The sequence below is a fragment of the Halichoeres trimaculatus genome, unplaced genomic scaffold, assembly GCF_033239565.1.
Source record: "Halichoeres trimaculatus isolate MK-OKI-2021-1 unplaced genomic scaffold, fHalTri1.1 fHalTri1_scaffold_6, whole genome shotgun sequence".
Lineage (NCBI taxonomy): Eukaryota > Metazoa > Chordata > Actinopteri > Labriformes > Labridae > Halichoeres > Halichoeres trimaculatus.
Genome location: NW_027437184.1, coordinates 20,629,096 through 20,916,383, shown reverse-complemented (window position 1 = coordinate 20,916,383; position 287,288 = coordinate 20,629,096). Strand labels below are relative to the sequence as shown.

Here is a 287,288-nt window from a genome sequence, read left to right as displayed (position 1 = left end):
TGTATATCCAGATGATCAACAAATGAACAAAGTCTCCCACTGTGAGGTGTGGCAAGTTCCTGAAAATTTCAGGGGTCTAGATGGCTTAAAGAAGAAAATGTCTGGAGCTCTAACTGTGTGAGGCTTCTACTGAGACCAACTGTTTATCAACAAAAGCTTCTTTAGGCAGCTGCAAAAAATGGTTACATTCCTGGACAGTTAAAAATACAAAAACAAATTGAACAGAGAAGGTAATTTAAATCTCTTCAGACATCACAAGTTACGTCATTCATAAGAGCTGTTAAAAGTGTCTTTAATTTCAGGGAAAAAGAGAAAACTTTTTTTTTAATGAGCAAAAGACTTAGTTTATTTTTCTTCTCTTCTGTCTTACCTTGTTTAGACCAATGACCTTCTAAGCTGCTGCACTATGAGCCTGATTAGGACAACTTATCGTACCTACAGCCTTGCACGGACAAATTGATTTGATTTGTATCATTCCCTCTTGTCCACCATATCCTTTCAGTGATAAAATAAAATTATTGGTCTATTTCAGTTATTTCCTCCATTCTCTGCAACCATTTATCCATATTTTCCCCTGAGCAGCAGAGATCCAGAGCTCCTGTCTGGATCATCCCCATGTATGGTTATTTCTGCTCATTATAGGACATTTAAGGTGCTTGCGTCACAAACAGGAGCAGTATCAGGGAAATGAGGCTAGAGTAAACGATGCTGTTCAATGAAGTGAGTATGATTCATCTCGTTTTCTCTTTTTTATCCCCTCCTAGCTTCCTTTTCCAGAAGCTGCAGGGAGGTGAAATAGGAGAAAAGAAGCTACCTCCCTCCATTAGAAACTTAAATCATGGCATTAAGAAATATATAAAGCATACATATATAATAAAAAAGTGTGTGCATAGGGCCTAACCATTTCTTCAGCAGAACAATTAAAGAGATCAACTAGGTCTGAGTAACTGGCAGAGTCTCAGAGGTCACATGATTCAAAGGGCACAAGAAAGAGCTGCATGAGCTTCTTAATGCAGTGCCTCATCTTTGCTGAGTCAAATGAGTTGACTTCTCTCCCTGTCTGTGCATCCCTAGGAGGGGATTCAGTCCACAACACAATATTCATGAAGCCATGAACTGGTGGAGCCGTCGGCCCACACAAGCTCCCTCAGTCACAACACACACAAACAGACGCACACCTACACATGCACGAAACACAACATATACCGAACACTCATTATCCACCCACATGCCCACATCCTCCACAGAGGAGGACTACTGGTATGTTTCTGCCACATAACAAAAATCGATGTGGACGCAGGGAGCAGTTGGTGGTTGAAGCAACTGAGTGAAACAAAGGCTAAGCTAATAAAAGTAGATTCAATAAAGCAAGGGATACTTTAGCTGTGATACATGGTACCGGCTATTCTGGCAGAAAACCAGCAATCATTTGGGGGTCCTATTCTGTTATAGAATCTAGTTGGTAGTAAAACATTGTAAAATGAGAGTTATGGACTCTAACAGCCACAGTAGCCAGCAGGCAACAACATAGTTTCTTTTCAGCTGAGCAGTAAATTTAACTAAAAGGAGCACGGTGTCTTATTAAAATACAACACTAAAACTTAAGGAACTACAGTCCTCAGTTAATTTAACACTTCTTGTAGCTACCTAACAATGTTTGAAAACCACCCTGTGCCTCATTATCCCCTTTAATCGGGTTCTTAACCCACGCTCAGACTACAGGCTTCAAACACTGAAGTTCTGTGAATATCAAAGGACTGAAAACCAGGATTTACTTTTCAGAGTTATAGTGCTGCTCTGAGCAAGGTTTGTGAAATGAGATTGAAAAATGAACACCAAAGAGTTAATTTGTCCCAAATTTTGGCTGCAGAACAACAGCATCTAGGAGGAAAAACCTACTAGAACTGCAAATCCTTCATCAGGCCCCTGCAAAGGACACAGGGCTCCCTCTGTTGGAGGAAAAAGGCTTTGTATAATTAAATTTTCATTACAATAACTGGGCCAGATTTAAAAACCATCTAACCATCATGTTAAGCTCCCAGTCACTCTGACACTAACTCTAAAAGTTACATTTTACATTTTAACAAGCATGACAGAAGGAAACATTGCGTTGTTATGCTACTGTGTTGTGATATCATTGTAAGATTAAAGAATGAGTTAAAAATAAAAAAGACAGAGGGTTTATTTAACTTAAGGACACAGTGACAAATCATCTAAAAGATAAATAGCTCATATTTTCCAAAGGCCATATGACATGAAATCACTTATCCTGATCTTTAGAATAATCTTTGATAGCATAGCTTGAATTATAATAATTAAAATATGCTTTGGGCTTTAGTGAGATCTAATAATTGTCTCACTGGAGGGCTGCTGGTTAAACCATGTAGACTTTTCGAGAACAATACTGAGTTCTGGTGGAGCATACTTAATATTCACTGTATATTTGTTTATCTATTTATTCACTTAAAATAACAAAAATCAAACATTAGTGTGGTTTATAACAACAGTTTTCTGCTAAGCAAATTAGAGGTAAAATACTAGGTATTAAAGCGTGCACAAACCGACAGCTTGAGGGCTTCTTGGAGTATTGCTTTTTTATGTTTTCAGCTATTTATTTACACAGCTCTGCTTTGCATGGAGTGTGAAAGCACACATAAATATTTTTCCCACTTTTAATGTTCAGAGTGCAAGTAACTTGACAAAACTAAACTAGAAACAGATTTATTTTTGACAGTTATAATAAACCTACTTGTGTTTTTCATCTGCCCCAAGTTGCTCACTTTCCCTGCAAGGTTATACTGTTAATTAATAAGTGTATGCACAAGGAGAAACACACACTTGTTGGTCATAGAGCTGTACCTTAAAAAAAGCTGCTCCTTGTCCTGAAACATTAATGCTCAACATGAATACATTTACATGAATACAGCAGTCATCAACATGAGCTGACTTCCCTTGCATATGAGTGACGAACAAGCTAGGGAGAACAGGCAATATTATTTCAAAGGGCCTGTAATATTTTTCCTAGAGTAGCTCAAAACATTTATTTTATTTAACCTTTATCTAACCAATCGATCACATGAGATTAAAAACCTCTTTTTTAAATGAGACCTGGCCATGACAGGCAGCAGCAAAAACAGAGTTACAGACAGAAAACACCAAAAGAGACAAAGCGCAATCAACAAAACACAAGATTTTGGATAAAATCACATTCTAGGAATCAACTGTTCAAACAACTAAGCGAAAACACTGACATCTCATAGAACCTGCCTCCATGTCTTTCATTTTAGATATAAAAACATCCAAGAACACCAGCACCAGACCAAGAACTAGATGAAGGTGTACCAATGTCTGAACTTCTGTGTCACCAAGGCAGGCCATCCAACCCAAGATTACAACTCTGCATTTTTTTTACATTAAACAAAAACACAACTTGTTTCGAAAATAAAAGCCCAGTCTAAGCCTCAGCTTTTTCACAAGACACAACACATGTGATCTAAATTTAACAATAAAAGCAGTGGATAAAAAAAATGACTACTTTTGATCACAGCACTGGTGATTATGAAAAAGCTGACATGATCTCTGTGTAAGGACTGTGTAGACTGAAAGTCATTTATAAATAGCACCTTTGCAGGAAAAGATAAGCAAATATTCTTAAAAAATAAAAATAAAATACATAACCAGGGTTTTACTCATATTCCATTGATTTCTCATAAAAAAAATTAAGAAATGAAAGTATTTTGAGATACTTTAACAAAATAGTCAAACTTAAGTATTATTATTTACATTCATAGACTATCACAAAGTGTATTTAGTAAAATAAATAAATCAGAGATGTAACAGATGTTTCTTTTAGTCCTGAACAGAAAATCTTTGACATGTCACTTACCGCTGTTGCTCATGGAGGAGGGACCTGGTACTGCAGAAGAAGTAGAGGAAGATGAGACAGAGTTAGATGAGACAGGATTCTGTGGAGGTGACGCCATACCTACAGGTTAAACAAACACAATAAGAGACCTGCAGAGTCTGCTAATTACTGTGACATGCACATTTTAAAAGTATAATACCATCTGTAGAGTATGGAAAGGGATCCCCAATCTTCCCTCCTGATTCCTCTGCTGACTTCAATACCTCCATGTCTATTATGTTCAGCACAAGTCTGGAAAAAACGTTATAAAAGGGACAAAATATTCAGTACAGAAACAGAACAACAGAACAACATTAGAGGTAAAGAAAGAAACATGTGGAGAAGTATAAAACACATACCTGCCATCCTGTAGTGTGCTGCTGGTAGTCATCTTCACTTTACACAAACAGTTTGGTTCCAGGAGGTTCTCCTCAAGCAAATGGTTTAATTGTGTTGCCAGCAGCATGGCTAAAGATAAATTATGGGGGAAAAACGTAATGAACTAAAATTCCATCAAAAGATGCTGTGTACCTTGTTAAACTAAACTTGTCGTCTTACAGCTATTTAGAAACAAAGATACTCACACGAGTATGAGTGCCAACCGTCACTCATCATGAGTCGGTACCTGGGAATACCTGAGTTATTAACGATTGGCCGAATTTTCTGAAATGGAAGAGTGTTACAAACAAGAAGATTAGATTATAGAAACAATTTGTTTATATTATCATTTCCTGAACCCTCTTTTTAAATCTGAATTTTCACATTTGAAAGTGTAAAATGGAACTCACACCAACAGAAAACGCATGATTATTGAACACTATTGTGAAAAGGAAATTTTTTCTGCCAAACAGATGTCCACCTATAACAATTTTCTAAATTTAGTTGTGTGGCAATAGCATGTAATATTCTATGATAAATTTTGCCCGGATGATAGATGTTAATATTTTCTTCTCTCCCTCTTTTGGTCATTATGGATTTTGTTGTGAAGTGGGCAGCTCAATGTACTTACCAGCAGTTGAAGCACAGGATTGGTCACCCCTGAGCCAGTGACGAGGGCCTGAACAATAACACAAGTGGTGATGTTATTATCTTTTGCAAGTCCCTTCCTGTCTCAGTACATCACAACATATAGAAATTTTCACTGTTGTGTGACCTCAGAAATTATCGTTCGTCGATAATTTTGTACCGCCCCTTACACATGTGTAATATTTACAAAGAAAGCTGTGGTTAAATGTTACACCAACTGAACGAAGAGATAACTCTGTCTAAACATGAACACAAATATTATTTGTTGTAAATATCTGTTTATACTAACAACCAGAGGTATTTCGACGTAACATCAACATAGTACAACTTACACAAACGGCATTTTGATATACTGGGGGTTTTAAATGCAACTGTGACACCAAATCTCTTTAGCTCACAATGCTAGCAGCTGCAACTAGAGGCGTTGTTACGAGAAAAGGCTACAAAGAACACGTCGTGACAAAGAAGTTTAACAAACTCTACAAGATTCTTACTTTAATTGCCCCTGGTGTGAGTTTGACACTCATTTCACTTGTGGAAAATGTTCACCAGAGCCAGAAGACTTTAGATTCCACCAACCCAGCCAGAGTACCAAAATGATACTTATCGCGAGAACTAACGAGGGTGTACAGCTGAAAGTTACGTCATGTGACGCGGTGAAACGGATACTGCATTACAGACCTTCAAAATAAATTATTAAGGTGTTTCAATAGAGCGACACATTGTCTTAAGTTAAAGAATAATCGCGCATAAACCTATAAAAATCATATGTAAAAATATTTGTTAGTTTATCAGAGTATTAGACTTACAAATTTGCCGTGAACAACATGTTGTCGGTATGGTGTATTTTATTTTGTAGCTTCCAAGCGGAAATCTTCTATGGTTTGAGTGAATCGAGCGAATTTGATGACAGTTCCCTGACTTCATGTAGACCGTGGAAGGAACTGAAAACAAAACTTAAACAGTCCCCCTTGCTCAAGTGGACCTGTGAAGTTGCTGATGGATCTTCCCTGCATGCAATGGCAAGATCATGTAGCACAGAAATGGACCGGTCTCGACCCCGGAATGAAAGAACATTTCCTAGCCCTGATTGAGATAGATGATGTCTTTAAATGCACCCTTTCTCTGACAACGTGAGTAGCTCTCATGGTTATACAGTAAAGCACTTTTGCAGATTAACTGTCCTAATTCTGAGACACTGTGTACCTAAAAACCACAGTCTAATAGGCTATGAGACGTGCAAATAATACTTTCTCTGGAGATTTGTATTAAATGACCAACTGTAACTAATCCCATCTTCCCCCTGCAAAGAGTTGTGGTTCAATTGAAAACTCTGCCCTTACAACAAAACATTTTGGGGTGCGATAATCGATCCTGCTTCTTAGCAGTATTTCTCAATCAGTTTCTCAAAGCTGAAATATTTTCGAAATCTCTAATAGTTACCTTCTTTTAGAAAAGACGATTTGGACATTTTGCAGTCAATCTCTGCTGGACACTCAGTCCGCAAGGACACAGAGCAAGCAGCCAAATGGAGGGAAAAGGGTAACTCCAGCTTCAAATCAAGGGACTACACCTCAGCTGCTCTGCACTACTCACAGGTGAAGTAAACATTATTAATATATATATATATATATATATATATATATATATATATATATATATATATATATATATATATATATATATATATATATATATATAATTGTGTTGTGTTATATTAACTTTAATATTAAAAGAGTTTGATTTCCTCCACTTTTGTATGTTTGATAGTTGTGCTATAGTTCTTATGTATTAATATCCAAATGAAATGTTACAGGTATTTTTTTCCCCCAACAGCTTAGACTGTGAGACCTTTATGGGCTTGTCACAACACTATATAATGATCATTGTAGATTTTTTTCAACAATGGACAGAATAAAATTCAACCCAACACACGGGATGATTTAGAAACAGTGCATTATATTTCTAATTTGGCTAAGCACTTCAGTTCTGTTATTCAAAATACTCTTAATGTCTATTGCATATTTAGCTCAGAATCAAAGCTGAAACAACCATGCTTAGCATTAGAACAGTTTTAACATGAATTATTGTTACACATTTCTTATGATTAAGATTACAGAAATAGCCTTCCAAGTGCCTTTTCATATTTACATTAAATTTTAATATGCTAACTTTCTGTTAAGATAAGGTCTGATTTCATTGAAGCAAAAGTAATTTATCATTATTTGTGTTGTATTATGTCATTAATATACTGTGTTTTGTTTTCTAACATATTATGCTTAAACTCTCTAGTGTTGTTCGGGGTCCAGAATATTTTCAGGAACAGATTAAATGTTAAATTGACTTTGAATATGGATTAGTTATTTGTATCAAACTGCGTTTTTTTTAAGTATATTTTTTTAAAACTCAAGCTTTGGATTATCACTGATATGAGGCTCAAACATGGCAAGGCTCCCAGTCCTGATTAATATGCATCAACATCAAACTTCTCCATCTCTGTCATGACAGGGCATATGCTGTGCTTCCCAAAGTTCGGAGCAGCTGTCTCTGTGCTATGCCAACCGCTCTGCTGCGCTCTACCATCTGCAGCACTACCAGGTGAGCTGGCTCCATCTTCAACAATTAAATAATGAGGTAGTGTTGTTCTTGTGGTGTCATTAAAACCTGTTCAAACCAGCTCTGCTGCTTATTTGTTGACTGCAAATGGGCCTGCAGATGCTGAGCAGATTGTGTCATCATTGTGCAATCAATCTGAACAGCACCTGACTGCTGGGGAAAATTATGATCTTTTATTTTTTTAATTATTTGTGAACCATAGCCCCACATTTGTGTGCTCTTTATACCAGATTCTAAGCAAATTTTCCAGTACACAAGAAGGTATAATATAAAACAATAATGTCTATTATTCACGGTAAATGTACCTTTTTCACAAGTATTTTTTAATGCACCACCCTGGTAGTATGTGTTTTTTGGTAGATGTTATGCTCTGACCTCAATCTGTCCACAGACATGCAGTCAAAAAGCAGCTCTCACCCAGAGAACATGTTCATCCTTTTCATTTAGCCTGTTTAACTGTAGAAACGTCCCATAGGACGTTGGGAAATATCACCGAGAGATTATCACAAGTGATGCTTGAGGAAGACAACGTCAGTCTGTTGAGGATTATCTTAGAAAACGTCAGCACCTGTTATTCTGATGTAGCACAAAGGAGCTGTCATAAACAGTTAGAGTCTAATCTAAACTTACTGCATTTCTCTTCTCAGGAAACACTTGAAGACATCGACAGAGCTCTTAAAAACAACTATCCAAGTCATCTGTTACACAAACTAGAAGAGCGCCGCACTCTGTGTCTCAAGTACCTCTCTTTGGATCAAAAAGCAAATGAGGATCAACATTACCCTGCCTCAGAGAATCATAAAAATCCAGACAGACAAACCAAGGCATCTGCTGAACCCCAGGTATCTAGGATTTGTTCTCAGGCTGCTCTCAGCTTCTGCTCAGAGAAAGGTCGACACCTGGTGGCCAAAGAGAGAATAGCAGCTGGAGAGGTGCTCTTACATGACAGAGCATACAGCTGTGTCCTCATACCAGGGATGGAAGAGGTACAACCAACAGGAAGAAAGCAGGACACACGGGAAGGAGTGTTGTTTGGAACAGAGCACAGGCGCTGTCACAGGTGTTTGGCTGTGACTTTGTGTCCTGTGCCATGTGACGGATGTAGTTACAGTCGATACTGCTCCACTTCCTGTCAGAGAGACGCCTGGGAGGAGCATCACTGCTGGGAGTGTTCGCTGGGAGCAGATCTCATGGTGATGGGTGTGATGTCACAGCTGGCTCTGAGAGTTACTCTTAAGTCAGGGTTACAAAACATCCAAATGGCAAATGAACCAATGATAGACAAGTCTACAAAGCCAGAGCCAAGCTGTATAAACCAACATGATGCTTCCACCTCACACTATGGGAACTCATACCTGAGCGTGTTTCATCTCCTGCACCACCTCAATCACCACAGCCCCAGTGTGCGTTTCCTAAGTGCAGTTACCGCTGCAACACTCTACCTAAAGCTAAGCAAGATAGGAACTCCACCTGCACCCTTCAGCAGACCCTTGGAGGCTAACAGACAACCACCAAATAAGATGGGAGATGGAGAAAATATGACTGAAGAGCTGTGGATGCTGGGAAGTGCAGTTTTGAGGCACATTCTACAGTTGAGATGTAATGCACAGGCTGTCTACACCCTGCAAGACACAGGTGGATCTTATACAGATACATATTTTTTCTTTCAGCCAAAATGTTCCTGCTCTTTCTTTGGTGTGATAGATTTAAGGGTTTGGGGTTTGTTTAACAGCTGTGCATGTTCTTAAGTCTCTAGATAACCTTTCCCCTCTGAAATTCACAGGAACCTTGAAGTCGACAGTGCAGTCAAGCAGAGAAATCCGCATTGCCACAGCAATATTCCCAACTCTTAGCCTTCTGAATCACTCATGCTGTCCTAACACCAGCCTGGTGTTCAACACTGGGATCAGTGCTGATCCCTCTGAGGCAGAGCTGTCTACAGACCTCGGTAGGAGAGAAGCTGAATACAGAGGCAGCTCATGTGGGGTCACTGCAACTATCAGAGCGACTGGAGTGATCGCCACTGGACAAGAGATCCTGCACTGCTATGGTAAGAAACCAGCCTGGATGAGCGTGGAAGGATGTACATATCAAACGCTGTTTGGCTGCAGAATATACACTGACACCATACGATTATTCATAATTTCTATGTAGTTCAGTGTAAGCCCAGTTCTGTTTACACACTTAAAAAAAAATTAACTTTAACACGTTTTTTTTTAGAAATAAGCCTGCTTAGATAGACAGTTAAACTGAACATAAGGAGGTTAACAGAAATATCCGTCTGGAAAATAAAAATAAGTGTGTTTATATTAGTGCCATCTAACCATAGTGCAGTAGTCCTGCAGTCTGCATTGAAATGATTGTATCAATACATGCGGAAGGGATATTTCATCGTATCAGCTGAAATGTGTTCTGTTCTCCTATCATCAAACCTCTATCCCATCCTCCCTCAGGCCCTCACAGCTGTAGAATGGCAGTCAAAGCACGCCAGCATCTCCTGCAGGAGCAGTACTTCTTCCTCTGTCAGTGTGAGGCCTGTACCCTGCAGCAGAGAGAGGAAGAGGAGGGGAGTAAGGAGGGCAGACAGCAGCTAACAGGGTATAAAAGGAGTCTTCACCAGGCAGGACTTCTTTGTGGCAAATGCAAAGGACCCCTGAATGTTAGTTTGTGTTTGTTCTATTGGTTCCTCCTTCTTTATTAAACTTACCACCCCTGATACAGCCATGTTAGTCAACTGCAGCATCTTTTTGTTTATTCCAGAAAAGCACAGAAGACGGAAAAAAGGGCTTTGTATGTTCTCTGTCATCCTGTGGTCATCACATATCTTCATCTGAAGTAAGTCGCAGGCTGCAAGAGATTAGAATCGACCTGGAGAAAGCTGTAGACCTCATGGAGAGAGATATTCCAGGTATATTTTTCATGTGAATACACAGTAAAATGGTTGGGTTAAAAATAATCCAAATTGGGCTGTTTGGTCCATTTTAACCCAAATCGTTAAAATTAATTATAATCCTGGGTAGTTTCAGCTACATGTATCTGTTCAGTAATCTGTCCAGATGTTTGTTTAAATCAACCAATACACACAGAAAGATTGGTCTGATGTAACTTCATTTTGAACATGTTTCATAAAGCGGTGGAGCGCTGACAGCCAGTCCATGCTGTGGAACACAGACAACTGGTTTGTGCCGTGGAGTACAGATTGTTAGTTTATGGTATGAGTGGCACAGACAGTCAGTGATGCACACATAATATCGCACCATGCAGCAGGGTCTCATATCTATTGTATTCCCTCACTCACAATTACAAATCATCATCGCAACAAAAATTTATTTGCTGAAACCATTGTCTTAAAATGTAAAGGAGTTATATTAAGTCTGGTTACGGAGAATATTGTATTGAATATTGAATTGAAAAGGTGCTGATATGTGTGAGTGCTTGGCACACAGAGTCTGGTGGTGTCTGATTGGTGGAGCACGTCTGTCGAGTTGATGACGTTTGAATCACAAACAACCTAGGTGCTGAGTCAACCCATGTGTGTTGCACCAAAACAACCCAAATCTCATATAAATAACAAATTATTAGTTAAACATTTCATAACTCAGCAGCTGAGTTGATAAAATGACCTAGACGTTTTTTAGTGTGTAAGAAATAATATTTAATCTAATGATATCGTAATACCTCATGCTGCATGTCACTGTCATCTGCTCTGTTTTATCCCAAAGATGAGGCTCTGAAGCTGCTGAAAAGGACCCACTGTCTGTCTGAACTGGTCCTTGCAGAGACACACCCACTACATGGGGAGCTGGAGGATGCTACCGCTAGAGCTTATGCTACAATGGGTAATATAACAGTGCCACTCAGTTTATTTAATACATATATCTTCTAAAATACAAAAGAGACGTGGTGCATAGAAATAATGGGAACTATAAAGATCAGTAAAGTCATATCTTGCCATTAGTAGAGCTTCCCCACCTGCTCCTAAAGGTGGGTTAACAACAGCATTCATTCTTTTGGATTATGCATTCTCCTCTCTTCATGGGGCAGAAAAACACCACAAACTTGATTATACCATGCCATAATGGATGATTTGTTGTTTGACTTGTTCAGCATGTGTTCCACTCAGCAGTGAGGACTTGAAAAAGTTTGGATCTCAACTTTGCAAGGAATGAGTTGATCAAATCTGCAGCTGAAGCAATAGAAATAATAATGGACTATCAGACACCCCAGGGTTTCAAACGAATCATCATGAGTTTTAACTCCTCGGTTCTCTTATTGCTTTGTTCCTTTCTGCTGATCCTGCAGGTGACTGGAGCAGAGCAGCTTTCCATCTGGAGCAAAGTGCCACAGCTATTAGCTCCCAGTACGGAGAGGACAGTATTGAAGTGGGTCGACAGCTCTTTAAATTAACTCAGCTGCACTTTAACGGGTAAGATGAAGTTGTACAGACAGTTGAAAAAATTGAAGGACACGTTGTTTTCAGTTTTCCAAGTCCAAGTCTGACATCGGTCTGACTGACATTATAGAGAAAATAGCAGCTCTGTGTGTTTCTTCTCTCATCCTCTCAGTGGAGCCCGAGGGCCAGCACTCTCCATCATCCCCAAGGTCAGGCGGCTCCTCTGCCTTCACTGTGGCCCTCAGTGCTACGAATTACAGGAGCTGCAAGTTATGGAGGACTGTTTACGAGGATAGATGAGAGTCATATAAACTTAATGGTATAACTCTGTACTTTTATACCATGAACTGATTATAATCTGTGAAACGTTCACTTCTGTGGGTGTGGACTTGTGAGGAGACATCAAAGTGTTTTGATGCGACACCCAGTCCTGCAGAGCTACCAAGTGACACAGGTTTTAAGGCTGCTGACTGTGGCTCTCTGACCTCTTGGTGTCAGAATGTATCCATCAATAATTTCAATTTCATGCTTCAGTTACAGTCTCGCCATGTGAGTCAACTTACCCATCAGGTGTTTCCAGGTTGAGTGCCCCCCCCCCCCCCCCCCCCCCCCCCGAAAAAATAGAATTAGCGATGTATGTGTGTGTTCTTTATGAGTGTGATTAAGAATTGATTTACAGTAGCTAGCTTATCAATCCATCCATAAAATCTGCAAATAGCCTCAGTGCTACCACGCACACATACAGGTGTCCCTCTGACCTTTAGGTGGCAGCAGTTATCCACTGACAAATTCTATTTCATGCTCGGATGGCAGAAAAGCAAGATGTAGCTCTGACTTTTTGACCTACAGTCCACCGACAAGACCTTGCTTCAGCTTTTAAGTTTTTGTGAAGCTGCATTATGTAAGGTGTTTATGTTTCCCCTCTCCCCATCAAGTCGATTAAAATCTCAGAAATAAGCCCAACAAGAGCCAGAAAAGAGGAAATCTGCATCGAGAGTCCTGCTGTAAAGGGTCATTGGTTTCTCACAGACAAGCAGGACAGCTCCTGCTGAGCAAAAACAGCATCACCAACCACAGCTGGAACTCCTGAGGCATCTGACAGTAAGACATCATCCGTTTCTGGAGTACAGCCAATCCCAACGATGTGGATGGGTACTTACAGAAAGTCAAGGTCAAGGCCAAACACTCAGAGAGGCAGCTGGTGAAATTAGCTGAGGAGTTGCATGATGGTGACTCAAAATGCCCACGAGGCTGGTTCATGCTGATTATACCTGATGTAATGGCTGCAGGTACAGAACCAAATAAGGTAAAAACATTCTTGAACTTCTCAGTGTAGTCAGGGGTCATCTTTGACTCATAAGAATATAGCTCTTAGAGAAAAGAGGGTCCTTGGGTGCAAATAAAAACCTTCAGCGTCTAGTAATCTCCTGAGCTACCGTCATTTATGACACATTTAAGAAATGGAAAACGTTTGGTATCAAAGACTTGACACTTGCTTTTTTTAGCACAGAACAAGATATGTCTAACAGATAATCAGAGGTACTCATACAAACTGAAATTTTCAAGACAGTGTGTACACTTGCACATTAGGTTTTTATCTGCTTTGCAAATAATGCAATTTTTATATGAAATCTTTAAGTGATCTATAAAATGAGATTGTCAGAAACAAGACACCCTCATTCATTATACTGAATCTTAGCGCCTGCCTGCATCTGAGTCTATACTGATTATACATCTACAAGTGACTAGGTTTGGAAATAGTTTGACACTGACAAGTAAGTTAGGAACCGGAGGAGTGTCATTTTTTTTATATTGTTACTGTTATCATCATTCTGGTGGATTTTTTGCCATATGTTTGCCCTTGTGGCTGACTCCAGGAAAAGGTCATGACATCAGGACTGTCACATGTAACTATAAAATAAAGCATCAAGTCACTTTTTGTAAGCATCATTATCCAAAACAGCTGGTTTGAAATCTGTAATTGTACTCCCCTATCACTCAAAGCCCCTTTTGAAATTACAAGTATAACCTTTTTTTTTTACCCACCCTCATGATGACCCACTGTACATCAACATAATGTTAACAAGACTTGTCAGGTAATGTTCTCCTTTAGCCAGAGAGTCACTTACGCAGCTTAAAATCTGCAAATGTAGAGCATGAGATAACATTGCTTACAAAGATGCACAGCATAGCACCTCATAATGTAGTGCTGACATTGGAAACAGTTGTCATAATAATGATAGAGCTGATGATCCTGAAGTGTTGGATTATAAAGGTATTTGTGTTCCTCAGTGGACATTAATAAAAGAGGTAGAGGCCACAGTTTTACTTGTTCTGTCTCCAAAAATTTGAATCATCAATCAGCTCAGGTTTCACCTCAGGCTGTGGTATCCTAAGCTGAAACGATGTATACATCTATCCGCTTTAAATCAAGCTATGTACCCATGTATTTTCTTTTTCTTTTTTGTTTCCCTTTTGTTTTGTGAACAAGGCCACACACACTATTACATCAGTCAGGGAGCTCAGGGAGAAAATGTGAGCTCGCCTTTTAAAGCAGAAACACAGAGACACAAATATTGTGAGACAGAGAGGAAAAAGAGGAAGGGTAAAAGAGAAACACGGCCAGCGTGAATAAGCCTGCAGATATCTCCTGGCTGCTGCAGTATCAGATCACAGGCTCCACATTTGACTGCCCAGTGCCATTTGAGGCCATTTCCAGGTACAGTGATCTTAGGCTTATCAGATGTCTTGGTATACATAATGCAATCAAAATCGGCCAGACCACAAACTAAAAGTTGTCGCGTGTGTATTCTGTAACAACGCCTGCGTCAATATCTGTAACACAGACCGACAGAGTTACAAACAGCCGAGTATGCCTGACTCAACGTGTCTCCTGTAAGCTGCTGGTCATCAGCCTTACAACTGCATGAATTATATACACTGCTGTAACCATAACAATGAACCTTGACCTTCACCGTTGAGGTGGGGCTGATGAAGTGAAAGAAAAGACACACACAAACACAGGGACTGCTAAGACTTCAGCTTACACCTAAATTTATTGACTATAAAACATGTAAGTTTTCAATTAAAAAAAGAAAGATTTTGTGTAAGAAAAAGCAAACTATCACATTAACGAGAAAATGTGAAAAAAAAAAAAAGAGAGACATTCCAGTAATCAACCAGTAGTTGTTTTATCTGTTAAACTGGAACAAAGTGGTGGACTATCTGAGCAATCTACCTACAGGCTTTACCTCTGATTGAGACATGGAAACAAAAAAAACAATTCTGAAGCCTGGAATACTTCGACTGTAAATCCTTTACTTAAGTGAAACGCTGTAAACAACTGGTATAATCCAGCTGTGACCCTCCATAAAAACAGTTTTAACATTAATGAATTCCATTTATTTAACACCCTTCAATAGGCCTGAGGATACTTTGAAATGTTGCCCAAGAATAAAAAACAAGAACTCAAAGTGAGTAAGGATGATTGTTGAATAGTGAAGTTGACAAGTCATAGGCCATCTTTAACAGGTGTTTTTAATATCCAGAGATAAAGCATGGCATTTACTCCTGGGAAGAGAGCTCCAGAGGGCTGGGACTGTCACACTGAAGACCCCATCCTGAAACGTTAAAGTCTGAACTTTGTGGGTGAGGAGGACTTTTGTATTCATTGCCATGCCAGATTAAAGCCAGTATGCTCCATGGTCCCATCTTATTTGTGGCCCCCAAGCTCCAACAATGATCAAAAATAAATTACTTGCTGAGACTTTCAGGGACATTTCTTTGGAATTCTTAATCTTATTTTTAAGAGTTAAATTTAATGAGTTTACATTTGTTTTCTATCTATCTTTTTACAAGTTTCCACTTAAAAAATAAAGCCCAAGACTTCTGGTGATGCCACAAAGTATAGTTTTGCTGGTTGGAATTACCTGTGATGAAAGAGGTTTGCAGTAGCAAAGATTCCTGAATCGGTTGGCTGAGGATGATAGGAAGTGACTAATTTCTGTTTTGTTCAAACTGAAAATTTAAATTCTGATTAACTGACAACAGTCAAAGCTGAGCACACTTTGTGTAATTCAGCTAAACACAGAATCATGTCCGACAGCTTGGCTCTGCCATTTATCATTGTACAGTTTTGAAGCCAAAATTCCTCTGTCACAGGCGCAGCCATTGGTAGCAGTTGTGCAGCCAGAGTCTGCGCAGTAGAGACGATGAGGGATTGTGGGAGAATCTGAGTGGAGCTTGGTGACAAAAATAATATATATATATTTTTTCTTTCAAGAGTCTAATCACTTCTTGACACCTCCTGACATATTTTACAATCCTCAAAAAAATGCACGAGAACGGCAGCTGTCAATCATCGCTAAACCTTACGTAAAGCTTTGTTTTTAACCTCGTATAACTAATGAAAACAAAACTTTTCAGAAAAAAGAGGACTTGAATACAAGGCAGCCAAATGGTATCTTCAAATCACCACAACAATCGGATGTGAGAAACATTTCTACGAGGTGTATTCATTTTTTAAAGTTTGACCACAGCCCATCTGGAATGACTGGAAAGCCGGATTTTCTAACCTATACTGCAGCCAGCCACCAGGGGGAGCAGTTTTTGGGGAGACCTCACTTCGAGCCGAGCAAGATGACTTCCGTTTTTTTTTTACAGTCTTTGATTAGCAGCAGGAGCATAAGTAGTTCATCTTGCAGGTTAACATTTACATGTCTGTGCTGGTTGAACATTGGCCCTGCGATTAATATGATCGAAGGATGTTTTTTGCAAGTTTTATCAGAAATGCCACAAATAAAACCTTGTTTTTTTTGTTTTCCAAAAACAAACAAAATACCATCACTCCACCCACTTCACCTGTCATCTGGGCTTTTTCATATCCAGATAGGAGGGCAAGACAGAATAATTGCAGTATCTGAAACTACAATTTAGATACAACCCATGACAAGAATTTTAGGCTAAAGATTTTCAATTTATAAGTTTATACAATATGTAGTTCTGATGCAAAGAAGCAAAGGTGACAAACTGGTGAAAGCAGTTTAAAACAGTCAGGTATGTTTGTGACATAACTTGTGTTGGTTCTGTATCAGTAAGGCAATGTTCCTGAAGTGAATTTTTTTTTTAAAAAAAACACCCTCCAGAGATTTGAGTTCATGTTTTGGCTGTTTGTGATATATACTCTCAATTCGGTGATTATGTTGTCTGCCATTTCATCCCCAGTTCATCACTACTAGACTCTAGATTACATTACAGTAAGACCCCTCACAAGGGTCTCGTGTTCACCTTCATCAAACAAACTCCCCTCTTGCTGCTTTCTCTTCATTCTTGACGGACACATGAGCCCCTCACACATCACTCTGAGAGCCTTGACCCTTTCCAACTCTCTAGTCCCCCCGAGTGGTTTTATGTCCTCGGTCCATCTCCCCCATGTTCTATCTCACAGCCCCTCTTTCCACAGCGAAGGACATCTGATACATGATGCAGACATGGTAATGTGGCTGTGCTCGTGTAAGAATAAAATCATCATCACTCTGATGCAGACAGGGTTATTATCCACCAGCATAGAAGCTGACAGTAGGTAATAGCCCCCAAAAGCTGAATATTAACTACAAAGTTCTAATAGCTTAAAAATCTCAAACACATCTGTGGGAGCAAAATTTAAACATTTAATGCTTGCTACACAGGCTTACACTTGCAGGCTACAATTTCAACATCCGAAGCATTATGAGACAGAGAGAGGAAAGGAACGAGAGTCACGATCTATGTGTTTGAGGGCCGGTGTAATTTCAGCAGTAGAGAGAAGAGCTTTCTAAATTTGGCACATGGGCCAGAGAGGAGCGTGCACCGCTCGACAAGATGAGGTTGAGCTAGACCGCCAGACCCAACGGCAATCACTCTCATAAAACAGATTGTTCACCTTGCTGGGACACAGCCACATAACTATGACTAAGCTGCTTGAAGGGAACAGGGCTGGTTTTTTTTTTTTTTTGTAAACCAGCATTTCAATCATTTTAGTCACTACTTCCACTATTTGAATCTGACATTTTAATGAACGGTTGGATGCACTGCAATGAAATTAGCTGCAGAAAGTCATGGTTTCCAGGGGCTAAATTCAACTGACTTTGATGCTAACCTGCCTCAACTGCTTGCATATTGTAAAGGTTTTGCTTTTTGTTTTTAGAAACATCTCAACATAAAGGTCGTAGGTAGGCCTATTTACTACCAGTGTTCATGACCCACCAAAGACAAAACCATCTTAATGTGATGATGCACTGACTTGACACTAGTGGCATTGTAATTTAAAAGTTTATATACTTTACGGTTATAGATTTTAACATCTTGGTCATTGGTATGCTTGGTGGAAACAATCATTGTGCCCAGATGAAATACCTTAATAGCTTTAAAACAATTACATAGTCTTTTAAAAGTTTGTTTGACTTCAACTAACAGCATTTTTTCTAGTCTGAGTGTTTGTAAATGGTACACCAGTGGCAGAGGATTCAATGTTAAGTAGCCATCAGTACATCGGGAGCATCCATTGTCAACTTCCTGCCTGAGGGCACATTAACACGTCAACTACAGGAGCTGGCATTAAATTGATAAAACTGGGAGGCAATCAACTCTACCACTGAGTCACCAAGCTTTTAAAAATGAAGCCACTAAATAAGTACCTTGTTAATGATTGAAACCTTTGAGTTAAATAAGAGCTCCTAGCTTCACAAAATTGGAGTAGGAGGCAGTTAACACACAACCACAATTCTTTAGAAGACCACAAAATATCCAGGTTAGTCCATAGCTCAATTTCAGCGCACACACATTCGTGCCCACCAAGGATTATCAGTGACTTTGGTGGTCTTTGAGTTTTTATCTTTGGTCATCTTTGGGTGAACCATTTGATCAACTTTTTAAACAATAACCTACAAACTCATATTGCCATCAAGCTGATAGCCAAATATGGGCATGTCTAGATGCTTATGTCAATGATAACTTAAATTGTCAAATGTTCACGTGATCTGTTTTTGCATGTTGAGTTCATGTCCTCCAATTGGCATGTTAAGCTAGACGTTTAGCCTGAAAACACCAAGCGACAACCTCTAGCTATGAGAAATGGCTCCGGAGGCACTGAAAACCACAGGGGGTGATTTTTTTCTGATTCTGCAATTAACAAGATATTAAGATTGACTGGGAGGTGGGTATCCTAAAGCTGTTAGTGAGGGGACTCAAAGCCCACCTTTTTGCCTCATACTGTCTCAACGGAAGCTGGGTTGAGTCAAGCCTATATGTCCACAGATGATGATAGGCTTTAAAACTCTATATGAGAAACAGATGAGTGATGTCACAGAGACTATTACCATGTATTATACCGTCCATGAATAACCCCTGTGAGGACATGCAGAGCAGATGGATAGATATTGACCACCTTGATTCCTTCTTTTTGAGTATGGCAAACCTTTGAAGCCAGCAGTTTTAATTAGAAGAGCTCTTTTTGTGAAAGTATACTTTCAAAGTCTTCAGCAGTCAGCAGAGTTATTGTTGAACCCTTTAGAGAACCATCTCTTGTCCCTGCAAACTACTGTCTGCACTCTTATGATCCTTGCAGAAATGAAAGCTAAATATTGCTGATATTATCCATCCCACTCCAGGGAACAATAACCCAGGTGACTTACTTCCAACCTTAAAAAGCAAATAAAAAATATTGAGAAGAAAGTCGCCCTTGGGAGAATTTATTTACTTACCTAGTTTATATTCCATGGTGTCAGCATTTCTCTCTGTTGCCTGGAGTTCTGAATGTGATAACTGGGGAATAAAAGGCCTAAAACTCTCTCTTATTTACATAACTGCCAGAAAAGTTTATTCATCTGGCCAAAAAAAGATAGTTCAAATTGAAATTTTATGTTTTGTGGGTATTTGATGAGGCATAAGTTTGGATGAGTCATACTTGAGGTTCTTAAAGAAAGGGTTGTATAAAGCTGTCGATCCATCATGTCCAGCTATGAGGGTAAAAGCTAAGAATAGTTCCCCCCTCTCTCTCCTCTCTCCAGATAAAAATAATGACCTCCCCTTTTTAATAAGCCCTGCCATAATAAATGTAAGATAATCTCTCCCTCTTCCTCTCTGTTCATCTATCCATGCCTCTTTTTCGCTGCAAATGTTCCACTTTGTTCTCCACCATAATGGCACGAGTATTTTCAGCCCTGCACTGGATGGATGATGAACGCATTCCCCTCCATGCTTCACCATCATCAGTTACCCTTCTCTGTAATGTAATGAAATGTAATGTGATCCTTAATGCCTCACTGTAGGGAAATTTCCTTTTCACTTTGTGCCTTCACAAGAAGAGCCTCAGGATCAGCTGCAGAGCAGGTTGGATATGGAGTTGTGCTCAAGGACACTTGAGTAGAGATAAATCCAATCCTTCTGTTGGTGAGTGGTCCGACTACCTATCAGTAAAACTCTCACATTGACACAAAGAAAGTGCTTGTGAGGTCCTTTTTTTGTCAAAAGTCAAATACATCAGCTTTGACTCTTGCTAGAGCTTAGCCTGTAGGGACTTGGCTTTGAGAACTGAAAGATTCAAGATGGTTCTCATCGTACTCATAGGAAACTGAGTTTTAATCCCAAAGAAACACTAGCTTTTCCCAGGTAGTCGTCTCAGCACTTTTGAATAAAATCATTTGGAAAGAAATTAAATGTCCTTGCGATTAACTGTAAAGAATAAATGCAACAGTGCTATTGTGCAGCTTTTTTAAGATGAGTAAAACAAAAAAAGTTGCAAAAAATTTCAGCTACAGTGAAAAACCTCAAAGCACCCTCTTTTGGACAAAGTGATATATCTTGTCTCTTTGCCAATCTATTGCTTCTACACGCACATGTTGTATTTTCTTAAAATGGAATAAAAAGGGATTTTGCTTCTTTTAACCTTTTACTTTTTGTCTAAATTTGCTGTGAAAAAAAGTAAAGAGAACTGTATCAGTGTCACTGACGGTTAAGGCAATTTTTCTGTTAGTCTTGTTTGCTTTAGCTCACAAAAAGGCCCCGCTGTTCATTTGCATGTATTTCATGACTGGCTGCTGGAGCTACCGCTGGTAAATAAATACAGTGAGGCAATTTATCCTCTGTGAAGAGTCATTTATCTTCTAAAATGCTGTGGAGTGGGCAAATAAATGAAGGGTCAATAAAAAGACTTGGGCTAGCCACTCAATACTTAAAACTGTGCTCAGGTTGAGAACTTGAGTGGATGTAGTTTCCACTGGTGGCTAAGAACTTTTACCGACTTCCTTTTGACCACACGCAGTCCTGGAGATCTCACATCGCTCATCTCTCAGCAGCTCCAAAGTACATCAATTATTGAGTAAATGAGAGACGAGAGCGCCAGAGTCAGGCTGCTGGTCGTCCATCTCCTCAGTGGCTCACTACCCTGAGTGCAGAGCAGCGGTGCTTTTCTTTGAAAAGTTCACCCTGACTGTGCAGAGAAGTGATGAGCAGTCTGATTTCCTGATGGATGGGGAGTACTACAACTCCGATTGCCTTGACCTGCCAAACATAAATATGGTCTCTTATTTTGGCCTTTCAGGAAAGGCCGACAACGCTGAGGTTTATCGAGGGAGGTAGATGAAGTGATGGCAGGCCAGGGGAAGAGGGGGTCACAATCAGAATTTAAATGTGGTTTTATGCCCAAACTTTCCTTTTTTTTTTGTTTATCTGTCTAAAATAAACCTTTTTTTGCAACAAAGAAAAAGAAAGCATGAAGTGCAAGATTTATAGCCAGCTATCTTGTAAACAAATGGAACAAATTCTCCTTTTTCCGAAACACTTAATCAGCACAGTGCCACTGAAACTGGATCCCTTGAAACTGATTAACCCCTTCTAACAGGACGGGCAGCAGGCCAGCGTCTTGGCCCTGACTCAGGCTGCAGGTTCACTTTCCAAGGTGTCACTGATACACTTCACCCTTCAGCAGGAGTGTCTTAACAGCCATGGAGGCTGCAGCGTCTCCGCTCAGTGATGGCCAGAAGGACAAACAGCGGTCACCTGAACATCAGATATCAACCGTTTTGTAATTCAATCTAAATAGAGACATTTGGAGCCAAGTATCCATGTCATTTGTTTGTTATGCGATCGTTAGAAACTTAATGTTCATGAAGGACAGAGAAGAGATGCAAACTGATCCCACCAGCAACAAGAGGAGTCTTTATTGTGTAACACAAACTATGCAACTCCTTATCTGGTCAAAAATGACTCAGAGTCACACGTTTCAGGTGCAGTTGTCCAATTTTAGCTTTTCTAATAATTAGTATAGAATAGAATAGAATAGAATAGAATAGAATAGAATAGAATAGAATAGAATAGAATAGAAATTCAAGAGGAGTCAAAGCAGCAATCAAGAAAAACAAAAGTAAGAAAGTGTATAGAAAGCACAAAAAGGTCCATAAGAAAATAGATGCTGACAGCTTGTCCATCATTGTCCAGTTCAGCCAGCCTCCACCTCCACAGGGTCCAGGACTGAGCTTCTTCAGTCGTGCTCCATCTCTGTCTCCTGAATCCTGTCTGCTCACAGCAGGTGAAGCTCTTCCAATGTGGTGTTGGTGTCTGATATTAGCTCTGTTAGCCATGTCTGTCAGTAGCATAATGCTACTCTGCCTTCTAGTATTCCCTCTGTTGCTGGGTTAGCACAGCTAGCTCGTCCATCTTATTAGAGATAGATCTTATGTTCCCAATAACGGTGGATGGAAGGACAGGTCCATGTCGTCACTTCTTAGCTCACACCTGAGAACCAGCACATCTTCCTCACCTTCTTCTCCTCACCTTGTGGGAAATCATCAGGCCTTGCACCAGTTAGCATTGACATGCTACAGGCTGCTAACAGCTGATTTCCCATGTAAACAAGGCAGCCATGGTTACATGTAGGATCTCCAGACAAACACAGGAGAAAAAGTAGTAAAAATATCACTGAAGACAAAACCATTTTGGTGTCCGTAACCAACAAATGAGCCAACCAAAGGAATGACCCACTCTAAATACAAATATGACGAAATAGAGACGAAAAAATTACAAGAAACAAACAAAGAAGGGGGAGCTGCCGCAACAGGCTGCCTCAACAGGAAGCCACAACCTGCAGGGCGGTGCCTAGCAAGTAGGTAAGGTATTGTAATTTGGTGGAAGAGAAACTTCAAAAACCCATTGATCTAAAAATCTGCAATGATAATTTCAGATAGTATCTCTCTCATATTTTTATAAGTGTAAAGATAAATTAATCATTTTATAAATCTAGCTATTAACAGGATGTACAGCGCCTTTTGCCCACAGACAGCTGGAATGGGCTCCCACCCTCTTGTAACCCCAAACAGGAAAGCATTAAACAAAATGAATGAATGAATTTAAATGCCAAACTTTGATTCCAGTTGATTGTACATTCTGTTTGGATTTGCAGTGGTCGAAGATTGCCATTCCCATAAACACTATCATATTTATGATGTAAAACTGTGGTTCTGTCTGGTGTATTGATTAGATTGCAGATAATCCTTACTACTTTCTTTCACTAAGCAAATTACTGTAACATTACAACAGTGAAATTTTTTATTTGTTTACATCAGGGTTGTTGCTTATCAAAGCATTATGTTGAGCAGCTGGCCAACAGCTCTTCATATTGTATCTTTTACATTCTGAAAGAAAGGCATGAACTCAACTGAGATTAAGATTTCCTGTTCTGCATTGTTATTTGACTTTACTCTTATTTTGTTCATCATTATTTTAAGCACTTTTTTTAAGTTTATTTGTGGGGAAAAATATTTTGTTGTGGTTTTTTGATGTTGACTGATTTTCTCTGAATAGTATTCTCACAGTGAGGTACTTTGCTTCGTATTGCATTTCAGAAAAGTTAAGGCTTTAAGAGGAATGTATATTCTTAATCCATGTGTTATGTTTCTGTTGGAGTTTTGAAGTCACAATGGCATGGAAATTATTTAACCATGCAAACCAACAGACCTCCAAATAATAAGATAGCAAAAACACAAGTTCAAAAAATGTGCTAGATATGTACTTTATGTATAATTTTTGATAGTAAATAATATACCACGCTATTACATTGACTCCTTAGTTTTCCACTCTGTCCACAGAGTGATCAGCAGCCACAGATAACTCCTCTTAGTGACTCCTCTTTGTTTGGCCCGTTGTGTATGTCTGGCCCCAGCTCACTCCATTACAAGTCTGAATGACTAATTAATGGTCTCGAGACAGGTGACACCAGCTCCTCAAGATCCATTTACACCCTCATCCCCGCAGGGCTCCGACCAAACTCCTCTGCACCTCTTCACTTCTCCCTCACCTCCATCCATCCTGCCCGCGCTCATCCCCTCATCTCTTATTCATCCAGTGGTGGAGTACTGTTTAAGAAGCAGATCTGCGGATAGATGGATGGACAGATTGAGAGACGGGACAGGTGGAGAAGACAAGTAGAGGTGCACACTGAGTTTGAAGTTGGGAGGGAGCGAGAGATAGAAAAGTAATGAGGATGATGTTTTATCTCCTCCAATCTATTCAACACTGAGATATTCGGCTCAAGTTTTTTCTGGAGGGGGAGATAGATGAACCCTGATCTCTTCCTGCCTACAAGCACAGGACACCCACACTGCTCTCCGAAGAGTTTCATGATGGGTCAGATATACAGCATTAAACCCCTGTGTGCATCTGTGTGCCTCTGTGTGTGTGCATCTGTGTGCCTCTGTGTGTGTGTGTGTGTGTGTGTGTGTGTGTGTGTGTGTGTGTGTGTGTGTGTGTGTGTGTGTGTGTGTGTGTGTGTGTGTAAGCAAACAACATTATACGTAGTTGCTATAGTCCTTCAACTCCTCAACCTGGCTGCTGCATTTGTTCGGTGTGTTCGGTGCAGTTCAGCATTATATGTGAAATGAAAATTTAAAAATAAATAAATAAATAAAATAAAAAGAATGATAGAGGTTCAAAATTAAACCACTGTTTCTCATAAAACCCTGGTTTGCCACAGTACGTCCCGTGACACCCATTATCAGACAGCTACAATAAAGGAATTTGAACCAGTGATGATAATGGAAACTCTTTGAGTCACTTTCAAAGCCTCTGTCCATACAAAGGGACAGAATTTCACTTTTTTTTATTAAAGTTAGTCCTCAGCTTAAATCTCTCTTCATGCAAATCTGTAATGAACACATGCTTAATCCGTCAAAAGTGAGATGAAAGGAAGAATTCACTGAAGTTGTTAAACAGAAAACTATTGGAAGGAGAAAGCAGCTTGCGGGAGTAGTAAAAGAGACTGATCTCTTTCTTAAAGGTCCTGATTTTTTATGTGCAAGGTGAGCGTAAGGACAAGTTGGAAGGAGAACTGCAGGACACCACAGTTCAACCCTGCAGTGCAAAATTCAGTACAGCAAAAGTGCACCTCGAAACGAATGCCCAAAACTTGTCCAAAACTCTTTGTTCTGGACACTGGGCGAATGGATGTCAGCTCCACTGGTTTCCAACCCTAAAATGTGTTTTGGTACTGTAATGGCTCAGAGTATAGGGATTAGAGTTACTGGTTACAGCATTCCACCTCAAAGTTACTTTCAGTGGTCATATAGAAACTTTCTTTTTCAGCCATGATAGTCAGCCTCCTCATTAAGAGTTATAAGACTTCAATGTTGATCTGTTAAACTTAAATTTTAGGTGACTGTATTTTCTCAAGTTGCAACTGTACAAAAAACAACCTCCCTTTCTGAAAAAGTCTTGGTGCAGATAATCCATCTGTGCTGAGAAATAGTCTGTATAAAGTGGTGGCCAAAATCATTAGAACACTTAGCATATCTAAGAGGTTTCATTTGATTTTGTTGCATTAGCCAATAAATGCCCATAAAATGAATTAAATGCCTACAAAGTCATCGTTATGTCATCCTCTACAGGCCATAGGACAGAGCCTTCAAAAGGAGATTTGGGTCATTTCTCTAATAAAAAGAACATTGAAATGATGGAGTAGCCACCTCAATTTTAGACTTCAACCCCATCCAGCGAATTTGGTCAGGTTGGAAAATTAACTGGGCAGATCTACTGCTCATTCAAAGGAAAGCTATTGGCCTGTGTTGCAGAAAGAATGGGATGACATCAGTGTTGACGTTCTCAGGAAATATATATACACAATGTCAGATACATACACTGCTAATTGCTGTAACAGGTGGAGATAACAGATATCAAAGTTAAAAGTAGATAAAAAAAAACAAACAAACAAACATAGGACTCATTTCATCTGATATTGTTTGTGCTGAGAGCAACCATCTGCATATTTCATAATCAAGATTTGAAGGCAAAAACTACCGCTGTACACTGGCCAGCCAGTTGCCTCAGACATCATAGTCAGGGTAGCAAGCTAAAAAAAAAACAACATCAATGATGTTTGCTTTTGTGTTACTGTTTGCCTGTTGTATAAATATGAGGTAAATTGGTTTCATTTCACAGCTTCTTGGTATTAAAAAAAGAACAACCAGAAGCCAAATCAAGTATTTTTAATGTCTCAATATGAAACAACTTATCTGGTACACACAAACTGTCATTTGACAGCAGCTAACATTAGGGTTAACATGTTCAGAGGTGGGAACCCTCCCTTAAATCTGGTAACCCAACCCAAAAATCCTGACCTATGACTGGCTATTTGCCTTGACTAAGGTGAAGTTTGTTTTAAAATCATTAATTCAGGACATGTCACCTGTGACCTTAAGGTTTTTGACAACATCTTGATTTTCAAGTCTGTGAAGAATTTAGTTCACAGGTGTTTCAGATGCATCAGCATTCAGCCATGCAACTTTATAAATTGAAAGAAAGAAAGAAAGAAAGAAAGAAAGAAAGAAAGAAAGAAAGAAAGAAAGAAAGAAAGAAAGAAAGAATTTTTTAAAAGAAAAATAAATACAGAGCCCAAGACAAAGACAATGCAGATGCAACAAATGGATAGATTCCCGATCCTCCTGAAAGTAGCCTGTTCACTTCTCACTGAACAGTAATAATCTTTAATAAATTCTAATCCATGCAAATTTCATCACAGCTGAAAGTTTGGTAAATTTTGAAATTTAAGGGCATGACTGAGTGGACGAGCAGGTTGGCGTGTGGCTGTTTGTTGAGAGACTAAAAGCCTACCTCAGCCCCCCTTCAATCCCGTGTGTGGGTTGTACTAGCATCACCATTATGGCCATAATTTGGCTTTAAACCTGTGGGTGACATCTCAGAGACAATGTTAATGTGTTATATGTCCTGCAATTCACCTTGAAATACATCCCAGATGTGACAAACTTTTGCTCTTTTGTAACAAAGTAATCAAGAAGAATTAGAGTTCTAACCATTCATCTGACACTCTACAATCAAACAGTTTATAACCATAAAACTCAAAGAGTAATAACATGAACAGCCCACCCTGAGTATATGTATGCTCGGTATAGATGTGTGTTTGCTGTGGCATGTATTGATTTTTGTCCTTCACTAGGGTTGCCTTGGATCTTATAGAAGAAGTCCAGCATGTGTCCATCATGCACCTGCTAGAGGGAAGATGAAGGACAGATGAGGCTGGTTGTCCAAACAAGGTTAATGAATGACGAATGACACATTAGGGATGAAATAAAGTGTTTGAGTGGGATTTAATTCCACACACTCAAATGCTATTCTGCTAATTCAGCATGTGCACCACAGCTGTCAGGAATAACCTCACTGCCAAGGCTGTTGGCAAATGGTCCCTTACACACAAGTTCACACACATGCAGACTTACACTGTAGCCAGGAGTTAAGGATGGGCAACCTTGGGTAAATCAATTACAGGGTTCAGTGTCAAATTGAAGGCCACGAGGAGGGCACCATAACAATATCCCGGTCGCAGCCACCGCTAAATCAGCTGCCTGCACCGGCAGATAGAGCAGACATCTGTGAATCAGGCAAAGGGGTCCTGAGAGGAGAGGTCGAGGTTGCCTACTGGTGTTCTTATTTGTATGGAGGAAGACATACTGTCCAATTCGCTTAGTGGCCGAAGCTGGCATTAATAGGGTCTTTTGTGCTTATCAGGAGCACCAGCAGTACGCACAATATCCATCATTTGTTAACTCTTCCTGTCTTGAGGTCTCATTGTCTCAGCTTTTTCATTCTCACTCCTTACACACACTATATAGCCATTTTAACAGAAAATTGCACACAGCACAAGACTCCCCATCACTACATGTGCTTTGCGGTTCCAATTTATCTTTATTGTGTTAAGGAATTAATTTGCTGCTATTTTGCTATGTTTACCATTTAAGGAGGAGTCTAAGCCACAGCACAAACTATCAGACAATCAATAACTGAGGAGGAATGTTTAGGTTGAAAACTTGCAGAACCAGGTCCATAAAGAAATGGACTTTCCTTCGAGACAGAACACAGCTGATCTGCCTTGAGCTGAGACCTCAACTGTAACAGTATGGGACAAATCTGAGGCTCAAATGCAGAGATCTTGCACAATATAAGGTGAAGTACTGAGGAGGACAGTCTGTGAACAGCATACTAATCCATTGTAAGGGAGCAGGCAAAAACTGAGATGTGGGGCAAAGTGAAAAAGTGAAAAACACAAGGAATAGATAATCTCACACTATAACTATAAATACAGATCATCAGAAGAAGAGGGCTGACAAAGTAGCATATGAAACAGAGGTGTAGAAAATCACTGATCTAAATATCAAAGGGTAAACTTACTTTTACTCTACACAACAAGCAAAGTACTAATCCAAACTATTTGCAGTAATGCTTATTATTACATGTTGGCTAAATTTCTCTTCACTGCTGCTTGAAAACATGTCATCATGAGTCTGAACGTGGAAAAAAAACAGCTGGGAAGGCTGGCTGTTAAGTACAATACAGATTACAGATACCCTCTTTGCTTTATCAGAACGGAACACAACACACCATGGTCTGATGGTCTTTGTCAAGATGTGTGCTCTCAACCGATGAGTAAACAAACGCAGAGAGAAAGAGTGACAAAGAGGAGTAGACCACTGTTGTGACAGGAGTAGTTATCAGTAAGGAGGAACAATAAGCTCACTGTTACTCTTCATCAGCTTTAAAATAATTTGTCAATATCATTCATCTAGAGATGTCTTTTTATCTATAACCTTTTATAAACAGCAACAACACACAACTGTGAAGAACAGATAGGCATGTCAGGGATTTTTACCCCTCTGTAATGACCCTGTACTTCTATTTATGTCCTCGGCAGACTTGAGTCGCTTTTTCTTCTACAGTTCCATCCCTTTATACTTTACTTCCATCTTTATTCACTTTATACTGAAACTTGGAGCTATCCAAGGTGCTGAACCTTTGCTGCTTCGCGCTTCTTTCCAGTCTCTTTCCATCTTTATCAGCTCATGTTACGGTTGCTGTTCACTGTGAGGGGAAAACTCTTTTTATTTCAGTGCTTTCATCTTTTCATTTGAAGACTTTCCTTGCTTCTTTTTGAACACAGAAAAAGAAACACTTTAATACAGTGGAGCACTAGAGCTCTTTGTGGAGCTATCCATGGTACTGAACCCCTAACTTCTTTTTTTTTTTTAAACTGTCTAAGATTTTCTTCTTTCTTACTGACTTCTTACATCACTTATAAAAGGTATAAGTTATCAAAGCTCTGAGTTATATCACTGTGTTCAGCTGACAGTGCATGGGCCTACATTAGTAAGCAGAGGTAAATCAGACTAAGTGTGAGCCCAGCCATGCTCATGCAAATCTCTCATCTGGAGGCAGTTGATGTATTCAGTCATATTGATTTGTTTGCAAACTCTATACTGTAGAGATGAAGAGCGTGACCAACTCTCTGAAAATGAGTTTTTCCCCTTTTGAAAAGAGGGATAAATCCAGAAACAAACTGACCGGAGCCTCATTAAATAGGCTCCACTGACCACACGTAATTACTGTGACTGATTTGCAGCAAACATGAGACGCTGTAAATTAAGGCTGTTATAATATAAACATCACGTGGGGAAGAAAACGACCGACCCTGTTGGAGTTAAATTATCCCACATATGGTGCAGTCACGATGAATTGGCTCATTTATGGCTCAGGCAACACTCAAACAAAATAATCGTAAATTAGAAGGACTTGGGAACACTTGTGGTCCCCCCCTCCTCCTCCTCTTTCTCTCTGCCTCTCTCTGTCTCTCTCTCTCTCTCGCTCTCTCTCTGTGACAGGCGTCAAAAATACCACCCAGGGAGCGCGGATCAGCAGCTTTCCTCACAGCACAGTCGGCTCTTGTTCACCACCCCGTGCTGTATCTTGCAAAAGAGAAATCCTCTGTTCTCCAACCGGAGTCCCTGAATACCGCGATGACAGCGGGGAAGAGCGTTTTTTCTGTCTTCATGCTTCAAAGTAACGGCTGCCGGCGGGCTGGTTCGACTCTACATGTCTGAGAGGATTGTGGTCCGTCACCCTCTCCCGTTAAGACGCACCTGAGTAAGCCTCTGAGACTGCAATGAGGGAAAAGATGTGGATATTTCACTCTGCCTACAATCCAAAGTGTGTTTTTTCTCTTTGGAATCAGTATTGTTGGTGTTACGCAGCACTGGTGTGTTTGTTGATCTCGCCTGTCAGGACGGATGACGCGTGCCCGTCCTCCTGCATCTGTGCCAGAGACTCGGGGACGGTGACCTGCCGTGACGGGGAGGACACCGACGTACCGGGAGACATACCTGAATGGACTTCCACCTTGATACTCAGAGGAAGAAACATTTCAACTTTACAGCGCGGTGCGTTCATGATCAACGGCACGGAGTTGGAAATGACGACACTCTCGCTCTCTTACAATAAGATTCAGTCGATTGAACCCTACGCCTTCCTGGGACTCCCCCGGCTGCATTTGCTGGACCTGAGCCACAATCAGCTGGGGTCAATCTCAGCCCGGGCTTTCCACGGGCTACTCGAGCTGCGGTCTCTTTACCTGAATCACTCTATTTTACCTGCGGCCACGGCGCAGCTCTCTATTGCGCTCAGCACTCAAAGTTTGCGGTACCTCCATCGGCTGGAGTTGGCGGGAAACGCTCTGAAATCTATTCCCTTAATGAGGTTAGATATCTATAATCTTCACACACTGGTGCTGATCAATAACTCGATAGAAAACATTGGGAGGGAAAACGTCACCAATTTGTACCAGCAAAGGCGATTACGCGTCTATTTGTCTTCAAACCCATTTCGGTGCACCTGTGAGTTGGAGGCGTTTTACTACTGGTTGAAGAACTCCTCCCAGTGCCCGGATGCAGGGTGGCTTATGTGCATCGAGCCGGAGTCCAAAAAGGGGATCCCTGTGGAGAAACTCCGAGGAGAGGACGTGGATTGTATGAATGAGAACCTGGAGGCGGTTTCGTATGTGTTCCTTGGGATAGTCCTGGCTCTGATTGGCGTAGTGTTCCTCATGGTGCTTTATCTCAACCGGGGAGGAATCAAACGGTGGCTCAACAACATCAGGGAGGCGTGCAGAGACCAGATGGAGGTGTACCATTACCGCTACGAGCAGGACTCTGACCCGAGGCTGGCCAACGTGGCTGTTTGAGCCACTGAAACATGAGGCAAGGCCTGTATGGTGAGAGGAGAGGAGCCAGAAGAAGTACTCTGTGAAAACAGGCAGGGAGGACTCCCTGTAACAGACACTATCAATAGTTTTTATATTCCAGTTTCACTTTCCCTATGAACTGCGAGAGCTCCCCTTACTGCAGAAAAATCCCACAGCCAAAGACAATAAAACACCTTCAGAGACGAACTGTTACACCACTGAACACTTCTCAGTGGGGATGTTTATACTGTACATAAATAGCTTTTCATGCAGTATGTTACCTGTTAGCATATCAGCCTAACTTTAGTATTATTTCTCTTATTAACCAAGTGACAAATGTAGACAATTAGGGTTTAAAGTGTAAGGAGTGAACGGTGAATCAATGGAATTACAGAGAGCTGCAGCCCCTGCAAAGTGTTGCAAATGAGTAGTCTACATTCATGAAACCCTGCAGGGAGAGCCAGGTAGGCAGAGTCTGTTTGTAATGCACTGAGACAGAGCATTATGCAAAGCATGCAGAGAGAAAAGTGGTGGAGAGAAGGGGACTTAAAATGAGAGTATGTTGCTGTTGGAGTGCCATGTTCGTGCAGGCATCATTTTTTCACCATGGCACAAAAGACCAAAATTGTTTCTATGAGCAGGGCTTTGATCTCTGGAAATAGCACAAGTGTGTTTCATCTGACTCCAGGTAAATTTATCAGAAAAAAAAGTGGAAAAGAGGGAGAGGCAGACTCTAACCATGCATGTGATTGTTGTAGGCGTAGAAAACCAACCGAAACATTAATAAAAGGTCAAAGAGAAATGGCGAGTTAGCAGTGTTCTGTATGTCAGTTCATTTTTGCATCGCTGCCTGGAAATGTTCATGCAAGGCTCTTAAGGTAATTTGAAAAACGAGAAAAAGTCTGTAGGAAGAAAAAAAAACATCCTTTTCTAGAGGAGGTAAAAATGTGAGTTCTATCAAGAAAGGAAAATGTCACATCCTCTCTGCCTCTGGGCTTGACACCAAGAGTCTGAACTATCATCAGATTTTTTCATTGAAGCTGCAAAAAGTATAAGGCCAGCAGAGGTGTACAAGGGGAGATGGAAGAAGGAAATAAACATGGTAAACTTAATCAGAACTGTGACTAATAAACCATGGGGAACGACAACAGACCTGTAAAATCAGTGTCTCTCCGTAGCCCAGAGCTGATCAAACCCTTTTATGAATGGTCTACATGATCAGGAGAATTAAAGAGCCAAGGTCAGTGAAGGAATGCTGGCATACGGGTGGAAATGTGTGTTAGAATGATCATTTATGTTAAATGTGCAAATCTGACAGAATCCAACAGATACAGTGAAAAACTACATGCACATATGTAACGATTGAGAACCAATATCAGCTAATATTTGGCTAATCTGCAAATTATAAGATGGCAGTTGCAGTTTTTTCAGTGTCTTTTCATGTCAAATCTTTATAACACCTGCTAAATGCTGGCAAGCTAGTATGCTAGTTCTGGTTCAGAAAGTAGAGTCTTTATGTCACCTGGTCTACTCTGAACTGCTTTCATAGATGAATGTGGCAAAAACTTTCAGCAGCCATTTGAAAAATAGACAAAAAGAATTTCAGAAATAATGAAAAAATAAAAAAATAAATAAAAATAGATTGATAGTTGTTGTTAGTTTATGGATGTAGAATGTTTTTCCGTGTCAGCAGTGCCAGCGCTACATTACAGAAAAATGACGTCTCAGTGTGAGACACTGTCACTTGTCATGTCAGGTCACATCCCAGTCACAGACATCACTTGGTCATGTCGTATACTGAGACTCATCAGGGGGGAAAAATAACAGAGCTCTGATATGAAAGGTTGTATTTTGAAATCACATACTTCATGTATGTTCAAAAACAACCCAGGACATATTTTTGCAACAGAGGTTTACACAATTGTGCTTATGTGCTTTGTGAATGTGTTTTACAAGGTGCACAAATAAGATACATTGATTTAGGGCAGAGCAAAAATTTTGAAAAAGCCTAAATGTCAGTGAGAGCCAATATGTAAAATGCAAATAAAACAATTAGAGACAAGGTTTCTACAGTGAATAAAAGGCTAAAAAGTTACCCTAACAATAGTAATATTGGCATAATGTGAAGGAGTGTGTGTGTGTGTGTGTGTGTGTGTGTGTGTGTGTGTGTGTGTGTGTGTGTGTGTGTGTGTGTGTGTGTGTGTGTGTGTGTGTGTGTGTGTGCGCGCGCGCGTGTGCACATTAGTGTGTTCTGTATCTCATCCATCTATCAGTAGCTCACCACTTGTGTGTCCACAGTGACAATGATGTATGTTCACCATTTATGCTCACTGTTAGCATGCTAAACATGAAGCAGTACAATGATGTATAGCCTTGATTCATTAAGCAAGTCATATGAGAATGGGAAGGTGAGAATCTTATTGTTTTGACCTGTTTATGGCACCAAACAAGTCATCGGTGGACCACCATTACCTTAAAGATCTGGATCCCTGTTTAAAACACAGGTTAATCACACAATTTAGCATTGTGTAAGCACTCACTCAGTTGTTTAATACTGAACACAAGGTTATCTGAGAAAAGCATTTTTCAGGGTAACTTATAGAGTCTGGATGAATCCTCAAAATAAATTACTGTTGCATGTTTTTAAAAAAAAAACAAGAAAATGGCACATGATGAACTAACGGTTTGAAACAGTTTTCTCAACAAGAAATATTGTGCTTTGTTTCACTAAGTACAAAAACATGACGTGAATACTGCGGTATTTGGATGAAGGACCTGTGTCTACAAAAGACATTTGTTTGGCACTGTCAGAAAACCCATGATGCACCAGAATACTAGGCAATGATACTTCAATGCAACATCCCAGAGCAATCATTGAGAATCAAGAGAGAAGAGGATCTCTGACGTCAACTTTGGCAACAACAAAAGTAAACCGGACACAAGTGAAATCAACCACACTTGTTTTTGTGAAAAGCACAGTTTCTAGGAGCTGATTGTGAATGCTGCAACAAAATATCCTCCAGTTGTTTTTTATTTGAAGCATACTCTGCAGTTTAAAACAGACTTAATGGTCACCACTAAAGGAAGCAAAGCGCTGCAAGACAACTTTAGTGATATAACAACAGTTAAGTGAGAAGAACTCTGAAATTAAAGTCATGAGAACCAACAGCGCAATAAAACAGCCACAAGAAACAGGCCCCCTAAAAACAGAAAAAAAAAAAAAAAACATGACAACCCTGATGCAGATCTTTGACTCATTTATCTATGTTAATGCGGCTAAAACTCCAGACAAAATGATTACACTCCCCTCCCTCCTCCACAGGCCCCTCCCATCATAAAATAAATAAATAGCCATATTCTCCAACATGCATCTGATGTACAAACTTCAGCTTGATTGGTCACAGTGTTCAATTTACCTATTAACCATATTGAGAACTGATGGTAAAAAAAAATCCTGCCTCCTGCACTGCGTCTTCTCTCTTTTCCCCCATTTCAGATTTACTCTACACCCGTCAGCTTTTTCTTTTACTTCTGGCACAAAGTCAAAAGAGGTAAGATGACAAAATGTTCTGAAGTTAAAGGAAATGGAGAGACTTCAACTTCTCTTTTCAAAGGGTTAGCTTCAACTCTGCTCTCTTGGTGCTCAACATTTGGCATTGCCTCATTACTTCTCCCATTTTTCTACATTACAAATACAGTACATTTCAAAGACCTTTCCTCTGCCCTGTCCTCTCCCTCTGTCTGTCTGCTCTCCTCCCTGGCTCCTCTTCTTCCAGGTAAATGACTTTATCCAGTTGAGTGACTTTGTAAGGACGCAGGGATGGGGTTTAAGCTGAGCCCAGCAAAAAGGAAGTAACGCAAAAAGAAAGATAAAGAAGAGGGGCATAGAGAAAAGATTCATTATAGTTCTTTAGCCCAGGCGCCAAATGCCCTTGCCGTATGCAAAAGCATGACTCATCACCCCGCTCTTTATATGAATGTCTTGAGGACTGAAGCCTAACTGCATACTGGGGGCAATGTCTTAAAATAACTGTGAAAATATGAACATACCAGTAAAAAAGCGCCAGCTATCAGTGAACTCCATTTCCTTCTACAGAGTAGGGGAAGGGGTGTGACTGCAGGAGGTAAAGTGTCAAATTTGTCTCATTAGACCTTAAATTAAACTCTTCCTGGGGTTAGATTTGGGGTGTGAAAGAGGGTTGAAGTTAAAGGGTACAATGTTGAGAACTTTTTTTAAATTGGTTGGTAGAGATCTGTGTGCTTATATTTGGAGGAGTGAAGTCGACCAGAAATTGATGTGATTTCAAATTTCGCTCATCTTTCAATTACTGCTCTTCACAAAACCAGCCAGCAGAACCTCTTCTTTCATCTCAAAGTGCACTCTTTTACTTTAAAGCATAAATCTTTCACACCCTGTCACTGCAATCAGAAGTGTATGGCAGGTTTGTTTCAGCTGCAACGGAAGTATTCAAGCAGTGAGACGGTACAGATCTTAATATGAGCTTTACTTTTGATTTCTCTTGTGCACTGGATAAAGAATAGATGCAGAATAGAAGAGATTATCCAAAAAGCACAGAGGACAAAGAATTAAATTTAATATCACAATATCAATGCATTGCTGTACAACAAATGAGTAAATCACACTATTTTAACATTTAGTTACTGTACACCACCAGCTCTATCACCAGCTTTAATGACTCAGTTAAAGTATTCAACCCCATGTTTTTCCTCTCACTCTAATTGTTGAAGTGCAGGCTGGGGGCTCTTAACAAGTTCTTATGAGATTAATTAAGCTTAAATTTGAACAATAAGAGGTTTGTTTGTTATAGGCAAGGTCATCACCCAACACTCAGAGCTAATGTCATAGAGCTCATTAGAAAGACTCCCAAGAGTAGAAAAGGCAGGAGTGAATCTTTCTTGTCTGGGGGTCAATGTGTCCTGTTTTCAGATAAACACACCCTTGGGAAAGCTATACACTTGCTATTCCATAGTGGTTTTATTTACATATATATATTATTTGATTAGAGAGCGAGGAAGACAATCAGAAACTCTATCAAAAGTATTCCACATGAATAATAATAATCACACACTTTAAGAGCTATAATCATGAGACAATAAATTCCATCTTGCCACTGCAGTCAAGTCAATATTTTCATTTTCTGGCTACTCAGCAGAGTAATTACAAAACCTGGGAACCAATACACAGAGGACACTGCAAGCTTCTGTCTGGCCTTTTAACATCAAGGTTGTGCAGGTTTTGACCAGGACCAAGAGGGTTTTAAGGAGAATGACTGGACTCTTGACCTGAGGGCAAGGTAATTTTGTTCTGTTAGTTTACCATTCGATTGGCCTTTGACCAGCAGAAAAAAGTGTGTCGAAACAAGCTGCATAGATGTCAAAAATCTATGCAAACCCCCTGACCTGCTTCACAGAGAGCGATCAGTGTGTGGAATGACTTTACTCCCTCGCTGGAGGTCAAATATTAATTCCCCAGATTTCTCACAGCAATTACAATCAAGTTCTTTCCAGGGAGGGCACAGATGCTCATTTGGGAATCAGATTATTTGGTTAATGAGAATCACAAAGATCCTTCACATCACAGGTCAGAGGAACAATTTTAAAGGTAAGATGCCCATGATACAACCTACACATCCCCCTAGAAAAACAAGGTTTTCCAAAAATCTTCACTTTGGCCTCGGTTTCACATGGACAACAGGCCTAAATGGGTAAAGATATATGCGGTTTCACAAATTCCCAGCTATGTGTGGACATGGTCTAGGTGTGTGTCAGGATGTGTTTTAAATGTGTTTCAAAGGTTTTAAGGTGCTTTAGCTTTCAAGCCCATGAGCACTAGCTTGTCTCATCTCCACTGCCTGTCTAAGCTGAACCTGTCTGGAAAACATTCAGAAAAGGTTTTGTGATAGAGAGGGAAGTTATAACTCAAGGGAAAAAGCAAACCCAAAGGTTAGAAATGTGTGTACTACATCAAAAAGTTTCCTTATCACTGTTCATGGCGTTAAACTATGGAACAGACAGAGTACAGAACTCAAATATAGGTCTGTTAAAAAAAAAAGGCATAAAGACATGATTCTCCAGAAGTGAGTCAGTGGATAAATATCACAAGGTGTTTGCTTGTTTCCAAAAAAATAATTATAATTAAAGGGAATGGTAACTACATTTGCAAATATTACATCTGTGTGAGTGTAATTTTCTGTATACATGTGTTTTATATCTGTTGTACATGTTTAAAAATGTTTGTAAACAATAGGCAGGGTTATAGTTTAATGAAACACATTTCAAAGGGTTAAGATTAATTCCTTTTCGCTCATGTAAACTGAGAAACTAAATCAATGATTGTCTTGCTCTGTGTAAATTTTTTTCTGATATCATTTATTTGTATTTTTCTGATATATTTATTGGTAATACCTCTCCAACTAGTTGCTGAATTCCCAATCTTTGTTCATGCCTGGACTTGAACCAGCAACCCTCCACTTACAAAGACAGGTCCCTAAGGACTGAGCTGCTGCTGCTGCCCCTGAGCTATTGCCTGTAATGGATTTCCCCTAGCTCCCATGTTGTTTTGCTATTTTTTGTAAAGCTCTTGCATCTCTCTCAAAACAACCACGAGTAAATGAAGACTGTTTGTTTTTATGTTTAGTACTCAATTTCATGAAAAAAAGTAGCTTACACTCCACTAACTCTGCTGTTTCTCTTTGGGTTTTCTCTTATTTGTTAGCATAATGCTAAGCGAGGATTGATCTCCTCCTGTATGAACCTGTATGAGACTGTATTGCTTTAAAAATAAGCTTTTAAGTAGCTGAAACAAATTATTTTATATCTGTGAAGAGAATAACAACACAGAGGTTTATTTCAACTTTTTTAACCTTAACTTTTGTTTGATAAAAGGCAAAGTTATATAAGTTTGATAAGTCCATGTACATATTTGGTGCTTATTGTATTGATATATAAATTAATGTTGTTTTTGAAGAAAGAAATGAAAACAAAGTTACAGTTTTTGTGGAACTGAAATAAATAAACATAATAAAGGCCAGCAGAAATGAGGGAAGATAGAAGCTTGTTTTTTGCTTAAATTATTTGAGCTCAAAATATTTACGCTTGTAATTTTGTATAGTGTGAATTGTGGGTTCTAAGGGAAAACAACGTAAGCTTATAAAGCAAGTAAAGCATTGAAAGCATCATGATTTTGTGCCATTCACACCTGTGCAATTTTGCATTCACAAAGTTGTGTCCAAAAGAAGTCTACTTTGACTTTGCATGTTATTCACTTGTGAAAATTACTTCATTGAAGACTGCTAAGCAATCTTCGAGATAAGCACCATCAAACTCTTTTTGGTATGATACCTCCTGTATACATCATGACCAAGTTGTGTGTTACTTAATAAATGTGTTTTCCAGAGCTGTTTTACAAGCTGCTGTCTGTAATCCTTATCTTTCAGCAGCTGCTTTGCAGTATCATGATATCAATTAAGCTTTAACCATCTGGCTGTCTCCTCAAGGACAGGATATGAACAGAAACTGGACCACACATTACATTGCTATAGCACAGAGTAACGGCAAAGTTTTGATGTTTGTTTACAATTCATAAACTGATACCACTACGGCCCTGCTCAACCTTTGGGAAACCGTTCTTCAAATGATCAGAGAGCATTCTCCAATCAATCCCACCACTGTCTGCTGCAGCACTTCTAATTAGCTTACAATGGTCAGTGTGTTGTAAATATGTGATGGGCAGCTCCCCATCCAAAAGTCTGTGAAAAATAAAAAGCTGTCTCAGCAGTTTGAATTTTTCATGCTGTCCTTCACTAAAGAAGGGCAGCTGATCCCCCGACCGTTCAAAACATCAGCCTGTTACCTCAGAGAGAGAGGGAGAGGCATCTGCCTGTCTGTTACTTTCAAAGAGCTTCTCACTCAGTGCAGACTCAGGAAATGCTGAATTTTAACATGCAACCTCATATACAGTCACTACAGTACAATTCTTTAAGATATGGATTTTATAATCATTTTATGTATCATATTTGAATCTGTGTGATAAACCTGACTCCAAAATCCTTGTAAGGTAAGACAAACCCTGTGATGTGAGACTGACAACCAAGCTCTTTCATCATGGTCTGATGCTCTGCAGGATACTTGGCTTACATGAGTATGTTGTTTCTTTGTTCTGTAGCTTCAGCATCATACACTCCATCATTTATTTCTATGAATTGTGAACTACTGCCCTCATGTGGCCACGCTACATCTGGACACAGTCAACTGGGGGCTTTTTCCATTTCCAGGCCAAAGTTTCCTGAGTGCAAATAGAGTTCACTTCATCTAGTGTCAGCTTCACAATCTGTTCACTCGTCTCAGCACTTAAAAATGAGTGTTGAGATTTTTCACCTTTACACTGCTGTTGATTAGTTTCTGGATTTGTGTTTAACTGAAATCCTCCCCATTCCACAATGAACATGCTTACAGAGCAATATCTGAGAACAGAAGAAAGACTTACAACAAAGCCGTTAAGAGCATAGTAACACTTGATAATAATCTAGAATAAGACAATGATATTGGCCCTTTTCTTATAATGATGGTATAAGAATACTTTAGCTGACCTAAAAAAATAATTCTTGTGTTTTTGAGTAGATTTAAAACATGATTTTTGTTTTCTTGTCTTTATTGTGTGGTTTGTTACAATTGTGTGGTACGGAGAAACTTAAGAAAAGAATAATAATAATAAAATGATTCTAAACAAAAACAAAAACAAAAAAACAAACAAAAAACCCCTTCATTTTTATATATCTCTAGCTCTTGTTCTGAGCCTGGTTCAGTGGAGGTGTCTTACTTATTACCTGAGGAAACACAGTAAGCTCAAGGGGGGTGATCTGATTTATAATACAGAGAAAATAGATTTTTATCACAACAAAAATTAATTTAGTTATGGAATTATACAGTGCAATACATGCAGACACGATGGCTGTGAAGTCATGTTTTGGATGAAATTGCTGTATCTAAATCATTGCCTTTGTTAGTCATTATAATTTTAACAGAAAGGTAAAAAGAAAACACACCTACAGACTACAGATGGGAACTGTGGATCAAATATGAGGGAGTATTTAAAGAAATAACACAAAATTAGATAAAAATAAAAGCACTTGTCAGTTATTTTTTTCCTATAAAAGAGAGTAAAGACTTTTTTTTATCAAAGGAGAGGGATGAGGATTTATCACAGTTGTTAAGCAAGGTACAGAAACAAACATTTAGTGCATCATCTTCTCCTCACTCATCAATTACATTAGTCTAACGTATCATCTGATAAATGACTTACATTAAGATGTTTAATCATATGTTCAGTGTTTTGTACAGTACTGAGAAAATGAGATTAATACGACACAAGTATGAACAGTACAGGTTTACTTCATTACAGTAAAGATTATAAAGCTAAATGTTTAGGAGGCATCATGAATGCTTGTGTTGCTGTTTGTGTAAGTTTAACAGTGTGTTACGTTTTCTGGAGGCTACCACCTGAAAAATAACATACTTGGCTGTTGGTTTTCCTATGCAAGACAATGAAGATAACTGCATTGTAACACTGTTGGCTCGACTAACTCTTTTATGTATGTATGTACAGTGGGGGAAATAAGTATTGAACGTGTCAACTTTTTTCTCATCACATTCATTTCCAAAGATGCAATTCAAACAAAATTTCTACCAGACATTGGTTTTAATAGATAATCAGACAATCCACACATGAAAAGAAATCACAATGTTCAGGTCCATAAATAATGATTATGTGGAATTTAGTGCGATAACACAGGAAAAAAGTATTTAACACACTAACTGAGACTCATCTAATACTTAGTGAAGAAGCCAGTGTTTGCAATGACAGCTTCAAGACGCTTCTTGTATGTTTTAACTAATGGCCCACACTGCTCAGGTGTGATTTTGGCCCTCTGCACAGATTGTCTTTAAATCTTGAATATTCTTTGGTGCCCTCTGGTGAACCCTTTTCTTTAGTTCTTCCCACAAATGTTCAATTGGATTTAAGTCAGGTGATTGACTAGGCCGTTCTAACAGATTGATTTTCTTTCTTTGAAACCATTTGAGAGTCAACTTTGCTGTGTGCTTTGGATCGTTGTCCTGCTGGAAGGTCCAGCCACGTCTCATCTTCATCATCCTGGTGGATGGCAGCAGATTCATATCAACAATTTCCCGATACATGGCTCCATTCATTGCTCCATCAATTACCCCATGCCATGATGCTTCCACCTCCAAACTTCACTGTTGGTGTTGTGTTTTTTGGGTGATGTGCAGTGCCATTTCTCCTCCAAACATGGTATGTAGTATGACAGCCCAAAAGTTCAATTTTGGTCTCATCTGACCAGACAACATTCTCCCAGTATTCTACAGGCTTGTCAAGATCCTGTTTAGCAAACTTTAAACAAGCTTCAACATGCCTTTTCTTGAGGAATGGAGTCTTGTGGGCTGAGCCTCCATAAAAGCCATGGCGGTGGAGTGCATTGCTTATTGTTTTCTCTGTAACAATTGTACCTGCTGCCTCCAAGTCTTTCTGGAGCACTTTCAGGGTGGTCCTTGGCTCGTTGAGTACTCTTCTGACTATCTTTCTGACTCCCTGGTCAGAAATCTTGCAAGGAGCTCCTGTGCATGGCCTGTTGATGGTAAGGTGGTGCTTCTTCCACTTGTGAATAATGGCCCCATCAGTGCTGACTGGAATATTCAGGAGCTTTGATATAAGTCTGTAACCAGTTCCATTCTGATGCCGAGCTACAATCAGGTTGCAAATGTCTTCAGAGAGCTCTTTGCCTTTACCCATCATGAGGTGTGTCATATTTAACTGCTTGGTAGAAAAAAACTACCTTTTTTTATAGGACCATCAATTTGCTCTAACCCAACTGATGTTGGTTTGCACTAATTGAAAGTTCAAGTAATAATTACTGACAGATTTCAGGTGGTATGGTGCATTTCCTTGCCGAAGTATACAGCCTTTCCATGGTGTGTTCAATACTTTTTTTCCTGTGTTATCATACTTAATTCTACATAATCATTATTTATGGACTTGAATGTCATGATTTCTTTTCATGTGTGGATAATTTGAGTTAATACCAATGTCTGATAGAAATTTTGTTTGAATTGCATCTTTGGAAATAAATGTGATGAGAATAAAGTTGACGCGTTCAATATTTATTTCCCCCACTGTATGTACGTATGTATGTATGTATGTATGTATGAGATGTTTAAATGGTTTTTGGTTTGGACATGTGCATGCTGCTTTATCAAGACTAATTTCTAAATATTGAAATATAACAACATGTTACAAAGTAAAATACAAAAACTATATACAAAAATACAACATCTCTGTATTAAAGTAGATGTACATATTGGATGAGGGTTTGTGTACACACATGCTTTATGCCATCCATGCATGACTCAGTGCCCCAGCGGACTGTCAGGTTGAGGAAGCCTTGACATGCCTCTGAGCACGCTGAAAATAATTGTTTAAGATCAAGGAGTGTAGTGTTGCTGTCAGACGAAGAATAGCTGTTAGGTCTTATATAAGCTCCAGGAAGGCAGGAGGAAGTGTTGCTCTTAGATCAGTTGGTGTTGCATGATGGCAAAGAGCATGCCTAAGCTCAGTCAGCTGAATGCCCCCTGGGATGCCTGTTGTGTCTTGAGAGAAAGTTGATGATATTTGAAGTTTTTGAACACCAGTGTCAAACGGAGCAGAAGTGCTCATTTTTTATCCATTAGCTGTGAGTGAAGGTATCATAAATCTATGCCAGAATCAAAGAGATATGGATCAGGTAGTTTCAGCACAGCCATTAATCAAAGGAACTGAGTGTTAACAGCAGGACACATTTGATCAAAATTTAATTTAACATCAAACTTAAACACACCAAAGCGTTCTACCTCTGGATAAAATATTCTAGTTTGATAATGAATACATGTTTTATAAATTAGAAAATAAAAAACACCCCGTCTAGTGGCAACTGATTCACTGTATCCTGACCTCTGTCTATATACTTAAAAATATGCATGGATGGCAAAAAGTCAATCTAGCATCAATTTTTATCAGTATTTATTGTCTCCTTGTGACACTTCAATGGGATTCTGCTTGAGATACAAAACTAATATCTACTAATCTATCAGTAAGGTCTGTGGTGACCCATGACAAAAGAATCATGCCTCTTTAACTCCTCAAGAGTCTCTGTAATGAGTCTCTCGTGTAATGAGTCTTTTGAGTAATGTGCCACTTGGGAGCAATGCTTAATGACCTCCTCTGCAAACAAACAAACAAACCAACTCTTGCCTGTTGGGCTAATTAATCTCTTCCCTCATTCATTAAAAATGGAAAAGAGAGGTCTGCAAGTATCTCAGTGAGAGAGATATATCTTAAGAAAAGACCATTGGTTAGAAATGTTTTAAGTAATGTTCTTGTGTTAAATTAATTTTTTAAATTATCCCTCAGAAGCACTACTTTCTGAGCGATAAACTATTGAGTGTGTAATAAACTGTGGAATATTGCTTCTTGCTCAAGAATATTTAAGCAGTGATTCAAGATTTAAACTTTTGCTCATGACTTGATGACTCATTTTTCTGAATAGGTGTTCAACAGTAAATTTTTACATGTGCAATAAAACTGAAGATCGCTCTGTATTTCTCTGTTCTTGGGTATCAGCCTGGGCTCTTTGGTAGGTCTAATTAATAACTTTTTTAAATATTGCCAACTTTGCCTTCTTTCTCACAAATTGTTGTATAAAGGTGCAGATGTCAGAACAACTTTTAGGTTATTTAAGTTTCACCAACATGATATGCTCCTGGGTCCATTTCTATTGAAAACAGCTAACCACCTCAACCCACTAAAGTAATACAGAGACAAGTTAAAGCCAAGATCATGCAGCTGATCAAGATTCAATTTGAGTAACAACAATCCATGCCCAAATTGAGTTTGAGCAAGTATTCTAAAAGGAGGAAATAAATGCTGGCATATTGAAAGAAACTGCCTGTGTTACTGGCTGTGTTACTGGCTGTGCTTTAAGACTTGGAAACAAGCTTCACGGGCAGAAGAGATCACATAGCTCAACGAGGGCTTTTTGGTCATATTAAAGAGACAACAACACACACACAGTGTACCTTACTACAACCTGCCGCCTGATTAGGGATCAAATAATTTTGTGGAAACATGACTGAGCTTTATGATCACACCAAATTGATTACCACTACTACTGGACATTTGACGTCATTTTTCCAGGTGTTTCATAAAACAGGCTGTTTCATGTGTGAAAAGTGAAGTCAACGTGTATCAACCTGTAACTCCTTTGTACTGACTCTCAGGTACTCATTTCAGTGGCTGCAACCTATGCATATTGCACTGTTATAAAAAAAAAAAAAAGTCAATGAAACGCACAGCAAAAGACCATCAAACAGCTACAGTAAAGACTGTTAAACCCCAAACTTTCTTTTACCATACCTATAAAATACATTAAATCACAGTAAATCGGGAAACTGGACACCTTTGACATTTTCAAATAAATTAAAATGATAACAATTTACCGTGAAAACAAATAAGTATGTAGAAATTTTAAAAGAATATTCTGTAATGTTAATTAAAATCTTACATTTTAAAGTTATATTTGGGCAACTCTACAGCTTATGGGGTGAAAATTGAAATTTATGGAATAAATCTGTTTGATAAGATAACACAAACCTTCATTTTTACAGGAGCAAATTCTCAATAACACAAACTGTAAAAAAGGCAATTATCAACGCAGGAAGACAATACAATGGAACATTGTATCTCATAAGAAAGAGATCCAATTTCAATAATAACAATAACAATAATAATAATACTTATTATTATTATTATTATTATTATTATTATTATTATCATTATTATTATTATTATTATTATTATTATTATTATTATTATTATTATTATTATTATTATTGTTGTTGTTGTTATTATTATTATTATTTAGTGGGGGTTTTTTTTCCAAGTTTTCAAGGCTTTGTTGACCCCTTATTTTCTTTCTTAAAGGAATATGTTGTTGTTTTTTTAATGATTCTGCAGTACTGAAAACATGACCAATGCCAACTCAGGAGCAGTTAACACAATCCAAGGTGAATCGTTACCAACTGTGTATTGCACAAGCTAATTTTAAAAAGGCCAACCTGAACCTGAACCTGAAGGACATCAGGGCTTGTAATGGCTGTGATCTCTCCGGCCCATCTTCTAAAGCCCTTTTGGAGAAGAGGCCACTATTAGAAAATTAACAGGTTTAATGGAGCCTCTCAAGCACACTAATGACTCATTAATATCAGTATGCACCCTTTCCTATAAGGATTTTAATTGCCAGACTGCAGAACCCCCTTATGCGTGCAGATGAGATTAATTAGGCTTAAGCCTTAACAGTATAAGGTTTGTTTGTTGCAGCCGGGCCCTCATTAACCAGCTTCCTTTTGGTAATGACATCACAAGAAGGGCTCATTAGCAGGTTCCCAAGAGTCTGAGAGGAATGTGAAAACCTTTTTGTTGGGGGTCACAGTGTCCTGTTGGCGATAAATGCCTTCTTAGGGGATACTACTCATAACTTTTTTAAATTCATTTCCTACAGCTGAGCTTTTGAAGATGTAATACAGAATTGCCCAATCTCATATATAATTTTGAGAGAACAAATCGCTAAGTTATCAGCATTTTCTGTAATCAAGCAGTCAGTCTGCAGTGTTTCTCCATGCCATCAAGATCCGGAACACCATGTCATGTGGTTAAAGACTCAGAATTTTAGGGTTCCCATTATGCCTAAATTAAGAGCTGCCTACAGGAGGATGTTGTGCAGTTGAGCAGCCTAAAGCTGGCTTGAACAGTCAGTGAATCATTTGACCAGCTTCCACATTGAAGTTCAGAAATGTATGTTATCATCATGTAACATCATGGCTGCAATATACTGCGATAAGAGTGGTGGTCTTCTAAACCCAATATATTGATGCTTGTACAATGTTTTCATTTTTTTATAGTTACCCCGTTTTATATCTCTCTGCCCTTGTATTGGGTTTATTTAACAGTCATACCAGAACAGATGTAGGATGAATTACCATCAGATTCCTGCATGGCAATGTTTTGGGCAGCAAGAAGTAGGTAGGTTTACAATCCTTCAGTCAGTTATAGGAACTGGTCGGAAAAACAAATTTATAATGAAAAAAACAAAATAGTTTAAAGCTCCTGTGAGGAGTATTTTAACTGGTTACAAAATAGGCCAAACTTAATATTGATGTTTTTAAAAGAGCTAATAAGGAAAACCGAACCATCCAAAAAAAGAGTATGACTGTTTCCGTATGGCTATTTCAAAGTCTGGAACCACTGGCATGGGGTTGGCTCTCAGTCCAAAATGTTAAATACACACTGAAAAATCAGCCTTTGGTTGCATATTCATTCACAAGTTTTTGTTTGTTTGTTTGATGAAGGGTGATGAATAAGGGTACAGATATTTTCAGGGACTGAAGTGTAGGTAGATTTAAAGTACCAGCCTGTATTAGCAATATAAAAAAGTAACATAGTCCTGTTTCTGTACTGATCAGCTCGCTTTTATTTATTACCTTTCAAAAGTGTTTTACCTTGTTTTACCTCTTCTTTTTATATACCAGCTCATTGCAACTTGCTTTATTTCTAAAAAAATATATATATATATTGACAAGTAGTAATTTTATTTCTATTCTGTTTTCACTAACTGATGGTCAATCTTTTATCTCTATCTTGTTTTCATTGATTGCTTATTTCTTGTCTTTTTTCTTTAATTTTGTTTGATTGTTTGTGTGCTTACTCTTTTCTTCTTCTTTTTTTCTTTTTCTTTTTACTACTTTGTATCTTATCTTATCACTTTGTTTTTCATGTCTTGTCTCATCAGATCCATTTCCCTCTTAGACTCCCATTTCCCTCTACAACCAGTAACTTGAACCTTGCCAGATAGCAACTGCAAGTTCCTCACTGCAGCAAAGCTGAATGAAAGTAATTATTAATCATTATTTATGAAACAAAGAGAACATACAGGTCAAAGTTTACACATGCTCGATTGATTAGTTATTGAAAAAAACTGTTGGTACAGTTTAAAGGTTTAAAAAAATGAGAAAAAAGCTTGAGATTGCTTTCTTAATTAAAGTCAAGTCAAACTCTCAAGGTGATAGGATCACAAACTAAGCCCGTTAGGACCTTTTTTGTTTGTTTTGGCTCACCTCACCCTATTTAATGATCAATGCATCCCTGGGGGAAATTATGCAACAAAAGAGTTGTTATGTGTGTTTATCAATGTTTAAAGCTCATGTAAGGGGGCTTTTAGCTTGTTATAAAACAGAAATACCGTCAGGGATGCGTTTGATTTTGTCTAAAAAAAAAAAAAAAAGAAATGAAGACATTTCCGAAACAACATTCATCTGGGGGTGGGGGGTAATATTTGTTATGAATATAGAAAAGTCAGAAACGCTTGAATAAAACACCTACAACCCTAACTCTCCAAGGATCAAATTAATATTATTGCAGTGTGACTATGTTGAACATTTTCTACTGATTGATCTCCAGAGATCGATCGGTAGACTATATTGTTGGTGTCCACAAGTCAAACATGCAGCTGTCAGCATGCTGTGTTTAGAGGCAGCATCATGAGCTGTGCTGTGTGTTATAATGTTTCATAACTCTGAGCGTCAGGTAAGCTGCCTTCTTTGACTTTAACGCTGTTGTAGTTTCACAAACTGGGACCAACTCTGAACAAATAATGCTTTAACTGACTGTTTTGTTTAGAATGTTGTCTTTTTTTTGATTGTGCATGTTTTTTGCAGACACGAGGCCGTCCTCCGACACACAGACTGGATTTCAGCTATGTCTTTTCACAGGACTGCTTATAATGAATCTGTGATTGTTCGTCCTCTGGGCTTTTACATAATTGGATTTACGACATTTCCTCTCATTAGTGCCTACTTCATCTTCCTAGTATTTGTGTATTCTTTAACCATACTCTTCAACAGTTTGGTCATCTACATTATTGCATTTAATCGTTGTTTACACACTCCAAAATTTCTGGCAGTGGTCAACCTGGCAGCTATTGACATTATCCTCAGCACAAGCATTATTCCAAGCATGATAAAGGTATTCCTGGTAAAGGACAACTTTATTCCATACAACTTTTGTTTGTTGCAGATGTTTTTCTATTATGCTTTTGGGACTTTGGAGTCATATGCGCTTGCTATTCTCGCCTACGATAGGTTGATTGCAATTTGTTTCCCTCTGCGTCACAATTCCATCAACACACTGCGGAGCATGTCTTGTATCTTGGGTTCTACTTGGTTGATTGCTGTAGGAGTCATTTCATTTGCAATAGGAATAATGACACAACTGTCTTTTTGTAAATCCCTTGAAGTGTTCAGCTACTTCTGTGACTATGGGCCTACGTTCCGACTTGCTTGTAATGATTTCTCTTTGCAGTGGATGGTAGCCTTTTTGCTCACCATCCTCCTTCTTGTGGTGCCTTTTATCTTCATTTTTCTGACTTATACCGCCATCCTGGTGACTGTGTTTATGATGAAGTCGTTGGATAGCAGAGTAAAAGCTTTGGCCACTTGTGTCGAGCATCTTATTCTTGTCGCTGTATATTATGTTCCTCTTATCCTTATTTTTACTATTGGGTTTCATCTGCGTCTCATTGACCCTGACCAGCGTGTGCTGAGTCTGTCGCTAGCTTCTTGTATTCCACCCTGCATCAATCCTATTATTTACTCTTTGAAAACCAAAGAGATTAAAGTCAGATTCCTTGCATTGGTAAGAAAAAGTAAAATTGGCACAAATCATAAAAAGAGAAAATCTCAGAGGTTCAAAGAAGCCTTGCCGAAATCCAGGTGCTAAACCTTCACTTTGTGTGTCAAAAGCAAAATTCAGATTTCTAATTCCTTCTATAATCTCTTTTTTTTTATTGCAAACTGGATTGCATTTTGACTGTTTGACATTTATTGTGTGCATATCAGTTTCCCATTTTTGTTGGTTTCCACTTTCCTCTGGGTTACACAGAGGAGGGTGCTTAAATGGGACACACTTTTCTAACCAGAGGGGACAGATGAATTTTAGCTTCACTCATGTCTTTTATTTCATCAACAGACAAAATCTTCAAGGAAACTTTCAAATGCTCTGATTGCATGTTTTTACTGTGTGCTACAAAGGTTTCAAATCATCACCTCTTCACTCGTGGTGCTGCTGTCATGTCTTTTCTGCTCTGTCTGAATATGTCACCTAAAATGTGTGATTGCAGTTTTGTCAAAGGTGTCAGCAGGGCATCTCTGTGTTAAATCCGTCACTGATGTTCAAATATTTTTCCCTCTGAGATTTAAAATAATCGATCAAATGATGAAGAACAGCTTTGAGGTTTTTTTTTATTATAAACTGTATGCTTCTTTTCCAACTCAGCATATGTATATCTGATGGTGTTTAACTTGGAAAAATGCTGAATTATGACTAATTAGTGCAATTTTAAAATTCTGGCTTTTCTTTTGGAGCAACTGGTGATGTGTATTGTCTTTTACACTAAATTAATTAGTTTTGTAAATCCTTAAATGGATATCATGTGGTATCCCCATTTAACTGTCTGTACTAAAAAATGTGAGAAACTGTTGCCAAGACTGGTTTTCCATCTTAATTTTGTTCTTTTTTCAATGATGACTTGTTATGTCTGGTTTAACCTCAAACAATTGATTTTAAACTGCATTATTTCATGTTTTGTAATATTGTATTTTAAATACTCAAATAAAAACGAAAGAGGAAACAAATACAGTGCCAACATTGTCTGCCTGGAAGGCTTTTTATCAAGTGTGAATTGCAATGCCCTCAGTGGAATTTATGTCTTGCTTCATACTCAAGCATGTAGCGATGTGATTGAGCCAGGTGGGCAGTATATTCTCTGTGTTTTTTTTTTCTTTCTTTTTTTTTTTTAAGGGAACACTTTACAAATACATGGGTACTTTCACAGTAAAACTAACACTGCAAGGACAAAAAAATAAAAAACTACATAACACCAAAACAACCACAAAACGGTACCAAACAGCAATACAGCACAAATCTCTCACAAAGAGATTGACAAAACTGAATATTCTGCCAAAAATCTGCTCAACACATCACATATTCTGGTAGCAACATCAAAACATGTTTTGATGGCGTGCTGTACTAAAAAATTAAACAGTTACAGAATTAGAAAGCAGAATTCACATAACATTACATGTTGGGATATGTACATGGTTTCATCCTGGATCAGCAAAGCTGAACACGTAATATCATCAACTAAAACATCCTATTGGTAGTCCTCACACAATAAAGATAATTTTACATTGAAAGTTGTACATTTACGGCAATTGCTGTAAATAAGTAAAGTGTCTGTTAATGGTACTTTGATAATCTGTATGATCAATAAATTTTGAGTTAAATCATTTTAAGTCCATCAGATTTGAATGGTATCTTCATTCTGTGACATTAGAGGTTTCCTGAGTGATTTACCAGTGGGCAGAATGTACACAGCACTTTATAGATATGTCACGTTGTATTTCACATAAAAGAAATCTAGAAAAGCGAGAATAAAATGCTATTAGATGTCTGAAAATGTAGGTAGAAGAAAGCATGTCTGTAAGTGTGTCTCTGACACATCATAGGTTTCTTCTATAGAGCCATTGAGTCCACATAGAGTTTTAACACTGTAGCTGTACGTTCCTATGGTACGTTCGATGTACAGCGGAACTGACAGAAGTGTACACCGACGGAATTAATTCATAGCTGCACCGGTCCTTCATCAGGGTTACATCCTACCTCTTAAGTCACGTAACAAAATGTAGAGCTCTCAGTAAGTGATTAATCGTGAAACAAAAGCACTGGCGGACTATTTTTATGACAGAAACAAAAAGGTAAGAAATTTGGAGCATTTTTGTTCGTTGGGTGTTTTCTCGATGATATAAGCTAAAGGCTTCATGGAGGACTGGGGGCAGGACGGACTCTCCGCTCTACTTTCTTCTTACACAAATTTAACTCAGTTCAAAACATAGGGAAACTATGTTGGTTAAAGGTCACTAACAGATAAACTAAAATATAAAACGATACAGAGAGGATGGTTTACATGACAACAACTCTTATTTTCATGTCCAGAATTCAGTCTCAAAAGCTGTTACGTCCGTTAATAAAAATGAAAGGAACGCAGCAAATCATTTAACCTAAACATTCAGAGCACAATTATTATGCTCTGAATGTTAGCATTGGTATGTTAACATACTAGGTTATTAGTTACTATAAGTTATAAAACCCGAAACAAAAGTCCGTGGAGCTTGTTGTGTTCAGATGTGACTCCAAACGAGAGGCTTTAAAATTAATCAGTCAGAGTTGTTGAGATTCGTAAGTGGTTTATAAAATAGCATGACACAAGACTACTTAGGAACAGCATGTTCCTGTCAAAATCTGGTAATATACTTAATGTACATGTTTATTCCCTGTTATCTTTTGGATGATCAGTAGGCTACTCAAAGACTGTGAGCTAAGAAAATCAGCTTCAAAAAGGGGAATTAGATCAACACTGCTGTGCAAATATGCGTTTTATTAAAAAAAAAAAGTGTTTTTCTTTCAATGTCCTCCACAGAGTGCCTTTTAGCACCTACACTGAGCAGGATGGCGTCTCCCTCCCCACATGATCGCAGTCGTAAAGAGGAGGATGAGGACGACCCTGTTGAAAAAATGATAACCCGGACTGGCTGTGCAGAGCTACATTATGCCGTGCAAGAGTGCATGGCTGAGCACCAGGACTGGAGAGCATGTCAGAGCCAGGTCCAGACTTTCAAAAACTGCATGATGAATTTCCAAAATGCCAGGAGGGAACAGCTCAGGAAGCAACTCCAAACCTCTTCTGAGTCTGCACCCAGCTGAAATGAAGACTAAAAACACATTCTCACACGGGCACGCGCACACGCACACACACACTCACACACACACACACACACACACACACTCAAAGACTGGTACTTGTCAAGGACCTGCTTGACTGTATGACTTGTAAAATGAAATAAAGAACTAAAAGTACTTATAATTATCTTCCACTGCTATCTTTGTTTTTGTTAAATAAAGTATCTTAAGCTATCTACATTACTTGATTTGCCAACTGAAAGAATATCAGACATCACTGACAGAAATTGATTAGAATTTGTGCAAAATGCATTTAATGTTCAGATCAAGTCTAAGAATACAAATGATCAAATGATTTATCTTGCTTCTTCAGTTTCTAGGCTACAGGTTACAGGGTATTTTTTATGGTAGCTGTTAAAATTTGAAATCAAGGTTGGATTGGTTTTAGCTTTAAGACACCAATCCTGTTGAGTACAAGCACCAGCCACTAGATGGTGCAATCCATTAAATAACTCGGGTACACTATCCTGTGACCTCCTGACACTCTTGTCTTGTTCATACTTTTATCTTTATGCCAATTTATCTTGTACTTCCTTTCAAAAACATTACACAAACATTACAGGACCACACCTCAACCTCATCCCTTGCGATACTATTCAAGTATCTGCCTATGAGATTCAGAAAAACATGTAATACATGGACAGGAGATCATTAGCTAATAAAACCACCACAGGTCATATGCAGGTAGCAACTTTATCATGACTCACTATCTAAAAAAGCAAATGATGTTAAAAAAAATTTCAAAGTAAGGGACTTAAAGCAAAACTTGCAGAAAAAATAATAAAAATAAAGGCACTTCTATTTTTGATAAGCTCACCATTTTCTGGTCAAATCACTCATCTTATTTCTATGGCAAAGCTTCTTGATAGCATTGAGGACTTCTTCTGTTTTTAGGGAGTAAATAATGGGGTTAAGCATTGCTGGTATGGTGTGTGTCAAAGAGGAGTTGATGATCCTGGCATTAGGATGGATATGAAAGGCAGCTGTTGCTATGTTGGTGCTGATAATTGGGACAAAGAAAATGCCCACAAGGATCAGATGAGATGAACAAGTTTTGAATGCTTTAAGTCGCTTCTCTCTTGATGCAATCCTTTTTAGTGCAACTGAAATACAAACATATGTCAGTGCTATCAATATAAATGGCATACAGAGGAATACACTGACACCAACATATGTCATGATGTAATTTAAAGAGATGTCATTACAAGCCAGTCGATATACAGGGCCATAATCACAGAAAAAAGTCTTCACCACCACAGATCTACAGAATGACAGACGATCGATGAGCTTTATAATAAATACCAAAAAACTGATGCTGAAAACCCATGAAACCAACAGCATCACACCTATAGCTGGTTTAGTAACAATAGTGTGGTACCGCAGAGGAAAGCAAATTGCTATGAATCTGTCAAAGGCCATTGTGACAAGAGTCCATGACTGCACACATCCAAACAATATAACAAAGAACATAGAACTCAAACAAGCCTCATAGACGATGTACCTCCTGTTGAATAAAAAGGTGTCCAAGAGTTTAGGAATGAGAGCAGTGCTGCCACATAAATCTGCAAATGCCAGGTTAAACACAATCATGTATTTGGGAGTATGCAGGGCCTCGTGCAGGTAAATAACTAAGAGGATGAAGCCATTCCCCAGAACAGTCACAATGTAGACAAAACACAGGAACACATAGAAATACTTTGCATGAGGGATGTTGGTAAACCCACTGATATAGAGCCTTGCAGGGCGAACAAATGTAGAATTAAACATGATTGCTGCTTTTTCTTCTTGAGCCATGACCAGTGCCTGTTTTGGGATTTAAGAAGAGGAAAAAATATTTAAGCATGCAGTTGAAAAAAATGATGCAGTCTGACTCAGCTGTAAGACAAGTGTGCTGTGCTGTTTAGACTGGCTGTTTAAACTGTGTCTTAACCTGATAGTTATACGCTTCTGCTGTCTCCCTGTGGACAGGTTTCGCTGTCACTCAACATGTCCCCTGTGTGTCTCAGCACTTATCACATTGTTGTCCTCGAACATGGACTCAATTAGCCATTGCCACCAAACATCATTGTATCCGTTTTTAGAGGATAGTTGTCAAAGTGGCAAGGAAACAAAACTGAAATGAGTTGTTAAGCTACCATTTAATACTAACTGAAAATGATACTGAGAGTTAAGGTACGAGTTGATCTTTGGCATTTCATTTACAAAGTCATTTGTCCATCCCTGTGAAACAATTTACAATATTCACACTCTAATCACTGACCCTGACACTGGACTGCACTTTGTGTAGTGTTATTTGAAGCACCAAACATTAATCCACCATGAGCAAGTGTTCTGGGCCCTGTTCTACGAAGCAAGTTCAGCCTAGCGGGATAGCCTTGGAGCTACCTCTCTGAACTGAGCACGGTAGCCGGCGGTCTCGCTACACGGTTTTACGATGCTGGTTATCAACCTCATTAGTGGATCCAGCAAGGCAATGAGCGCGTGCACGCATATAAGGCAGAGCCCGCTGCATCTGATCAATTGCGAACATGGAGCAGAGCAGGCCGGAGAGAGAAGGACCGCATACTTCACACAGGAGGAGCAGGAGGTGATCATGAGGAAGTATTATGAGCTGAAACATTTAATTAACGTTAAAAGCAACACCGTCGCCGCAGCTAAAGCACGGAAGGAGTGCTGGCAGAAAATCGTCATTCCCTTTAACTACGTGTAGAAAGTGTCATGCACTACCAACCCCTCCCTGGAAAACCGGTAACTTTCATAAAGGTGGTCATCCCAAAAAGAGAATGGGTCGGGCCCCGATGTCCACAGGATCCTCTAAGAACGGACAAGCCATTTTTTTGTGAGGGCTCATTGGTCAGTGGGCGGGGTTTTTATAGTCCGCAAGTTCAATCTGGAACCTAACCTGCCCCGGAGCAGGTTAGCCATTCAGCGTACGTTGCCATGGAGACTCGCCTCGCTGAGGAGTGATCCCGTGTCATAGAACAGGGAATCCGAAACCTATCCCCAAAGCTACCTCGCTATCCTGCTTCGTAGAACAGGGCCCTGGTAATGGATCGCGTGCTGATCCTCAACCACTGAGACTGGGAAGAACTAGGCTCTCCCCCTGAGGAGCACCAGGCCGGACTTTGTAAATATTGTGCCCAGTCCAGCCACTTTTTGGCCAGCTGTGCCGAGAGAAGAGCAGGCGGCAGAGAAAAGATGGGATCAGTCTCGATAAGTCAAAACACTCTCCCCTGACCTACCCCTCACAGACTTAATCTAGTAGAGCCTCCCTCTCCCCTTTTCTCTCTCAATTGCCCAGTGCTTATCGATTCAGGAGCAGACGCTAATCTCATGGACTACAGCTTAAAGTGATACTCCGGGATGGAACAAGTTGGGTCCTATCACAAGGTTTAGGGCAGAAATTACCCCTACAGCAGTGTTTTTGTGCAGCAGAAGCCCAGGGCGCTCGCACCAAAGACCCCCTCCCTGCTCGTCAGGCGGTTTCCTCTGCACTCAGACGGGGCCATTTTATACTTGACCAAAAACACAAATAAACGGACTCCCACCGAAAAAATCTAGTATCGGTCTGAATTCACGATCTTGTGCAATCTGTCTTTTGGCCATCCTCTCTGCTGTCTTGCTAACCTTTCAGGTGTGTGTCTCTGTAGTTGCCCACGCCAATCTCCAGTGAGCTGATTTGGGGGGATACCTCAGGGTCAGCCAGAAAAGTCATTATATGTGCACATCCACTAAATAAGGTGAAAGACCGACCCTGTCACACACACACACACACACACACACACACACACACACACACACACACACACACAACAAAGGGTTGTTCAAAGGTTTTTGGGCTCTGCTAACTTTTATTGGAGGTTCGTTACCTTCCATCACCTGGTCCATCGAAGACGCTGTTAGGCCTGCTCTGTCTGCAGAACAAGACGCCTGGAGACCCCCCTGCTAGACTGTCACTCCCTGCTCATGTCACATCCATCTGGTCATACCCAGCACTTGCTTTTGTTACTGGTCTTCCTCTAAGGTGACACCATTTTGCTCACCACAGCAGACAGATTCTCCAAGATGGTCAATTTCATTCCCCTGTCTAAATTGTCCTTGAGAAAGAAACAGCCGAGTTAGTTTTGCAAAATGTTTTCCGTGTCCATGGTCTCCCTTGTAGTATATTGTCTCACTGAGTTCATGGCATGGTTTTGGTAAATGTTCTGTTGTCTCTTGGGGGCCAATGTGAACCTGACCTCTGGTACCATCCACAAACAAACGTACAAGATTAATCAGGAGCTGAAGACTGGTCTGCAAGTTCCCACTTCCCAGAGCCCTGTTGGTCCCTGTTGTATATTGTTAGTTTTGTTATTTTGCTGAATTTGTCTCAAATTTTCAGTAAACACTCGCATGCATTGTTTGCTAAGCCAAATGCAAAATTTTAAAAGTTGCAAGATGAAATCCAAAAATTCAGGAGGAAACAGCTGAGAAAGCAGCAGCAAACCTCCACTGAGCCAAAACACAAACATTCTCAGGGGCTGGGACTTGTTGAGGACTTGTTTTAATACATATCTTTTACATCGAAAAAAAGAACTAAAACTACTTGTAATTTTCTAGAGCTTTCCACTTTGCCTGATTGTTCAATTTAAAGAATGTCAGACAATGTAGCCAGAAACTGGGCTGTACGGTGGTGCAGCAGCTAGCACTGTTGTCTCACAGAAGCTCACCTGTTTTATAATCCTGGTTCGGGCAAGATGGGCCTTTTGTGCGGAGTTTGCATGCACTCCACACGCACACATGGGTTTTTTAAGAGTAATCCTGCTTCCACCCAAAGTCCAAAAATGTGCACATGTGGTTAATTGGTGATTCTAAATTGTCCCATAGGTGTGAGTGTGTGCATAAAATGTTGTTTGTCCCAGCGTGTCAGCTTTGTGACTGACTGGTGACCAGTCCAGGGTGTACCCCGTCTCTCACCTGAAGACAGCTGGATAGGATAAGTGATAGAAGATGGTAACCAGAAACTAACAGGTAATCCAATGTGGAGATTTATTGCTGTTTTTGTTTTATATCCAAACAGGAATGCATCTTGATGTACAGATCAAGACGAAGCCAAAGTATGTGGAAGTTAACCAGTATGACAGGTTGGATTTTGTTAGACTCTAAAAGTATAATGTCTTTTTCCAGCATAGAGAGTCCCTAATGTGTCAAAGTCTTTAATGTTTTCGAACTCTCTGAAACCATCTTACAAACCCAAGCTGAAATCAGCATTATTACCTAGATCAAAACATGTTATGCACATCCATCTCATGACAAACACAACAAAAATCCTCTTGACATTTCAAATTTTAAAGCAGTGGCGGCTGGCCAATAGAGGGTGCTAGGGCACCGCCCCACCATCATTACCATCAGCATTACCTTTAAGAATGAGACATTAAAAAAGAAAAAGAAAGAAGAGAGAGAAAACATAAATAACACAGTGAAGTCGCTCATAGCATTACCTTTTCAGAGGAGAATTTATCCAGAGGAGGTGAATATGAAAAAGCGCAGACCTTTACAGTATAATGTTGCTTATTTTGTTTTCATTGATGTAAATAAACGGCTGTGAAACTCTAGTACGTTTGCTTGCCTATTAGTATATATACTAATATATTTATATTTATATTTATATTTAGTAAGATATATATATATATATATATATATATATATATATATATATATATATATATATATATATATATATATATATATATATATATATAGTAATATATATATATAGTAATATATATATATAGTAATATATATATATAGTAATATATATGTAGTCCCCCCCAATGAAACTCCACCAGCCACCACTGTTTTAAAGAGCTATAAAATTGCTCTTACAACCAGTGAGTCGTTACTGATAAACTTGCTTTATAACATAGTTAGACCATTTGACCAAGTATTTTGAGTACTTTCAAAAACATTGCACATATGGTTGTGGTCACTATCCAGAACCCTTTACACGGATATCAGTGGTTTAAGGCTAAGATGTTTAAAACAGCTTTTTGCCTCTACAAAGCAATATTTGCAATTTCTGGGTATCAGGGCTGCAACTAGAGATTATTTTAATTATAATAATAATAATAATGTTTATTTATATAGCACCTTTCACAGAGAAAACTCACAAAGTGCTTCACAGAATTCAAACATCAGTCGTTTCCACAAACAACAAATAGAAAACCACAGAGAAAAACACAGATTCATAAAAGATCATGATCAGCAAATTATTCAACATGGTCAAGGAACGCTTGCCTGAACAGGTGGGTTTTAAGTTGCTTTTTGAAAATGGCAATGGATGTAGCATCCCTCAGGGTCTGGGGGAGAGCGTTCCACCATCTAGGTGCAACAGACTCAAAGGCTCGGTCTCCCCGGGTCTTAAAACTAGTATGGGGAACAATTAAAAGTTTGTGACCTGCAGACCTGAGTGACCTGCCAGGAACATACACCTGAAGCAGCTCACACAAATACTCAGGAGCCTGACCCCGTAGAGCTCTAAAAGTTAAAACCAGCACCTTAAACTGGATCCTGAATCTTACTGGAAGCCAGTGTAGGGATGCCAGTACAGGGGTAATGTGACAATATTTTGATTTTTTTGTCAGAAGCCTTGCAGCAGCATTCTGAATAATCTGGAGACGATCAATAGAAGATTTGTTCAGGCACAGAAAGAGAGAGTTACAATAGACCAGGCGTGATGACACAAAGGCATGAATTATCATTTCAAGTTCTCTATGAGAAACAATGGATCTCAGTTTTGAGATATTCCTCAGATGGAAAAAACATGTGCGGGTCAAGGCCAGAATGTGTTTATCAAAGAGCATGGCCTGGTCAAAAATAACACCAAGATTTTTCAGGTTAGAGCAGACATTAGATTCCAAAGAACCAATACGCTTAGCAATCTTACCAGCAGTACCTTCAGGAGCGACAATCAAGACCTCAGTTTTGGAAGCGTTAAGTTGAAGGAAATTATTGCTTAACCAGTCATTGATTGCGAACAGACAGTCATGCAGTATGTTAAGGTTGTCATTACTGTCTGGATTAAAAGAATAATACAACTGAACATCGTCTGCATACATGTGATAAGAAATGCTATTAAACCTATTGATAATAGTGCTGAGAGGGAGCATATACAAAGAAAACAGAATTGGGCCCAATACTGATCCTTGAGGCACACCACATGACAAAGGGACTGAATCAGAGGTATAAGGACCAGCAGCAACAGAGAAATTCCTACCACTGAGGTAGGAGACAAACCAGTTAAGAGCGCTGCCGGAAATACCTACATGGTCACGGAGCCTATTTAGCAAGATTTGATGGTCAACAGTATCAAACGCTGCACTAAGGTCAAGCAGAATTACAATAGTGGACTTGCCAGTGTCGGAGGCCATCATGATGTCATTGGACACTCTAAGCAGTGCAGTTTCTGTGGAGTGCATCTGCCGATAACCTGATTGAAATTTGTCAAGGATGTTATGTCCATGTAACACAGGGACTAGTTGGTTGGCAACCACCTTTTCAAGGATCTTTGATAAGAAAGGCAACTTGGAGATAGGCCTGAAGTTGCTCATTACTGAAGGATCCAGGTTCGGTTTTTTAAGAAGAGGCTGGACAACTGCTTGTTTAAAATAGGAGGGAAAGCAGCCAGACACAAGGGAAGTATTGATAATATGAAGCAGGGGAGGACCAATGGAGGTAGCTACTTTTTTCAATAGCGATGTGGGTAAAACGTCTAACGGGCTGGAAGAGGATTTAGTTTTGCTGATGAGCTCAGTTAGATCCTGTAAGGAGATAGGTGCAAAACTGTCCAGTATAGGTTGACGTTTGGGACAGACTGGGGGAGGGTCAGAAGAGGGGATGATACTGGCTCTGACACTGGCCACTTTCTCAACAAAAAATGATAAAAAATTGTTACAGTCTGAGACTGAGGAGGCAGATACAACAGAGGTCTGAGGAGTCAAAAGATTGTTTATAGTATCAAAGATAATTTTAGGATTTCTCTTATTGGAGGAGATAAGATCAGAGAAATAAGCTGCACGAGCGGCTTTGACCATGGAATTGTACTCTGTTAAAAGTTCTTTAAAACGAACACGATGGACTTGGAGCTTAGAGGACTTCCATAGGCGTTCAACACTCCGCCATTTACGTCTCTTTGAACGAATGTCATCATTGATCCAGGGGGTTGAGTTGACAGAAATGACAGTGTGGGATTTCAGGGGAGCAATACTGTCTAAAATAGCTGAGCAATGTGAATTAAAAGAGTGCACTAGAGAGTTCACATTTCCCTTATCAACAGAAAATAACTCAGAGTGCTTTTTGAGAGTAGAAGCAAACTTCACGGCAGAGCGATCACATAACCTACGTGAGGATATAACACGCTTGTTGACAGTGCAATCAGTACAAAGAGATAAATCCAAAAAGATACAATGGTGATCAGTCACAGGAAGCTCTTCAGAGCCGGTGAAGTCCAAGATGAGACCATAGGTAAAAACCAAATCGAGAGTGTTACCCTTGATGTGAGTAGGGCCACTGACATGTTGGGTGAAATTAAAAGAGTCAGTGACTTTTAAAAAGTCTACAGCAAAAATACATGCAGGATCATTTATAGGCACATTAAAATCACCGAGAAGGAGAATCTTCTCAAATTTGATTATGGAAGCAAGGAAGTCGCTGAATTCTGATAAAAAAGAGCCATTAAAACCTGGAGGGCGATAAATTAGGACACAATAAAAAGGGTTAGCGCACCCAACTTTAGTCACTAGGAGTTCGAACGAAGTGTATGTTCCTGTGCACACCCTGCGGGATGAGAAACAGTCCTTGTTCACCATAGCAAGCCCACCCCCACGGCCTGTGGTTCTTGGGGCACAAATGAAGGAACAGCCATGTGGGCAGAGCTCGTTCATAAAAATATATTCATCCTTCTTTTGCCAGGTCTCTGTGAGAAACATAATATCTAGATCTTTGGAAAGGAATAAGTTGTTCAGTATGAACGATTTGTTGGTCACTGATCGGGTATTTAACAATGCCAGCTTGATTGACCTTGGCTCTACAGGGGCGGTAACAGGTGCTGGTCTAAGTGGACATAGGTTGTGTGTGCTTCTATGACTTGTGAATCGAGAGTAAGGCCTGTGCAATCTGTTAGTCACTCTTACCGGGATACTCTTGGGAGTAGTAAGGCCGCCGCACAGGTAGGGGGGGCTATGCTGGGTAAAAGCGAGTCAGGTGGAACAGGAGTGGAGGGTCAATCTCATGTTCGAGGCTAAGAGGCTAATTATCGATAACTCTGACTATTTTTTTTTATAATTTATCAATGCAAAATAGTAAAATTCCCCAAACCAAACATGCTTCGTTATTTAAGTTGATGCCTCACTGATCTGTTAACATGTGACGCACACAGCCCCGCAGCCCAGGTATTCTACCGTATAGTCAAGTAGGTGGTGGCAGTGCACCTTCAGCTAGTTGCTAACCGCTAAATAATCCAGCAAGAAGGAAGAAGACAAATAAACTGAGGACAAACTAATACAGTGATGGTGCAGCACAGTGCTTCAATTATGGAAAAATGTTGTCGACGCTTTTACTAATCGATTTTTATCGATTCAATTGATTTGCCATTGCAGCCCTACTGGGCATAATGATACAATAAAGGTAAGATAAAACATGATGTCATGGTTATAGAATCAAAAAGCAAAACAGGGCTTGTAACCACACACGCACGCACACACACACACACACACACACACGCGCGCACGCACGCACTCACGCACACACACACACACACACACACACACACACACGCAGACGCACGCACGCACGCACTCACGCACACACACACACACACACACACACACACACACACACACACACACACACACACACACACACACACACACACACACCTTTTATTTGAAAAAATACCTCTGCAAGAAAGTGAAATTGTATGATTTGACTGGGTTGAGAAAAATTAAGTAGTTTGATTTAAAAAAATGCTAAGTCCAACATTTATTACTTCCTCACACTTTGTCTTAGGGAATCTTTTAATAAATATGAAAATGCTATAGTTATTGCTTTTACATTAATGAGGAAGCTATAACATTGAAATTCATACTGTATTTGCTTATGGTCTTTGTAATTCATTGATAAAGCATCACATTTAGGAACAATCTTTTTCATAACCAGCTAAAAACTCTGCACATGGGCAAAATAACGACAAAATGACCAAACCAGGTAGGTATAACAAAATGTTTATTTTTATATACTGACTTAACAAGACCAAACAGTGCAGTTTTAAAGTATGAATAAAACAATAAAAAGTTAAGTAAATCCTTGATTATCATCTAATTTCATATTGTTAAGTTAAGTTTTTGATGACACATGGACAGGGGATCATTTAACAACAAAACTACTGTCACCATGAGTCATATGCAAGTAGCAACTTTATCATGTCTCATCATCTAACAAAGCACATGATATAAAAAAAAAGGTGTAAAGGTGGGAGACACATAATGAAAAGTGCAAAAATAGAATAATAAAGACAGAAACACACTGCCTTTTTGATAACACCCATTCGTCAATATTATGGGAATGATAGAAAAACTCCCCACTTTCTGGTCACACCACTGATCTTATTTCTATGGTAAAGCTTTTTAATAGAGTTCAGAACTTCTTCTGTTTTTAGGGAGTAAATAATAGGGTTAAGCATTGCTGGTATGGTGTGTGTCAAACAGGAGTTGATGATCCTGGCATTAGGGTGAAGACCAGAGGCTACTGTTGCTATATTGGTGCTGATAAATGGCACAAAGAAAATAGCCACAAGCATCAGATGAGACGTACAAGTTTTAAATGCTATGAGTCGCTCCTCTCCTGATGCAATCCTTTTTAGTGCAATTGAAATACAAACATATGTCAGTGCTATCATTATGAAAGGTATAAAGAGGAACACGAAAAAAGCGATAGATGCCATTACAATATTTAAAGAGTTGTCATTACAAGCTAGTCGATAAATAGGGCCATTATCACAGAAAAAAGTCCTCACCACCACAGATCTACAGAATGACAGACGATCAATGAGCTTTACAAGTATTGACAAAAAACTGATGCTGAAAACCCATGAAAACAGCAGCATCACACCTATAGCTGGTTTAGTAACAATAGTGTGGTACCTCAGAGGGAAGCAAATTGCTATAAATCTGTCATAGGCCATTGTAACAAGAGTCCATGACTGCACACCTGCAAACATAAAAACAAAAAACAAATAACTCAAACAGGCCTCATAGACAATGTACCTCCTGTTGAATAAAAAGGTGTCCAAGAGTTTAGGAATGAGAGCAGTGCTGCCACATAAATCTGCAAACGCCAGGTTAAACACAATCATGTATTTTGGAGTATGCAGGGCCTCATCCAGGTAAATAACTAAGAAGAGGAAGCCATTCCCCAAAACAGTCACAATGTAGACAAAACACAGGAACACATAGAAATACTTTGCATGAGGAATGTTGGTAAACCCACTAAGATAAAATCCTGTGGGGCGAACAAGCGTAGAATTAAATATGATTGCTGCGTTATCTATTTGAGCCATGAACCAGTGCCTGTTTTCGGATTTAAGAAGAGGAAAAAAATATATAAGTTCCATACATTTTCAAAAAGTTGATGCAGTCTAACTCATCTCTAAGGCAAGTGAGCTGTACTGTTTAGACTGGCTCTTTCACTGTGAGGGACCTGATAGTTATATGCTTCTGTTGTCCCACTGTGAGTAGGTTTCTCTGTCACTCAGTATGTCCCCTGTGTGCTCAGCGCTTATGTCATTGTTGTCCTCAAACATCACTGTATTTGTTTCAAGAGAATAACTTTTAAAGTAGCGAGGAAGATCTATGTTTACATGACGAGCAGAGAAGACAGAGCTGTACCTGTGGCCTTGTGGCATTCTGCTGTCTTGGAGCACTTTAGGTTCAGTGTGAGCTCTGATGAAGGCCATAAGAAAGTGGAAGATTAAACTGCGACTGAGTGTTGACAACTTAGAGACTTTGTTGCAACATTTCATGAGTTTTCAGACCCCTATGGAGAGTTTTTTTGAGATGACAATTCTCGTAACTTTTCTGAAGTTTGGAGAATCTGAGGTCAAAGCGTGTTTTGGTCTCCTCAGTGATCAGCGTGTGTGAGTCCTTCCCCTATTCAAAACACAGACAGACAGTCCTCCTCATTAACAGCAGTCTCCTCCTGCTGCTCCAGAGCAGACAACTGCATCCACATGAATCACACAAGAGTGTGTCTCATTATGGTTACTTCTGCCGCTCATGCAGCTCCTTAGTGCAGTGAGTGCGTGTTAAAATTTTCAGTTTGCAAACTAAAAGCAAATAAATGATACTTGTTCATGGTAAACTGCACTGACTGCATCTTTAAACCTTAAAGTGCAAACTAATACAAGACCGCATCTCAAGAAAAGACATTAATATTATGAGTGCCTAGCATTGTGTTGAAGAGATATAGTGTAGTTTATAGTGGATGTGAAAGATTTAGTGTTGGTGAACGGTAACCATGTGTGAATGATAAAGCATTCGTTAACAGTAGTCTGTGCTTCAGTGGAAGGGGGCCCTGTTTACACGACAAAATTTCATCTGAAAGCACGAAAACGCAGTGAAAAAAATCTGCATTTTCACAGAAAAGCTGATGGACTGAAACGTTGTGGTAAGCATTCCAGGCCTGTAGGTGGTGCTATAGCTCTCTTGTCCAGAAGCAGCTTTTGGGAGATCTCCACCGAAGTAGAGTTAGGCCGATCATCTGGTGTATTGGGGGAATACTAAGTTAAAAAGTGGAGCAACAGATGCACATTTTGTTGAAAGACAGTCAGCAGATACAACAGATTGAGCAGCTCAAGCACAACATGGTAGCTTGCGACGATCATAACAACGGTACTGTTGTCCTGTAGTATGCGCGCGTGCTAGGCAGAGTGTGACATCAGCGTTTCCACTGAAAACGTCAGCTTACTGTTTAAATGGCAATGGTGTCGGGAGCGTTTCAGAAAAATCCCACTCTGGAGATCGTTTTCAAAAGTTTGCGTTCTAGGTCAGCTGAAACGCCGTTTCCGTGTAAACAAGAGGCTGAAACGCAACAAACGTATGCGTTTCACCCTAAAACTGTTGTCGTGGAAACAGCCCCTAAAATTCGCTTAGGGCCTCCTAACGGCTTATATATATATATAAATATAAATATATATATATATATATATATATATATATATATATATATATATATATATATATATATATATATATATATATATATATATATTTATATTTATATATATATATTTGGGCTGTGACTTTAACGTGTTAATTAGATTAATTAATTACACCACACATTTACGCGTTATAAAAATCAACGCAAGATTAACTCATTGGCTGCCAGCCATTTTCAGAGCATCTTGAATGATCTTTTAAGACCCAAATAATGTTTTTGATGACCATGTAAACACCAAAGTGCCTTAAGAAGAGTGAACTCTCTTCTTTTATGTCTCTCTTCCTGTTTTTGGTCCAAAAAACAGACAAATCAAACATTTTTGATCGTGTTCATCTCGGGCGCTCTATCCTTTGATCCTCTCCATGATCTTTGTCGTCTTTTCTTACGGTGGAGCCATTCTTTCTCTCTGAACTACACATCCTCAGTTGGAGCGTGAGCTGCCTGAACTTTTCTGAGCGCTCACACCAAACACCCCCTCCCTGCTCATCAGACGGTTTCCTCTGCACTAAGACGGGGCCATTTTTTACTTGACCAAAAACACAAATAAACGGACTCCCACCGAAAAACTCTGATATCCGTCTGCATTCACACTTTATTTAGAGAATTTTCAGCACGTTACTTTCACACAAAAACACCGCTAAATAAGGCTCTAGTTCTCATCGTGTCTCTTCGTCCTGGCAGACTACCTGCATTTGTTTAAATCTGGCACGCCGCGCGCGCGGACTGAGACACTAAGCGGCAAGCGCCTTTAAGTTCCGTGGCGTTGCCTCTCTTCTCCATGCTTGTTTTAGTTACTCATCGTGTTTTTCCGCCCATTTCACTTCTGGTTCCACCGCGGTCAGCAACAGACATTTACAAAATAAAAGCATGTGAGCAACATGCACTGATGTGCGATACAATATTCAACGGCGTTAATAGATTGACGGGTTAGCGCGAAAATAACGCGTTAACTTGCCCAGCACAAATATATATATATATATATATATATATATATATATATATATATATACATATATATATATATATACATACATATATATATATATATACATACATATATATATATATATATATATATATATATATATATACATTTGTGTGTGTGTGTGTGTGTGTGTGTGTGTGTGTGTGTGTGTGTGTGTGTGTGTGTGTGTGTGTGTAAAAACACACACACACACACACACACACACACACAAAGGCAAATAGTTGAAAAGAAGGAGGGTTGTCTTGAAGGTCATTTACTTGATTGAAAATGATTGATCCCTATGACATTTTTTGAAGATTAGACTGAGACATAGAGAGATATTGAAGTTAAGCAGTCAGATAAGATGCTGCATCCCTACACCCCTGCTAATGTTTAAAATAACTGTTGAGAGAATCTTTCCCTGGTCTGTCACACATCCCATCTTTATTTCAAAAATCAAAAGAAGGTATGTTTGCAATTGGCTTTTATCACTGATCCTACTTTTTCTAGATTAATAGAACAAAGGATAATTCAATTAATGTTCAAAAAATAAAGACAATTTCTTACAATATTATGAAACAAACTATGTACATGCGATTTATTTCAGACAGAAATCATATGCCATGAGAATCCATTTTTCATTCAATCTAGTCTAATCCAACTTTATTTGTTTATCACTCTCAAAACAGGCACTGTTGACCAAAGTGCTGCTCAGAAGAATAAATAAAATAAAATACATAGCAGCTAACATGAGAAAAATAAAACACTACGTGTAAAATATAGAAACAATTTAAAAACATAAAACATAAGCAATAGGCACACAGAGAAGCCATATAAATTGACTGATAACAAAATAAATGCAAAAATGCTTATACAAATCCAGAGCAGTATGTAAGCCATCTAAATATCTAAGAGATTCAGAAAGACATGTAATATGTAGAGAGGGGGACCATTTTACAATAGAACTACTGTAACAATAAGTTATACGCATGTAGCAACTTTATCAAATCTCAATATCAAACAAAACACACAAATTTGAGAAAGTGTGAAGGTAAAAGACTAGCAAAAAGTGCAAAAAAAAAGAATTAATTTTGAAGAAAGAGACACATTGCCTCTTTGATAACACTCATTGTGTCACTATGACAATGATAGAAATATAAATAAATAAATTACCACTTTCTGGTCACACCACTTATCTTTTTTCTATGATAGAGCTTCTTGGTAGCATTCAGAACTTCTTCTGTTTTCAAAGAGTAAATAATAGGGTTAAGCATTGCTGGTATGGTGTGTGTCAAACAGGAGTTGATGATCCTTGCATTAGGATGAATATAAGAGGATGCTGATGCTATGTTGGTGCTAATAATCGGCACAAAAAAAACAGCAATAAGGCTCAGATGAGATGTACAGGTTTTGAATGCTATGAGTCGCTCCTCTCCTGATGCAATCCTTTTTAGTGCAACTGAAATACAAACATATGTCAGTGCTATCAAGATGAGAGGTATACAGAGGAATGCGAAAAAAGCAATATATGCCATTACAGTATTTAAAGAGATGTCATTACAGGCCAGTCGACAAACAGGGCCATGGTCACAGTAAAAAGACTTCACCACTACAGATCTACAGAATGACAGACGATCAATAAGCTTTACAAGTAATGCCAGATATATAATGATGAAAACCCATGAAAACAACAGCATCACACCTATAGCTGGTTTAGTGACAATAGTGTGGTACCTCAGAGGGAAGCAAATTGCTACGAATCTGTCAAAGGCCATAGTGACGAGAGTCCATGACTGCACAAATCCAAACAAATAAACAAAGAACATGTTACTCAAACAAGCCTCATAGAGGATGTATCTCCTGTTAAATAAAAAGGTGTCCAAGAGTTTAGGAATGAGAGCAGTGCTGCCACATAAATCTGCAAACGCCAGGTTAAACACAATCATGTATTTGGGAGTATGCAGGGCCTCATCCAGGTAAATAACTGAGAGGAGGAAGCCATTCCCCAGAACAGTCACAATGTAGACAAAACACAGAAACACATAGAAATACTTTGCATGAGGGATGTTGGTAAACCCACTGATATAGAAACTTGCAGGGCGAACAAATGTAGAATTAATCATGATGGCAGTTTTTTTTCTGGAGCCATTAAAAACACCTCTTTCTGGATTTAAGAAAACGAAAGACAATATTTATTTAAGATCCATGCATTTTCGAAAAGTTGATGCAGTCTAATTAATCTCTATGACAAGTATGCTGTACTGTTTAGACTGGCTGTTTAATCTGTGAGGGACCTGATAGTTATATGTTTCTGTTATCCCACTGTGAATAGGTTTCTCTCTCTCTCATCATGTCTCCTGTGTGTCTTAGTGCTTATGTCATTGTTGACCTCAAACATGGACTCAATTAATATTGCCACCAAACATCAATGTATCTATTGTTAGAGAACAACTGTCAAAGTGGCGAGTGTGCAAAAGTTAAATGAGTCATTTAGATTTTTAATATTGGTTGTGGAACTGCTAATGAGAGCAAAGCACCATTTCCACCAAGCAGTCCAGTTTAGACTAGTATGGTCTGGTTTAGGTTGGATTGGTTAAGCCTGATCCTGTTTGTGTTTCCACAGCAAACCGTGTCCCCTCGTGGGCGGCGTGTAAGCCTGATGCCAATAGCCACATCAGTTAAATACATAACACAGTAATCAAAGAGCAACTATGGGAGACATCCAGCAGTTCCCCTTCTTTGTGATTTTCTTGTGGCTTGTTACAAAGCCCAATCGTGGTTTGATTAAGAGAAGGCTGTGTGCCGTCAGGAGAAATACAGCCACTGTCACACAGTACGTGACGATTCTCAAGTGTTGTATCTCCACCTTCCAGGATCTGTTCGGTTCAGTGCCTTTCAATCCCCACATAAAACAGTTGTCCTAGTTATGTTTCTTCCATTTACAGAAAATATTTGAGTCAAAACATATGAGTCAAGTTACGGCTGAAATGCACCAGATGCATCTGCTGTCTGTCTCCGCTCCATCACCGCAAGAGATCAGATAGGTTTCCATTCAAGTCAGTGTGTCAGCTCACACTGGATCTGTTGTTTGCAGTCCGTCTGTGTGGCTGGTCTATCATGGGCTCCTGACCAAGCCCAGCCATACTATTCACATCATGCCAATTTTGGTGGCCCTTCATTGCCTTCCAGTCAAATCAAGGATTTATTTTAAGGTTCTTGTTTGGCGTTCAGAGCTCTGCATAGTCAGGCTCCTGAATATACCACTGACCTGCTCCACCTCTACCTCACCAGTTGGTCACTCAGGTCTTTTGAACAGGGTTTGCTGGTTGTCCTTTGAACCTATCTAAAGAATAAAGGAGACAGTAAAGTGATGGCTCCAACACTGAGGATCAATCTTTCTGAATATATTCCTTCAGCTGTCTCTATTTTCATTTCTAAAAAGCTCTTAAAGATGCATTTATTCAAGCAGGCCAGTAACTCTCCCAGTACAAACTAATGTTTGATTATTCTACTGATTGGTCCCTTTATTGTTTGACAACATTTTCAATGTTTTTATGTTTGTTTGTTTGTTTGTTTGTTTTTTTTGCTATCACAATCTGATTTTTATATTTTTCCTGAGGAGCACCTTGTGATTCTGTTCTATGAAAAGTGCTAAAACAAATAAAAATGTACCTTCTTACTAACTAGAAGTTGCTGATGTAGTCTCAAAGTTCTGCGGCAAGGCACAACGTGAATAAAACTCTGACTTGCTGGTTCTGGATATTGCTAGGGTGTTCTGGTTATTTCATGCTTCAACAATGTTAAATGGAATGAAATATAAGGTAATGGTTATAGAATCAAAAAGGAAAATAACACATGAAACATAAAACAAACAAAAACACAAAACAATATATATATATATATATATATATATATATATATATATATATATATATATATATATATATATATATATATATATATATATGAGACCTCTCTATGTATATAATATAACTTTTTTTTTTTTTTTTTTTTTTTTTTTGTCCGTTGCTAGGCGCTACCCAAGTAGCTGCCTGTTGCAGCAGCTCTCTCGTCTTTGTCAGTTTCTTGTAATTTTTTCGTCTCTTTTTCGTAATCTCTGTATTTGGAGTGGATCATCACTTTGTATGGTTCATTGTCGGTCACGGACACCAAACTTTTTGTGGCTTCGGCGATATTTTTTACTACTTTTCTCCTGTGTTTGTCTGGAGATCCTACATGTAACCATGGCTGCATTGTTTACATGCAAAATTAGCTGTTAGCAGCCTGTAGCATCTCAATGCTAACTAGTGTAGGACTTGATGATTTCCCTCGAGCTGAGGAGGAAGAGGTGAGGACGACGTGCTGGTTCTCGGATGTGAGCTGGGAGGTGACGACGTGGACCTGTCCTTCCATCCATTGTTGTTGGGAACGTGGGATCTAGCCCCGGGGGATGGACGAGCTAGCTGTGCTGACCCAGCAGCATCGTGCTGTTCACGGACGTGGCTGACGGAGCTGACATCGGACGCCGGCCCCACATTGGTGGAGCTTCGCCTGCTGTGAGCAGACAGGATCCAGGAGACAGAGACTGAACAGACTTCTGGGGAGGCTCAGTCCTGGACCCTGTGGAGGTGGAGACTGGCTGGGCTGGAGAGTGGTGGACGAGTGGTGGACGGGATGTCGTCATCTAATTTCTTATGGACTTTTTTTGCACTTTCTATACTCTTTCTTACTTTTGTTTTCTTAAATGCTGCGGTGACTCCTGAATTTCCCCTCGGGGATAAATAAAGTATTTTCTATTCTATTCTATTCTATTCTATTCTATAACTTAGTTATTACTATTGCGTGTACGATACCCACATTTACAATCTCCACTTAATTTAACATCTGTTAGAATGCAAAAACACATAAAATCAATCAATTCTAATAATTGTTAATTCAGGCAGTAAGGGGTTAATTAGAATACCACAAATTTGTGAGAAGTTTAGATTGACAGTGGCTTGTGTCACATTTGTTGGATATATTACAATTATTTATTTTGTTATTTTAATTTATGAATATGAAGTTTGTCTGCAGCGAGCAGTGGCTGTCAACAGAAGTTATTCATTTTATGTAACTTTTAAAGACCACAAAAATGTTTTCAAATGAAAGCAAAGAATATCAACAGGCATGCATGTGTTCACATCCATTCTGTTTTTTTTTTTTGTTTGTTTTGGGTTTTTTTACTGTTACTTAACAGCAGCATATCTTTTGAGTGATTGCTCACACCTAATCACTGAAAAGAAGTTGGTAGGGGCTCTGTGTCTCGGTTGATGCACTGGTCCTGACAGGTTACGTTGTTGTGAAACTACAGAGTTTTAAGTTTTAACCGTGTGAGCAGCAAGTCTAGAGTTGCCTACAATAGATGGACAACATTGTCAGCGATAAACACACAATATAGCTTTCCCCTCGTACTGACATTGTGATTTACAGTGGTTCTTTTTTTCTTCACCTGCTGCTCAGTATCATCTGATTTGGCACCTTTAGCAGGCTCTCCCTCACCACTAGCCTTCTTCTCTCTCTCTCCTTATTTATGTTTTTTTCTAAATACCAAGCAATAGACCACTTCATTTTGGGAATTGGCAAAACGCTTATTGTTGGGAGATTCTTACTCAAGGTAAGGTATCTAAATATCTAAGAGACACAGAAAGACATGATATGCATGGACAGGGGATGTTTTACAGTAAAACTACTGTAACCATGAGTGATACGCAGGTAGCACTTTTATCATGTCTCATTATTTATCAAGCACATGATGCTAAAGACAGTGTAAAGGCAAGAGACTTGTCACAAAATAAACAAATAATGAAAAAGAAACACACTGCTTATTAGACAAAACTCATTGTGTCACTACAGCAATGAAAAAAAAAAATCATCGCTTTCTGGTAACACCACTGATCTTATTTCCGGAGCAGAGCTTTTTGACAGCATTGAGAACTTCTTCTGTTTTTAAAGAGTAAATAATAGGGTTAAGCATTGCTGGTATGGTGTGTGTCAGAGAGGAGTTGATGATCCTGGCATTAGGATGAATATGAGCTGTTGCAGCTGTTACTATGTTAGTGCTGAGAATTGGCACAAAGAAAATAGCTACAATGATCAGATGAGATGTACAGGTTTTGAATGCTTTAAGTCTTTCCTCACCTGATGCAATCCTTTTAAGTGCAATTGAAATACAAACATATGTCAGTGCTATCAATATGGGAGGCGAGAGTATGAAAACAGGCAAAGCAACATACGCTATTATGTTATTTAAAGAGTTGTCATTACAAGACAGTAGATAAATTGGGCCATGATCACAGAAGAAAGACTTCACCACCACCACAGATTTACAGAATGACAGACGATCAATGAGCTTTACGAGTAATGCCAAATAACTAATGCTACAAACCCATGAACACAGCAGCATCACACCTATAGCTGGTTTAGTAACAATAGTGTGGTACCTCAGAGGGAAGCAAATTGCTATGAATCTGTCCAAGGCCATTGTGACAAGAGTCCATGACTGCACACATCCAAACACATAAACAAAGAACATATAACTCAAACAAGCCTCATAGACGATGTACCTCCTGTTAAACAAAAAGGTGTCCAAGAGTTTAGGAATGAGAGCAGTGCTGCCACATAAATCTGCAAACGCCAGGTTAAACACAATCATGTATTTGGGAGTATGCAGGGCCTCATCCAGGTAAATAACTGAGAGGAGGAAGCCATTCCCCAGAACAGTCACAATGTAGACAAAACACAGAAACACAAAAAAATACTGTACATGAGGGATGTTAGTAAACCCACTGATATAGAAACTTGCAGGGCGAACAAATGTAGAATTAAATACAATTGCTGCTTTTTCTTCTGGAGCCATGACCAGCGCCTGTTCCTGGATTTAAGAAGAGGAAGAAATATTTATGATCCATGCATTTTCAAAAGTTGATGCAGTTTAGCTCATATCTAAGACAGGTGTGCTGTGCTGTTCAGACTAGCTGTTGAAACTGTGAGGGACCTGATAGTTATATGCTTCTGTTATCCCACTGTGAGTAGGTTTCTCTGTCACTCATCATGTCTCCTGTGTGTCTCAGCGCTTATGTCATTGTTGTCCTCGAACATGGACCTAATTAACTATTGCCATCAAAAATCATTGTTTCTTTTTAAGAGACTAAATAGCAAAGTAGTCAGGGAACAAAAGAAAAATAGTCATCAAAATATCTTAAATACTGACTGTGAAACTATTACTGAGAGTTATTGTTTAAATTAATCTCTCATTTTCAAAGTCAATCATTAATCTCTGTTAAACTCAATTAAAATCCACCGCCTACAGGGACAAGTTTCAAGAAGGGTCAGCTCAATCAGTCAATCAGATTAATTTATACACACTCACTGGCCCTGACACTGGACCACAAGTGAGCCAATGCTCTGGTACTGGGTTGGGTGCCAAGAAAGCTTGAAAGCTATCAGGGTTGTAGATCCAGGCATGCTGCCAGCAGACTGGTATTAGGAATGTGAAACACCCTTGCTGGTGTGAACCAAACTCCTGAGTCTCTTCTGTGCCAAGCAGGAAAGGTGACAGGTGGGTGCAGGGATAGTCACAAGTGTTTGGGCATACACACCAAACCTAGCTGTTCAAAGTCCCCAGGTATGTTGGTAGTCTCTGGGCAGCGTTCTGAAGTGTCAGCTTTTTATTTTCAGGAAAGGGCATCTGTACCCAGGATTTTAAAAAAACATATTACATCAAAATAAAAAAAAAGTTAGCCAGGAAATTAGTCAACTTGGCACATGACCAAAACATATGAGTCAAGTTATGGCTGAAAAACACCAAGTGCTTTTGCAGTCCGCCTCCGCTGCTCTGACACAGCAAATGGATCAGATAGGTTTACATTCAAGTTAAAGTGTCGACTTACGCTGGATCCATTCAATTGCAGTCCATCTGTGTGGCTGGTCAATCATGTCCCAGGTGATATGCAGCCATCCTGTTTTTGATAGATGCCAAGCTGTAATGCATAAATCCTGCATACAGAGGATTGAGTGGGACAGGAAGTTGTGACCAGTAACTACCTAAAAACACACAATCACTTTCAAAATAAAACAGACTGTGTCAAAAATCAATTTGTATTTAGCTTGACTGAGGCAACAAACGGACTTGAAGAATGGAGCCAGACCAGGAGTCAACAGGTTTGAGGTTTTACAGCCAAACATGAATGAAGAGAGACTCATCAATGGAGAGGCGGGCTTCAGCACAGTTTACTTCATGCACAAGCACAAGCACGCAGACAGCACGTGTAATTCATGACGTATGTAAACCACAAAAGCATCTCTCGACAATAATGTCAAACAGTAGCGGGGTGTAAGAGGGCTGCGTCGGGCCAAAACAACTTAGTATATAGCAAAAAGTCCCTAAAAGTTGTAGCAGAGCTCTCTGTGTCTCATTGTTCTGACTCTTTGAGATCACGCTTCATGTAAATAGACGCCTCACAATGACGGAGGCGGGCCATGCGGGTGTGTGATACGCGCTCAAGTCTGGTTCATATTGGAGTAGTGTAACCGCTAGACGTACTCTCCAGCAGGGGAACGGTGCTGCAGGGGGACAAACGTGCTTAAGCACAGCATGGTTTGGATGGTTAGTGTGACCACGCCCTTAAACTATATGAGGCTACTTTTGGCACATCTGGAGGATGAGTTGACCCTTTTCAAAGCCTTGTTTCAAAAACTATCAAAAAGAAATAGACCGCAGTTCTTCTTTTCACTTATTCCTAATTTTGTCAAGAGAAGATTTATCTTTTGGCCAACAAAAGATTAAAAGTGGGGGTAAGGCACCCACCTCCAGCAACAGGTCAACACCACTGGGGAAACTGGGATACAACAGGTTTTCTAAAACTCAGTTCCACAGGTGCTGAATACACCTTTGCTCCAAGAGTTTAAATCTAGGGTCAGTCCAGGGAGGTTAAAATAACTGGTTATTACAAATGGGGGTCACTTCGGGTAATGACAGCCAACTGTGATGGTGTTTTGTCTGGGCCTAAATTTTCAGGAAACTTGCAACCCTACTTGCATATTTCATGTGTCACCCCCTTTTCCTACCTAGGTCTTTCCGTAGTAATATCAATAGCATCATATCTCTATTTATTTGTGCTGGTAGACACACAAGGATTGGCAAATCCCTGCTTCAGAGGAATTGAGCATGTGATGGTCTCAGCTTACCTAACCTCTTGGCTTTTTACTGGACCAGCAATGCACACAAATAATGCTTTTGTGCACCTCAACTCAGGCAAGTGGTATCAAGTTGAAGCTGAATCATGCTCCTCATCTTGAATGAAAACCCTGACATGCAGTCCTCAGCCTCTAACCCTAATGAAGCCAGCTTTCACTCCCACATTGTTTTTGGTTGTGGCTTTCTTGAACACATCCTGCTGTGATTGCAGTTTGAATTTTAAATCTTGCACTATTTGTTGTTTTCCTTGAGGGTTCACTTTGGTATACATAGCTTCGCATTTGGTGTCAAAATGCCAACTGATTGTACTGATTGTACTGTTTTACAACCGGCACAGCCTCATCACACAAAAGACATACTGGTTTCTCCTCTTGGCGCACAATCATATATTCACCTTTCCATCTCTCTTGAAACAGCTTTCCATCTGCATCAACTTTTCTCTTCCTTAACATTTTGGGATTATTGTTTTATTTCTCAACTCTACTATGAATGCACTCATGGCACTCAAACAATGGACTCTCCATGTGAGCTGCAATCATGTCAGTCAGTCTAACTCACAGAACATTGCTCCTCTGTCTTACTGGGGACATTTGATGCCTTTTGTAAGGAAAGTGGGCGGGGGGGGGGCTAGTGCCATCTGCACAGGGGTTCAAGATGACATAATAATCTAAAAAATTTGTTTATAAAAGTATGTTTAATTTCAATGACCAACTTAACAAGCATAAAAAATACAGTGTAAAATTCAAAATAATACAATCAAAATGTGAAGTGATATGATAAAGTGGGTGGGCAGCACTCACTATCACTACTATATCACTACTTTTTATAGATATCTGTCAACGGCTGAAACACACTTGATGCATATCCCAACCGTCTCCACTCTGGCATGGCAATGGATCAGATAGGTTTTCTATTCAAGTCAATCTGTCAACTTAGACTGGATGCTCTCCATTGTGGTCTGTCTATGTGGCTGGTCTGGCAGGTTGCAGGTAATACAGGCCATCCTTTCTTGGCTGGCACTGGAGCTGTGATGCATTAAATCAGTAAAGAGAGGATCAAGCAGGACAGGAAGTTGTGTACAGAAACTTCCCCAAAACACCTAGTGACTTTCAAAATTAAACAACCTGCATTAAAACCAGATTGTATTTAGCTTAACTACAACAACAAACAGAACAGACCAGGAATCAACAGGTTTGAGGTTTTACAGCTATGAATGAAGAGATGCGTATCAATGGATTGAGAAGTGCACAAACTCCTCAGTCTTGTGGCTCCAGCTGTCTGTCAGTCATGCAGGTTGCCAGACTGAACACAGAGCCAGTGTAAGTTGACAAACACAGTCAACATGCAACAGAGCAGAGCTGGACTACAGACTGGTGAATTCTGGACCTTACAACATCCAGTAAGACATGTAACACATTGACAGGGGATCATTATACAATAAAACTGGCACAACTATGAGTCATGTGCAGGCAGCAACTACATCATGTCTCATTGTTAAATAAAGCACATGATGTTCAAAAACTGTGAAGATAAGAGACAAGAAGCAAATGGTGAAATAATTGGAAAAGGCACTGCTGCTTCTATAAAACTCATTTTGTCACTTTGGCAATAAGAAAAATCTCCACTTTCTGGTCACACTACTGATCTTACTTTGAGAGCAAAGCTTCTTGATAGAGTTCAGAACTTCTTCTGTTCTTAAAGCGTAAATAATAGGGTTAAGCAATGCTGGTATGGTGTGTGTCAGAGAGGAGTTGATGATCCTGGCATTAGGATGAATATAAGCTGTTGCAGCTGTTGCTATGTTGGTGCTGAGAATTGGCACAAAGAAAATAGCCACAAGGATCAGATGAGAAGAACAAGTCTTGAATGCTTTTAGTCGCTCCTCACCTGATGCAATCCTTTTAAGTGCAACTGAAATAAAAACATATGTCAGTGCTATCAATATGGGAGGCGAGAGTATGAAAACAGGCAAAGCAATATACGCTATTATGTTATTTAAAGAGTTGTCATTACAAGACATTCGATAAATAGGGCCATGATCACAGAAGAAAGACTTCACCACCACCACAGATGTACAGAATGACAGACGATCAACGAGCTTTACGAGTAATGCCAAATAACTGATGCTACAAACCCATGAACACAGCAGCATCACACCTATAGCTGGTTTAGTAACAATAGTGTGGTACCTCAGAGGGAAGCAAATTGCTATGAATCTGTCCAAGGCCATTGTGACAAGAGTCCATGACTGCACACATCCAAACACAAAAACAAAGAACATATAACTCAAACAGGCCTCATAGACAATGTACCTCCTGTTAAACAAAAAGGTGTCCAAGAGTTTAGGAATGAGAGCAGTGCTGCCACATAAATCTGCAAATGCCAGGTTAAACACAATCATGTATTTGGGAGTATGCAGGGCCTCATCAAGGTAGATAACTAAGAGGAGGAAGCCGTTCCCCAGAACAGTCACAATGTAGACAAAACACAGGAACACATAGAAATACTTTGCATTAGAGATGTTGGTAAAACCGTTGATATAGAACCCTGCAGGGCGAACAAAAGTTGAATTAATCATGAAAGCAGATTTTCCTTCTGGAGCCATGACCAGCGCCTGTTTCTGGATGTAAGAGAAATAAAACCAACACTAGTTTAAGATCCCTGCAGTTCCAAAAAGTTGATGCAGTCTAACTCATCCATGTGACAAGTGTGCTGTGCTGTTTAGACTGGCTGTTGAAACTGGGAGGGACCTGATAGTTATATGCTTCTGTTGTCCCACTGTGAGTAGGTTTCTCTGTCACTTAACATGTCTCCTTTGTGTCTTAGCGCTTGTAGGTCCCAAGTTGTGCAGCCAACAGCTTGACGCTCCGGTCTGTAAAAACTTCCCTGACGCAACAAAAAAAAAAAAAAACAATCCACAAGATGACGCTTTACCGTTTACTTGGTAATCCAAATTCAACAACATAGATTCCACAAAATCACAGGCAAAAGGTGTAAAGGACAAAAAAGGACAAGAAAGGTAATCAGGAGGTCAAAAAACTGTCTGACTCCACTCTGTAATCGTCAAGGTTCCGCCCCGCATGCATGTACTTCCTTGAGAATTTCAAAATAAAATAGCTTTACAGGAAGTAGAAATCAAGAACTATTTCAATCCACTTTTTGCAATAAAAACACACTGAACATACAATTCTTCAAAATAAAGCATCTTCCTATGACATAAAACTCTATTTAGGCACTTTCTCTTAAGAATCAGCATGGATACAGATCATGTAGACCAATGATAAAGTTAAAAGCTGTAATGTATTGATGAGTTTGGTTTTCACATAATAATGACATGCAGACGTATAAAATATCTTTATTTTTTGAAACACACAGAGACCCCACATTGTAATTCTCCTTTTAAGTTACTGATCCATTAAGATCACACTTGTCTTTTCTTACTGGCTAACTATCCAATATTTACTGTTATAAATTTCCTATGTTCTTCGTTGTTGTGTTGTAAGCATTTTGTATATAATTTTATTCAGGCAACTTAGTGGGCAGACCAGGGTCCTTAGGATTTTGCGTATTTGCGTTCATGCCTGTATGCGGGCAGCTTGGGGTCCTAAAAGTTGTATAGCCCGAACGGAGATTCTGCGGTTGTTTAAAAGAATCTTCAAAGCATCTTACAAGTTATCAGTGATGCATTCTTGAGGAAGTAAGTACTTCAATAGCTTACAAGTTATGTTGAAGCAGTGTTTATTGAGGAATAAACATTTAGTTTACGTTTGTTTATGTGGTGGGAATTAGTATATTTCCCTCATGCTGCACTGCTAATGCTAAATAGCCAGAGTTGGGGTCCGTTACTCAAAAAAGTAAAGAGTTACCCGTTACTCGTTACTATTGAAAAAAGTAGTGCTTTACACTACTTGATTACTCCATGGAAATAGTAACGAAGTTACACTACTAGTTACACAACTTTATCCCCCCTGGTACATCTTTATATGCTCTAGAGATTCGCGGTTGTGTTCCACGCAGTATTCAGCCTCTTATTTCCTGGGCATAACTTGCATTTTACTGTCACGCTCTTCTCCTCCTGCTCTACAAAATCCAAATAATGTGCATATGAACTGTCACTGTAAAATTGGTTGCCTTATATAAATCTGTGCCCCACTGACAAGACTGCACTCCCTCCCACTGTAAATGCCCCTTTTAAAGGATAATTTCGGTTTATACAGCTTTAACATTGTTTATAGCATGAAGTAGAACAAAATACTCACCCAGAAGGCTTTCCTGATCCAAGCAGTGCTTCGGGAGATATTTAGATCCAAAATCGTGCAGCGGACGTCCGTATAATGGGATCCATCGGATCAGCCTCGAGACACTCCTTCCGTGCTTTAGCAGCGGCGACGGTGTTGCTTTTAACGTTAATAACATGTTTCAGCTCGTCATACTTCCTCATGATCACCTCCTGCTCCTCCAGTACGAAGTATGCGGTCCTTCTCTCTCCGGCCTGCTCTGACGCTCCAGACTGCTCCATGTTCGCGATTGGTCAGATGCAGCGGGCTCCGCCTTATATGTGTGCACGCGCTCATTGCCTAGCTGGATCCACTTATGAGGTTGATAACCAGCGTCGTCAAACCGTGTAGCGAGACCGCCGGCTACCGCGCTCAGTTCAGCGAGGTAGCTCCAAAGCTATCTCGCTAGACTGAACTTGCTTCGTAGAACAGGGCCCAGGTCTTTCTGGTTTGCCTGCTCCTCCCTTCTCATTTGGGGATTGGATCCACCTGGTGGGAGCTTTTAAAACCTGTTAGAGTTCCACATGGGCTCTCTCTCTCCCTACCTGGAAGGCTGGTGCCTGCCAGGCACCCACCTTTGGTTTGGTTTGGTTTGGTTTGGTTTGGTTTGGTTTGGTTTGGTTTGGTTTGGTTTGGTTTGGTTTGGGGCTGCACGGTGGTGCAACGGTTAGCGCTGCAGCCTCACAGCAAGAAGGTCACGGTTCAAATCCCCACCTCGGCCGGTGGGTCTTTCTGTGTGGAGTTTGCATGTTCTCCCCGTGCATGCGTGGGTTCTCTCCGGGTACTCCGGCTTCCTCCCACAGTCCAAAAACATGCTTACCAGGTTAATTGGTCACACCAAATTGTCCCTAGGTGTGAGTGTGTGCGTGCATGGTTGTCTGTCTGTGTCAGCCCTGCGATTGACTGGCGACCAGTCCAGGGTGTACCCTGCCTCTCGCCCAATGATTGCTGGGATAGGCTCCAGCCACCCGCGACCCTAAACAGGATAAGCGGTATAGAAAATGGATGGATGGATGGATGGTTTGGTTTGGTTTTGCTAAGTTTAGTCTTTGTTTCCTTTACACATAGTCTTAATAATCTGTCAACATTTCACAGCACCCAACATCCTCACCTCACTACTGACACTGGCTAAACCACCAGTTAGGTTTTCTTGAGTTGCTCAATAAATTAATTTCTTTACTTAAAGCTATCACTGTGTTGACCTCCCTTATTTGTTATGCTCTACAACGAGCTGGGCAAAACAAGTGGGGGCTCGTCCAGTTTTGAACCTCAAAGATGACCATTTTGGTCGAGGTTAAGGAGTCTAGCAGGGATGGGAGCCCCACAGTGACGTTTATTCTGTGGTTTAGTTTAGCGGGGGATTGAGACTTTTTAGTTCTCTAGTTTCTCTAGCTGTAAAGTCATTGTGCATTCAGGTAGACTGGTGAGTCTACCTGCAGTTCGTGACAGTGGGGAGGATTGTGGCTGGGTAAATGCTATTGTGCTGTTGGCTGGAGCATTTAGTCTGTCCCCCAGATAAGCTGTAGCAGCAGCCATCTCACAAGGAGGGGTTGCTATTTTTATTGTTTGTTATTTTTGTGTGTTGTCTGTGCGGGCAGCAGCAGTTGTCTCGGGAGCACCCCGAAGTATTGGCTGAGACAGTTTGTCTCCCTAATACAGACGGTTTGTAGGTGCATAAATACCCACAGCCAGTACACACATGAAGACTAGGGATCAGTTTGCCAGCTTTGAGGTTAGGCGGTTAGGAGGGGGCGCTCCATAATTACTCAGTCTCCCTGTGGTTGTGTACTGTGTCACTCAGACTGCCTTGTCTGTTTATTCATTCTTTTTATCATCCATTTGGATGGGTTTGCAAGATAGTGTAACTTTGTCTAACATGGAGCCTGAGCACAGTAATACTTTGGTATCTGTGTTTCTAAAAAGGCCATCTTGTAGTACTTTGACTCAGTTTACTAAAGCGGATTTAGTTGATTTGGCAGTTTATTTAGGCTGATCAAAAACTGACAAAGATCCAGGAAAATCAGAGCTGAGGGGCATTGTTGAGGAGCTAGGTGTAGATGCTAAACTGCTGGAGGTAGTTCAGGCCCCAGCAGCTCCAGGTCAGGTCATTTCTGAGCTTGGTGGGGGTACTTTGTCAGCTGAATATCTGCAGCTAGAGAAGGAGAAATCAAAATTAGAGAGAGAGAGAGGTTACAGCTTGAGTTTGAGAGACTGAGGGTGGAGATAGAATTGGAAAGGGAGAGAGCTAAAGTAGAGCAGCTAAAGTTGGAGCTGTTAAAGGAAGAGAAGGCACGTGAATCATTGTTGGCTGGTAGTAGAGATGGAGCTACTGGTTTTGATGTTTCTGAAAGCTAGCGTTTTCTGCCTAGGTTTGATGAGAAAGATCCAGACACATTTTTTCATTGTTCGAGCGTGTTGCAGAGAGTAGAGGATGGCCAGAGGGTCATAGAATGGTGATGCTACTATGCATTTTCACAGGCAAGGCCCAGAGAGCTTTTTCTGCCCTTAGTTCTGTTGATTGTAGTGATTACACTCAAGTTAAAGCAGCAGTTCTAAAAGCTTATGAACTAGTTCCAGAGGCATACAGGCAAAAGTTCAGGAACAGGAAAAAGGGAAAGAAGCAAACTCCTGTAGAATTTGCCCAAGATATACTAACTCATTTCACCCACTGGAGCTCTGCTTCTGAGGTAAACAGCTATGAAGACTTCGACTCCCTTATTTCTTATGCTCTACAACGAGCTGGGCATAACTATCTGGAACTGGGCTGGATTAAAAAGTGCATACTAGTAGTGGGTAGTTAAGCAGTAAGTAAAGCCAACAAGTGTGCACTTTATAATCCAGCCCTGTTCCAGATGTTGACCAGTAGTTACAGGTAAAGTGCTGGGTTGTCGCAGTGAAAGTACTGGACAGTTAGACAGTAAGCAAAGACAAGTGTGATCTTAATGGCCGGGTTACTTAAAAGGTGAATTACTATGTGGGGTCTCTGTGTGTTTAAAAAAATAAAGATATTTTATACATCTGCATGTTTTGTCATTATTTTGTGAAACACATACTTATCAATACATTACAGCGTTTTAGTTTATCACTGGTCTACATAATCTGTATCCATACTGATTCCTAAAGAGGAGTGGCACATCGAGGTTTGCACAGCAAAAGCGTATGTCCAGGAAAATTACAGTCTTGATGAGTTCATGGTAAGACACGGGAAAGTACAATGTGAGACTCCAGGACTTACACTGTAAGACGCGAGCGTAACTACCCGATAGATACCCCAAAATGTCATGGTACATGTGTGAGAGTTGCCCCAACATTTGAGGAAACTTCACTAAGAGACAGGAAACTACACTGTAAGACGCGGCCGTAATCTAAAGTGCTACTGAAAAAATCTCCACTTTCTGGTCACACTACTGATCTTACTTTAGAACAAAGCTTCTTGATAGAGTTCAGAACTTCTTCTGTTCTTAAAGCGTAAATAATAGGGTTAAGCAATGCTGGTATGGTGTGGGTTAGAGAGGAGTTGATGATCCTGGCATTAGGATGAAAATGAGCTGTTGCAGCTGCTGCTATGTTGGTGCTGAGAAGTGGCACAAAGAAAATAGCTACAAGGATCAGATGAGACGTACAAGTCTTGAATGCTTTAAGTCGCTCCTCACCTGATGCAATCCTTTTTAGAGCAAGTGAAATAAAAACATATGTCAGTGCTATCAATATGGGAGGTGTAAGTATGAAAACAGGGAAGGCAACATACGCTATTATGTTATTTAAAGAGTTGTCATTACAAGACATTCGATAAATTGGGCCATGATCACAGAAGAAAGACTTCACCACCACAGATGTACAGAATGACAGACGATCAACAAGCTTAACAAGTAATGCCAAATAACTGATGCTACAAACCCATGAACACAGCAGCATCACACCTATAGCTGGTTTAGTAACAATAGTGTGGTACCTCAGAGGGAAGCAAATTGCTATAAATCTGTCCAAGGCCATTGTAACAAGAGTCCATGACTGCACACCTGCAAACACAAAAACAAAGAACATATAACTCAAACAAGCCTCATAGACGATGTACCTCCTGTCAAACAAAAAGGTGTCCAAGAGTTTAGGAATGAGAGCAGTGCTGCCACATAAATCTGCAAATGCCAGGTTAAACACAATCATGTATTTGGGAGTATGCAGGGCCTCATCCAGGTAAATAACTGAGAGGAGGAAGCAATTTCCCAGAACAGTCACAATGTAGACAAAACACAGGAACACATAGAAATACTTTGCATTAGAGATGTTGGTTAACCCGTTGATATAGAACCATGCTGGGCGAACAAAAGTAGAATTAATCAGGATGGCAGCTTTTTCTTCTGGAGCCATGACCAGCGCCTGTTTCTGGATTTAAGAGAAATACAACCAACACTAGTTTAAGATCCCTGCAGTTTCAAAAAGTTGATGCAGTCTAACTCATCCATGTGACAAGTGTGCTGTGCTGTTTAGACTGGCTGTTGAAACTGGGAGGGACCTGATAGTTATATGCTTCTGTTGTCCCACTGTGAGTAGGTTTCTCTGTCACTTAACATGTCTCCTTTGTGTCTTAGCGCTTATGTCATTGTTGACGTCAAACATGGACCTTCTCAAGTATTGTCACCAAAAATCACTGTCTGTATTTTTTAGAGACCAACAAGCAAAGTTGCCAGGGAATAAGATTACTATCTTTAAAAATATTGAATGTGGAACTAATTGCTAGTTGCTAGGTGCAGCCCTGTTGGCTATGGCTGCCTTTTGCTGCAGCCCTCTCTTCTTTGTCTGTTTTCTGTAATTTTCTTTGTCTCTCTTACGTAATTTGTATGTGGAGTAGATTGTTACTTTATAAGGCTCATTTGTTGGTCATGGACACCAAATTTTTTGTGTCTTCAGTGATATTTTTACTACATTTCCTCCTGTGTTTGTCTGGAGATCCTACATGTAATCATGTCTGCATTGTTTACATGTGAACTCAGCTGTTAGCAGCCTGTAGCATGTCAATGCTAACTGGTGTAAGGCTTGATGTCTTCCCACAAGGTGAGGAGAAGGAGGTGAGGACGATGTGCTGGTTCTCAGGTGCGAGCTAAGAAGTGATGACATGGATCTGTCATTCCATTCATCATTATTGGAAATGTAACATCTATCGCCAATAAGATGGACGAGCTGTGCTAACCCAGAAACAGAGGGAATACCAGAGGGCAGAGTACAATCATGCTATTCACAGACACGGCTAACGGAGCTAACATCAGACACCAACGCCACATTGGAAGAGCTTCACCTGCTGTGAGCAGACAGGATCCAGGAGACAGAGATGGAGCATGACTGAAGAAGCTCAGTCCTGGAGCCTGTGGAGGTGGAGGCTGGCTGAACTGGAGAATGATGGACAAGCTGTCATCATCTATTTTCTTATGGACCTTTTTGCACTTTCAATACACTTTCTTACTTTTGTTTTCTTGATTGCTGCTGTGACTTCAATTTCTTTGTACTTTTTACAATGGCAATAAAGTTCTATTTTATTCTATTCTATTCTATTCTAATATTATTGGCGAAGAGGTGGAACAAGTTAATAGTTTCCTCTCAAGATCAGCGCTGACAACAAATACATTACCAAGTCAGGTTGGTGGCAAAAATACTCAAAAATACAGTACTAGATTTAAAGCTGATTATTACTTTTCATCACTTGTTTGTATGTTGGTTTGCTTGTATGTTTCCCAGGCAGAGCAGATATGATAACTGTGCTTGCCAGGGGTCGGAATCACAGAAAGATTGGAAGTCTTCACAAGACACTAGGGTTGTCACGATATTAAAATTTTCAACTCGATACCGATACTCAGGAAAATATTCAATACTCTATACTATTTTCGATACCCCAAGGATTAAAAAAAAGAGCCTGATATTTAAAAGAAACATTTTTATTTACAAAAAAATGCAAATATAACCTCTGTTGCAACATGTAACAATTAACAGTACCACACACACAACAAACAGTTGTGTAAAAAGAAAGTTTCAGGCCTGAGCACACACTGAAGACATTTTTACCAAATGTTTGCCTGATTTATGCACTGTCCACTAAAAATAGCCCTGAGACCCACTTATGGGCCTCCAGCCATAGGTTGAGAACCACTGCACTAGTAGATTGTATTTGAAGCTTGATCCTTAAAAGATTACTCACATCATGAACAATATGTGACCCAGGGAACCTCAGGATGAATTTATCATTTAGAAAACAGTGAGTGAGTGAAAACAGCAGCTCATATGGACTGATGAACAATGCTGCATTTTGATTCATCAAAAGGTTGACTCGTCTTTTTTAAGTCTCTGTATTCATTTAAAATGTGCTCATGAGCTATCAAGACAGTTTGAAATATAAAATCACGCATAGTGACTGACGATCTCTCACTGTCTGCTGGGATGTGTGTCTATCTGCGCCTTTACGCACGCCGGCACGAAGAGGAGCGCGCGTACACGGAAAGTGAAAGTTTAAGTTACCCAACCATCCTATAATTATGTTTTATAGTGGTTATATGGTATTTCTTGGGGGTTTCTAGTGGGTATAGGGTGCATATCTGCATATCTTCTATATTAAACAACACGACCTCTGCGTCCTCTGTGCTCTTGTGCCTCTGACTTGAGCGTGAGATATCGGAGGTGTGGCATGAGTGCGGGTGAAACCATCCAAATGTGTGAGTCTCACGGCGAATGCGTGACAGTTGGCAGCCCTGTTTATAATCATTAACGTTACGTCAGCCTTTAATCGCTCGTTGCGGCTAATGGCTAACAATAACATGGCCAACACGGCCTTGCAGCAGTGTTTGCATACTGGCTTATTTGTGTCCTTCGGTTTTCCAGCTCGTTAGCCTTGAAGGCATAATACCTCCAAACAACACTTTTACCTTTTTCATTTTCGACCAAAACTGCTTGATTTGGCCCGCCTGCAGCAGCACTAGCCATGCTGTTTTGTTATTGAGTGCATCACGAGATGGGGGAGGGAGCCTGCTCTCGTGTGTGTGTGAGGAGGCAGAGAGAGAGGGACGCAGCGTCAGCGGCTCAGCATCCGGGGGGTGGGGTAGTATCGATAATTTTGAAAGTGAGTATTGTATCCAGATACAACATTTTAGTATTGATACTTTTTTAAGTATCGATACTTTTGACAACCTTTCAAGACACTGCCAGAGAGAATTGTCCAAGTATGTTCTTTGTTGTACCATTATTGCAGAACTTTGAGTCTAAACATTTCCATTCATGAATCTTTCATTCACAAAGTCAATCATTAATCCCTTTCAAACACAAATCAAATCCACTGCATACATGGACAAGTTTCAAGAAGGGTCAGCTCAATCAGTGAATCAGTTTTAATTTTTACACACTCACTGGTCCTGACACTGGACCGCAAGTGAGTCAATGCTCTGGTACTGGGTTGGGAGCCAAGAAAGCTTGAAAGTTATCAGGGTTGTAGATCCAGGCATGCGCCAGCAGACTTGAATGTGAATAAGGAATGTGAAACACCCTTTGCTGGTGTGAGAACCAAGCTCTGGACGCTTCAGCCCTAAAGCACGTTTTGAATGGCCGGTGTGACCACAATTGTACCTTGCATGATCACGGTTCACTTCTCTGCTTTGGCACGCTATGGAGAGGTGGGCTTCAGCACAGTTTACTTCATGCACAAGCATGCAGACAGCACGTGTGATCCATGACATATGATTGCCGTGAGCGCATCTTTGACAACCGTTTTTTACTGCAGCAGGGTGTTAGAGGGCTGCGTCGGGCCAAAACGACTTACCATTAGCCAAAAAAACCCTAAAAGTTGTAGCAGAGCTCTCTGTGTCTCATTGTTCTGACTCTTTGAGATCACGCTTCATGTAAATAGACGCCTCACAATGACGGAGGCTGGCCATGCGGTTGTGTGATACCTGCTCAAGTCTGGTTCATATTGGAGTAGTGTGACCGCTCGCCGTATTCTCCAGCAGGGGAACGGCGCTGGGGGAGGGGGGAATCGTGCTTAAGCACAGCATGGTTTGGATGGTCAGTCTGACCACGCCCTTAAACTATATGAGGCTACTTTTGGCACATCTGGAGGATGAGTTGACCCTTTTCAAAGCCTTGTTCCAAAAACCATCAAAAAGAAACAGACCGCAGTTCTACTTTTTACTTTTTCCTGATTTTGTCAGGATGATTTTGTTTTATTTGTGCTGGTAGACACACAAGGATTGGCAAACCCCTGCTTCAGAGGAATAAAACATGTGATTGTCTCAGCTTACCTAACCTCTTGGCTTTTTACTGGGCCAGCAATGCACACAAATAATGCTTTTGTGCACCTCAACTCAGGCAAGTGGTATCAAGTTGAAGCTGAATCATGCTCCTCATCTTGAATGAAAACTCTGACATGCAGTCCTCAGCCTCTAACCCTAATGAAGCCAACTTTCACTCCCACATTGTTTTTGGTTGTGGCTTTCTTGAGCACATCCTGCTGTGATTGCAGTTTGAATTTTAAATCTTGCACTATTTGTTGTTTTCCTTGAAGGTTCACTTTGGTATAGCTTCACATTTGGTGTCAAAATGCCAACTGATTGTACTGATTGTACTGTTTTACAACCGGCACAGCCTCATCACACAAAAGACATACTGGTTTCTCCTCTTGGCGCACAATCATGTATTCACCTTTCCATCTCTCTTGAAACAGCTTTCCATCTGCATCAACTTTTCTCTTCCTTAACATTTTGGGATTATTGTTGTATTTCTCTACTCTACTATGAATGCACTCATGGCACTCAAACAATGGACTCTCCATGTGAGCTGCAATCATGTCAGTCAGTCTAACTCACAGAACATTGCTCCTCTGTCTTACTGGGGACATTTGATGCCTTTTGTAAGGAAAGTGGGCGGGGGGGTCGAGGTGCCGCTAGTGCCATCTGCACAGGGATTCAAGATGACATAATGATCAAAAAATTTGTTTATAAAAGTATGTTTAATTTCAATGACCAACTTAACAAGCATAAAAAATACAGTGTGAAATTCCAAATAATACAATCAAAATGTTAAGTGATATGATAAAGTGGGTGGGCAGCACTCACTATCACTACTATATCACTACTTTTTATAGATATCTGTCAACGGCTAAAACACACTTGATGCATATCCCAACTGTCTCCACTCTGGTATGGCAATGGATCAGATAAGTTTTCTATTCAAGTCAATCTGTCAACTTAGACTGGATGCTCTCCATTGTGGTCAGTCTGTGTGGCTGGTCTGGCAGGTTGCAGGTAATACAGGCCATCCTTTCTTGGCTGGCACTGGAGCTGTGATGCATTAAATTAGTAAAGAGAGGATCAAGCAGGACAGGAAGTTGTGTACAGAAACTTCCCCAAAACACCTAGTGACTTTCAAAATTAAACAAACTGCATCAAAACCAGATTGTATTTAGCTTAACTACAACAACAAACAGAACAGACCAGGAATCAACAGGTTTGAGGTTTTACAGCTATGAATGAAGAGATGCGTATCAATGGATTGAGAAGTGCACAAACTCCTCAGTCTTGTCGCTCCAGCTGTCTGTCAGTCATGCAGGTTGCCGGACTGAACAAAATGCCTGGGCTAGTTGACAAACACAATCAACATACAACAGAGCAGAGCTGGACTGCAGACTGTCTGGTGAATTTTGGACCGTTCAACATCCAGTAAAACATGTAACACATTGACAGGGGATCATTATACAATAAAACTACCACCACTATGAGTCATATGCAGGCAGCAACTACATCATGTCTCATTCTTTAATAAAGCACATGATGTTCAAAAACTGTGAAGGTAAGAGACAAGAAGCAAATGGTGAAAATAATTAGAGAAAAACACTACTACTTCTATAAAACTCATTTTGTCACTTTGGCAATAAGAAAAATCTCCACTTTCTGGTCACACTACTGATCTTACTTTTAGAGCAAAGCTTCTTGATAGAGTGAAGAACTTCTTCTGTTCTCAAAGCGTAAATAATAGGGTTAAGCATTGCTGGTATGGTGTGTGTCAGAGAGGAGTTGATGATCCTGGCATTAGGATGAATATAAGCTGTTGCAGCTGTTACTATGTTGCTGCTGAGAATTGGCACAAATAAAATAGCCACAAGGATCAGATGAGACGTACAAGTCTTGAATGCTTTAAGTCGCTCCTCACCTGATGCAATCCTTTTAAGTGCAACTGAAATAAAAACATATGTCAGTGCTATCAATATAGGAGGTGCAAGTATGAAAACTGAGAAAGCAACAAATCCTATTATGTTATTTAAAGAGTTGTCATTGCAAGACAATCGAAAAACAGGGCCATGATCACAGAAGAAAGACTTCACCACCACAGATCTACAGAATGACAGACGATCAACAAGCTTAACAAGTAATGCCAAATAACTAATGCTACAAACCCATGAACACAGCAGCATCACACCTATAGCTGGTTTAGTAACAATAGTGTGGTACCTCAGAGGGAAGCAAATTGCGATGAATCTGTCATAGGCCATTGTAACAAGAGTCCATGACTGCACACCTCCAAACGCGAAAACAAAGAACATGTAACTCAAACAAGCCTCATAGACAATGTACCTCCTGTTAAACAAAAAGGTGTCCAAGAGTTTAGGAATGAGAGCAGTGCTGCCACATAAATCTGCAAATGCCAAGTTAAACACAATCATGTATTTGGGAGTATGCAGGGCCTCATCCAGGTAAATAACTGAGAGGAGAAAGCAATTTCCCAGAACAGTCACAATGTAGACAAAACACAGAAACACAAAGAAATACTGTGCATGAGGGATGTTGGTAAACCCACTGATATAGAAACTTGCAGGGCGAACAAATGTAGAATTAAATACGATTGCTGCTTTTTCCTCTGGAGCCATGACCAGCGCCTGTTCCTGGATTTAAGAAGAGGAAGAAATATTTATGATCCATGCATTTTTAAAAGTTGATGCAGTTTAGCTCATATCTAAGACAGGTGTGCTGTACTGTTTAGACTAGATGTTGAAACTGTGAGGGACCTGATAGTTATATGCTTCTGTTATCCCACTGTGAGTAGGTTTCTCCGTCACTCAACATGTCTCCTGTGTGTCTCAGCGCTTATGTCATTGTTGTCCTCTAACATGGACCTAATTAACTATTGCCATCAAAAATCATTGTTTCTTTTTTAGAGACTAAATAGCAAAGTGTCAGGGAACAAAAGAAAAATAGTCATCAAAATATCTTAAATACTGACTGTGAAACTATTACTGAGAGTTATTGTTTTAATTAATCTATCATTTTCAAAGTCAATCATTAATCTCTGTTAAACTAAATTAAAATCCACCGCCTACAGGGTCAAGTTTCAAGAAGGGTCAGCTCAATCAGTCAATCAGTCAATCAGATTAATTTATACACACTTACTGGCCCTGACACTGGACCACAAGTGAGCCAATGCTCTGGTACTGGGTTGGGTGCCAAGAAAGCTTGAAAGCTATCAGGGTTGTAGATCCAGGCATGCTGCCAGCAGACTGGTATTAGGAATGTGAAACACCCTTGCTGGTGTGAACCAAACTCCTGAGTCTCTTCTGTGCAAAGCAGGAAAGGTGACAGGTGGGTGCAGGGATAGTCACAAGTGTTTGGGCATACACACCAAACCTAGCTGTTCAAAGTCCCCAGGTATGTTGGTAGTCTCTGGGCAGCGTTCTGAAGTGTCAGCTTTTTTATTTTCAGGAAAGGGCATCTGTACCCAGGATTTAAAAAAACATATTACATCAAAATAAAAATAAAAAGTTTTCCTGGAAATTAGTCAACTTGGCACATGACCATAACATATGAGTCAAGTTACAGCTGAAATACACTGAATGCTTTTGCAGTCCGCCTCCGCTGCTCTGACACAGCAAATGGATCAGATAGATCTACTTTCAAGTTAACGTGTCGACTTACGCTGGATCCATTCAATTGCAGTCCATCTGTGTGGCTGGTCAATCATGTCCCAGGTGATATGCAGCCATCCTGTTTTTGATAGATGCCAAGCTGTAATGCATAAATCCTGCATACAGAGGATTGAGTGGGACAGGAAGTTGTGACCAGTAACTACCTAAAAACACACAATCACTTTCAAAATAAAACAGACTGTGTCAAAAATCAATTTGTATTTAGCTTGACTGAGGCAACAAACGGACTTGAAGAATGGAGCCAGACCAGGAGTCAACAGGTTTGAGGTTTTACAGCCAAACATGAATGAAGAGAGACTCAACAATGGAGAGGCAGGCTTCAGCACAGTTTACTTCATGCACAAGCACAAGCACGCAGACAGCACGTGTAATCCATGACGTATGTAAACCACAAGAGCATCTCTCGACAATAATTTCAAACAGTAGCGGGGTGTAAGAGGGCTGCGTCGGGCCAAAACAACTTAGTATATAGCAAAAAGTCCCTAAAAGTTGTAGCAGAGCTCTCTGTGTCTCATTGTTCTGACTCTTTGAGATCACGCTTCATGTAAATAGACGCCTCACAATGACGGAGGCGGGCCATGCGGGTGTGTGATACGCGCTCAAGTCTGGTTCATATTGGAGTAGTGTGACTGCTAGACGTACTCTCCAGCAGGGGAACGGTGCTGCGGGGGGACAAACGTGCTTAAGCACGGCACGATTTGGATGGTTAGTGTGACCACGCCCTTAAACTATATGAGGCTACTTTTGGCACATCTGGAGGATGAGTTGACCCTTTTCAAAGCCTTGTTTCAAAAACTATCAAAAAGAAATAGACCGCAGTTCTTCTTTTCACTTATTCCTAATTTTGTCAAGAGAAGATTTATCTTTTGGCCAACAAAAGATTAAAAGTGGGGGTAAGGCGCCCACCTCCAGCAACAGGTCAACACCACTGGGGAAACTGGGATACAACAGGTTTTCTAAAACTCAGTTCCACAGGTGCTGAATACACCTTTGCTCCAAGAGTTTAAATCTAGGGTCAGTCCAGGGAGGTTAAAATAACTGGTTATTACAAATGGGGGTCACTTCGGGTAATGACAGCCAACTGTGATGGTGTTTTGTCTGGGCCTAAATTTTCAGGAAACTTGCAACCCTACTTGCATATTTCATGTGTCACCCCCTTTTCCTACCTAGGTCTTTCCGTAGTAATATCAATAGCATCATATCTCTATTTATTTGTGCTGGTAGACACACAAGGATTGGCAAATCCCTGCTTCAGAGGAATTGAGCATGTGATGGTCTCAGCTTACCTAACCTCTTGGCTTTTTACTGGGCCAGCAATGCACACAAATAATGCTTTTGTGCACCTCAACTCAGGCAAGTGGTATCAAGTTGAAGCTGAATCATGCTCCTCATCTTGAATGAAAACCCTGACATGCAGTCCTCAGCCTCTAACCCTAATGAAGCCAGCTTTCACTCCCACATTGTTTTTGGTTGTGGCTTTCTTGAACACATCCTGCTGTGATTGCAGTTTGAATTTTAAATCTTGCACTATTTGTTGTTTTCCTTGAGGGTTCACTTTGGTTTACATAGCTTCGCATTTGGTGTCAAAATGCCAACTGATTGTACTGATTGTACTGTTTTACAACCGGCACAGCCTCATCACACAAAAGACATACTGGTTTCTCCTCTTGGCGCACAATCATATATTCACCTTTCCATCTCTCTTGAAACAGCTTTCCATCTGCATCAACTTTTCTCTTCCTTAACATTTTGGGATTATTGTTTTATTTCTCAACTCTACTATGAATGCACTCATGGCACTCAAACAATGGACTCTCCATGTGAGCTGCAATCATGTCAGTCAGTCTAACTCACAGAACATTGCTCCTCTGTCTTACTGGGGACATTTGATGCCTTTTGTAAGGAAAGTGGGCAGGGGGGGGGGCGGCTAGTGCCATCTGCACAGGGATTCAAGATGACATAATAATCTAAAAAATTTGTTTATAAAAGTATGTTTAATTTCAATGACCAACTTAACAAGCATAAAAAATACAGTGAAAAATTCAAAATAATACAATCAAAATGTGAAGTGATATGATAAAGTGGGTGGGCAGCACTCACTATCACTACTATATCACTACTTTTTATAGATATCTGTCAACGGCTGAAACACACTTGATGCATATCCCAACCGTCTCCACTCTGGCATGGCAATGGATCAGATAGGTTTTCTATTCAAGTCAATCTGTCAACTTAGACTGGATGCTCTCCATTGTGGTCAGTCTGTGTGGCTGGTCTGGCAGGTTGCAGGTAATACAGGCCACCCTTTCTTGGCTGGCACTGGAGCTGTGATGCATTAAATCAGTAAAGAGAGGATCAAGCAGGACAGGAAGTTGTGTACAGAAACTTCCCCAAAACACCTAGTGACTTTCAAAATTAAACAACCTGCATCAAAACCAGATTGTATTTAGCTTAACTACAACAACAAACAGAACAGACCAGGAATCAACAGGTTTGAGGTTTTACAGCTATGAATGAAGAGATGCGTATCAATGGATTGAGAAGCCCGCAGACTTCTCAGTCTTGTGGCTCCAGCTGTCTGTCAGTCATGCAGGTTGCCGGACTGAACACAGAGCCAGTGTAAGTTGACAAACACAGTCAACATGCAACAGAGCAGAGCTGGACTACAGACTGGTGAATTCTGGACCTTACAACATCCAGTAAGACATGTAACACATTGACAGGGGATCATTATACAATAAAACTGGCACAACTATGAGTCATGTGCAGGCAGCAACTACATCATGTCTCATTGTTAAATAAAGCACATGATGTTCAAAAACTGTGAAGATAAGAGACAAGAAGCAAATGGTGAAATAATTGGAAAAGGCACTGCTGCTTCTATAAAACTCATTTTGTCACTTTGGCAATAGGAAAAATCTCCACTTTCTGGTCACACTACTTATCTTACTTTTAGAGCAAAGCTTCTTGATAGAGTTCAGAACTTCTTCTGTTCTTAAAGCGTAAATAATAGGGTTAAGCAATGCTGGTATGGTGTGTGTCAGAGAGGAGTTGATGATCCTGGCATTAGGATGAATATGAGCTGTTGCAGCTGTTGCTATGTTGGTGCTGAGAATTGGCACAAAGAAAATAGCCACAAGGATCAGATGAGAAGAACAAGTCTTGAATGCTTTTAGTCGCTCCTCACCTGATGCAATCCTTTTAAGTGCAACTGAAATAAAAACATATGTCAGTGCTATCAATATGGGAGGCGAGAGTATGAAAACAGGCAAAGCAACATACGCTATTATGTTATTTAAAGAGTTGTCATTACAAGACATTCGATAAATAGGGCCATGATCACAGAAGAAAGACTTCACCACCACCACAGATGTACAGAATGACAGACGATCAACGAGCTTTACGAGTAATGCCAAATAACTGATGCTACAAACCCATGAACACAGCAGCATCACACCTATAGCTGGTTTAGTAACAATAGTGTGGTACCTCAGAGGGAAGCAAATTGCTATGAATCTGTCCAAGGCCATTGTGACAAGAGTCCATGACTGCACACATCCAAACACAAAAACAAAGAACATATAACTCAAACAGGCCTCATAGACAATGTACCTCCTGTTAAACAAAAAGGTGTCCAAGAGTTTAGGAATGAGAGCAGTGCTGCCACATAAATCTGCAAATGCCAGGTTAAACACAATCATGTATTTGGGAGTATGCAGGGCCTCATCAAGGTAGATAACTAAGAGGAGGAAGCCGTTCCCCAGAACAGTCACAATGTAGACAAAACACAGGAACACATAGAAATACTTTGCATGAGGGATGTTGGTAAAACCGTTGATATAGAACCCTGCAGGGCGAACAAAAGTTGAATTAATCATGAAAGCAGATTTTCCTTCTGGAGCCATGACCAGCGCCTGTTTCTGGATGTAAGAGAAATAAAACCAACACTAGTTTAAGATCCCTGCAGTTCCAAAAAGTTGATGCAGTCTAACTCATCCATGTGACAAGTGTGCTGTGCTGTTCAGACTGGCTGTTGAAACTGGGAGGGACCTGATAGTTATATGCTTCTGTTGTCCCACTGTGAGTAGGTTTCTCTGTCACTTAACATGTCTCCTTTGTGTCTTAGCGCTTGTAGGTCCCAAGTTGTGCAGCCAACAGCTTGACGCTCCGGTCTGTAAAAACTTCCCTGACGCAACAAAAAAAAAAAAAAACAATCCACAAGATGACGCTTTACCGTTTACTTGGTAATCCAAATTCAACAACATAGATTCCACAAAATCACAGGCAAAAGGTGTAAAGGACAAAAAAGGACAAGAAAGGTAATCAGGAGGTCAAAAAACTGTCTGACTCCACTCTGTAATCGTCAAGGTTCCGCCCTGCATGCATGTACTTCCTTGAGAATTTCAAAATAAAATAGCTTTACAGGAAGTAGAAATCAAGAACTATTTCAATCCACTTTTTGCAATAAAAACACACTGAACATACAATTCTTCAAAACAAAGCATCTTCCTATAACATAAAACTCTATTTAGGCACTTTCTCTTAAGAATCAGCATGGATACAGATCATGTAGACCAATGATAAAGTTAAAAGCTGTAATGTATTGATGAGTTTGGTTTTCACATAATAATGACATGCAGACGTATAAAATATCTTTATTTTTTGAAACACACAGAGACCCCACATTGTAATTCTCCTTTTAAGTTACTGATCCATTAAGATCACACTTGTCTTTTCTTACTGGCTAACTATCCAATATTTACTGTTATAAATTTCCTATGTTCTTCGTTGTTGTGTTGTAAGCATTTTGTATATAATTTTATTCAGGCAACTTAGTGGGCAGACCAGGGTCCTTAGGATTTTGCGTATTTGCGTTCATGCCTGTATGCGGGCAGCTTGGGGTCCTAAAAGTTGTATAGCCCGAACGGAGATTCTGGGGTTGTTTAAAAGAATCTTCAAAGCATCTTACAAGTTATCAGTGATGCATTCTTGAGGAAGTAAGTACTTCAATAGCTTACAAGTTATGTTGAAGCAGTGTTTATTGAAGAATAAACATTTAGTTTACGTTTGTTTATGTGGTGGGAATTAGTATATTTCCCTCATGCTGCACTGCTAATGCTAAATAGCCAGAGTTGGGGTCCGTTACTCAAAAAAGTAAAGAGTTACCCGTTACTCGTTACTATTGAAAAAAGTAGTGCTTTACACTACTTGATTACTCCATGGAAATAGTAACGAAGTTACACTACTAGTTACACAACTTTATCCCCCCTGGTACATCTTTATATGCTCTAGAGATTCGCGGTTGTGTTCCACGCAGTATTCAGCCTCTTATTTCCTGGGCATAACTTGCATTTTACTGTCACGCTCTTCTCCTCCTGCTCTACAAAATCCAAATAATGTGCATATGAACTGTCACTGTAAAATTGGTTGCCTTATATAAATCTGTGCCCCACTGACAAGACTGCACTCCCTCCCACTGTAAATGCCCCTTTTAAAGGATAATTTCGGTTTATACAGCTTTAACATTGTTTATAGCATGAAGTAGAACAAAATACTCACCCAGAAGGCTTTCCTGATCCAAGCAGTGCTTCGGGAGATATTTAGATCCAAAATCGTGCAGCGGACGTCCGTATAATGGGATCCATCGGATCAGCCTCGAGACACTCCTTCCGTGCTTTAGCAGCGGCGACGGTGTTGCTTTTAACGTTAATAACATGTTTCAGCTCGTCATACTTCCTCATGATCACCTCCTGCTCCTCCAGTATGAAGTATGCGGTCCTTCTCTCTCCGGCCTGCTCTGACGCTCCAGACTGCTCCATGTTCGCGATTGGTCAGATGCAGCGGGCTCCGCCTTATATGTGTGCACGCGCTCATTGCCTAGCTGGATCCACTTATGAGGTTGATAACCAGCGTCGTCAAACCGTGTAGCGAGACCGCCGGCTACCGCGCTCAGTTCAGCGAGGTAGCTCCAAAGCTATCTCGCTAGACTGAACTTGCTTCGTAGAACAGGGCCCAGGTCTTTCTGGTTTGCCTGCTCCTCCCTTCTCATTTGGGGATTGGATCCACCTGGTGGGAGCTTTTAAAACCTGTTAGAGTTCCACATGGGCTCTCTCTCTCCCTACCTGGAAGGCTGGTGCCTGCCAGGCACCCACCTTTGGTTTGGTTTGGTTTGGTTTGGTTTGGTTTGGTTTGGTTTGGTTTGGTTTGGTTTGGTTTGGTTTGGTTTGGTTTGGTTTGGTTTGGTTTGGTTTGGTTTGGGGCTGCACGGTGGTGCAACGGTTAGCGCTGCAGCCTCACAGCAAGAAGGTCACCGGTTCAAATCCCCACCTCGGCCGGTGGGTCTTTCTGTGTGGAGTTTGCATGTTCTCCCCGTGCATGCGTGGGTTCTCTCCGGGTACTCCGGCTTCCTCCCACAGTCCAAAAACATGCTTACCAGGTTAATTGGTCACACCAAATTGTCCCTAGGTGTGAGTGTGTGCGTGCATGGTTGTCTGTCTGTGTCAGCCCTGCGATTGACTGGCGACCAGTCCAGGGTGTACCCTGCCTCTCGCCCAATGATTGCTGGGATAGGCTCCAGCCACCCGCGACCCTAAACAGGATAAGCGGTATAGAAAATGGATGGATGGATGGATGGTTTGGTTTGGTTTTGCTAAGTTTAGTCTTTGTTTCCTTTACACATAGTCTTAATAATCTGTCAACATTTCACAGCACCCAACATCCTCACCTCACTACTGACACTGGCTAAACCACCAGTTAGGTTTTCTTGAGTTGCTCAATAAATTAATTTCTTTACTTAAAGCTATCACTGTGTTGACCTCCCTTATTTGTTATGCTCTACAACGAGCTGGGCAAAACAAGTGGGGGCTCGTCCAGTTTTGAACCTCAAAGATGACCATTTTGGTCGAGGTTAAGGAGTCTAGCAGGGATGGGAGCCCCACAGTGACGTTTATTCTGTGGTTTAGTTTAGCGGGGGATTGAGACTTTTTAGTTCTCTAGTTTCTCTAGCTGTAAAGTCATTGTGCATTCAGGTAGACTGGTGAGTCTACCTGCAGTTCGTGACAGTGGGGAGGATTGTGGCTGGGTAAATGCTATTGTGCTGTTGGCTGGAGCATTTAGTCTGTCCCCCAGATAAGCTGTAGCAGCAGCCATCTCACAAGGAGGGGTTGCTATTTTTATTGTTTGTTATTTTTGTGTGTTGTCTGTGCGGGCAGCAGCAGTTGTCTCGGGAGCACCCCGAAGTATTGGCTGAGACAGTTTGTCTCCCTAATACAGACGGTTTGTAGGTGCATAAATACCCACAGCCAGTACACACATGAAGACTAGGGATCAGTTTGCCAGCTTTGAGGTTAGGCGGTTAGGAGGGGGCGCTCCATAATTACTCAGTCTCCCTGTGGTTGTGTACTGTGTCACTCAGACTGCCTTGTCTGTTTATTCATTCTTTTTATCATCCATTTGGATGGGTTTGCAAGATAGTGTAACTTTGTCTAACATGGAGCCTGAGCACAGTAATACTTTGGTATCTGTGTTTCTAAAAAGGCCATCTTGTAGTACTTTGACTCAGTTTACTAAAGCGGATTTAGTTGATTTGGCAGTTTATTTAGGCTGATCAAAAACTGACAAAGATCCAGGAAAATCAGAGCTGAGGGGCATTGTTGAGGAGCTAGGTGTAGATGCTAAACTGCTGGAAGTAGTTCAGGCCCCAGCAGCTCCAGGTCAGGTCATTTCTGAGCTTGGTGGGGGTACTTTGTCAGCTGAATATCTGCAGCTAGAGAAGGAGAAATCAAAATTAGAGAGAGAGAGAGGTTACAGCTTGAGTTTGAGAGACTGAGGGTGGAGATAGAATTGGAAAGGGAGAGAGCTAAAGTAGAGCAGCTAAAGTTGGAGCTGTTAAAGGAAGAGAAGGCACGTGAATCATTGTTGGCTGGTAGTAGAGATGGAGCTACTGGTTTTGATGTTTCTGAAAGCTAGCGTTTTCTGCCTAGGTTTGATGAGAAAGATCCAGACACATTTTTTCATTGTTCGAGCGTGTTGCAGAGAGTAGAGGATGGCCAGAGGGTCATAGAATGGTGATGCTACTATGCATTTTCACAGGCAAGGCCCAGAGAGCTTTTTCTGCCCTTAGTTCTGTTGATTGTAGTGATTACACTCAAGTTAAAGCAGCAGTTCTAAAAGCTTATGAACTAGTTCCAGAGGCATACAGGCAAAAGTTCAGGAACAGGAAAAAGGGAAAGAAGCAAACTCCTGTAGAATTTGCCCAAGATATACTAACTCATTTCACCCACTGGAGCTCTGCTTCTGAGGTAAACAGCTATGAAGACTTCGACTCCCTTATTTCTTATGCTCTACAACGAGCTGGGCATAACTATCTGGAACTGGGCTGGATTATAAAGTGCATACTAGTAGTGGGTAGTAAGTAAAGCCAACAAGTGTGCACTTTATAATCCAGCCCTGTTCCAGATGTTGACCAGTAGTTACAGGTAAAGTGCTGGGTTGTCGCAGTGAAAGTACTGGACAGTTAGACAGTAAGCAAAGACAAGTGTGATCTTAATGGCCGGGTTACTTAAAAGGTGAATTACTATGTGGGGTCTCTGTGTGTTTAAAAAAATAAAGATATTTTATACATCTGCATATTTTGTCATTATTTTGTGAAACACATACTTATCAATACATTACAGCGTTTTAGTTTATCACTGGTCTACATAATCTGTATCCATACTGATTCCTAAAGAGGAGTGGCACATCGAGGTTTGCACAGCAAAAGCGTATGTCCAGGAAAATTACAGTCTTGATAAGTTCATGGTAAGACACGGGAAAGTACAATGTGAGACTCCAGGACTTACACTGTAAGACGCGAGCGTAACTACCCGATAGATACCCCAAAATGTCATGGTACATGTGTGAGAGTTGCCCCAACATTTGAGGAAACTTCACTAAGAGACAGGAAACTACACTGTAAGACGCGGCCGTAATCTAAAGTGCTACCGAAAAAATCTCCACTTTCTGGTCACACTACTGATCTTACTTTAGAACAAAGCTTCTTGATAGAGTTCAGAACTTCTTCTGTTCTTAAAGCGTAAATAATAGGGTTAAGCAATGCTGGTATGGTGTGGGTTAGAGAGGAGTTGATGATCCTGGCATTAGGATGAAAATGAGCTGTTGCAGCTGCTGCTATGTTGGTGCTGAGAAGTGGCACAAAGAAAATAGCTACAAGGATCAGATGAGACGTACAAGTCTTGAATGCTTTAAGTCGCTCCTCACCTGATGCAATCCTTTTTAGAGCAAGTGAAATAAAAACATATGTCAGTGCTATCAATATGGGAGGTGTAAGTATGAAAACAGGGAAGGCAACATACGCTATTATGTTATTTAAAGAGTTGTCATTACAAGACATTCGATAAATTGGGCCATGATCACAGAAGAAAGACTTCACCACCACAGATGTACAGAATGACAGACGATCAACAAGCTTAACAAGTAATGCCAAATAACTGATGCTACAAACCCATGAACACAGCAGCATCACACCTATAGCTGGTTTAGTAACAATAGTGTGGTACCACAGAGGGAAGCAAATTGCTATAAATCTGTCAAAGGCCATTGTAACAAGAGTCCATGACTGCACACCTGCAAACACAAAAACAAAGAACATATAACTCAAACAAGCCTCATAGACGATGTACCTCCTGTCAAACAAAAAGGTGTCCAAGAGTTTAGGAATGAGAGCAGTGCTGCCACATAAATCTGCAAATGCCAGGTTAAACACAATCATGTATTTGGGAGTATGCAGGGCCTCATCCAGGTAAATGACTGAGAGGAGGAAGCCATTTCCCAGAACAGTCACAATGTAGACAAAACACAGGAACACATAGAAATACTTTGCATTAGAGATGTTGGTTAACCCGTTGATATAGAACCATGCTGGGCGAACAAAAGTAGAATTAATCAGGATGGCAGCTTTTTCTTCTGGAGCCATGACCAGCGCCTGTTTCTGGATTTAAGAGAAATACAACCAACACTAGTTTAAGATCCCTGCAGTTTCAAAAAGTTGATGCAGTCTAACTCATCCATGTGACAAGTGTGCTGTGCTGTTTAGACTGGCTGTTGAAACTGGGAGGGACCTGATAGTTATATGCTTCTGTTGTCCCACTGTGAGTAGGTTTCTCTGTCACTTAACATGTCTCCTTTGTGTCTTAGCGCTTATGTCATTGTTGACGTCAAACATGGACCTTATCAAGTATTGTCACCAAAAATCACTGTCTGTATTTTTTAGAGACCAACAAGCAAAGTTGCCAGGGAATAAGATTACTATCTTTAAAAATATTGAATGTGGAACTAATTGCTAGTTGCTAGGTGCAGCCCTGTTGGCTATGGCTGCCTTTTGCTGCAGCCCTCTCTTCTTTGTCTGTTTTCTGTAATTTTTTTTGTCTCTCTTACGTAATTTGTATGTGGAGTAGATTGTTACTTTATAAGGCTCATTTGTTGGTCATGGACACCAAATTTTTTGTGTCTTCAGTGATATTTTTACTACATTTCCTCCTGTGTTTGTCTGGAGATCCTACATGTAATCATGTCTGCATTGTTTACATGTGAACTCAGCTGTTAGCAGCCTGTAGCATGTCAATCCTAACTGGTGTAAGGCTTGATGTCTTCCCACAAGGTGAGGAGAAGGAGGTGAGGACGATGTGCTGGTTCTCAGGTGCGAGCTAAGAAGTGATGACATGGATCTGTCATTCCATTCATCATTATTGGAAATGTAACATCTATCGCCAATAAGATGGACGAGCTGTGCTAACCCAGAAACAGAGGGAATACCAGAGGGCAGAGTAGCATTATGCTATTCACAGACACGGCTAACGGAGCTAACATCAGACACCAACGCCACATTGGAAGAGCTTCACCTGCTGTGAGCAGACAGGATCCAGGAGACAGAGATGGAGCATGACTGAAGAAGCTCAGTCCTGGAGCCTGTGGAGGTGGAGGCTGGCTGAACTGGAGAATGATGGACAAGCTGTCATCATCTATTTTCTTATGGACCTTTTTGCACTTTCAATACACTTTCTTACTTTTGTTTTCTTGATTGCTGCTGTGACTTCAATTTCTTTGTACTTTTTACAATGGCAATAAAGTTCTATTTTATTCTATTCTATTCTATTCTAATATTATTGGCGAAGAGGTGGAACAAGTTAATAGTTTCCTCTCAAGATCAGCGCTGACAACAAATACATTACCAAGTCAGGTTGGTGGCAAAAATACTCAAAAATACAGTACTAGATTTAAAGCTGATTATTACTTTTCATCACTTGTTTGTATGTTGGTTTGCTTGTATGTTTCCCAGGCCGAGCAGATATGATAACTGTGCTTGCCAGGGGTCGGAATCACAGAAAGATTGGAAGTCTTCACAAGACACTAGGGTTGTCACGATATTAAAATTTTCAACTCGATACCGATACTCAGGAAAATATTCAATACTCTATACTATTTTCGATACCCCAAGGATTAAAAAAAAGAGCCTGATATTTAAAAGAAACATTTTTATTTACAAAAAAATGCAAATATAACCTCTGTTGCAACATGTAACAATTAACAGTACCACACACACAACAAACAGTTGTGTAAAAAGAAAGTTTCAGGCCTGAGCACACACTGAAGACATTTTTACCAAATGTTTGCCTGATTTATGCACTGTCCACTAAAAATAGCCCTGAGACCCACTTATGGGCCTCCAGCCATAGGTTGAGAACCACTGCACTAGTAGATTGTATTTGAAGCTTGATCCTTAAAAGATTACTCACATCATGAACAATATGTGACCCAGGGAACCTCAGGATGAATTTATCATTTAGAAAACAGTGAGTGAGTGAAAACAGCAGCTCATATGGACTGATGAACAATGCTGCATTTTGATTCATCAAAAGGTTGACTCGTCTTTTTTAAGTCTCTGTATTCATTTAAAATGTGCTCATGAGCTATCAAGACAGTTTGAAATATAAAATCACGCATAGTGACTGACGATCTCTCACTGTCTGCTGGGATGTGTGTCTATCTGCGCCTTTACGCACGCCGGCACGAAGAGGAGCGCGCGTACACGGAAAGTGAAAGTTTAAGTTACCCAACCATCCTATAATTATGTTTTATAGTGGTTATATGGTATTTCTTGGGGGTTTCTAGTGGGTATAGGGTGCATATCTGCATATCTTCTATATTAAACAACACGACCTCTGCGTCCTCTGTGCTCTTGTGCCTCTGACTTGAGCGTGAGATATCGGAGGTGTGGCATGAGTGCGGGTGAAACCATCCAAATGTGTGAGTCTCACGGCGAATGCGTGACAGTTGGCAGCCCTGTTTATAATCATTAACGTTACGTCAGCCTTTAATCGCTCGTTGCGGCTAATGGCTAACAATAACATGGCCAACACGGCCTTGCAGCAGTGTTTGCATACTGGCTTATTTGTGTCCTTCGGTTTTCCAGCTCGTTAGCCTTGAAGGCATAATACCTCCAAACAACACTTTTACCTTTTTCATTTTCGACCAAAACTGCTTGATTTGGCCCGCCTGCAGCAGCACTAGCCATGCTGTTTTGTTATTGAGTGCATCACGAGGTGGGGGAGGGAGCCTGCTCTCGTGTGTGTGTGAGGAGGCAGAGAGAGAGGGACGCAGCGTCAGCGGCTCAGCATCCGGGGGGTGGGGTAGTATCGATAATTTTGAAAGTGAGTATTGTATCCAGATACAACATTTTAGTATTGATACTTTTTTAAGTATCGATACTTTTGACAACCTTTCAAGACACTGCCAGAGAGAATTGTCCAAGTATGTTCTTTGTTGTACCATTATTGCAGAACTTTGAGTCTAAACATTTCCATTCATGAATCTTTCATTCACAAAGTCAATCATTAATCCCTTTCAAACACAAATCAAATCCACTGCATACATGGACAAGTTTCAAGAAGGGTCAGCTCAATCAGTGAATCAGTTTTAATTTTTACACACTCACTGGTCCTGACACTGGACGGCAAGTGAGTCAATGCTCTGGTACTGGGTTGGGAGCCAAGAAAGCATGAAAGTTATCAGGGTTGTAGATCCAGGCATGCGCCAGCAGACTTGAATGTGAATAAGGAATGTGAAACACCCTTTGCTGGTGTGAGAACCAAGCTCTGGACGCTTCAGCCCTAAAGCACGTTTTGAATGGCCGGTGTGACCACAATTGTACCTTGCATGATCACGGTTCACTTCTCTGCTTTGGCACGCTATGGAGAGGTGGGCTTCAGCACAGTTTACTTCATGCACAAGCATGCAGACAGCACGTGTGATCCATGACATATGATTGCCGTGAGCGCATCTTTGACAACCGTTTTTTACTGCAGCAGGGTGTTAGAGGGCTGCGTCGGGCCAAAACGACTTACCATTAGCCAAAAAAACCCTAAAAGTTGTGGCAGAGCTCTCTGTGTCTCATTGTTCTGACTCTTTGAGATCACGCTTCATGTAAATAGACGCCTCACAATGACGGAGGCTGGCCATGCGGTTGTGTGATACCTGCTCAAGTCTGGTTCATATTGGAGTAGTGTGACCGCTCGCCGTATTCTCCAGCAGGGGAACGGCGCTGGGGGAGGGGGGAATCGTGCTTAAGCACAGCATGGTTTGGATGGTCAGTCTGACCACGCCCTTAAACTATATGAGGCTACTTTTGGCACATCTGGAGGATGAGTTGACCCTTTTCAAAGCCTTGTTCCAAAAACCATCAAAAAGAAACAGACCGCAGTTCTACTTTTTACTTTTTCCTGATTTTGTCAGGATGATTTTGTTTTATTTGTGCTGGTAGACACACAAGGATTGGCAAACCCCTGCTTCAGAGGAATAAAACATGTGATTGTCTCAGCTTACCTAACCTCTTGGCTTTTTACTGGGCCAGCAATGCACACAAATAATGCTTTTGTGCACCTCAACTCAGGCAAGTGGTATCAAGTTGAAGCTGAATCATGCTCCTCATCTTGAATGAAAACTCTGACATGCAGTCCTCAGCCTCTAACCCTAATGAAGCCAACTTTCACTCCCACATTGTTTTTGGTTGTGGCTTTCTTGAGCACATCCTGCTGTGATTGCAGTTTGAATTTTAAATCTTGCACTATTTGTTGTTTTCCTTGAAGGTTCACTTTGGTATAGCTTCACATTTGGTGTCAAAATGCCAACTGATTGTACTGATTGTACTGTTTTACAACCGGCACAGCCTCATCACACAAAAGACATACTGGTTTCTCCTCTTGGCGCACAATCATGTATTCACCTTTCCATCTCTCTTGAAACAGCTTTCCATCTGCATCAACTTTTCTCTTCCTTAACATTTTGGGATTATTGTTGTATTTCTCTACTCTACTATGAATGCACTCATGGCACTCAAACAATGGACTCTCCATGTGAGCTGCAATCATGTCAGTCAGTCTAACTCACAGAACATTGCTCCTCTGTCTTACTGGGGACATTTGATGCCTTTTGTAAGGAAAGTGGGCGGGGGGGTCGAGGTGCCGCTAGTGCCATCTGCACAGGGATTCAAGATGACATAATGATCAAAAAATTTGTTTATAAAAGTATGTTTAATTTCAATGACCAACTTAACAAGCATAAAAAATACAGTGTGAAATTCCAAATAATACAATCAAAATGTTAAGTGATATGATAAAGTGGGTGGGCAGCACTCACTATCACTACTATATCACTACTTTTTATAGATATCTGTCAACGGCTTAAAACACACTTGATGCATATCCCAACTGTCTCCACTCTGGTATGGCAATGGATCAGATAAGTTTTCTATTCAAGTCAATCTGTCAACTTAGACTGGATGCTCTCCATTGTGGTCAGTCTGTGTGGCTGGTCTGGCAGGTTGCAGGTAATACAGGCCATCCTTTCTTGGCTGGCACTGGAGCTGTGATGCATTAAATCAGTAAAGAGAGGATCAAGCAGGACAGGAAGTTGTGTACAGAAACTTCCCCAAAACACCTAGTGACTTTCAAAATTAAACAACCTGCATCAAAACCAGATTGTATTTAGCTTAACTACAACAACAAACAGAACAGACCAGGAATCAACAGGTTTGAGGTTTTACAGCTATGAATGAAGAGATGCGTATCAATGGATTGAGAAGTGCACAAACTCCTCAGTTTTGTCGCTCCAGCTGTCTGTCAGTCATGCAGGTTGCCGGACTGAACAAAATGCCTGGGTAAGTTGACAGACGCAATCAACATACAACAGAGCAGAGCTGGACTGCAGACTGTCTGGTGAATTCTGGACCGTATGGAATCCAGTAAGACATGTAACACATTGACAGGGGATCATTATACAATAAAACTGGCACAACTATGAGTCATATGCAGGCAGCAACTACATCATGTCTCATTGTTAAATAAAGCACATGATGTTCAAAAACTGTGAAGGTAAGAGACAAGAAGCAAATGGTGAAAATAATTAGACAAAAGATGCTACTGCTTCTATAAAACTCATTCTGTCACTTTGGCAATAGGAAAAATCTGCACTTTCTGGCCACACTACTGGTCTTAATTTTAGAGCAAAGCTTCTTGATAGAGTTCAGAACTTCTTCTGTTCTCAAAGCGTAAATAATAGGGTTAAGCATTGCTGGTATGGTGTGTGTCAGAGAGGAGTTGATGATCCTGGCATAAGGATGAAAATGAGCTGTTGCAGCTGTTACTATGTGGCTGCTGAGAATTGGCACAAATAAAATAGCTACAAGGATCAGATGAGATGTACAAGTCTTAAATGCTTTAAGTCGCTCCTCACCTGATGCAATCCTTTTAAGTGCAACTGAAATAAAAACATATGTCAGTGCTATCAATATAGGAGGTCCAAGTATGAAAACAGGCAAAGAAACATACGCTATTATGTTATTTAAAGAGTTGTCATTGCAAGACAGTAGATAAATAGGGCCATGATCACAGAAGAAAGACTTCACCACCACCACAGATGTACAGAATGACAGACGATCAATGAGCTTTATGAGTGATGCCAAATAAATAATGCTACAAACCCATGAACACAGCAGCATCACACCTATAGCTGGTTTAGTAACAATAGTGTGGTACCTCAGGGGGAAGCAAATTGCTATAAATCTGTCAAAGGCCATTGTAACAAGAGTCCATGACTGCACAGCTGCAAACACATAAACAAAGAACATGTAACTCAAACAAGCCTCATAGACAATGTACCTCCTGTTAAACAAAAAGGTGTCCAAGAGTTTAGGAATGAGAGCAGTGCTGCCACCTAAATCTGCAAACGCCAGGTTAAACAAAATCATGTATTTGGGAGTATGCAGGGCCTCATCCAGGTAAATAACTAAGAGGAGGAAGCAATTCCCCAGAACAGTCACAATGTAGACAAAACACAGAAACACAAAGAAATACTGTGCATGAGGGATGTTGGTAAACCCACTGATATAGAAACTTGCAGGGCGAACAAATGTAGAATTAAATACGATTGCTGCTTTTTCCTCTGGAGCCATGACCAGCGCCTGTTCCTGGATTTAAGAAGAGGAAGAAATATTTATGATCCATGCATTTTCAAAAGTTGATGCAGTTTAGCTCATATCTAAGACAGGTGTGCTGTGCTGTTTAGACTAGCTGTTGAAACTGTGAGGGACCTGATAGTTATATGCTTCTGTTATCCCACTGTGAGTAGGTTTCTCTGTCACTCATCATGTCTCCTGTGTGTCTCAGTGCTTATGTCATTGTTGTCCTCAAACATGGACCTAATTAACTATTGCCATCAAAAATCATTGTTTCTTTTTTAGAGACTAAATAACAAAGTGGTCAGGGAACAAAAGAAAAATAGTCATTAAGATATCTTTAATACTGACTGTGAAACTATTACTGAGAGTTATTGTTTAAGTTAATCTCCCATTTACAAAGTCAATCATTAATCTCTGTTAAACTCAATTAAAATCCACCGCCTACAGGGTCAAGTTTCAAGAAGGGTCAGCTCAATCAGTCATCAGTCAATCAGATTAATTTATACACACTTACTGGCCCTGACACTGGACCACAAGTGAGCCAATGCTCTGGTACTGGGTTGGGTGCCAAGAAAGCTTGAAAGCTATCAGGGTTGTAGATCCAGGCATGCTGCCAGCAGACTGGTATTAGGAATGTGAAACACCCTTTGCTGGTGTGAACCAAACTCCTGAGTCTCTTCTGTGCAAAGCAGGAAAGGTGACAGGTGGGTGCAGGGATAGTCACAAGTGTTTGGGCATACACACCAAAGTCCCCAGTTCAAAGTCCCCAGGTTTGTCGGTAGTCTCTGGGCAGCGTTCTGAAGTGTCAGCTTTTTTATTTTCAGGAAAGGGCATCTGTTCCCAGGATTTTTTTTAAAAAACGTATTGCATCAAAATAAAAAAAAGTTTTCCAGGAAATTAGTCAACTTGGCACATGACCAAAACATATGAGTCAAGTTACGGCTGAAATACACTGAATGCTTTTGCAGTACGCCACCCCTGCTCTGACACAGCAAATGGATCAGATATGTTTACATTCAAGTTAACGGGCTCTAATTTCGTAGACCAGGTGCCTGCGCCTGCGCCTGCGCCGGCCCTGCGCCGGCCTTCGCCGTGCGCACAGGGTGTGACCGGCGCACTTTGCAAGTTTCCTGCAGTGCCAAGAGAGGCGCAGTCCAGGCGCAGATGAGCGCAGAGCTGCCTCCACGCCTCCCTCCGTGCAAATGGCAGAGAGGGAGTAGAAAAGCCGTGAGTGGGTTTAACACAGCCGAGCGCTGTTTTCACCAATCAAATGAGCGCCTCTCCTCGCCTTTTTTTTTTTTTTTTTTTTTCCTTTTTTTTCCTTTTTTTTTCTTTTTTTTCTTTTTTTTCTTTTTTCTTTTTTTTTTTTCTTTTTTTTTCCCCTTGTCCTGTTCAGCGTCACGACAACAGAATTATGGTCTGGCTGCCGTATTGTGCAGAACACATTTGCTTTTCCAAAGGGAGCCGTTAATGTATAGAGCTGCCCTTGAGTGTTAAAATAATACTCTTTATTAGTGTTTGTTTTTTTTTTTTTTTTTAAATTATATATTTATATTTTATACATAAATACACATACATATATATACATACACACACACATACGTATGTATGCACATACATATACATACGCATACATGTATCCATACAGTTTCCCTCCCGTATATTGCCAAGTTTGAAGATTACTGCTTAACCAGAACAAGGTGATATCAGGAAAGAAACAGTGAAAAAGGAAAAGATTGTAGAGAAGAGACTAGACAGGGGGGGAGAGAGAGACAACAAAACAACAGTAGAGAACAACCACAACAACTGAACAGATGACTACAGACAGGAGAAACAAATAACCAGCTACTGAGCCTGAAAGGAGACAGTATCCTGGGGTCTTTGAAGTCATAATCACAAGAAGAACCTGGAGAGATGAACTGGAGAAATCATGAGTAGCAGTGAGCACAACAATGACAATTGCAAAGAGGTACATATACGTATATAGATCTTATACACAGACTCATATACTCACCTACACATATAGGGCTACAGGTGGCAGTATAGAAAATTGGGTTTGATTTGGGTCAGGTGATCATGCCAAGGAGTGATCATGCAGATGTGGCCCCGCTGCTCCCAGAGGCCAGACATGCACTGAGATAGCCCTCATCCCCGGGCGTCCCGCAGCCACAACAGAGCACAGGTCCCAGACAGACCACCATGGAGACAGCAGCACGCCAATCCAGGAGGAGGCAAGGGGGGAGCGTCCCGGGAAGGCTAGAGGCAGGCCCCCGACACTGCAGAGGGAGGACCCCAGGGGCCAGGGACTGAGGTCTGCAGGCCCCGCTAGACGCAGGGCCCCCGATCGAGTGCAGGGGGTAAGACCAGGGGTCACCTGTGCCCAAGGGCCACTCACCCCCGAGGATGGGGGGTTCGGCCAGGCACCCGGGAGGACGGACCCAGCCCAGGCCACCACCTATCACGAGTCGGTGCCGGCCCCCAGTGCACCCGGTCAGACACCAGAGACCACAGAAGTCCTCTCCCCAGAAACCCAGTATCCCCCGTACACAGCCTACTGTCCCAACCCACCCCTATCCCCCTCTCATCTTTATCACAGCTCACCAGCCCTCCACCGTGGACCCTGACACCCGCACATAAACATTCTGTCCATCCATACCCATACGTTCACACAACAGCACAACAACACCACAGCACCACAAGACGACCACACAACAATATCACAACACGGCATATATATATATATATATATATATATATATATATATATATATATATATATATATATACATATACATACATACACACATATATATATACACACACATACACATACATACATACACACATACATATACACACACACATACACATACATATATATATTCATACATATATAAATAATTTTAAAAAGAGGATTAAATAAATAAATAAATAAGTAAATAAGTAAATAAGTAGATATAAAGCCATGGGCATCCTCCGGGGCGCCGCGGGACCCCTGCTGTGCCACTCGCCCAGAACCCAAGGCAGCGGATCCCCTTTTTACCCCATGCCCCAGGGGGCATGGTAGAAACAGGGGTGTGAGAAGAGCCCCCTGCCCTACCTCCCCCGCTCTGTAGTGTGTGGATGTTTGTGATCCTAATGCAGTTAAAAAGAAAAGTTAAAATTGGGGAGTGGACGGCCTCGTAGCTCATGGGGCAGTGCCCTTCAGGTGGTTAGCTCAAAGTGCCCTGCCTACCATATACCACTTGGCCCACCCCAAGGGTCTCTGTGTGTGTTGTGTAGAGTAGTTGGTATCATGTAGGGATGTCTAAGTGTAAGTAAAATTGAGGCGCAAGTCTTATCAGGGTGTAGCAGAAGTGGTCCCTAAGGACCTCTACCACCGCACCTGACGAACGTGCACCTCAAGGTCCTAAGTGTGTGGATGCTCTAGATGAGCGGGGGAGTGAGGGCTGTGGGGCAAAGTAAGACCAGAGAGGAGAAAGCTCCCCTCTGGAGGGTGAGCCGCCCTATTGGCAGCAATAGGCACCCCTCTCCTCGCCTTTACATGCCCTGCGGCCAAGGCGCAGCATCTGATTGGTCTGACTGATCTACAGCACTGCGGAGAGAGTGCTGGTTGCGGAGACGGTCAGAGCCGTTGTGCCTGCAGCAGGTCAATAGACAGCGGGGCGCATCGGAGGACACGACGCGCGTCACCGTGTAGGCCAGCTCCAGGGACAGATTTAATCTGTTCCTTTGTCTTTATCCGGAGTAAAAAAATTAAGAGACAGTTACACAGCTGGCTTATCCATTCAGAATACTTTTGATCCACCTGCACTCCTGGTTTGTCATCACCAAATAGCAGAACCTTTGGTGATACACTGTATACTCTCCCAGTGTCTCCACTTCATCCTCCTTACAATGATGTTCTCCATCTTTTTAGATCACGTTAAAAATAAAGACTACAACAGAGAAATATGGGAAATCACAGGTAAATCCTGAGTGACATACATTTATTTCGTCTCTTTTTACTTTGTGTTTTCTCTCCCTCTTTTCTTTGAATCAAATGAAATGACAGAACCAGGTGTATACTCAGTATCAGATGTTAAGGCTGTAATTACAAGATGTGCATCACTCTTCCAGCTGCTGTCAGGTTAACTTTCCATTATGACAAAAGGCTTTTATCTGACATCAGATGTGACGGAACAGTTAATATAGATATAAATGTCTATGCTGGTTCAGACGGTTACATTAAATAGTGATTGCTGTGATTGTTAACTGCATCAAAATGTGCCTGACACTCTAGAAACCTGCCTCTGAGGCTTTGTTGACATGTGCACAGTGCGCCTGTCACCAAATTACAGCTGCGTGGGGTGCGCTCTACCTTGCGCCGAGGATAGACCAGGTTAGAGCTGGCGAGCCTTCAGCGCACTTTTTTGGCACGAAATTGTCACCCTGCGCTGCGCCACGAAATTAGAGCCCAACAAGTCAACTTACGCTGGATCCATTCAATTGCAGTCCATATGTGTGGCTGGTCAATCGTGTCCCAGGTGATATGCAGCCATCCTGATTTTGATAGATGCCGAGCTGTAATGCATAAATCCTGCATACAGAGGATTGAGTGGGACAGGAAGTTGTGACCAGTAACTACCTCAAAACACACAATCACTTTCAAAATAAAACAGATTGTGTCAAAAATCAATTTGTATTTAGCTTGACTACAGCAACAAACGGACTTGAAGAATGGAGCCAGACCAGGAGTCAACAGGTTTGAGGTTTTACAGCCCAACATGAATGAAGAGAGACTCATTAACGGTGAGGGAAGCGAAAGAACTCCTCAGTTTGGCATCTCCAGCTGTTTGTCAGTCAGGCCGCTTGTTGGACTGAGAACGCAGCCGGTATGAGCTGACAAATGCAGATGCATCTGGTGTATTTAAGACGTTACTGGGGGATTTTGCACAACTGTCTCATCTAATATAATTCCTATGTGCGCCTGTCACCAAATTACAGCTGCGGAGGGTGCGCTCTGCTTCGCGCCGAGGATTGACCAGGTTGGAGCTGGCGAGCTTTCAGCGCACTTTCTGCACTGTTTTTGGCACAAAATTGTCACTGCGCCAACATGAATCTGCTGACACCTCCCCCCTGGTGCACCATCAACTCCCTCTGGCACGCCGTCACATCCATCTCTGCACAGACGGTCTACCAAATTGTCAAATTGGCAGCACACAGCAGTGCGCCGCATGAAATTAACACTGCACTGGGTGCACCAGGCTTGCGCCCCCTGCGCTGCTCCACGAAATTAGAGCCCTTTGTGTCAAAAGCCGACATAGATTGTACTCTTTTACAACTGCCACAGCCTCATAACACAAAAGACATACTGGTTTTTCTTTTTGAAGCACAATCATATATTCACATTTCCATCTTTCTTGAAACAGCTTTCAATTTGCATCAAATTTTCCCCTCCTGGACATTTTTGGATCATTGTTTTATTTCTGAACTCCACTAGTTCAGAAAATGGAACTGATGTGAAAACACTGCAATCTAGTGGCAGGATGCCATCACTATGCAGGTAACAGAATTGTTAAGTATCATGCTAAAAATAGTTTATGGTCAATGCACTCTTTTGACTTATGTATTATAAGACCAATTAATCTCTTATGGGCCACATAAAATGGGGTGGCAGGCCACATTTGGCCCGTGGCCTTAAGTTTGACACGTGGTGTACACTATAGATGCACCTTTTGCCGTGGCACTCAAACAATGGACTCTCCATGTGAGCTGCAATCATGTCAATCAGTCTAACTCACAGAACATTGCTCCTCTGTTTTACTGGGGACATTTGATGCCTTCTGTAGGGAAAGTGGGCGGGGGGGTCGAGGTGCCGCTAGTGCCATCTGTGTGTATGCTCAAGCCCTGAAATATGAGACAGAAATTTATTTTAAAAAACTAGACAGGACCGCCTCTGTCTTTCATATAGAAAGACAGATCCTGCAAGTCTCCCCCTGCTGTTGTTTTTCTTGTCTTTGAAGGTGCATGAGTTTTCTACTTTCTACCTTGCCTGATTTCTCAATTTAACCCCTTGATGTCTGTTGTCGCAAATTTGCAACATACCCTGTCAGGTCTTGATGCAACTATGACTTTTGTATCTTATTATTACCTACTGATTCATATATTTCACATACCAAAGATCAAATCAGATCCATATTGTCATCATATAATAATCAGGGGATGAACTTCTCATGTCTATATATATATACTATGACGTAGTTATAACGATTGTGTGGACTATACTTAAATTTACAATCTCCACTTAAACATCTGTAAGAATTAAAAAACACTAAATAATCTATTTTTATAATTGTTAAATTAATTGAGGCAGTAAGGGGTTAAAGACTATCCAAAACTGTAAGCTGAAACCAATCGGCAATTCAGTGTGGAGATTTACTGCTCTCATTTGTCTTATATCAACACAAGAATGCGGCTTGATGTTTAGATCAAGACAATGTGAAAGTATATGGATGTCAACCAAAAAAATAAATAAATAAATAAATAGGTCTTGTGCTTTTAATTATTTAATTTAGATAATTCAACAACATATAACTGCCTCTGGTGCTGAGACTAACATTTATTCCTTTCACATGACCCCTCCTTGGTGAAACTTGAAAAAAAGAAAGAAAAGAAAAATCACTTCAAGTGTTGCTTACACATCAAAGTAGAATAATGTTGAGTTCTAAATTTATTTTCTGAAGGGTCTTGTTTACTTTAGCTTATTGAAAGGCATCACATTTAGTTACATTCTGTTTCATCACCAGCTAAAAACTCTTCACTGGAGTTCAATGATGACAAAAAGACCATAAAATCTTTGGTTGTCATTTATTTTTATTTTGCTGAATTATTTTTTGATTAATGAAATACATTTAAAATTTAACCCACACATTTCCAATGGATCTTTCCCTGGTCTGTCACACATGTCTTTCAAAAATCCAAAGAAGTATAATCTGCAAATGGTTTGATTTGTGATTACATACAAATATTAATATAACAAAGGATGACCCATTAAATGCTAAGAAAACAATGACAATTTTCTATTATAAAAAAAAAAAACTTGTTGTGTTGGTGTGTGCACGGACAGAAGGAAGCAGTCGTAGTTGAGGCTGTTTAATTCAGTAGTCTTAGTTATTTTAACACTTAGATTTTTAAAACATAACAGCAGCAGCATGTCAGCCTCATGGATTTCTTCTTCTACTCTGAAATCTAGAATCAATAAGTCCGGCTTTATGTCCAGCTGTGAAAGTTGTAACTACATTACACACAACACAACAAAGCTATGGGCATGAAAAAATAAATGCAGTCTTGCGAGAATATCCGGCATAGATAATTATCAGAATGGTTTGTAAAAGACTGATTTGGTCATCAGTCTTTAAATGACTTGTCTGTAGTTGTTTTGTTTTGTTTTTTCACAAAAAAAGCTACAGGGGTCTGAAATGTAACGTTACAGCCAACCACCTGTGCAGTATCAGAGCTTGATCACATGAGTCAAAGAGGGGTCAAAGATATCAAGAAAGACATGTCATATATAGACAGGGGATTTTCATACAATAAAACTACCAACGCCATGAGTCATATGCAGGAAGAAACTTTATAATGTCTCTTTATCTAACCAAGCTCACAATATCAAAAAAAAAAGTGTAAGGGTGAGAGGCTCAACCAAATAATAAAAAATAATGAAGAAAGAACGACACTGCTGCTTGGATGAAAGGTATTGTGTCACTATGGCAATCATCACCACCTTCTGGTCACACCACTAATCTTATTTCTAGAGCAAAGCTTTTTGATAGCATTGAGAACTTCTTCTGTTTTTAAAGAGTAAATAATAGGGTTAAGTAAAGCTGGTATGGTGTGTGTCAGAGAGGAGTTGATGATCCTGACATTGGGATGGATAGGAGCTGATGCCGCTGTTGCTACATTGGTGCTGAAAATTGGCACAAAAGAAATAGCCACAAGGATCAGATGAGATGTACAAGTCTTAAATGCTTTAAGTCGCTCCTTTACTGAAGCAATCCTTTTTAGAGCAACTGAAATAAAAACATATGTCAGTGCTATCAATATCAGTGGTATAACAATGAATGTAAAGAAACCAACATATCCTACTATGAAATTTAAAGTGTTGTCATTACAAGCAAGTTGATACATAGGGCCATGACCACAGAAAAACGTCTTCAACACCACAGATCTACAGAATGACAGACGATCAACGAGCTTTACAAGACATGCCACATAACCAATGCTAGAAAGCCATGAAAACAGCAGCATCACACCTATAGCTGGTTTAGTAACAAAAGAGTGGTACCTCAGAGGGAAGCAAATTGCTATGAATCTGTCAAAGGCCATTGTGACAAGAGTCCATGACTGCACAGCTCCAAACAATATAACAAAGAACATGTAACTCAAACAAGCCTCATAGACGATGTACCTCCTGTTGAATAAAAAAGTGTCCAAGAGTTTAGGAATGAGAGCAGTGCTGCCACATAAATCTGCAAACGCCATGTTAAACACAATCATGTATTTGGGAGTATGCAGGGCCTCATCCAGGTAAATAACTGAGAGGAGGAAGCCATTCCCCAGAACAGTCACAATGTAGACAAAACACAGAAACACATAGAAATACTATGCATGAGGGATGTTGGCAAACCCACTGATATAGAAACTTGCAGGGCGAACAAAAGTAGAATTAAACATGATTACTGCTTTTTCTTCTGGAGCCATTACAAACACCTCTTTCTGGACTTAAGAGAAGAAGAAACAATGTCCATTTGAGATCCATGCAGTTTAAAATAGTTGATGCAGTCTAACTCATCTCTAAGACAGGTGTGCTGTGCTGTTTAGACTGGCTGTTGAAACTGTGAGGGACCTGATAGTTATATGCTTCTGTTATCCCACTGCGAGTAGGTTTCTTTCTCACTTAACATGTCTCCTGTGTGTCTCAGTGCTTATGTCATTGTTGTCCTCAAACATGGACCCAATTTGCTTCTTCCACCAAAAAGTAAAATGAGTCATTAAGATGTCTGTTAATACTGACTGTGAAAGTACTACACTGTAAACCTGAATAGGTTTAGTTTACTTGAAAAATGCTTGTCACTGGTTATCCTTCAAAAACTAAGTAATCAAATAAGTTAATTTAACTCAACATCTTCAGAAGTTATGATTACTATGGAAAATCATTCTGACTGTCTTTAATCAAACAAACTTGATGCTGATTTGTTACATATTAAGAAATTAAGTAATGTTAAAAAAAAATGTTGCGTATCACCGTAAAACATAAGGGGCTCTTATTTTGTGGCGCAGCGCAGGGGGCGCAAGCCTGGCACACCCTGTGCAGTGCTAATTTCATGCAGCGCCCCACCATGCGCTGCCAATTTGACAATTTGGTAGACCGTCTGAGCAGAGATGGGTGTGACTACGCGCCAGGGGGAGTTGACGGCGCACCAGGGGGAGGTGTCAGCAGATTCATGTTAGCGCAGTGACAATTTTGTGCCAAAAACAGTGCAGAAAGTGCGCTGAAAGCTCGCCAGCTCCAACCTGGTCAATCCTCGGCGCAAGGGGGAGCGCAACCTACGCAGCTGTAATTTGGTGACAGGCGCACATGTGCTTACATGTCATCAAAGCCTCAGAGGCAGGTTTCCAGAGTGTCAGGCACATTTTAATGCAATAAACAATCACAGCAATCCCTATTTGATATAACCGTCTGAACCAGCATATACATTTATATCTATATTAATTTTCCCGTTGCATCTGATGTCAGATTAAAGCCGTTTGTCATAATGTAAAGTTAACCTGACGGCAGCTGGAAGTTTGATGCACATCTTACAATTAAACAATAAACAGCCTTAACATCTGATAGTGAGTATATCTGGTTCTCTTATTTCATTTAATTCAAAGAAAAGAGGGAGAGAAAAGACGAAGTAAAATGAGACAAAATAAATGTGTGCCACTCAGGATTTACCCATGATTTCCCATATTTCTCTGTTTTAGTCTTTATTTTTAACGTGATCTAAAAAGATGGTGTACATTATTGTGAGGAGGATGAGGCGGAGACACCGGAGAGTATACAGTATATCACCAAAGGTTCTGCTATTTGGCGATGACAAACCAGGAGTGCAGGTGGATCAAAAATAGTCTGAATGGATAAGCCAGCTGTGTAACTGTCTCTTAATTTTGTACTCCTATTAATGACAAAGGAACAGATTAAATCTGTCCCGGGAGCTGGCCCACACAGTGACGCGCTTAGTGTCCTCCGATGAGTCTCGCTGTCCATTCTCCTGCTGCAGGGACAGCGGCTCTGACCGTCTCCGCTGCCGGCTCTTTCCAGCATATCTTCCGAGGTGCTGGGGATCACTCAGATCCATCAGGCCGCAGTGCATTTAAAGGCGAGGTGAGGCGCTCATCTGATTGGTAAAAAACAGCGCTTGGCTGTGTTAAACCCACTCACGGCTTTTCTCCTCCCTCTCTGCCATTTTCAAGGAGGGAAGCGTGGACGCACACCTCTGCGCTCCCCTGTGCCTTGACTGCACCTCTCTTGGCACTGCAGGTAACTTGCAAAGTGCGCTGGTCACGCCCTGTCCGCGCAGCGAAGGCCGGCGCAGGGCAGGTGCGCCTGCGCTTGCGCCTGGTCTACTGAATTAGAGCCCAATGAGTTGACCTTACTCAAAACTGGAAGATGTGATATCAATAAATTTGCCTTATGAATTAGGTTTATGTAATAATGAAAACATTGAAGCAGATCCGAACAACTAAAATAAATAACATTTAAAGTACAGCTGGGTCTCAGACCCACAGCGTTCCCTCATAACTCATGGTTACAAATGCCATCACAACAAAAATCAGCTTCAGTTACATAACTTTGGAAACCATAAGTGACGGGGGAAGGCAGTAGATATGAGACCCTGCTGTACATTGAAATATTGTTCTTCAGGGAACGCAGGTTGTTTGAGCTCCATGGCACTGACTGGTGGTCTGTGCTCCACGGCACGGGGTCTTGTAACTATAGACTTTTGCAGTTTGCGCCTAATGGTGAATATATTTATAAATGAAATGTTTGACTGGACCATCATGCTGTTTTGGCCAAATTTGAAATTAAGTATAAAGAGATTTATTTATTTTTGTCACAGTCAGTCCATGGACAGCTGATCAATGCCACAAGGGGCATAGACAGCTGGTCCATGCTGTGACGCACAGACAAACAGTCTATATAATGTGGGGCACAGATAACCCGTGCCACTGCTGCACATCTGGAAGTACAGCAGGGTTTAATATCGACTGTGTTCCCTCCTCACTCATAGTTACAAAACATAGACAACAACTAATTATTTCAAGTTGTGCTTACTTAAACAGTAACAAAAGTTAGATCTCCTCAGAAATCATCACTTTCAACACTGAAAACTAATACATTTGAGTAAATTAAACTTACTAATACATTTTAATTTTTCATAGCTTAGTCCAACCAAGTAATTTAAACTCTGGGGTTTATTGTGGATCGGGCCCTAATGACTTGCCACTATGCATTGACCTAACTGCTTCCCCAGTTTTAGAAAGACTTAGAAGGTTATCCAGCTTTTGATGGTCCATGGTGGAGATTTGAGGCATACTTGAGATACTTGGAGGAGACTGATAGGGAAGAATTGCTGGCCTGATCTGAATGGTGCCTGGCTAATAAACTTGTAATCAAGTCATGTATTGTCTATTATGAACACTAGACAAACAAGAGAAGAGAGGGGACAAAGCAGGCAATTGACCAGGACTTGTTGGTGAGTTTGGTCAAACCCACATGTGTTGTGCTGGTGGACTGGCAACATCTGGCGAAAGCCCCTGTCTAGTGTGTAGTTTAGTAAACACTTAAAACAGCTAGGCTATTTTATTCTACCATCTGCTGGGTTATGAAACTTTTTACCCATAATGAGTTTTCTATATAGGTGTTGGGTTATTTTGTTCAACCCAAGTGCTGAGTTAAAAATCCATCAACCCAACATGCATCATTTCCACCAGCACATGGATTGTTTGTAATTCAAACTTCATCATGTCGTCACGTCATTAGACAGGCTCCACCAACCAGACACTATGTCAGGCTCCTTGTACCAAGCAGTAACTCATATAAGCAGTTTATAGTTACATTTAGCAGACCCTTTGGTCCAAAGCAACGTACAACACAAGCAAGAATTTAGACGGAAAGAAAACCTAGTTGGTGCGACAACAGCTACAAGTTAGTGAGCTGCAGGTGCTGCCATTAAATGCATTTATATATATATATATATATATATATATATATATATATATATATATATATATATATATATATATATATATATATATATATATATATATATATATATATATATATATATATATATGTTGATATATGTTGATATATATATGTTTTTTTTTGTTGTTGTTGGTGTTTTTTTTTTGTTTTGGGGGGGGGTACAATAATAAACAAGCCAACAAATCACAATTAATTGCAGAAACAGTATACCTCAATCTTCAACAAAATTCAGTTGTAGTGCTAATAAATCACAAGAGCTGAGTCTTAGACCTAATGACTCATTCTACCCCTGAGCAAATGAGTTTTCAGACATCTCTTAAAAGTAGAAAAGGACTCTGCAGATCTTATAGAGTTAGGTTATTCATTCCACCATTTGAGCACAACAGAGGAGAAGAGTCTGGCTAGCGATTTGGAGCCGCATTGGGCTGGGAGCACTGGGCATCTTTCACAAGCAGAGTGTAGTGGGTGAGGAGTGTAGACCTGGATGAGGAACCACAGATAGGCAGGAGCCAGTCTTGTCAATGTTTTGTAGGCCAGAAGGAGAGCTTTGAATTTGAGTTGAGCTGCCACTGGAAGCCAGTAAAGCGAGATTAACAGCAGGATAACGTGCTGTTTTGGGCTGGTTAAAGACAAGACGTGCTGCTGCATTCTGGATCACCTGCAGAGGTTTAAATGTACACGCAGGGAGGCCTGCCAGGAGGGAATCGCAGTAGTTAATGCGTGATGTCACAAGGGCCTGTACAAGAAACTGCATGGCCTGTTGTGTCAGGAAGGGTCTGATCCTCCTGATGTTATAGAGCGCATATCGACAAGACCGTGAAATGGAGGCCACATGAACCAGTTTTAGCAAAGAAATTTTGTTTTGACTACGTTTTGTAACCATGAGTGAGGAGGGAAGACAGTGAATATAAGTTCCCATTGTATATCACTAAAGCCACCAAGCAGTGCGGGGCGATTCGTCTCGGTACGGTGCGCTTTTAGCGGCATTTCCACTAACTCATCCCGGGATGGATCCCTAAAAACCAAGACGAGCTGTCCCACTTTTTTGGGACCCTTTCGTATGGGTGCCAGACTGAACCGATCCGCTCTCGGGAGGTGGAGCAACACACTGTGGAAGGTTGATTGGTCAAAAGAATCTTCACTTACCCCGACAGCGGCTGCATTTCTCCTGGCAGCCCACAGTCTTCTCTGAAACGAAGCTTGATTGTCCTTTTGTAACAGAGAGTTACATGAAAATCACAGAGAGGACGAAATGCTGCATGTCCATCCGTGCTCTTTGTTTACTGTGTCGCGTTTTCTTCTTTGCTGGATTTAATCGCGGGGTAAGCTGCTACAGCGTCGCACTATTGTTTACCAGCTGCGGCTTCCGGCATCTGGCTTACACGCCGCCCACCACGAGAGGGCACAGTTTGCTGTGGAAACGCAAACAGGATCAGACTTAACTGTCCCAAACCGTACTGAACCGACCTGAACTGCTTGGTGGAAACGCAGCTTAAGGTGCTCACATGGAAAGCTTGGGTTGTATCCACCACTGATCACATAAAATAACTGTGAAAAATTTATCACAGATTAGTTTTTCGTTAGCCTTCTTTTGCTCTTTTGTCCTTTCTGTTTTTTACAGTTCAGCTCCAGTGTCCCTCAATAGTTCAACATTTTTCCAATAAATCATTTTCAGTAGAGAAGAAGGCCTGTCCAACCCAATTGGGAAGCTGAGAAACAGCATTTCAAAATTTCTATTCTGGCATGATAACCTCATTTTAAGTTGTTAATTGCAATCAGATAAAATATCTTCGCCTGGTGAGGTTAGACTTTTTTTTTTTTTTTGCTTAGGAAGTCATCACAGTCCATTATATATACTTGCAGAGGGTCTCGTTTGCTTTTGGAGCCTATTGAAGAAGTGTCACATTTAGTTACAGTCCGTTTCATAACCAGTTAAAAACTCCTCACAGGGTTTAATGATGATATGATGAAAACAGATCTTTATATAATTTCACAATTAAATATTAAGTAAATCTTTGGTTACTTATCTTTTCTGAATTATTTTTAAAATAAATTCAAAAATCAACCTACGCTTAACTAAAGGATCTTTTCCTGGTCTGTCACACATCACATATTTATTTATTTATTTATTTTAAAAATCCAAAAAAGAGTTTTAGAGTGTTTTAGAGAGTTTTATCTTTATTCCCTTTGTTTAACTGAATGAAGAATAATGCAATAAAAGATAAGAAATAAGGGAATTTCCTCCAATATTACAAAATAAACTATAAACATGACTCAGATTATTTGAACCAGAAATCCCTCACCAAAAAAAAATAAATGCACTTGTGATAGAACAATTGACATTAATAACGACCAGAATAGTTTCTAACACCTCACACATGACTACCAGTCTATTAATGACTTAAAGCTAGGATCGTTTGTGAGCTACTTAATTACCTGGACAGGGGATCATTTTACGACAAAATGACTGTCATCATGAGTCATATGCAGGTAGCAACTTTATAATGTCTCATTATCAAACCAAGCACATGATGTCAAAATAGTGTCACGATAAGAGACAAAAAGCACATGGTGAAAACAAATAAAGTGAGAATGTCACTGCTAAGACACATTGCGTCAGTATGGCAACGATTGACAAAAAAAATCACCACTTTCTGGTCACAACACTGATCTTTCTTCTATTGCATAGGTTTCTAATTAAGTTCAAAACTTCTTCAGTTCTCAAAGAGTAAATAATAGGGTTAAGTAATGCTGGTATGGTGTGTGTCAAAGCAGAGTTAACAATCCTGGCATTAGGATGGATAGAAGAGGACAATGCTGCTATGTCAGTGCTGAGAATTGGCACAAAGAAAATAGTCACAAGGATCAGATGAGACGTACAAGTTTTGAATGCTTTAAGTCTCTCCTCTCCTGATGCAATCCTTTTAAGTGCAACTGAAATACAAACATATGTCAGTGCTATCAAGATGAGAGGTATAATGACAAATATCAAAACAGCAACATACGCAATTGTGAAATTTAAAGAGTTGTCATTACAGGCCAGTTGAATAATAGGACCATGAGCACAGAAAAAGGTCTTCACCACCACAGATCTACAGAATGACAGACGATCAACAAGCTTTACAAATAATGTCAAATAACCAATGCTGAAAACCCATAAGCACAGCAGCATCACACCTATAGCTGGTTTAGTAACAATAGTGTGGTACCTCAGAGGAAAGCAAATTGCTATGAATCTGTCATAGGCCATTGTGACAAGAGTCCATGACTGCACACATCCAAACACATAAACAAAGAACAAATAACTCAAACAAGCCTCATAGACGATGTACCTCCTGTTAAACAAAAAGGTGTCCAAGAGTTTAGGAATGAGAGCAGTGCTGCCACATAAATCTGCAAATGCCAGGTTAAACACAATCATGTATTTGGGTGTATGCAGGGCCTCATCCAGGAAGATAACTAAGAGGAGGAAGCAGTTCCCCAGAACAGTCACAATGTAAACAAAACACAGGAACACATAGAAATACTTTGCATTAGAGATGTTGGTAAACCCGTTGATATAAAACCTTGCAGGGCGAACAAAAGTAGAATTAATCATGAACGCAGCTTTTTCTTCTGGAGCCATTACCAATACCTGTTTCTTGATTTAATAGAAGGAAAAACAATATTTATGTAAGATCCATGCAGTTTCAAAAAGTTGATGCAGTCTAACTCATCTCTAAGACAGGCGTGCTGTGCTGTTCAGACTGGATGTCTAAACTGTGAGGGACCTGATAGTAATATGTTTTTGTTGTCCCGCTGTGAGCAGGTTTCTCTGTCACTCAACATGTCCCCTGTGTGTCTTAGTGCTTATCTCATTGTTGACCTCAAATAAGGACTCAATTAACTAATGCCATCAAACATCATTGTATCCATTTTTAGAGAATAACTATCAAAGTGGTGAGGAAACAAAAGTAAATTTTGGCGACAGAGCTGCTGCCCCAACCCTCTGGAACTCCCTTCCACTTAACATCCGCAACTCAGACTGACTCCTCTCTTTCAAAATAAACTCAAAACCCACCTTTCAAGACAGCTTCCTAATTCTGTAGTGACCAATGCTTGAAGTAAGGCCAAATGATCTAAAATTTATTTATTTATTTATTTATTTATTTATTTATTTATTTATTTATTTGTTTTAATCTAATTCAACTGGGTACCCATCAGGCCCTGGTGACTTGCCATTATGCACTGATTTGGTTGCTTGGTTAAGACACTTGGAGGGGAGTGATAGGGAAGAACTGCTGGCCTGATGTGAATGGTGACTGGATGATAAATCTTTCCTCAAGTCACGAGTTGTCCATTATGAACAGCAGACACACACTGGAAGAGAGGAGCAGAGCAACGACTGATCACAACCTAATGGTGAGTTGGGTCAGGTGGGGGAAAAGGTTTCAGACAGACCTGTCAAACAGTAGTATTGGTGAACTGGCAACTTATGGCAAAGGCTCCAGTTTATGAGATCTTCAACTCTCATCTCCTGTGGGCTTTCTCTTGCAAACCAGCCTCCATTGCAGAAGTGGCTGATGGAGGCTGTGGCTTGAAGGCTGTGTGTCTGTCATAGCATTAGCCTTAAAGCCAGTTGTGGACACTAGAAGAGAAGTTGTCAAACTGAAGGAAGACTTTCTGGGCTCAGGTTTTTCTAGAAATAGCTGACGGGTACTGGATGGCCAAGTGGGCTACTGCCTCAGAGGTCACTGGGGCATAAAAGAGAAGATCCTGAAGGCTATAGAGAATGACATTTGGTTGACCTCAAGGAAGTTCAAACCATCAGGTCGCTCAGGAGAGGGAAGAAGGACTTTACTGGGGAATAGCTGACCTGGAACTGCCACATCTGAATGTCCCATCCTCTGAGGAGGAGGCAGAATCTGAAAAACCAGGAGAAACTTTTGGCAATATTCTGGGCAGATGTTGCTGATGTATTCTCAAAGCTTCTCGGTGGCAAGGCACCGTGTGATGAAACTGGTTCTGGATATTGCTGAGTTGACCTGGTTACTTCATGCTTGAGTAATGTTATATGGAGGTCTTGGATAGCGCCCATGGAGTGGCAGAGCAGAGTGGTGTCTCCCTTTTTTGAAATGTGTTGAACCACAACTGAGTGTGACCATAGACTGTATATAGAGTGGACAGCGTGGCTCCGCCATTTATCATTGTACAGTTTTGAAGCAAACATACCCCCGTCACAGGCGCATCCATTGAAGCAGTTTGCAGCCAGAGTCTGAGCAGTAGAGAGTCTGAGGGATTCTGGGAGAATCTGAGTGGAGCTGGGTGACAAAAATATATGTTTTTTTTTCTTTCAAGAGTCTAACAATTATTGACTCTATCTCCTGACATATTTTACAATCCCATCTGTCAATCATCGTTAAACCTTACGTAAAACCTGGTTTTTAACCTCGTATAACTAATGAAAACAAAACTTTTCAGAAAAAAGAGGACTTGAATACAAGACAGCCAAATGATATCTTCAAATCACCACAATGATCGGGCGTGAGAAACATTTCTATGAGGTGTGTTAATTTTTCAAAGTTTGACCACAGCCCATCTGGAATGGCTGGAAAGCTGGATTTTTTAACCTGTACTGCAGCCAGCCACCAGGGGGAGCAATTTTTATGGAGACCACACTTCGAGCCGAGCAAGCAGATGTCCTTTTTTTTTTTTTTTTTTTACAGTGTGTGAGTGTGACAGCGTACACAAAATATTGAGGGTGTCGCACTACACAGCCTCCAGGCAAAGGATTTCTCTAAGGTGCTGGAAGGGAGGCCCTGGCCAGTTAGTGAGCCTCTGATGCAGGAGAAACAGTGCAGATCATCCTGATCATGGGACAGATTACCAATGCTTAACCCAAACAAGGCCACTGGAGGAGACATAAAAAAAATGTATCATCTATACAAATGTGTTTTGTGGACTTGCTTTGTGCTGCAGTACACAGCTGAACACCAGGATTGGAGAGCATGTCAGATGACCCTTCTCTGCTAAAGTGTCCCTGGTGTTAGTTCTGTAGCTGATTATGTCTCATATTTTCAGGAAACACTTGCATGCATTGTTTACTAAGCCAGGTGCAGAGTTTCAGAAGGTGACTTTAAAAATAGCAGGAGGGAAATGCTGAGGAAGCATCAGCAAACTTCCACTGAGTCTGCACCATGCTGAAATCACAACACTAAACACACTCAGACACATACACACACATGCTCAGGAGCTGGGACTCGTTAAGCACTTGTTTTAATGTACAGCTTTTACATTGAAAGAAAGAACTATAATTTCCTGTACTTTTCATCTTCTGCTGTTGTTTTCCTTGTTACTGAAGTACCTACTTTGCTTGATTTGTCAACTGAAAGAATGTATGTACGATGTAACCAGAAACCAAATGGCAACCCAGTGTGGAGATTTACTGCTGTTCTTTGTTTTAAACCAACACATGAATGCATCTTGATGTTCAGATCATGTTAATGTGGAAGTGTGTGGATGTTAACCAGTATGATAGGTTGGATTTTGTTAGGCTCTAAAAGTATCTTTTTTCAGCATGGGGAGTCCCTAAAATTTCAAGGTCTTTAATATTTTAAAACTCTTTGAAATAATCTTGCTACAAATACCCCAGCTGAAATCAGCATTATAACCAAGATAAAATTGTTATTTAATGCTCATCCATCTCATGATAAAAATACAATCTAATTATTTGGTTTCAGCATTAGGAGAAATCTGATGAGTACACACACTAACCACTAGATGGTGCAATTCACCAAACACTTTGAGTCCTGGGCCTTGTGAGTCCTGACACTTTTCTCTTGTTCATACTTTTCACTTCATGCCAATTATAATATACTTCTGTATATATATGGGTATATGTTACTTTTCAAAAACTTTGCATGTGAGGCTGTCGTAATTATTCAGATCCCTCTGTATGAATTTATGGATTTCAGTGGTTCAACGCTGAGATGTTTAAACAGCTCCAGAGCAGTGATATCACTATGAATAGATGTTTGAATAATGAAGAAAAAATATTGTATTCAAATAGTTTAAAAAATAAAATACTACCTCTACCATAAAAGTTGTATTTAGTAACTGACTGGGATGAGGAAAGATAAAGTACTTTGGTTGAAATAACTGCTGAGCAAAGTGCTGAGGCCAACATTTATTCCTCTACCAGACTTTTTCTTCATGTTCTTTTGATAAATACTTAAAAGTGGCTTTAATTGTTGCTTTCACATCAATGTAGACAAATAATATTGAAATTGTTAATGTTGCTGTTAGCCTTTTTTTGCTTTTGTAGCTTATTAAAAAAGCATCACATTTAGTTACAATCTGTTTCATAACCAGCTAAAAACACCTTAAAGGGGTTCAATTATGTTACAATGACCAAAACAGATGTTGATATAAATCAAAAATAACACAATCCAAAAATTAAGTGAATCTTTGATTTTCATTTATTGTTATTTTGTTGATAAACTTGTTTATACATACATTAAATTGAAGAATCAACCCACACTTAGCAGAAGATAGTTTTTCCTGCTCTGTCACAAATCACACATTTATTTAAGACAATCTACAGAAGGTACAGTCTGCATCTCCAATAAAATTCAGGGGAAAGAAAGCTATAAACATGAATACATTTATTCAACATAAAATCTTACACCATGATTTTTTGTTTATTTGCATTTATGACTAAATAAATTCAGAAATTATGGAACATCTGGCATAAACAATTATCAGAATAGTTTCTTAATAACACACAAAGCCAAGATAGTATGTGAGATTCCTAAAAATCTGTATTATAGAAAGAAAGAAACATAACACATGAACAGGGGATCATTTTACAATAAAACTACTGTCACCATGAGCCACATTGATCTAGCAACTATATCATTTCTCATTATCAAACCAAGCACATGATGTTAAAAAAGTGGATATATAAGACACAAGTAGCAAAAACTAAAGATGACACTGCTTCTTTGATAACACTTATTGTGTTACTATGGCAATGTTAAAAAAAAAAAAAAAAAAAAAAAAAATCACCACTTTCTGGTCACACCACTGATCTGATTTCTAAAGCAAAGCTTCTTAATTGAGTTTAAAACTTCTTCAGTTTTTAAAGAGTAAATAATAGGGTTAAGTAATGCTGGTATGGTGTGTGTCAGAGAGGAGTTGATAATCCTGGCATTAGGATGAATATCAGCGACCACTGTTGCTATGTTGGTGCAAATAATTGGCAAAAAGAAAACAGCTACAAGAATCAGATGAGATGTACAAGTTTTGAAAGCTCTAAGTCGCTCTTCCTTTGATGCAATCCTTTTTAGTGCAACTGAAATACAAACATATGTCAGTGCTATCAATATAAGAGGCATACAGAGAAATGCAAGGAAGGCGACATATGCCATTATGTTATTTAAAGAGGTGTCATTACAGGCCAGTCGATAAACAGGGGAATGATCACAAAAAAAGGTCTTTACCACCACAGATCTACAGAATGACAGACGATCAATGAGCTTCACAACAAAAAGTACGAAACTACTGCTGGAAACCCATGAAACCAACAGCATCACACCTATAGCTGGTTTAGTGACAATAGTGTGGTACCTCAGAGGGAAGCAAATTGCTATGAATCTGTCATAGGCCATTGTGACAAGAGTCCATGACTGCACAGCTCCAAACACTAAAACAAAGAACATATAACTCAAACAAGCCTCATAGACGATGTATCTCCTGTTAAACAAAAAGGTGTCCAAGAGTTTAGGAATGAGAGCAGTGCTGCCACATAAATCTGCAAACGCCAGGTTAAACACAATCATGTATTTGGGAGTATGCAGGGCCTCCACCAGGTAAATAACTAAGAGGAGGAAGCAGTTCCCCAGAACAGTCACAATGTAGACAAAACACAGGAACACATAGAAATACTTTGCATGAGGGACGTTAATGAACCCACCAATATAGAACCTTGCAGGTCGGACAAACGTAGAATTAAACATGAAGGCAGCTTTTTCTTCTGGACCCATTACAAACACTTATGTCTAGATATAAGAAAACAGGAAACATTATTTATGTTATTATATATTATATTATTTAAGTATTAATGTTTGATGCAGTCAAACTCACCTCTTAGCCAAGTGTGCTGTGCTGCTTAGACTAGCTGTTGAAACTGTGAGGGACCTGATAGTTATACACTTTCTTGGTCCAGCTGTGAACAAGTTTCTTTGTCACTCACCATGCAACACGTCCCCTGTGAGTCTCAGCACTTGTGTCATTGTTATTCTGGAGCATGGATCCAGTTCACTGATGCCACAACAACATGATTCTGTCTCTTTGGTAGAGGAAGCACCAAAGTGACAAGGGAATTAAAATCAAAGGGTCATAAATAAAGACTTAGTTTAATACTGACTTCTCTGAAAAACATGTTCCCAATCGCCACCAGTTTGGCTCTTGTCAAAGTCCCTCACATCCTTACACTGATATTTTTCTGCTTCCAACACAATAACTTCAAGGAGAATAATGTTCAATGTTCAGTTAATGTATAAAATATTGCAGTCACTGACAATCAAAAGAAATAATCCATGTTAGTCACTTTACCTGGCAGTAGTCATAATTCAATGGCTGATCGGTGAAAATAGGAGTTAGTCCCTTTTATAGGGAATTCATTTTGATGGGTTAAGGCAGCTTACAATGCAAAATAACTTTTCCTTAATCTCAAGATTGAAAAATGCAGCCTATTATGAGAATTAAAAGTTGTGAATTCTATGTCCTCTCTTTAATAAAATAAATAAAACCTCTCTAAATTAAACTTTGCAGTAGTAGTTTGCAGAACCCAAATGAAACAAAAATCACTCTGCTCCTTTTTAGTTAAAATAACCCCTACTGTAGATAGTTATTGATATTACCATATAGTTACACAGTGTAAGTCAACTACAAAATGTTTTTTATGTCATTACAAAGCACAGGATGCAGCAGAATAGGTAAAATAAATAAATAAATAAATAAATAAATAAATAAATAAATAAATAATAATAGCATATAGAGAAGTCAGCAGTCGTGTCCAAGAAACACTGTTATTTTGTTGATAAAATAATACATTTTAAAAAAGGAAACAACTAAACTGAAGATCTTTAAAGAAGAAAAACAACCTCATAGCAGGCTGTTTCCAGACACATGCTAGGAGGGAAAAAAAAATTTTAAACATCTATTTCTTCAGGAGAGGTGTTGGACCTGAAGGTCTAGTACCAAAATGTTGTGAAATAAAAAATAATTTATTCTCTCTGTCGGACAGTGTGGGTGTTTCCTTTGGAATTGTTCTACCAGACAAACACTCAACCCCCCTAATTGCAAAACAATTGGATTTAAATCAGGAATAAAAAGAATGAAGAAGACAGAATTATACATACTAAATGAATTAAATGAAAGCACAATCAAAATCAAGACTAAGATTTACTCATTTTACTGAGAAAATACACTGGGAACTCCACACCGAGCTGCTACAGGTAAACTCACTTGGGATAATCAGGGTATTGTGGAGAAAAGGGGTCTAGTTAAACAGCATGGGGTAACCTTTTCACATTTCCCCTTTACCTGAAAGCTTGTCATCAAGATGCCGAGTCAGGGAGTCTAACACCACATTGGCCTGGCCAGGCTGACACCTCACACTGAATCTGTAAGGGGCCATTGACTTGACAACAGTTTTAGGGTGAAACGCAAGAGTTTTGTTGCGTTTCAGCCTTGCAATTACACGGAAATGGCGTTACAGCCGACCTAAACCGCAAACGTTTGAAAATGGCCTCCAGAGTGGGATTTTCCTGAAACGCTGCCGACACAGTTTCCATGTAAACAGTAAGCCGGCGTTCTCAGTGGAAACGCTGACGTCACAATCCGCCTCCCGCAAAAGCATACAACAGGTCAACAGTACCGTTGTTACGATCACCGCGATCTAACGTGTTGTGCTTGTGCTGCTCAATCTGCTGAATCTGCTGACTGTCTTTATACAAAATGTGCATCTGTTGCTTCACTTTTGCTCCTGGAGATCTACCTGCTGCTGCAGCTGCTTCTGGACAAGACAGTTATAGCACCACCTACAGGCCTAGCATGGTTACTACAGTGTTTTTAGTCCCTCTGCGTTTCCATGTAAATGCAGATCTTTTTCACTGTCTTTTAGCATTTTCAGATGAAATGTTGTATAAACTGGGCCTAAGTCTGCATCTCAAGCACCCATCAAGGTTGATTGAGTCTTGAGTGTCTCATTTCAAGAGACCAATGAAGGCCTCTGTGGTCAGTCTCCAATACAAAGTTTCTACCTTTTGATAGTGCCTAAGGTCTCTAATGCCTGTTTCATGGCCAGAGCTTCCAACTCAGTGGTTGAGTAGTTTCTCTGGGCCAGAGCTTCTGGCTGGCATAGGCAACTTGCTTCTGGGCAGTCCCCTCACCCTTAAGAGGGACTGCCCCCAGGCCCAAACTAGAGGCATCTCTTAGTGCAGTAATGAGCTGGTTGAAGTTGGGGCTCTGCAATATTGAGTGTCTCTGCACACATCCAGGAGTCCTCTTACTTGTCAGCCATAGTAGTGTTCATTCAGTGTCCATAAGGCAAATAGCCTGTCGAAGCTTGAGGGACTTCCCACTCAGAGAAAAGAAAATATCAGCTGACAGTGGCTCAATGGTTGAGTTTTTGTCTCTCAAAGTCGTGACTTTGATCCCAGCTTCTGCAGTCATGTGCCAACGTTTTCTTGGGCAAGACACTGGACCTTAAAATGCTCCCACAGTTGGTCTGTGGTGTGTGGATCTGAATCTGATGGCTCCATACAGTACAAGTCTCTGCCATAATTATGTGAATGTGCTGTGGATGGGTGAAAGAGACTAGAGGTGTAAAGTGCTTTGAGTGGTCAGAAAAACCAGAAGAGCACCAGAGAGTATTGGTTTATTTAACATTTACCATCAGTCACAACATGACACTGAAGAGGCAACACACAAAAGAACAAACAGGTTGTCTTTGTTGGTTTTGGTTCTGAAGTTGTGTTTCTCTGAATCAACAGCACACAGATTCTGGCGGCTGTGTGGTGGTCAGCACCTGGTGTGAACTGAACAGTTTTCAGAAACAATACTATACAACAAATGTAAGGTCTATTAAGATTTGACGGTTTCAGAGCAACCAGTGTTTTGGAGTTGATAGCGACCATGCTAACTGGTGACTCTCGGCTGAAAAACATAGACTGTTTAACTAATGGACGTTGTCTCCCCAACATCACCTGTATGTTTCAGAAACAGACTTTTGAAGCAGATCGGCTATCCCGGCCATATTGGAAGTGACGGGGGCCCCGAGCACAGCTAAAGGGCACCAGTCAGTCTCATGGGCTGAGCTGTGTCTCTAATTGGGCAAGCTTACAATCTTAATATCCTTTGAACCTCCGAGTTTAAAAAAAAATGTATCCCCTTTACAGTGTGTGCTGATAGCAAACATATCGATTCAGACAGGAGACATTTTTTTGAACCAGGCTGTGAATGGGTTAATTTGTACTGTGAAAACTGCTTTTTTTGGCTTGGGATGGATGTGACTTCCAGTACGTTCAGAGCCAGCCTCAAGCTGACACTCAAGAAACAGCAGATTTTTGCAGTCCCATTTTGTTTTTTTTACACCGGAGGTTGCTGCTTGTTGATAAACAGCCAAGAGTCACTAGTTAACGGGTCACACTTTACACTGAAACACCAGCAATGTCTGTGGATAAATAATTAAATGTGTTGTTTTATCCAACCTCCGTTAACCAGGTTTCACCACAAACAAGCAATATTGTCTGCTGAAATTCAAAATACAGATTTTACTTTACTCATTTAATGGAAGAGTTAGTTTTGGGTCAAGGTTATGACCAAGCAAGGGCTCAATATGGAGAGTCGACAATAAGTGGCCCTAAATTTATGATTAACAGAAACGGAATTTATGATCAAAGTAAAATAAAGGAATATTTTAAATTATTAACCAGTCTATTAACCCTAAAACACACAACCATAATAATTCCAATTTAGTGTAGTTTCCAGGAAGTAGTTTTCTGGTTCCTTCAATTTCGCTTTGAAAACATCTGATGTGTCACCATGGCAATGTTAAAAAATTCACCACTTTCTGGTCACACCCCTGATCTTATTTCTGTGGCAAAGTTTCTTGATAGCATTCAGAACCTCTTCTGTTTTTAAAGAGTAAATGATAGGGTTAAGCATTGCTGGAACAGTGTGTGTCAAACAAGAGTTGATGATCCTGGCATTGGGATGTATGTAAGTGACCACTGTTGCTATTTTACTGCTAATAACTGGCACAAAGAAAATACCCACAAGGATCAGATGAGATGTACAAGTGTTGGAAGCTTTAAGTCTCTCCTCTCCTGATGCAATCCGTTTTAGTGTAACTAAAATACAAACATATGTCAGTGCTATCAATATGAGAGGTATACAGAGAAATGTAAGGAAAGCAACATTTGCAATTGTGTTATTCAAAGAGGTGTCATTACAAGCCAGAAGAGCAACAGGAGTATAATCACAAAAAAAGGTTTTCACCACCACAGATCTACAGAATGACAGACGATCAATGAGCTTTATGAGAAAAACTAAAAAACTGATGCTGAAAGCCCATGAAAACAGCAGCATCACGCCTATAGCTGGTTTAGTAACAATAGCGTGGTACCTCAGAGGAAAGCAAATTGCTATGAATCTGTCATAGGCCATTGTGACAAGAGTCCATGACTGCACACACCCAAAAAGTAAAACAAAGAACATGTCACTCAAACAAGCTTCATAGACGATGTACCTCCTGTTAAATAAAAAGGTGTCCAAGAGTTTAGGAATGAGAGCAGTGCTGCCACATAAATCTGCAAATGCCAGGTTAAAAACAATCATGTATTTGGGAGTATGCAGGGCCTCATCCAGGTAGATTACTAAGAGGAGGAAGCAGTTCCCCAGAACAGTCACAATGTAAACAAAACACAGGAACACATAGAAATACTTTGCATTAGGGACGTTAATGAACCCACCAATATAGAACCTTGCAGGTCGGACAAACGTAGAATTAAACATGAAGGCAGCTTTTTCTTCTGGAGCCATTACAACACCCTAATTCTTGATTTAAGAAAACAGGAAAAGTAATTTTTTAGGGTTCATGAAGTTCAAAAATCTTAAAAGTTTGATGCAGTCAAACTCACCTCTCAGATAAGTCTGCTGTACTGTTTAGACTGGCTGTTTCAAACTGTGAATGTCCTGATAGTTATACACTTCCTTGGTCCAGCTGTGAGTAGGTTTCTGTGTCACCTGACATGCAACATGTCTCCTGTGAGTCTCAGCACTTGTGTCATTGTTATTCTCAAACATTGGCTCAGTTTACTGTTGCTAACGCAACATGATTATTTCTATCTTGGTAGAAAAAGTAGCAAAGTGTCAAGTGAATCACATTTTGAGGTTTATTAACATATTCTTAAATTCTGACTCGTCTGAAAAACATGTTTCTGATATCTCATATATTCAGTTCAGCAACGTACTCCATATCTGAATATATAATATTGTGATCATCATTTTTACATATATTTTGTTTTGGTTGTATTTATAGTTATCAGCAATGCTTGTATCAACTGCCCTACTGTGTGAAGGCCCTTTTTCTTCTCTTGCTAAAGGACGGGGAAGAAGGGGTTATTCTTAGTCTTAGTCTGTGTCTTAGAGGTGGTGTAACTCTTGATTTATTTCTGACTTCTTTGAGAATTCCAGTGACCAGCAACTGAATTTGGTGATACAAAGGGTGACTTTGGTATAAAATCCCCCTTTAAAAAAAAAAAAAAGATTAAATAAAAGGGCGGAATGAAAGCTCTTCATGATGCAAGATGGTTATTGATAGTTGTTGAGGCAAGGCGAGGCAAGGCAAGTTTATTTATATTGCACATGTAAGCAAAGCAATTCAAAGTGCTTTACGGACAGAAAAAATTAAAAGAAAACAATTAAAACTTAATTAAAGCCTGGATTAAAATTAATAAAATGCAATGAAACAAAATTAAATTAAAGGGGAAAAAATATTTAAAACTGATTTTAAAACTGATTTTAAGATAAGAGTCGCAGTGCAGAGATGTAAAATTTTGCATTATTTATTTCTATTTTTATTTTTTTAAGAAAAGTTATTTAAATAAATTGTTAAAACACACTAATAAAGGGCAGCTGTTAAAAGGTGAGTCTTCAATCTGGATTAAAGGAGCTCAGAGTTTCAGCAGGCCTGATATTTTTGGCAGTTTGTTCCAGATATTTGGAGCATAGAAGCTGAATGCTGCCTCTCCATGTTTGGTTCTGACTCTGGGGACTGAAAGCAGACCTGATCCAGATGGCCTTAGTGGTCTTGATGGTTCATATGGGATCAAAAGATCATTGATATATTTTGGCCCTAGTCCATTCAGAGCTTTGTAAACCAACAGGAGTGTTTTAAAGTCTATCCTCTGACAAACAGGAGGCCGCAGTGTAAAGACCTCAGAACTGGAGGGATGTGATCCACAAGCACTGTATGTTACCTTTAATTTTACTGTCTGTTGAAGAATTACACACAGATTTATTGAACTTTGTCTCTACTGCTGCACACACTCAGGTCTATTAAGTTAATTACAAAAAGGGAAAATCCATAAAAATTCAGCTATTAGTTTGCCTATGCCAAGAAAAATAAGACACAAAGCCAGGATAGTATGTGAGCTGTTTAAATAACTGTCCAAAAGATTCAGGAGACATGTAACAAATGGACAGGGAATCATTTCACTGTAAAGCTACCATAACTATGAGTCAAATAAAAGTAGCAACATTATCATGTCTAAAAAAGTATATGAGATTAAATAAGTATACATGTAAAAAAGACGTGGTAAAAGTGCAAAAGACACTTACACTTTGATAACACTCCTTAATGTGTCGCAATGGCATTGGTAAAAAAAAAATAAAAAATAAAAAAATTACCATTTTCTTGTTGAGTCATTTAGTGTATTTCTATGGCAAAGCTTCTTAATAGCACTAAGAACTTCTTCTGTTCTTAAAGAGTAAATAATAGGGTTAAGTAATGCTGGTACGGTGTGTGTCAAACAGGAGTTGATGATCCTGGCATTAGGGTGTATGTATGCGACAACTGATGCTATTTTGTTGCTGATAACTGGCACAAAGAAAATAGCCACAAGCATTAAATGAGATGTACAAGTTTTGAATGCTTTAAGTCTCTCCTCTATAGATGCAATCCTTTTTAGTGCAACTGAAATACAAACATATGTCAGTGCTATCAATATGAGAGGTATACAGAGGAACGCAAGGAAAGCAACAAATGACATTATACTGTTCAAAGAGGTGTCATTACATGCAAGGTGATAAACAGGGGAATGATCACAGAAAAAAGTCTTTACCACCACAGATCTACAGAATGACAGACGATCAATGAACTTTACAACACAAACCAAAAAGGTACTGCTGAAAACCCATGAAAACAGCAGCATCACACCTATAGCTGGTTTAGTAACAATAGTGTGGTACCTCAGAGGAAAGCAAATTGCTATGAATCTGTCAAAGGCCATTGTGACAAGAGTCCATGACTGCACACATCCAAACAATATGACAAAAAACATATAACTCAAACAGGCCTCATAGACAATGTACCTCCTGTTAAACAAAAAGGTGTCCAAGAGTTTAGGAATGAGAGCAGTGCTGCCACATAAATCTGCAAAAGCCAGGTTAAACACAATCATGAATTTGGGAGTATGCAGGGACTCCACCAGATATATGACTAAGAGGAGGAAGCAGTTCCCCAGAACAGTCATAATGTAGACAAAACACAGGAACACATAGAAATACTTTGCATGAGGTACGTCAATGAACCCACCAAGATGGAACCTTGCAGGTCGGACAAACGTAGAATTAAACATGAAGGCAGCTTTTTCTTCTGGATCCATTACAAACCTTGCCTTAACCTTCCCTATTTCTGGATTTAAGAAGGAGGAAACAATATTAGTTTAAGATCAATGAAATTCAAAAATCTTAAATAGTTTGATGTAGTCAAAGTCACCTCTTAGACAAGTGAGCTGTGCTATTGAGACTACCTGCTGAAACTAGGATGGGTCTAATAGTTATATGTTTCTATTGTCCCGCTGTGAGTAGATTTCTCTGTCACTCAACATGTCTCAGCACTTATGTCATTGTTATTCACATGCATGGACTCACTTAACTGTTTCCACCACATTATTATTATTATTTTTATTTCTATTTGGTACAAACAGTCTCAAAGCTTCAAGTTAATCACATTCAAAGTTCCATAAAGATATCCTTCAATAACATAAGATAGATATCCTAAAACACATCTTTTAATATGACATATTCCATTCAATAAATTTTGTTATGATTAGCATTTTTGACATATATTTTGTTGTGAATTCATTAGCATCAAGCAGCCATGCAACAATCCACTGCCTAACTTTGTGAAGGCCTTCTTTTTCTTTCAATTGAAATAAATAAATGAATAAATATTGTATTTGCGGTTGCTTAATTCTTGATTAATTTCTGACTTGTCAGAGAATTCCAGTGTGCTGGTTTAAATTTGATGCCAAAAAATTTAAAATCAGTTGCTTTCCTCTCTTTAAAATTATGAAACGAAAGATTGAAATAAAGCACTCATTGATGCAAGATATCCTTATTTTTGTTTGTTTGTTTGTTTGTTTTTTGTTCTGTTTTTTTGTTGTTGTTGTTTTTTTTTGTGACAGGTGGTCTGATAAATTTCTTGAGCACTGTATGTAACATTTAGTTTTACTTTCTGTTGAGGCATTACACACAGATTTATTGAATTTTATTTCTGCTGCTGCACACAATCAGATCTGTTAAAAGGCATAATGCTGGTTAATTTTTTTAAAAATTAATTCTTAACATGGCACTGTGGTTGACTTATGACCAATCCGCCTCTCGCCCAATACCAGCTGGGATGGGCTCCAGCCACCCGTTACCCTGAGCAGGATAAGCGGTTCAGAAGGTGCGCAGCACTGCGTGGCGCTCATGCTTTATGTGTGAATTAGGGGTCAGATGCAAGACGAAGCACTACAGTTGGTTATTTCTTGCGATCTGCAATAAGAGTTTATAACACATCATAACAAACAGTTATAGCAGCAGAAGCAGCCCCTAGCCCAGCTCCCAGACTCTAGATAAGTGGATAGGCTTCTGATAGATCTTTATCTTTCTCTCTATGATATCGTTGCTAGGCGCTACCCAAGTAGCTGCCTGTTGCAGCAGCTCTCTCGTCTTTGTCCGTTCCTTGTAATTTTTTTCGTCTCTTTTTCGTAATCTTTGTATTTGGAGTGGATCATCACTTTGTATGGTTCATTGTCGGTCACGGACACCAAACTTTTTGTGGCTTCGGCGATATTTTTTACTACTTTTCTCCTGTGTTTGTCTGGAGATCCTACATGTAACCATGGCTGCATTGTTTACATGCAAAATTAGCTGTTAGCAGCCTGTAGCATGTCAATGCTAACTAGTGTAGGGCTTGATGATTTCCCTCGAGCTGAGGAGGAGGAGGTGAGGACGACGTGCCGGTTCTCGGGTGTGAGCTGGGAGATGACAACGTGGACCTGTCCTCCCATCCATCGTTGTTGGGAACGTGGGAGCCAGCTCCGGGGGATGGACGAGCTAGCTGTGCTAACCCAGCGGCATCGTGCTGTTCACGGACGTGGCTGACGGAGCTGACATCGGACGCCGGCGACACATCGGAGGAGCTTCGCCTGCTGTGAGCAGACAGGATCCAGGAGACAGAGACTGAACAGACTGCTGGGGAGGCTTGGTCCTGGACCCTGTGGAGGTGAAGACTGGCTGGGCTGGAGAGTGGTGGACGGGATGTCGTCATCTAATTTCTTATGGACCTTTTTGCACTTTCGATACACTTTCTTACTTTTGTTTTCTTAAATGCTGCGGTGACTCCTGAATTTCCCCTCGGGGATAAATAAAGTATTTTCTATTCTATTCTATTCTATTCTATTCTATTCTATTCTATTCTATGAGCTTCATGATGGCTCAAAGTGCGTGAGTGAGTTGCTTAATGATCAGCACTTACACATACCACTTATTTTTTTAAGTAATTGTATCTGATTTTAAACTTTAAATACACTGGTGTGAACACAGCATTAGGCTACATAGCACTAGCTAACAGCGCTCACTCATCGGACACCTGCTCCATTCTCCACTGGTTTCCCTCACACCACAACTCCACTGCTCTCACATAGCTGTTATGCCTCTTAATCCTGCCATGTTCCTGGTCTCAATCTTTCCTAATAGGCTCATAATTATAACCCAGAGGACCATCATATGGATAGAAATTGAGATTTTCTTCCTCTTCATCGACAGGAGTGACAGTCGGATCTATGTTTATCAATGTTAAACAGAGGCAGAAGCAGCAGGATTCCTCTCTGCAGCGTCACATTCAAATGTCGGTTTTTAATGCGGAAATAAAAAAATAAACGGACTGAAATATCTCCAGGAGACCCTGTGGTTTATAATTTCAGATTTTCTTCCAAAATATTATTTTTAATTTATTTTCCTATCAATTGCTTAACTGTTGTCTTTAACCTGCAATGTGCCCTTTAAGTTGGACTGTACATAAAGGGAAAATCAACAAAATTAAGTAATAATCATCAAAATTCAGCAATTACTTCACGTTGTGTGCACTAAACCAAAATGAAAAGAGGGCCTGATTCATACTACTTGTGTGAAATTTTACTTTGGCAGGCCATGATTACAGCTTATTTATCAAAGATGTAAAAGCTGCTGGCTCCACATCTAGGTGAATTGTGGACCCACACCAAAGGTTACACATGTGAGGAAGCACAGAGAAGAAACAATAAAATCCTGTGAAACAAAAGAGGATCAGTTTGTATGTTGCAGCAGTTTGTTTATTGTCCAGACTGTTTTCACTGTAACAACATTAAACATTTCATCAATTAATAAAAACGAAAGCAACACAGACAAGAAATGATGTTGGACATGATTTCAGTCACAAAAGTACACTTATTTAAAATGATTCAACATTAATTTTAATATAAGTAGCAGCTTACTAAAGTACAAAAATGTAAGCACATAAAGTCACTCTAGAATCATGTGAACTTAATTCTTCAATAACGACAGTAACCCAAACACTATACATACAACTAACATGAAAACTGGAGCACAGTACAGATATAAATGCACCTACAACCATGAGCATTGCTTGGGGGGGAGTGTCTGTAAAAAGCTTAACATTTCAATTGCATACATAAACCTAAAAACACAACAATAAGCTAAATACATCATTATTAATCAACTGTGGAAATTTTTAGTTGAGATTTGACTTGCGTAAACTTTTTCAAAGACTGTCGTATTTCTTGTGTCTGCAGAACATAAATAATGGGGTTCAACATCGGGGGAATAACAGACACAAGAGACATGATGGTGATTCTGGCATTTGGATGGATTACTGTGCCGAAACGATAAACAAATATCATAGGGAGGTAAAAAATTGCCACTAATAGAAGATGACTTATGCAGGTTTTAAAGGCCTTCATTCTCTCCTTAGGTGTGGTAATCTTTACAAGAGCATAAGCAAGAGCACAATAAGATGCCAAGATGAATATGAGTGGAATCCAAAGAATTAAATTTGATAACACAAGACTAATTACTCTACTTGGGGTGACATCATTGCAGCCGAGCCTGTAGAGTGGACCATGGTCACAGAAATAGCTTCTAATAATTACTGATTTACAAAAGGACAGTCTTGTGAGAAGGCCAACAGCTATGAGTACCACAAAGACAGAAAACACCCAGAAAAAAATGATCAATCCCAACATGAACTTTTGGTTCACTCTAACATGATAGTGAAGAGGAAAAATGATGGCTACCAGCCTGTCATAGCACAGGGCAACCAGATTAAAAGCTTGCATTGAAAGGGAGAGAAAGCAGAAAAACAGGTAAGTCAAACAGTCGTTGTAGCGGATGGAGGTATGGTTCATCAAAGAAACATCAAGAAGTTTAGGCACCAGGGCAAAGTTCCCAAACAGGTCCACCAGTGCCAGATTAAACACCGCAATGTATTTTGGAGATCTCAAACTATGATCAAAAATGATAACAATCATGACAGCCATATTTCCCAGGACTGAAGCAATGAAAATTAAAAAGATAAAGACATAGTAATACTTTGCATTAGGTATGCCAATAAACCCACTGATGATGAAATATGCAGGACGCACAAAAGTGATGTTCCTTCCCAGACCGGAGTTAAAAAACTCCATTTTAAATCTTTTTCAAAATCTCTCACACTGGTTTCAGCAGAGATCCGCTCCGGTCTGTGTTTCAGTTTAAGTCCTGTTCTTTGTGTTGACAGAATCAAGCTCCTGTTCTTCCCCCTCTCTGCCTGACCACCGAGGTGAGATTAACTTAAATATGTAGTGATGAGGGGCCATTGAGGAAAACAATGCTCTCCTGAGTTTTTGGTGTCACGATAACAGCTCTTCCTATTGCCTTCTTTCACCTGTACAGATTGTCAGCCTCAACACAACATCAAGGTAACAATAACTGATGATTGGCATTTCCGACACAGGACTTTTGTTAGTTCAAACTACAGAACATATTTTAGTGTTACTTTATTGAAAGCCTGGTTCACCAAGTGATTGAGCCTGTTCAATCGATGAAAAATATAAACTGTCTAACTTTGAAAATACATGCAGAGTTTAATGCACCTCAAACTGAGATTTAAAAAACTGCATCTTTCCCCTTTGTGCTAATCGTGCAGATTACATGAACCACACTGTATTACACTGGGAGAGGGAAGACTGTCTTGCTCTCTGTATGCATCAGAAAAATAAATATTTGACAAGAACCGGTGCTTAAAGCTTTGCACCGTTTCAGTGAAATTTTCAGTCTACTCAGTCACCAGTGAGCACAACATTTTTTAAAAGGGGTGATATGCTTGAACTTTACAGTAATAAGGACACATACATAAATACAGGGTAGACTGAATACAGTTAAGTTTTGATTGGGCAAATGCTGACATTTAATGGTGTCTGGCACTTTGGAGAAGTGTGAATCAGGTGATATATGGCAGGCAACAAAGTAGGAGACATTTCACAGGATGTCACTGGTTATTGTTGGAGACAGAAAGTTCATATATCATCTAGAAGTCTCTTTTAGTGTGGTGCTTCAGTAAATACTCTGAATCATTCAGAATAACGTTTGTCAACCTTTGTAATCTTGGCTACAGATCAGTTAATGAAGCTAAGCTCCAAAAGCTAATGTTAGTTTAACTAAAGCCCTTTGGACAACAGCTAACAGTGATGTACGGTCCTCAAAGAACAGAACAAAATAGGCCAGAGAATTCCCAACAAACAAACAAACAAAATGACATTATTAACAGTGTAGCCAAGCATATTGTGACTGTGATGCAACATTTTAGTCCTACTTCAATGTTATACTCCCTTTCAGCAGACTGTCTGCTAGAATTTGGTGTTAGTTGCAGGTTGGTACAATAATTTGTTACCTGACAGTGTTAAAAATTATGATGACCCATATTCTGATCTGAAATTATTGTGACCTTGTCTTGTATTGTTTTGCAAATCAATCTGACCATTTGTCATGGTGTTATATACACATTTGGTGAAACCGGACCTATTTTACAATGATAAACAATCCTTTTGAAAAATCCTGGATTGAGGCAGTGATCTGGGTCACATCCAAAATTTGATCACTTCTTCCTTATTCCATTTTGAATATTTCCAGAAAGTTTCATCAAGCTCCGTTTGTTAGTTTTTGAGTTATATTGTTCACAGACAAACAAACAGACAGACAAACTCTTCCAAAAACATCACCTCCTTGGCAGAGGGAACTAACATTGGAGAGAATCTCAAACTGTCCGTCAGACTGCAGTGGCGGTTCTGGTGTTAAAGATAACTTTACATTTCTTTCCAGCAAAGTGACAATGTTTTAGTGCAAGTACAATTATTTTTCCTTTATTGTATTTAGCACAGTAGTTATATTACAGGAGGATATCTGTTATGTTGTAGGCTAGCTCCTTAATACTGGAACTACGTTGTAGGCAAACCTTCTTTTTTGTTGCTCTCTGTTTGTTGTTATAATTGTTTGCCCTTCTGGTGTAGACTTCATAGGTTTGTCTGCGCTGGAGTTAGAGTTTGACAATATGTTACCTTCGCTAAACAATGATGATAGTTTACGGCAGAACAGATGAAGACATCCTTGTTCATTCCATTCATGTTGAGTTGATGTTGTTGTATACCACACAATTTTATCCAAAAGAAGAGGCTTTTCTCAGTTGGGATGTGGCTTATGAAAGGGTAAAAAACATATCTTGTCACCAAGCCTCTCAGGATATGTCATTGTTGCATGTACCCCATGAAGACTCTGAGCATTTTTTAACTAAACATCTCAGAAAAAAACTCAAGAAACTGAATGAAAACTGACTTTCTGCAATTTGTCACAATGGACTTACAGGCAGAGAATGTCCATGTGTGTGGGAAGGCTGTATGCACTGTGATTGGCTCATCACGTTTGTGGTCGGGGCTTAGCCGTTGCTCAATTGAAACTTCAGACTTCAGTTTATTCTGAACACTGATAGTTCTTCGGAGCAATAATAGACTCCATGAGCTCGTGTCTTGCCCAATTGTACTCATGAACTTAAGCCTATATCCACATTTACTCTGTCTTTCTGTCTGTCACATTGTCTCTCCAGCAACATCAGAGTTTAATATTGCACATTGATTATTGATAGGATACCTAACACCCTCACATCTTGATTACAGTGTCACCATGTTCTGGAGGAATACAGATGCATGATTAAATAATTTCAGAAATATTTAAGAAGTCATTATTGCCTTATAGGTAACAGTCAGAATATGTATGTGAACACATTGGCAGACCTGGAGATTGTTAAATAAATCAATGAATGAATAAATGAATAAATAAATATATAGATAGGCCTAAATAAAAGCAGTAGACTATTTTGTCTTAATATAAAGAAGTAAAGCCCTCTTTGTCTTTCTTAAACCTCCTAAGACCCAAGCTTTTGAAATGAAATCTGAAATTCAAAGTTCATCCCAGAAGTTTCAGTCTTTTATTATTCAAATGAAATCACACCCCCAGTAAAGTGAAGAATACAAATAACATGTCTAGTGCTTGAAATTTTCTAGGGGAGGACCCTCAACATAATTAGGTTTACCATGAAATCATGATTATTTCTCTTGCTATATCTCTAAATGCATCCCCACTTCAAAAAGTGTTGAAATAACAAGCCAAGTAGGCTACTGTCACACTCACTTTGAGAAAAAAAAAATGGAGTTTTTCCAGGATAAACACAGTACATGTTCAATCCAAACCTTTTTCTGCACAGGTTTGTCTTGTATTTCAAGGAAAGATATTGATTATGTGCTTCAAACAAGCAAAAAAGTCATCTAAAAGATTGGAAGCTTTAAACCGAAAAGCATGTCTACAACAACATGGTAAAATCAAAGAGGAAACAATGAATATAAAACTATGAGCAGACAAAATAAAATTACATGATGATGGCAAGAGTGTTGCCAAACATTTTCATATATACAAAAGCTAGCTCCCACAAAAAGCATGTTACCATATCAACTGCACAAGACAAATATAAAATAAACCCAAACTCTTTTCTCTTTGCAAAGTTATATCTTTCTCTATCCTTCCTCCCCGTACTTATAGTGTTATTTTTAAATGGCTGGACTTAAAACTTGTGTCACACAGACAGAATATAAGAGGGAAAGTTGTTTTATTCATATATTTAAAAAAAAAAAAAAAAGTCAGAGCCTATGCAGGTGTCACATAGTGGATATTTTTGTCTTGGCCATTTTAGATTTCTTACTGATTTTTATAAGCCGTTTCACAGATTCTTTAATTTCTTTGGTTTGCAGAACGTAAATAATTGGGTTCAACATGGGGGGAAAGATGGACGTTAGGGACAGGTTGATGATCCTGGCATTCGGCTCTATTTTTTCCATCAAGGTAAATGTGATCAACAGTGGGATGAAGTAGATTGCCACCAAGGACAGATGACCTATGCACGTTTTGAAAGCCTTGATTCCTTCTTGAGCTGAGGCCACCTTAGCCAGAGTAAAGCCAATATAGAGGTAACTTATCAAGATGAAAACAAGTGGGAACCAAAATATAAGAACAGGGTAAAAACAACTAAGAACATAATTTGGATAGTTGTCATTGCATGCAAGCCGATATATCTGGCCATGATCACAGAAATAGCTGTTAATAACCACAGACTTGCAGATGGAAAGTCGTGTAATAAGACCGATTGCAATCATAACAGCAATTATAGCAAGTGCCCAGAAGGAGCCAATCAAAGACAGCATGAACCTGTGGGTTATCTTCACCGGATAGTGCAGTGGGAAGATAATAGCAACCAACCTGTCGTAGGAAAGTGCAACCAGGTTAAATGACTGCATACAGAGGCAGGTGTAGCAGAAGAAAAGGAAAGCCAAACAGTCGTTGTAGGGGATGTAAGGATGGTTAAAAAGAAAGATGTCGAGAAGTTTTGGCACCAGAGCAGTGTTACCAAGCAGGTCCACAAATGCTAAATTAAAAACAGCAATATATTTTGGTGCCCTCAGATTATGATCAAAGTATATCACAGCCATCACAGCTGTGTTTCCTATCACAGAAACAATGAAAACAATAAAGAGAAACACATAGTAATACTTGACATATGGGATTCCAGAAAAACCGGCTATTATGAAATACGCAGGATGCATAAAAGTGATGTTCTTCCCAAGAGCAGAATTGAATAAGTTCATTATCTAACTGTCCAAACCAAGATGATTCATGTAGCGAAGTATCCTTTTTACATCACCGAGAGTTTTGTCTTTCAGTACATTGATCCAAATGTCTGACTTTATATGTGCTCAATCAGGGCAGTCCTCCAGAGTATTTTATGTAAATTAGTCATCACCATACACACTCACTCAATGTTGAGGATTCAAGGCGCTTTGTTTTCATACTAGTACACATTTACACAAGGACAGCACTAAATTTCACTTCTAAGGTCCTGGTCCTAAGTCCACTAAATGATTAAGGAAAACAAAAGGAAAAGAGATAAGTAAAGACATCTTTTGTAAAGGTAGAAATATAAACATCTGCTTAGGCATAATAATAATAATAATGACAAACTTAAGCACTATTGAATCACAGACTGCACCCAGTTTTTTTGGCTTTCATAATACTGAGTGTCAGCTGATACAGTCCTGATCCTTTCTTTGCGTATGCCTACAGATAAAAGGGCTCCACTCTGGAAAAAAAAAAAAATAGAAAAAATAACTAACGATATCTTCATTACATTTCATTTAACTTAGTCCAGACAGAATTGTTGTGAAGCTCCCGCACATAACCTGTTTCACACACTCTGAGCCACCACACTGGCGTACACACAATACTGCACACTTAAACTTAAAGCAAAGCCACTCATATATCAGAGGTTGCAGAGCCAGTTGTAACTGTCCATTTTTAAAAATGAGAGGCAGCATCCTAATCTGTCTACTGCCAGAAGTCTCCAACAGACACTGAAAAGGCAAATCCACCCAAGATCCTGCAGTACCTCACAGCAGTTCTATATCCGGTACCTACTGTGAGGGTTTTGAATGGAGCACCTCAGAGTCTTAAACCTCCACATCTTCAAGAGGGGACTTTTCAGAGTGTTCTTAAAATGCTTTCTTCACTACAGGACAATGTTCACCTGTGAGGGCCAGAACATTCAAGCGTGTTGAAAGAACTTAAGTTCTTGCATCATCAGTAATCTCACAGTTTTAAAAGTCAACCAAAAGTTCTCCATAATAAGGTATGACCGTTATCGTCATTTAAGGCCTCATATTAATTCAGATTACACAGTAAGTGCTCATGAGAGTTAAAACTGATGTTTTCTTCTTTCATGTCAACCGACAAGAATAATGACATTCATTTATTATTCAATCCATCAAACTCTCCACAAATCCATCTAAGGGCTTAATTACCACTGAAAAATGAATACCTGGATTTGGAATTGGATTTTATTTTAACAGTATCAGGGGTGAAAACTTTAAGTAAGCTATAGTCGCTATGTTCAATATACTGACCATGATAAAAATGACTCATTAATGAATTTTCAACATTGTTTTTTTATTTACAATACAGGTATATCATTGAAAATATAACTGTGGCCTAAAATCAAGAAAGTCACCAACTGATGTGTGGCCAGTTGTTTCTGTTTCTAAAGTTTGTAAGAAACTCAAAGAAGAACAAGCTGACAGCAAACTATTCAAACATTTGAAGTTGTTAGTTACCATGAGTTCATACTCAAACTATTCTTCACTCCCTTGTTGAGGACTGAAACAGCTCTCCCTCAAGAGGCTGTTAATGAGTTGTTTGTTGACACTGCTCACTCAGGATGATGAGACATCCAAAACAGTTTGGAAAACACCTTGTCTCAAACCTTTTCCTGGGGGTGTTGTAGTAAGTGGGGTGGTGAAGCAACAGTTTCAGTAACTTTCAGTGATGAAAGTTATGTTTCATCATGTTGATGTTGTGACTGACGAAACAGAGGGTGTCTAATTTTTCCTTACATCTGTAGAACAAGAAAACTTAGAACAAACTTGTATAGATAGCATTGGTCATATTAGTTGGGCTGATTCACCCCCTATTTTCGTAAAACAAAGATCTAAGACTTTTTCTATGTACACAAAAGGCCTATATCTCTCACATACTAATCACAAATTTGTCCGATTCTGTGCTAGTGAGCACTTTGCCAAGATAACCCATCTACCTCAGGTGTGGCAGTTCAAGGTTGCCTTAAAGTGAAACTCCGGGATGGAACAAGTTGGGTCCTATCACAAGGTTGAGGGCGGAAATTACCCCTACAGCAGTGTTTTTGTGCAGCAGAAGCCCAGGGCACACACACCAAACACCCCCTCCCTGCTCTTCTGCCGGTTTCCTCTGCACTCAGACGGGGCCAATTTTTACTTGACCAAAATCACAAATAAACGGACTCCCACCGAAAAAATCTGATATCGGTCTGCATTCATGCTTTAGTCCTCATCGAGTCGTAAAATGCCACTACCTCCGCTGCAGAGCCACAGCTGGCTACGACGCGCTCGCCACTTAGTGTATCAGTCCACGCGCGCGGCGTGCCAGATATAAACAAACGCAGGTAGTCTACCAGGATGAAGAGACACGATGCGAACTAGAGCCTTATTTAGCGGTGTTTTTGTGTGAAAGTAACGCGCTGAAAATTCTCTAAATAAAGCGTGAATGCAGACCGATATCAGATTTTTTTGGTGGGAGTCCATTTATTTGTGTTTTTGGTCAAGTAAAATATGGCCCTGTCTGAGTGCAGAGGAAACAGGTAAACGAGCAGGGGGGGGGGGGGGGGGGGGGGGGTGTTTGCTGTGAGCGCCCTGGGCTTCTGCTGCACAGAAACACTGCTATAGGGGTAATTTCTGCCCTAAACCTTGTGATAGGACCCAACTTGTTCCATCCCAGAGAATCACTTTAAACTGACCACATTGAAAGGCCACTCTAAAATGTGCAACTTGATCACACAGCATAATGCCACAGATCCTGGAAGTTTTGAGAGAGTGTGTGATTGAGCATGCTGACTGCAGGAATGTCCACCAGGGCTGTTGCCTGTGAACTCAAAGTTGTTTTTTCTTCCATTAACTGTCTCCAAGGCCTTTCAGAGAAATTGGAAGTACACCCAGCTGGCCTCAGAACATCTGTGTGTGTGTGTGTGTGTGTGTCTGTGCGTGCGTGCGTGCGTGCGTGCGTGTGTGCGTGCGCGTGTGTGTGTGTGTGTGTGTGTGTGTGTGTAATCTATTAAAAAAATATGATATGATATAATGACACTAAACCTCTTCCTACATCAACAAAAGGACACTGAGAAAATACAGATCCTAACAAATTCAATTTACATCTGCTCCAAACATTAGCAGAGCCCTCTCAAGAGATTATTAAAACTCCAGGGTCTTGGGGGGAAAAAAAGACAAACTATTAGTCAAATCTGTAGGGATTAAATACTAGGTATTGTTGCCATATGAATGAAATTAGCTACCTGGGTAACTGATAAATTCTCACAGAGAGTAATAGATATCTCTGAAAACACAACTAGGCAAAGAAATGAGGCCTGGGGCCTGCAGGGAGCAGCTCATGGTTTTAACGTTTTTGCAGAAACAGAGAAGTGCACAAATTAATCCCCCCTGGGAATAAACCACCTGTTAGTTTGACAACATTGTGAAGTTTATTATGGTCTAAAAAGAACACAACCCCCCTGGTTTTACCAACGAGTGAACTGGGTTGAAAATGTTACAGAGGGCGATAAGTCAGTGATGAAACAGGTTCTGATTTTATTTCTGTTTATCAATCCATGACCAACTAAAGAACCCGCCACTTCTATACACATGAAACAGCTTGTTTTCACAGTCATCAGTTTAAAGAGTGATAAATGTTTGATAAAGGTAATTTATGTGTTATTATTATAATTAAATTGCACTGAATTTAAAGCTGCAGTTGTATCAGCCAGACATTAAATCCAACTTTGTCATTATCATTGGTTTCAGTGGTGGTTGGAATATTTCTGTCTCATTTCTTTCTTTATCACTTATTTCACTATCATGGATCATACATTAACTTTACCTCACTGAATTGCTCCAGCTCTGTCAGGGGAATACCACAACAAAGCAACTGTAACTTCTCCTTCACCCTCAGAGAGACAGGATCTGTTTTTCTGCTCGCATCAGGCTGATTCCCAGAAGACCACCTGTTATGACCAAACTGTCTAATTGATCCTAAGAGGCCTTCAGGTTCTCTCCCTCATACAGATAGAAACACAAATATTGACAACACAAGATGACTCAAGAAAAAACTCTCATCAAAGACTTTCCCCACAGAGGCGGAAAGAAAGAACAAATACTTTGTAAAGTTTCAGGAGGACAAACTGAAAAACTAACAACACTTCAGGCCTGTAGTGCCTCTGTTTCCTTCCTACAGCCAGTTTGACCTTCAGTAATTTAAAACCAGCTCAGTGTCATGTTTTAACACTGTGAATAAGTTTCATTGGGTTTTATTTGGGTTCAGACAGGATAGGTTTGTTACTTCTGAAGTCTTCTGTAATTCATGCTCACTATGATTCTGTGCTTCAGGAAAGTTGAACCATACAGTCTATTCTCTAAACATTGGTCCTTCACTATATGAAATGTGAGAAATTGGTTGAAAGCTAAGGAAATCTTTATTTCAAGTCGTAGTATTATAAACACTGCTTTATGAAAAAAACAAAAATCTGAAAAAAGGTGAAATACATTATTTATTTGAAACCTACATGCTGAGATTAAACAGTCTTTGACTGCAGAGCCTGGTCTGACTGAAATAAGTCAAAACATAAAGAGTAACTTAACCTTGTAGTACTGCAGAAGTGCACCCACCCTGCCTAAAAAATTACCCTCTGAGTGGTGTATTAGCCTAAGCCTGAAAAACTCAAGTCGAGTCAAACTTTATTTATAAAGCACATCTTAAAACTGTAGTTGACCATAAGGTTTAAAACAAGATCAATAAAACACAATGTATAAAAACACAATCAGTAAAAACAAATTGTTAATAAAAAATAATTCAAAACAGCAGATAGATATAAAGACAATAAATAGCAGAATAAAAAAGGCCACAATAAATAAAAGCAAAATAAAACATGTGCCTCACCTAACCTGTATTAAAAGCCAATGCAAAAAAGGTGTGTCTTAAGAAGTGACTTAAAGGTGTCTATAGTCTGTGCGGTCTGAATATTTAGAGGCAGAGTGTTACAAAGTGTAGGAGCTGCCACTGCAAAAGCTCTGTCCCTTCTTGTTTTGAGCCTCGCTCTTGAAACATCAAGGAGGACCTGATCTGTTGACCTGTATGCTCTGACTGGAGCATGCATGCTCAGACACTCACTCAGGTACAGCGGTGCCAACCCATCTAAAGTCTTGTAGACTAATAACACAATTTCATACTGGATCCTGAAGCTGACAGGAAGCCAGTGAAGAGAGGCCAGCACAGGCGTGATGTGATCACGTCGTCTCTTTCCCGTCAGCAGGCCTGCAGCCGCATTCTGAGGCCCTGTTTACACGACAACGTTTCACCTGAAAATGCTAAAACGAAGTGAAAAAAATCTGCGTTTAACGTAAAGGCCGAGGGACTGACAACGCTGTAGTAAGCATGCCAGGCCTGTAGTCAGCGCTATAACCGTCTTGTTCAGAGGCCGCTTTTGGGCATATATATATATATACACACATGTATGGCATAAGTCACAGTTTAACACACTTTGTTTAAGGTAATGGGTGCCCACGACATGTTTTAGCTAAGTCCAAAGATAGCCACAGAAATCACAAAGAAATTAATCCTCTGTCAACTGATCAACACTGACATACAAAGAATTGCAATAACCTAAACGGGATGTTATGAACAAGTGTATCACCCTCTCATCATGAGGAGGGAGATAGGCCTCGACTTTGCTTAGAAGTCTCAGCTGGAGGAAGCTTGTCTTCACGACAGAGCTCATCTCTTTATCAAATTTGAAAGAATTGTCAAAAGCCCCGTTTCCACCAGTTCGGTTCGTTTCCACAAGTTTGGTTTGTCTTGGCACAGCACGCATTTTACGGCTTTTCCACTGACTAATCCCGGGACAGACCCCCAAGCGGCACACAGTCTTCTCTGAATTGAAGCTTGATTGCACTTTGTAACAAAGAGCCACATGCCAATCACAAAGAGGACAAAATGCTGGATGCCTTCCATCATTGCTCTTTGTTTACTATGTTACATTTTTCTTCTTCGTTGGACTTATTAGTGTGGTACACTGTGTCACACTGCTATGGCATCACGCTTTGTTACTGATGTGGCTGCCGGCATCCAGCTTACACGCCCCCTACCACGAGGGGGCACAGTTGGCTGTGTGGACAACAGGACCGAACTTAACCAAGCCAACCTGTACCAAACCGTACTGAGCTAAACTGAGCTTGGTGGAAACAGGGCTTTTAGATGACACTGAGGTTCCTGACTGAAGGACAACAGTGAGACAGCAAATTACCAAAAGCACTCTTGACACCATTCAGCAGATAAGGAGAGCCAAAAACAATCATTTCAGTTCAAAATAAACCAAGAAGCATTCCTTTTCAACATGTACTTACAGTTAACTAATAATGAAAAACTAGCATGTATTAGAGCTGCACGATTTGGGGAAAAGGTGCGATTTGCGATTAGGTGGACAATATTGCGATTGCGATTGTGCTTGCGATTTAATAAAAAAAGTTGTGTCATGATGAGTCTACACGCTTGCTTGGTTATCATGGAGAAAAATCTGAATTGCATGTGCTGACATTGCGATTGCGATTGCGATATCCTCTTTTGCGATTACATAATTGCGTGTGCTGACATTGCGATTGCGATTGCGATTGCGATTGCGATTGCGATAATCGTGCAGCCCTAGCATGTATACATAGACAGCACATTGGTTTGTCAGATTGTACGTCACCATCACTGCCATATTGCTGTAGGTAGTACTGAAAGCCGTGCATTCATGTGTGTGTTGAAACTTTGCCTCTCAAATCTTTGACTTATTACAATTGGCAGATGAAAAAAAATAGACCAAATTCTTGACTTTTGCCATTAAGGAGACTCTGTCTGCAGTTTTCCTCACTAAGCTGACTGAGGTACATTGACAAAAACTGAGAACTAGGAGAACTAGATATTGGTCCATCAGTCAATCAATCAGCCTTTATTTGTATAGCACCAAATCATAACAAACGTTATCTCAAGACACTTTACAAAAACATTAACAGGTCTAGCCCCATTAATGTTGATTAAATTTTATTAACAGAAACCCAACATCAAGACAAGATAAGGAGTCTTATGTAATCTTAACCTTCCATGAGTACAGGACTTTGCAGCATTAAGCAAATGACACCGGCAAGGAAAAACTTCCCTTAACTTTAACCGCGGACAGAATCAGACTCATGTTAGACTTCTGAGGAGACTGGGGTGGGGTTAGAGAGAGATAGATAGAAGAGAGAGAGAGTGGGAGAAAGAGAAGTGTAGAGAGAAAGGGGGGGGGCGTGCTCACAAACACACACACACACACATGCACACACACTGTCCAAAGTTTGGTGTTGTGGTGACGGTTAAGGTGAAAGTATGGGTCCTAGGCAGTGGGCCATTCCTGGCAATAATACAAAGCCATAGTTATACTACATATATATATATATATATATATATATATATATATATATATATATATATATATATATATACACACACACACATACACACACACAAACACTCACATGTATGGCAAAAGTCACAGTTTAACATACTTTGTTTAAGGTAATGGGTGCCCATGACATGTTTTGGCTAAGCTCAAAGATAGCCACAGAAATAACAAAGAAATTAATCCTCAGACTATCTTAAAGCAGGGTTGAGAAGTCTTTCGTTTAAGCAAGACTTAAACAGAATTCTTTAAGAAATGTAATGCCTGATACATGCTTATATAAGCAAGACTTAAAAAGAATTCTTTAAGAAACTTAATGCCTGATATATGCTTGATTGAGTTTAAGTCTGAGGGCAAAACATTTAATTTTTTTTTTTTTTTTTTTCAAAAAGCCAATTTAACTTCTAAGAATAGACAAGTGACATTTTTGTTCTGTTTTTTTAAAGTTTGATCTTTGATGAAGAACTGGAGCTGCTTCTTTTCTAAATCCTCTCAGGATTCAAAAGAATTAGCAAGATTTGATTATTCAAGACCTTGACAGTAGACCCGAACAAATCGAGACAGCTCCAATCTAAGCATCAATCACAAAAATCTCCATCAAAACTAAGGTTTTCCTTGGAGCTCTGAAGAAAAAAAAAGTGACACAGAACACTTCATTTATAGAAATAAACTGGACCTGGCTGGTGAAGATGTGATAACAACTGATGTGAAATGACTTGACTGGACTGGTCATGGTCTTAATGTTCACTATCAATAGACTGAGGAGTGAGTATAAAATCCATGTTTCTGGCATCACATTGAAATATCCAGGCCAAAAGCTGTATAACAATGGGTAAACTATATAAATGGTTCAAATGAAAATTTTAACTAAAGGATCTGCTGCATTTATCCGTCAGTTTTTCTATTACATTTAGAAAATCTGGATTTTGAAAAATAGACCCTGTTTCATCCTCCAGGTGACTGAGTGTTGTACATATACTTCTTAGCCACAAGATGGCATCATCCTCTAACATAACCTTTAAAAGCGTATACTGAGCAATGTTGCTGTACTGTATTATAATGATGTTTGGTGGATTGTACTGTGGGATCTTTTCTTAACTTTATAATCCATCCACACTTGGGTTTATAAAGGGAACCCAGCATGTGCCCTCTTGTTTCATGCAGTGATGGAATTAGTTCTGCTGATTCTTAGTCTCACTACATGTGTGAATCTCACTGTATAAATGCCACATGAATTGACACTCATCCAGACTTACACTGCCTTTGAGACTATAATTATTCTGTATGAAGGGACAGTTATGTTGTTCGGAGGCTGTCCTGACTGGGTCCATGTCACACAAACAGAAAGTGTGGTTTTGTGTGGTACTGCTGCAGCCACAACCTTCTCTGTCGGCACACAGACACTTACTATGTGTGCATGTACTTCGCGTGTGTGTGTAAACAAAGGAAGAATAGTGACATTCATGTTGAATATGACGCCTACGTTACAGTCCCTGTGTGGACATCACATGAATTAAGGGAGGAGGAAAAACTTAACAGTATGGAGTTATTCTTTAAATATTACTTAAGCAAACCATCATGCATAAAGCACAATTGCCTCCTCATGAGACATTAAAAGACTCAAAATCTTTAATTTTTCATTAAAGCTAGTTATACAATATTGTTACACCTATCACGGTTCTTCCATTTATTTCCTGTTGCACTTATTCCCCTCATGGTGTTGTGCAAAGTAAAAATCACATGGTGTTACAGTGAAATAATGCAATTCTTCTTTACTCGTCATTGCATCAAAGCTGTATCGGTTTAAATGTTGAGTTAGCAGGAAGTTAGAAATCCTTCTTGCTCTGTTTTCAGTAAGTGTGGAAGGCATGACCTCCCTTGCAAGGGAAAAGGGAAGTAAAAGACAAGTCTGTATGAAAAACATTCATTTGTAAAAGAGAATAGAGCCATAGGGCACCGGCCGTCACGTGACCCTCAGCTGTGCCTCTTATTGGGGGAGCTCGCGATCTTAATATCATCTGAACGGCCGCGTTAGAAAAAAATTCACCCCCCCGTACAGTGGGAGCCGGTATTAAAATTAGCGATTCAGACAGGAGACGTTTTTTGAACCAGGCTGTAAATAGGTTAATTTCTGCTTTGAAAACTGCTTTTTTGGCTTGGTGTGTATGTGACTTCCGCTACTTCCGGAGCTAGCCTCAAGCTGACACTCGAGAAACAGCAGATTTTAGCACTTCCACATTGTCTCATATTCTCAGACCGGAGGTTGCCACTTGAGCAAAACTCATTTACCGGATTACAGGTTAAAACAACAGGCTAACAGCAGCCGCCGTTAGCATCCTGAAGCTAACACAGAGACAGGGGGACACTGAGGAAAAGCTCTTACATCTGCTCCACAGCACACAGCATTTAAAATACTCACATTTCCAGGGTCCGAGGTTTGTTGGCGGATGGTTGGTAATGCGCCTGGATTCAGGACCAGTCTATTCGCTAGCCCTCTGTTGTACTGTACACTCCAAAGTTGGAAAAGCAGTTGGCCGTGAAGTGACTAGCACACACATGCACAGTTTTACTGAGTGTAGCTGACACATTTCCTCGATAAATTAACTCTAGCCACTTAGTCTTGTCTTCTTCTGAGATGGGAAGCTTGTGCATGAAACTTTGTGGCTGTTTAAAGCTGCTACTGGAGAGATTTCTCTCCAGCAGCCGGGAGAGGAGTGGGCGGGAAGGGGGTCAGGGGGTATCTGCTCTGGTGGACCAATCAGGTCAGACTTGCTCCTGATCAGGTCAGACTTGCTCCTGATTGGTCAAAAAAGGGACTCGCCGACGTCGGGAAATCCCCCAAATCCAAACAGGGCGTTTTAGGTCAGGATTTGACATTCACAAGCACTACTAAATACAGGTTTTGTCATTAAATATCACATTTTGTGGGCTGGGAGGAAAGCCAAAGACCCACAAATTTCACTAAAAGACTTAATTAAGTGATTTTTGCATAATATGGGACCTTAAATCTCTAAGACAAATCAACACATATGTATTTTCACAGAATTGGAACAAACGCCATGAGACGGCAAAAAAAAAGTGTTTTTCCTGTGCAAATATTTCATTTTATCAAGCGTGGTGATACCACCCCATCACCGTGTTCATCTGTTCCTGGTTGTTCTATCAGTTGCCAATCCAGGTCAAGGTCTGTCCTGGTCTGACCTTTTCAAAATCCACCTCTTTGTCCAGCATTTTGGTCTCTCACAGTCTTCTCTTTCATCCCTGTGCAGACATCATGGCACAACTGCTTTTTCTTTACTGCTTCACACAAATGCACCCATACACACCCACATCAGTGATCACAGACCTTTATCACTTTTTTCTCATTTTGTTTTGTAATAAATTCAGGGTTATTTTGCATAATCCTTGTTTTATGTCTACACCAGACTGTTACACAAGTTGAGACAATTGACCAATCACATTCATGTTCAGAAAACTGGTTGTAGAATCTGTCCTAGCTTGGTACACTGACAGTATCCATCAGAAATAATTTCAAAAGAAATCTTTCACAATCTGTTTCCCAACGAGTCAATGAATAGTTCTACATTTTCCGAGTTAGTTAGAAATCCTGTCTCGTGAGCTTGTCGACAGTAAAAAAACATGTGATACATTGTTTTATGATCTACGTGTGACAAGTCATGACCAAAGGAGGCAGTGCACTTCAATAACCTTTATTTAGTTTACAGATGTATTCCATTTTGAAGTTTGGAGGGGTAGAGGGAGTATGAGTGCTATTTACAATTGGTTTGAAAACGTTTATCTCTGTACAGATTTGAACCCTGATCAATATAAACAATAAATCTTTTTTTAAGACCTAGTGCTGTTATAAAGCGATTCTTGAGAGCAAAAAAAGAAACCCACAAAGAAAAAGGATTACATTAAATTATAAACAAATGAAAAAATAATAATAAAAGAGCACAGAAGAAAATAAAAATACAGTCTGTCAATGATTAGGGAGGATCTTTTTTGCTGCTGTTAAGCACAAGACATTGTCAGCAAGTGACTGTGAACAGGCTAGAAGCTAACCGTATACACAATCATAGACTACACACCAATATACTGTATAGCAACAAGATCTAGAGTCATCATGTTCTATATAAGATTCATATTAAATATATTCTACACGTTACCTTGGTTTGTTTGGAACATTACTTCCATTGGAAAAATATAAAATAAACAATAAAACTTTTATACAGTTTTATTAATCTGATGAAGGAGCACATGCTTCAGTTGTGCAAAATGGATTTGTTAATGCAAAGAGAGGATTGGGGGGGTGAATTAAGACAAAAGAGGAACAATTTCATCTCGAGTTCATTTCCCTGCTTGGGCGGCTATTGTCAAGAGAGATATCCTTCACAACACTGTTTAAAAAAGGAGTACATCAGGAGGCTTTCCTAAGAGGAAGGAGGGGTCGGAAACTGACATGATGTCTTTTTAATCACAACACTGCTCGGTCCGTTATATATGTGGACTGTCAAAAACACAGTCACTAAAGTCACAGACAAACAAATATCCCAAACAAGACCACAACACGGGTTTGTTTGTGTAATTGTTTGCTTGTTTGTTAGGCTTCGATTGGCTAAAATATGACGACTAAAAGATCAGCATGTGCTGTGTCTCTACCGCGCCCTGCAAACAAAACGGAATGCTCCCTTGTGACTTTTGAGGGCACACGCAGAAGAGGGCAGTAAAAAGGACACAGGTGTGTGTGTGTGTGTGTGTGTGTGTGTGTGTGTGTGTGTGTGTGTGTGTGTGTGTGTGTGTGTGTGTGTGTGTGTGTGTGTGTGTGTGTGTGTGTGGTTTTACAGTATGAAAGTGTGTGTTGTGGTCTGAATTATCTGATCAGGCACATCTACGCTTCATCTGCTGCACCGAGGGAGATCACACAAGCACATATGGTTGGATGTGTAGACAGGATGTCATAGTGTGTGTGTGTGTGTGTGTGTGTGTGTGTGTGTGTGTGTGTGTGTGTGTGTGTAAAAGTTGAGATGTTAGTGGTTAAAATTCTCAGCAGTCTGTATGAGAAAACAAGGCCACACTCAGAAACTTGGGCACTGCATTACTATGACAACCAGCAAGAGAATGAGGAGCTGGGAGCTGGTAGGAGACTGACTTTTAACAGACCTGCTTGTGTGACCGGTTTGTGTGTTTGTAGGTGTTTGTAGGAGTGTGGCAGAAGGCTTAACAAGGTGTACATTACGAAAGAAAATGAAAAAAAATGCATGCAAGTCCAGTTCCTGCCTCTTATTTTCAATTTATGACGACACATTAAGTACAAAAACGGAATCAACTCTACTCTTACAAGATTTCCTGCTCCTGAATCTGTTTCTGGATCAGCCTGAGCCTGCTGTCGCTCTATATGAGTGTGAGTTTGACAGATGGAGTTTATAAAAAGAATTCAAGAAGAAAAGTTGGTGTCTGTGTGAGCATATGTGTGTGTATGTGTGTGTGTGTGTGTGTGTGTGTGTGTGTGTGTGTGTGTGTGTGTGTGTGTGTGTGTGTGTGTGTCTGTATGAATATCCGCACTATAGACAGGCTCCAGGACAGGGGACGAGGTCTAAGGTCCAGGATGCTGGGGATAAGAACGGATAATGGAGGAGGAGGGAGGGCCGGCGGCGGAGGTGTGTATTTACAGGATGACACAGCAGTTACTCTCTCCAGTCTTCTCCCTGTTCCTTTGACCTGGAAACACACACACACACGTAGAAAAATATCATAATGAGACACACTGATCCCACACAGTCATAGCTAAAAGAGCAGAGTGCTATGAATCACTTCATTGACCTGTTGTCTATCAGATCAGCTGTTCATCAATCAGGGTTGTGATTTGGAGATGACAATATACTATTAACTATTGATATTTGTCAAATATACAATTGTGGTAAAGAATATTGGAAGTTTCATGAAAATGATGTTTCAAGTTTGCGGCGACTTTCATTGTTGTGTCTTAATGAATAATGTACTTAAGAAGTTCAGGTTTTAGTTTCGTGCTAAATCAAAATTGCATGTTCTTCTCGAATAAGTCATTGAGGTTGAATCCTTGACTTAAACTTATGCCTTGTCCTAAAGCAGGCTGGCATTTTTAAAAACACAAATTTACTTTGTGTTACATCCTTTCATCCAGATGAAAAAACGTTTTGTTAACTGAAAGCCAACATTTTGAAAAACAGCTTCTGATGTGAAGATTGTTATTAAATAAAAATAGGTCATAACCATATCTGCCAGCAAATCACGTGGCAGCAACTTCATGCATTCTGGTATGTAGAAATTATCTCACAAAGTGAACAAACAAGAAATCCAAAAGTTAGCAGTGCATTCCTTAACTTTTTCAAAAATCTGCTTTCTGAAAACTGTTTTTTACTCATAAAAGTGATTCTGGAGGTTGGGTTGGAACAGGAAGTTAATGCACGATGATGGACGATGATGTAATGTCAGCATGAACCTCTAAGGAACTATACTTGCATCTTTTCAAAGACATATATAAACATCACACAAAGATTCAAAGCACTTCTAAAGACAGAGGGTCAAAGCCAGCACTAGCATAGCGCTGCTAATAAAGTAGCCAGTGAGTGTTAATCAGCTGTATTTTCCACACTTCATGCTGTATCTTAGGGAAACACTTCAAAGAGCCAATTATTTGCACCAGTAGATGTTCCAAAACAGAAGCTATGTGCAGAAATAAATAATGGCCTGAAACAGAGCGTTTAAAGTCTGGCGTGTGAAAGGTCCGCTGAAAGGAGAGAAGGGGACGGGGAGCTGGTTACCTTGGGAATTTGGCTCAGGCAAAGTCTCTCTGGCAACTAAATGCATCACTGTGGTCTTCCCCAAGGGCAGTTTGAGAGCTGGCAGGGGAGAGAGGGAGAGAAACAGAGAGTGTGGTTGTAAAGGTTATTCAGCGAGCTACAGTATGAGTCTGTGCAAAGTCATCAACCACTAGTATACTTTTAAAACAGATCTCTGTGACAGGATGAATTCTGTCACATTGAGCTACCAGACAGAGAAAAGCTGCTACTTTGACACAGTATTATAAAATGGGTGGCTGTCAGAAGGTGAAATGTTTGACTTTGAGGTCATGTTGTTGCAGAAATGCATAATTATTTCTGACTGGTAAACAAAGAGCCTGAAGTCTCTATGAAAGAAAAGCTCAATGTGAAAACATACAGTAAATTCTTAGCGGGTGCTTTAAAAATTCAACAGTTTAGTTTTGACGGTAGCTGGAATCATCTCCCTCTGTCTGATGGTAATGAATTGCTACATTCAGTGATAGCAGAGTAAAGTTCAAATGCAAATCTGGGATAAATCAATATCCTTTTATCCAGAGTTATTCCTGAAACTTGATTGTAATGATTTCATAGGGTGTTGGTATACTTTAAATCAATAGAAGCACAGACAGGATTTGATGTACTGCATTAATTAAAGGTTTGGTGAGGAACTTTCCCCCTGTGGAGAAAATGTTAACTCTGTGCTCAACTTTTCCTGTTTTTATGAACTTTTTTTGCGAAAATAAAATATCATTCTGCCAAATGTATCATTCATCATAACCATCTGCTGTGTAAAAGGTAAGACAGAAGCTTTCCTTCACCGTGCTGTAACTCCCTAAATTTGATACCTGGCCCCTCACTGTGCTTGCAGATATTAGAAACAACTTTACATGAATTGTCATTTCATTTACTCTTGTGAGGTTTTGTTACCATTAAGATGCCTCAGAGTTTGTTTCAGTCTGCTGTCAAAAACCCCTTTACAGGAGCTTTAACGTAAACAAACAAAAAGTCAATGATTTCTCTGTGTTGCCTTCCACTCTAATGAGCCTGTTCTTTTTCTGGTAAACAGCAGCTGATAATAATATCTCATATTAAATATGACTTCAGAAACACATATGAATAAAAGCCAGATTGTCTGTCTGCTTTTACAAAACCAAGAGGAGTTTTTGGTCCATTTTAAGAGGATTTAGTGTCTGCGTGCACACACATTAAAACAGCGATAAGGGAATTATCAGATAGATGGCAGTAATGGGATGAGTGTAAAAGGCTTAGGGACGGCTGTAAAATCACCATAAAAAACAGCAGACAAATATAAATTGGGTTGGGTTTACTAAGAAGCTAAAAAGCCAAAAGAAAAGTAGAGTAGGCTGTCTCAAAGGAAGATGTTCCCCTCCAGCCCCCCACTGCTTTTCTGTCTCTTCATCCTGCTGTTAGTGCCACCGCCGGTCTTGCCCTTTTCCTGACCACTCTCTTCCCCCTCTTTTTCTCTATTTCCTCTCTCCTCCCTCTCTCAGTCAAAGCAGGCTTGTCCGGAGCACTGAGGTACCTCTGTTCTGCAGCACAGGAAAGGGATGAGAACAGCAAAGAACTTTCCAGCAACACACTGCTGTGAGTTTGTGTGCATGTCCATGAGCACGTAAGGGTTTTCTTTTTTTTCCTGTTTAATACGCTCTGTTTTCTCACCTCCTAGTGTTACGTTGCCATGTAGAAAACGGCCCTGAAAGATCAGCCTCAGGATGTTAGGACTGCTGACCTGCTCTTCTTCCCAATCTGAAAACAAAAAAGCAACAAAAAAGGAGTTAAGAAGAGTAATTAACGTAAAGAAAGAGAAACAATGAGCTCTTCGTTAAAAGTTTGTGTGGGGAAAAAAGGCCCTTTTTTTACATTGTGCAAACATTTAAATGCTCCATGAAATTTATTTTTCTTTTTTGATGCTGGAAAGCTTCGGAGACAACTCCATAAGAAAGGAAACAATGAACTGAATCTTCAAGAGGCATCGTCTGAGCTCATGATAAACAGCTTTGAATTTCAAACAGTCGTGAAAACAAACCATTCATTGCATGGTATTAGTAAAAAGAAAAAACAACCACATAGATGTATTTTAAGACATTTAATTGCCTTCATTTAGATCATTATAAGCAGAATGTATAATATGTGGGATTTGAGGGGTGCATTGCAGGATATAACAGCCTAAAAACACAAGGTGTGGCTCAGGAAGAGCTGAAGACAAAAGTGACAGCATTAAAGGAGGGAGAGAACAGAGACGGCGGCGGCAGCAGCAGCAGCAGCGTCTGGTCTCCAGATGTCTGCTTCCAGCTAAGCGCAGGGTGTTGCTGCTGACTGAGAGCCTGCCCCGGATCTTACAGGGTTCAACTCTGTTGTCTGGGAGGAACACGGGGTGCTTCCAAAACTGACGTGAGTGCAAGAAAACGTCTTCTTGTCGAGGAGAATCTGCATCCATCAGCTTAATTTATAGTTTTTCATGCACTGCGGGCTGCCCATAAACCAGACGGCAGTGGGAGCACCGTGGGAAAAGGCAACAGTCTGTTAAGATCTGAAAGTGGTATAAGGTCGAGAAAGGAGCAGCAGCATTTAGGGAGTGGGTGTATCACAGAGAGGAGGTGGCTGTGCTCAGAGCCCACATTCCTGTAGGCAATGATAATCAGAATGAAAGCAGGAGTCCACTCTTATTATCCAACACCCAGGACTCTTTCTTCCCACACGCCTTCACAAACCTACACATTGGTAATTAGTAAAAGGTTTGAATGTGATCTCATCTCTCTGGAAACCTGCCACAGCTCTTCATCTGCCTTTATCTGTGTAATAGAAAATGAAAGTGGAGCCAAGCCTGGTCAGATCCCCTGCTTTCCAAGTGCATTAGCAGCTGAGGTGTTAGCAGTTACTGCTCATGCAAACACACAGCAGCTGTGCTTATGCAATGTGACGAATTACAAAATAACACAAAACAGGTCTGCATGATCTGAATGTGGGAGAAACTCTACGAGTAAAAATGAGCCGTCGAACAAATCATACATTTTAAACAGTGCACAACCCCAGAAAGACGCAATGCTGGAAACTATAAACAAGATTATAGTTTTTAGGTTTATGAGGTCAGTCTTTTTTCTACCAGAGGAATGGTAAATATCCAGCATCTGCTAATGACTCCACTGTGTTTTTACCACAAAGAGTGTGTCAGTGCCCACGTGTACCAGGATGCATTGCCTCAGATTTGTTTTGCTGCATTTATTTGACTGTGTAAAGCAGTATGAATCATTTTGGCTCATAACAGAGTCAGCCAAAAGTCACTCAAAAAAGGCATCCCTGTCAACACTCATCTGAGGGGATTTAAAATGAAGCTGCTTTTCAAACAGGGGTGGTGATATCAAACCCAACCTAAAACAGCCTATAGTTCAGCATTAGCAGTCGTGCCTGAGGAACAGTCCAGCATCATCTGAGGCTATGGCCACATGTAGCTGGGTATTTGGGAAAACGCTTGTATTTTTTATGTTTAGGTCTGTCGTCCACAAGAAACCGCAGTTTCACATTACTGAAAACAATGTTTCCTGAAAATTCTGGCAAAAGTGAAGATTTTTGGAAAACTCTGGTTTCGTGGTCTCGTGTAGACCCCTGAAAGCTGAGTTTTTGGTTCTCTAACACCACAGCTTAATAATGGAGGTTCATCCTGATTGGATGGTATGGGTGTCACATCTGGAAAAACACTGCCAAATATGGGTTTGGCATGCCGCACTGAGGCCCTCCTCACACGAGGACGGCCCCGTATCGTCTTGGCGTCGGCATCAAAACATGTATCGCTGTTTACACATCGTATTGTACATAGGCTTGTGCATTTACATGACAACGCAAAACTGTCGTCGGGTTGCCCATCTGGTTCTGCTCCGAGGCGGATTCCATGTCAACAAGTGCTCATGCACGCGTAACATGCTGCGACTCTGCATGATCACGTGTTTTTGTTGCCATAGCTGGTGTTGTTCATGCTCCCTGAGAAAATGTTGATATAATAGTCGCAGCAATATTTGTAGCTGCTGGAACAATATCAGAATCAGAAACCGGTCGCCATTGTTGTTGTTGTTGTTATGTGACAACGTGGGTTGGGGGGCGGGGAGTAGGAGGGGTACTATGAGGTCACCGTCTTTTCCAGACTTATCTGTTTATACCAAATACGGCATGAAGACGAATACGCAGATATCCACCTGCAGACCCGTTTTCAAAAAAGATGCGGAGTCATGGACAAATACGCGTCTCCGTGTGTCAATATTACCGGATCGATAGTTTATTTTACTAGAGTCGTAGAAATTCGTACTCGTGTAAAGCCCACCTCAGTCCTGGAGAAAGAAGCGGGAACGCATTCACCGGCAGATTTGCCTGGTGCATGTGGACGAAAGTATTGTTAAAAAATCAAGGAGGAGAAGATATTTGTTTTTGAAAATACCTATCTACATGTGTATCTACAAGGCCTGAAAGTTTGATACTAAGGTTTGGGATACATTAAAAAAAAGATGATCAAAAGAAATCGAAGCATAGTTTTACATCCTTTGTCAAAAAATAGTCCTTTTCAGTTCATTCTGAGACAAAAGAAAAAAACTTGTGGAAAATTTAACACAAGCTAAATAACACTTGTAACATCCTCTTTATTGCACATAGTCACTTGAGTCTCTGTTATAACAAAGAATTTAAGAGCTTTAAGTCACTAATCAGTCTGTCATGTCACCTTTGGGCAAATCCTGACTGTTTGTAGAAATTAGATGCTGTTGAATCAAACTGTGTGACAATGCAGGCCCGTGAATGAACCAGTTAAAAATGTGTCTAACTGTTAAGATGCTAAATTTTAGCTTCATGAAAGCTACTTTCAGGGTGTTTGTGAAAAGATAAATCAAGACATAATTGAAAAGTGCCTACTTGGCTCTTGAAAATTTCTCCATCACAGATGTTTCTGATGTTTCCGATGTTTCTACTCACCCATCGGCCAGTTGTCATAAACGTGTTTGGCGATGTCCGCTGCCGAGTCGTTGGGAGAGAAGAGGAATTCTTTTGTCTTCCCGCTGACGAGGATGAGTCGCAGGTTTATCTGCAACACAGAGAATAAAAAACAGAGCCGCACATGAGAATCATACAGGACACATGATTTAAACACACAAAGGTCAGAGCCCTGTATGTCACATTAGACACAGGAAGCATGCAGCTTCAAGTTCAGTTGTTACAGAGGAAACAGGAGAGGGATATGAAAACTCTGAGGTGCATCCTTCCTCAGGATCATCTCCCATCTGTCTCCCCGACTTCCTCATTTTCCTCTTTCCTCTATTTACTATTTCACTCTCCATGACTTTGTCCTTGGTTTGATATTCTGCTGCTTACTCACACGTACACCCCTCATCAGGTTTAATGCTCATGAGCAAAACTTCTGCTGTAATCCCACATTTCATCTTTTATTATTCATTAAAACTTGGCTTTACTCATTCACTCTAAAAACAATAAATAACATCTCTAGTTCTACAGGACGTTTTTAAGAGTAATCTCAGTTTTAAGTCTAAATTTGGATCTCTATTGTAATATTAATTTCTTAATGCATTTCCAGGATAATTTTCAAGATGGAACACTTTTGAAGCTTTTCGCTTTTGGCCATTATGTAAAGCTGGGTTATTATTTATGAATGAGACTGGTTTTATCCCTCACTGTGTTAAACAGCTCATAAAACATGAACATTTAGCTCTTTTTGAGCACTAAAATGTGCAGCGTACAGTCAACAGCTTATCCAAGAAGGTGAGTATGAAAGCCAAGTCTAAAGATAAATGACTGATGATGTTAGATTTTGTTCAGAGTGGGCTTGTTTCCTTCCGTCTCCTTGGACGTCAAAGGTCAAAGTAAATTACTGAACAGCTTCTTTGGTGCAGGTGGGGAACTGCCTTCATAGAGTTTGGGGTAAAGAAGCCCCAAAACAGTTTTATTCTAAAAATAAGTCATCATTTGCTAAAACATTTTTAAAAATAAATCTTTTAGTTGCAGTCAAAACAGAGATAAAAGACATTTTAAAGATCTATCAGAAAACTGCTGCCTTGTTGATTCATGCAGCAAGTTTTAACTGAAAACTATTCTTCTCTATTGCCAATGAATGTTGAGCAACAACCAAGTTGAAGGACCAGGGATAGACCGATTATAGGCCGGGCCGATATTTGGCATTTTGGGGCATATCGGTATGGGCCTTTTTTTAATCCGATGGCCGATATGAAACCCATTCCAAACTGTGTTGTTTTGGCTCAGATGCTTCACTGCAAAGAATTTCTCCCTGTCTGAACTATGGAAGCCCTAGATGGTCATTTAAAATCAGTCATGTAAAATCAAACAGAAAATTAATTTAACTGCAGTACATACCTGTAAAAGGCAGCACAAACTAAATTCTGTCCAGTTTAATAGCAGTTACATTGACATTTTGGAAAACTTTATTTACAGCAGAAAACTTTAGCTATTTATTTTTTTAAGTTTTTATTTGACTTTATAAAACATGCTGCTAAGCGTGGGAGCTGTTTAATAAACATATGCTTGAAGGCATTTGAATGCAGTTATTGTGTTGGAGTTTGTATTGTTCCAATTATCTATGCCAATATTTTCACTTTGACTGCAAATGAATATCGGCTTCAAATATCGGTTATCGGCTTCCTTGCCTACTAATAATCAGTATCAGTATCGGTCCCAAAAAAACCCCATATCGGTCTATCTCTGTGAAGGACAATCAAACATATGCAGCAAGAGAATCAGAGCCGTCTGACTTGTGTTTAATCTTATAACAGAAGTGGCCCAAAAAACACATTTTTTGTGAAACATTAAAAGAAGACGTGGTCTTGCAGTTGCTGCTAGATTTCAAAGATAACTACAGAGTAACAAAAAAAAATCACCACAGTCATCATCTCCACTTTTCCCTTTAATCAAGTAATGGAGGTAAATTCACTTTGCAATTTTGATTCACAAAGCTGTATATAATTATGATGCAGAGCTCTAGTTTTATCTAATATCTGGTTTAATATGAGTTAATTAGTGGTACAGTATGCCTTTAAGAGCCCTGGTCTGTGTGTGTCTGCCCCTGCTTAGTGTGTTTGTGTGTCTCGCCTGGAGTGCCCGCATGGCACAAGCACGTGTGTGTCATTGTTCCTAGTGTGATACCATGTGCAGGGCGTCTGTTAGCCCTCCACACCACAACCCCCTGGCCCCACCTAACCCACTCTACTGAGTGACACAAACACAAACACACGTGTACACACATAGCCACACACACACATGCACACATCGGCGGCTGCAGTGATGTAACAGAGCTAACGCCAACGGATTGTAACATAGATCTGTGTAAGCCTGTTATCAAATCAGCTTAAAGGTTTAAGAACGCAGGAGCCATACAAAAACATAAACACACAGACGTACACACACAAGCGTATATAAGTATGCAAAATGACACAGACACACATGACCTCAAGGCTGAGTCCACAAACAACCATTAAGAGATGTCATCAACATCGATACAAACACACTGAATGTATCCAACACACCTGAGCAGAGAGGCTGATGATCATTCTTCAACTTTTTAACACAACATATTTGCTTCAAAATATTTGTCTAAAAGTCCCAAAACTTTACGCACTAATGTGAAATATATCAAAGACATTTCCTCTAATACATTTTTTATTGTGATTGTTGTAAACAAATTTTGTTAGCTGTCATTAGTTGTCATGAAAAAGCTAAAAACCAAGAGAGGACATCATACTTATGCAACTTTGATCTAAATTTTGATGTTTCTTTCTATTTCAATTTTTTTTAGTAAACAACCCTTTAAAAAGAGGGGAGGATGATTTATCTGTTCATTTCACATTTACCTCAGACACACTTTCACTCTGATATGCAGAAAGTTTGAATTTTATCCCTATTGAAATGAATGTTCTAAAAAGATGAGATTAAAAAAAAAAGTAAAAGAAAATGATAAAACTGGAGAAAGAAGAAAAATGAAGACAATAAAAAAGTAGAAAGAGTAAAGGAAAAAATAAATAAATAAGTGAAAAAATGAATAAATTAGGAAATAAAAAACAAAAGAGGTGTAAATAAAGGAATAAAAATCATGGCAAAGAAAAAGGAAAAGGAAAATGTAAAAAATTCAAAGAAAATTAAGAAAGAGAAAAGGCAACAAATAAAAGGCAAAGAAAAAGATGAAAAGAAGTTTGTAGACTGTTAAATTGACAGGATTAGAGCTGTTCCAACTTTTTTTCTTTCTAACCTCCACAGACAGACACAGACAGAGGATTTGAATGACACAGATGGAGACAGAAATAATAGGAGCAGGAAGCCCCTTTACATAAGCAAGGTCCTGCTCTTCCCCGGTTGAACACCTGGTCGTTACCATGGTGTCACCATGGAGACAGCCACTGGTGGGTGGCTCAACCTGATAACACCTACAAGATAGCTTTAAACCCCCTAACCCCCCCTCCCCTCCCCTCTGCATCTTTCCCTACTGTCACATTACATTGTCTTCCTCTCCGCAGCAATCTCTGTCTCCCTTTCCCTCCTCTACCTTTCAATCCCCCCCTCCTTCCCTCTTTCTGTGAAAAGCTTACAGTGAAGGAATGTACAAGGCCAGAATAACAACAGGCACAGAGCCAGCTTCAATTAAACAAGGTAAACTCTGCCTCTTTCCTCTTATCACCAACCTGCACATCTCTCAGTCCCTCTGTCTGCGTCTTTCCTCATTCCATCCTTCATTGCTTTCTCTGCTCGCTTTTTTCTTTTGTAAACACATGTCTCTGACGACTAATTCCCTGACATTAACACAGAACCTTAAACTTAATGGACTGGTTGGCAAGTCTTAGAGTGAGAAAACACAACACTGAAGAAATGGTCAAACACAAGCAACTGGGGAATAGGAAGTGAAAGTTTGGATGAACTCTTTTCATCACGAGGGCTGAAATGGAGTGAAACTACGAGAGACACGGTGATGAATCTTGACAGGAGAGATGGAAAGCAGAGTGACAGAGTACAGTGTAATAAAACGCAGCAAGATTTCCAATATGTTGTCCGTGTTCCAGCGATGATGAATGTCTGAGGAGTCAGCCACTTATCTGAGATGCTCTGTGGGAATTTATGACCAGATATTAATGGGATACACACGCTAACTTTCCCTGACTGTGTGGAAAACTTCAGTTTGATGAAGAAAAACTTCATTTTAAGGTAGAGCAGGTATTAAAACATCTCCAGTTTGTTCAACTGCTGCATTACATGAAAGCATCTGCACATCAAGAAAAGGTGATATTTCAGCAGATATAACCTTTCATACCGAGTTACATAACACTCCAGCAGGTCTGGCAGCTCAGCAACACCCAACTGTTAGTCATCCAACTGTATCTCTGTGTCTCAGCTTTCCTTCTTTTCCCTCAATTCTGACACTAACTGAATCAAGCTCCTAACTCACTCTGGCTCTTTTTCTCACTCCCTCAGGGTTCCCGCTCCTTCTCCCAGGACCGTCTTGCGCAGAGGGGCAGGTAATGAGCTTTCACAGCCGGCTCAGGGAAGAATATTCAATTACAACCTATTCTCTGTAACAAATACAACAGCTCCAGGTAGAGGCAGAGCAGTACTTCATGCATAAACATGCAGTAAATACACATATCTTCAGGCTAACAGGCGATTACTTATGCATACAAACACCATGTCTTCAGCACCATCTATGGCAGCAACAGGAGAAGGAATACTGAGCAATCCTCAGTGAGAGGCATTCGAAAGCTTCTGTGAGTCCTGGTATCAGCTAGCTTAGCATGAAAGTCATGATGCATCAGCAGGGAGAAGATAATTAAAGGCACAGGCCAGTAAGGATTGTGCTTCTCTGCAGACATCCAGCAACACGACAATAATGCAACACTGCTGCCAAGTAGTGCCACGGTGCAAACGTGAGGAAAGCAAACTCTCTCAGCTAAACTGTGTTTGCACATGGTGCAGAGCAGGAAATTCAATGCCGCCTATAATTATTCCTCCCGGAGTACCATCCTCAAGTCTTTCTCAAGGCTCTAGTGTGTGTGTGTGAGAGAAAGAGAGTGTGTCTCTCTGTCTGTGTTGTTATGTGTGCCTGTGTCTATAAGTACATTTAAGAGTATTGCTGCTCTTCAGACCCTCTGCAGCAGTCAACAAATTACAGAGTGGAAAGCCTTCCTGTGGGAATATATTAGAGCAGCTTTATAGGTAGTCTATGCAGGAGGACTCGCCGCTGCTGTCAGTGTGGATTCCTAACTGTATGAATGAATTCAGGAGAGGAAGGCGGGTGATTAGCCCGACTGAGCTCTGTTTTAAAACAAGCCAGCTGGATTCAGCAGACAGCCCACTCTGACTGGTCCATTAAATCTGCAGAAAATTCGACTGTGAACTGAAGAATGTTGCCGCGCAGCAATCTGTCAGTACAAAAACCCACATGAATCATCAGCTTCAGACTTTATTGATGTTTTTGTGGAAACTTTCTTCTTCCCACCACTTTCTAAAAGTCTTCAAATTTAAATGAACATTAACTGGTACAAACTAGGACACATGATGGACTGTTAAAAATTAAAAAGTATCAAAAGAAAAGAGAAGCTTAACAGGCACTTTCCACATTTATTAATTAGTGAAACTGGGTAAATAAAACAGCTTTGCGAGCTCTGACGATGCATAAAGACTCACTGCAATTATTAGCCTCCATTAGAGCACAAATTCTCCCATGGTGCCATTGTTTGATTTAATTAAAAACAGACTGAAAAAGGGAAAAGTAAGAGCAGAAGATGTAAGACAGACTGAATGCATGAACGAGAAGCTGCAGCTTCACTTCCCCAGATGTGACAAAGCCAGCAAGCGCAGAGGAAAATATTTGATGTCAAAAAGCTGAATTTTGACTTTATATCGAATAAATTGGGTTTTTTAGTGTTTGTGCATTCCTTCCAGAGTTAGTCTAGACCTGCTCTGCATGAAAAGATAACTTCTGTTAACATTTGGCGCTGTATAAATGAAATGGACTTCCTTTGTGCGCACACATCCACACAGATAGAGGTTATGTAACAGCGGCTGACTGATGATGAGATATGAGAAACAAAGCCCGAGGCGAGGACTTGTAATCTCAGCCTGTCTGTGAGGTTGTGTGTCTGAATGTGTGGAGGGTGGTGTATTACTGCAATCTGTTTTTAGGAGCTTTCTTTGACTCAATTTGTGACTTTTATTTTCTTTCCTTGAAGCTCGCTAAGTTTTTATTTTATAAAATGAACACATTTGTACTTGGAAACAAACATGCCAGCTTAAAACACTAGCTGGATATTTTCATCCTGGAAAAGAGCGATAATGGAGTCAATACTGAGGACAGGAGACTTAAAATGACATTATACACAGCCCCCTGTTGTCTTAATGAAACATCCTTAATATGTCGAGCCGTAATTTTATTATGAATCAAGCAGCAGAGGAGTGCTTGGACCAGTTCAACATGGAGTCTCACTAAGGCTGGTTTTGGTGTCTGTCTCTTTAAATCCAAATGAATTCCTTCAAACCCCGCCTCTTTCTTCCATGTGGCCTGTCTACATGGAAAGAGTACCATGGTACCATAGCAACCCCTGAGTATACCCTCATACATGACTGCAGGAGACAGCAAAGCCCAGCAGTATGTGTTTGAAACCAAGTCGGATGTGGATGGACACTACTGAAAAACGAAGCTGCAACAAGAGTTGGAGGTTGGCTTTTTGTAGATTTTATGTGTGTTAAGGCCTCCAATCTAGTTTCAAAGTTAAAAGTAAGTGACATGTATTACATTTAGATTACTGCATTTAATTAAAAAACTGTAAATAACATTCAGCTACATGTAAAAATGGGAGCTCCACATCCTTGAGGTTCCTGGGTTCATTCTATGTCCACAGACAGAAAACATACTCTTGTTCTGTTTCTCATTAAAATTATTATCATTATTCTTTTCTGTAAATGCTACTATTTTTTATTTCTATTTCTATTTATTTTAAGCCATTTTTAATTATTTTTTTCATATCTGTTTATTTTATATCTTAACTTGTTCCTATATTCTATCTTGCATTTTCATTATTTTCTTGTTAATAGTTGCACCAACACCCAAAGACAAATTCCTTGTATGTGCAAAAGTACTTGGCAATAAATCTTGATTCTGATTCTGACATACAATACACAAGATCAGCTTATTTCATATTTTTGATACTAAAAATGTGGGGGTTTTTTATGATTTATTATTTTCAAATACAAGCAGCTCGAGGAGGTTAAACTGAATGGGCAAATGTTACTTTTCAAGAATTATATGAACACACAGGAGACCGTTTGTTTCTAAATCAAAGAGTGAAAACTTGGGAATCTTGGATTTCTTATAGAAGATGCATTTGAGTAACAAAGGCAAACTGTGAGACTCAAATTTTCACAGTTAAAATTTTCTGGTGAAACTTGGTTTGTAGTCCAGACTCTTAACCAAGTAAAGCAAGAAAACACCATCACTACTATTTTATTCTTTGAAAATTGGCTGCCAACAGGATTTTAAAATCTTTGTTCTCACCAATAAAGCTATGCATGATCAAGCACGTAGGCATACCTCAACTCATCCATCCTGAAATCACCAGTAAATTGTTAATGGTAAACAGACCTGTGATTATATAGCGCTTTTCTAGTCTTTCTAACCACTCAGTAAACACTTTACATCTACCTGCTGACCAGGGTCTACCTGCTGTGCCTCATGGCTCCAACTCTTTGGAATAGTCCTCAAGTTTTTATACGCTGTGTTGTCTCTACTGAAAGTTTAAGTTTGAAATAGATGTAAAATTTATTTACTCTTAATTTTGCCTGTTTTGTCTAAATATTGAGATCTTTTAAAGCACTTAGTGACTTTACTGTGCGCAGGTGCTTCAAGCCCAGCATGGCTCCAAATCACTAGCCAGACTCTTCTCCTCTGTTGTGCCCAAATGGTGGCATGAATTACCAAACTCTATACGATCCATAGAGTCCCTTTCTACTTTTAAGAGAAGTCTGAAAAATGTATCAGTTCAGGGAACACTTGTGCACTTAAGCTGACCCTTCTCCTCTTTGCCCTCAGGGGTAGAATGAGTCAGTAGGTCTAAAACTCAGCTCTCAGGATTTTTTAGCACTATTACTGAATTTTGTTGAAGATTGCAGCCTGCAGTCGAATAACTTGTAGCACTGTTGTCACACTAGTTTTCCTTCTGTCTAAATTCTTGCTTGTGTTGTACGTCACTTTGGACAAAAGCGTCTGCTAAATGAAACTGTAAAATGTAAACTGTACTGTGTGACTGCAATGTCATCAAACTTTGAACTTTTTATGTGTGTCACCTCTTTGAATTCTTAATGTTTATACCAAAGTTAGCTGACTTTTTGGGTTAACTAAACAACACTTACACACAACTGCTCCTTCTACTTCATTTAAAATACAGAACAGGAGGAGGTAACAGTAGCACCTTGACCTGGCTGAAGTTTGCTTCTCCTTAACTTATAATAATCCTTGGAAAGCTTTTCTCTGACCTACTTTACCAACAGCACACACAACATGGAAAACATGACGCATCTGTTGTTTCAGCCACACAGGCTGATTAAAACCATTTAGCTAATATACAAACTGTGAAACAATCCAACTGAATAACAGAAAAAAGGGCAGTGTGAAAATATTTGAGACAGAGAGAAAACCTTTTCATAGACTTCCTCCCTTGAGACAAATAGTCTTTTTTTGCAGTTACAAAACATAAAAAGACAGCTCCAGCCAAGCAACCTCACCAGATTTACTCCAACACTGCTCATTATGCATACATGCAGTTCTACTGGTTGCTATAGCAACGGCAGGGAGCCAGTTAGTCATCTGTGCTGTTATGTCATGTTTTTATGCATGTATACTATGAAAACGCCTGCTCAGACAGGGTATTTGAGATAAGTGCTAAATGATGATGCACCATAATGGTCTTGTGATACGTGATTACATGTCTTATTTTAGAGCTGCTTTTAAAGTGATGTTGCCACTCATTTACTCTCTGTGAAGAAAAATGTCATTTATGAGATTTCCCACTTAACCAGAGTCAAGTAGTACCAGTATAAGCTTCATTTTGAGGAGTTTACAGTTTCACAAACTGTCTTACAGGCAAACATCCCCTCTTTTCTTTTTCAGCAAACAGGAAGTCTGTTAAAGAAAATGCAAATGACCTGAACCAGCATGTCAGCTGCATTCATTCAAGCAGAGCTGCTGTGCCAGAATAATCAAAAATACTGTTAAATAACTACATCTCAAGGTATCATACTGATGACAAGCATTTCACTCTGACACAGAATTAACACTTAAAATTAAAATGATTATCATAACCATAACCATGAAGGCATCATTATTATCATTTAATGCTGGGAATTTAACACTTCCACGATAATAACATCATAAAAAGCGTTTTATGTTCTGGTGGTCAGCCCTCTACATCTGAAGCCCTTTGAAGCGACCGTGCTGGCCTGCGATCAAAGTTTTCTCTCCCTGTTTGTGTATGAAGTGAACTGTGTGTTCAGTGGACATAAAACGCAGAGCTTCTTCCTGCTGAACTCTATTAGAGCCATTAATCATTAAAACCAGGATCTGGTGTTGAAGAGACTCTAAGAGCAAACACCACAGACCTTTCTCAGATGCACTCTCTGGTGCTTCATACGGACTTCCTGCGGCAGAGGCAGCTAATGGCCACATTGTTCTGATAGCTTTGAGTGGCATAAATGAACGTTTCTGTCCTTTTCAATTAGAGCATGACAGGTACTGGCAGGGGCATGTGCAGATCCCCCACATGAAATCTCATTGGACAGCCTATACGCCAACCCAAAATCCCATGTGCTGATTGGCTACTTGCACCATCAGATATCAAACTTAACTTTTGAATCCCAGACAAGATGAGAGACAAAACTCTTCTTCCCCAAATTGTCACCACCACACCTCATATCTCCTATGCTTACTCCCCTCTCCCATCATTTCTTGTATCTCTCTATTAAAGAGAGATCTTTTTACACTGTTCAAAAAAACCCTGTCCTTTGATACGCTGACGTCCTCATCACAGCTCCCTCTCCTTCCTGTCACAGGCACCATCAGCTGTTTCCTGCGCGCTGGCTGGCACCAATCTTGACAGCTCTCCGCTTTCTGTCCTCTACCTCTTCATCACTCCCTCCTTTTTGCTTACAGACAGATAACCCTTTAATCCATCAGATGCTTCTCCACTCCGCAGAAACAGGTAGAGCTCTCTTTCATGCTGTCATCTCCCCTGAAGTGAAGAAACTTACACACACACTGCACACACACATACAGGGCTGCATTCCTCTCCTGACAGACAGACAGCAGGTAGGTAAGGTGCCTTTGATCACATGCGCTTCCTCTCCGCGATGAGAGCTGTCACAAGAGGTTGATGCAGGTTTTACGTTGCACTGGCTGCCTCCTGACTCCCCCTCAACTCCTGCGTCTTCCTTCATTCACTCTTCAAAATGGCTGTTTGACACCCCCGGGCTAAATGAATTAACATGCAAAATGTGAGCCCTGCCAAAACTGAAGCAAACTACTTTGCATTACCCACACACCGATGGGACGCTGTGTGGAAGCTGGGTGAGATCAAAGAGATCTTTAGCCGACACCAGTGTGTGATATGACAGGGAGAGAAAGAGGAGATGAGGAGGGTGAGGGAGCTGATGAGTGCTGCAGAGTTTTAATGGATCACGTCTGGCTAAATATTTACACTAAAGCATGTTTATTGCTTATCAGAACTTTAGCTGCTTTTGTTTGATTGATGCTTCCTTTTTCCCACTGCAAAACCAGAGATAAGCTCCACATCCACCAGTGATGAGGGTATTTAAAAGTCACAGGGGTGGTAAAAAGTTAATAAATTATTATTTTAGGAACTGTTGTTTCATTGTGTGAAACTGAGCAGGTTTTTCTGCTTGTCAGATATGTGAAATCTTGACATGAATGAATGGTGCTGAATGTGAGAACTGTAGGACTCTGACAGCAACATCTGTGAGTTTGAATCAGATATCAGGAGAAAATGACAAGTTAGCACTTTGCAAGATACCTAATTTGTTACAAAAAAACAAAAACAAAAAAAAAACAGAAATTTGAAAATTAACACTCTGCCACTTCTGTGAAAGTAGCCTGAGATAAAAGCTTCTGTGAGGCCTTTTGAGCAGCTTCTTGAACAACTTAAATCCATACTGAAGCCTCCATATGACCTGAAAAAGCAACCATAAGCTACTGGACTAATTATTTCTTTATTTTTTTATGTTTATTACAATTGTTAAATAGTTGATTCTGATTGGTCAAAAAACCTTGATAATCCTGACCAGTGAGGACAACTTTTGGAAGAACGTAGTTGCACAAGACACATTTGTCAAATTAATCTTGGCAAAGTCACAGTGTACTGTTCATATCTCTTCCTCTTCCTGTTGACAGGATTATAACACTAGTAGACAAATAGTGACAACTTCTTTTTTTAACTTGAGTTGTATTTCAGGCTTTTAACCTTTATAGGAGAGGACAGGACAGTGGACAGAGAGGGAAACTGAACCCCACCGAGTGATTTCTAATACTCCTTCTAATTAGTTTGGAGGGCAAACTTTGGATTGGTGGTTAATGGCTGCGCAGAGAAAGGCAAGAAATGAGTAAACAGCAAAAAAGGAACTGAAATGAAAGAGACATTAACAAAACTGCAGGAAACAGACACAAAGCAACCACAAATTTCAACACAGTACGGGTTTTGGCAGAGGAACAGGTCTGTCTGAGGAAGAAGAAAATGCTGACATCAAAGTAACAGGAAAGAGAATCTGGAGTTTGTTACTTTCTGCATCTGATGAGAATGCCAATGGAAAAATGCTTATGTGAAAGTGATAGTTTTTGAAGTATGGTTTCTTGAGTTACTTGTCGATAGTAAGGGCATTAGCCACGAGGGATGCTGGTCATCTCAGCCTTTTTGTTGAGAAACCAGCTGGTGAACCGGAACAGAAGCTACTGGTATTGACCTCTCAAGACGGGGTCAGCTCAACCACATAATTTAGCTCGTTGAAACAACAAAAGCACTTCTTTTGACAGAAGTGTGCTCTGTGAATTTTTCAGCACTAACAGGCTAGCTAACAGACACTGCAGATCTCTTCCTTTACTTTTGTGAAAATGTTCAGTGTAACGTTAATTTGACTAATGCGTAGAATGACAGCGACACTGTTACACTGTGGCAATAGAGGCACTACCAACCGTCGAAACTTAGACTATTTTAAATCAATAAGCAGATACTAAGTATCATGTTGTTTATATTGTAAGTTGGTAATGAGCATGGTAATGTGTTGTTAGGCGCTGTTTTTAAAAAACAAAACTCTTCAAGGTGGATAAGGACATAATCCCTGACTTGTTTTTACAACTCAGATGTCACACAAGGTAAGCTGCCAAAACAGCCTCTGTTCACATTTTACAATGCAAACATTCACAGTGACTGATAGGTATGAATGTTAACTGGCAGCAGGATTAGATTTCATCATTCATCATTCATCATTCGTCATTTTAACATTGCTTGCTCATGTACAAGATCAACAATAAGATTAGAGGTAATGCTTCACCTGAGAGGAACGCAAAAATCACTGCTAACAATCCAGCCATTCTTTTTTCTTTTACACCACAGTATGGTGTTTGGTCTTTCTTGTCTTATGTTGTGTCATATGTTTTTGTTTTTGTCAGTTATATGCCTATTACTAGTATTGCACAACTAAAATGTTGAAAAAGAATTTACTGCGAGCTGAAAATTCTTTACAAGTGTTCAAATTTACAGGTGTCGGTATGTTAAGACTGTGCAACCCTGAATCTGCTTTTGAGATGATAGTGGCTGGATTGTTTTATAACCATAATCATTCATCCTGCTCAGTATTTACAATCAGATATCCTGCTGTGTTGGAGGTACCCTGAGGACAGCAGAGCACGCAAGCTGTGTGCTTTCTACTGGAATCAGCCAATCAGGAAGCAAGCTGACTAGAGAGGGATGCACAACAAATACAGCCATGGCTAAAGTGGTTAAAATGAAATTAGATGGACTTCAGAAATGTAAGACTAACTTGTAAACAATGTGCCTGTGAACAAACAACATTCAAACTCATCATGGTGGGTTGAGATGAGAGTAGACTCCTTATCTTGACTTGATGTTGGGTTTCTGTGAATAAAATCTTATTAACATCAACAGTTCTAGGAGCTGTTAATGGTTTTGTAAAGTGTCTTGAGATAACGTCTGTTATGATTTGGTGCTATACAAATAAAGACTAATTGATTGATTGATTGATTGATTGATTGATTGATTGACTGAAACTGACATGGAGAGGGGACTGACAGTAGTTGTTGCCATATTGGATAAACATTCAGACTTACAATCATCACCGTATCCTGCCCGCTGTCCTTAAAGTTGTGTTTGACTGTGTAAGATTTTCTGGCACTCTTAGTTTTAAGATGTCAGACTTTGTTAGCTACTTTAAACTAAAACAGAATGGATGAAGCCATGTTCACATAGGGGCCGTTTACACAACAACGGTTTTAGGGTGAAACGCAAGTTTTGTTGCCTTTTAGCCTCGCGTTTACTCGGAAACAGCGTTTCAGCCGAACTAAAACGCAAACTTTTGAAAGCAGCCTCCAGAGTGGGATTTTTCTAAACGCTGCTGACACTGTTGCCGTGTAAACAATAAGCTGACGTTTTCAGTGAAAACAATGACGTTACACTCTGCTTTGCGCTTCATGCATACACTAGGCCAACAGTACCATTGTTACAATAGTCGCGAACTACCGTGTTGTGCTTGTGCTGCTCAATCTGCTGTATCTGCGGACTGTCTTTCAACAAAATGAGCATCTGTTGCTCAACTCTTGAACTTAGTATTCCCCAATTCACCACATGACCAGCTTGACTCTACTTTGGTAGACAAGACCTATAGCACCACCTGCAGGCCTGGCATGCTTACTACAGCGTTTTCAGTCCATGAAACATTGTGGTTTTAAAGGGGCCATAATCTGTTAACATATGTGGAGTCACTCCTGTTGTTGATGTCTGTTAGGATTTTAAATCTTTCACTAAGGACTAGACCTAAGCTACCTGCAGCTTTCAGGCATCAGAGTGCTATCAATCCTTTGATCTAACAACCTGACCTGACTCCACATCCCAAACCATTCATCGCACCATGCAAATCCTGTTTGAGAGTCTAAACAGGCTTGACTTGAGATGTCTGAAGAGATTAACATGTTGGGTATTTGTGCTCTGACATTTAAGGTCACAACAGACTTTGAGACCACGATGTAGTTCCCTATTTTACAGCAAGCTGTCAGACAAAAGCATGAAAATCATGTATGAGCACAGTTTTTGATGCTCTTCTCTACAGCTAAAAGACACAAAACAAAGTGCGTAAAAAATCTCACTTGAGACTTTAAAGGTATTTTTATCATTAAGATATCCTTCCCCACAAGGCTTTTCTACATTAACCAAGACACAGAAGCTGCAGTGTTTTGACATATTATAAATCACACACACAACAGAAGGACTAAGGACACTTAATAAGTAGCCAGAGCAAATGAGAGGCTAATAAAATATAGAAAAAGTGTCCTCGAGGAAATATTCAAATGAAAAGAGTCTTTTTTCTTTCTGCTGACAGCCAGATCCACACACTGCTGTCCTCATGTCATCAGGGAAAACTCCATTCGATACTTTCAGAGAGAGAAATTAAACCAAACACTGCCAGAGACAGACTGACATAAAAAGAAAGGAGGAAAAGTGTTTTGAAAGCAGGATGAGAGAAAAAGACAGTCCTGTCTACGTATCACCTTTGAAGTGCTGATCTGATGCTGTGCAGGCGCCATGGTACTGATGACGAGGTCTGATGCCGCGGGAGGACAAACGTAGGAAACGCTGACATTTTTGGAGAAGTGCCAGAGGGACAGAGGAGGGAAATTAGAGAGAGAGCAGAGAGACAAGGAAGGGACTCAAAAAGAGAAGGAGGGCCGGAGCAATGAAGGTCAAAACCAGGCTGCAGAGGAGGAAGCATGAAGGTGAGGAAGGCAATTAAATCCGCTTAGTTTCTTGGGTAATCCTCAAACTTTCTGACGTCTTAAATTCATCCACATTTTTCACATAAATAGACATACGATTGTGTGGATACTTGAAATGTCTGTTGCTGAGGCTCTGCCTCTGAAGCTGTGGGCCAAGACATGAAATTGCTTTTGTATGCTTTAATCGATTCTCCTCTCATCCCTTCGTCAGCGTTCAGACTTTGTGTCCCTCTCTTGCAGTTGAACACCAGGGAAAAGATGGGATAGAGAAGGGCATTACAAGGTGATGAACAGTAAATAATAAATAACAAAATTTGCCTCTCATTTCATTATTAGAAAAGCAAAAAAAGGGGGAGGTTTAAATTAGGTTAGCACCTCTGGAGCTGATAAGGATATTGGTGTGGAGGAAGTTTGGAGCTAACACACTCCAGTGTAGGGGGGATTTATCAGCTAATAACATCTTCCTCCTCCTCTGGATTTGAAGTGGGTAAAAGCTCAGAAGAGCAGCAGCTACTTACAAACTTTTCCAGTTCTGAAGAGGTTATATAAAGGCTGCTGTAGTCAGGTCAGGTAGTTGAATAGCTTATTGCATCAGTGTCAACTGAACTAAATCAGGGAATACGAGGACTGTTAGGTTCAACGGTGAAAACTCAGGGATAAAGGTGTCACATTTCTTCTCTCGTTTTAGTTGTGTGTGCTAGAAAAAAAAAATGTATTTTTTGGTGTAGATGGTTAATACTTCTATCCACATTTAAAGCTAAATTGAAATTGTTGCTAGGCGCTGCCCTGTTGGCTTTGGCTGCCTTTTGCAGCAGCTCTCTCTTCTTTGTCTGTCTCTTGTAAATTTTTCTGTCTCTTTTTCGTAATCTTTGTATTTGGAGTGGACCATTACTTTGAATGGCTCATTTGTTGATCATGGACACCAAACTTTTTGTGTCTTTTTCTCCTGTTTTTGTCTGGAGATCCTACATGTAACCATGGCTGCATTGTTCACATGTGAAATCAGCTGTTAGCAACCTGAAGCATGTCAATGCTAACTGGTGTAAGGCCTGATGTCTAACCCACAAGGTGAGGAGAAGGAGGTGAGGATGAAGTGCTGGTTCTCAGGTGTGAGCTAAGAAGTGACGACATGGACCTGTCCTTCCATCCATCGTTATTGGGAACGTAAGATCTCTCTCCAATAAGATGGATGAGCTAGCCGTGCTAACCCAGCAACAGAGGGAATACCAGAAGGCAGAATAGCATCATGCTATTCACAGACATGGCTAACGGAGCTAACAACAGACACCAACGCCACATTGGAAGAGCTTCACCTGCTGTGAGCAGACAGGATTTAGGAGACAGAGATGGAGCATGACTGAAGAAGCTCAGTCCTGGAGCCTGTGGAGGTGGAGGCTGGCTGAACTGGAGAATGATGGACAAGCTGTCAGCATCTATTTTCTTAATGTCCTTTTTGCACTTTCTATACACTTTCTTACTTTTGTTTTCTCGATTGCTGCTGTGACTTCAACTTCGTTGAACTTATTACAATGACAATAACGTTTTATTCTATTCTATTCTATTCTATTCTATTCTAAATCAAACAACTGTGATATTAACTGTACTTGAAGCTGCTGTTAGGAACTTTCTGTTTGTGTTGGTATTGGCGCCTCTCTGTAGACTAAGTGATCCCTCTATTCTTTGATCTCTAAGAAGTGTTGACTGACAAAAACCTCTTCCTGGACGTGTCCCTTACCATGAGCAGAAAAAAACAAAGAAAGGTTTACCTTCCCAGACTGACAACTACCCCTTTGCAGCAGTTACAGGCATTAAAATGACAACATATAAATTGTCAATCTTTCTGCTGATGGTCTTATTGACTTTATTAGGTCATAGAGAGAACATGCTTTTGATTTGAGTCTGTTTCGTAAGCAATGAAAAACTCTTCACAGAAGCTTGAACACATTATAATTTCATGAAAAACAGCTGTCATCAAAAAGCTGTGACTTTTAGGGTTGTTAGTGTGAGTAAGCACTGGATTTTGATTTGTCATTATTCCTGCGCAGCTTTGTTTCCCAAAATATACACACGACATGCAGAGTCCAGCCTTGTGGTCTGTTCGGCTTTCAGGAAAAAACAGCAACCAGCAGACTCACACGCCCACCCAAAGGCCAACATGCCACATGTCGTCACGCCGCTGCGAGGGGGGGACCACACACTGATGATGACTTTGATGAGACGACCTCCTGTCCTTTACATCCTTCATGTGACCATTTGCTCTGTTTGCCCCCCACCCACTCTCCTCCTCCTCCTCTCACTCCTTCACTTCTGTCACGGGGTGTCTCACCAATGTGACTCCCTCCCTTGTGGTTTCCTGACCCCCTGCTATCTAAGAGCCCTGGAGTCAAGTAAAGCATCCTCACACTGCCCCCCACCTCCCGAGAGACAACACACAGACTCTAATGTGACCGCTGCCTCCCCCCTTCCCCAAAACTCTGCCTCTCCACACCCTCCCCTTCCCTGTTTCCTAGGTGGTCTCCCCAGCGGTGAGCAGTCAGACTCCCTGCAGCCAGGATTAGCTTCATATGTAACCTTTTCATGTCCTTTATAAGCACAAGCTCTTCCTTTGTGTTCATGTGTGCATGCAGATCTACAAATGCACATTTTGGCTCAATAATTTACCATTAAAATTTAACAATATCTTTGGCTTGTTCACTCTTTCATTGAAGTATAAAAACGCTGTTTACCTGCAGGTTCAAACTTCTTAAAGTTTGATCATGTGGTTCTCTCTTTGCATCATTTTTAGATCAATCAGAATTTAAATCCTGAAAATCACAGATCTTTCTAGAATAGCACTAAAAATCATTAGCTGATGCTCTTAAATTAGAGAAACTGTGCTTTTCTCCCTTTTGATGCAGCTGTAATGCTTCTAATATGAATGGCTAATTTAATCATATATAGTAGGAACATTCATCCTGTCATCCGTCATATCTGTTTATGCTGCAAGGTGAAAACATGGCTTTAGTTTAGTTCAGCTAGTGTCATTTTTTAAAGCTGGGAATCAAAGCTGCACGTCTCACTTTAAGCAATGAAATCCTTTAAAGCCCTGAAACCTGTAATATCAAAGCAAATGGTTTCAAGAAAACCTCCTGTCTCTCAAATCCCAAAGTTTCCATTGATAGTTTTCTGGTAGCAAACTCAAGGACAGAGCTGCACTGGGAGGTTCTAAATTTCATCCCCTTCCTGTCATCATCCTCGTCCTTTTCCCTCTCACACCAAAAAGACTCAGCAGACATTTAAAGGGGAAACTGACGTAACATGTGAGGGAGTCAGGGAGGAGGAACAGCCAGGAGACAGCAGTTACATCCACAACGCTGCATTTTTCTTCTCTCCCTCGGAGAGGAGTGCTGCCCTGCAGTCACGACGCACGTGACGCTGTCAGTGTATGTGTGCCTCTGAGTGTGTGTGTGTGTGGAAAAGAAAATGTGTCGGCATGGGAGTGTGACGGGGGGGGGGGGGGGTTACAGACTGCTGGCAAGCTAAAATACCCTCTGTGCTGGAATGTACCAGATGGCACTGGACGGACACAACCAGGGATATTACTATTACTTCACACACACACACACACACACACACACAAGAAAAGAGGCTGGTTTATGTGCACTTATAAAAAAATTTCAAGTCTTGTACTGAATTAACATAAAATATATTCAAGAAAAAAACTTCTTGAAGAATTTCACTTTATTGGCTGTACCTCCTGGATAATTATGTCAACAGATTTCAATAAAAAAAATGAGCAGTACAACTACGATAGCTATCACTACTGCTGATACTTTATCAAGAAAAGGGGGGAAAAAAGTTATGAAATCCTCTTTTGGAGATTAACAGTGATGGAGAATATTTCTGCATAATAAAATAAAACACAACGTTTCTGCTTCACAACAATAAGCCTTTTTTGTGGAGCCCACAAAGTTTTTTTTTTTTTTTTAATTATGAATGAAATGCATCACTGTGGGATTCTCCAGAGCTGTCTTTTTGGATTTCATTGTTTTAATAATTACTGTAATATCTGTTGCTCAAGATACACTTCTAATACATTTTTTAATCAAAAAGTGAGCTTCATTTTACACCACAAAGTAACAGTACAGTATGCAATGCAGAGACAGGTATTTTTTGTGGCCCTGTGGTATTTTCCCCAGAGTATGTTCACAGGGAAGAGCTGCATCACAGAAATGTGTCACTGCCAGTGCCGCTTTAGCCATCACTCAGTGTAATGCTATTCAAATTCATAAAGTTTGCAATGGATACTAAGTGACAAAGGAGAAGCTGTTGGCATCACTTTCTAATTGCTTTTGTAAGTTGGTTCTTTTGATCAATTTAATTAAAATTACAGAAGCGTATTGCATTCACTTGAAGAAAAAAAAACAACTCAGGTTTTTCAGACTAATTTATTCTTCGTTTTGTTTTTTGTGGTAATTAATTTTGTTTTCTGATTAACATTTTTTTATTGGTTTGTTTTTTTTTTAGAATTATTTCTGTTTTTATGAGTAATTTTTTTGTGGTAATTAATTTTGTTTTTCTGATTAATATTTTTTTATTGGTTTGTTTTTTGTTATAATTTTTTCTGTTTTAAGGAGTAATTTTTTTCCTCCTGTTTTTAGGAGTAATTTTTTTCCTGAAGCATTGAGCTACTTCGAAATCCCCCGAGAACCTCCAACCTGCAGACTTCTCCCGTGGATGTATGGTGGCTCCTGTGTCCCGCACACATCAGAGATCCTGTTCAGCACATATATGCCTCATCCTTAACTTTCTACCGGCTTTCCAGTGAAGAAGCAATGCATTTTTTAATGCCACTTTTTGTCTATTCCTTAAGTATTACACTGAACGATAGGCTTAAAATTTAAAATATAAGGATAAAGCCGAAAACATAACAAGGGTATCATACCCCGTGTGTGGCTAATACCTTACCTTTATTGACCCGGTACAGACCGGTAGAAAATTAAGGATAAGGCATACAGCCTATGTGCGGGACACAGGAGCCACCCCACATCCACGAGAGTCGTCCGCAGGTTGGAGGTTCTCACGGGATTTCGAAGTAGCTCGATACTTCGGGAAAAAAAAAATTACTCCTAAAAACAGGAGGAAAAAATTACCACGAAAAACAGAAAAAATGATAACAAAAAACAAACCAATAAAAAAATATTAATCAGAAACACAAAATTAATTACCACAAAAAAATTACTCAAAAAACAGAAATAATTATTATAACAAAAAACAAACCAATAAAAAAATTAAAATCAGAAAAACAGAAAAAATTATAACAAAAACAAACCGAAGAATAAATTACACTGAAAAACCTGAGTTGTTTTTTTTTTCTTTAAGTGAATGCAATACGCTTCCGTATAAAATAATGTATGATATTGGATAAATGAGTCTTGTGGAAAACAGGTGTGTGAATGCCAAATCCTCACACTGAAAGACAGTTTAACCCATCCATGAAAATAAGCTGTGTCTCATATTCGTCTCTAATAAAATAATGCAAAAACATATCCTCCTGATTTAAAGTTAACCTACATTTTCAGCTGAGCTGAGTGTGAAAACAGAAACACTCAATGTGAATCAGTCTGTGTTTCCCACACGTGAGACGTGATGTTTCTGCTTTGTTTTAGTATTTTCTCCCCATTGTTGTCTGCGTAGAGATCTAAGCCACTGGTTGTGTTTGTGTTGAGTGCCACAGGAAGACAGCAGCCTCTGTGGGGAGACAGCAGAGGCAACAACAGGAAGGAACAGAGCAGGGACAAGAAGGAGGTGAAGGGGGAGGATGGGGGAGGCATCTTGGGAGCAAATCGAGATCTTAAACAAACACTGATCCACCCTGAGGATGAAGGAAATATGAATATGGATGGCACGATCACAAATAAGGGACTGTAAAAAGGTTGTGAATATAATTTAAATTTCCTGACATGCTTCATGTTTTCCATACTGTGACCTTGGGATTAACAATGAAGCTTAATTACTCCAGTCTCTGAGCCTTCATGGTGAGTGAACCTTAAACCACACTTTACTATTAACTGTAACAGCCCCAGAATCAGCTGACTGGGCCCTTCTGTGCAGAGCTAAATGGAAGCCACGATAAAGTTAGCTATAACGTGCCATCCCCTCACCCACAAATATCCATCTTTCAAACCCAGAGAGATTGAGCACTGCTGTTTCCAACCATAACTGTGTATTCAGCCTAATGATCTTTGGGTTAAGAGAGGCCACTTCACAAAAATATGGAATTAGACCAAACCACACGTCGATATCTGATGTCCTTTTGTGGAAGTCAAAGTTTTGCTGCAGCTGCTTCCCCCAAGATAAAGCGATACTTCCTCATTACAAGAAACAGAGAAGACACAAGTGAGAAGGATGAAAAGCCCTGAATCAGTCCAGTACAAGGTCCAATGCTTCATTACCGCCGACTCGTTCAGATAAGAACACACACACACACACACACACACACACACACACACGAAGCGCACATACTGGGATCATTAGAGATATTCATAGTCAGAATGCTCAATAACACCCAACATGTAATGATAAATTTGTGTAAGACAGCATGAAGGCCAAATATACCCTCACTGCATGCCTCTTCTCTCACTCTGTCATTTACACACACACACACACACACACACACACACACACACACACACACACACACACACACACACACACACACACACACACACACACACACACACACACCAGACACACACACACACACACACACACACACTGAGCCTCCAGTCTTTGGCTGTCTCCTCTTTGAGCTCTATCTTTAACTCCTCTCTGACCTCAGCCTCTCTTTCTCATTGACTGTTTCCCACCAACATCTCAGTCTTTCTCTCTTATTGAATATCATTCAATATAAAGCGATGCATACAAGGCAGAAAGGCTTCCTGCTTCCTCCCTCCCTGTTAGTGTTTCCTCCGATGACTCACACACATTTCATCAATACGCCGTTACAACCTAATTAACACCACTTTGACGTCCTTTATGCATTAGTGTTTTAAGAGGCTGAGATGGCATAAAGCTCACTGGATTTTCAAATGAGTTAAAGCCTTTTAACACTAAAAGTTGGAGTCAACTTGTTGTATTTGGTAGTTGTGTAACAGAGGATAACACGTATCTGATGGATATGTGAAATAAACTCCATGTAAAAAACATAACATCCTTTGTGAGTGAATAAAGGCATTATTTTTTGGCCAGGGCACTTTCATATTTCTACTATGGGCAATAAATGTGGGATTACATTGATCACTCACAGCAGTCAAGGGTGTCTTTCCTGACAGATGTTTCTGAAATTGATAGGAGTAAGCTAACCTATGAATGCAAATTTAGCTTGCATAGGGATGGGTTATGACACAGCGGTCATCATTTTGACTGTGTTAACAGAGAAATTGAATGAAACATGTTTGGTTTTCATTGAGAAACCAACAGCGGACTATACAATCATATGTCCTGTTTTTGTCCCACCAACCCGGACTAAGCGCCCTCACATCTTAAGCCGCGTTTTCACCAAGCACTCCGGTTCGATTCAGTACAGTTTGGCACAGTTTGGTACGGTTAAGCCTGATCCCGTTTGCGTTTCCACAGAAAACTGTGCCCTCTCGTGGTAGGCGGCGTGTAAACCGGATGCCGAACACCGCATCTGTTAATTAATAGTGTGACGCCGTAGCAGTATGACACAGTGTACCACACTAATAAATCCAACAAAGAAGAAAAACGCCACACAGTAAACAAAGAGCAATGATGGAAGACATGCAGCAATCTGTCCTCTCTGTGATTGGCAGATTTCAGAGAAGACTGTGTGCCGCCAGGAGGAATACAGCCGCCGTCGCACGGTAAGAGACGATTCTTTTGCCCAATCAACGGTCTGCAGTGTTGTAGCTCCACCTTCCGAGATCGGATCAGTTTAATCTGGCACCCCCTCATAAGAGTCCCAAAAAGTGGGACAGCTCATCTTGGTTATTTGGGGGTCTGCTCCGGGATCAGTAAGTGGAAATGCCGTTAAGTGCGTGCCATGCCGGGACGAACCATCCGCTTGGTGGAAACCGGGCTTCAGTTACAGCATGTTAGCGAAATGCCCTTACGTGCTGACACATGGTAGAAGAGCATGGATTAAAGGAGTGATTATAGATGGACCAACACAAGATGAGAATTAGATTCAAAGGCCTGCTTCTAATGCAAGCATGCATCATTAAAGTCTAGTACCTTCTGTTGTAACCTCTAATAAAAGGTTTTTTTTTTCAGGCTGAATGTGCCTGAGAGTTTTATTTTACCTCTTTTTTCATTTCATTAAACTGTATCTTAGACTTAATGCTAATCAATACATTCTTTGTTTCCTCAGACAGCAGTTCCTCTTTTGTACATTACATATCTTAAGGGAAACACAGGGCTTTCACTTCTTAAATTAGCACCTATTTTGCTACATAAATTTGTTGCTAGCCCAACACTCTGGTCACATTTGAAGTACTTGTTTTCTGACATTAAAAACTAATAAAGGGATCAATCAACCACAAAAATTAACAGACAGAAACCATAATCCTCTAATTAAAAGCCACAACATGGTAAGTGTCTGTGTGAGATCTGTATTCCAGCTGACTGGGTTAGAACATCCAGTCAATTCAGCGTGACCTTTGGATGACTGCTCCGTCTGCCCCGTCTGGGGAAAAGGAAAAAAGTCTCTCCACTGACCCTCTAATTCCCTCAGAACGTATTGTCTCCCTGACTGCGCCGGCACAGGGCTGTGAATATCAGGTCAGAATTAAGCACTGATTTAGAAATGGCAGCCTGTCCCAAAAATGAATCAGGAAGAGGGACAATTGATTCTTGCTAGCTGGCTGCTCTGACGCACACTCACGCACACAGGCACACACACACACACACACACACACACACAGTATGCACTAGCACGGTGGCGCTTTAATATAAATGTCCCCTCAGCTGGAAATTGTTTCCAGAGTAGCTGAAAGGCTCCTTTTATTGAGCTGGTCAAACACCACCCCCAGCCCACCCCCTGTTCCTCTCCTACACACAAACACACTCTCTCTACTCAACATTTAGACTTACAGGAAAATACACTGAGTGTTTTCTCTTGAGCTCTGTTGGTTTACATGTATTCAAATCATATGTTGTACAAATAGCAGCTGTGGAGCTTTATGGAAAGACCCTCTTATGTAACATTACTCGAATGCCAATTGCATCATGATGAGAGAGTGGATCAAGAAGCCTGAGTTTGTCACTGGAAATGAAGCCTGGTTTAAATCTGAAATCAATGCGGTATAGGCACCAAGCATATTGACTGAGCTCATGGCTGGAGCAAAATTTCCATTTAAAACTTATTATGTCAAAGAGACAAATAAGCAGTTGAGTGAGCTCCTCCTCGCCTGCATTCATGATTCACATTAATCCACATTATGGATCAGCAAAAAAATGTCTGTGAGACGAACATTACACAAGGATTACAGGCCAACTTTAAACACAGAGTAAATTAGATGCCTGTAAAGATTTTTGGTTCCCTATCTTCCTCTTTACATTAGGCTCTGTGGCTTAAATCTTCCTCATTTCAGTTTCTTCATCTAAAAAAGATTCAATGAGTTTTATTTCTCTAACATCAAACGCACTAACTCAAATTTGTTCTTTACGTTATCTTTCCTAGGGGGATTCAGTCAATGTGGCTACTATTTTTCACAAAAAAAATTACAGAATTACTTATTACAATAGGAATATATTAAGATATGTTAAATAGATTAAAAACTAATGTTGAAACCAGAATAAGCACCAAATTAAACTCAGCAAAGCAGAGAGTAAGATTATGAAAAGATATTGCACTGCAGATTTTGCGAAGTGTTGCATGATAATGTGTGATACTTAGAGGGAGGAGTTGTACAGTTTTGGGCTGGAGGCAAGAATAACATTCTGTGGCGTTTTGTGGTACAGTACCTGTGTGTAACCAGTACGTTATAAAGTAAACGTCAGCCACTAGTTAAACTAATCATAAAAACTTCTATCATTCTTTAAATAAGAAACTGGTCAAATCTTGTATCTCACCTGAAGCACAGACATCTGCTACAATCCAAGGCTGTAGCTCCAGTTTGTAGCCACAATGCTCTACCACCTGGATGTAAACCAGCACAGCTGACCAGTGGCATCTTGTGTAGAAAATGGAGGTAAGGTTGTATGCACGTTATGTTGGATTAAACTGGCTTATAAACACACGTAACCAGCTCAGGTCAATGGATCTCAACATTCAAAGAGGACCAAAGGCTGTCGGGACGAGCACTGCTAGCACTCGACAAACTAATCTCAACACTGTTTACATGCAAAATGTGTGATACCGTGTTTAGCTTTGGTAAAGGAGTTGTGCTATATTTTGACTGTTTTGTGTTTCTTGCCTATAGACTCCTGTTAAATAACTGGAATATTAGTTTCTTGGAAACCTTAGATACTGTATTAAAGGATAGGTTCGGTTAATACAGCTTTTACATTGTTTATAGAATGAAGTAGAACAAAATACTCACCCAGAAGTCTTTCCTGATCCAAGCAGTGACTTGGGAGATATTTAGATCCAAAATCGTGCAGCGGACGTCCGTATAATGAGATCCATCGGGGCATAGACAGTGCCGCTCCTAAAACTGCATTAATCGTCCAAAACTCGTGTTTTTCACCAATATTCCATCATGGTCTGCTCCAGGTTAGTCCTCTGTTGCAGAAAGGAGTCAGCTCTCCAGAGAGTACTGCGCATGCGCAGTACTCTCTGGAGAACTGACTCCTTTCTTTGAGGGGCAATCGTAAACAAAGTCTTCGTCAGTTCAGAGGTCATTACAGCCACACAGCGCTGTCTGGAGTGACACAGAGTGCAGCAGAGGACTAACCCGGAGCGGACCATGATGGAATATTGGTGAAAAACACAAGTTTTTGGACGATAAATGCAGTTATAGGAGCGCCGCTGTCTATGCCCCAATGGATCCCATTATACAGACATCCGCTACACGATTTTGGATCTAAATATTTCCCGAAACACTGCTTGGATCAGGAAAGACTTCTGGGTGAGTATTTTGTTCTACTTCATTCTATAAACAATGTAAAAGCTGTATAAACCGAACTTATCCTTTAAATAATAATTCAACCAACTCCTCGACAGATCATATTTGTTGTCTCTGCAGCCTTTAAACTTGTCTACAGAGTGGACAGCTAACTGGACGGACCAGAGTGACTGTGGGTGATGGCTGCATGTGACTAAGTGTTTACTACTTTTGCCAAAGGGCTCACTAAATTTATCCTTTTTTGCTATCATTTATGAGTACTTTGGAGTTCTACATGGTATCATATTGTTGCACTTTGAATATATATATATATTTTAGTATTTCTCTGACGTATTTTATTCCTGTCTTTTTAGAAATCTTTCACAGCAGGATTAAGTGCCACTAGGGAGTGCAGCGTAGCACCCTTACATTCAAACAAAGCCTTTTAGGTGCAGCTCAAGTTTGTACTGTTCTCTGGAACAAAAGGGAACTGGTGGAGTGGGTGTTACTCAAGTGGCAAAGCCGACAGCAAACACGTCACAGTTAACAGGAAGAACAGGTTGTGCCCAGGCCTGCCTCCTCATGCAAATGTGTGCATGCATAATACTTGACAACACACATGCTCTCAACACGGCTGCAGGCATACTGAGTCCAGCTCGGACTTTGACGTGTAAGCGCCATGTGAGTGCTCACATATTACTCACACATTTCTGTCGTACTTTGACTGCCTGACACTGAACAGTGTCCTCACTTTGCTTCAGCTCCAAAGTGCTCAGTGTCATAAACGTACCGAGACGACAGCTGCTGTTTGGTGAGGGAATCAGTAATCAGCTCTGTGAATTCGGTGTGTATGACAACTCAATCACTGCTTCTGCATTATTAATACTCAAGGAGATAAAGACCAGCAGGATACAAGTTCCCATTCACTGTCAAAAGACATCAGGAGCAGAATCAGTAGCGTAGACCAGAAACGTCCTTCTGAATTGGGCCCCCAAAACACTGAAGTAGTTCAAGACATTCCTGAGCCTGAGTGAAGCCATACCTGCCAACACTGCCTGTTGAAAAGAGGGGGATTTTCCAGCAGAATAAGCTCTTATCCCAACACACACACACACACACACACACACACACACACACACACACACACACACACACACACACACACACACACACACACACACACACACACACACACACACACACACACACACACACACACTTTGAAAGCCTCTGGGTTCCTCACAGAACGATTCATTCTTCTAACTTGGGCTGATCACAACTGCAAACGATGGAGGAGATCTGCTGTCTTTCAAGTCAGCTGAAGAGTACTGTTAATGCAACAGCAAGCTTCACCCCCAAGATTTAATCTAACTGGTTATTAAACTTTACTGTGTGAAATGTGTCTCTTGCTCAAATCTTTTTAAGCACAACAATCAACACTAACCTCTTAACTCCAGTTTTAAATATCACTGCCTGCTGCTAACATCCAAATGTAGGAGACACTTTGATTAAGACACTAACATGAGGTATGGGTTTAGTATTTGGGAGAATGTGTGGTAGCTTCCAAAGTGCAGGGAAATATGAAATTTTGGGAAGTTTGAGCAACCAATCTAATTTTTTTTGTTCTTTTTTTTGCTCAGCCAAGTTTAAACCATCCAGCAAGCTCAGCTATTTGGAGAGTCAAGTGCAACAAAGACGCTGTAAAATCCAATCAAGAAGAGGTTTAATTGCCCCTTAACTGTAACCAAAACTTAGTCTTCATTCACTAAAGGTAGGATTCATATGCATCGTCCCCAGTGTGAAACATACGAAGAGGTAATGGTGAAGAAAAGTTGGATCATCCTCTGACCCCTTCCATTAACAGGGGTGGTAGGGAAGAAGGTGGTGATGTGTAGCATCAGAACGGCAGATGCAACTTCACCAGTGTGTGTTTAAAAGCTGTGCCTCAATACTATTTTAAACCACACACTGAGACACCAGAATTACTGAGGAGGTATCATGGTTGGGGTAACAGGCACTGGAGTGGGGACAAAAAGGCTGGATATGACTGTTCCTCCAGCTTACTGCTCTTTTTTATTAACACTAAGGCCAAACTAGTGCAGGAGGAACTATCAGTCATCAAGAAACTCCAACAAAAATGTTTAGATTTTAAGATGTTTCAATCTTAAAGCCCCTGCAAGGAGATTTTTATTTATTTATTTATTTATTTATCTATTTATTTTAGCAGGAAACAGTCTGAAATTTAAAGAAAGGCTCCTTTATGTTCGACATAAGCAACCAAGGGCCTCAGCAACACAAGGGACGGTTTCGTCATTGTAATTTTTAATACCTGTAACCACCTGTTGGGGGTAGTTATAAGACTAGAATATGGACAGTATGCTGATGGCACAACCCTTTATTACAGTGTAATATCATGTACCCTTTAGACTACAGGATAAGGTAAAAGATAGATAAGGTAAAAAAAAAAAAAAAGGTTTAAAGGTTTTAAAAAAGAGAAGTACTGACAGGTATGTGGAACTGGAATTATCATTCCTAATGGAGATCACATGCACGGACACATGCCGCACCAAAATACACACAAACATAAAGCAAACAGTTACATAAGCAATCAATACATAAGAGGTTCTCAATAGGACTTCCTGTTGGTGTTGTAGACACACATCAATAAGATTGAATTAGCCATACACAATCATAGAGGAGGGCTGGACACTGACAGACACTCTGCTCATACCAGCCCAATGCAATCCTTCCAAACCTTCAAAGTGGAAGAAAAAACAGTTCTACAGAGTAATACAGAAGCAAAGTGCAGGTTTGTTTTCTCTTCAAAGTATGTCCAAAACAATTGTTCACTTTTAAACTATTACATCCCAGAGTGATCATGGTATTCATCTCTCTGCTTAAAATCATATTTTTCTTCACAGGCTCTCCTCTCCTGAAATATCTGACGTAAAAATTAATGAAGCAAAGCCCTGCACCTTCACAACTTGCTGTCAGAACTTTCCATAGTGCTCCCAGGCTGACACGTGACAATGTCAGAGTCAATGCATCAGCTCGTGCACCCGGGCACTATGATGTAATCATGATCTGTGACTCAGACCCACAACACATGGCATCAGCAATGCACACAAAATCACCAACAAGCCCCATTCAACTGGCACCGTCAGTGTTTCGTCGTGTTCTCCTTTTTTTCCTCTGACCATGTCAATCAGAGCCTCCGTCAGCAGCAGTTCCACCCGAGACTGCAGACTCGCTGCCCGGCGTCGTAATGCTGAGCTCAGCTTGAGTAGGAAGACGGACAGGGAGTGCTGTTTTCAGCAGCAAGGATTCCCCGCCCATTGTTCTTTGATCCGCGACCAACGCACCACTGACCTCTGACCCGGACCTTTGACTCCTTTGTGGGTGTGTGCTTGTGTGTGTCTGTGTGTGCCCCCAGGGAACTCTGAACAATGTGGGAATGGACCATTAACTGCTGTCAAAGCACCAAATTTTAAAGAAGCTTCACACAGAGAGGCAGAGGTAACGCGCTTTAGCTACATGCTGATTCTGTTACACACACCCCTCCACAAACCAGCTGATACCGACAAAGAATTAACAAATTCTGAAAAAGCCAAATAAAAAGTTGATTTTGAAATTAACTAAAGAAAAAGTAAACAGGACAAACCATTGTTTTAAAGTAATCAAATCTTTTGTAAGGCATAAATGAACTGGCAGCAGCTTCTCCCATGAGCATTTGTTTTGGAATTGTAATCTTTCGCTCTGAAGATTATACATTTTATTATACTGTTTTCAGTTCAAACATTGATTAATAAATGCAGTATCTAGCAAATAAATCAAAGTTAAAAATTGAATTTCATTATAACCACATTACAGGCTTACAATTTCACAACAAAACGTGATTGCTTTTAAAAAGTGAGTATGTGATCCTTTTTTTCTCCTGCAAACTTTTCCCCCCAAAAAAAGGCGGCGGACAAAATTGAGTCAAAATATTTTGGCTGTTAAAAAAAAAACTGCATTCAACTCAAGTTCATAATATGTCAGTATATTGATTGCTGTTGGTGAACATCATCACCTGACTATCGAAGGGTTAATTTGCTCTGTTGTGCGCCCTGGTTGAGTTGAGTAACACGACTGTGATTACCACCTCCAGCGCAAATTAACACGTACTCAGCCCTGCACAAATGACAGGGTGTTTGAGCTGTGAGTGTGTACGTGTGTAAGCGTGGTCATGGTGTTTATTTCTGCATATTATATCAGGCTCAGATGTGCGCCTCTTCGCCTTCTGACACCACATCCTTGAGCGGAGATGCACGCTCATATTGTTACATTTGTCTGCAAAAGCAAAGTGTTACTCACTTCTCTACTACTGGTTGATAAATTATTGACGCTTGCTCTATACATTTTTTATAAGCACAACTTTTTGGTTGTGTGGCTGTTGTTTATCCCTTAGAGGCAGATGGGCTTGAAAGAGGTTGTAAGTCGTACTGTAGTGACCCAGCGCTGTGTTACATGTACTCCATTCATAATCTTATTGAGGTGGAAAAAAGAAAAGAAAGACTCACAAAATATCCTTAAAATATTCTAAACATGGATATGAAGAACAATGTTAGATGTCCATACTAAACAAGTGAAAAATTTCATAACCACTCCATGTTCATATGTTGTTGAAACCCCCAGTCTCTGTCTGTAAATGGTCTATAATAAAAATTGTATGATATCTTTGTGAGACTTGATAAAATGATGAGGTTGTCATATGAGGATCTCTCAACTGCTTCATAACACATTGGAGGGGTGGGCCTCAAACACCAAGGTCTGCTCCTGACAAGCCTCCAGACAGCTGGCCAATCAGAAGAAAGGGGGTTTTGTGGAGCAGGGAGTCTTAAAGAGACAGTAGCTAAAACTAAGCATTTCAGACAGAGGCTGAAATAAACCTTTGTAAAAAAAAAAAATAAAATAAAAAAAAAGAGCACAACACCCCCTCTCCAAAGTATCTTAGCTGGAGGTAGTCCTGAAGCAGATAATGAGATTAAGATAGAAATCTGTAACCTCTTGATTATTAAGGGGAAATCTTATCAAAGGACCATATTGCGAAATCCCAATACCCCAAAAGTTGGGATGTTTTGTAACATATTGTGAAAATTGTTGATGTGCGATTGTTTTGTAATGCATCTTATACATGTGAATAAAGCATAAATGGTGTGGTGTGTGTTTGCTTGTGTACATCCAGATCTCCATGTCTCTGCTCTGCTGGGATGTTTGAAATTCACTCCATCAGACCATCTCTTCTGGTGTGTGTATTTATTCATCTGGGCTTATCTCAGGTGCTTTTTTCATGCTGCTTCTGTATGATTTCTCCCTCTCTCTGTCTCTCCTTCATACCTGCAGTGAACCCTTACCCAAATCCCTCCACATACTCACACATTCACTCACAAGGGCACCCAGACCTCACATCCAAGCGTCCCACTGTTCCCATGGATACCATTTCATCCCTGTCAGCACTTCTGAGCTCTGCCTGGAGCGAGGTGATTTCTCCCCCTCCTCCTTCACTCTACCTATCCCTCAACCCCTCCTCTGTTTTTTTCTCTCTCTCTCACTCTCGAAGACAGAAAAAGAAATCCCATCCTCCATTCCCGAGAGGCAGGACTATTCCTTCCTCCTTTTCTCTCTCAGATTCATTCACCCACAATGTTTGGCAGCAGCAATCTCCTCTCCTCCTACTCCCACTCCCACTCTATACAGCCAGCAGAAGAGCGTGTGTGTGTGTGTGTGTGTGTGTGTGTGTGTGTGTGTGTGTGTGTGTGTGTGTGTGTGTGTGTGTGTGTGTGTGTGTGTGTGTGTGTGTGTGTGTGTGTGTGTGTGTGTGAGTCTGTGTGCATACACACTGACTTACACAGACAGAGAAAGAGTGCAAGGGGAAGACGGTGAGGGGAAACGTAGGGAGAATCTGCATCTGCTGCTGATTTCAACCACACAGGAAGAGTTCAATGATTTCTCCATATTTCTTTCGGGGAACACATGAAGCTAGTTTGATGTGAGCTAAGCTGCACAGGGAAGACATATTTATTAAGATTTACTCTGGCAGAAATACTTAACGTCTTGCTAATGTGCAGAATTTGACCTTTATGCTTTCACCGCGGGCATGTGAGCAGCATGAGCCTGAAGACAGCAGCTTTGGCAGCAATAGAAGCCAGTTTAAAACAATGCCTGAGAGTTAGCAGATAAAAAGATTACTCTTAAACTGTAGGAAAAGTGAACTGCAAGCATGACCCTGGGGATGATTGATGCGATAATAATGTGATACTTCCCCTACAGGGAAATTTTAGAACACAAATCAGGCTGAGCTTTAAACCAGCTGGCAGGATTTCAGTGTGTTGTTTAAAGACACTTCAGCGGTGCTGCTGGAGGCTCAACCAAAAATCTGCTGGCTGAAGGATGGTGTTCCTGAAGTACACAAGAAACAGTTTTTCTAAGGATGGATGGAGGGATCAAAAATGCAAGATCCGGTTTCAGCATGTCCATATCAGGATCATTAACAGAATCTGCATCAGTATCAGGAAGTTTGTAAGTCTATGTATTGGTCCAATGTCATAATTACCTCCACCACGGAGGTTATGTTTTCAGGACAGTTTGTCTGTTTGTCTGTGAACAACATAACTCAAAAATTAATCAACAGAGCTTGATGAAATTTTCAGGAAATGTTCACAATAGGATAAGGAAGAACTGATTAAATTTTGGAGGTGATCCGGATCACCGTCTGGATCCAGGACTTTTTTAAAGGATTCTTTATGATTGTGAGATAGGGACGTTTTCACGCAACTAACACCAAATTGTAGCAGACAGTCTGCTGAAAGGGAGTATAACATTAAAGTAGGACTAAAGTGTTGAGTTACAACCACAATATGCTTGGCAGAGTTCTGTGCTCTCCGAGAAAAGTTGTCTAGTTTGATCTTTGATCTACTTAAGATTAGATAGTTAAACATTCACAATTATAAAAACTGTCTCATTATTAAATAGCTTTTTAATTTCAAATGGAGTCATAGGCTGAGTTGCTGCTGTCATTAACTGGGGTCCTTTTTAGTTGCTTTTTATTAATATTTTTAAATGTTTGAATAAAATATAAATAAAATATTTTATCATATTTTGATGTGTGTATGAACAAAGAAATTCATAATGTTTAATTCATAATGTTTAATTCAAAAATCGTTTCCTGTTAAAACCTGGTCTTTCCCAGCCACTCCATGGTAAATACAGCAGTCCAAGAGGGGCTGTGAGTCGAGCTGCTGCCTACATTTGCCGGAGTCCATTTTTGTTTCAGATCAAAGAAAGAATAAAACGTTCAAAAAATAGAAAACAAAAGGTGGCGTTTCAATTTTTAAAAACATGTTTATCAATTTTTTTTTTTTTAAGCTGACAAAGCTAACCAAAGGGTAGCTGAGCTGAGCTGCCAAGTTTTAATTGAAAAACATGATTCTGCATAAATTTTTAGTCAAAACCAAAGGTCATTAGAACGTTTGAAAATATTGTATTAAAAAAAATAACTGTAGGTCAGACTTCCCCCATCAGGACGAGCAATTCAGTAAGACCTGAGAAGCTGAGCTGCTGCTGGGGGGAGCATCGAAAAGTTGTTTTTTAGTTCAGGATTCCTTTGTTATTCTTTCACAAGGTTTATACTGGTAAAAATCAAGTGGTAGTAGAAGTAGTAATAGTTTAAAAAGACAATATTTTAGGTATAGGACCAGAATATTGGGACCATCCCCAGCACAGGATCCGTCAATACACCAATCTCAGACTATAACAGAATAGCCCCACAGCACAATCAGCTGAGTCCAGATGAATTATCATAGTACAGAAAATAACAACAGAATGGTGCTTACAAAGAGTGTGATGTTAGTCAAAGCAAAACGTCAACAATGAGTGTTTTTCAATTAATAGAAAGTGTATGTTGGTACCTGAGCAGTTTTCACACATCAGAGTATCTGAGTCAGTATCAGGGAGGATGAAATGACAGTGAGCATCTCTCTGAAAGAGACTTTGAGGAATATCACGTTCATCACAAACTGTAAACCAACCTTTAGCACACTGTGAGTACAGGTAATATTTAACCTCACCCTTCCAAACGGTTGATGCTTTAACACCAGACTTTCTAACATTATGTTTCAGGATTTAAGAGGATTTAGCTTCAACGTTATATCAAGTCAGAATACGAAAGATTCAGCCCATGGTAATGTCCATAATCCATGGAAATTCCTGTCTAGGTGCTATACTTAGAAGCTTTTGCTCCAACAGGACCACGTATACATAGAGGCCAGCTCACATCTAACTTCCTCGCAGCATTATCCTGATATCCTGACAGCATAATGGACCTGCTGTTTCAGGGGATCAGCTGAACATGGACATAGCAGGAGCACAGGCACAGCTGGGATAGCTGGTCTCTGTATTGAGGGGCACATTACGTGGTTTTATCCTTTCTATACATAGAACGAGAAGTATTCTTAGAGCCACCACGCTCAAGCAGCAAAGATGACTGGTAGTCTGAGAAAAGAGTAATATGTCTGAGACTTGGTAAACCCAACTTAACATATTTTACATGCCTTTTAAATTAAGGTACAGTCCACTCACGAGGAGCTGCCATAAACTTTTTTGATGACAGCTCATGATACACAACCAGGAAGCTTGTGTAAAACAAGAAGTCATAAGAGGATAGTGTCTTGAGAGGGTGGGGGTAAGCTGGTTAAGTCACCTGACGATGTGCACGACTTAGGGTCATAAAGTTTAGCCGTCCTGGAAAGGTACAACTACATCAAACAACAGGTGTGGTGAGGCATCATCCTCCAGAGAGGAACAAAACTAAACAACATCAACAAGCGCTACATGCTCCCACAGGACAAACACAGAGATCTGTATTAGTTTGCATCATCATTAAAATTCACCTATTCATAGAAGCCACATTGGTGCTTTGTAGTACATTCCCAGCTAGCATCTTCCAATCTTCAGCAATGGCAAGTTCTTTATTTGAAGTTAAAGCAGACTAAAAACGTATATACTTTGGGCATTAGTTGAGAGAGTAGGTGCTCCACACACAGGGAGAACTATCCTAGATGCCAAAGTTGCAAAACTGATTTCCAGCCTCAACCTCTTGCTTGATGTCAGAGCTGAATGCTATTCTTTAGCTGTCCTGTCACCAGCGGAATAAGAGCAGAGATGCTGAACATCAGTGTCAGCTGATACTTCTTCTGGTAACAGACATCAGCCTTTGGTTCAAAGTAATAGTGAGTGATGCATTCATGTCAGTAGCTGATGATCACATGTTGTTTTGTATGAATGTTGGCTTGGTAGTGAATCTGATTCAGCTACATGCAGCATTTACATAGAATGGAACTCATAACTTATTCATGAAAAAAACGAAATCCAAAGAGCGGTGATGCAAAAAAAACCTTAATAGAATAAGTTAACAGTGAATTTGTTGTTCTACATATGGTATCTGTATCTGTATGAGCTCCACAATCAGTGCATCTCTTTAAAAAAGCCAGAAATACTCTGAATGGTGATATGACTGAAAAAGCTGATAATCCAAAGATGAGCCAGCTAATATTTGGCACTGCTGTGAGGAAAAATGACTACCCCGTGGTCCCAGTTGGAATTCAATCAACATATCTGTAAGCGCTACAAAGTAGGTCAATTTCTACTTGTTAAAACAATATTATTATTGTCATTTAATATAAAATAATGAAAAAAACGACAGACTTGATGCTTTCTGTGATAGATGAGCAGATGCTGATGTTCAAGAACTTGTTGGAAAAATCAATGGAAGCTTTCAACTACAGAAAAAACACCACTTCACCTTGAAAAGTCCATATAGTATCTAAAAGTTTAGCAAAAATCAAGAAGTGACCTGACTTGAGTTTAACGGACAGAAAAACACAGGAAGTCTACCAACCCAACTGTGGAACAACCGGGATCGACAGTTAACATTCACCGTTACACCGGGCCCACCACAAAACAACGTTTTAAATGCGTTGATCCCTTTTTTTCTGAAAACAATCTGTAAAAAAATACATATTCATGGTTACAGTTAAAATAACTAAGAGCCAGTCCTCTCACCATGTCTGCTGGGGTGCAGCTGCCCGTCATCGTGAAGGTTTTCCCGGTCCTATGAGGGGTTCACACACACGCACACACTCACACACACTACACAGGGACGCAAATATTTCCTCTGTCGTCTTCCTGGGTAGAGGATATCTAAAACTCTTCAACCCAAGTTGTCTTTGGGTTTCAACAGGAAACAAACCCAGACTTTATTCCTGGTGGTGACTCGCTCTCTCCACAGTCACAACACTGAGGTAGTCGGGACGTGTTTGAACGCTTCTCTTCCTCTATTGCACAATCTTTTCGTTGATCATTTTCCAGAGAATTTCGGTCAAATTTGGGTGTATAGTAAATGATAGTTGGATAAGCGGTCGACCCGAGGGCCTCCTCCGACCCTCCACACACCAAGAATGGGCTGCTGTAGAAAAGGTGCCTACGCCATGCGAAAAACCAAACACTGCTGGCACATCCGGACTCGGGTCTTTTTAGCTCTTGGTGAAAAGAAAAAAATACAGTATCCGTAGGCTGAAGGGTAAATGTCTTCTGGTGAACTCAGACGCTTCAGTCAGTCGCTAAAACCCGCCACACGGTGAAACGTGTCGGTGCGGCTCTTTAACACGGGAGTTTGTGATGGTTGTTATTTCACAGGCAGTGCTGCTGTACCTTTGAGACCCGTTCAGCTGTCATTCTGAGTCAGCGGGCCAGCGCCAAGCCACACAACAGGGGCGACACCAGTCTTCCGGTTACGGTTTCCAAAATAAAACTTTCTTTAAGAGTAGGCAGCTTTTACTTTGTCCATTGAAGTACAAAGACGTTTAGTTGCTCTATCCATTTTTTGTGCTTTTTTGGTGACATAAATTAATATAATCTATGTAATACATACTTGTTCAACAAAAGATACACGCACCAAAATTGCAGTTCCTCCTGTGTCCACTTAAGACTGGGTCTAAAAGTCAAGGATTCCCCCTAAACCCCTATATTAAAATTCCCATTAAAAATAAATAAATAAATAAATAAATATGTTTACAGAGTGGAACATTATTAATTATAGTCTCTTTTTGGTACAAACGGTTATGATTTTTATATAATATCCATTTTAGCTATGTTGAAATTATGGTATTGCAGTTTTAAAGGTGTGACAGATTTGACTTACAGAGGGATGTAACTGTTTTTAGTTTTGCTAAGGGATAGTTGGAGCCAGGCAATTTCCATACTTGGGCATCAGCAAGTATGTAATAGCACTGAGACCATCTCTATGCTTTCAAAGCTTCAATATTCAAAGTGTTTATATTCCCATGTGAATAGTAAGGAAACCTGCTTCCCTGCACAATTAAATGCTTCCTTTGCAGTCCACAACAAATTTTGTGCAATAAAGATAAAAATAGATAAATAAAAGTAGAAAAATACAGTACCAAAAAGTATAAAACTTTTAACAGGGCAATGTAAGCAGAATGATACAATATATACAATAAAAAGTACAGAATATGCAATAAAGGCATACAAAATAAAAATTAGTGCATTTATATTATCCAGATCATGGAAGACAGCATAATTAAATGCTCTCAAAAGTTCACATTAGGGAAGAAAATACCACAGACAAATGTCTTAGAGTTTCCTTCGACAAGGAAGCATGCTAGTGGACCTTGGAGTCGTGACAAATTTCCCTCCTTAGCAAAGAAAACCTTCAACACAGTTAAAACGTGAGAATTGTTCTGAATGCCTCCATCCAGTGGATAAAGCGGCTGCATTTTAACTGATGCCGCTTGAACAATATACAAAGCTTTCTTGGGTACCCATGCAGTGAACAGACACTCAATAAAGCGCCTGTACAGGTGATAATACATGAAATCGGGTTCATGGAAATGCTGTGCACTACTTATACTCTTGTACAATGATGTATTATACATTTGGGAAATAAATTTCTATTCACAGCATGAGAAACGCATTTGTAGTTTTATTTTGAAATTAAATCCTTGGACTTCCGGGTTTAATATCTGTCAGTGAGCTGAGTGATGCAGCTTCTCTAAGAACATGGCGGCAGCCCACAGATCGGGTTTGTGAACAGAGAGGAGAGAGTCTGAAGTAGTGGAAGAATCAGTGGGAGAGCGTAATGCTGCGTAAAGGAGGGACCGCACACACCTCCTGTGAGAGGCATGGAGGAATGAGGGGATGTGAAGGGAGTTGTCTTCTTACTGAAAGAGAATGGGCGTGGAAAATCTGTGAGAGCTTTCTGGAAGAAGGGGAAATTAATCACATTTAATCTTTGACAGAATGCGGAATTAATTTGTATTAACACGCCACACCTCACCTTGACACAAGAAGAAAGATTTTAGTTGCAGGTGTGCTGCTGTAGAAGAGTCCCAGCTTTTTATAGCAAATAAAGCACAACATTTAACTATTGCTAAAGGGAAAACTTCTTTCCCCTGTCACCTCTTAAAGAGGTCAGAGGTCAGGGTCTGCTGATGACACTTGAATAGTAGAGGAGGATGTGTTTAATATAGGGTCTTCCAAATCTCCTCCTGAAACTTGGACTTGAACTTTTGCTGGTTTTAAAGTACTTATTCATTAGGATTGAGCAGTGGGTAACGCTCATCCTAATCAATAAATACTAATCAGTACTAATCAATAAATAAGCCAATCAGTGACGAGGATTGCATGTTCGGCAGCGCAGTGTTTTACGTCTGAAATGTTTTACTGGTAGTAGCTGTTCATCATATGGGTCGGTGAAGCATATTAAAGATGACAGTTAGTAATATTGCACTCATTTAAAACAAGACTTGGCTTTATTAAATTATTTCAGTATAGTTTTTTATTGTTTACAGCGCGCATCAAATATGTATAATATTCTGTCATTGGTGGGGGTAGGGAGCTCTGTTTCCATCAGAGGTGGTGACATGTATCAGTAGCAGGTCTGTCCTTTCTCTGCTGGATTAAGTGAAATCGTTAGTGGCTTTTTTTTTCTAGATCTACTGGATTAACCACCCAATCTCCACACCACAAAAGAGTGATACATGCATGCACAAACACACACACACACACACACACACACACACACAAAAGTATAAGCATGCACGAACATAGAGAGGTGTGAACGTATTTTTGTCGGCCATGTTACCAAAAATTAAGGTCAACATGTGCTCTCCAGCCAGTGGGCCAAGTGAGGCAGCAACTAAAATCTACTGTCTTTATTCACCCATTTATTTCCTATTTGAGTGGTGTTCACTGGATACATGTACTGATGACAATGTCATACGGATATGAAGACAAAAATGATAATTTCTGTTTTCTAATTTAATAAGATAGTACTACTCTGCTAAACTGAAAATCTTTCTGTGAACACAGTACATCATACATAAGTTCTGAAGTAAAAAACAGAGTGAATACCTTGTACTTCTTTGTGACTTAACAGTCTTTTTTGATGGTGCACAACTTTAAGTTTCCCTGTATTCTACTCATACGCGGTATCAGTAAGGTGTCATTCAGTATTTTATGCTGGCAAATAAATTGGAAAAAGTAGAGGACAACCTCATCAAGAAAAATAACAGAAAAAATGAAGCCAACACTGCAACTGAACGTTAGTTACAATCTCCCATTATTCTTCCTGTTCTTTGTTTTTTATGTTGTAGAAAATAGCTTAGTTTTGGGTATATCCTCTGACTTTAGTGAAACTCAATAGTGTATAAATCCATAATTTTCATCACCATTTTAGGCTAAATGTACACTTTCTGTGCTCATAAATACAGAAACTAACTTTCTACAACCCACTTCTCTTTCTGTTAGCACTAGCTTTCACTGACTACCAGATGTATAAAGGGTCACGTGAATATGAAACTAGTTATCCATAGACTAGAGTAGTATTTTCTGTCATAGCGGTCTGGTTTGTGCATTTATCTATCCTAAGGTTGACACGAGGCAGTTAATCATATCATGTTTGTGAAATCCTATGTCAAGCAGCAGTAAAGTAGCTATAACTGTGTCAGAAATCCAAGACCTGACAGGCATTATAAAAACTCATAAAAGAAAGGTCAGAACGACATGATGTAATTTTCTCAATTTATTATACATTAATGTTTTTTATTACCCAGAAATAATGCAGTCTAACTCAGTTGTTTTTTCTGTTTCTAATATTAGAAGTAATGTCATGAAAATATATTGATACTATAGACACAATTTCAACACTGAAATGCCACAGGTCTTGGTTAATTATAACATAAGTTTACTTTAATGATGGGTGCACAAAAGAAAAAAAAAAGTGTCTTCCTGCCTTCATGGCTGACAGTCCATCTAACATAGAGACATCCTGAATTTGTTATGTCCATAGCGAGACTTAAAGAAAAGTCACTTTATTTATCACATTCAGTATGTTTACATGCACGCAGCAGTCCAGCTAAGGTCATAGCTCTGTCAGAAAGCCACAGCAGGGGATCTGGTGAAAAGAGAAAGAGAAGAGAACCAGACTTCTGACCAACATCTCACTCCACTTTCATAGGCGGCACTGTATCCTAATTTGTTAAGTATCAAACTAGTTTTGTTTCACCGAAAGACTAAGCACCATTCTAACCACAATGGCAGAGATTGATGCAGCTGACGCTGTCTATGTTAGTATGTGTCAAGGTGTGTGTTGGTTGTGTTTGAGCCATAGACCTTATAAATAATGGTAATCCTCCCACCTGATCGCAGAGGTGTTGTCCAATAGCAGTCACATTTCCCAGGTGTGTCAATCCACTTGCTGCTTGTCCAGTTTTGGTTCAACCAAGCTGTTTCCATGCATTTCAAAAGTCAGATCTCACACGGACTAATCTTTTTGCCTAATTCCTGAAGCTGCATGTAACTACACGCACTGATTGTTTATTCGTGTGAAACTTTTGGCTTGTGTCAATTTTGGCGCCCCCTGTGGACAAAGTGGTACCTATTTCCTCTTTGTGGATTCCGACACCATCTAAGTGGTGTTTGTTGGAGAAGAGTCTCTTTCTATCTTTTTTTTTTTTCACAATCCAGTAGGTCGCTTAACTTCAGTAAAGTCTGAGCTGAGAAACTTAAATAAAAATTTTAAAAAAGACTTTTTAAGGCTTTTGCTATGTACTTTGTCCAAGTCTCCCAATGATCTTGTGAAGATCTCGTGCTATTTTTAGAAAAGACTGTTTGGAGCAGTTTACAGACAGATTCAGGGATTTCTACAAATAATGTTGAATACATTTAAAAGTGTACACACATTTAGTTCATACTCATATTTAGAATATAAGAAAGCATAATATCTCCACGTTATTTTTATATGACTTTATCAGGCTGGGTATGAGAGGTCCAGTCTGACTTCACATTCAAACAAAAGTGCTTGTGTGTTGCTTCACGACCTACCGGCTGTCTCACATGTTCCAACCAAAACCAAAATGGATCTAGACAGAATAAATACACAGCAAGTGTGTGTCTGTGTGCCATGGGTGTGTGAATAAGTCTATACAGCCTGTGTTTCCCTACCAAGCACTTGCCTGTACTTGTTCCATAGTGTAGTTCTGTGTAATCTGAACCAGCAGGTCACCTTTACAGTTCCTTAGCCTCTCTTTCAGGTCTGCTGGTCAAATATAAGAGTTACATTTTGAGTTAAGACAATATGACTCAGTAATCCTCTTACACTCTGCTCTCGTTTAAACTTTCATTTGAGCACCTGCTGCTTCGCTCAGACCACACGCAGACAAATAGTTAACATGACACACATGTAAAGAATACCTGCCATGGAGAAGAAACGTCATTAACAAGCTCTTGTGTTTGAAAGGTCAAAGGGCATGATAATAGCTTCCTATATTGAACCCCACTGGGACAGAGCAGGAGATAAACTCTGATCTATTTCCACTCATGACAGTTGCTGCTTTTGACTTTGAAGGGCGGTATGCACGACGCACTCTGTGGTTAACTCTGATCCATATATAAACACTGACGCTGATCGTAGCAGCACATGAACATCCCGCTGTAGTGCTTCCACATGCTTCCCACAGATTATTAACATCAGCTATTCTAGGAACCCGGAGCAGACTTTGAGCTCTGGCTGTGGTTGTGCAAAGGTTGGAGCTGGGAGCCGCAGACGCAACACAGCACCCAGTATGACATTTCACAATTCAGTTCAGCTCTCACAGAGGGCATGTGAGCGATTATTTCCCCACCATAACCCCAGCGTCCTGTTTATGTCCCCTTTCTGCGGCACGTCTGCTATCTCACCCAATCCCTGACTGAGAGATCAATACAGCATCCCTGGCTGTGTTACACAGAAGCTATAAGCAAACACGTTTTCACACATTTGGATCACTTGAGTGTCTTTGTGACAACAAGTTAAATGCATAAAAAAACATAGAGGAAAAGCTTAACTTACCTCTGACCTATTACAGTCACCAGCCCATTGTTATCTAGAAAGTCAGATAATAACAACAAAAAAATAGCTTTTTAATGCCAAGACATGAAGAAAAATAAGTTAATCTCACCCAAAATAAACTTATATGAAAATGGAATAAATTAAGATTAAACACGCATGTCTGCTTGGACTGGCCACACTCAAGACAGTTTTTAACGATATCAAAGACCTGATGTGCTTTCTCATAATTGAAATCGAAGATATCAAACATTTTAAATGTTTATTTTTCCAGGCTGGACAGCCTCAGACTGATAATTTCCAACAACCATTGAGAGGAGCGGACTGGAAAGTTTCACCAACCGGATGTTACAGCTCACAAGTACGGCAACAAACACCAACAAAACTGTACCCAGAGCCAAATCAAAAGAGAAGTAAAGCTTGTTGTATCATTTCCAGGTATTCTTTTCCTTATTTTAAGTGCTGAATGACAAAACATATGCCTGGATGTTAATCACTCTCCGTTTTTGTTCATCATCTGAAGTCCTGTGAGCGTCTGTAAGATCCCATGTCTAAAGAGTTGTTGCCCAAACCTTAAAGTGTGTGGTCAAGTGTGACTAAGGTCTAGTGTGTGTCATCCAAAGATTGTGATGTTTGAAATGGGTCTGAAATGTTGTGTGTTTGGTTTCCAACCATTTTAAAATTGGTTACGGTCTAATAGTTGTCTGGTGTCTGGTTGGCCTTAGACCCTCTTTAGTCTTAAGTTTTGAGAGTGTATTACCCTTACTGGGACATGTGAAACCATCCAAACAGCATAAGTCAGTTAACATTTTGACTGTGGCACTAACATAAACTGTGAAAAAAATGGACGTCGGCTTGCTCGGCTCGAAGTGAGGTCTCCACTAAAACTGCTCCCCCTGGTGGCTGTCTGCAGTATAGGTTAAAAAATCCGGCTCTCCAGCCATTTCAGATGGGCTGTGGTCAAACTTAGAAAAAAAATTAATACTCCTCGTAGAAATGTTTCTCACGTCTGATTGTTGTGGTGATTTAAAGTTATCATTTGGCTGTCTTGTATTCAAGTCCTCTTTTTTCTGACAAGTTTCGTTTTCATTAGTTAAGCAAGGTTAAAAACAAGGTTTTACGTAATGTTTAACGATGATTGACAGCTGCCGTTCTTGTGTTTTTTTTCGGGGATTGTAAAACATGTCGGGAGGTTGAGTCAAGAAATGATTAGACTCTCCAAAAAAAAATAATATTATTTTTGTCACCCTGCTCCACTCAGATTCTCCCAGAATCCCTTATCGTCTCTACTGCGCAGACTCCGGCTGCAATTGCTGCCAATGGCTGCACCTGTGACGGGGGTATTTTGGCTTCAAAACCGTACAATGATAAATGGCGGAGCCACGCTGTCCACTCTATATACAGTCTATGGGCACTAAGAGCACAAATACAACTAATGATTAATAATGACTGAATAATGTACCAATTCAACATTTGGTTTGAAGGCGCATAATATAAATCATGTCACATATAAGCAGCTCTCATGAAGCCTTTCTTTTCATATGACTGACAGCTCTGTTAAAACGCCACCGATCCTCAAAGACCCGTCTTCATTACTTGGGATCAGCTCCTCCTCAAAAGCCACGGTAAAAACCTGAGTTGGATTTGGCTCGACTTACCAGGAGACAGCATAAGCCTGAGCTTATCTACAATGAACTGTTGTTGTGGGGATCAGGAGGAGGTGGGTGCTGCTCTAATCTGCCCACCTGTCTGACACTGTCTGTGGTAAATATACACAAGGATTTGTCCTGAGATTTCTCTGATAGGCCTCTTTTTGCCAAAGGCTAAACCTGAGATACAAGATTCGAAGTAACTCCTCGTGAGTGTTTGTGTTTTGAATCATTGTCAAGTGGAGCTGGTGGTTTGTTGGGCGAGGCGGCTCTCGAGCGCTTGTTGGAGATAAAAGCCTCTTCCCTACTGCTGTGAAAACAATTTGTCATCATCTCATGTTTTGCCATCTGTCTCCCTCAGAGGGGGAATATAGAACATGCTCACAGCTTGTATTTTGTATAAAGAGTGTGTGTGCCTGCTGCTGGGTGTGTGTAGATCTGTTCTCTTCCCGTTTACCTGTGAGTGGGAGTTATTTAACATTTTATGTCTTTCTGTTTCTATGGGTATACGCTGGGAGGCTCTGCTCAGTCTAAATTTACTGTCTTTCTTGAAACTTTCTTCTCATCTACTGTCACATAAGAGCCTTACCAGTGCTAATGTCTGATATCTGACACCATACAACTGTTTAGGCCGCCTCTTAATGTCCAGGTATGTCAGGTACTACCTGATTGACTTATGTCATGAAATGCAGTGGCGTAACAGGTTTGAGGGTGGCATCTTTAAGCTGCTGCTTTATCCTTGTGATCAGACTCTGTATAAATTAGGGCTGCAACACTATCGTCAGTATTGCTAACGATAGTCTTTATAAAATAATGATGTAGCAAAACTACTAACACTGTGTCACTAGTTTTAGAGCGGGATTCTTTTTTTTTCCTCTAACCTTCAACAGAATATGGCTTATACAGCAGCACAAATCATATCAGAAGAGAGGTTCGCTACTTGATCTCCAAATAAGTCTTCATCATTATGGATATCTTTTAGAGCCTGTTAAAAAATGTTTATGGGCACCCTAAGGAACAGGAAAATGCAGAACAAAAGAGATTGCAAAAGGGAAAGAATGAAAAATGGACAGAGGATGCTTACTGCTGCTGCAGTGATGGAGGAAAACAACCACACCACTGCGGTTTTGAGCATAGACTGTATAAAACGTGGACGTAGTCTCGCCGACGTCACCCGTCTGTTTCTGAAATGGAAAATGAAGCACATCGGCTATAGCTGCCATATTGGTAGTGGCAAGGGCTTCGCCTACAACCATAGGCCGCCTGTCGGTCACGTGACCCTCAGCTGTGCCTCTTATTGGGGGAGCTCGCAATCTTAATATCCTCTGAATGGTCAAGTTAGAAAAAAATTCACCCTCAGTACAGTGGGTGCGGGTAGTAAAATTAGCGACTCAGATGGGAGATGTTTTTTGTACCAAGATGTAAATAGTATATTTCTGCTTTGAAAGTGGCTTATTTTGGCTTGGTGTGTATGTGACTTCCGGTACTTCTGGAGCCAGCCTCAAAAACACTCGAGAAACAGCAGATTGTAGCACTTCCACATTGGCTCATATTCTTAGACCGGAGGTTGTCACTTGGTTTTGAATTTGACGTTTCACTTTCAAACTCTTCCAGTAAGTTCAGTCAGCATGTCAATTGATATGTACTTTGTGTCAAACAAGGACTTTGAGTTACCATACCAAGCTAAATGACAGAGGGTAACTACAGTGTTTGCAAAGACAAAAGTAAATGATGTTAGGTTAGCATTTATTGCTTTACATTGCTAACATGGACTCAAAAACTTTTTTGAAATATGAATATTGTTATCTCAAATGGGATTAAAATTGTGATCCATATTGTCATTTAACCACTAATATTCAGCTAGCTAAAAAATGGGAAAAGAATATTGACTGTCCTGACCATTTTCTTTGACACACACTGGTAGATCCATAAACCGTTTTGGGATACTGGGTCAAGTTTGACCCTAAACTCCTGGCATTATAAGCACCAGCAGCAGCTTGAGGTTTTCACAGTTGTACTCAACTAACTCATTGTTGTCTGGACACAAGGTTTTTAAACCAAAATAATGATCTTCTGACTTCTACTTCTCCTTTCTCATTTTTAGAGCAAAGAAATGTTGTGAAAAGATAATTTGGTTGTTATTGCTTTTATTGGACAGAAAATAGAAACAGGAAACACAATCCCAATCCCAACAGAAAATGAAATTTAATAACAACTGCAAAAAGAAAATGAATAACATGCCCTTCACAGGATAGATCAAATAAATTCCATTATTAAATCTCAACCTTGGTTGCATTGCTTGAACCATAGACATATTTTCTTTCAGTGTTTATTTTTAGATCAGTAAGTCCTTTTGATTATAATCACCAGAGACCTTTATACAGCCAAGGATCAGAAAAAAAAATTCTCTGAGTTTTATCTATCTTGTCATTTGTGTTTCTGAAAACTAGGTCAATAAGCATGACATCAGAGTCATCAGTTATTCCCATAACATGTTGTATTATTGACGTCTTTTGGTTTCCGTGTACAGAAAGATGCTCCAGTTTCCTGTTGTTTATGAAGAGAAATTTGTGTCCTTTATCTCCATCTTTGCGGACAGGGTGATTTTGAGAGCGGTCATGTGACACCAGGATGGCACTAAAACAGTCAGATGATCTTGTAAACGTATAATGTGTCACTCGAAACCCCAAAACTTGTATGTTCCTGTTCCATGATTATCACCCTACCTGTTTTACGTAGGTTTTTTTGTCAGAGAGTCTATTGTCTTCCCACTCCAGCAGTTTGAATCAGACACACACACACACACACACACACACACACACACACACACACACACACACACACACACACATACACACACACACACACACACACACACACACACACACACACACACACACACACACACACACACACACACACACACTTATATTTTTGGAGCAAACCACAGGCATCCACCTCTGAATACCTGAGTCCCTCCCTCCCCCTCCTCTGCTCTTCCTCCTGACATTCCTCCCTCTCATAGTGACGAGGCAGGTATAAAGTGGAGGTATAAAGTACAGGGTGAGGCAGGGGTTATCAGCAGTGCATGACTGGCATTAAGCTACCATGTGGATGTCAGACAGTGATTGTGGCACAAAAATAACTGTGATTAGATGAGCTGTAGTCCCCCCTGCGTCAAACAACAAGAGGCACGTCAGACAGCATCGATTCTGCTGGTTCCTTTCATTGTTATACTTTGGTTCAGAAATACAACTGAAACACAAATACACCCTGAAAACAAATAAGTCACCATGCCTATGCTTCTTTCAGCCTCTATCTAACAAGAGTGTTGAACTCTTTAAAGTCCATAACAGGATTACGTTTTGTTTTTCTCTCGGGTAGGTAGACCTTGTTTTTCAGGTGGTTAACTCGGTGGATGTTTGTTCCGTGATGCCGCTTTGAGTCATCTGGGACGAGAGCTGTGTTGTTGCCGAGTTGTGTTTTTCACACGCAGTGCATGGCAAATATGCAAACACAGTTTCCGTAGGAAGAAAACACAGACAGAAACAGAGGGCTAAACAAATCCAGGCCTGACTCAGCAGTAGTAATGCAAAGTGGGTTAACTGTGACAACAAACTCATGTTCCTGTTTCCAAAATATAAAGCTAACTGTAACTTTTGTGGTAACTGCTCTTGAATATAACAGCTAATCATATTTGGATTTTATAAGAACTTTAAAAACAATAGTCTGCTTTGTAAAATAGCAAATGTTTGCATTTAACCATCTCTGAACGACAAAAGCTTAATGGGTTAGGCTTTGACTCCTTTACTTAGCTTCATTTAGCACTGACAAACTGTAACGTTAGCATGAAGTAACTTCCTATCTTACAGAAATGGCTAAGAGGTGGGTAACTGCTAACACTAGCTCTCATCAAAGGGTAGCTAACTTTTGCTAAACTTTAGATTTATCCTGGTGTATCAAGCTTTCCAAGTTCATGCCATCATTAGCTTTGATTTGGTTGAATGACAACATGACGTTGTCATGAAAAAGACTGAATGAGTTATTGAATAAATTGTTTTTCATTTGAATTTTTTTATCCAACGTCCTGCAGGGTTTCAACTTTTCATTATTTTTTTAAGTTCCTGTGTGAAGTTCACTTCAGTTTGGGAGGAATAAATTGTCAGTTTATCAGATTCCCTTTGCTAAGACCCAGACCACGTTCAGTGTCTTATTTATAGAGGGGGTGCTTATGCTTTCCCATGTTTTGAACATTGATGAAAAGTAGCAAGGCTGAATGTCAAAACTTTATGTGTGTCAAAATGTAACATATTCATATGTTGTAGAAATATGAACTAAACCTGTTACAGAGAAAAAAAAATGTGTCATCTAAAATGACAAAAATCTTCACCAGAATTGTTAAAATGATGAGACCATCACATAAGAATCTCCCAACTGGTTCAAAACATGTAGCAAAAAGTGGTGTGCCCCTGACGGGCCTCCAGGGGGCTGACCAATCAGAGGGATGCTAAAATGAAGCATTACAGAGAGAGGCTGATATAAGAGTTTCACAATAAGTTAGTGAGAGAAAAGTAGGAAAATTTTTTGTTGTTGTTGTTGTTTTGTTTTTGTTTTGTTTTTTACTGTAATTCATGTGAATCTAAAATGGAGGTAACATAGTGACAGTATAAAACCTTAAAAGAAAAAACCACCATACCTCTCTTTAATCCATGTAGTCTATATTTTGCACCTGGTGTTGATGTCCCCTGCTGGACATTTTAATAAATGCAGCAAGACAATATTAAATTTGTTGTCTAATAGAAGAATGAGGGAAAGGTGTGTGTGTGTGTGTGTGTGTGTGTGTGTGTGTGTGTGTGTGTGTGTGTGTGTGTGTGTGTGTGTGTGTGTGTGTGTGTGTGTGTGTGTCGACATGTGTTCCTCCTGGCTCACTTCCTGCTTCTCTTTGAGCTGAAATTTAATGGCTTAAGGTCACAGCAGGACAAACACACACACACACACACACACACACACACACACACACACACACACACACACACACACACACACACACACACACACACACACACACATACTGCTGATTAGACACAGATGGCCTGAAATTATATGATTGATTTTGGGGTTTTAGCAGACAAACTAGTTTTTTTAAATTGACCTGGTTTCAGCTGGTAAAAGAGATCACAAGTTAATTGATCACTTCCTCATGATACAATAAAAGCGGTCAGAACAAATGACCCACTTGAAAACAGTTACAGGGAGTTTCACAGAGCAGTCTAAACTGGTTAGATTGTTTTGATTTGGCATCCTGATTAAGATCTTTTCACATTTTTTAGCAAAACTGAAGAGATTCACAAAGATATACACGCGGATAATATATTTGCTTATCAGCACTTGTAAGTCTTATTGGGAAAATTGCAGTGCAACTATGTGTTGTCATTTTCCTTTGTGTAAATCATTATGATCATCCTAATGTGCAAAAAATTCTGCATCCTATTCCTTTGTGGGAGATTCTTTGAGTCTTAAACAGGAATGTACACATTTGTACTTCCTACTCTCACTTCTTACTACAGGGTACTTGAACTCAGTGGTTTTGTGACAACTGACCGAGTACTTAATCTTCTTCACAGCATCAGAAGGAGGTGTTGAGACTAAAATGTGTTTCTAGACAGTATTTATAAGCTGGAAGGAGAGTTGGGTTTCTCTTGGGCACTAAAACAAGATAATTGAACCAACAAAGAGGAGCTTGGGAGATGATGGTTGAGCTCAGGTCAAGGGTACAACAGACTTAAAATGAGAAGTCTTTAGGAGGAAGTGAAGCTGTGAAAATGACCAAACTAATGAAGGCTGAGTTCATTTAATGTGCTTCAGTTTCAGGGTTGTGGCGTAATGCATGCTGGGTTCACCCAGACATTTCAGTATAATGGAGTCTTTATTACGTTATCAGTGTTATGTGCTTGATTCCTGACAAAGTCAAAGGGCCAGTTATTCTCTGAAATACTGTAGATGTTAGAACTTTTGCACAATCAGTTCAAGGGGCAAATTCTTCATAAATAAGTTTTGTCTTGCCACCTTTTCCATTTTTTTTTCTTATCCCAGGGAGTTCAGGCACAGCTGCATCTCATGCGCAGGCTTTCAGTGTCAACCGAGGAAAAATCCATTAAGATCATTTGAAATTGATCAGCGTTTATTTAACAAAATAAAAATAACACAGATAAAAAACAACAAGTGACCCTAACATAGGTGACTTTGACCTTTAAAATTATTATCTCAGCCCACAGTCAGTGACAGTATGCACAGTGACCTGTCTTCTTTCTCCTGTCTGTGCCAAGCACTCAGATTTGAAGACTAACACCCCCACCACCTGTAGAGGGTACAATTTCAGCAGCTAAGTGTTACTTTAAAACAAAGGTTTCTGTTAATCTTGTTTGGGAAACAAGCACAGCCTCCAGCTGGAAGAGAGATAAGATTACCTGAGGATTTTAAATTGTTCATGGCTTAGACTGTCAAGTGACTCAACAGTGGAAGCAGAGCTGGTCCTCTGCTGTCTGAGGTGCTAAATCACAAACACACCTCATGTGCAAATCCCCACTGGAAGATAGTTTTATGATGGCTCTGAGCTTACTAAATAACCAGTGTAAATCTAGCCTGTGTTGGTTTGATTTGCAGACTGATACTTTTTCAGTTTTACCAGTTGCAACCTGTTCAGTGGCTGCAGCATTCCAAAACAAATCCAACTTTCATTTTGTTTTCAGAAACATTTTTCCCACAAATGAAAAAGGCTTTTCAGTCTTATTACTGAATTATGATAATACTCAGCCACTTTGTTCAAATTTCATTTTCATCAGATGCTTGATCATTAGTCTGAATACTGGGATGGAAGCTCTTACATGGTACAAACTGACAGGAAATTCTAACCCACTAAGATATTGATTAAAGATCAATAACTGCATCTTTGACAACGGTTTAACCAGTGAGAGGGGGGTTGTGACATTAACCTTTAAAATGTCATTATTTCAGATATAACATTGTTTCTGATTAAAACTTAGCCCAAGCCAACAAAAAAAACTGAATTAATACAATTAAGTTAATAGGCATGTAGAAGAAATGCAATGGTGCAGTAACATGATGATAGGTCACTAATCTAACATTAGGTTTCACTTCACTTTTACCTGATTGCTTTTGTAAAGCAAAGTACACAACACCAAAATGTTTAAGAAGATTTATTGTGAAAGCAATATTTTTATTGAAGATGTCACTATTACACCAACAACGTAATAATCAAATCATATGAAAAAACAGCACCTTGACAGACCATCGGGACATACACACCGTTTTAGGTAGTCTTCCTTTTTCATTGACTCAGCCTACACCACTGAGCCAAATGTTTACATAGTGGAAACACCATTTATGTTTCATTTCAGTACCTATATGTACCCATTCCACCATTGGCTAAACCATAGCCTTACTAGACTTAATATTTGTCAATATTTGTTAAAGTTAAATTTTTTTAGTCTTCAAAAGCATTTTTACTTAAAAACAGACAAGAAACTTACTTTGTTTTGACTTCTTGCCATGTAAAATGCTACCAACACACACAGTTTGTCAAAGAGGTTTATCTATGTGACCGATCAAGCATAACTTAAACATTATTATGATACATCTTTTCATAAATGACAAACCAATTAACCTTGGTTTCAAAATCTAACACCGAAAAATTTTGTCTTTGTTAAGAGATGCTTACTTGAACCTCCAACAACATCTGTTTTTGCTGTCACAATCACGACTCTGCAACCACAGAGTCACTTCGAAATAAACAGACTTTGACATTAAAAAGCTGTTCGCAGAGAGGACCTCTTCTCTCACTGGTCCATTTTACTGCAGCTTTTGGAGCACTCAGAAAACTCTGTCACCAACATTTAGACACTAATCTCAGAAGAATGTTCTTCACTTTACTTTTGCTTGATAGTCATCTCAGTTTCACAACTCTTTCAGAGGAATGACTGTTCTGTTTGGTTTTATCTGCAGGGTACTGTCAGTGTTATGTGGCACAGCGTTTATCACACCTGTTTCTCTCCTGTGTACTTTGAGCTAAGAGTCAGCAAGCAGCAACACGTAGTTCATAAACACGTGCACTTTTATATGTCTCATCTAAACTACTGAAGCACTGACACCAAGAAAAAACACAGAAATGTGTTTTTTGCTAGGTACAACTTTACAATAGGTACAAACCTGCTTCATTTTATTAAAATGTTTGTTTTCTATGATTTTGTATTGTTGCAATGTTTTGTCTTCAACAACACTTCTGTTAACAGAAATGTTATATTTTGGCTTCATTTCAAGGTTACCTTGTGTTATTTTAGGGGGTAAAGTTGATTAATGTGGGCTTGATTTTGTTTTGTTGCACCTACTATGTAAATGATTGTGAGACTATCCAGTGAACGGACCATCCAGGGATGACTTTGTGATTTTATACCCCTAAAATAATGATGAAAAATGGTAAAGAAAATGAAATTACAGGATGAGAACGTCACTATTCTAATATTTTGGATGTGGATAATATTGTATTCAACACAGTACAGCATATTCCTATAGAACACCATCACCCAGTGGAGAAAGAGATGTATCACAGTTAAAAATGCTCCAGGTCTGATGAAGAGCAACCCTCACATGATTGGTGCAGATGTGGGCTGGTACTGTGAAGATGCACCCAATTGGTCAGTCTCTTTGCATTATGTCAACAATCAGATGCGTTGAATAGTATCACTGAATCACTTTTATGAAAACTGAAGATACTGATGACACATTCGCACACAGACCATAGATTATTAAACATCCGTGCAAATGTCTTTTGTCAGTTACATCCTGAGCTGATTGATTTGTTCAACAACTCTCTCTGGGCTAAGCTAAATTCAAGTTAAACTTTATTTACAAAGCAAGATCTAAAACTTTTCATTCTTTATATATATATATATATATATATATATATATATATATATATATATATATATATATATATATATATATATATATATATATATATATATATAAAACGCAGCCTCAGATACCAAGTAAAGTATCACACAGTGTGTAAAACTTTTCTCCCAACCAGGTAGTGTTCGGGGGGGGGGGGGGGGGGGGGGCAAAGATGTACATGAGGAAAAAAAAACAATTCATGTTATCACAGACCTGAGGAATATACCTTTTTTTATCCAGAAAAAAGCAATGATTCTACCTGTTCTGCTAGACAGTACCACAAACCTTACAGCTTCAGCCTCATAATGCAGTCTGCAGCTCATTACTGCGCCAAAAGATATCTGAGGAAAGCTTCTAGATGATTTTCCATGATTATGAAATTCATCCACTAATTAATTTCAGTCTATTTGTCCTAGTCTGTGTTTGATACAACATATGAGATACATCTTTTTTCCCATGTGTACTTTTTTTTATGAAAAAAAAAATTAAAACACTTGCTCATTTCTTATTGTGAACGCAAGCTGCTGTTTAATCAAGTTGAATGGCTGGCCTTTGGTGACTGTTTCATTTTCAAAGAATAAATCTGAATTTAACAATATACACTAACACAATCAAAAACAGAGTCACTAGCTAAGTTCATCATTTTTCATATTGTTTTTCCTTAGAAATTATGTAAACAGCTCTGCTACTAGCATTAAACATGACTAACAATGTTTTTCATTTAATTTGTTTTATAAATTTTAAAATCTGAGGCAGCTGAGACCGTTCTCTCACATTCACTTTGTCTAGTAGTCTTAGATCTCCTTTCTGTAAAACATGCACAGCTTTAGAGGCAGTCCTTTGTAAAGTTAGGATCTTCTACACAGAGGGACTGGTCAGCCCCTGCTCAGAGTTTAGGATCAAGCAATCACAGACCCAAACTCACAGCCAACACAAATGATACGAATACCAGGTGATATGGTGACATAAGAGCAGTCACATGAGTTTCTAATACACCATGGGACAGAATAGGGGCCTCTTGCTACTCATACTTCAGGGGGAGAAAAAAAAACTTCTGAGAAGAATTCAAAATTTTAGAGAAAAATAAAAGATGAATTTTCAGTTCAAAACCCAGACAGGCAGTACTAGAGACTTGTGACTCCCACAGTTCTTCATGGTTGATAGATGATACAGACAGCTGGACAGAAGCTTTAATAAGTCTATCTACATTCTTTTAATGATATATATATATATATATATATATATATATATATATATATATATATATATATATATATATATATATATATATATATATATATATATATATATATATATTTAGAGAGAGGGGGGGGGGGGGGGGGGGGGGGGTTCTAATAAGCAGAAGTGTTTGTGTGTCCCTGAGAGGTTTAAGATACTTCATTTAGCTGAATGGCCATGATCACTTTAGGTATTATGTGGCAAAACTGTCATAAAACTGAAGACATTTTTTTTTTTATTTGCATGGTTTTATTGTTCGTTTGTTTGTTGTGTGTCGTGTTTTGTTTTGTTTTGTTTTGTTGTGTTGTGTTGTGTTGTGTTGTGTTGTGTTGTGTTGTGTTGTGTTGTGTTGTGTTGTGTTGTGTTGTGTTGTGTTGTGTTGTGTTGTGTTGTGTTGTGTTGTGTTGTGTTGTGTTGTGTTGTGTTTCTTTGACAGGCACCTCATGAACTCCCCTCTAGGTGTAAATGGATTTTCATATCTCCACTAAGATACTTGTATTAGAATGTCATGTAAGGCCCTGAACATGACTACCAATGTAATAACAATGTTTTTTGTAATGTCTGTTGTCTTGTTTTTGTTGATGTTGGCTATAATGTATGGTGAGTTGGAAGTTATACCAAGTAGAATCCCCAAAGAGTGAGTATAACAACCTGTTTACCATGCATTGTTCCAAATTTTAAAGTATTTAAGATTTAAATCAAGATTTTTTTTTTATCAATTTAGCACAAGCTCTCTCTGGCCATCTGTCACCAGGCTTGGGGTTTTGGGGACTTGGGGCTCCTTGTGGTATGTGACTTATCAGTGGAGGCAGTGGTGAGAGGGGTATCTTTATTGAGCACTTCTATAATTGAAAGGGTCTTGTGTTTAGCCTAACTTCAAATCTCATGTCTCAACCTCAAAATCTCATAATGCTAAGTGTGAGAGGCTCCACTTCTACTTTCAACACTGTATCAAAAGTAAAACAAATAGTTAACTTGCAGATCAAGTCCAACTTGTTATCCAACTCAACCTGTTTTGGTGCAGTTGCATTACTTAACCACTTGGTGTCACACAGAGACCACTGTTTGTTGGCAGTGTGCACAGTGGACACCAGGTGGCTGGGATTAACAGGGTCTTGGAGCCAGCAGTGGCGCTGTGTAGCTAAGCTTGCTATATACTGTATGCGCACTGTGGCCTGTACAGGCCCATACAGACTCTGATCAACAGCTGAGAGCAGCCACTAGGAACTGAACTGTTTGAGCACAGATCACCTCCTTAAAGACTCTCTGCTCTGCAATATGAATCTGTTGGCCCATTCAGTGAGAGTGAGTGTAAACAGTCTCCATTTCCACTGCATGCTCCAATCTGCTCTTACTGTAAGCAGGCCATATTGCATTTTGTACACAGAAGCGGAGTGGAAATAATAATGAGCAGTGACAGCAGCTTGCAGCTGTCACATGTTTGGTGAGACAGCCTCAAGTTAGCTTCCTGTGTAGCTTTCCAATTCCAACGATGTAGACAACACACCCATGATGTGACCAAGGTTGGGGGGGGGGATTTACTAAACAGGGCTGTCACCTTTCACTAACGTTAAGTTAAAAAGAAAGAGGAAGCATCATGGCTAAATATGAGGAATCATCAGGGTTCACAGGAGGCTGTGTCACCTCCAGGGACAGGCTGTTTTTGTTGGGTTTTTTTATGAGAGCAGTGCAGAGGTCAGCTGCTGTCCTGTGTCTGCCTGTCTGTCATCCATTGCAAAGCTCATTCAGTGGGCCAAGGCTGAATTAGATGTAAGAGAAAATATGCAACACACAAGAAGACACTTCCTTGTTTTCATACGGCTGTGCTGCTCTGCCCATTTCTATGAATACTTGTGCCTGCTCAAGCTGACAGTCAGTAACCCCCTGCCATCTCCCATGGGGAAAAGTGTGCTGTTCACACGGCAGTTTACAGCATGTGCATGTGTGTCTTTTAGGCTGTGATTGCAGTGGCTCGTACACACCAGCCTTATTCTGATGTCACTGGGTTTGTCAGAGCACATAATCCTTCTTATATAATTTTTTTCTTCCCCTGGATAGGACTGGGAGAACACAGACAAGATGAAGCTGCTGTATCTAAACAGGAACACACAGATGCATGTTGGCATGCAAAGCCGACATTGATGCCACAACTTTCGATGCATCAACACCAGTGCGAGGAGCTTCAGTTGCACAAGCTTGTTTGCATTCGACCACAGTTGGGCTAAAATACACACAGCGTACGTAAACAGTTGTGGTGATGAGTCATGCTTCATAGAGCAGTTTATCAAGGCCTGGGTTTTTGTCTGTTCATTGTCTTCTAGCAGAATGATGTCATCTTAGTTTTATGTAGTGTTTTATGGAGTTACAACACAAAATCACTCCAAAGAAACATAAGGGTAAAGTCTTGAACATACTGACTGTAATGCATTACAAATCTTTGTAAAATGTCATCATTTGTAGAACCTTGTTCCTGTGCTGCTCTTATCGCTGTTCTTCCCTTAAAGTTAACTGCTCTTTAACTCTTACCATTGGCACCAGAAGCGTACAAGGCAATGGACATTTTTTTCAGAAACACACTAAAAAGACCAGACAGAATTATCAAAAAAATGTTTATTGACATCAGAAGCAATTTAGATTTCAACGATAAACAAGGCTTTTTTTCTTATTTTTGCTATTACAGTGGTACGTAAGGATCAGTAAAATAACCGTGATACGTCAACTTTGATAACATGGCATTTAAAATAAAAACACACAGGAAGAGGAAAAAAAATAGAAGAGAAACACTCAGATCTAACTCAGAACATTTTTTATGTGCTGTGCACTTCTAGCTAGGGTAATTACTGTAAGCCCACCCCTTTATACTGTACCAGGCAGGATAGTGGTCTAGGAACTATCACTGGAAAAATAAGACTGGCAGAAAGATACAGATACGACACGTGTAGTGTTAACTATACAAAAAGGAGAAAAAAACTGTACAGCATAAAAACAACTGATATACACAGCCTTTTTTGTTGTTTTTTTTTTACCCCTTGAATACTAACGTATTTTCTTTCAGTAAGTGAAGTGTGTACAAGGGGATTAAATGCTTTATAAACAAGAAAATGACCACTTTATATGTCACCAGCCATCTACTCATCATCATCATCATCATCGTCTTCCTCCTCCTCGTCTTCTTCATCATCATCATCGTCATCATCATCATCCCTCTTCTCCGCCTTGGCTGGGGCCTTCACTGGTGCTGCGCCGCCAGTTTTGCCCTTAGCACGATAGGCAGCCACATCCTATAGTGAAGAGGTTAAAATGTAAATATAAGTCTCAGAGCAAAGTTGTCATCTGATCTTACAGATGCCAATAAAACACAACTTGGCAAGGAGTAAAAAGTGGTCTGAGAACATCAGATTCTCGTTTCGTTACCTTCTCATACTTCTCCTTCAGTTTAGCAGCCTTCTTCTCGTAAGGCTGCTTGTCCTCTGAATTGGTACTGTTCCACATCTCACCAAGCCTTTTGGCAACATCACCAATAGACAACCCGGGGCTCTCACCTTTCACCTTGGGGCGAAATTCTGAGCAAAAGATGAAGAAGGCAGATCTGGGGGAGGAAAGGCAAGAAAACAATAATGTACATCTTGTTTGTGTATCATGAATAACTTTGATTCAATGCCTTCACATGAAAGACAGCTGCTAGTGATCCAGGTTTGTCCCAGTCTTCTTAGCAAGAGGTGCAGATTCTGACACTTACGGGGGTCTCTTTGGGGCATTAGGGTCCTTGAACTTCTTCTTCTTGCCACCCCGGGCTGGCACGTAGTTCATCATCTCTCTCTCATACCGGGCTTTATCCTGCCTGGCCAGGTCCTCAAACTTGCCCTTCTCCTTTGCAGACATGGTCTGAAAACAGAGAAAAAAAACATGTTGACATTAGAGTCTTTGACCTCACTTTGTTCATTAGGATTCAAGAGTTAGTTCCTTTCACTTTGGTGTGGGGGTGCATTATCCAACATATTTCAAACCATAGACATCTGGCATCTGGTATCTTCTTTGAAATCATTTAGCTTTCTGAACTGAAGTCATCTTAAAAATGCCAAAGAACAGAAAAGAGAGACTAAAATACAAGGATTAAAGAGGGTTTTCAGCATCATTCCCTTACCTTCCATCGCTCAGAGCACTTCTTGGAGAACTCAGCAAAGTTCACAGAAGCCTCGGGATGCTTCTTCTTGTGCTCCTCTCGACAGGTCTGGACAAAATATGCATAGGAGGACATCTTGCCCCTCGGCTTGGTCGGATCTTTTCCCATTTTGACAGCAGTATCTGCAAAAAAAAATGGATTTGATATAGTTTGGCTTCTATTCCAAAGGGGTGATTTGTGGTGATTAACACACTAAATTCTTCCTATTAACAGCTGTACAAAAATAATTAGTGGTAGAAAAAAATAAATCTATTCTAAGAAATATTGATTAAATGTTCATATGCTAAATTCAGATGACCTGAGATGGCATAATGGTTGCTGTAGAGATCCTCCCCATATGCTTCCTGTGTTACACTAAACACCTATAGTGCTCCCAGCATTACTTAGGTGACCCGCCCTCTTAGCTGTCATATTACACTAAGCAAGGACCCGTCAAAACAACATGCTGCAATAATAATTTGAAAAAAAAAAACCTCAGCACAGATAAAGCAAATGCAATGTAAGTAACTTTAATCACTGTTTAGACCTCATACTTAGCATTTAACAAATGCCATTAGTCCGCAGCCAGCTCCTATTTACGTGATTTTTATAGAGCCCAAAGCCCTTCCTCACTGTTTTTAAGAGTTAATCACAAAGAGTTATCTGTTTTCACTTTTTCGTGCAGCGATAAACTCTCCAACCAGTCTCACATACACCCGCAAAAGTTCCCCCAGTGCACCTCTTCAAAGCGGGACCGCAACAGCTTCAACACAATATGACAAAATGTGTTTCTGACAAACAAACGTCATCGAAAAATACCTTCAGAGCTCATTTGCAACAAAAATACACCTACGGGAAACTCCCCTTTCATTCATGTTCATATTTGAATTAAATGACTTTGAGACAAAAAAGACACAAATTACTTGTAAAGTCGTATTTATTGACAATAAAAAACTTAAAATTGTGATTTAACACTCCTCCTATAAAGTCTTTATTTTTCTACAATTCTGTATAAAATTCCTCATCTTCGTGTAAAATGTTTAAAACTGTTAAAATTCCCCGCTATCTTGTCCATTAAACGCCACTATAAGTCCCAGTTCAGTGCGTCGACCGAAGTAGTAATGGCGCATAGGGCTTTCGTTGAGGAAAAGGAGGTCAACAACGACGGCAATATTTCTTCTTCCATTTTGTGAGAATGCCTTCTTCATGAAAGAAAGTCCCCCTCAAATGCCTCCTCCCGCCCCACAGTTCGCTTTGCGACACGACAAATATGTCCAGAAAGCCGGCGATCTTGACAAAATATTTCCCCGATTGAATCCTATTGCACTAGCCGGTTTGTATAGTAATACATTGGGTCTGCACTGTGTCTATGAGCGGGCTGTGCTACTGACTTGGTTTCTATGAGCTCCTAATGGCCGCTCGTCTTCATCCACTAACGGAGAATATGGCTCCTTCTCTTTGTGTCAGCGCACAGCCATTGCACTGCATGCAATAGAGGGCAGAGCGACCGCGGCGACCACTTCATTTCCAACCCCGATTTAAACCTTTCAGAAACATCGGATAATTTTCGCAATAGCGTCGTTCGAAAGACGAAAGATTGAATTTTCTTTTGCTGTCGTTACATTTAATAGTTACGGGTTTGTTTCTCGAGAAAACACGGTTAGAAAAAGTTAAGCTGAACTGCGCCTCTTCCCATTCTCGGATCCCATTTGCCTCGCTGCCTTGCCTCCTATGCGAATACAGTCAGCCATTACAGTAAAGCGCAGATCGTGAGCTAATTTTTTTCACCGATTTATGGGGTGAATCATCGCGAACAATCATATGAACGTGAATGTTATCAGACCGTCTTTCTTTTTCTTAAGTTTTCGTAAATTTTTACGCTTTTAACAAAACCCACTCTCTTCACATGACAGGCATTCAGCTTCGCATTGCACTGCAATGCCAATGGCTAGCTAACGGTAAGTCTTCTACCATTGTCGCTAACCGTGTTGTCCGCTAGACATTCCTGAATTTTTACGCGATAACTACCATATGCTTTGACTCCATTTTGTAAAAATGACTCTACAGTAATATTCAAAATTATTCGTATTTGACAAAATCGACAGTTTTCGTCGAATTTCTCCAAGGTTAATATTTTTTTCTTCCTTTTTATGGAGCGTCTAGTCCTTACTCCCAGGCAGGGCAATGTTACGTTACCTGTTAAGAACCGGCTATTTTTTGTTGTTTTTTTCCACAGTAGTTTCATCAAAAATCCGTTCCATACGTCAGGATGTGTTAAATTTAAACACAACAAACACATAACTAAGATATTTTCAAATGTTATCATCATTTTCATCATTATGAACACTTCATATTTGCGTGTGTGATACTTACCAAGGGACTATCGCTGGATCTCAATGCTCTGCAATGGCTGTGTGTGAGGGAACAGAGGCGATACGCAGTGTCTTCAGTCTTCAGCTCTCTAACATTACTCTCGGCGGGGCTCGCATCTCATTGGCCAGTGCCCAGTCTGGCGCTGATCTGATTGGAAGGAGGCTTTTCATTGTCCTAATAGAAGACGAAGTCCCATTGGCTGTCTTTTGTGAAACGTCACTGAAGTTTTCTGAGGCGCGTGGATACAAAAATATTTCTGGTCGAGCATGCTGGAGCTGGTAGTAGTGTAGTGTGTTTGCCATAGTATTGAATTCACTACGTTGAGCACAGTGTACAGTAGGCAAGTTAAATGAATGAGGCAACGTGCAGCGCTTCTAGTTAGTGAACCGAGCGGCTGCAAACTGCTGTGCGACCGTATCAGATGGGCTGTCCCCCTCTTCATCAGCAAGCTCCATTGTCCATTCTCTTCAATACACGTGAGCTTATTTGCAAATTAAGACTCTTAAAATACATTGGGTAGGACGTTGAAAAACCACGTGTAATGAACAGAAGACACCGATGCTCAGTCCATAAGGGGTAATTGGGCACTTGATATGACCTTTTTGAGAATTTGGCTTGGTGTAAAAATGAAAGCAAAATTCCAATTCAGTTGAAAGCCTCTATTTTAATTACTCTTTGATAGCTTCGTTTCTTCTATTTGGGGCTCTATTTGAGAAGTAGGAACATCATCAATTGAATCACAATATTTTCTCAGTCTCACCCACTGATATCCATAATAACAATAATGAGGACCTAAGTATTTTACACTGGAGCTATGTTTACTTAAGGATGTGTTTAATTTTAAGAAAGTGATATTCACAGTGATATACCATCCTCAACACCCAGATATAGATAAATATGCCCATCATTGGTTGTTTTCAAGTTCTTTTTGCACATTTTAGTCATTTTTAATTGTTTTTTTTTCTGGTTTCACATTCTGACTAAAGTAAGCATGATTTTTAAATTCCAATTATCACATAATCTCAAGCAGCTACTATTCAGCCTTGGACAGAGTCAATGTTAGTTTTGGAGCAGTTTTTGAAAAATTTGAGGAATTTGATAAAAAATCAGCTGTAAATCTTTTTATACATTACCAGTTTGAGGTATTGCTAGTTAGTCTTTTATGATATACAAACCTTTCAGTATATATCTGTTCAGGTCTGTAATGTCTTGACAGTTTGATTTTTAATCATATTTCCACATACAGTGTCTTGTGTACTGACTTAGTGCTTTTTAGGGCATACTTATATTGCAAAACAAACCATTCTAGAAGTATATAAGTCATTATGTCATTCATAGTCTTCATCCATATCTCATAAACAATTCAGGCCTAATTGTTTAAATGTTCAAGTCGTTTTAATCCCTTCTCTGACTCGTGCATATTTGTCATCTAAGCAGCTATATCTCATTAGATTGTTACATTTAGATGACTACATGAAAAAGAGGCTATGTAATGGGGGAATATCAACCTTGTTTGCTTTTTTATTTAACTGATAAATTTTGTAAAGCTATTTTGGTTTACTTTGACACAGCATGCCCATCAGCTCCGCGGAGGATGCTCAGGTTTTGTGTAAGTTGCGTATGTGTATTAACCTGTTTGTCTGATCAGCGATGGTTCCAAACAATGCCAGCCACATAGTCTTGATATTCCCTGTGCACATAAATGGTTTCAAGCACAACTTGAAATAAGTTTGATGACCATCTGTGTTAATTCACTTATTAGAACTATGTCTTGATGATATGTCTCAATCTTTATCATACTGTAAAAAGTTACAGGTGCACCTTCCTTTGACGTGATTAAGTATAGGCTGTTTGAAATCATACATATTATGAAAGTAGACCAAAAATAGCTTTTGTGACCCAGTGATCTGACCCAGTGATCTGAGCTCTAGTGCCACCCTACGCAAAACATGAAATTGTAAAAATAAGAAGAGAGGGCAGGCATTGTGAAGGCCAAACTGTTAAATGTCCTCGGTGGTTTCAATTCGTGATATGTACCATCTTTGTCCAAAGTGAAGATAATGCTATCTGACTTCAAGGCCTTGTCTGCGTACTGAGATGTGGGTGTGGGGGGTTGGGTGTTAATGTGGGGAAAATGTCCATGTTCGTTAATATTTTTTGAAAAGTAGTCCAGCCAGCAGTCATAGGCCTATAGAGGAAAACCTTGTTGTTTCTGCCTAAGAAATTAGTCCAGTTTGCATTTAATGATGAAACTAGGCTATCCAATTAATATGTTTCTGCTCTGCAGCTAATATTAAAACAAAGAAAAATGGCTGACACATAGTTTATTGTTATCCCTCTATTAAAGCAGGAGAGGGCGAAGTGATTCCAAATGCCAATCACAACCCAGTCTCAGGCCACATGTCTGTCTGTGATGCTGCCTGTCTGAGTCTCATTTCGCATCAGGAGGTGCCACGGCGGAAAGCTATAGCCGGCTCATGAGGCTTGGAGGCGGCCGGTTTATGCATTCTAATGAGTGCTCCCTGGGAAAAATATGCAAATTCATTTTGTCATCAAGAGGAAAATAGAGGACAGGAGAGCAGCAGATACAGGAGGGGCTTAATGGAGGAGGGCACATGCAAGAGGCAGGATTGGGTGGAGGAGATGTGTGTATGCGTGCGCCATGTGTGTGAGAGGTGGGGGGCTACAAGAGCAGGAGGTGTTGTGAGGGACATATGTAACCCTCTATCCCACCCCCATCCAGCCAAATAAAACACTATCCCTCCACTCAAATAGTATCATCCATTAGGTATGCAAACACACACATACAAAAAAATGAAATAAAAATTCAGAGAAAACAACATAAAACACAACACTGTAAGTATAAGGAGTATAGTAATTATTTTTTTATAGTAATAATATTGAAAATTTTATTTTATTCAGTTTTAGTTTATTATATCAATCCCATCCTTCATGGGACTTTTATAATAAACTTAAACTGAAAAAATCTTTATTCATTTGGAATTACTTCTTGTCCCATTTTTTCCATCTTTTACGTATGAATGTTATCCACAAGATTGCAACACAGCATTGTCTGTTCAGTAACTTCATTTTGAACCAAGTGGAGCTTTTATGAAATATTAAGTTGGCATAGGTCGATTCGAAAAGAAGAAATGAGGAAAATAAGAACAAAGATCGGTGCAATCGTAAATTATAACCTGTCGTTTGAAATTGTAATTTTCCCATTCATTCTGCTTCAGATACTATGGGTAGTGCGATACAAACACACGGTAACGTACCAAACGAAGCAACGTGAACAATGACATGTGGACAAGTGGCTGCAGTTTACTTGTGCTGCCATGTGGGGGCTTGCGGAACCTTTGTTCGATACAAGGAGGGGAAGTCAATGTCTGGCGCACCACAGCCGGCAATCGAGAACGTTTGTCACACGAACAAGCTGATGGATGCACATGGACTTCTCATGCAGACATGACTTGATAAATGTAGCAGTGCTTGGATGGATTTAGAAATGAAAATTGATTGATCGAAATGGTTTCAAACATGGTTTCGGTAAGTCCACTTAAAAAAAAACTTTAAATGCGACTCAGGAGCGACCAAATGATCACCGGCTAAATTGTTAGCATGCTAAGTCGTTATGTGCGGGGACTGGCGGTTCGGGGAGCGCATTTGTGGATGAGTCTAGTTTATTATTGAAATATAGCTCAACTTTTGTTTGAAATGCTCCATGTTTGTATCTTACTTTCCATTCTATTTTTCTAAATGAAATTAACTGATTCTGTCGTAAATGGGAAACATCGCCCAATGCAGTAAGCTTCAGTAGTCGTCCTAACATGCACATTTTCTTTTATTATGTTTGGTTAATCTAAAGAGTTTTGTCATGTAATTCAGTATTATCTTTTATCTGACGTTAAGTATTGATCACTGAAATCGGGCATTGAAGGTTCACCTGGTGTTGGATGTGAAGAAGATGTGAAGTCCAACCGTTCTCTTTAGTCACCAAGTATATACTCCTGTTCACCTGATGGTCCAACGTGTACGCCTGTAAACATGTGTCTTGGTTTCGGGGTTTGGGGGCTACAGACGTAAAGTAAAAACGTAATCATTGGGTGTTTTGGAAATTGAACAGTTCTTTTTAACTTATGGACCAAAAACTCAAGAAAAAAAGGTTGATATGGATTCTGTTTTTTTTCTTTTTGAACCATTAATTTTATTTTTGTCTTATATTTATATGGACACCTCGAGACAAGCATGTAGTGAAAATAGTTATGTTGATACATTGCATTGTAAATTCAGCTGATAGAGGCATGTTTTGCCTGAAGTAGGTTTGAAATTTCTGTTTTCTCTATGTCACAATAAGATATATCTCCAAGAAGAACGTAACTTATTTCACTTTAAAAAAAACTGTTGTGTTTAAAGTTACATACCATATGTTGTGCTGTATTTCTTTCCTTAGCTTCTTCAGAGGCAGAGATTTCAGTGACATGGTACTGCTTTTTGAGTGGACAGCAATGGACCGGATGAGCAGCTGTGCTGTGCCACTGAGTGGTGAAGACACTGGTTTGGAGGCGTTGGCCTCACCACTGGCGGGGTATTTGGGAAAAGTCAGTAGAGCTTATGTTTTCCTCTCACAATGTCACTTGCGCAAAGCTGAATCAAAAAAAAAAAAAAAACTTTGATTGAACCAAAACAAAAATATTACAACAAACGGAAATCTTTGGTAAAAGGCGAAAGTTTGTGGTGTACTTAATCCCACAGTGTGTGGAATCAAAGCTTGGTGTTTTTCTTTGAAATTGTTATACTTCATACTTGTCTACACTATTGGTTTCTGACATGTATGTCTGTTCAAGAAAGAATGCTTCTATCACTGTTTGGTTTTTGTTGCCTTGATGTATATGATACTTCAGTTTTGTTAATCAGACCCTTTTAACTGTTAGCAATTTAGTTGCAAAACTCTGCTAGTACTAGTATGCCCCACTTTAGCAGGGGGAAAGACTCTATTTTTTATATTTGTTGCTGCTTATGAAACACATTTCTAAAGTGACCTACGGCATTATTTGATAGATGCACAGAGATATGAATAAATGGCATACTGTAAAAGTTCACGTTGTTATAAAAATGGTATACAACCTGAATTCCACATTTTTGAATGTGTTACAACTATGTGAGTATTTTCCAGTCCTTTGTATTTACCAAAACCTTTGTTTTTAAACTGAAACCTTTTTCTCAGAGCATAAAATCTCTAAATTTCTGTACTCTTCATTGTTTTTTTCCCAAAGATTCAGGAAAGAGCTGCCTCACTGGACTGCTGTCCCTGGTGCACCTCAAAAGGCTTGACATATGCTCTGCGCTCATACCGCATCAACCTCCAGGAATCAATCACCCTCTGCACAAACCCACAGGTAAATCCTAGAACTGTGGTCTTTGTCAAACATATTGTGTGATAATTTAAAAGCACAGCTTGTTGATTTTTTTCCCTTTCCCCAACAGTGCCTTTTCCCTCTAGTTAGCCGGTCCTTGGAGGATGTTTTGGCCAGCTTGGTACCTGTGGAGCCCTCTGTTGGGAACAAAAGAAAAAATGTATTGGTGCTAGAAGAAGAGTCTACCGAACCCTTACCCAAACGGCTGCGATCAAATCAACAGGACAGTCATCAGACACAAAGTCTTACGGAGACACTTATCAGCCAAGCTGAGAATGATGATCCAGATTTTTTAAGCAATGTTCAACATGCAGCAACAAAGCCAGAGGGTTTACAGTCAAATGGATACCACAGGTGCTCTCCAGTTGCAGAAGAGGATAGTCTGGAGTGCCCACAGGAGAAAGCAGAGAGTCCATCCTGTACAAACAGTTTAGTTTCTACGTGTCTGTCCTCAGCTGGACACCTGCAGAACTCACCAGACACCCTGTTGATTACTAAAGGGAACGAGAGTGAAGCAGAAGAGAAAGATGACTTCAGGCAAGTGGAGATTCCCCCTAAGACCCTGAACAGACGTCATTCCAATCAGTCTGTTGTCACAGATGAGGATGTTTATTCAACCAAAATTGAGACTCCATCGCTGCAGAACAATGAGCAAAAAGCAAGGATGAGGCAGAAATCACCACATGCAGAAAACCTCATGTGTAAAGATACAGAGGATGTTAAGTCAGAGACAGAAACCAAAATGACAAAGTCAGATGAACATGTGACGGTTCCCGGACAGCTTTTTTGGAGGAACAGCAACAACCTGTGCTGGCTGGACTCGCTGCTTGTTGCTTTGGTGAACTGTCAGAACCTGAGAAAATTGAAAGCTCAAGATGAGTTCAAGGAATCTCATGTCTTTAAGCTGCTGCAGAGATACAAAGAAATTTGTGCCGCTATTGAAGTCCATCATCAGACTGGCAGAGGTGAGTAAAACTGATCGTTTGTCAAGTTGACCTGTGAATATGTGGTCAGTACTGGATCTGGATTTAAAGTTTGTAGCAATTACACCCACACGTTTCAGAAAAAAAGATGCTTTTTGATGTAGAACTTCTCTTGAAAGCTAAGTTACTTTTAGAGAACTGTTAAGGTTTGGGTTGCCAAGGGCATTTTCTTTGTCAGCTTGATTTCACTGAAAGGATGTCATTAGACTGTTTTGATTAAATTCTCCAAAAACGTCACATTTAGTTTTTTCTTCAGCTGTGGTATAAGAAACAAAGCTGAACAGGAAAGCAGCTTTTTCTATAGCGAATGGCTACAGCAGCTATATAATAACAGGGCTTGAAGACCTCCGGCGTAGACAAACCTGCCAGATTGTGAAATCCTGCAGGTCGGTCTGGCTGCCCTCCGTTGATTTCACTCGATCGAGTTCCGACTGAACCAGTCAGGAAAGAGAGGCGGGAGCTGCAGAGAGCAGCTCCCGCCTCTCTTTCACAAACAAGCAGCAGCGGCCAAAATCCGCTACGTCATACCGTGGCTTGATGCGTATTGGTCTATGATGAGTGTGACTGGCAGAACGATCGTCCAATATGGCACTGTCCGTCTAATTTATCAGATAAATGTGCTTCGTGAAGACAGCAATTAATGACGGAGGCGGAGAGTAGAAGCGGAGTAGCAACCCCTTATAATGAAGCAGTGATACTGAGAGATGTTTTTGGACAACAAAGAAGCTTTTTAAGGCTTCAGAGAGCAAGTTTACCACGTAATCGGGATACCCGCTCGAAAACTGCGCCGCCAGCGAGTCTGTAATCACGCAATCGGGCGCGCATGGATGTATTTTTCATCCATGCGAATTTCAGTAAAACCGTCACTCCTACTAGCGACTTCGGCGGGTTGAATTATTTAATTGTAGTTTTCTGAAACGGCATCTGAAATACTAAACCCATTGCAGTATGAGACTACGACACCACAACTCCCACGAGCACTGCCTGCACACAGTGTTTGCTCATTGGTCCCTTCGCAAAGTCTTCTACTGACAGGCGCCCCAGACGCGCTGGTCTTCAGCCTTCGTCTCGGACACTGTGACAGCTCCCGGTGTTTAGCGCCTGATAACGTGTTTTAAAACTTCAGTCGCGTCTTATTTGCTCTCTATGGTAAACGGATTCTGGGACTTAAGTCACAATCTAGCGCCAAATATTCCGTAACTTGTTAAAAGTGAGGACATTTATCAGATGGAGCTCATTTAAGCTCACAGTGCACCGTTCTCACCAGCAACACTCACCTTGAGCAGGGGAGGAGGAGAAGACAGGAGCACACGTAGAGAAGTGAAACTGATCATAGATATGAGAAGCCGTAGGAACAGTATTTAAACCTCCTAATAAATAAACATTTTAAAAGTTATATGTAAAAAGTTCACTCTGGAAATACTGTGAACAAACCAAATCATTCTAAATAAATGAAACTTATGGTCTAGTGTGACTTATGTAGGCCTACGTTATTTTCATCTTCATGACGCATTTTTTTTTGACTGATACGACCTCAAAAAACGTATGATAGTACTACGAAGTGACTTGTAATCCAGAAAGTATGGTACTAGTTTATTAGTGAAAAATTACTGTTGTAAATAAATATTAAAGTAGACAGTGTTTCTAGAAAGCTTTTTCAGTTTAGTTTTTATTTTTTCAATTAATCTTCAACCTTCACAACTTTCATTGAATGCAATATTATGCTCCTCCTTTAATTACTTTGTTTCAATAGTCTGCATATTTTCATATTTAAGGAGCACAACCATTTCAGAGCTGAATACCTGATTTAGGTAGTCTTTATTTGAGTGTGCACAGGGGTCATTTACAAAAAAAGGTTTTAAATCTATTTCAGGTAAACTTAAGCATTTCATCATCCGCCTTGATCATATCAAACATAATTATCCAACAACAAAATTGTGGACCCTACCGGAAGCGATGGCCACAGGTACTTATGCTGTATCGCTGACTGACCGTTTGTGTGAACAAAAAATTAGTGTTACTGTGTTTAATGTTGTTTTTATTATTATTATTATTAATAATAATAATAAAAACAATGTTAAACGCAGTAACCCCCCCCCCCCCGCTTTCAGGCACAGGATTTTTTCCTGCTTCAAGCCCTGTAATAAAAGAAGCAGCAAAAACTGTGACAGAAAAAAAGAAAAATGTATGTAACAGTTACTGTATGCTAAGGTAACTAAATGCTGCATCATGACAAAGATGGTTTAATTTTAACCCTTTAAAGTGAAATTACTGCAGTTCAAGTAGACAAGAGGGGAGTTTTTTTTCAGTTGTTTTGAGTTTTTATGCTCTTGTTTGGGTCTTTTAGCATGACAACATTCTTTAAATGGCCAACTATTTGCTTAAAGTATGTTTGTAAGCACACCTGACGCTAATGTTTGGAGGAAGGTATGTATCCACATAGGTGTCCTCATGTCATATGAATATGACATGAGGACACCTATGTCATCAGAAATCACATTTAAATGAAAAATAATAATTTAAACCGAAAAAGTTTACTTATCATTGGTTCATTTATACTGGTGCTTTTTTAAGCTTCAAGGAGCTAGGCACAGGAAGCAAAAGCACAAAGCATTGCCAAATCACACAGTGTCCATTGAAAAAAAAAAAAAAACACTTTGATTCTTTTACTTAGAAATTTGGGAGACTAATTTTTAAAGTGGAACCTCTTAACATTAATCAGAACAAGTTAGTAATATCGTACTGTAAATATATTGCTTCTATCAAGCAATCCACTGCTTTTACATGCAGCTCATTTATCTTTGTTTGATTCTGTTTAGATGGCGTTGTGAGGCTTCCAAATCATGTCCTACAAAAGGCCGACGAGGACCTGCAGATTCTCAGGATGTCAATCTTCGAACTCCTGCAGCCCAAGCTGCACTGCAAATTGGGTAAGCCAGACGCTGAGGACATACTCTACACCCGTGAACCTAAACGAACTGAGTGTAGGAGACTGAATTTATTTAAAATACCCTGACTTACCATCAGTTTCCTTTGCCTTCCTGTACTTAGATGTAATTTCAGATGTTACTTTAAATTTAATTTTCAACATGCTTTTACAACAAACAAACAACATTACATGTTTAGAGGTTGGTTTAAGATAAGTTCGCATCATGGCACCATGCTATCATCTATCATTCTGTACTGATTAATGTCCCTTAAATAAATATGTCACCTCAGTGTTTATGATCTGTGTGCAGTTGTCTGCTTTTAACCTCATCTTTCACGACCTGTACAAAGTGACGGCTCTATAACTCCAGTTACCTTCATTGTTTCTTAATGTTGTTTTGTGCAAAGAAAAACTTAGAAAAACAAGTTCATTTATGGGTCAAAATTCTGACCTCATGCACACTCCATACACACAAATGAATTATTGCATTAAATTGTATCCCAATGCCACCAGCACTGATAGCAAAGCAGTGTTGGAGCAGAAACAATTTGCAAACTGCGCCAAGCTACTGTGAGCAAGGAGAGGTTGTCTGAGCGAGTGCTTTTGAAACGCCACAGCAGAACGCTCACAGGGGCCCTCAAGCCTTCTGTTCATGAATATTAGATTTCATATAGCTGAATGCTACTTTTGTTTTTTCCTTACTAAACAGATTACTGAGATAAAACAGTCAAGGAAGAGTTTTGTCTCTACAAATGACTACTTAAGAACACAAGCATGTTTATTAAACACTGTAAAATGCTCCATGGTCGCTTTTTAAAGAGCTTTTTTGTGTTTTTACTTTTATATATGTTCAGCTTTGTCGTGTTGTCGGCTTCTTTTGTATTGAATAATGTATCTTGCTCACAACCAAGGCTCCTGCTGATCTTAATATTTCAATGCAAGCGTTATCATTTCATAATGACAGAAAATGATGAGTCTGGACATTAACTTCTAGGGATTGAGACTGAAAATACAGATTAAAACACAAGAAAAACAAATTTTAAATCTTGAGAGTCTAACTGCAGCATATCTGTCATGATTTTCTAACTGCTGATTGTTTTGTGTCTCAGGTCACAGTGAAACGCCGGTATTCGCCATGCCACTTCTGCTCAATATGGACTTGTGGGCGGAGCCTCTCTTTCAGTCTACATTTCACTGGGAGTTCAAGTGCAGTGAATGCAAAGTTGTCATGACTGAAAGGTAAGCTTTGATTAGTGCATGTTGGCTTACTTAACGTGTTGTTGATCTCACATGAGCATTTGATTCTGAAAAAAAAGGGAAAGGAACGGATTGATGCAACGTCAACTACAGCCACAGGGAAAGACTCAGAGCGTGGTAACACTGGCCATCCACACTGTGCCTTACTCAAGCATGATTGGACCCATATAGCGCCACTACCCCGCTGGCCAGTAGAGCCTCTAGTCACACTTCTCCAATATGAATCAGACTGAAAGTGATACTCTGGGATGGAACAAGTTGGGTCCTATCACAAGGTTTAGGGCAGAAATTACCCCTACAGCAGTGATTCTGTGCAGCAGAAGCCCAGGGCGCACGCACCAAACACCCCCTCCCTGCTCCTCTGCCGCTTTCCTCTGCACTCAGACAGGGCCAATTTTTACTTGACCAAAAACACAAATAAACGGACTCCCACCAAAAAAATCTGATATCGGTCTGCATTCACGCTTTATTTAAAGAATTTTCAGCGCGTTACTTTCACACAAAAACACCGCTAAATAAGGCTCTAGTTCTCATCGTGTCGTAAAATGGCGCTACCTCCGCTGCAGAGCCACAGCTGGCTATGAGGCGCTCGCCGCTTAGTGTATCAGTCCACGCGCCCAGCGTGCCAGATATAAACAAATGCAGGTAGTCTGCCAGGACGAAGAGACACGATGAGAACTAGAGCCTTATTTAGCGGTGTTTTTGTGTGAACGTAACGCGCTGAAAATTCTCTAAATAAAGCGTGAATGCAAACTGATATCAGACTTTTTCGGTGGGAGTCCGTTTATTTGTGTTTTTGGTCAAGTAAAAATTGGCCCCATCTGAATGCATAGGAAACCGGCAGAGGAGCAGGGAGGAGGTCTTTGGTGCAAGCGCTCTGGGCTTCTGCTGCACAAAAATATGTCCTATAGGACTCACATGCCCCGCCTACATAATCATGAAGGGTCTGTTTACAAGGAGTGGTTTCAGCAGTGTGAGCACAGTGGAGAACATGGAGAACAGGGCTACAGCTTTAGGCCTTGTACACACCTAGCCAGGTATTAAAAAAAAAAAACTCCCACCCCCCCATTCGTTTTTAAAACTTCTTTCGTTGACACACAGCGGGGAAATCCAGCTGAGTGCAGCTTGAAGCATGCCAAACCCATAATGGGCAGTGTTTTTCCAACATAAAACCTGTGTCATCCAATCAGAATGAGCCCCCGTTGTTCAGCTGTGATGTTTGACAATTGAAAACTCTGTTTACCAGCGTCCACTGGAAACCCTGACATCGGAGTTTTCCAAAATCTTCACTTTAGCCAGAGTTTTCAAAAATCATTGTTTTTAGCAACATAAAGCTGCGGTTTTGTGTGGAGGACAGGCGCAAAAATGTATAAAAATATATGCGGTTTCCCAAATACCCTGCTATGTGTGGACATGCCCTTAGTTACGTTTTGGGTTATGTTAAGTCAGTTTTGTCGACACAGAACTCTAACACCCCCATCAGTATTTGAAATGATTGTCAGGAGAAGCAGTTGGAGTGATTATACATCGTGCTGTGTATGTGTGCTTGTGTATGAAGTCTACTGCGCCAAAGCACACCCCACTGAAGTGTGCCAAAGCCAAGGAAATGTACCGTGTGGTACAGAGCGGTCACACTGGCCAAACAAACCGAACCATAGGGTTGAAGGGTGCTCAGGCACAGCACAGATGGCTAGTTCAACTGCACCCTTAATCTTATAGGCTCTTGTGGGGTGAGATGCAAGTCAGGGTTGTTTGGATAGAGAAAAGGTCATACAAGTGAACAATTGAAAACGCGTTCCTTTAAATTACAGCACTCAGGAAAGACTTATGTTGACTGACAGAAACCTGGAGCAACCTCAAACTCTTGTTACACAGCTATTTGCTGAGACTGTGTTTGGGTTGGAAAGAGGAAAGAGGGAGTTACACAGACAAATGACAACAAAATTGAAAATTATAGCATCCCAGAGCAACCCAACTCCATACCAACTTCCATTGTCTATCATACCCCAAAGAACACCCCAAATAAATAAGAGTATACTTTTGACCATTTGGTAAGGAATATATTAAAATTTGATAGACTCTTCATTTCAAACTTAATACAATTTTCAGTCACTCAGTTAAACCAGATATGCTGGATAAATAATCTTCTTGTATTTATTTGTCCTCTCCTGGCGTCTTACACCAGACATGGCGCGCCAGCTACCAGACAACAGGTGGATGCTGTCATTGCTTCATCAACACGCCAGATGCTGTTTTAATGCCAACTGTCTGGCTAACAAATAATACAAAAAGATTCCCCTCAGAGCTGAGCCATAATAAAAGGTGTAAATCCAGTAAATTAAAAACAATGCACTGTAAATTCACCGCTTTAAGAATTCTGCACAACTTCCTCTCAACATATTGCATTGATCAAATAATATCAGATGTGATGATCAAGTGTCCAGAGTGGAAAATGAGGTAGTGCTTCTGTAAATGCATTGTTTATATTTGAATTTGAATTTATTTATCTAAGGATAGCTCCTTGAGATGCAGCATCTTATTCTGAAGAGGGTTCCCGGAACAAACATATACAGAAAACTCAAGGCACACTACAACGCATTCACATATAAACATACAACAGATACAGACGTGTTGCTCGCCCTACTCCCTTACACAACCCCAATCAACATACGCCTAAAATGCAGAATAGACAAAAAATGAATAACACAGATCAAAAATGTGAACATATAAGAAAAAAAAATAAAGAAAATAAATCAGAAACATGAGCAGTTTGTTTTAAGACGGACATGTAGAGACATTCTGAAAAAAATAAAAAGAAGTAGAAGAACGCAGAGAAAGAGGGAGATTATCCCAATCGGTTGGGGCTTTGTACTGAAATGATCTTTACCCAACTTCTTTTTAAAATTCTAGGAATAAAGTAAAATGGGTAGTTCATATGCCTAAGGGTGTATGGAGAGTTGTATGGAATCATGAGTTCTTTTAGATATGGAGGGCAATGGAAATAAACACATTTAAAAAGGAAGTGAAGCCAATTATATTGCCGTCTTGACTTGTGTTGTAGCCAGTTCAGTGAATCAAACATAAAACAGTGATGAGTCCTAAAAGGACATCACAAAACAAATCTACAAATAGAGTTAAATAATACATTCAATGATTTAAGATGGGAGTCTGAGGTGTTTTGATAAACAATCTGTATAATCAACAATATCAATAATATTTAACTCTGTGTACTAAGTCTATATAATGAATTTAACTCCTGACATAAATGACCTTTTATGCAATATTCTTTATCTTTATTTACTGAGATGCTCCTGTATGTTTAAATGTATGAAAGAGAACAAAAGAAAAACAGATGAAAAGAAGGGTGTTAGGGTGAGGGTTAGGTTGGGATTTAGGATCAAGATGCACTTGTCAAATGAATTTTATCTAGATAAATTGGGTTCAGCATCTTCCAGATAAATATATTAAGTTGAGATTTATGGATGTGCGTGTGTCTCTCTCTCTCCCTCTCTCTGCCTCTTTTGAGATTTACTTAGATGGTGAGTCAATATTTTGTGAACCCATTTCAGTCCTTAAAGTCTGTCACACTGTTTTGTTTCTGTTTTGTTTTCAGGGTTATGAAAACTCTTCCCTCCTTCATGAACATCTTGTCTGACTGGCGCCCCCTTCATGCAGTCCACTCAGCGCCGTGTAACGTATGCAGCAAGAAGAACCAGAGGAGGACGATGATTCTGGAGAGGTAATAACGATAAAAACTACTCATTTGTCCTCACTCATTTTTGATTTACAGAGACTTACGTTTTATGATGACAATTTGTTTTTAAACTTGAAATCTGCTGTGGTTTATGAATTTCTAGACATGGGTCATATGGGCCGTTAGCAAGACACCTAACCCCAGACTGTCTCAGCTGGCTATACTACAGATGGTTTTCAGGAAAATTTTAGGCCTGATTTGCCTTCCTGTGGCATAGTCTGATACAGGGCTCATCCTGACTCATAATTGATTGTTTCCAAATAATCTTTAGGTGTGGGGTGTTAGTCCTCCTCTTTGGCACTCTGAACCGCATCTGAACCTCTCTGCTTTGGAATTGTGGATGCTAAATGTCCTAGCTGGAATGCATCCAACTAATCACCTGCAACAGACAACGAGAGGAGCAGACTGAGTAGTGTCATAGGATGTTGCAGCACACAAACCTGACAGCGAGTGTGCACAAAACTGTCCCCAAAGCCAAGTAGAATATTGGACACCAAGACAAACTTTTGGCAGCATTTACCCAAATAAGTTTCCTTGTTTCTATTGCCGGAAATGGCAGAAAACATATCTAGCTGTCGAATGGACTCATTCAGTGTGTGATCCAAGGATTGTCATGTTTAAAATCAGTCTTAGCTCGAACTGAAACGATTCCTCAAATAACACGAGTACATCGATTACAAAAAATGATCAAGGAATATCTCACACCCCTAAGGGAAAGTTAATTTTTTTAAAGCTCAAAGCGGGTATTTCACCCAGTCTACTTTTAATGTGGCACACAGCGCTGATGTCTTGCAACTTTTTTCAAAAAAGCCACTAGCAATAAATCTTGTGACTTTTTTTGGAGTTTGGCTGATGTGAAAGCATGTGTTGATCTCCAGCACCCATTGCTTCTCAACGAGGAGCGGGTGCTGAGCCCCTCCCCCAACGAAAACACTCACAGAAGGACTCCTTTCTCACAGCAGTCTCCCTCAGCTGCAGCCAGAGCAGGAGACTGCACACACTTGTCTAGGGTGTCCACAGGGTCTTAGAAAGTATTAAAAGTTGATAAATCAGTTGTGGGAAAATTAAGGCCCTCAAAAAGTATGAAAAAGTCTTAATCATTATGTTATGAGGCATTAAATTTTATTAGTTTTCAAGCTTTGACTCCAAACGTATCCATGGATATTTATTTTCCTCCTTGCAACTGTTACAAACTAACCTGACACGCCAGAAAGACAGTTCCATATATCCGCCACGGAAATAGTCCATCTGGTTCAAAAAGTTTTCAGGGTCTGAACCTTCAAAAATAACCACACCTGGTGATTGGACGATCATTCTGCTCGTCACACTCATCACAGACCAGCTTGAGGATCTAGAAAAAGCGTTATCATCTCAAAATATTTCTCTCTAGATCATAAGAGTTTCTCAAGCCTGCTGAGAAAATTTCTGACTTTTGATGACCTGGGATCTTGGATTCTTACGATTTAGAGAAAGCTTCCCCTGATCTTAGTTGTTTTGGAACAAATTTTCTTTGTTCAATTCACCTTTTTACTGGATACAACACGACAAGATAAGGTATATATCGATACAGTTAAATAGCACTGTTGTTTGAAACGGGACAACAAGCAAAGTTGTTACTTTGTGAGGCGCAGGCTATACGTAGAGCTAGCAGCCCAACATATCGGTAGGCTAATTTGACAACAAACTCAGTTTGCACAGTAGTTTAGTAGCCGTCCATATGTAACGCTGATAGAAAGCACATAACACAATCTAAAGCACATGTCCTAAATTATGGCAATGATGATATAAAATTCTTGTTTTTTTGTTGGCCTCGAATAACTGCTGTTACTTTTTGTGGGAATGGGGATGTCAATTAACCTGCCTTTAGTTTCATTTATTCTTTCAAACTTTATTCCTTCTCAGCTTACCCAATTCATGTTAAAATGCAAACTACAACTGTCAAAGATCAGTTGCTAACAACATCTTAAAGTCTCGATAAGGTCTTAAGACTTTTTGAAAGGTTTTCAAAAAAGTCTTGAAAAGGTATTGAATTTAGCCTCAGGATTTCAGCATATACCCTGTTGTCTTTTTTGGGTCACTTGCTGGTCCCAAACCTTGATAAAGGAGGATTAATATTCTGACATGAAAATAAGTGTGTTGTCCTAAACACATTTACAGAGTGTTATTACATGCTTTCTGTCTCTCCTACAGTGTTATTCCTCTCTTCTTCAGCGTTCATAACTATACATACAAATAACTTCTAAATTAGATGAAAATGTCAATTAGGGACTTATTTAATCTGTAAAACATAGTGATGAAGAGTGAAGAGGATGAAAATGAAAACATATAAGGGCTAGTTGGGCAATTTTTAAATAGCGCACAAGTCATTGATGGATCAAATATCAAGTAGCACCAGTGCCTAATGTGCTCAAAAACAGCAGGTTTCATCATTTTAGTTTGAACAAAATCTTATCAGAAATATGTCTGATTTAAAAAAATCATGTAATTTCTAAATGGTCAAAAATGTCTCATTTTTAGTCAGATCCCATTGAACTTGGAATATATAATCTGAAGTCATTTGTTTTTCACTTTTTTTTTTATTCATTTAAAAAATAATTTTAAATGATAATTTTAACCACACAAAACTATTTTTTATCCAATGACTCAATTAATTGATGGAATCATGCAGTGGAATTCTTCAATGCTAAAATATTCGATTGCTGCCATTCTGTCCCGAGCTGTCTTTCAAAGCTGGGACGATATGCTATTCTCGTGATTCGAGAATACAATTTTACAATTTTTGGGGTGCCGATTTGATTTAGAGTGCGATTCTTTGATATACGATACAATTTTTTGCGGTTTTCAGTTTGCTTTTTGAACACCAGACCATGTGAAAAAGCTAAATGAAGATGATTATGTATGCAGGCTACATCAGGAGCCATATTTTTCCCATAAGATACACATCGTGTGAATCAGAGAGAAACATTTCACCCTCTGCTGGAGGAAAGTGGTAACTTTTTTCTAATCTAGTTTATAAACAAAGACTGAAATGAAGAATTTGAAGTTAAAAAATGTTTTTTTGACCAAAAATCCAGATTTTGATATTGCCAAACACCCCTACTTTCTTTATGTGCGCTGTCTTCTATTATTTTAAAATCAGTCAAGAACTCAACTTCATCTGTTATGTGGCTGGCCTTAGTTATTACTGATGGCCTTTTACAAAGCAGCCTCTGCCAGCGGTGTATGATTAGGGTAACGAGACATGTAATGTATAAGTGCTTTGAGTGGTCAGAAGACTCAACAAACGCTGAATAAATCCAGTCCATTTACATTTTACACTACACTTAAACTAATTTACTTCAATTGCCTGCTTTTAGATACTTTACTTATCTCAAAGTGACTGTAACTAATTGAAAAACTGAATGAGATCACTGATTCATTACTACTTAGCTTCTCCCAAAGAGCATTTCTCTTAAACAAATATATCTCTTAAAAAAAGTCATCTTATCATAGATTATATTTAATGATGCATTTTTCTACTGTTATAATCTGTTTCCTCAAAAAGATGGTGAGTTGTTTTAAGCGTCTACGGTGTAAGGAAAGCCCAGTCTCCTCACTCCTACATAGAAATGATCTGTTTTTCTTTACCTGTTTTAGGCATTAAAGGTAGTTTGGAGATGTCACCATAAAATGGGCTTCCTTTTTTACTTTATCTTTTTTTTTTTTTCCTGATGTCCTGATTGAGAAAAAGTGATATCTTCACCTTCCTTTCTGTCCTCATTTTAACTGAGCTTCTTTCTCTCTGGTTTAGTCTGTCTCCAGTGTTTGCACTGCACTTTGTGGAGGGGCTTCCTGACAATGACATCGGAGTCTACACCTTCACTTTTAAGGGGAAACACTACCAAGTTACCACTATCATACAGTACAAGCAACAACTCAAACACTTTGTCACCTGGGTTCGTAATCCTGACGGTAAGTACTGTCCTGTGGTGTCATGTCACTAACTGTTCTAAAACTATTGGTTTTTATTTCTTAAAACAACAGAATGAGTTAAAGAAATGGCAGCCGTGTGTAGTCCTGATATGAAAATGCTCTTTGTGTTGGAGTATTTCTACGTCAAGGACTGGAGAGCTAGTTTGTTTTTTCTCTTGCATTAATCAGTGAGCTACTTTTGTACTTAGTGTGAAAACACAAACTCTGTGGCTCTTAGCTGAGTCACATGAAGTGATATTTTTGCTGCTCTACATTATTGTTTACCAATAGCACATTCTGCTGGACAACTCATGCACTGTAAAAAATGATGAAGGCGGCAGACATTGAAGGCCTTGACTCATTGTTCAAGATAAAGAATTTATCTGAGGCTGTCAGATTTGACCTTTGTTGCCTTTTTTTTCGTTTGATCTTTTGTAGCATTAGTCGATTTTACTTTAGCCATATGAAACTCATAAACTTTCATTATCTTCACTATTATACATTTTAACGTAAAATATTTGCAACTGTGAGGATCTTAAGTTTTGTGCTTTCCCTCTTTTTGAGGAAAAAATCACTCTACCTCATCTGAACTGTCTGGTGTTCTGCTCACTGTGAATGTTTGTCTTGAAAATTTAAACAAAGGCTCTATTGGTCTGCAAACAGTTTCATTTTGTCAGAATCCAGCTTCATGGCTACTTAAAAAGCTCTGAAAATAACCATGAGGAAATAATTACTGTTCTCACTGATAGTCTTGTTTGCTTCTGAGGTCATTTTGGGGCATCAGTTCAGATTTGAGTGTGTTTTGTACTTGTTTTCAATAATAAAGTGAATAAAGTTAATTTACAACAACAGACTACATAAAAATAAGACAGACACAGGTTAAATATATTTATATCAAAGTATTGAAATATTGGTATCTACTTGGAGTTATCAAAATCTAATAACATCCATATTAATTTTTTGAATTATGGCTGACTTCCCGTGGTAACTGAAGATTGTTTTGACTCTATATTACAGGATCCTGGGTGGAGTATGATGATTTGAAACATCCAAACTGCATCACCCATCAGGAGCTCATAATCCCTGGTTCAGAGATGCACATTGTCTTCTGGGAGGCTGAGGACGATAAGGACCCTCGGGCATGTTCTCCCTCCAGCACGTTGGCTAATTCTCCCACTTCTAACAATGAAATGAGCTCCAGTCTGTGGGGAAGTGACCTAAAAGCAGGTGAACTTCAGGCTCACTCTCCAGATCAGTCCATTTTAACTTCTCACAATGACACAGATATTGTGTGTGCACTCTCTGCGTTTGAAGACACAACAGCTGGTTTGGATACGTCAATAGGTTCAACGACACTGCTGGACACCTTTGAGGGTCTCAGCCATAATGATATCGTTACACTAACACTAGTGGAAGTGAAACCTGATTCTGAAACACAGGCTGAATGTGATAACCAACAAAATCACGATGTGGGGAATGAAATTCTTGACTCTACACCGGATAGCTCCTCCACTGTGATGTGTAATGAATTACCCAACGCTGGGCTCCACACCACCTCCAGTTCCTCTGAATCAGAAGATCACTTATCCAGTGATCCCACATTTGAGCCAGGTGGGAGGGGAAGACAGACAAGAGCAAAAGGAGTTGGCAGAAACAAAGCTGTGAGCAAACAAACTGTAAAAACACCAGCCTCATCCAAGACTGCTCCACGTACTCGTTTGTCTTCCCAGCCTCTGAGTGTTCCAGCTCAGGCTAACCCTCCACCAGTGGTCCCTACACCACAGGCGTCTTCTGTGTCATCTACCCACGCTTCACCCCTGAAAAAGAGTGAGGACAGTCCCACAACTGTAGATCAGAACAGTCGCTGGTCCTTCCTCATCAGCAAGCACCCGTCACACCAGGTTCAGAAGTCCACTCCTAATCCCTCCCCCACCACGTTCACGCAAGTAAAAGGATCCACGCCACCAGTTCTATCCGCACCGAAACCTGCAAGAAAGCTGCAGTTATTTGGAAATGTCTTCTCCAGACCACAGCTGAAGACAGAGGAGACTGATGGTCTCCCCATAAAAGCTGCAGAAATGTACGGTGCATTCGGTGCAAAGAACACACCGAGCCTGCCTCCATCACCTGCATCTCCCTGTGACAAGACAAGCCCACCAAAACCTCATTATCTACCAATGAACACTAAAGTGGTGTCTGCTCCATCTCTTGCCTTTTGCAGACAAAAAGCTCCACCAGAAATATCCTCCTTAAAGAAACACAGTAGTCAGTCCCCGAAGGTTCTTCCAGGTCTCAGCACCACTGAAGCCTTGAGGTACAAGTTAGTCAAGAAACTGAAGGCGAAGAAGAAAAAGCTCGCCAAGCTGAATAAAATGTTGGGCCATCAGGACAAGGCCAAACCAGACAGCACTGACCTGAGCTCTCCCAACAACGTTACCTCCAGCACGTTCGACAGCTCTGTCTGCGGCGACTTCCTCTCAGATCTGCTATCGCCGGCGACAACGGTCAGCAACCTGTCCCCGGACAGCACAGACTTTCTGGAAATGCTCTCACATAGGCAAGATGGAGTCAACCAGTTGGACAGCAGGGTCAACAGTAACACGACAATTTCACAGATAAGCACTTATGAGACCCAGCCACACAGGGACGACTTCCTGGATGACTTTCTGTCACAGGTGGAAACTCAGAGGTCGACTGCTGAGGAGTCAGAGGCACTTAGCATTCTTGATTTTTTTGTTTGAGCTGTAGAGGAGGATGTTTGAAAAAATAATAGAAAATAAGATTGATAGTCTATATTTGTAGTCATTTGCAGTCTGTCTAGGTTCCACACTTTAAAAAGTAAAGTTATGAAGTATCTCTATTAATGTTTCTTGAAACATAATGAAGTGATCAAAAATTGAGAGAATTCTGTAAAAACTGATCAGAATTTTTCTGTCAGTCTGACACTTGGTTGTAAATATTTTGTCATAGTTAACTTTGCATACATTTGGAGCTTTTTGTTTGCTCTGTTTGACATTTTACTTGAAAATGAGTCATACATGTTTTTGTCATTTAATAAATCCTCTACTGTAAATCAACATGTCCTTTGGGAAACAATCTTTACCAACAAAACGTTTTGGTCATATAAAAAAATGATTAACTAGGAGTCACAGTTTTGCTCATATATATATTATCTGACTAAAAGGAAGGACGTTGATTGGCCTGGTTAACGTGAGCTCATTTGGTAGCTAATTGATTTGTCTTGTTTGCTTGGAACAAGAAGGGCTTCATTAGGAATAGTTGTTATCAAAGAGGTAAATTTACTATTACTAGAATAGCAAAGCTGACAAGGTATAAAATGTAACATTTGACATGTCTCAGCCTTCACTTTTCCCACTATGGGTTGAGATCAGAGACATCCTATAATACTGTTGAGCTTTTCCCCCCTCTCAAATGTAGGGTCAACTATCTGGCAGCATATAAGTGATAACAAAATAAATTATGCCCTAACATCAGTAATTAACATATTTTAGCAAAGCTTTCAAAGTCTTGGTGTGTTCTTTCAAAGAGCAGTATAATTGTTTTATTTCTTCTATGTTTTTGTACCCATACATTACTTATATTACCAGTTTCTTCACCACTGCATCCAAAGATGGGCTTTCGAACAACTATCTTACAGCCACCTAGCGGTTCATATGATTAAAAAAAAAGACCACTGTGTGCTCCTCAATGAGTAGAATTCGCAACTGTGCTTTTCGGTGATTTCCTGGGCCGAAAAGAGGTAGTTCCCATACCGGGAGTCGAACCCGGGCCGCCTGGGTGAAAACCAGGAATCCTAACCGCTAGACCATATGGGACATGTTTCTTCTCGAAATTTGTTGAGTACATATTCCCACAACACTGTCGGTATGTTTCTATGATAATATTGTAATTTGTGAAGATGACTACTTACGGCCTTGTTTTCGCTCTTCAGTTGACGATTGAGCCAAATGCCTCGCTGTGTGCTTACATATAGCTAGTTAGCGCTACTGCCGAACATTGGCAAAGCAGGCTCATTAAAACAAATAACATTTCATTTGTACTGATTCAGTTGCCCGAAGGGTGAGCAGATGAATTGTATTTAAAAGCAAACCCATTTCCTGCCATGGAAAATGACTTGGGAGAACCAAAAATTTGCGCTATTCTAAAGACAAACTTTTGGCCACGACTGTGCTACTCTGTAAACCTACTCAACAATAATAATTTTTAAAAAGTATGTAAAATTCATTTCGAGTTCCGAGTAGTTACATTTCAACAGTTTTCTTCTTGACAATGTTTGTCGTGACTGCTCGAGGAAAAGTAAACATGCAGCAACATATTTCACGGGCACTGTTACACTGTGTTACTTCTGCTATTCATTTTAAAGCAGTGAAACGCAGCAAGTGTATCCCATGGGTGGGGGGCAATGATTCAGGGAGGAAGCTGCATTACCGTTAAAAAGCACATGCTGGTGCTGTTTGGCTGTGGGTCTGTCCAGTCTGTTACAGAGAAAACATGCTTAAAACGCTTATTTATCTGTATCTATTTATTCATTTATTTATTTATTTTAATTACACTCAGATATTAGCCTTAAATAATTCTAATAATGATAAAACTTTAAAATACAAGTGGAAACCAATTAATATATGCATTATGTAGGCATTTGTTGACTGACTTTTGTATCACTTTAGTATTTTCAGAACCAGCCTACTTTCATTGTCAAAGTAGACTTTGCTGCTGGATCATTCATATTTTTTGGAGGGTGATATTACATCTGAATTGTAAATGCAGGTATTTAAGGGTCTTTTGGCACAATTTCAGCACACAGCATGACACTGATGTCCTGCAATGAGAGTTCATTTTCAAGTCTTCGTAAAGTGACAGGTGACAGTTCAAGGCATTTAACTTTTACTATCATAGAAGCATGATATGCCACACGTGCTCTGTAAAGATGTTCCTTGGTTATTTTTTTATATTACTTGGTATTTTTAGAACTAAAGAAATAAAAGGTCTGATGTAATTAATCATCATGACACAAGAGGGAGTGCTGTTATTGTGGATACCAACCCATACCAACACAGCTTTGTTCTGTTCTTAAGCACTTTGCTGGCAGCCTCAGGTCAAAGTTATCAAAGCTGCTCTTGCATCCATTACAACAGCAGAATCTTTTGAAATATAATGCTTTCATTCAACAGTTGTCCTAGTGATATAATAATAATAATGCATTTTATATAAATGATGCCTTTCGGGATACTCAAGGACACCTTACAATATAAAAAGAGTTAAAAAGTTCAAATACATAAATACAAATAGATCATTCCTCCCTGCAGCCATCAGAGTGTACAATTCTTTGCTTGGAAGAGTGCCCAAACAACTTGAATTTCCCTCCGGGGATTAATAAAGTATGTCTTATCTGTCTTATCTTATCTTACAAAACAAAATTTAAAAAAATACTTTAAAAACAATGATTAACAACAGAAAGGGGAGGGAATGAATTAGACAGAGAAGGCACATTTATACAGATGGAGTCAATGTTGCAAAGGTCGGGGGGGTGGATTTAGCGCCGACAAGTAACATTTCTGTTTTGTCACTATTGAGTTTGAGGGAATTAGTTGTAAACCAGGGTTCTATTGCAAGGAAGCAGTCGGATAGGGAAGTCGGTGGAAGGACAGAGGTGGGTTCAGTGAAGATGTAGAGCTGGGTGTCATGATCTGACAACTGGAGAGAACGGATTTAAACCAGTTGAGGGGTGTTTGTGGGATTCCAATTACATGAAGTCTGTCCAAGAGAATGGTGTGAGAAATGGTGTAAAAGGCTGCACTGAGGTCAAGCAGGATGAGGATAGAAAGAAGACCAGAATCAGCTGTCAGGAAGAGATCATTTGTGAGTTTCAAGAGAGCTGTTTCAGTGCTGTGGACAGGTCAGAAGCCAGATTGCAATTTCTCATAGAGATTATTGCAGGAGAGGTGGGAATGAAGCAGGGAGAGAATTTTGGAGAAGAGTGGAAGATTAGAAATGGGATGAAAGTTGTCGAGATTGCTGGGATCTGCATTGGGTTTCTTCAGTACGAGGGTAACAGCAGCTGTTTTGAGAGGTGTGGGGGTGAATAATGAGTTATGCCTGTAATGGGAGGGGCAAGAGAGGAGATGGTAGCTTTGAAAAGAGCAGGGGGAAGGGGGTCCATCTGAGAGGTCAGTGATTTGGATTTCTTGACAAGTTGAGATATTTCAGTAGCAGATTGTAAGGTAAACACAGAGAGTACCTTAGAGGGGGGTACAAAGGGAGCAGGTGAAGAAGTAGCAGGGCAGCTGGGAACTAGCTGTTGATGAATATTTATGATTTTGGTTATGAAAAATGACATAAGGGTGTTACAAAAGGCAGAGGAATACATGTGTGAGGCGAATGAATCAGGGGGATTGGTGAGTTCAGTAAGGAGAGAGAAAAGAGCCTCACCTACGCAGGAGCTGATTAAATCAGAGTAGTAGGTTGACTTATCTTGGGAAATACAGTCTTTGTAGTTTGAGATATGATTGCAGTACTTTTCTTTATGATTAGTGAGACCAGTGTTCTTGTATAAGTGTTCAAGCTGGCCCCCTGTAGCTACACTCAGTATCAAGGCGGGATGGATATCAGGTAAAAGTCAATGTACTCCAAAAAGTCCCATTTGATACTTTGATTGTGTTTCAAATAACTGAATTTCTCAGACTCCATCGAGTCCTCCAAAAGAGCCCCTGTAAGAGCAATATCTGAAGATGAAAAAAATAACGACCATGTAAATTCCCTGTGTATGTGCATTTGTATGCAAACGAGACATAGGGAAGTAACAGGCAACTTGTTTGTTCACTTTATGAAGCCAGAGCATCATTTACATAAAGAGGAAGCCACAGACTTGCGTGTTTGTGGGATGTAGGTGAGATGATGTTGTAGGGCTGCAGACCAGCTTTAGGTTCTGTGACTTAGTGCAAAGACAACTGAAAAGAGAAGCTCTGTCCCCTTCAGTTTGCTGTATAGTTCACCCGTTATCATGGACTCAAGTGTCGTGGTGGAGAACATCTACCTTCTGGTCATTGTCACGCTTATCAGCGTACTCCAAAACGGTGAGTAAAGCAACAAGTGTCTTATATGAACAACTCTCAGAGGTTCAGGATTTAATGCTTTGATAAATGATACATAAACTCTTTGTGTTTATAGCATTTTTTGCCCTTAAGGTGGAGAAAGAGTGCACCAGTCAAACCACCCAAACCTCTGCTTTTGAGCGAGTTTCATGTGCCAAGTGAGTGCCCTCTGTTTTCATCCTCATTTTGTTACATTGATCCAAAAAAAGACCATGGGTCAGGGAAATATCTGTTATTTATTTTAGCATCAAAAAACAGCATTCACTTCCATTTCCCATAGTAACAAGTTACAATGCATATAGTGTTTGATTTAGGGGTGTCTGTGTGTGTGTGTGTGTGTGTGTGTGTGTGTGTGTGTGTGTGTGTGTGTGTGTGTGTGGGAGGAGGGTCATTTGAATGTGTTCGGGAAAGCAACAAAAGGCTTTGGAAAAAATATTTTCCCCCTTCTATTTATTAAGCTGACTCATTGGGTTCTGATAAACAGCAGCAAAATCCCGCCTGTGATTGGAAGCTATCTAAATGTTCTTTCAGAGCAATTGTTATATTTTTACTTAGCAAAACATTTAAACACAAAAAAATGCTCTAACTGAAAAGTTAGATTGCTCATCCAACACAGCTTTTTGTCCAGCTAATGTATCAAAATGTCAGATTTCACTGACAAAACATTTCAAACATCAACCAAACAAAGAGTCAATGAATTAACCTGTAGAGGAAATGATCATCCTCCCTGTCGGGTATTTTTTATACTTACTTAAGTTTCAGTAACAGAAAAAAAGAAATACTCCACTTCCTTATTTTAACAGGAACATTTGAGCCATATCCTTTCTTTTGGGGCTCGTGAAAATTTCAAAATAAATGTACAAACATCTCCTAGTTGTGTTGCAAACATTTGCAGACAGTTTGAAACTTACCTAAGATTGCTATGGCTTTTACTCAATGTCCTTTTAAACATTTATTATCAATTTTATTGTGATAAATTTCCTAAGTTGTTGCATGATGTAACTTTTTTGGAGTAAAAAGAAGCTGGTACAGTCTGAGGCTGAGTCATGGGGGTCTGCTGAAATAGACATTAAGATGTTTGAATCATGGATCTTTGTATAAAATTATGGCTTAAGTTTTTCACATATATGAGCTGTAAAGTTTTTAAATCAAAGAAGTGAAAGTTCTAGAAGAATAAATGTATGTTAAAATGTGAGACTTGAAAGGTTAGATGGTCAAACACTGCGCAACACATTGCTTTGATTATTGCAGCTTATTGCAACAGCCGGCACAGGCTGACTCTTAAAAAATGGGCTCACTTTTTCCTGGACACCGGCACTCAAAGATCCACAAGTTTTTCTCTTTTCTTGTTGCCTCATCTGGTTTCTAGTAACATTTTTAGGAGCATCAGTATGAAAAAGCTTTGTTGGCTCTTGTTTGATTCTGAATCGTTATTGTTTCACAGTGACTGGCTGCAGGTCACATCTGAAAAATGGCCTAAATGACATTATGTTTTTATGTCTTCCAGTCGAAACTGCATGGACGCTTACCCTACTTTCCTGGCAGTGATGTGGTGTGCTGGTGTGTGTCTTAACCAAGGTAATGATTGATTGGTAAAGCTAATAAAAACAGTCATGTGAGCACAGTCTGTAAATAGAACACACCCTCAGACAATTGGGGTCGCACATGCCAATGTCTAATAAACAGTGGTTGTTTTGTAGGTTGAACTTACAGGTGAGTTATAGCACTGTTTTTCACAGTGGCAGTCCCAGAACCTAAAGGAGACCAAGGAAAAGAATTAAAAGCATCTAATAATTTAAAATAAGATGAGATTTGTGTCATACTATGTGTTTGATCATGAAGCACTCAGTCATGTTCTATTAGTTTCAAAACAAGACTAGACCACTTGACATATTTTTCCAATGTTAACCTGTTGTTTGTTCTAATTCATCATCATCAGCCTCTGAGTCACGTGCAAACACTTGTTTAAACCACTTTTTGTCCCTTTACAAAAAATTTTTCTACCTGCCAAGGCATAAAAACTGATTTCTGTTTGTGAACTTTATCCGGTCAAATACTGGCACACTAAAACATAAAAATGCTTCATAAAACAATTAAGTGGAAGCCTTCGATAGTTTCTGTTAATCTGATCTGATGATCTGTTAATCTGATGTGGTGTTGGGAATTTTTCCAAAAAAGATTAAGAAAGAAAGTCACTGTGTACCAGATAGTCCTCCACGAGTGTTGGCATTCAACATTGGCATTCATTACTTTAGTTTTACAGAACAAGAATTTGATAAGAAAGAAAGCTGTTTTTATCTTTAATATTTTTGTTTATTGCAGTTTTAAGAATCCTTTAAAATAAAAAGGGAAGCTTTGTTTTAATCCTGTGGCACAATTTAAGAAAGAGGGTTGTCCATAAGCTCTCAATGATTCTGTATATCATGGATTCACATTGGAGACAGAATTTATTTTCTGTCTTCTGTTGAAGTCTCTGCTGCGTTTGCTGGGATCATCTACCTTGTGGTGAGGCAGAAGTACTTTGTTGGATACATGGGACAAACCTCTCAAAGGTAAATTACCACAACCGGCAACATAATGTTTTCATTTGAGGCCTTTTCTAACTCGTATTTTGTACTTTTACAGTACTCCTGGCTACCTTTTTGGAAAACGTGTGCTGTTCTTCCTGGTCCTGATGTGCATCGTGGGTATTTTTAACTACCTTTTGGTGCGTCATTACGGCAAGGACTACAAGGACTATGTGGAAACTATCACTAGTGCTGCTTCTGCTCTGCTGCTCATCCCATAGTCAATTGTATTTCACATCAGGAAGCATTCAAAAAGCTGTATAAGAATAAAAACAGTCGTGTGTTTTTATAAAAGGGCTTTTATTGTGTTTCAGTTCGGTATAAAATAAAACACTTTGAAAAAACAGATTCAGAATCTTGAATACAAAAAGTCTACAAATATTTGAATCTGCTGTAGTGCAGATCTAACCCCTTCAACCCTGCATACACAATTCATAAATGAAGTAAGGTGTATGCTAATACATCAGCCATACAGATATATTTGATACATCCTGTGCCTTGAAGATCTTAGGAATTGCCTCATAAGTCTTTGTCAGCGATCTTCATCCACTGAAAAGAAGAAACATCCAGACCAAATGAAGAAGATCATTCAGCCCGATGCAGTTCTTCATCCAGAAGGCCACTGCTACAACCTCTCCTTTAACTTTCTCAGAGAGGGAGACCAAGGCTCCGTTTTCTTAAAACAGGAGCAGATAAACTCAACTTCTCCTCTTTTAGCTTCATCCACAGGTGGCTTCTGTCAGTCTCAACTGTTAATGGGTAACAGAAAGAGAAGAGAAGGAAGGTTAGACATGCTGGACAGAAGTGTCAAAATTAAAACGTACATCTTAGAATAGAAACTCACATTAAATTTCCTCTTGCTGAAGCCGAACCAGTGTGCAAAGTCAAATAAGGCGTCAGAGTGATACTTGAGGGTGAAGCATGTGTCTCTCCACAGAGGTTTCACTTTAACAGGCTTGTCAGTTATGATGTGGATATTTTTTGCTCCCCAGCTCTCCAGAACCTCAGACAAGTCAACCTGCAACCAGTAAAACTCACTTTTAATACCAAAAACACACCATTGACGAAAAAAATAACGACACAAAAATACAGACATCAAACATCAATTTTGTGCTTACATCCACACTGTAGCTTTCTCCAGCCACAGAAGAAATGGTCCAGTCCAAGCCCTTCTCCATCTGCCACTTGATGTAAGGATCACTCCCATTGATGGACACCACATACTGCTGCAAAACTGGAACAGAGAGAATGTAATTCATGAAGAAGAAAAGGAGAGGAACAGGAAAAAGTGGTAACTTTGCTGCTATCCAAACGATTTAAGCCTGATGACACCCGAGAGTATGACCTTCATAAGTCACAAACATCGTATGTTGCGCACCCTTTTAATGGCCATATCTTCGATTATGTGTGACTATACTTGATGTGGCTTGATTCCTGTGTGTGTGTCAATCATGCCGTGGGTGTTGATTAGACCATAAAAACTTTATCCTACCTTTAATTTCTGGTTTCTCATTGTTGGTGGTGTCTGATGAGTTTTCTTCGCAGACAGACATGAGCAGATAAATCCTTTTTGACAGCAGACTCTTTCTCATGCTGGTGTACTCCCATAAATCCTGCATCTTCACTTGCCTGCAGCAGAAAATAATAAAGTAAGAAATCGAAAATACTTCAATAGTGCATTGGAATAGCGTGCCTCATCTTGTGCTATGGACTTGACCTTACCTCCCCAGTGAATTCTGGAAAAGTACTTTCCCCAAGCAGGACTCGAAGTCATCGATGAGCACCAGACTCTGCTCCGGATCGCTGTTGACTCTGTAGCCACCGGCGTCAGGAGTCTCAACGGAAAAACCTTCCGGAGGATTTTTGAGGAATTCTCCGAGCTCTGTCACCGTCATCCTGCTGTGAACAGATTTGCCTTTCGTCATGTTTTTTAGCGTTGTTGTTCTTTTTTTTTTTTTGTCGTCCTGTGAAATGATCCCTCTATCTCAGCGGATGCGGTTAGTGTAAATGTCGGCGACTCAGTGGTTTATATACAATCAGGCTCACTACTTTCACATGACGTAGCTTCCGGTTTTTTTTTTAAGAAAATAAAATCCACATACTCAAAAAAACTGCCTTTTTGAAAACTAAAGACAACATCAACCAAATGACTCTCAAGTGTATTAAAACATAATCATTGTCTTTTCGATTGCATATATGTATTTCTTAATGTAATGTAGGTAGTTTATCTAATTAAGAAAAATTTAAATCATATGACAAATGTTTTTTGTTGTTCTCTATGAGAATATGATTTGTCAACTACTTTTATAGTAACCGTAACATTTATTAAACCGTCAATGTAGGGTAGTATCATATATATATATATATATATATAAAATCTAATTTTGAACCGTTGATATTGCTTTCTTTTATTTTACACGACGTAACTGACCCAATAATTGATGTATGAACTTGGAGAATATAAGAGAGTATAAAAAATCTCCGCTTTCAATGTCTTAATATAGTGTCATTTTGGCCTGTCGTAAATTTGTATACAATTAAATTTTGCCCCCCAAAGCCCCAAACCTCGAACTCCAACTGCTTTTATTTTATAAGGGAAAGACTTCCTGTTTTTGTCTGGCCCACGTGTAACACCTCTCAGGACTTTTATGAGCTGATTGTGGCTCCTTTATGGCTGTCTGGTTTCTTCCTATGCACACACTGTAACTGAACAAAATATAATAAATCACAATTATTTATGGCGAAATAATGCATTAAGGACATGCATGTACCACACCTTTAGAAATCAAAAACATTTGTGTGTTATGAGTCACCTAAGGTCCTCAGCTATGATAGGATAACATTAGAGGAAAGCTGTTTTCCGGTCATGTTGAACTATTTTACTCTTTGGCAATATTTGCTCAGTTTTGTTTATTTGCTCAGTTTTGTTTCCTTGGAGCATATCAGAATGCATTGACAGAGTTTTCGGTATATGGGTGGCTGAGGTTTGTCACCTTATAGCTGACTGTGGCGCTTTTTTCACATGCACACTCTTTACCAATGGTATGATTTCTGTACATCATGGCATCTCAGTAAATTAGAATAATTTGGGAAAAATGTATATGTGTATCTTTTAAGCTAAAATGCAGCTCAGTCGGGTAAAAATGTATTTGGCTTCACTTTAGTCCCACAAAAATGTGAACAGTCACTGCAGAGCCAGGTGGTTCGAATTTTGTCACCAAAATGTCCATGTTTAGACTTTGTGGTCAGGGAACTGTTGACTCACTTGTTTTGCAAGTCCCTGCCAGTCTGCATGGACCTACAAAAAAAAAAAAAAAAAACTCACAATACAGGGTGTCACTTCATCAAGTAAGCACGCTAGTTTGCTCGACATTGAAAATATTTCAGGTTGAGACATGAGCTTATGAACTTGTGACACAGTCTACAGCGATAAAAACAGCCTTCAAACTTCACTGACAGCTCATAAAAATCTAGTTTGTCCTTACTCCTTTATGGGCTTTTTGTTTTCTGGCCAATCATTGCCTTACATTTTGAGGGACAGCCACTCCAGTTCAGGAATTTGTAGGTGTAAGGGGATCCGGTCATGAACGTGACCTTTTTATCTTGTGTGATTGTACTTGTGTCAAAAGGCATTATCTTGAATAATTCATTAGCCTGGTTTAGATTAAGGTAGGTAAATATCAGTCACGTGCAAACTGGTTTACAGCCTTGATGGAAGCTTTAACAAACAAAGAAAGTAAACTCTCAATGGGAATAAAACTCAATGAATAAATACAGGATTAAAATATATTAATATGGTTACAAGTCGTACATCTTAGGCAACAAAAGATTTTTTTCACTTGGCATTGAACAGTTATTTTTGGGGGGTCTGTTAATTGTTATGTTTATCTATATTGTTCTATGTTTTTATATGTTGTATACTTATTTTTATAGTCTTTGTTGTATTGTATTTATTGTAATTATTGTTTCTGCCAGTTTTTACTGTAAAGAGCTCTGTGGTAGGCCACTGGCTGTTTTAATGTGCTATGTAAACAAAGTTTACATTGATATTAACATTGACATCATTATTTGTATTATCTTTGTTATCTTAGTGTACAGAGTGATCAGTTCTGTATCATAAAAAGGTGTTTTTCTTGGAGAAAGGTGTGCCATGCTTGTGTAAAAACAGCAATTTGAAAACTTGTTGATTCAGGCTGAAATGTAAGATCAAGGAGTACCCAACACTTATCAATGCACAGACTGTACTTTAGCCAACATACCTTTAAGTTATTTTATTAGCCAGTGAACAGGCTAGACTTTATTTATCCTTGAAATGAAGTAGTGAGGGGAAGATGTCTAAAGATAACTATCACATTCAAGTAAGGAATGTAAAAACGTTTTAAACTGTAAAGTTAGAGCCACATTTTCAAAGCAAGAATTTTCTTGGCATGTTTTTCTCAAAGCACATGCTTCATGTTAAATGTAGGGACCTGGATTAAGATGAGGCACCGGAGTAAGTAAAAAGCATGAATAGTAGGCATAATTTAGGAGTATTAGGGTTTAACCTGTAAACGTCATATTGTAAGGTTGCACTAACAACCTTGAAAGGTGCTGTCCACTAGAGGTCGCTGAAACCCGGCACCAAAAGCCATTATAATCGAACGCAGAGTTCTGACAGTACATCTCTTTAGCTAACCAGTCTCTCCAGACCAGTACGCCATGAAAAAAAGGTCGTTTCACACGCCACACTGCAACCACGAGAACCATGTCACCCCACAATGTGGTTAACGGATGCAAACTGATGGCTGTCCTTCTTTTTTGGCTCGGTAAGTTGGGTCAGTACCGCAGTGAGACCGTCATTGCATTAGCTGGGATGTGGCTGTGCTAACGATAGACGGCGGCAGAAGAGAAGCAGATGAAGCCTGTATTAGGCTTTCAAAATAAAACTACAAGACACTGAAATGTACATATTTAATGCAAACACTTGATCAGAGTGACACATGAGGGTTATATAAGAATTACGAAATCACTATTATTATCTCTGGATGTGAGAGTAGTAGATTTTTTATATTTTTCAACATTTATTTTGTTCACAAGGTTTTTCTTTTACTCTTGAAAACACAGTACACAGTACCCTTTCTGATGCAGAATTCCAGATGAGTAAAATGTTATTTTCCAAAGTTATCTTTGTTGGAATTCATTGTAATTTTACCATATTTGATTTCACATTTCAATTTACATAGTTTCCTTGAGCATTTACGCTTTATATTTCTGTAAACTAGCCCTTCTACATCTGAGAGGAGAGTACTGTGCTGTGTTTCTCTCTTCCTAAAGTCACACGCCAAACCTTTAACATTTAATATCAAACTGTGACATTAATGCAATTTAAAAACACTCATAAGGAACAAATTGCTGCCCTGTCACGATCATCTTCTGCAGCTTCTTCTGCTTAAGGTATTTTTAAGGTAGATTTTGAAGGTAGGACTTTCCCAGTAGTATGTCATCACTTTCATTCCACTACCTACAGGAAACACTTAAACACAGGAAAGTTGTGCATCATTTGCAAGACTTGAATGAGGAGGCATGAATTGTGCTCACTTTGCTCCTCTACCAGGTAGGGGAGCAAAGGAAGCAGATGTGTAACATGACATCAAATGCAGAGACAACATATCTCCCAACCTGATATTCTCAACACCTATGAGTATGGAGAGTCGGTCAGACCATTAGGTCTATGTAAAAAAGGAACTGTCTCTGTGGAGAGCAAAAAGGGAGGGTGCTCAAGCTCCCCATGATGTCTTTTTGCACACCGAACAGTGAGACTGCTGACGTACAAGCTGGGGCGATCTTTGCCGGGAATGACATAAAGTCATTAAACAGTTTACTGGTATGTTGGTGAATGATTAAGGTAAAGTTTGATGACCTGGTGAACCATTGTTCAACCAAAGTCTGGAGTGGTGACAAAGACTGTAAATGGAATTGGCACAGAGTCATTGGAATATCAACTCTTATCAAGCAGTGTTAGTGAAAGCACCTGTGCGGTTGGACACAGATTTGCAGCTTCTTTGAATTACACATTCTGGATCCAACCTTAAATACACAATTAAATGTGTTTTAAAATGCACTATTTCATCATTTGCAACCTTTGAGAAAATCGTCAACTTGTCCACTTCAAACTGATGAATTGTCCTGTTATGTCTCCATGCCTGGCATTTATTGTCATGTCAATGTAGAACAAAGCCACTCCTATGTAGCACATGTTAACCAGGACACATCACACCCACTGAATAGTGGCAACAACAAGTTTCAAAGTCTGTTTTCAATTTTACTGTATTCACGTTGTTTTATCTGGTGAAGCTGTTGATAAGAAGTGTTTGTACAGAAGTGTCGACCTGATGAGTTTGCTGCTGCTCAGACTGTTCCCACTCCATCAAAACATGCCAACTCGACAGACAAGTTAAAATGTTGGAAACTTGTGGCCAGGCTCTTGTTCAGCACCAATTTACATTTATCAGTTTTACTGCTCTACAGCTGTAATGTTTGATTTGAAGATTTGGGCATGCTTTAAAGGGATAGTTCAGTTTTTTTGAAGTGGGGTTGTAGGAGCTCTATGTGACCACTAAGGACATTAGATACAGTAGAAAGTTGTCTCCTCTCCCTCAGTAAGACAAAAACTTTAATCGATGTCCAGTGTCCACGGATGTTTCCTCTGTATTCCTTTCAGTCGCCATTTGTAGCAGCGCTTCTTCTGTGTACTTCGGTTCATACAGGTATCCTCTTGGTTCCAAAAAGAACAGAACTTCATCGTCGCTGTCATAGTCACTCATTTTGAATTTCCTACGCTGCCTCACAATCCTTAGAGTACAAACAAAAGAATTACAATACTTGATCAAACTTACACAAGGCTAAAACCAGCGCTCGAAGCATAGCTTGTTTACATTCCCTACAGCTGGAAGGAGGAGGGGGGATGGAGCGCACTAGCGCTGCACGTAAGGACACATGAGTTAGTTAGGTCCAGATAAATGTTTACATTTCCGAAGACTTAATGAACCTAAAAAATATTTTATGTATCGTACTCTTAAACTGTGGTATTACTTTTTGATTTTAGTTCTTGTAGGCAGAGAAAATAGCCTTTGAATTTGGTACCGTCTGTCCCTGTTAGCGTCTATTTCCTCATCACCATCGATTAAAGTTTGTGTCTTACTGAGGGAGAGGAGACAACTTTCTACTGTATCTAATGTCCTTAGTGGTCACATAGAGCTCATACAACCCCACTTCAAAAAAACTGAACTATCCCTGTAAGAGGGCCTCGACTGGCAGTGTCAGTTGAGTTCAGAGTGTGAGTCTAAAGAATTAAAGTCATCACAGACAGCTAGACTGCACAGGGGGGACAAATAAGCATCATTTCCTCAAAGTATTCAGTTTTGAACCATGTTTGAGGATTTGACGTGGACATTTTTGCTTACATTCAATTAATTTGTCCTTTCTGCTCTGATATACGTATGCTGATTTCACTGCTGCCTTTTCTTTCACCGGCTTCAGGTCAGTCTGTTGGAGTCCAACACACACGTCATGCTCATGTAAGTTCTACCCCCTGAAGACTCCTGCTGTGATTATTTTTCATCATGCGGCTCATCAGTGTGTGTCAGATGTAACAGAACTCTTTCTGAAACCTTGCAGGCAGCAAAGCCCCAGGAGCAAACTACAAACCACTCTGTGGGTGAGTGAGGGACCGAGCAGCAGATGGTACTTTGTTCTTCTTGTCTAAAGCGCCATTGGTGCACACATGTAGAGCATGAATGAAAGTCCCACCAGAACCTTTGGGATGGACGTGGAGTTCAGGGGAGTTTATGATTTTGGGTAATGTGCTTCTTGCTTTTGTCCCTCTGCTTTTTTTTATTAGGTCAACTTTCTTCATTTGTGTGTTTTTCTCAGGATTGAAGGAGGTGGTGTTAGTCATCCAGAGTCAGAGAAACTCTTACCATGCCCGTCGAGCCAGCCAGAGAAAGATGGAGATTCTGCAGCAGGCAGCTGAACTGGGACAGGTAACATTTTATAGGGAGAGGACAGTTACTGCTGTACTACCAGAGATCAGAAGTCAGTCACATACTGCATGTGCAGAGGGTGTAGTCCTTTTAAATTTAATTTAAATCCTACCCGCTTTCCTTATCACTCATCTGGCCCAGATTCCCGATCCATCCACATCATCTCTTTAAAGGCCGACCAAAGCCCAAAAATTAGGGATGCATGATATTATCGGCTCAATATCGGTATCGGCTAATAAAAGCTTAAAAACACGTTTATCGGTATCAGCAGATATGAACATTTCTGCCGATAGGCACAGCCGATAAGGTGCTATTCAGTTAGGACAATTATTATTTTCCATCTGAAAAATAAGCTCCTTAAATAAAATGTAGCACTTCAAAGTCACCTCCAAAAAAAAGGTCAAAAGGTCACATTGGCTGTGGCATATTTTTGATAAGCTTCTACAATATCACAAGATTTATTTCCATCTAGTGTCGCATTAATTTTTCACCAAGATCTTCCATTGATGATGGTAGAGTCTGACCACTGTGAGTCAGCAATCAGTGAGGCTAACTGGGAAAAAAGGCTTCAATTTGCAAGGGAGCACAAAGGTTGGACTCTGGAGCAATGGAAGAAGGTCATGTGGTCTGATGAGTCCAGATGGACTCTGTTCCAGAGTGATGGGCCATCAGGGTAAGAAGAGAGGCAGATTAAGTGATCACCCATCATGCCTAGTGCCTACTGTCCAAGCCTGTGGGGGCAGTGCTATGATCTGGGGTTGCTGCAGTTGGTCAGGTCTAGGTTCAGCAACAGTCTGTGCTCAAAGAATGAGGTCAGCTGACTACCTGGATATACTGAATGACCAGGTTAGTCCATCAATGGACTTTTTTCTTCCCTGATGGCACAAGACATCATTATCATGCGTGGATTGGCTGCCACAGAGTCCAGACCTTAATCCCATTGAGAAGCTTTGGGATGTGCTGGAGAAGGCTTTGCTCAGCGGTCAGACTCTACCATCATCAATGCAAGATCTTCGTGAAAAATCAATGCAACACTGGATGGGAATAAATCTTGTGACATTGCAGAAGCTTATCGAAACAATGCCACTGCTAAAAGCAGTCTAAAGAAACATTACAGTATGTGACCTTTTTTTTGTAGGGACTTTTTTGGACAGGCAGTGTATTTTACTGTTGTTTTCTGTCTTTCCTCAGTATAGGGTACAAAATGTAGTGCTGCTTGTTTTTACATTGGTGTGGTATAATACAGACACCAATAGGTGTCCTCCTCAGCACAAAGCTCCACTCTGCGGTTATCCAAACAGGACCCTGCAGGTTGGCTGTGAAAACGAAATTGCTGTAGAGTGCAGTGAATTGAAATAATGGTCATATGGACATGACAGCCTGCAGAAGAGACACAGAACTGTGGATTTCTTTAGACAAAACGGTTTCTGTGAAAAGAAGAGACAGTCACTCAGGCTTTGATTCTTTCCCCAGCCTATTTTATAAATCAGAAAATACTCCCTGATAGGAGGAATGACAGAAGGCAGTCAGCAGAGGCTCAGAGGGAGAGCTCCTACAACAAAACATCAAATATAAAAAGTGTCCCTGGCTGTGGTGAAATATTTATTTCCCTTGACAAGTGAAAACGCTTCAGAGATGGTTCCTTTTCATCAGCTTTGGTTTGTTTTTTTGTGTTTATGATGAAACTGTTTTCTATAATGCAATACTTTTATTTGCTGGTAGTACTATTGATTAGTTTTCTGAAATGGATTTTGTTTTGGCTGCCATCCTCTCCACAAATCTGTTTTCCTACTCTCCCTGCAGTGAAATGTCCTCAGTGGTCACAAAACAAACGCGATGTAGCTGCTTTACATCCTTTAATTACAGACACTTTGTTTGCCAACACATCAGGGACTGATTCACCAGGGACAGTGATTCAATTCGACATGCCTGTGATTGTTTTGTTTCAAAGCCTTGTTCTGCTTCTGCTGGTTGTAGATTGAGGTATTTACACTCATAGCTGGAGGAAGTAGGGGTGCTGCAGCCCCTACCACACCATAGTTCTAGAGATGGAAAATAAACAGATGGTTGTTCAATACTAAAACTTTTTGAAGTGCATTTTTATTTTTTACTTAAAAATGACAGCTGAATTAATTTAAAGAAATATTTGAAGCAATATTTCATAACTATCACCAAAATGAGAGAGCAGCTCATCAATTAAATCTAATATATAATTTATCCTAGTTCATTAACAGTGAAGATCAACAGAGATGTTTTTGTTTCAGTATGGCGACTTCTTAAAAATCTTAAAGCTACTCTAACAAGCTTATGATTAGGGGTTGATTTTGGTGGTTCTTTTGTTAAAGAGGTCTGATATAAGTTTCTGCTCATTTTATCTTTACATTTGTATGTTGTGTTTGAACAAAAGAAATCATCCTTCTGTCTTTCAACTATCAAATGCTTCCCTCATTGAGACTCTGTTCTGTGTTCCTGCAGCATGCCGTAACCACATCACCTGACATTGATCATTTGTCTCTACACTGTAAACCCCAAAATTCAAATTACTCCAATGGATTAAGTTATGAAACCCTGTTGTACTTCTAGACGTGCAGCAGTAGCACATGTTCTCTGTGTCCCACGTTATACGGACTGTTTGTCTGTGCGTCACAGCATGGACCAGCTGTCTACGCCCCTTATGGCATAATTCAGCTGTCCATGCTCTATGTGGTGTGCACTGACTGTGTCAAAATAAATAAATATACCTTTTACACTTAATTTCAAATTTGTTCAAAATAGCATGATAGTCCAGTCAAACATTTCATTTATAAATATATTAACCATTAAGCGCACACTGCAGAAGTCACTAGGTACAAGACCCCGTGCCGTGGAGCACAGACCACCAGTCAATGCCATGGAGCTCAAACAACCTGTGCCTCCCAAAGAACAATATTTCAATGAACAGCAGGGTCTCATGTCTACCGTCTTCCCTCCTCACTCACGGTTACCGAAGTTATGAAATTGGAGCAGATTTTTGTTGTGGCGGCGTTTGTAACCATGAGTGAGGAGGGAACGCTGTGGATACGAAACCCAGCTGTGCTTTAAAATGTTATCTAATTAGTTGTTCAGATCTGCTTCGTTTTTTTATAATTACATTTACTTAATTCATAAGACAAATTTATTGATATCACATCTTTCAGTTTTGAGTAAGGTCAACTTATAATTTGTAACTAATAAGCATCAGGTTTATTTGATTAAAGACATTCAGTAGAATGATTTTCGATGATAATCATAACTACTTATGATGTTGAGTTAAATTAACTTATTTGATTACTTCGTTTGTTTAAGGTAACCGGTTTACAAGTATTTTTCAAGTAAACTCAAATTATCGGGGTTTACAGTGTAAGGTCATAGAAAAGGTCAGTAATAATGTCAGTCTGTTTGGAAAGCCAGTACAACTTTTATGTCGGGAGCTTTAGAAAGCTTTGAATGTTAAAAAAAAAAACACATACAGTGTATGATGGTATGAAAGATGGGCTGTCTTAAAGTGTCAGTGTGCATGATGCAGTGACATAACTTTGATAAAACTGAGCTTTTGCTTCTTTTAAACAGGTGTTTTAATTTTAAAGTCAGAGTTTATAACCACATAAGATTTTCCTAAGGAGTATCATACATCACAGTGCAGAAAGACAAATAGGGAATCTGATTTTTAATAAAATGTGTCTGTTGATATCTCAACATCTGCACCTGGGTAGATTTTTCATGAAGTAACAGCTTTGTCTCCATGGATTTGATTGCGTCATTCAAAGACGCTGTTCAAACAATTACTGCTCATGATAGGTTTCACAATTACCACACTTAAATGCATGCATGTGTGCACTCATCTCTGCGTGTGTGATTACTCAGAGAGGCTGTGGTGCCGCAGTGAGTAAGGTGCATCACAACCAGATTGAGCTTGATTGGTGTGAGCTGCTCTGAAAGAGGGCAGGTTGTGCGTCATATGTTTTGTGACCAACTAAAAATCATTTGCTTTTTATTTGACACGAGATAAGAGTGAAGTCTTTTTGTCTCATATTGCTTTGTTTTATTGTAAGGTTATGAAACTAAAATTGAAAATCCAGCTCGACAAGATGTATTGAATTGAAGGTGGGGAACATCGTAATTTATTGGGTGTCACCCAGAGAATTTAGCATGTAGAGAATCATAATTCAGCAGAGAGTTATGAAAATCATCTTCAGAGTCTAAAATGGACTGTAGGAGAGTTGTGTTTGACCTGAACTTTTTAATAATAGTTTTCCAAAGGGAAAACAGGCAAACTGTTTTTATGAGTAACACAGTATGGAAGTGTCGGCATGGGTATTGCACAAAAATATGGGCTGCTGTGTAAGCATTTTCCAAGTGCCTGTACCTGCATTGACAACCACTAATTTTTTTATCTCCTTTAATATGAGGGTCCCATAAACTCAGACTTCACAGGAAACAGTGTGAGTCAATGTGTAGGGGTTATCTCTCAGCATCAAGGACACAAATCACACCACACCACACGCATTGCATAAGTACTCAGATAATCATTACCTGATCTTAAGGTTTGATCCTTTTTTAATCTTGACTAAAAATATAACTGCTTTAAAATAAGTTTCAGATACTTTGGCTCCAGTATTATACCCTCTAGACTCTAGAGCACAGACAGGTGAAAAAAATGCACTTTTAGTCCTTTCAGATGTGTGATCATAATCAACTTAAGAAAATTGATGAGTGTTTTTCTCAATTCTGTATTTTCACAATAAAAAGGTAAAAAAAAAAAAAAAAAAAAAAAAAAAAAAAAAAAAAAAAAAAAAAAAAAAAGCACTGACCATACCAGGAGTCTGGATGTGATCATGAACTTAGACCTGAATTTTAACACACACATTAAGACAGTTACAAAGTCAGTCTACTATCACTTAAACGACATGTTGAGGATGAAAGGACCAGTGTCTCAGCGGGACCTGGAAAAACTGGCCCATGCATTTATCATCTTCACATGATCACTGAGTCCTTACAGGTCTCCCTAAAAAAATCAGTCAGTTGCAGCTGGTTCAGAACGCTGCTGCTCAAGTCCTCACTAAGACCAAAAAAGTGGATCACATCAGTCCAGTTCTGAGGTCTTCACAGTGGCTCCCTGTTTGTCAGAGGGTAGATTTTAGAATACTTCTAATGGTTCATAAAGTCATGAATGAATTAGGGACAACATATATTAATGATCTTCTAATCCAGTACAAACTATCAAGGCCACGCAGGTCATCTGGATCAGGTCTGCTTTCAGTCCCCAGAGTCAGAACCAAACATAGAGAAGCAGCATTCAGCTTCTATGCTCCAAATATCCGGAAAAAAAAACTGCCAGAAGCTATTAAGTCTGCTGAAACTCTCAGCTCATTTAAATCCAAGTTCAAGAGTCATTTTTCTACAGCTGCCTTTTATTAGAAAATTTTAACAAACCATTTCAGCATCTTTTTTTATTTACACAGCTCTGCACACTGACGTTTATGCTTATATCTTAAAATCTGTTTTAACTTTTTTTTGGGCATTTTATTACATTTTTTTATGTATTTATTTTTGCTTTTTTAAATTGATTTTAATTGTTTCCTTTTAATATGTTTTGCTAGCCTTTCAATGCGTACTGATATCTGTGTAAAGCACTTTGAACTGCCTTGCTGCCAAAATGTGCTGTATAAATAAACGTGCCTCTTAAACAGTGCCCTCTAGTGGTGAGATTAACATTATCCTCTAGTGGCCGAGTTAGATCCCAAAATGATCCAAAATGTATTAAAGGACAAAGTAATAACTGGCACAAATTCTGACAAGATGCTGAGCCCAAATCATAATAACTTTTTTAGTTACCACATTTTGGGTTTTGTCACGTTCTTCTTTTTCACATTTTGTTTTTATGAATTGGACTCTAACAGGCCCCGCTGTGTCTTCAAGAGTCAGACGGTTAAATTACTTTTTCAAGGGTGCAGTTCTGAAGTTTTTTTTAATGAATTTTTGTAACAATTTGAAATGAAAAGATGTTTTGAATCATCTTACATCACTGAAAAGCATTTGGTGACATTATATGAAACAAAATCCAATCTTTGCAGAGCTGAATTTGGCAAACATTTAGGGGTGAATTGTTTTCAATCTTGCACGAAACTTTGACCTCGGTGTTGTTTACGTCTTTCAATTTATGTTCTCTAATTTTCAGCATCTATTTAAATCTTTTTGTGTCACACAGGGATCTCCAGTTGTTCTCCTCCATGAGCTGTCGGATTATGACGGGGACTGGAGCATCCTTCCCGCTCTTCCTCAGTGGGTGTTAAAACAACATTTAAAGATGATAAACAAATTGATTAAACCAGGCTTTATCTCAGTTAAAGTTAAATTTATTCTTATACATGAGTAAAGTAAATGCTTTGTGGATCTTTCCAGTCTGTCTGAAACCTATGGCCCATCAACAGCCTGGTTTTTCTTCATAGAGGAGGAGACAAGAGTTTCACTCTCTGCTCTGCTGCACGTCTTCAACAGATATTCAATACAAGAGGTGAAATACACAAGCACTCTGATGCAAACATGAACTGTATTTGCAAGAATGATATCTCCCTGGTGACCTGAGTGGAATCAAGCACTGTGAAAACAATGACAAAAAAATGATAATAATGATACTTCACACATCATCCTGCTCTGCTTGTCCTTCTGAAACTTACAGGAATGGTTTTTGGGGCTGCGTCTTCATGACGAAGAGGCTTCAATCATCCACCACTACGCTTTCTCTGAAGACCCCATGTCCTTTGGCTACCCTGACCCTGCAGCGGGCTGGGCTCTCAGCAAGCCTCTGCTTCAAAGGTGTGTGTGCAAAAATGTGTGTGTCGTTTCTTTTCAGACATTCATTTTAATATTTTTTGATAAACTTTTATACAAAATCCGGAGTGGAGGTCAGACCTATAGGGGACTAAGATCAATTCAGCAAAATAAAAACAAACAATAAATTATGTGATATTAAAGGCTGTATAGATACAAAAAAGCTAACAGCACAATGTTTCCTCCAATTAGGTAGGGAATGAAGCAAATAGACCTATAATTTGTGTTTTTAATGGGTGCAATTAATCACATTATGAAGGCTGTCATGATACCCATTTTAATAACAATGATCACTGTAATCACACACACAAAGGAGGACTTAGAGGTACTACTGGACTAACACTAATCCGCTGGACCTCCATAATGAAAATCTTCCAGGTATATCCTTAAATATGATGCAGGTAAAGTTATCCTGCTAATGCACTACAGTCGACATCTTCCTCTTTCTTGTTTTCCAGGCTTGCAGAGCGAATCCGAAATGAGCCGCTAAAGTCAGATTTCACCATCGACTTGAAACATGAGGTAATTTAAAACAATTTCTAAAAGATTTCATGAAGCTGTGTGACCTCTCCTGTCTGTCATTCCAGGAGCTTATTGTTTGTGAAGACTGTGCTTCTGGTTCAGTTCTACTTTTACTGCTTGGAGAGGTGTAAATGGTGTACTCTTACAGGCTGCCTGCTGGGCTGCTCAGACATTTAACAATAACCAACATCATCTCTGGGGTTTTGTTAAAAAAGCGTCTGAAGCTGTCCAAGCGTGAGGCTGTTATAAACCTACTAGTACATTGTTAATGCAAAATTTCTACGTGGGTCTAATGACACATAACTAACAGGGTTCCTGCAGGTTGTTGTATGTATGTTGCACACATACATACACGTACACACAACTTGTGATTTTATTTTCAATTTGCACTTGCTATTGTGAGTAAAAAAGAGTTGGTTTAATGCAAAAGAAAGTTTTTTTTTGTCATCCCCCTGACATAAATCCATACATAAATCCATACAGGTCAGTTTTGACCCGCAACACCACAGATGTTACTATTGTTAATAATGTCAGGTTAGAAACAAACAACACAAATAATTTTTGGTAGGTGTATTATTATTAGTATTTAAGACTTGCATAATGTGCTTACCCATGGTCTTCACTATAGGAAATAAAAAGTGATTTAAAACATTTCTTAAATTAGATACAAGTGGCATATTGTAAAATAAAAGAGTATAGAGCCAAAAAAATGCAATATTTAAAATATTGTTTACATGGATATGAACACATAATAAGTTAGCTATGAGGTGAAAACAGTATTGGGTGATAGCTGTTGTTTTTTAAGTATAAACAAGCTAAGTTTAACCATGGGTCAAATTTGACCAGTTAACACCAAAGACGCCGGCATCTTTCTAACACAGTACAGGGGTTGAGTGCAATGCAGTGTGTTGTTTACCATAATGCAACTTTAGTATGTCATGTTGGCTCTTTTCTGCATCACAATCGAAAAAAAATGGTGGAAAAAAGCGAAAACGCCAACTGGGAGTTGTGATTGTGTTTACAGCAAATAAATTGACTGTTTTCGTGGACAGAATGAAATTTAGGGGTCTTAAATTATATTTGTTTTGGTCTTAAAAATGTCTTCAAAAGCATCATATATGACTTTTTAAATGGTGCAAGAACCCTTACTAACTAGCATTTACCGTTTTCAGTTCCTGACAGCTGACGGAGAGTGGGGGGTTGTGGTAGCTACAGCCCCGAGGAGTAATCTCTAATCTCACTGTTGGATCTGGCTTTGATGGGTTTGTATCTCCCTCCTCATGGGGATGGACAGACCTTTTGAAGCCTTGCTCCAGCATTCCTCTGAGGCGTCTCTAACCCTCAAACCAAGACCTTCTGGTCCATCATTTCAGCTTGCATTGCAGGCTAACAGATGATACTCTCTGTGACGCTTCTTTGTAAAATTGGGGGGTGTCAGGCTTTTTAAGTCAGAGTTTGAAGAAAAGATTTGTTGAGCTTTGCTCTGGGGGAACAGTTTATTTTATGGACTTCCAGAAGCGTACATCCAAAATGTTGAGCTTTGTGACTGTTGATCAATTCTCCAATGAGTTGTGACTTCAGAGAAACATTTCCCTTTGTGAGTAAATGAATCAAACCTTTGTATGTTTGTTGGAGTGCAGGACCGAGCTACAGATGCCAGGAGCTGTCGGGGAGTGAAAGATATCTACTACATTCAGAACCAATCTTAGATCTGTATTCACTACCAGAAAATTATACCCAACAAAACACATTTACTGTTTTCTTCATTAATCTGAGCTCACTTGTGCCTCTGTTTTTGCCAGATTGCAGTTTTTATTTGGGAGGAAGGGAAGGGTCCAAAGCTGACAGCAGTCCCAGAGTTTTGTACAGAACCAAGAGACAACTGTGCAACAACGTTTACAACCTACCTGCCCAACTGTGTGAGTGTATCCCTAATTACCTCTGGATAGTTTGTCTGTTTGTTTGTCTGTGAACAACATAACTCAAAAAGTAACAAACAGATCTTGATGACATTTTCAGAAGATGTTTAAAATGGGATAAGGAAGAAGTGATTTGATTTTAGAGGTGATCTGGATCACCATCTGGATCCAGGATTTTTTTTAAAGGATTCTTTATCATTGTGAGATAGGGCCGTTTTCACCACGTGTATATAACTACACAATAAATGGTCGGATTACTTTGCAAAACAATACAAGACAAGGTCACCATAATTCCTGACAGATATAAAAGTACAATCCAGATCCTGGAAATATTCTGGATACTAAGATACAGAATATGAAATATGTACTGAGTCATAATAATTTTCACCACTGTCAGGTAACAAATTATTGTATAAACCTGCAACTAACACCAAATTGTAGCAGTCTGCTGAAAGGGAGTATAACAATAAAGTAGGACTGTGCGTGTGTGTGTGTGTGTGTGTGTGTGTGTGTGTGTGTGTGTGTGTGTGTGTGTGTGTGTGTGTGTGTGTGTGTGTGTGTGTGTGTGTGTGTGTGTGTGTGTGTGTGTGTGTGTGCAGAGGTGTGTGTGTGTGTGCAGAGGTGTGTGTGCAGAGGTGTGTATGAAGGTATCTGTTATCTGCACCATTTGGAAACTGTAACTTAACTTGTGAAGTTTTTCAAGGGTAAATCATTCGTCAAGACAGATGTGACTGAAAATGGAAATCATGGATCTTGACTTCAGAGCAACTAAAGATGGAAAGTAGGAATTGTAATATAAATAATCATCATAGGTAATACTTGTGACTCAGCAGTCCATTCTAGATAAATGTCAAACCGATTACTTTACACCCGATGACTCTTCCAGAACCTGTTGTACTGTGATACAAATAATGTCTGAGTGGGCTGAGTGTGACTGAGGGCCAAAAGGAAACCGAGCAGACAGCTAACAGTGCTGAGTGGGACAGAGAATCACAGCAGCTATTGTGTGTGTCGTGTTGGAAAACATCAAACACAAACCAATACTAAAGCACCGGAGAAACTACATACAGCAAAGAGACCAGAGGACTGGTTCTCACAACATCCTGATCCATAAAACAGAAATAAACAGGAAAAAAATAGACTACTGCTAAAACTTCATTCTATGGAGGGTCTATAATTAAAAAGGTGACTTTTCATCAGCAGGAAAAACATTTATTTGTGGGAATTTCATTACGAAAGTTGGTGTTTGAGGAAACTTTTTGGGGGATGTCTTTTTATGGATTTGCTTAAAAGGAAATCTAGAAAAGTTTTGCTGATTGCAAAGAATGGCCTTTCAGCTACCAAGTTTTCTTTATTCGTCAAACCCAGAAATCAAACCAGCAGCTGCTGCATCAAAGCTTTTGTACATGGGGCGCACACACTCATCCAACTGTTACTCCATATCTCTTCCTTTTGTCATTTGGATGTATATTCTTTTGATTTCTTGTAAACACACTTTGAATCAAAGCAAAACATCAGCACGCCCAGGCTGATGTTCTGCTTTAAGGCTTCATCACGCAAGACAATCGGAAACAAACTGAATTGAAATCTTTAATGTCTTCAAAGGGCAATTTGGTTTGCAACAGAAGTTAAAAACACACATTCATACAACCCCGACAGCACACTAAAAGCACATAGACAGATAAAGCAAACACAATACAGATAAATAAAGAGTCATCGCAATGAAATGCTGGTGTTCCTATGATTGCCACTTTAAAGTATGTCCATTTAGGAATATAAATCAATCAGGAGACACTTGTACAAACCAATAAGAGTTTTGAACAGATTTATTGTAGTAAGTGCAAAATTAAAGTTTGGTAATTAAACCCCATCAAGTGTTTAGAATTCATAATTGTAGGGGGTACAATGGCGTTATAAATTAATATATATATCCCCCAATTGAGTCTAGACACTGGTGGTGGTAAGAGTCTTGAGAAGGGTAGATCTTGATGATTCGGTGAGGACTGTGGGGCTGACAAGACAGGTGACAAGCAAATGTGAGGATCTGATTGGATAGAGGGAAAAGCTGACACGCTCCTGGTCAGCGGACAGTGTGTCTCAATGCGTTAACATCGTGCCTCCTCCGCATCACCTGAAGTACTTTCTTAGCCGCCATTTTGAAGACTGTCCCAAAGCGATAATTGCGCTCAGAGGAGAGAGGAGAGAGGAGACTGATTGCAGGAGCTATAATCGAGGAAACACGGGAGCCGACTTTGCGGAAGTCTTTTCACTGACAGACGCGCCCCCATATGGAATATCACTCTCTGATTGGACGCTGTAGCGGCTCAGCCTCTACATGAAACTTCACGCACACAACAAAGTTTAATGAGAGAAAAGACGAGCTGAGGAGAGGCACAAAGGATCGTTCAGAAACTGATCATAGATCTGGTAATAAAGTGTTTGTAGTGAGTTTAAAGCACAAAATACTGAACACAACCATCATGAAGTCAATAATAGAGGATTAATACTGAAAACTGAAATCTGATAAATAATATCTTCCTGAAACACAATAAACTGGGTTACATTAATAAGTTTCGGAGTTCACCATCAGATGGGCTCAAGATAAAGGATAAATAATTCATAAATAATCCCACAATTACGCATTTTATCCGTAAAGTGATCCATGAGCTTCTAAACAGCACACAGAATAAACAGAGAGCAGGTTTTCTTCATGGTAACGTGTTTGTTTAACAGGTTAAAGGAACAGACAAAGCTCTGTCACTGTTTTGTCAGTTTTTAAGAATCTGTTGGTAGGCGTTGGCATAGCCTCGCTGTTTGGTCAACCCTTGTGCAATCCACTCAGGTTTGAATCCAATCTACGGCCCTTGTAAACACTAGATAGAAAATGAAAACAATATTAGTGTTTTGTCTAATAATGTGTTGAAGGACCAGTCTTGAAAAAATTCTACATAGCCTAATAAAGAGAAATGAAAACATGAGGCACACAACCTGATTGCAGAGGATGTAGATCACACCAACATGGAGAAACTTTCTCACTTTTACTAAAAATTATATTTCAGTAACACCTTCTACTTTTTCAAGATTCAAAGTGTTAATTGTCATGTGCACAGAAAAAAAACATGTTTCTCTGGAAAGTGAAATTCTTTTCTTTGCAATGGGTTCTAATAATCAGTAAAAAATTTCTAAAAAATAGCCAAGAAAAAAACTGAAATGATTATGAAATATATAAATATAAAAAATAAGGCAATGCAACCCTCCCCAGAATGATGTATCTAACTTGTCCCCTAACTAAATAATCAGCTTGCTCAACAATTTATTCACTCTCGGAAAAGCAAACTTCAGAAAGCTTCATGTCCACAGCGGGGGGGCTCAGCAGTACAGGGGGCGAAGAAAACTCCCTGTGGCTGAAAACCCAGGAGCTTTTAACCTCATTTTTGGCTTGATTTGGATCTGCCGGAGCTGAAAGTTGGTGATACTATGAAGCAGGACGCTGTCTCTTTAAGAACAGCTGGTAGTTTGTCAATAAATTGGCAGAAAGAAACTAGAGTAGAAAGTCATGTACTGGGAATTAGATCTCCTTTAACGAATACTGGTATCACTGGTATGTATATCATCAAAAACAGACATACATTTATTTACATGGACCAATAACGAGAGACATCTGATGTCATTTTTAATGTTCTTGTTTCCAAATTGTTCTCATCTTGTATTTGTTCAGTTGTCTAGCCGCAGCTTTGACTGCTGTGGTTTTATTATCCCCATGTTGTGATGAATAAAAATTGTATGAATGCATGAATAGACTAAGCACATAAATTTCCTCAAGTGCTCTTGGTTTGGAGACATTTGCTTGAAAACCAAAGTACTTGTCTGGCATCAGTGACTGTTACACACCATTAGAAGTGTCTGGTGTGTTTATGTCCTGCTTCTAATTCTCCCAAGCCATCAGATTGTATAACAGCCATGAATGAGTAATAACATCCACATAACTGAGGGTTATATTATGGGCAACCTGTGAGACCTGAAAAGCGATCTCATTGTGTGAGATGTAAGCGTTGATATGTCAGGAACATGAACACATAGTTACACTGTTAGGACCTGGTGTTCCCTTATTTTCTGCCACTGACGCCTCTTTACGTCCATTATGTTCTGTACATGCTGCACCTCGCACTGTGTGTGTTCACCTGTGCACTCTTTAACATTGAAAAGCTGTGATGCAGCCTAATTTAAATGTTAAGTCATTGTTGTTTTTTCCTTCTGTGTTTTCCAGGGAGATCCAGTGTCGAAGAAAGACATATATGTTGCTGTTAAAACTTGCCAAAAATTCCACTCAGAGAGAGGTGTGCATCATTTTTGACTCCTTTGTTTTGTTTGATGAGACTAAATAATCATGGTTAGCTTTTAAAACAAGAACACCATCATGGAAGACATTAAGAAAGAAAGTTGAAGGCCTCAATAGGGTGGTAAAAGTTTATTTTCTACACCAGTCAGTTTTTTTTTAAATTAACACAAAAAGCTTCAGCTAGGATCAAATGTTGTAAGCCCTGCTGTCATGCCTTTTTCACCAGAATGTTGTGTCACTAAAGTTGAGTTCTTGGTAAGAGTTGAAACAACCTGTAATGCTTTTAAGGAGGGGTGGATCCTTCCCAGGAGCCAAAATTTAAATCTGGGGGTTTGTGGAGTCAGATTAAAAGAAGTTGTGCAAAGTTAACTTTCCAATGAGCAGAATATGTTGGGTTTTGACCTTCTTCTGATCCTTGCTTTTACCTGTTTGAGCCTCTTTGAAATGAGGTGTTATGTATGGTGAACGGCTGCTACTGCAGGTTGAATCTGGAGAGGGTGAGCAGGTCATGTTCTTCCTAATATGCACAAGCACCTGTTCACTATACAAAATCTGGCTTATTACTCAAGACAGGTTGATTCAAAATCTGGATTCAAAGATGATCTTATGGTTTGATGATGGTTTATTCAAACATATGATACATGAAGTTTTTGAGAGGCATTCGAGAGGTTCTGGTTTTATCTTCATTACAATAGAATAGAATAGAATAGAATAGAATAGAATAGAATAGAATAGAATAGAATAGAATAGAATAGAATAGAATTTTATTGTCATTGTAACAAGTACAACCAAAGTGAAGTCACAGCAGCAATCAAGAAAACAAAAGTAAGAAAGTATATAGAAAGTTCAAAATGGTCCATAAGAAAATAGATGATGACAGCTTGTCCATCATTCTTCAGTTCAGCCAGTCTCCACCTCCACAGGGTCCAGGACTGAGCTTCTTCAGTCATGCTCCATCTCTGTCTCCTGGATCATGTCTGTTCACAGCAGGTGAAGTTCTTCCAATGTGGCGTTGGTGTCCGATGTTGGCTCCTGCTACTCTGCCCTCTGGTATTTCCTCTGTCGCTGGGTTAGCACAGCTGGCTTGTTCATCTTATCAGAGACAGATCTTATGTTCCCAATAACGATGGATGGAAGGAAAGGTCCATGTCATCACTTCTTAGCTCACACCTGAGAACCAGCACGTCATCCTCACCTCCTTCTCCTCACCTTGTGGGAAGACATTCGGCCTTACACCAGTTAGCATTGACATGCTACAGACTGCTCACAGTTGAGTTCACATGTAAACAATGCAGCCATGGTTACATGTAGGATCTCCAGACAAACACAGGAGAAAAAGTAGTAAAAACATCACTGAAGCCACAAAAAGTTTGGTGTCCATGACCAACAAATGAGCCAAACAAAGTAATGATCCACTCCAAATACAAAGATTATGAAAAAGAGACGAAAAAATTACAAAATTACAAAAAACGGACAAAGAAGAGAGAGCTGCTGCAAAAGGCAGCCATAGCGAACAGGGCGGCGCCTATCAACCTTAGTTAGTTAATAAAGTTAAGTAATTAATTAAGTCAACCTTAATTAGTGCCTTTCATGTTTTGGAATGGAATATTGAATTCCTGAGACGTTAAATAACTGGTGAAATTTTATCCGCTAAGGTTATTTCACATATTGAATAAAACAGTGGCATGAAGTACTGTACTAATCTAATATTCACCTGGGAAACTAAAACAGACGTTAATATATAGAGAAAGAGAGTAGGATGTCAATCTGAATGCCTAGATGTATGTGAAGATCTTCAGATGTGGAGTCAGTTATGAATTTTTTTTTTTAAATTCTCTTCACTTTATTTTTATGGCAGAAAAAATGGAAATGAAATGTAAATTATACTTTATTTTGCTGTAAAAGTTTGACTCCAGCCATCGGACTTGTCATTTCCCCTGCGTGTTGGTCCTTTTGCTTAACAGTCAGATGGTCATTCAGTTCAGGTGTTTGAATTCATAACCTTACCTGAAATTGCAACAGTTGTGTAATTATCCAAAACACAGGAGGTGTTTTTTCAGATTATATTCAGCCAGAAGTGATTGACTATTTAAAAGCGTTGAAAAAGTAGAAAGAACACAGTGTGATTATCTCTTTTTTTTTCTCAATTTTCCCTCCACAGTTCCAGTGGTGAAAGCAACCTGGGAGAAAGACGCTGCATTTCTAGAGTATTACAGTGATGTCACTGATGCATCCATACCCACAGTCAACCTGGGAGTGCCCAACACTGAGAGAGGTGAGCTGATCCATAAAAAATTAAGAAGATTTCTGCAGAATAGATTGAATCAGCTGGGAGTGCAGGAGAAGCTGGAAGAGCTGGAAGTAATTGAATTAAATACATTCTGTGAAAAGCTTTACCAGATTGCATTCTCAAAGCTGCTAGACTCCTGAATTCTCTTCTTGGTGTGACAGTGTGTCCCCCTCTTTGTTTTTTTAAGTGTAATCATCACAACCAATTAAAGCTCGCTGATTATCAGCTTCAAGTGGTTGTTTAATCCCCACGAAGCCACTGATCATCATCGCTTGTTGTTTTTTCTTGCTGTTTGTGTGCACTTCTCTTCCTGAAAATGATTGTGTTCAAAGTGTAAATGAGAAATTAATGTCTCATCACCAAGGGTATAATAGTTAACTAAAACAAAACTAAAAACTAAAACTAAAATTTAAAACACATTGCAGTTAACTTAAACTAATAAAAACAAGAAAAGAAAACAAAAACAATAAGTAAACTAAAACTGTATATTGTGTTCACAAAACTAACTGAAACTAACCAAAATTGTAGACAAAATGTCCTTATTTATTTTTTTTGACAATATTAATACCCTTTAGGATTTAAATTAATCCAACACATTTTCCCAACCAATTTTATGACAGTTTTCGGCAGTTGTCAGTGCCGTACGGCACCATCATAGCGTCGTACTGGGACGTGCTTGTTTACTGCACTGACTGGCTGTGCGCTGTGCTGCAACGAAACGTAGTGGAGCAATGAATCAGAGCATCTGTAATAGTTTAATTTAATGTGAGTCTGACTTTAATTGTATTTGAGTCCAAGTTTCTTATTATTTAAGCTCATATTAAATTATTTTACATAGTTTATGTTTATATTATTTTTATTCAATTTAGGTTAACACTATTTTCAGAAAATGTATGTTTATATCTTTTATATTAAGTTTATATTATTTTCTTGTGTTTAAGGCAGCAGCCAACAGTTCAGTATCAGCACTGACTGAGCAGTGAGCACTATGTTGGACTTGAAAATAAACAGTATTACAAAATATTTACTCTGACCTTTTTGAATCCTGCACCTGGTTAATAAGGTATGAAAAATTAAAACTAAACTAAAACTAAGCCTTGTTGCGAAAATCAAAACTAAACAAAAACTAGAATGCCCGCTCTAAAATTAATTAAAACTAAACTGTAATGGGGAAAAAAAATGTCAAAACTAATTAAAACTAAACTATAATTACGAATAAAAAACTTTTATAACCTTGCTCATCACTTATTTTAGTGCCTATTAAAAAAACTGGAAACCCACCTGGGAGTCACATCATGTAGTTCTGCAAGCTTTGAAAGACTTGAGTCTGGGTAGCTTTCTCACTGTACAGCCAATGATCGCTTCATGGAAACGAGTTAAAGACTGAAATGATCACAACTGGAGCCACTTGCAATCTAAATTGCATTAAAAAAGTTGAGTTGGCATTTCATAAAAAGTGTATTGAACTTAATTAGCATCTGGGAATAAAAAACAACAATTAACAGTACAGATATGAAGATACACAACGTCACATTTTATGGTACAGAAGGCAGATTTCAAACACCAAAGTGAATTTGAACTTTCAAATGGACCAGTCTAAAATTGGGGAAGAGCTGTTTTTCTTATCGCTCCCTCCAATCATTTGCTGTCAAAGATTTGGATCTGTGTAAATAAATTTGCAACAGTAAGAGTGTGAATTCCAAGAGCATCTAAATAAGTCCTCTAAAGTAGCTGGAGATCATATCTGTGTGTTACAGACAGTATCAGTGAGTTTTAATCAGTTTTCATTTCACTTCACAGCAGCAGAGTCTGTGCTTCTGGCTTTTACATAATAGTGTAAATAACAAAAAAATACAAATCACATTACATCAGGAGAACTTTGTTTTTCTGCCATAATTCAGAGGCTTGTAATATTCTTCTGCAGAAAGTCTGAATATACATTTTTTATTCATTACTGTTGTTGTCTATGTGTTGTCTCCCTGCAGGGCATTGTGGGAAGACATTTGCCATCTTGAGACGGTTTCTGAGCAACGCTGTGCCAAAGGCCAACTGGCTGCTCATTGTTGATGATGACACTCTCATTAGGTAACTGAAAGATAAAATAAAAGCTTTCTGCTTGGCATCTCAGAACTGTTCCTGTTGCTGTGATGTGGTGTGGTTAAATATCACCGGCTGTCTGTGATCTTATTCAGCTCAGGTTAGAGAAACTGTCTGGAAGTTGAAACCATCTGCTCATCTCATTTTAGTTTCACCAACGCTGAAACTAAAATGAGAGATTTCACCGCATGTGTGCCTGCTCAGCCTGGAGGAAAGCTCCATCAGGCAGAATGAAAGAGGACACCTGTGAGGTGAAAATGGCAAAAAAAAAAAATGCTGAAATGATAGATAGCTTTAGATTTCAGAGCTTCAGTGGGCTTCTGATGCAACCAGGATGTTATCTTTGTTTTTTTCCTTTCATCTCTCTGCGCTCTGCATGTCTGTTGATGATTCCTCCCCTCAGTTTACCCAGACTAAGACGTCTGCTGCGTTGCTATGACCCAAAAGAAGCAGTGAGTCTCGGGGAGAGATACGGCTTCGGCTTGGTTCAGAACGGCTACAGCTACACCACAGGAGGAGGAGGGTGAGGCTTAAGGAGGAAGGAGAGGAGTTTTACTGTTGCATTAGAATGTGTTAAACTCACTTTGTCTTGCTCATCACTACCTTGAACGCCACCTAAAGGTTACAGATGTACTGTTGTACAATAAGAACTTTAGCTGTAGGTTAGCCAGCAGCATACACAGCAAACTGAAAAGTTTTTTTCCCTGTGATGTCCACACGTTCTCATTTAATCCCCTTCCTCTGCAGCATGGTGCTCAGCAGGGTGGCCGTGTCGACGATAGTCTTCAGTGGTTGTGGCTGCTTCAGTGATGACGCGCCTGATGACATGGTGCTAGGCAGGTGTCTCACTTCACTGGGTGTTCCTGTCACACACAGCCCACTCTTCCACCAGGTATGAAACACAGAAACACGCTCAAAAGTTTTTTAAAAAATTGAACTTCTCCTTTAACAAATTTATCACTCAGGGTCAATATAGGATATATTCTTTAAACCAGAAAAGCACTCAGAGAGCACAGACCTCTGCCAAGCATATTGTGATTGTCACACAACACTTTAGTCCTACTTTAGTGTTATACTCCCTTTCAGCAGACTGTCTGCTACAATTTGGTGTTAGTTGCAGGTTTGTACAATAATTTGTTACCTGACAGTGTTGAAAATCATGATGATCCAGTACATGTTTCATATTCTGGATCTTAGTATCCAGAATTTTGCCAGGATCTGGATCGCGCTTTTACATCTGTCAGAAATTATGGTGACTTTGTCTTGTATTGTTTTGCAAAGCAATTCAACCATTTATCGCAGAGTTATATGCACATATGATGAAAACAGCCCTATCTTACAATGATGAAGAATCCTTTAAAAAAATCCAGACGGTGATCCGTATCACCTCCAAAATTTAATCACTTCTTCCTTATCCCATTTGAACATTTCCTGAAAATTTTATGAAGATCTGTTTGTAACTTTTTGAGTTATGTTGTTCACAGACAAGCAAACAGACAAACTCTCCCAAAAACATTTCCTCCTTGGTGGAGGTGATGGGTTCGGTGTATTTGAGTGGATTTGCCTATCACTTCAGCATCATTAAAATCAATGAGAAATCACACACAGGCACCAAAGTGCTGTTGCAGTTAAACTTGATCAGTCAAACTTTGGAAAAGCACAGAACAAGGTTAAGCTCCTCTTTTGAGTAAGTTCCATCTGAAATTATCTTCCTCATTTATTTATTGTCAGAGTACACAGTCTTTTCCAAAGATTCGTGTGTTATAGCCTCATGCTCATCACAAAACTGATGATACCCCGGGATCTCCTCCCTGATGGGCATGCCTGAAACACCTCCCCATGGAGGCGTCCGGGAGGCATCCTCACAAGATGCCTGAACCACCTCATCTGGCTCCTCTTGACACAGAGGAGCAGCAGCTCTACTTTAAGGCCTCTCCTGGATGTCTGAGATCAAAGCTTTATCTCTAAGGCTGAGCCCAGTCACCCCGTGGGGAAAGCTCATTTCAGCCACTTGTTTTCACGGTCTTGATCTTTCAGTCACTACCCACAGCTCATGGCCATCAGTGAGGGTAGGAACGTCGATTGACCAGGAAATTCAGAGCCTTGCCTTTTGGCTCAGCTCCCTCCTCACCTCAGCCGACCAGTATAGTGCCCGCACCACTGCAGACGCTGCCCCAATCCATCTGTAAATCTCTCATTACATCCTCCCCTCACTTATGAACGAGACCCCGAAATACTTTAACAGCACCACTTGGGGCAAAGACTCTCTCCCAACCCGGAGTGGGTGCGGTTTTCACGCACGTTATTTTTTATTTATTTTTTCACACCTACTGCTTCCAGTGCAAGCTTTCACAACAGCAACATTCTTTCACAGGGCGAAATTGCGGCTTTTATTTTTTTTGGACTGAGGTCGATTTTTCCAAATTTCTGCTTGCGACGAGTACACATCCGACCCATCAAAACGCTCACTTGATAACAAGTCACATTCCAAAATATTCAACATTGATTGTGCTTGTGCCCCAGCACTCGGTTCTTTATGACAAAAGACATAAAAATTACAAAGACAACATCTGGAAGAGAATAGCTGCGGAGATTGAATATGACTTCTCCAAATTTTTGCAATTTTGTGTCGTTTATTCACATTGGTGTGCAAAGCCCTTCTAAAGGAATTACACTTTCTCCTGTTTTGTTCTTTTCTAAACAGTGGCTGTAATCAAGTTAATCGCTGCCTTTTTTTACAAAGTCTAAACGAATCACATCTTTCAATGATTATTCCTGAACATCAAATTGACAGTAGAGCACAAAATCCCCTGTATAATCACGTGAAATGAAGACACAATACAAACACACAGACAAATTTGCTCTTGCTCTACACATTTTAGGCCCGACCAGATGACTATCCAGAGACACTTCTATCCTCACAGCAGGCCATCTCCTTCCACAAGCACTGGAACACTGACCCCATCGCCATCTACAAACACTGGCTACAGGACAAAAACACGCGAGACGAGCTGTAGAAACACCTCGAGTTCAAAAGGCTTCATCACATCTGAAGTGACAGATGAGTACAGCTTAAGATGTACGTCTCTGTGGGTCATAAGTGGGGTAATGATTCACAGCATTGTTTACCACCATGTTCGTCACTATTTATAAATTCATGTGAAAGAATCAGCAAAGATATGAACCATGCTGCTCTGTCAACAGAGGGTGTCAATGTCAACACAACTGGAGCGTTAGCGAATAGATTGATTGCATGATTTGCAAGAAGGTAAATGTTTACAGAATGTTCACTAGAGGAGCCAAAAGTCTCTGGATATCAGACTGCACGCTCACCAACTAAGTGTGAAGCCGCGCTGCTGCTTTCATTTTCAGCCTGGGTGTCTGAGTGTAAAACAGTGGTTTTTAATCTAAACAAGTAAGATTATCCATTTCGGTCCCAGCACTGAGGCCAAGGAAAGGTAGCCTTTCTAACATTGGACTAACTTGTTGGACAACAGGTCAATAGTTGATCTGATGAGCATGGCAGCTGTGTGAGGAAGCCAGGGTACCCATACAGAAGCCAGGTATCCAGACCAGAAACCTTATTGCTGCACCCTGTGATAATACATTGATTTTGTCTTCTACTCGAGGGTATTTAGTGTTCTGGTAAGAAAGTCAAAGATGTGAATGATTTGTGTGGTATTGTGGAAGAGATTCCTAGAGTTTGTTCAGTGTAAATTATGAGGTTGTCAGGTGAGTCATTGTAAGATTATAACTTTCATTAGACCATGATAGCAACGCTAAAAGGTGCTTAACAAAACATTTAAAAGGTTAGCACCAATTTTGACAATGAAGGCTTGAATTCCAGATAAAATAAGAACAAAGATGATTTGACAAAGCATCAGTGTAACACAGAGAACCCTAATCTAGTGGTCTTGATTTCTGACATTTAGAGCTTCAGGTTGGAATTTCATGAAAGTTATCACCATTGTGCTGATGGCATGAACACGATCTGATTATTTAAGTACCATCTTTGAAATTTTGCTTTTTTTAACCTTTAATGAAGCACACGTTTAACTGGAAATTTTTGTTTTTGCAATGTCGAGCAAAAAGTTTTAAAAGCTGAATCCAAGAATTTACCTTTTCACCTTTTCAAATCTTCACCACATTATTTTTATTTCTGTTCTGTGAACAGAAAAAAGTGTGTGTGTGTGCGTGCGTGCGTGCTTGCGTGCGTGCGTGCGTGCGTGCGTGCGTGCGTGCATGTGTGTGTGAGTGTGTGTGTGGATGCATTTTAATTACAACCACCACATGCATAAGCCTGAATTGAAATGCATTTGCACCTGTTTTTCTCTGTTTGCCAGCTGAAAACCTGAAACCTGTTATTTCTTTAAAGTTAAATGTACCTTTTTGAAGTATTTAAAATAAAATATTCATTGAATGGATTGAACAAACTTTTCTTGTGTATTCTGTTTGTACCCAACACACTGACAGGAAGACATGCTGTTGTAAGAAATACACAAAGGGAAACTGAGTTAAACTAAAACACAAATTTATGTCTGCCTTTCTCTCCTTTTCTGTGATTGAAAAAAGGAGTTAACCACACCGGCATGAATCTCTCAGAGACTGTAAAGTTCCTTAAAATTAGTGTGGGCTATTCCAATATTTTGTAAGAGGAAATTGAGTCTGTGATTAGTTTCTTTTTCAGGTGTCAATTATACTAAAACAAATGTCCACATCACAGCCTGTTTACGCTGCTCATTCATGATATTAAAAGTGACTCTGCTTTCTTCTTTATCTTTTGAGTATCTTTCATTTTTTCTGGACTTGTTGCTCTCGCTGAGACCACCATCATAAAAGTCGTGAAGTACCTGACTATCATGTCACTGTGACACTGTTACCATAGAAACAGGGTATTGACAGCCCATAGTTGGTTCCTGTGTGGAGCTTCCTGAGTGATCCACTGCAGATTGTTTATTGTTGTAGCTACTGCATTTTCCTTTAGAGAGATTTACATAACTGTTGAATCACTCACAACTCCAGTTCATATTTCTTTCACTCTAATCTGCCAAAGTGGAATTACAATGTGTTTCTTTTGTTTCTGCTTTGTGTAAGTTTGAGATAAAATGCTTTATGCTGTGCTTAAACCATAACAGGATTGATGTGTCCTCACCTTTAAAAGGTTCCTGTTTTCTACTGTTTCATATCAGATTTCAGATTTAGCTCAGTGATGCTATTCCCCTGGATAATGTTAAAACATAAGCAAACATTAAAAGACAAGGCAGGGAGACCACCAACAGGGGTACAGAGCAGAGCAAACATCTGGGGCTAGGCTCGACTTGACTGACTACCAAAACCAACGTTTGTTTGGTTGCATCAGTCAGTGACTGATTTTTCTTTGCACTTTCTAAGTTCATCCAGGACCTGGATTAGTTTCATAAACTTTTCCAGAAGCATTTGGATCAGATTTATTTAAAAATTGTTTTCGTATATTCAGATTACGCTGCACAGCTTAAGTCTTACAGAGTAAGAATAACTTTATTTATATAGCACCTTTAAAAACAATCGTTTAAAAAGCACTTTTACAGTGAAGACAAAAGAAAGAAAAAGAAAAAAGAGCAAAATACAAAGTCAGCAAAGAAACAGTGAATAAAAGACCTTGTCAAGGAGACAACCTCGAAATGAACAATACGTAAGAACCCAACGCCGGGAGAGGCAGCACAAGAACCAAACAACGACTGAGACCACCAGCAGCATAGGAAAGTAGAAATAGAAGAAGGGAAGATAAATAGTAAAAAAAAAGATAAAAACAACATAAATACTAAGATAGATATGTAAGTAAAGGAAGATAAAGTTTATGATAATAACAGTAAAAGCCAAAAAATATAGCTTCCTAAATGATGTCAAGTTCAGTTGGAAAAAAATGAGTTAATAAAAATTATTAAAAAATAATAATAATTAAAACAATGAGCAGTTAAAGATACAATGATTGTATAAAAATGTCATGAAATGGTGAAGACAAATAAAACAGTTGAAAGGCAGTACAGTAAGAAGGCAATAGGAACACAATAAGAAGATGATAAGATAAGAAGACAACGGCATAGACAAAGAATAGAATTGATTACAATAGAAAAGAATAGAATAGAATAGAATAGAATAGAATAGAATAGAATAGAACATACTTTATTTATTGAGGGGACTTCAAAAAAAATTTAGGATTCTGCTTTACATAGACACCCACTAATCAGACATTTTCTATTACACAACAGACATAAAATATTTAACAGTAAAATTAGAAAAAAAATACTTTTTTCACTTATTTCCTGTTTTA

The 287,288-nt window shown here is 39.7% G+C and overlaps 27 protein-coding genes, 1 non-coding gene and 1 pseudogene across 31 annotated transcripts in view; 7 read left to right on the top strand and 22 right to left on the bottom strand.

The window, feature by feature from the left end:
* Window positions 1-5,551, bottom strand: part of LOC141792271 (replication protein A 70 kDa DNA-binding subunit-like) — a 43,622-nt gene extending 38,071 nt beyond the window's left edge. Inside the window, exons 1-6 of one of the 2 annotated variants that reach the window (XM_074673138.1) lie at window positions 5,425-5,551; window positions 4,914-4,961; window positions 4,489-4,567; window positions 4,264-4,372; window positions 4,065-4,156; window positions 3,887-3,985 (exon numbers count right to left, since the gene is read on the bottom strand). In XM_074673138.1, the coding sequence (XP_074529239.1) occupies window positions 3,887-3,985; window positions 4,065-4,156; window positions 4,264-4,372; window positions 4,489-4,567; window positions 4,914-4,961; window positions 5,425-5,457 (460 nt within the window). In that variant the 5' untranslated portion in view covers window positions 5,458-5,551. The remainder of the gene's footprint in view (window positions 1-3,886; window positions 3,986-4,064; window positions 4,157-4,263; window positions 4,373-4,488; window positions 4,568-4,913; window positions 4,962-5,424) is intronic. The other variant, XM_074673139.1, reaches the window with a different exon arrangement.
* Window positions 5,552-5,830: 279 nt separating this feature from the next.
* On the top strand, window positions 5,831-12,540 carry smyd4 (SET and MYND domain containing 4). Its single transcript, XM_074673027.1, has 10 exons — window positions 5,831-6,063; window positions 6,384-6,528; window positions 7,439-7,528; window positions 8,194-9,181; window positions 9,330-9,596; window positions 10,000-10,205; window positions 10,307-10,454; window positions 11,269-11,385; window positions 11,849-11,972; window positions 12,112-12,540. The coding sequence occupies exons 1-10, from the start codon at window positions 5,930-5,932 to the stop codon at window positions 12,233-12,235; spliced, it is 2,343 nt and encodes a 780-aa protein (XP_074529128.1). The 5' UTR covers window positions 5,831-5,929; the 3' UTR covers window positions 12,236-12,540.
* Window positions 12,541-30,133: 17,593 nt separating this feature from the next.
* tpbgl (trophoblast glycoprotein like) lies at window positions 30,134-33,602 on the top strand. Its single transcript, XM_074671499.1, has one exon. It carries the CDS (start codon window positions 30,412-30,414, stop codon window positions 31,483-31,485), a length of 1,074 nt encoding a protein of 357 aa, XP_074527600.1. The 5' UTR covers window positions 30,134-30,411; the 3' UTR covers window positions 31,486-33,602.
* Window positions 33,603-48,364: 14,762 nt separating this feature from the next.
* or41a3 (odorant receptor, family 41, subfamily A, member 3) lies at window positions 48,365-56,140 on the top strand. The gene is made up of 2 exons (XM_074672445.1): window positions 48,365-49,338; window positions 56,095-56,140. Exons 1-2 carry the CDS (start codon window positions 48,365-48,367, stop codon window positions 56,138-56,140), a joined length of 1,020 nt encoding a protein of 339 aa, XP_074528546.1.
* Window positions 51,266-52,541, top strand: coa4 (cytochrome c oxidase assembly factor 4 homolog). Its single transcript, XM_074673077.1, has 2 exons — window positions 51,266-51,420; window positions 52,143-52,541. Exon 2 carries the CDS (start codon window positions 52,172-52,174, stop codon window positions 52,424-52,426), a length of 255 nt encoding a protein of 84 aa, XP_074529178.1. The 5' UTR covers window positions 51,266-51,420; window positions 52,143-52,171; the 3' UTR covers window positions 52,427-52,541.
* On the bottom strand, window positions 53,276-54,256 carry LOC141791687 (olfactory receptor 1-like). The gene has a single exon (XM_074672316.1). It carries the CDS (start codon window positions 54,254-54,256, stop codon window positions 53,276-53,278), a length of 981 nt encoding a protein of 326 aa, XP_074528417.1.
* Window positions 56,141-63,053: 6,913 nt separating the features above from the next.
* Window positions 63,054-64,055, bottom strand: LOC141791792 (olfactory receptor 1E16-like). The gene has a single exon (XM_074672444.1). The coding sequence runs from the start codon at window positions 64,053-64,055 to the stop codon at window positions 63,054-63,056; it is 1,002 nt and encodes a 333-aa protein (XP_074528545.1).
* A 3,791-nt stretch (window positions 64,056-67,846) lies between these two features.
* On the bottom strand, window positions 67,847-68,812 carry LOC141791791 (olfactory receptor 1-like). Its single transcript, XM_074672443.1, has one exon. It carries the CDS (start codon window positions 68,798-68,800, stop codon window positions 67,847-67,849), a length of 954 nt encoding a protein of 317 aa, XP_074528544.1. The 5' UTR covers window positions 68,801-68,812.
* A 3,773-nt stretch (window positions 68,813-72,585) lies between these two features.
* LOC141791790 (olfactory receptor-like protein OLF4) lies at window positions 72,586-73,572 on the bottom strand. The gene has a single exon (XM_074672442.1). The coding sequence runs from the start codon at window positions 73,570-73,572 to the stop codon at window positions 72,586-72,588; it is 987 nt and encodes a 328-aa protein (XP_074528543.1).
* Window positions 73,573-77,509: 3,937 nt separating this feature from the next.
* LOC141791789 (olfactory receptor 1-like) lies at window positions 77,510-78,538 on the bottom strand. The gene has a single exon (XM_074672441.1). It carries the CDS (start codon window positions 78,515-78,517, stop codon window positions 77,510-77,512), a length of 1,008 nt encoding a protein of 335 aa, XP_074528542.1. The 5' UTR covers window positions 78,518-78,538.
* A 5,050-nt stretch (window positions 78,539-83,588) lies between these two features.
* On the bottom strand, window positions 83,589-84,566 carry LOC141791788 (olfactory receptor-like protein OLF4). Its single transcript, XM_074672440.1, has one exon. It carries the CDS (start codon window positions 84,555-84,557, stop codon window positions 83,589-83,591), a length of 969 nt encoding a protein of 322 aa, XP_074528541.1. The 5' UTR covers window positions 84,558-84,566.
* Window positions 84,567-90,078: 5,512 nt separating this feature from the next.
* Window positions 90,079-91,092, bottom strand: LOC141791787 (olfactory receptor 1E16-like). Its single transcript, XM_074672438.1, has one exon. It carries the CDS (start codon window positions 91,081-91,083, stop codon window positions 90,079-90,081), a length of 1,005 nt encoding a protein of 334 aa, XP_074528539.1. The 5' UTR covers window positions 91,084-91,092.
* Window positions 91,093-94,393: 3,301 nt separating this feature from the next.
* On the bottom strand, window positions 94,394-96,041 carry LOC141791786 (olfactory receptor-like protein OLF4). Its single transcript, XM_074672437.1, has 3 exons — window positions 95,095-96,041; window positions 94,642-94,694; window positions 94,394-94,461 (listed from the first exon to the last, which is right to left on the bottom strand). Exons 1-3 carry the CDS (start codon window positions 96,039-96,041, stop codon window positions 94,394-94,396), a joined length of 1,068 nt encoding a protein of 355 aa, XP_074528538.1.
* A 5,099-nt stretch (window positions 96,042-101,140) lies between these two features.
* LOC141791937 (olfactory receptor-like protein OLF4) lies at window positions 101,141-102,856 on the bottom strand. The gene is made up of 2 exons (XM_074672651.1): window positions 102,841-102,856; window positions 101,141-102,090 (listed from the first exon to the last, which is right to left on the bottom strand). Exons 1-2 carry the CDS (start codon window positions 102,854-102,856, stop codon window positions 101,141-101,143), a joined length of 966 nt encoding a protein of 321 aa, XP_074528752.1.
* A 4,776-nt stretch (window positions 102,857-107,632) lies between these two features.
* Window positions 107,633-108,649, bottom strand: LOC141791784 (olfactory receptor 5B12-like). The gene has a single exon (XM_074672434.1). It carries the CDS (start codon window positions 108,638-108,640, stop codon window positions 107,633-107,635), a length of 1,008 nt encoding a protein of 335 aa, XP_074528535.1. The 5' UTR covers window positions 108,641-108,649.
* A 7,755-nt stretch (window positions 108,650-116,404) lies between these two features.
* Window positions 116,405-117,397, bottom strand: LOC141791856 (olfactory receptor 1-like; annotated as a pseudogene).
* Window positions 117,398-123,582: 6,185 nt separating this feature from the next.
* On the bottom strand, window positions 123,583-124,572 carry LOC141791782 (olfactory receptor 1-like). Its single transcript, XM_074672432.1, has one exon. The coding sequence runs from the start codon at window positions 124,561-124,563 to the stop codon at window positions 123,583-123,585; it is 981 nt and encodes a 326-aa protein (XP_074528533.1). The 5' UTR covers window positions 124,564-124,572.
* A 2,672-nt stretch (window positions 124,573-127,244) lies between these two features.
* Window positions 127,245-129,991, bottom strand: LOC141791892 (olfactory receptor 1E16-like). The gene is made up of 2 exons (XM_074672593.1): window positions 128,999-129,991; window positions 127,245-127,265 (listed from the first exon to the last, which is right to left on the bottom strand). Exons 1-2 carry the CDS (start codon window positions 129,959-129,961, stop codon window positions 127,245-127,247), a joined length of 984 nt encoding a protein of 327 aa, XP_074528694.1. The 5' UTR covers window positions 129,962-129,991.
* A 4,054-nt stretch (window positions 129,992-134,045) lies between these two features.
* On the bottom strand, window positions 134,046-135,026 carry LOC141791845 (olfactory receptor 1-like). The gene has a single exon (XM_074672507.1). The coding sequence runs from the start codon at window positions 135,024-135,026 to the stop codon at window positions 134,046-134,048; it is 981 nt and encodes a 326-aa protein (XP_074528608.1).
* A 1,865-nt stretch (window positions 135,027-136,891) lies between these two features.
* On the bottom strand, window positions 136,892-137,872 carry LOC141791779 (olfactory receptor 1-like). Its single transcript, XM_074672425.1, has one exon. The coding sequence runs from the start codon at window positions 137,870-137,872 to the stop codon at window positions 136,892-136,894; it is 981 nt and encodes a 326-aa protein (XP_074528526.1).
* Window positions 137,873-141,247: 3,375 nt separating this feature from the next.
* On the bottom strand, window positions 141,248-142,219 carry LOC141791773 (olfactory receptor 1E16-like). Its single transcript, XM_074672420.1, has one exon. The coding sequence runs from the start codon at window positions 142,217-142,219 to the stop codon at window positions 141,248-141,250; it is 972 nt and encodes a 323-aa protein (XP_074528521.1).
* A 3,555-nt stretch (window positions 142,220-145,774) lies between these two features.
* LOC141791772 (olfactory receptor 1E16-like) lies at window positions 145,775-153,495 on the bottom strand. The gene is made up of 4 exons (XM_074672418.1): window positions 153,459-153,495; window positions 151,908-152,072; window positions 150,040-150,080; window positions 145,775-146,728 (listed from the first exon to the last, which is right to left on the bottom strand). Exons 1-4 carry the CDS (start codon window positions 153,493-153,495, stop codon window positions 145,775-145,777), a joined length of 1,197 nt encoding a protein of 398 aa, XP_074528519.1.
* A 4,698-nt stretch (window positions 153,496-158,193) lies between these two features.
* Window positions 158,194-202,933, bottom strand: ubl3a (ubiquitin-like 3a). The gene is made up of 5 exons (XM_074672992.1): window positions 202,236-202,933; window positions 165,993-166,101; window positions 162,699-162,785; window positions 161,019-161,096; window positions 158,194-159,936 (listed from the first exon to the last, which is right to left on the bottom strand). Exons 1-5 carry the CDS (start codon window positions 202,263-202,265, stop codon window positions 159,884-159,886), a joined length of 357 nt encoding a protein of 118 aa, XP_074529093.1. The 5' UTR covers window positions 202,266-202,933; the 3' UTR covers window positions 158,194-159,883.
* Window positions 202,934-223,031: 20,098 nt separating this feature from the next.
* Window positions 223,032-227,093, bottom strand: hmgb1a (high mobility group box 1a). Its single transcript, XM_074671545.1, has 5 exons — window positions 226,972-227,093; window positions 224,581-224,741; window positions 224,176-224,321; window positions 223,851-224,025; window positions 223,032-223,717 (listed from the first exon to the last, which is right to left on the bottom strand). The coding sequence occupies exons 2-5, from the start codon at window positions 224,725-224,727 to the stop codon at window positions 223,565-223,567; spliced, it is 621 nt and encodes a 206-aa protein (XP_074527646.1). The 5' UTR covers window positions 224,728-224,741; window positions 226,972-227,093; the 3' UTR covers window positions 223,032-223,564.
* A 94-nt stretch (window positions 227,094-227,187) lies between these two features.
* Window positions 227,188-248,302, top strand: uspl1 (ubiquitin specific peptidase like 1). Of its 3 annotated transcripts, none has more exons than XM_074671544.1 (9): window positions 227,374-227,447; window positions 231,425-231,572; window positions 232,248-232,370; window positions 232,459-233,353; window positions 236,191-236,301; window positions 237,410-237,539; window positions 241,171-241,296; window positions 245,102-245,262; window positions 246,280-248,301. In XM_074671544.1, exons 2-9 carry the CDS (start codon window positions 231,453-231,455, stop codon window positions 248,001-248,003), a joined length of 3,390 nt encoding a protein of 1,129 aa, XP_074527645.1. In that variant the 5' UTR covers window positions 227,374-227,447; window positions 231,425-231,452; the 3' UTR covers window positions 248,004-248,301. The 3 variants fall into 3 exon arrangements, with proteins under 3 accessions (XP_074527643.1, XP_074527645.1, XP_074527644.1); XM_074671543.1 differs by lacking the exon at window positions 227,374-227,447 and adding an exon at window positions 230,130-230,520; XM_074671542.1 differs by lacking the exon at window positions 231,425-231,572 and having other exon boundaries at window positions 227,188-227,447; window positions 246,280-248,302.
* Window positions 248,303-249,026: 724 nt separating this feature from the next.
* On the bottom strand, window positions 249,027-249,098 carry trnae-uuc (transfer RNA glutamic acid (anticodon UUC)). Its single transcript has one exon. It is a non-coding gene; the product is annotated as a tRNA-Glu (tRNA).
* A 3,130-nt stretch (window positions 249,099-252,228) lies between these two features.
* Window positions 252,229-255,281, top strand: alox5ap (arachidonate 5-lipoxygenase-activating protein). The gene is made up of 5 exons (XM_074672588.1): window positions 252,229-252,356; window positions 252,451-252,532; window positions 253,882-253,952; window positions 254,845-254,926; window positions 255,000-255,281. The coding sequence occupies exons 1-5, from the start codon at window positions 252,284-252,286 to the stop codon at window positions 255,160-255,162; spliced, it is 471 nt and encodes a 156-aa protein (XP_074528689.1). The 5' UTR covers window positions 252,229-252,283; the 3' UTR covers window positions 255,163-255,281.
* Window positions 255,240-256,959, bottom strand: medag (mesenteric estrogen dependent adipogenesis). Its single transcript, XM_074672587.1, has 5 exons — window positions 256,664-256,959; window positions 256,434-256,570; window positions 256,060-256,175; window positions 255,786-255,959; window positions 255,240-255,690 (listed from the first exon to the last, which is right to left on the bottom strand). Exons 1-5 carry the CDS (start codon window positions 256,864-256,866, stop codon window positions 255,661-255,663), a joined length of 660 nt encoding a protein of 219 aa, XP_074528688.1. The 5' UTR covers window positions 256,867-256,959; the 3' UTR covers window positions 255,240-255,660.
* Window positions 256,960-259,565: 2,606 nt separating this feature from the next.
* b3glctb (beta 3-glucosyltransferase b) lies at window positions 259,566-285,556 on the top strand. Its single transcript, XM_074673095.1, has 15 exons — window positions 259,566-259,746; window positions 262,460-262,497; window positions 262,598-262,637; window positions 262,853-262,962; window positions 269,189-269,262; window positions 269,383-269,494; window positions 269,660-269,796; window positions 270,270-270,333; window positions 272,136-272,252; window positions 276,520-276,589; window positions 278,753-278,866; window positions 280,867-280,966; window positions 281,382-281,501; window positions 281,726-281,870; window positions 283,861-285,556. Exons 1-15 carry the CDS (start codon window positions 259,686-259,688, stop codon window positions 283,993-283,995), a joined length of 1,437 nt encoding a protein of 478 aa, XP_074529196.1. The 5' UTR covers window positions 259,566-259,685; the 3' UTR covers window positions 283,996-285,556.
* The last annotated feature ends 1,732 nt before the right edge of the window (window positions 285,557-287,288 follow it).

Coding starts and splice junctions, on each gene's coding strand:
- smyd4 (XM_074673027.1), top strand. CDS start 5,930: ATGGATCTTCCCTGCATGCAATGGCAAGATCATGTAGCACAGAAATGG. Junction 9,597..9,999: donor AGAGATCCTGCACTGCTATG/GTAAGAAACCAG, acceptor ATCCTCCCTCAG/GCCCTCACAGCTGTAGAATG. Junction 11,386..11,848: donor TAGAGCTTATGCTACAATGG/GTAATATAACAG, acceptor CTGATCCTGCAG/GTGACTGGAGCAGAGCAGCT.
- tpbgl (XM_074671499.1), top strand. CDS start 30,412: ATGAGGGAAAAGATGTGGATATTTCACTCTGCCTACAATCCAAAGTGT.
- or41a3 (XM_074672445.1), top strand. CDS start 48,365: ATGTCTTTTCACAGGACTGCTTATAATGAATCTGTGATTGTTCGTCCT. Junction 49,339..56,094: donor GGCACAAATCATAAAAAGAG/AAAATCTCAGAG, acceptor TGCTAACCTTTC/AGGTGTGTGTCTCTGTAGTT.
- coa4 (XM_074673077.1), top strand. CDS start 52,172: ATGGCGTCTCCCTCCCCACATGATCGCAGTCGTAAAGAGGAGGATGAG.
- LOC141791687 (XM_074672316.1), bottom strand. CDS start 54,256: ATGGCTCAAGAAGAAAAAGCAGCAATCATGTTTAATTCTACATTTGTT.
- LOC141791792 (XM_074672444.1), bottom strand. CDS start 64,055: ATGGCTCAAATAGATAACGCAGCAATCATATTTAATTCTACGCTTGTT.
- LOC141791791 (XM_074672443.1), bottom strand. CDS start 68,800: ATGATTAATTCTACATTTGTTCGCCCTGCAAGTTTCTATATCAGTGGG.
- LOC141791790 (XM_074672442.1), bottom strand. CDS start 73,572: ATGGCTCCAGAAGAAAAAGCAGCAATTGTATTTAATTCTACATTTGTT.
- LOC141791789 (XM_074672441.1), bottom strand. CDS start 78,517: ATGGCTCCAGAAGGAAAATCTGCTTTCATGATTAATTCAACTTTTGTT.
- LOC141791788 (XM_074672440.1), bottom strand. CDS start 84,557: ATGGCTCCAGAAGAAAAAGCTGCCATCCTGATTAATTCTACTTTTGTT.
- LOC141791787 (XM_074672438.1), bottom strand. CDS start 91,083: ATGGCTCCAGAGGAAAAAGCAGCAATCGTATTTAATTCTACATTTGTT.
- LOC141791786 (XM_074672437.1), bottom strand. CDS start 96,041: ATGGCTCCAGAAGGAAAATCTGCTTTCATGATTAATTCAACTTTTGTT. Junction 94,695..95,094: donor AACTCTATCAAGAAGCTTTG/CTCTAAAAGTAA, acceptor AGCCACAAGACT/GAGAAGTCTGCGGGCTTCTC. Junction 94,462..94,641: donor GCATCTCTTCATTCATAGCT/GTAAAACCTCAA, acceptor AATGCATCACAG/CTCCAGTGCCAGCCAAGAAA.
- LOC141791784 (XM_074672434.1), bottom strand. CDS start 108,640: ATGGCTCCAGAGGAAAAAGCAGCAATCGTATTTAATTCTACATTTGTT.
- LOC141791782 (XM_074672432.1), bottom strand. CDS start 124,563: ATGGCTCCAGAAGAAAAAGCTGCGTTCATGATTAATTCTACTTTTGTT.
- LOC141791892 (XM_074672593.1), bottom strand. CDS start 129,961: ATGGGTCCAGAAGAAAAAGCTGCCTTCATGTTTAATTCTACGTTTGTC. Junction 127,266..128,998: donor TTAGAAATCAGATCAGTGGT/GTGACCAGAAAG, acceptor TTCAGTAACAAG/GAAAACAACAGCAGAAGATG.
- LOC141791845 (XM_074672507.1), bottom strand. CDS start 135,026: ATGGCTCCAGAAGAAAAAGCTGCCTTCATGTTTAATTCTACGTTTGTC.
- LOC141791779 (XM_074672425.1), bottom strand. CDS start 137,872: ATGGATCCAGAAGAAAAAGCTGCCTTCATGTTTAATTCTACGTTTGTC.
- LOC141791773 (XM_074672420.1), bottom strand. CDS start 142,219: ATGGAGTTTTTTAACTCCGGTCTGGGAAGGAACATCACTTTTGTGCGT.
- LOC141791772 (XM_074672418.1), bottom strand. CDS start 153,495: ATGGCAGTGATGGTGACGTACAATCTGACAAACCAAT. Junction 152,073..153,458: donor GTACAATCTGACAAACCAAT/GTGCTGTCTATG, acceptor TCGTGTAAACAG/GGCCTCAGAATGCGGCTGCA. Junction 146,729..150,039: donor AGAATTTATCAGTTACCCAG/GTAGCTAATTTC, acceptor GCTCTTGGGAAG/AACATCACTTTTATGCATCC.
- ubl3a (XM_074672992.1), bottom strand. CDS start 202,265: ATGACGGGCAGCTGCACCCCAGCAGACATG. Junction 161,097..162,698: donor TGGCAACGTAACACTAGGAG/GTGAGAAAACAG, acceptor CTCCCCTGCCAG/CTCTCAAACTGCCCTTGGGG. Junction 159,937..161,018: donor GCCTGAGCCAAATTCCCAAG/GTAACCAGCTCC, acceptor GTGTGTTTCCAG/GTCAAAGGAACAGGGAGAAG.
- hmgb1a (XM_074671545.1), bottom strand. CDS start 224,727: ATGGGAAAAGATCCGACCAAGCCGAGGGGCAAGATGTCCTCCTATGCA. Junction 224,322..224,580: donor AGTGCTCTGAGCGATGGAAG/GTAAGGGAATGA, acceptor CTCTGTTTTCAG/ACCATGTCTGCAAAGGAGAA. Junction 223,718..223,850: donor TGAAGGAGAAGTATGAGAAG/GTAACGAAACGA, acceptor TCTTCACTATAG/GATGTGGCTGCCTATCGTGC.
- uspl1 (XM_074671542.1), top strand. CDS start 227,325: ATGAGGCAACGTGCAGCGCTTCTAGTTAGTGAACCGAGCGGCTGCAAA. Junction 233,354..236,190: donor CCATCATCAGACTGGCAGAG/GTGAGTAAAACT, acceptor GATTCTGTTTAG/ATGGCGTTGTGAGGCTTCCA. Junction 237,540..241,170: donor AAAGTTGTCATGACTGAAAG/GTAAGCTTTGAT, acceptor TTTTGTTTTCAG/GGTTATGAAAACTCTTCCCT.
- alox5ap (XM_074672588.1), top strand. CDS start 252,284: ATGGACTCAAGTGTCGTGGTGGAGAACATCTACCTTCTGGTCATTGTC. Junction 252,357..252,450: donor TATCAGCGTACTCCAAAACG/GTGAGTAAAGCA, acceptor TTGTGTTTATAG/CATTTTTTGCCCTTAAGGTG. Junction 254,927..254,999: donor ATGGGACAAACCTCTCAAAG/GTAAATTACCAC, acceptor GTACTTTTACAG/TACTCCTGGCTACCTTTTTG.
- medag (XM_074672587.1), bottom strand. CDS start 256,866: ATGACGAAAGGCAAATCTGTTCACAGCAGGATGACGGTGACAGAGCTC. Junction 256,571..256,663: donor TTCCAGAATTCACTGGGGAG/GTAAGGTCAAGT, acceptor TTTCTGCTGCAG/GCAAGTGAAGATGCAGGATT. Junction 255,960..256,059: donor GAGAAAGCTACAGTGTGGAT/GTAAGCACAAAA, acceptor TACTGGTTGCAG/GTTGACTTGTCTGAGGTTCT.
- b3glctb (XM_074673095.1), top strand. CDS start 259,686: ATGTCACCCCACAATGTGGTTAACGGATGCAAACTGATGGCTGTCCTT. Junction 269,797..270,269: donor AGCAAGCCTCTGCTTCAAAG/GTGTGTGTGCAA, acceptor CTTGTTTTCCAG/GCTTGCAGAGCGAATCCGAA. Junction 281,502..281,725: donor TACACCACAGGAGGAGGAGG/GTGAGGCTTAAG, acceptor CTTCCTCTGCAG/CATGGTGCTCAGCAGGGTGG.